Source organism: Bos taurus, chromosome 10 (assembly GCF_002263795.3).
Source record: "Bos taurus isolate L1 Dominette 01449 registration number 42190680 breed Hereford chromosome 10, ARS-UCD2.0, whole genome shotgun sequence".
Taxonomy (NCBI): Eukaryota; Metazoa; Chordata; class Mammalia; order Artiodactyla; family Bovidae; genus Bos; species Bos taurus.
In genome coordinates this window covers 58056533-58323615 of record NC_037337.1, presented here as the reverse complement: position 1 = coordinate 58323615, position 267083 = coordinate 58056533, and the positions used below count along the sequence as shown (strand labels likewise).

The 267083-nt window shown below is 43.4% G+C and overlaps 3 protein-coding genes, 1 non-coding gene and 2 pseudogenes across 4 annotated transcripts; 1 reads left to right on the top strand and 5 right to left on the bottom strand.

Annotated features, from left to right (window-relative positions):
- Positions 1 to 70245: 70245 nt before the first annotated feature.
- LOC112448647 (U6 spliceosomal RNA) lies at positions 70246 to 70352 on the bottom strand. Its single transcript, XR_003037021.1, has one exon. It is a non-coding gene; the product is annotated as a U6 spliceosomal RNA (small nuclear RNA).
- Positions 70353 to 74531: 4179 nt separating this feature from the next.
- Positions 74532 to 76280, top strand: LOC783078 (protein FAM114A2-like; annotated as a pseudogene).
- Positions 76281 to 84625: 8345 nt separating this feature from the next.
- On the bottom strand, positions 84626 to 86548 carry LOC101905597 (T-complex protein 1 subunit delta-like; annotated as a pseudogene).
- On the bottom strand, positions 86229 to 93057 carry BCL2L10 (BCL2 like 10). The gene is made up of 3 exons (XM_002690964.6): positions 90189 to 93057; positions 88347 to 88465; positions 86229 to 86646 (listed from the first exon to the last, which is right to left on the bottom strand). Exons 1-3 carry the CDS (start codon positions 90693 to 90695, stop codon positions 86574 to 86576), a joined length of 699 nt encoding a protein of 232 aa, XP_002691010.5. The 5' UTR covers positions 90696 to 93057; the 3' UTR covers positions 86229 to 86573.
- A 5648-nt stretch (positions 93058 to 98705) lies between these two features.
- GNB5 (G protein subunit beta 5) lies at positions 98706 to 131450 on the bottom strand. The gene is given in 11 exon segments (NM_001099070.1): positions 98706 to 99659; positions 100987 to 101153; positions 102039 to 102135; positions 103743 to 103791; positions 106068 to 106159; positions 107956 to 108099; positions 111274 to 111406; positions 115012 to 115088; positions 117882 to 117923; positions 121807 to 121943; positions 131303 to 131450. Coding segments are annotated over 11 exon segments (1062 nt in total). The 5' UTR covers positions 131415 to 131450; the 3' UTR covers positions 98706 to 99647.
- Positions 131451 to 143637: 12187 nt separating this feature from the next.
- Positions 143638 to 262078, bottom strand: MYO5C (myosin VC). The gene is made up of 41 exons (XM_024998030.2): positions 261912 to 262078; positions 244333 to 244443; positions 241491 to 241656; positions 240801 to 240945; positions 237314 to 237470; positions 235032 to 235175; positions 234247 to 234328; positions 232680 to 232787; positions 222616 to 222722; positions 218948 to 219213; positions 214737 to 214818; positions 212430 to 212570; positions 210405 to 210530; positions 206859 to 206942; positions 204480 to 204614; positions 203548 to 203645; positions 201863 to 201949; positions 201293 to 201404; positions 198055 to 198266; positions 195419 to 195584; positions 193999 to 194145; positions 190655 to 190819; positions 189311 to 189404; positions 188432 to 188495; positions 184404 to 184584; positions 180082 to 180175; positions 179731 to 179794; positions 179569 to 179649; positions 177961 to 178141; positions 175681 to 175774; positions 174886 to 174949; positions 172927 to 173095; positions 169275 to 169362; positions 165746 to 165844; positions 164320 to 164474; positions 161691 to 161780; positions 158655 to 158805; positions 157321 to 157603; positions 146774 to 146948; positions 146199 to 146279; positions 143638 to 145004 (listed from the first exon to the last, which is right to left on the bottom strand). Exons 1-41 carry the CDS (start codon positions 261936 to 261938, stop codon positions 144852 to 144854), a joined length of 5229 nt encoding a protein of 1742 aa, XP_024853798.1. The 5' UTR covers positions 261939 to 262078; the 3' UTR covers positions 143638 to 144851.
- Between the last annotated feature and the right edge of the window lie 5005 nt (positions 262079 to 267083).

Below are 267083 nucleotides of genomic sequence, written 5' to 3'. Positions count from 1 at the left end.
CTTGGAATTTCCCAGGTGTTAGCAGTGCCTTTTGTTCCAAAGAAGTGACACCTGGTAGGCTTCTAGATGGGGACTGGTGACCAGAAAGACCAACTATGATTAGAAGCTTGATGTTTTCAGCCCCTTTCTCCATTCTCCAGGGATGGAAGAGGGGCTAGAAATGGGATTTATGACCAATCCTATTAATGTGATGAAGCCTTCATAAAAATCCTAAAAGTATGGAATTCAGAGTTTCCAGGTTGATGAAAACATGTGTATTCTGTGAAGGTGATTCACCCAACTACATGGGGAAGAAACTCTTGTGCTCAGGATCCTCCCAGGTTTCACCTGTATCTCTTCATTTGCCTGTTTATCTGCATCCTTCATCACATCCTTTATTTCACAGCATAAACTTTTAAGCGTTAAGTAGACATTTTCCTGAGTTTTATGAGCTGTTCTGGAAAATAATCAAATCCAAAGGGGAAGAGGCTGTGGGAACCCTCAATTTGTAGCCAAGTTAAAAGTTGCAGGTAACCTGGGACTGCTTGTGATTGGCATCTGAAGTGGGGGCAGCCTCAGATCCCCTTAACGTGGGATCTGATGCTATGTCCTGAAAGACAGTGTCAGAACTGAGTTAATTTGTGGGAGACCCAGCTGGTCTCCCAATTGCAGACCCAACTGCAGAATTGGAAAACACCCTCAACATGTAGTGTCAGAATGTTGTGAGTACGGTAGTAGTAGTAGGGCAAAGACACAGGAGAAGTGTTGGTTTTCTACTCATTCATTGAATATTTTGTCTTATTTCCTTACATATCATCACAGTTAATGTAGGTTATGATTTACTAACATGTTATGTCTAAAGTTTATTATCTTCTGGAGTGTAAGCTTCTTGAGGGTAGAGATCTTTGTCAGAGTTGTTCACTGATGACCTACTTCAACACCTAGAAGAGGGCCTGCATATAGTAAATCCTCAAATGTTTGTTGAATCTGTTTTTTATTTAACACAAATACATAAAGGTAATTTCATACATTTTTAGTGCATTTTACTCTCTTTGCTTGTTTCTCCCCAGTTGTCTACTCCCTCTCAGAAATCCCCACCATACGTGCCTGGTAATCACATGTATCCTAACATAGCATACTTATAGTATATATAGACAGATAGATAGATATACACACCATATTCACACATATGCAAATATACTTTTAACGTTTAAAAAATGATTGGTTTTCAAAAATGTCATATTGTTGGAATAAACTTCCTTGTCTATCTTGCTTTAAGATACGGAACCTGCCTGACTCGATTATTTACTTACCAATGGGAGAAAAGACAAAAGGAGTTCTAAGACTTCTAACAAATTAAAATGTTACCTTATTTACTATATGGACTCACACATGTCAGTTGAGTACTGTAGTCCATAATGATCAATTAGCATAATAGAACTTTCAAGTTTCAAGTCCATGTTGCACCAAAAATACCTTAAAATTTTGAAGTTCTGATGCCTCAGAGAGACATTTTCATGATTACTAAGTATTTGACTTAGGATTTCATTCTTTTTTTTCCCTGTACTGTACCAGGTGGCATGTGGGATCTTAGTTTCCCAACCAGGGATCGAACCCATGCCCCTTGCATTGTAATCGTGGAATCTTAACTACTGGACCACCAGGGAAGCACCAGGATTTCATTTCTATATGTGTTTCCAGCACCATTTCTCTTAACATTCTCTTCTAAATGGCTTCATTGTTTGGAAACTAAATCCTTTTGTACCTGTGTCACCGAGTCTTTCCTTATCTGTTTAACTGGTGAACAGAAAGGCATTAGGACGTTATTTTATTTCTAACTATTTTTTTCAACAACTAATAAAAACTCATTGAAAAATTAGAAAATGCAGATAGGCAAATGGGAAAAATTCTCCAAAACTCCATCACCTAGGTAAAAATCAATGTTAATTACTATTCCTATATTATACCTTCCCTCTCACCTTCTCTGCTTCCTTCCTGGTTTTCTCCTAAGGTAATTGCTTTATTTTTCCATATTTATCAAAGTATAAAAATGATTCAAAGGTATACAAAGAAAATTTCCTCCCCCCACCCCCCATACTCTCTCTCTTCTAAATATCCAGTCCTCACAGGTAACTGCTGTTATAGTTCATTGTGTACTTATCCAGAATTTTTTCTATGCATATGCAAACATCTATACCATTACTTTTTCAAAATTGGGATCACATTAGACATACTGTTCTGTAACTTATTTTTCTTCTCTAACAATGCATTTCAAGCATCTTTCTATGTCATCAGTAATTGAGTTTTTTTTTAAATGGCCATTTAGTGTCTAATGGTAAGGATTCATCATTTGTAGCTAGTTTCCTATGAATGGACATTAATTGTTTACTACTTCTGTGAAGAAAGCTGAGCACCGAAGAATTGATGCTTTTGAACTGTGGTGTTGGAGAAGACTCCTGAGAGTCCCTTGGACTGCAAAGAGATCCAACCAGTCCATTCTAAAGGAGATCAGTCCTGGGTGTTCTTTGGAAGGAATGATGCTAAAGCTGAAACTCCAGTACTTTGGCTACCTCATGCGAAGAGTTGACTCATTGGAAAAGACCCTGATGCTGGGAGGGATTGGGGGCAGGAAGAAAAGGGGATGACAGAGGATGAGATGGCTGGATGGTATCACCGACTCGATGGATGTGAGTTTGAGTGAACTCCGGGAGTTGGTGATGGACAGGGAGGCCTGGCGTGCTACAATTCATGGGGTTGCAAAGAGTCAGACACGACTGAGTGACTGAACTGACTGACTGACTGACAGACATAGCTGTAGTAAACATTCTTTGGGTGTCTTTGAAACATTTCTGAGGATACAATTCTAGAAGTAGAAATGCTGGGTCAAAATTCTCCTTACACTGAACATTTCAAAGATCCCCCAGGGCTTACTTTTAGCCTGCTGCCTCAAGGTGGAAGGCTGGTTATTCTCAGCTTCTCACTCAGACATGAAAATGTATTGCAGGTCCCATATGGCGCAGTGGTAAAGAATCTGCCGTCAATGCAGGAGACATGGGTTCAATCCGACTGGTGGCAACCCACTCCAGTATTCTTGCCTGGGAAATCCCATGGACAGAGGAGCCTGGTGGGCTTCAGTCTATGGCTTCTCAAAAGAGTTGGACACGATTTAGCTACTAAACAACAACGAAGTATGTATACACCAATTGTGACCTTCCAATCCATCCCACTCCCTCTTCTCCCCTTGATAGCCATAAGTTTGTTCTCTATGTCTGTTTATTGTGATTTTGATTTCCATTCCCCTAATGACTAATGATGCTGAGATATTTTCATGTGTTTATTGGGTATTTGTATATCTTCACTGGAGAAATATCTACCTGGATCTTTGCCCATTTTTAAATTGGGTTGTCTTTTTATTACTGAGTTGTGAGAGTTCTTTATGTGTTCTCTGTACAAATCCCTTAACAGATATATGATTTGCAAATATTTTCTCCCATTCAGGGGGTTGTCTTTTCAAATAATGAATTAGAAAATATTCTTTCTTCTATTTTGGGGGAGAGTTTGTGAAAGATTAGTATTAGTTCTTCTTTGAATGTTTGATAGAATTCATCAATGAAGTCATTGGAACCTAGGCTTTTCTTTCTGGAAAGTTTTAAAATCAACTACTAATTATTAGATTTATTTTTGTTCTTGATTTTAAGGTAAGACTCTAACTTAGTTTTTTCTAAATAGATAGTCAATTGTTCTAACATCATTTACTGAATAATCTGCCTTTTCCTGCTGATTGTAAATGCCACAAAAATTTCTTTAGACCATGTTTGGATCTTGTTTGCAGCCTTACTCCTAATGAAGTACAAAAGGAATTTGCTTTATCAGTGGCTAAATTCTTTGTCCTGGGGCATGTAAGGTTGGAAACCATAAGGGACCAGGAATGGCTCATGATTTCCCTGTCTCACCATGAATGTGTCAGTGTGGTCTGGACTGCACACAGAGTCCACCAACACCCCCAAGCCTTTGTCCTCGTCTGGGAGCATATCCTTGGATGCCTGCCTGCCTGCCCACACCACAGCAGAAGTTCAAGCCAGGCCAGGGCCACCAGTCTGCTGGCCTTGCTCTTGTGGTCTGGATCCCTGCCTTGGATGATTTCCTGGACTTTGGAATCAGATGGGCCTATGCGTCTTTCCTGAACCTCTCTGCAATCACATTTTTCTATGACCTTGGACTTGGTCTTTTAATGTGCATCAGTGTTCACCACTCCTTCCATGCTTGGGAACAGTGAGTTGTGTTCTCTGCTTTCTTTCTAATCCAGGACACTAACTATACTAATCTGCAACTCTCCTCTTCCCCGCCCCCCACCTTATTACATGCCTCTACTGATCTCTGAACTACTCATTCTGACCCTCTCCACTCTGACTCATCCCACAATTGTTGATGGTTCAGTATGAACATGCAGACTCAGCCATGACACCCCGGAAGCAGGACCCTATGCTTGATTTGACTTGATTCTGAGTCCTCTCCTCTCCCCTAATTCTATTATGTGTAATAGATGCATGTGAAGCCATGGGAATAAATGAGGTGGTTGAGAGCAAGAGTGAATGGTGAGAAGGTGCCAAGACACACCCTGTCAAATACCAACATTCAGAGCCCAGTGAGAGAAGTAGAAGCTGAGACGAGTGACCAGGGATGTGGACAGAAAACCAGGAGAATGTGGTGACTGAGAAGTCAAGACATGAGAATGCTCTAGGATGGAGGGAGAGGGCAGTGGGACCAAACGCTACCTTGAGAATTCACGTTAGATTGAAAAGTACAAAATGGATTCGGCAACACAAGGGTCATTGGTGACTTTAGTAAACTTCGGTATCAATCATCAGCTAACTCCATTGTTTAAAACCCTCAAAGCTTCCCGTCGCCCTGCAGAGAAAGTGGCCTCCACTCCAGCATCGCCCCTTACCTTGTCCACGCACTCAATGTCAGACTCCAGCCAGGCTGAGGTTACTGCATAAAGAGATGCCCCATTCCCTCTCCTGTGCTGCTCCCTCTGCCTGGAACCCTCTCCTCTTAGACTCCCACATGCTCTTCCCATCCAGTTTAAGTACTGTCTCCTCCAGGAAGCCTTCCCTGACCCCCAGGTTGGGATAGCTGGTCTTCTTCTCTTTTCCCAGCACATCATGTATTGGGATGAGAAAGATACATTTTCTCCCAGGAGCATGCCTAGTCCCCCTTCATTCTCTCATCCTCTGGCCAGGACCTGCCCCACCATATTTCCAAGCATGCAGGGAAACAAGCCTCAGCGATGAAAGCGGGATTGCACCCAGCTTCCCTCTGACCAGGTAAGTAAACACTTGAGAGTCAAGTTGGTTGGCAGCAGTGGGATGGCTGCTTCAGCATCACGAACCACAAGTGTTTCTTTGCTCTTTGGTTTCATGTGGGTCAGGTTTGCTAAGAGACCCATGGCCAGGAGTGCAATTCCTGGTGACCCCTTCCTCGGGGTCATGAGGTTGCAAAATCCCCAGTATCAGTTCAGGTCACAGGCTTTTCACAGCACTACCTGTGCCTCCAGTATGGACTTGCTGGCCTCTGCCTCTTTCTGCTTCTCCACCTGCCCTCCTCCCCTGGAGCCCTTCCCTCCTCTATGTACCCATCTTTCAAGCATCTGATAACATCCTGCTGATTCACATTTGCTTCTGCATTGATGAATCTCTGCCAAATCTTCCCTTGCCCCACAGGTCTCTTCCTCCTTTCCCAGTGGAAGGGTAATCTCTTGTTGAACTGTTAATTCCCTAAGGTCGAGGAGCATATTCTTCCTTCTTGTATTTGTTGAGTCCAAGTTTTGCTAAACTGTACTTGCTAACTGATTTCAAGGAAAATGGACTTTAAAAAATTAGTTTATTTATTTTAATTGGAAGATAATTACTTTACAATACTGTGGTGGTTTTTGCCACACATCAGCGTGAATCAGCCACGGGTGCACATGTTTCCCCCCATCCTGCATCCACCTCCCCCCTCCCTCCCCACCCCATCCCTCTGGGTTGTCTCAGAGCAGCAGCTTTGAGTGCCCTGCTTCACACATTGAACTTGCACTGGTCATCTATTTTACATGTGGTAATACACATGTTTCAATACTATTCTCTCAAATTATCCCACCCTCGTCTTCTCCCACATAGTCCAAAAGTCTGTTCTTTACATCTGTGTCTCATGCTGTCTTGCATATATAGGGTCGTCATTACTGTCTTCCTAAATTCCATGTATATGTGTTAATATACTGTGTTGGTGTTTCTCTTTCTGACTTACTTCACTTTGTATAATAGGCTTCAGTTTCATCCACCTCATTAGAACTGATTCAAATGTGTTTTTTTTTTTTTAATATATAGCTGAGTAATATTCCATTGTGTATACGTACCACGACTTCCTTGTCCATTCGTCTGATGATGGACATCTAAGTTGCTTCTATGTCCTAGTTATTGTAAACAGCGCTTCAGTGAACCTTGGGGTACATGTGTCTCTTTTAATTCTGGATTCCTTGGTGTGTATGCCCAGCAGTGGCATTTCTGGGTCATATGGCAGTTCTATTTCTAGTGTTTTAAGGAACCTCCACACTGTTTTCCATAGTGGCTGTACCAGTTTGCATTCCTACCGACAATGTAAGAAGGTTCCCTTTTCTCCACATCCTTTCCAGCATTTATTGTTTGTAGACTTTTTGATGGCGGCCATTCTGAGCGGCATGAAATGATGCTTCATTTGTGATTTTGATTTCCACTTCTCTAATAATGAGTGATGTGGAGCATCTTTTCACGTGTTTATTAGCCATCTGCATGTCATCTTTGGAGAAATGTCTGTTTAGTCCTTCAGCCCACTTTTTGATTGGGTTGTTCATTTTTCTGGTATTGAGCTGAGTGAGCTGCTTGTATATTTTGGAAAGCAATTCTTTGTCAGTTGTCTCATCTGCTATTATTTTCTCCCATTCTGAAGGCTGCCTTTTCACCTTGCTCATAGTTTCCTTCCTTGTGCAAAATCTTATAAGTTTAATTAGGTCCCATTTATTTTTTGTTTTTATTTCCAGAAATGGACTTTTGTATTATTACTGACCAGAGAGGCAGGATTAGAGTGTCAGAAGCATTCCAGCCACTCTGAGCATGGTTCTTTAGGTGTGGAGGTGGACTTTTGAAAAATTTACCCTTTACACATGGCTCCCTTGAAATCCAACTCCTGACTCGTGACTCAGCTGCCTCCTTATTTAAAGGTAAAGCTCCCACCTGAGGAAGAATACAGTCTCCTCAGAAAGGTCAGACCCCTTACTGCTGTCAAACCACACCTCCTTGCCCCTTTAAGAACACCTTTCCTGGGGTTGAAAGGTAAAATAGCTCTGCTTTTTAAAACATGTAATGTTATATATTGTTTTACTTCTGATAATAAACTAGGTCTATTTGACGTTATAAGTGTTAGTTGCTCAGTCGTGCCTGACTCTTTGCAACCCCATGGACTGCCGCCCACCAGGCTCCTGTGTCCATGAGATTTTCCAAGCAAGAATACTGGAGTGGGTTGCCATTTCTTTCTCCAGGGGATCTTCCCTGACCCAGGGATCGAACCCGGGTCTCCTGCACTGCAGGCAGATTTTTAACCAACTGAGCTACAAAACATAGCAAATACACTAAACTATAAAAAAAAAAAAAATTAAATAAAAAAATCACCATATTCTTCCACAGATAGCCACTGTAGATATTTTGTACTTTTTTTCTATGAAAATACAAGATATGTAAAGAAACCACATGGATATATATATAGTATAGTTGTTAAAGCATAAATTTAACAGGTGAGGTCATAGATGTACTTTTGCATATAGGTGTTCTTCTCTTGATAGTCTTGTGGACTAAGCCCTTTGTCTTGGAGCCTTTGTGCCTCTGTTTAGCCCTGCAGCCAACCCTTGCCCCACCCCTCAGCATTCCAGTTCCCCATCCTCCTCTACTTTTGTTTTCTTAACACTTCTCATCTCTTACTTATTAAGCAATTTTCTTATTTCTTATGCTAACTGGTTGTTGTGTGTCTCCCTCATCCACTCAATGTAAGCTCCCAGAAGGCAGGACCTTGTCAGTTTTGTTCAATAATGTATCCCAAATGCCTAGAGCAGTGCCAACCATATGTATGTGTGTGTGTGTGTGTGTGTGTGTGTGTGTGTGTGTGTGTGTGTGTGAAGTCGCTCAGTCGTGTCCGACTCTTTGTGACCCCGTGGACTGTAGCCCGCCAGGCTCCTCTCTCCATGGGATTCTCCAGGCAAGGATACTGGAGTGGATTGCCATTTCCTTCTCCAGGGGATCTTCCCAACCCAGGGATTGAACCCAGGTGTCCTGCATTCATTGCAGGCAGACGCTTTATCCTCTGAGCCACCAGGGAAGCCCCAACCATATAGTAGGTACTAAATAACCCCTGTGGACAGATAACTCAACACTATATGTCTTCCATTTTTCATTACTAAAAGTTATAAGCATATGTATTACTAGTAAAGAAAAAAAAAGTGTACTGTAACTAAACTCAGGTTCAGCTGTTTGCCACTTAAAAGCCAATACACAAGAGTGAGTGTTGATTAGAAAAGAAAAGTTGTTTTATTCAGGAGGTTGGCAACTTGGGGAGAAGGTGAACTCATGTCCAAAAACCAGCTCTGAAGATTCTGCAGGGGCCATGATAGTGTTTGAAGGGAGAAACACCTGGGGGGCGGGGGTCAGAGTCTTTGAGGTCTTCCACAGTCTGCATACTTTCTCCTGATTGGTTGGTGGTGAGGTAACAGGGTGGTGTTCCAGGAACCTCGCGCAAAGCCTGAAGTTAACGTCCTCGGGCTGGGCGGAGCTTAAGGTCTCACAGAAGATCTCAACGGTGTTTTGTTGAATATGTTCTCTGAGGAAAGCAGAAGCCTGCCGCACACTGCGCTGCTGTCTCTTGACTGCCTCTCCTTTGTTTCTGCTTGGTGTAGGGGAAAACTTCCAGACATTTGGGGATCAGGAGTGTCAGAAGTGAAGTGTTTTGTGTGAGTAGTAAAGAAGACACAGTAGGAAAACACTGGGGTTTTCCTGGCTCAGGTGGAAAATTGAGTTTTTCCTTTATCATCTATTTCTACTTTGATCTAGCTCTGACCGCTGAAAAGGCCTCTGTTTGCATAGGGCTAAAAAAAAAATCATTTCTCATTCTCTGTGAAGTTTACGTTTTATAGTTCTCTTCTTTTGAAAAGCTGAGGAAGGTAGAATGTCAGCTACGTTACTAAGCAACATTGTTTATGGTAAAAATGACCTACTATATCTGGACAATGAGGACAGTGAATGAATTAGAAAGACATGGTGGAAAGCTGTGGCTTTGCAGTTTCCTGAGAAGTATGACTCTTGGAATTGGACATATCCCTTGAGGGAACAGGGAAGCAAGCTAGTCCCATAAAAATATTGCTAATATTAGAATATTAGTTTCTAGTTGGATTATATGAGGATTATATATGAGGATTATATTCATTGTTTATCTGAAATTCAAGTGTAACTAAGCATCCTATACTTTATCTGGTAATTTTGGGGGGGAGGTGGTATCAGTTTGCAAACTGGCTCCTGTACAGGGAGGGCAAGGAGGAGAGACTGAAGAAAGAGGCAGCCCACTCAAGGTTGGTAGGTGGCAGGCTTTAACAAACAAAGCAACTTACATACAAGGCTTGTCCTAGGATGCCGAAAGATGAAAGGATTTCTGGCGCCCTCCAGCACCTGCCTGCTAGAAGCTTAATGAAAAGTTCAAACAGTCATCCTCCCTTGGTATCCTCAGGGGATTGGTTTCAGGACCCCCATGGATACTAAAATCCGTGGATGCTCAAGCCCCCTACATAAAATGGCATAGTACTTGCATATAATGTATATGAATATTTTCCCTATGCTTTAAATCATCTTTAGATTACACACAATGCCTAATACAATGTAAATACTATGTAAGTAGGTGTAAATACAACGTAAATGCCATGTGGTTACTGGTCCACTGGTAAATTCAACTTTTGCTTTTCAGAAGCCGTTGGAATTTATTTTTGACTCTTCCATCTGAGGTTGGTTGAATTCAAGGATGTGGAACCTGTGGATACAGAGGGTTGATTGCCTTAACTGGGTTCAGTTATGTATACTGTCCAGGTGGTCTCAATAACACCTTACTCAAGGCTGCATCCTTGGAACAGCTCCCACTGTGGGAACACAGGGCAGAACATGCATTCCAAGGAGCGAGTAGTGGATGAGGAACCTCTGACTGCCTGGGTCCAGCTCATGGATCAACCGGCAGTCACGTCCTTTTGATGACCTCCTTCAAGGGGTAAGGAATGGGGGTACCTAGACAAAGGCCTGCCACTCCCCTGTTGGTGGGCTGTTTCTTGTCCTGTATCCTTATTCTAAGTGAAGTCAATGCCAAGTGTGGCCTATTGTAGTGATGTGAGTCCAAATGTTTACTAGAGCCTGAAAAGAATGCCCAAGTAGGCACTGTATCCTAGAAACGGTGATCAGCTGATGCAACAGCACCCTGGGAACCCAGACTGCATTCTCGAAATACTGTTTCTTATTTAAGGAAATGGCTAATTCTACTGGAACAGTATAAGTACAGGATGAACCTGGAACATTTTGTCATACCAGAAAGGAGGACCACTTGAGGACCGCTATGTGCAGGTCAAAGAACTCAGAAGCTTGCCTCGAGTGGTTGGGATTTGCTTTTTGAAGTGATAGGTTGTAAGGAAGCATATAAAAGATGAAAAAGGTTGGCTGTGAGTTGATAACAGTTTAGGCTGGATTTGTAGAATGTGAGGAATCACTACGTTGTTTCATCTAAATTTGTATTTTTGAAATTGTCCATAATAGAAGTTTAAAAATAATAAAAAAGGTGTCTGTGCCACGTAAAAAGGACCAAGATGTAAAAAAAAATTGTTCCTAAAGTTGAATAAAGGCTTCCCAGGTAGCTCAGTGGTAAAGAATCCACCTGCCAGTGCAGGAGATTCAGGAGATACAGGTTGGATCCCTGGGTTGGGAAGATCCCCTCGAGGAGGAAATGGCAATCCACTCCAGTATTCTTGCCTGGGAAATTCCATGGACAGAGGAGCCTGGCGGGCCTGCAGTCCATGGGGTCGCCAAGAGTCGGACATAACCGAGCACACATGCACACACGAACACACAATTGAATAAACAATTTAAAAATCTAGATTCAGGAATTCCCTGGTGGTGCAGTGGTTACGACTCTCAGCTTTTGCTACTGAGGACTCAGGTTTGATCCCTGGTCAGGGAACTAGGATCCCACAAGCTCCATGGCACCACCATAAAACAAACAAAAAACTAGCTTCAACAGGTAAGGAGCTAAGGTTAAGAGAGAATTTCAATTCTCTTCAAAGGAAGTTGAACGAATCACACTGGCAATTCTGGTATGCATGTACATCGGTGCTCATTTATTCTCCCCTCTGGGAGCAGAAAAGAGGCAAACCAAGCATCTTGGGACCCTCGAAGACCCAAGCCTTCCCCACGAGCCTAGAGGGGAGTGTGACCTTCCTCCTGCCTGGGCACAGCCAGGGCCTGCATCCCTCCACCTCACTGGTGGCCAGGGGACCCTCTGAAACCTCCAATAAAGAGAAGAGCCAGGATTACTAAGAATTACTGTTTAAGAGCCTCTCCTCATCTCTTCAGTGACCATGAAGATGGTCATGTTGGGAGACCAGCAGAGAGTAGCGCTGTATCCAAGTACTCCCCTCATGCAGCCTAGGTGCCAGCTCGCCCAGTGGCTCAGTCAGCACGAGGTCACCTGCTGCCCTTAGCCCACCAGGTGCCCTTCCCTCACCTCACTGCAATGCCACTTGCTATTTCTGGGCCCCTTGTTTTATTCAGTCGTCACATCCCTTCCCCTTCTCCCCTCCCCCCTACCTCCTCATGGAGCAGGCCCTGGTCACCACCCTCCTAGGACAGTTGCCAACTCGAGGGCTGCTCACAGTTACTGGAAAGCAGCTTTAAAAATATAAATAGCTGCAGTAAAGACTGGTCAGAGCTGTCAAACCACAGAAAACCCAACTTCTCTTTCCTGAAAACTGATTTCTGAGAAATAGGCTTCTCCCCTTGAATAGCTACCCTGGTCTCCAGCTGTGGGGGCAACTCTTGTTCCCAAAGGTATACCAGATCCTGTGGTCGACCATGATGCTAAGTCCCTTTTATCTGACCTTGTCTGACTTTTTAGCAGGAAGTCAGTTTCATAGCCAAATTAAGCCTTTTCTGGATGTGCAATTGGTGCTTAATACATGTCTTTTAAACAAAATTTACTCTTGCTGTAGCTGCTTGATTTTTTAGTGTGGTGGAAACATACAATTACAATCATGCTGAAATGCGTTTGTTTCTAGAAAGTTTCAGTGTCTGGTTTTTAGGATGAAATGAGCTTTATTTCTTAAGCCATTCATTTGCTCCTTGTTAAAACTCTGATTCTGGACTGGTCTACTTTGTGAACACAGATTGTGTGCTGTGCTAAGTCACTTCAGTCATGTCCAACTCTTTGCGACCCTACAGACTATAGCCTGCCAGGCTCCTCTGTCCATGGGATTCTCCAGGCAAGAATACTGGAGTGGGTTGTCATTTCCTTCTCCAGTGGATCTTCCCAACCCAGGGATCAAGACTGTGTCTCTTATGTCTCCTGCATTGGCAGGTAAGTTCTTTACCACTAGTGCCACTGGGAAGCCCAGGAACACAGATTGCAGTGTAATTATTATTTAGGTTCAATATATATTATAGGTAAGATGCATCAATGGGTATGCCAGTACTTTTGATAAAACCAAGCATTCCCCTGCCAGACCTTTTAGGTCTTTTTTCCCCTCTTGCTAATTTAAGAAATGCCACCCCTTACTCTCCAAATACTATAATTCTCTAAGCTTGTGAAGTGTGTGCAGTGGGGTTTTAAATGCTGTCTCATAGCCATGACACTGATCTCTTTTCAGTTCCCCCAAGCACCTTTGGTATCTTCGGGTGCTTTGATCAAGTTCCTCTTTTATGTAGAGGTTTTTTGAAGACACCAAGAAAAAGACCTGGATACATTTTTTAAAATTTTATTTATTTATGGCCATGCTAAACAGCATGTGGAATCTTAGTTCCCCAATCAGGGATTGAACCTGTGCCCCCTGCATTGGAAGTGCAGAGTCTGAATTGCCAGGGACATCCCAACCTGGGCACTTTTCTTTCTCAGTTTTCTCCCTTAGAGAAGACACAATTTCGTGTAAGACATCTATGAGCTCAAATCTTTCATCCTCTCTATAGCATTCAGCCAAATAAATGTTTATCAAGCATCTACAGTAAGCAGGAATCTATCAGGAATAATTGGCTGCAAGTAACAGAAAATCCAACCTACAGAGTTTATTTAAAAAAAAAACACACAAAAAACAGATTCATTTTTCTCATGTGAAAAATTCAGGAGACACTCAGATTCTGATACTGCATCAGTGGTAAAAATTATCAGGGATGACATCTGTGATTATTTTGCCTATCTCCCATGGGTTCAAGATAACTCTTACAGTTCCATTTTTATCCATATGAATCCATATTCAAGGGAAGGAGAAGAAGAGGCCATACTAGCACTTTTCTGTGTCTCAATATTAGGGAAGCAAAAGATTTCCCAGAACCTCCTGACAGACTTTTGCTAACACCTCATTGGCCAGACCATGTCACATGGACACTTCTAGCTGCAAAGGCAGCTGGGAAACAACTTCCACAACTGAAGGACACAGTTTTCAGGTTGAAAGGGCTCACCTAAGTGCCCAGAACAATGGATGAAAACATACCCATATATCATTGTGAAATTTCAGAACTCTAGGGTCATAGAGAAGATCCTAAAGGCTTCTGGAGAGAAAAAAATGAGCCACCAAAAAAGGATCAGGAGTCAACACTGCAAGCTAAAAAAACATGGAAGATTGCCTTTAACACTGAACTAGAAGAAAATGAAGAAATGGATCTAAAATACTGAAGGAAAATGATTTACAATCTAGAATTTGATACTAAAAATATTAATCAACTGTGAAGGTGGGACTAAGACATTTTCAGACATGCAAGGGCTTCAGTTTTTTTTACCTCCCACATACTCTTTTTCAAGAAGTTAGTGGAGGATGTATTTCAGCAAAACGATGGAGTCAACCAAGAAAGAGAAAAGACTGGGGTACTGAAACAGGAGATCTGGGACTGCCTTTGTGGTTCAGTGGTTAAGAATCTACCTTCCAATGCAGGGGAGGTGGTTTCAGTCCCTGGTAGGGGAACTAAAATCCCTCATGCCAGGGGGCAACTAAGCCCAGCATGTTTGAACTACTGAGTCCTCAAACTCTGGACCCTGTGTGGCACAACTAGAGAGAAGCCCACGTGCTGCAACAAAGATCTGACACAGCCAAAAATTAAAATAAATATGTAAAGTTTTAGAAAAAAGAAACAGGAGATCTTACAGGCAATAAAAGCTAAGGCAATCCCAGGATGATGATACTGAATGGATGTTGCAGGATAATAATTGTGTACCAGGTACAGATGGCAACCAGCACAGATTTGAGCAGGTCAGAAAGCTCTGAGAGACAGTTCTTCAGGAAGATGAAATGTATGAAATACCTGATATTAACTAACTTCCTTGAGTTAATACCTGCCTTAATTTTCACTTGATTAGGTTTTTAAGTGAGTATTTTTATTTTTAATTATTTTTTTGCTGCACCCTAAAGGCTTGTGGGAACTTAGAATTTGAAAAATGTCTTGAGAAGAGATTTAAACAACTGTTGGAGAATTTAAGGATGGATTACTGAAAAGTTCATAGAAAACTAATAAAAAAAAACTAATCAAGTGGGAAATTCTCCTCAGGTCCTGTGGTTAGGACTCTGAGCTTTCACTGCCGAGGGCTCAGGTGCAGTCCCTGGTTGGAGTTTAAAGATCCCACAAGCCTCCAGGTGCAGCAAAAAAATAAATTGATTAAAAATAAAAATATTCACTTAAAAAAACCTAATCAAGTGAAAATTAAGGCAGATATTAACTCAAGGAAATAAGAGAAATGTACATGAAAGGAGAAGTAATCATAGTTTGTTACATGGCTCAGCTCTGAATGGTGTACAAAATCAAAATAATGTAAAAAATTAATATTTATTTAAGCAAAATCATGATATAAATATATTGGGTGGGAGTAGAGGGACAGAAATTTGTGTGGCAGGAGTTGAGGGGATAAAAAAGATAAGTCTTCACTATCATGGTGTGAAGACAATAGATAACATGCCACACTGATAATCAAGGAATAATAATCCAAAAATTCTGTTTAAAGATATAGAGGCAAATCCAAAAGAATCAGTTAAAAGCATTGAAAGGAGTTGTCTCTGGGGCTGGGAAATGGCAGGAGAGGGTCTAAGAACTTATCCAACAGATCTTACTGAACCATTAGACTCTTTAATTTATGACTACATATTACTTCAAAAAAAGTAAAAAAGAAAACAAGAAATTTGACAATGATTTAAGTGGAAATCTTTAACTATCTTGAGATTTAACTGAAATCTTTACTGGATCAATTAGTTTGATTGGGCTCAAGAGGAAATGTATTATCATGAAAGGTTAACTATCGGGTAAGCATTTAATGAGGTGGTTCTCAACTCTGGCTGTGCAACTCTGTTTGCATGGTAGAATCTTCTAGAACCTGTTCAAGCTGTGCCCCACACAAGTCAATCAAATTGAGATTCCAGAGCTGGCAAAGGCATCCATAGTTTTAAAAGTACTTGAGGTGATTCTGATGTATATCAAGACTGAGACCCACAGGTCTAAAAACAAACTGAGGAACATATTTTACAATTTACCTGCTTCCCTTTATTTTATTTTTAAAAACAACTTATTCATTTATTTTATTTTTGTCTGCACTGGGTCTTTGTTTCTGTGCAAGGGCTTTCTCTAGTAGTGACGTGCCAGGGCTACTCTTCGTTGTGGTTTGCTGGCTTCTCGTTGTGATGGCTTCTCTTGTGGAGCACAGGCTTTAGGGTACATGGGCTTTCATAGTTGCAGTTCATGGGCTCACTAGTTTTAGATCCCAGGTTCAGTTACTCCACAGTGTATGGAATCTTCCTGGATCAGGGATTGAATCCATGTCTGCTGCACTGGCAGGCAGATTCTTATCCAGTGTACCACCATGGAAGTCCTACCCTAATTCCTTTAAATAAAGCTCATAGGATACTTAAATAGTGACTAGAAAATAATAAAGAGTTTGACCCCGTTCCCAGAAGAATAGGTGATGTGAAGATATAAGTGAAGGCTGACATGCTGGCCCAGCATGGAGGCAGCTTTGGACCAGGGTATCTAGGCTGTATGGAGAAGTCAAGGTCAGTGTCACTACAATCCTAACATCAGGAGAGCAGTGGCCTCCATGGTTTCAACACAGGATAAGGGTGCAGGGTTCAGATCACAGATTTCTTAACTTTATCCTTTCTTTTTGCATTTTCAGCTTCTGAAAGCCAGATACTCAGAGGGTTCCTCTTCATCAGGTGATTAGAGCACAAGGTAGCCAGTGACCTCTGAAAGCAGAAACACATAAAATCAAGCTCTCAAAATGCTTACATTTTGCAAACTGATACATGCAAACCAATGGTCTCTTTATGATCCTGTACATCCCTTTGGGCTACCAGACTGTCTTTTATTAGTCTTGAGGCAAGATGACTTCATGACTCATCAGGTTTGAATCTTATTTTTTAAAATATGTTTTATGGATAAGCATTAGATGAGCAGAAATGTCTTCCCCACTTGGCATTCTTCATTAATTGAATGCAGAAAACACTTGGAAGAAAGACTGTGCCAGGAGATCCAGGACTCTATCAGGAAATCAAAAGTCACTATCATTATAATCCAAGTCAAGAGGAATGGGCTCATTGTGTCTTACCTCTTAGGATATAATTTCGGCAGTTATGGGGTCTCTTTACCTGAGGCCTAGGGCGGAAACTGGCTTGTAAGCAAAATGGGGAGTCCCACTCCCTGAAACATGACCTATCCCCCATCTCTGCCCTTGTCTCTAGGCTTTGCTAGATCTCTCTCAGGCTGGCTCTGGGATCAGGAATGCAGTTATAACAGCAGTGGATTTTTTTTTTTTCGCTTTGCCCCTTGGCATGTGGGATCTTAGGTCCCTGACCAGGGATGGAACCTGCACCCCTTGCAATGGAAGCCCGGAGTCTTAACCACTGGACTGCCAGGGAGGTCCTATAATAGAAGTGTTCTAAATGCTTTGTGCATATAATCATCACTGGAGTGTTCAAGAGTTTTGTTGTTGTTTAGCCGCTAAGTCGTGTCTGACTCTTTTGTGACCTCATAGACTGTAGCCCACCAGGCTCCTCTGTCCACAGGATTTCCCAGGCAAGAATACTGGAGTGGGTTGCCATTTCCTCCTACAGGGGATCTTCCCGACCCAGGGATTGAACCCACATCTCCTGGATTGCAGATGGGTTCTTCACCACTGAGCCACCAGGGAAGGATTTAAGGTAATTACAAAAAGAGTCAAAATTCAAAGTGGAAGGCTCAAGTTTGGGACAGGGCTAGGTTAAATATCCAGGCAAAAGGGACTCCAGAGAAGCAGCCAGGAGGGCTGCTTCGAGGCGGCAGAAGGTAGAGGTGATGCTGGTACCAAGTGGCACCCCTGTTCATGGCTTCTCTTTCCGCTTTCATTCAACCTTCCCATCCCAGCTCATCTCTGCTGCTTGGCCCATCATCCTCTTCCTGGGAAAAACACAGGGGCTAGGGAGGGCCTGCAGTGCTTCAGCGTTAGCACACACCTCTGGCCTGATGTTTATGACTGATTAGGGGGTAGTGTGAAGCACCAGGCATCGCTCCAGTGCTGAGGTCCCCAGGCAGCCAACTAGGAAGAGGAGCACACCTGGGTCACAGGCAAAGCGCTTGTGTGAAGAGGTGCGCTCTCAGCCACCGCTTTGCAGAGCCTCGAGTCTCCGTTCAGTTCAGTCGCTGAGTCGTGTCTAACTCTTTGCAATCCCATGGACTGCAGCATGCCAGGCTTCCCTGTCCATAACCAACTCCTGGAGCTTGCTCAAACTCATGTCCATTGAGTTGGTGATACCATCCAACCATTTCATCCTCTGTCATCCCCTTTTCCTCTTGCCTTCAATCTTTCCCAGCATCAGGGTCTTTTCAAATGACTCAGCTCTTTGCATCAGGTGGCCAAAGTATTGGAGTTTCAGCTTCAGCATCAGACCTTCCAATGAATATTCAGGACTGATTTCCTTTAGGATAGATAGGTTGGGTCTCCTTGCAGTCCAAGGGACTCTTAAGAGCCTTTTCCAACACCACAGTTCAAAAGCATCGATTCTTCAATGCTCAGCTTTCTTTATAGTCCAACTCTCATATCCATACATGACTACTGGAGAAACCATAACTTTGACTATGTTAGGTAGTTAGAATAGGAAACAGGAGTCCAGAATGGCGGTGGCTAAAAGACAAGGAAGGGAAAAGCCTGTGAAAATAGAACAAAGGAAGGTCCGAGGACCAGAGTGAGGACCTCAGGTAGAACAAACAGCACTCCTGGCTAGCCCAGTTTATAAAGGGCAGGCCCAGGGGGAGAAAAAAAAAAAAACAAACATATAAAAAGAGGAACCGAAGGGCAGGGGCTCCTCTCTTCTCTTCGCGTCTTAGGGTTGGCATGCCCTCACTCCTCGAGGATGTATTTTCCTGCTATTTTCTAAATAAAATTGAGCTATAACACGGAGCTGTAACACTGATCTAAGAGCTATAACACAGTCTGTTCGAGACCTGAGAGCTATAACACGGTCTGTCTGAGAGCTATGACATGCTGAGGGCTCTAATGTCCGTCGCTTCAAATTTTTGTTGAGACGAAGACAGAACTGACGATACACTCGCCTGACAACTAGACGTACCTTTGTTGACAAAGTAATGTCTCTGCTTTTTAATATGCTGCCTAGGTTGGTCATAGCTTTCCTTCCAAGGAGCAATCGTCTTTTAATTTCATGGCTGCAGTCACCATCTGCAGTGATTTTGGAGCCCAAAAACATAAAGTCAGCCACTGTTTCCATTGTTTCCCTGTCTATTTGCCATGAAGTGATAGGACTGGATGCCATGATCTTAGTTTTCTGAATGTTGAGTGTTAAGCCAACTTTTTCACTCTCATCAAGAGACTATTTAGTTCTTCTTCACTTTCTGCCATAAGGGTGGTCTTATCTGTATATCTGAATGTGTCTTCTGCATATTTGAGTTTAAGGCAAAATTGTTGTGGGAGGAAGCCTTAAAAATAGCTGAGAAAAGAAGAGAAGTGAAAGGCAAAGGAGAAAAGGAAAGATATACCCATTTGAATGCAGAGTTCCAAAGAATAGCAAGGAGAGATAAGAAAGCCTTCCTAAGTGATCAAAGCAAAGAAATAGAGGAAAACAATAGAATGGGAAAGACTAGAGATCTCTTCAAGAAAAGTAGAGATACTAAAGGAACATTTCATGCAAAGATGGGCACAATAAAGGACAGAAATGGTATGGACCTAACAGAGGCAGAAGATATTAAGAAGAGTGACAAGAATACATAGAAGAACTGTACAAAAAAGATCTTCATGACCCAGATAACCACGATGGTATGATCACTCACCTAGAGCCAGACATCCTGGAATGCAAAGTCAAGTGGGCCTTAGGAAGCATCACAACGAACAAAGCTAGTGGAGGTGATGGAATTCCAGTTGAGCTATTTCAAATCCTAAAAGATGATGGGAATACCAGACCACCTGACCTGCCTCTTGAGAAATCAGGTCAGGAAACAACAGTTAGAACTGGACATGGAACAACAGACTGGTGCCAAATAGGGAAAGGAGTATGTCAAGGCTGTATGTTGTCACCCTGCTTATTTAACTTATATGCAGAGTACATCATGAAAAACGCTGGGCTGGATAAAGCACAAACTGGAAGCAAGATTGCTGGGAGAAATATCAATAACCTCAGATACACAGGTCATACCACCCTTATGGCAGAAAGTGAAGAAGAATTAAAGAGCCTCTTGATGAAAGTGAAAGAGGAGAGTGAAAAAGTTGGCTTAAAACTCAACATTCAGAAAACTAAAATCACGGCATCTGGTCCCATTACTTCATGACAAATAGATGGGGAAACAATGGAAACAGTGGCTGACTTTATTTTGGGGGGCTCCAAAAACTGCAAATGGTGATTGCAGCCATGAAATTAAAAGAGATTTGCTCCTTGGAAGAAAATCTATGAGCAACCTAGACAGAATGTTAAAAAGCAGAGACATTACTTTGCCAACAAAGGTCCGTCTAGTCAAGGCTATGGTTTTTCCAGTAGTCATGTATGGATGTGAGAGTTGGACTATAAAGAAAGCTGAGCATTGAAGAATTGATGCTTTTGAACTGTGGTGTTGGAGAAGGCTCTTGAGAGACCCTTGGACTGCTAGGAGATACAACCAGTCCATCCTAAAGGAAATCAGTCCTCAATATTCATTGGAAGGACTGATGTTGAAGCTGAAACTCCAATACTTTGGCCACCTGATGCAAAGAACTGACTCATTGGAAAAGACCCTGAGCTGGGAAAGATTGAAGGCGGGAGGAGAAGGGGACGACAGAGAATGAGATGGTTGGATGGCATCACTGACTCAATGGACATGAGTTTGAGTAAACTCCGGGAGTTGGTGAGGGACAGAGAAGCCTGGCGTGCTGCAGTCCATGGGATCACAAAGAGTTGGACTTGACTGAGCGACTGAACTGAACTGAAAAGATGATGCTATGAAAGTGCTGCACTCAATATGTCAGCAAATTTGGAAAACTCAGCAGTGGCCACAGGCCTGGAAAAGGTCAGTTTTCATTCCAATCCCAAAGAAAGGCAATGCCAAAGAATGCTAAAACTACTGCACAATTGCACTCATCTCACAGGCTAGCAAAGTAATGCTCAAAATTCTCCAAGCCAGGCTTCAGCAGTACGTGAATTAGATCTCCGTAGGAGCTCAGAAAATGCGCGAGCTTTGCCGAGGTAGACGCTGTCTGGATCCCAGTGTTCAAGTTCAGGGTCATTAACCTGGTGACCAGAATTGGAGAGGTGTAGCAGTAAGTCATCGGAGAAGGCAATGGCACCCCACTCCAGTACTCTTGCCTGGAAAATCCCATGGATGGAGGAGCCTGGTAGGCTGCAGTCCATGGGGTCGCTAAGAGTCGGCCACGACTGAGCGACTTCACTTTCACTTTTCACTTTCATGCACTGGAGAAGGAAATGGTAACCCACTCCAGTGTTCTTGCCTGGAGAATCCCAGGGACAGAGTAGCCTAATGGGCTGCTATCTAAGGGGTCGCACAGAGTCGGACCCCTTGAGCAGAAGGGGTCTTCTTGAGCAGAACTTGTAGTGACAGCTGAGTGGCAGACAAAGCAGAATGGAGGCCACGGGGCAAAAGTGGCCAAGTGTTGTGGGGGAAGCACCTTTGACTTTGTGTGGGGCAGACAGAGGAGTCAGTGGCTGATCTCCTACCTTGTCTAGGAGAGGTGCCCTGTCTGTCAGTCAGTTTTGGGGCTGGTACGTCAGGATGGGTGGCCATGTGGCACTGGAAACGTGAAGGGGTAGGGGGCACAAGTCATGAGTCCTCTCTGCATTTTAAAGGCACAAGATGTATTTTCCTCAGGTTGTGCCCAGGCAGCTCTTTCCTTTCCCCCTTTGAAACCCTGAGGTTGGAAAGTTGAAGAAGCTGAAACTCTCCTGTGCTGCTGATGGGCATGTTAAATAGAACAATTGCTCTGGGAAACAGTTTGGCATTTCCCCAGGATGTTAAACCTAAAACTACCTTATGACCCAGTAATTGAACGCCAAGGAATATACCTTGAAAGTATATGTCCACACAAACACCTTATAAAAGAATGTTCATAGCAGCATTATTCATGATAACCAAGAACAGCAAACAACCCAGATGTCCATCAACAGATGAATGGATAAACAAAGTGGATACAGCCATACAATGAAGTATTACTCAGCCATAAATAGGAATGAAATACTGACATATGCTAGAACATGGATAAACCTTGAAAATATAATTCTGAATGCAAGAAGTCAGACTCTAAAGGCCACTTGTTGTATAATTCCATTTGTATGAAATGACCAGCCAGAATAGGCAAAGCCAGAGATGGGAAGTACATTGCTGGTGGTGAGGGGTTGGGGGAGGGAGAATTGGGAGTGACTGCCTAATGGATGTGGGGTTTCCTTTATAGGAGCTGGAAATGTCTGGAATTAGATAATGGCAATGGTTGCATAACATTGTAAATACACTGAATTGTACAATTTACATTGGTAAAATGGTGAATTTTATGTAAAAATTGCAAAAATTAGTGGAAGGCCCAGCAAATTTATCTCAGTAATGTTTCTCATTTCCAAGAACTTTATCGCAGGAAGATTGTTAAAAGGCTTCCAAATCTGAGGCACTGATGTTGTATTCTAGTTTCTTCTTTGCTTCTGCTCCCTTGGAAATTTTCTTTCTGCCATGTTGTTGCTTCTGCTATGCAGTTGGAGTTCTCTTTTGTGAACCTTGGGGGTTAATGGTTATTGATGAGGGTCTAAATCTCATCTAATTCTTGCTACTGATTAGAATCACCTGGGAATGCTGCAGTTGGTGTGTAGACCAACTATATCAGAATTTTCAGGGGAGGTAGGGGGATCCCTGGGCATTGGTGTCAGATCCCCTCGGTGATTCTCTATACAGTTGGAGTTGAGAGTTTCTAATCTAGATTAACTGATGTGCTGGCTCTGTCCAATTCTAAGCCCTGTTCCCTGGTAGAAACTTACTTTAGGTGATAGTAATAGTGTGGGCCCAAGAAACTCTACCTTAGGTGGTCGTGGGGGCATGACAACTCTCAGCATAGGTTATGTGGGCCCGGGAATCCCTCATTTAGGTGATTGTAGGAGGCTGGTAATCTCAGGTTACTAGATAGGTGCTGTGAGGGCCCAGGAAACTCTATTTTAGGTGATGATGGTCCCAGAAAACTCTGCCTTAGCTAATTGTGCTTTAGGTGATTGTGGGTGCCTGGAGAAATAAGCCATAAGTGATTGTGGGGGCCCAGGAATCTTAACCATAGGTGACTGTGGGGCTCTAGGGCAGTGGTCCCCAATTTGGCACCAGGGACCGATTTCATTGAATACAATTTTTCCGTGGACTAGGGCTCAGGAGATAGTTTTGGGATGATTCAAATGCATTACATTTATTCTCCAATTTCTTTCTTTTTCATTAAATTGATTTTTTTTAAATTTTATTTATTTTGGGGTGTGCTGGGTCTTTGTTGCTGCATGGGTTTTGCTCTAGTTGGAGTGTGTGGCATTCTCATTGCAGTGGCTTCTCTTGTTGTGGAGCAAGGGCTCTAGAGCATGTGGGCTCAGTAGCTTTGGCTCCTGGGCACTAGAGCACAGGCTTAATAGTTGTGGTGCGTGGGCTTAATTGGCTCCATGGCATGCGGGATCTTCCCGGATCAGGGGTAAAACCTGTGTCTTCTGCATTGGCAGGCAGTTTCTTTTACCACTGAGCTACTGGGGAAGCCCAGTGCACTTTATTTCTGATCTAATGCTGCCGCTGATCTGACAGGAGGTACCAGTCCATGGCCCGGAGGTTGGGGAGCTCTGCTCTAGGGGAATGTACCTTAAATGACTGTGGGTGCCTAGGAAAATCTACTTATTACTTTGTGGGGGCCAATCATTCTATTTTACTGATTGTAGGGGTCCAGGAAAATTCTGCCTTAGGTTGTTGCAGGGGTCCAGGTAACCCTAAAGTAGGTGATTGTGGCCCACACTTTACTTAGATCAATGTGGTGGGCTGTGGCCTCTACTCTAGGTGATTGTTGAGGCCCAGGAAGTTGTAGCGGAGAAGGCAATGGCACCCCACTCCAGTACTCTTTTTTTTTTTTTTTTTAAGTTGGTTTTTATTTTATTTTTTTTAAATTTTATTTTATTTTTAAACTTTACATAATTGTATTAGTTTTGCCAAATATCAAAATGAATCCGCCACAGGTATACATGTGTTCCCCATCCTGAACCCTCCTCCCTCTTCCCTCCCCACACCATCCCTCTGGGTCGTCCCAGTGCACCAGCCCCAAGCATCCAGTATCGCGCATCGAACCTGGACTGGCAACTCGTTTCTTACATGATATTCTACATGTTTCAATGTCACTCTCCCAAATCTTCCCACCCTCTCCCTTGCCTGGAAAATCCTATGGGCGGAGGAGCCTGGTAGGCTGCAGTCCATGGGGTCTCGAAGAGTCTGACACGACTGAGAGACTTGACTTTCACTTTTAACTTTCATGCATTGGAGAAGGCAATGGCAACCCACTCCAGTGTTCTTGCCTGGAGAATCCCAGGGACCACGAAGCCTGGTTGGCTGCCGTCTATGGGGTTGCACAGAGTTGGACACGACTGAAGCGACTTAGCAGCAGCAGCAGCAGCAGGAAGTTGTAGAGAGAGGGTGATTGTGGGTCAATGAAACTCAATCTTAGGTGACTGTGGGTCTTGGGTGATTTGGGGTCTGTGATCTCTACCTTGGGGCTTCCCAGGTGGTGCAGTGGTAAAGAAACCACCTGCCATTGCAGGAGACACAAGAGATGAGGGTTGGATCCCTGGATCATGAAGATCCCTGGAGGAGGAAATGGCACCCTTCTCTAGTATCCTTGCCTGGAGAATTCCATCGTCAGAGGAGCCTGGCAGGCTGTCGTGCGTAGGGTCACAAAGAGCTGGACACAACTGAGCAACTGAGCACACATGACCTCTACCTTAGGTGATTTTGATACTCAGGACACCTTCCTTAGAGTATTTTGGGAGACCAGGAAAGTTTAATGAAGGGGATTGTGGGAGGCCCGGAATCTCTAGCTCAGGTGATACCTGGGGCCCAGGAAATTGTACCTTCGGCAATTGTAGGGGAACAGGAAACTGCAGCTGTAATTATGCTATTATGGAGGCCAGGAAAATCTACCTTAGGTCATTTAATTCTAGGAAACTCTATCTTGGGTGATTGTGTAACCAGAAAACAGGAGATTGTGGGTACTCAGGAATCAACCTTAGTTCCTCATGGGGGAGAAGGTACTATTAGCAACTGGGGGCCCTGGAAATTCTACCTAAGGTGAAATTAATGACCCTGGTAACATTACATTAGGTGATTTTGGACTCAGGAATCTTAGGTAATTTAGGTATATGAAAATATAGCAGTGACTTTGGTGCCCCAGGAAATCTTATGTTAGGTGATTTAGGAGGCCCAAAACTCTAGCTTATGTAATTCTTGCAGGCTCGTGATACCCTATGTTAGGTGATTATAGGGGGCCAGCAATTCTACCTCATGTGATTGTGGGAGTTTGGGAAACCCTAGCTTAGGTGATTGTGGGACCCTAGAAATTCTAGCTTAGGTGGTTGTGGGAGGCCCAGGAGACTCTGGCTTAGGTAACTGTAGGTAAACTGCCTAGAACGTCTACCTTAGTGATTGTTGGGACTAGATAGTTACCTTTGTTGATTTGGGCTCAGGAAAGTCTACTTAAGGTGATCATGAGGGACCAGAAATCTTTATTTCAGGTGATTTGGGGATGCCAGGAAACTGTCTTCATTGCTTTTGGTCTAAGGAAATTTTGGTGATTGCAGGAGCAAAGGTACTAACTTATGTGATTGTGGGGGATGAGGAACTTCTACCATAAGTGGTTATGGGGGTCCAGAAGTCTCGCCCTTAGGTAATTATGAGAGCCAAAAACAATTGCTTAGGTGATTCTGGGGCTTTTGGGGACTGTACTTTAGGTGAGTGTAGTTCAAGCACAGTTTACTATAATTGATGGTGGGGGCCTAGAAAGGTCTACCTAAAGTGATTTTGAGGAGTTGGAAAAGTCTAACTTACGTGGTGCAGTGGCCCAGGAACTCTCCCTTGGTTGGAAGGTGGGTGTAGGGTAAGGGAGTTAGAGAAGGTGAGGTTTAGAAAAAGAACGAGACAGGCGCTTTACAGGAACAGATCACCTTTAATGAGGCGAGAAAGGGCAGCAGTCAGATTAGTGAGCTGCTGCACTAACCCAAGAAAAGAGTAAGTATATATAGGCATATATGTGGAAAGCTACTATCTTAAGGGGGCCTGTTCTTCTGCAAGGTGTTTTGGAGTAGTTATCTCTTAAACGGCTGGGGCAAAGAATTCTGGAGATTGGTCAGAGGCTGGACCAGCTGGGACCTGGGTGTAATCAACCTTAATGTCCTTTTTTTTTTTTTCCTTCCAGGAGAGAGAGTTCTTTGCTTTGCATAGAATGGTGGGGAGGACCTGGAGGGGAGTTTTAACTCCAGGCTATTTTGAGCCATGTAACTTTCCTTCATTCCAGACCCTAAGAAATATATACAAAAAGATAAAGAGAGATGGGTGCCATTAATGTTCAGGGCTTCTTTGTGCTGATAAATGAGAGTCAGGGGTTTGTGGTCTGGGAGGAAGGAAGTCTAAGGCCCGTAGTGTTGATTTTCTATTCTAGCCGTCAGGGTCTCAAGTAAAAGAATGGTCTTGACTTGGTCTCAGGAAATGGCTTGGATTCGGTCTTGGAGGAATCCCTGAAAAGATTAAAAAAACAAGGCCCAAAGGTGAGTAGGAGGATGATAAAAATAAATGGTCCGAGAAGGGGTAAAACCCAAGGCATCCAGTTCCAATCAGTTAACCATGACTGCCAGGAGTTGCTTAATCTCTGGCGGATTCATGAGGCTTGATCTGTAAGGTTTTTTGCAGCTCCTTGGACAATATTGGACTGGTTGGCATAGAAACAGCAGGATTTGTCTAGAAAAAGACACAGACCTCCCTTCTCTGCAGTGAATAGATCTAATCTTCTATTTTGTAATACTACGGCTGCCAAGGAATCAAGTTGATTTTGGATAGTTATTAGGCCTTGAGTTATTTCATGGAGGCTGTCTGATAGGTCTTTAGATAGTGTCTGATAGTTTTGGTTGGAGGTGGTTAAGCTGGCGGTTCCTGTTCCAATTTCAGCCACTATTTCTAGTCCTACTAAGAGGGGAATGAAATGAATGGCTTGTCTTATTCGATTGTGGATGAGAGGAATAGGCAAGCTGTGGTTCGTGGGGTCACAAAGAGTCGGGCATGACTGAGTGAGTGAACTGATCATTGGGGGCTATTAAAATGTTTGGACTGGAGAATACAAGGGTGGAGGTCCCGGTCTAATTAGTAGGTAGACGGAGGTATGTGGATGTTCCACACAGGAAAAATAGGCCAGGTGTCATAATACAACAGCTGAAGTCAATGGCGAAAAGGAGTCGAGGCGGGGTCTTGATCATTCGTTCAAGGACACTCAGAGATCCTGCTAAGGTGGCCCCAACGATGGGAGAGGTGGAGGAATATGCTGAGGGAAACTGCCCTGTAAAGGTTAAAGAGTGTCCTGTAGGACCAGAAACATTATATATAGCCTTTCCAGTGGCAAAGAGTAAGGTGGAGGTATGGTTGCACATGGAGTTAGGGATTGTGCCCATGGTGGTTGGTCATTTGAACTGGTTTGGGAATTTCTGGATATGCAAAAAGGAGCTGGTTGTAACAGTGTTACTCTCTGGGCAATAGGGCCTCCTATTGGAGGTTTTTTGTTGAAGGAGGGAAGTTTGGTGAATAAAGATTCTAAGAGTATGTCTGAATTTCTGATTTGGTCACTAGTGTGAAGATATTTAAGATATAAGATGAATAAAGGCTCTCCACGATATGAGTGGTGTAGGGACATGTTACCTGTGGTCCAGTCGAGGATGGATGTGGGGAGGGCTGAATCTCCCAGAGGAGTTATGGATAAACATATCCAGCAGTCTTTAGCCAATTGTGGGTTAGAAGCATTGAGAAGGGTATGGGTTAAATTAAGGGTCTGGAATAGATAGTTGAGGTTAGGATTTTGAAGGAGTTTGTGGGTCAGAGGAGGAAGGGAGGATAAGAAGATGTTAAACAACATTTAGGGAAGTGAGTATAAGATAGAAAAGAATTGGATTTCAAAGGGGTAAAAGTTATAAAAGGTTTCTTGTACCCACAGGGTGGAGATGTAATCTTCAATGTGTTCAAACATGGATCCTTGAGGACTCAAGACCTAGATATCTGCCAGAAGTTGTTCCAGGAATAATTGCAGCCATGAAAACGACAGGCTCATCTGTTGCCAGTTGGGGCCAGGAGAAGCCGTGAGAGCTGTAGAGTTGTAGGGACTGTGTGAGAAACTTGATAAGTATTAGTCTGGCAAGCATTTTCATCATTGGGCTGCATAAACTTTTTTAAACGAGTGATGTGTACCCAAGGGATGATTTCTTTTAATTTTGCGGTGGTAGGAGTCAGCAGAATTACCATGTAGGGACCTTGTCATTTTGGGGTTAGATCTGAGTGGGACTGAACTGTCATATAGACTTTGTCTCCTACCTGAAGGGATGGGTATGGAAGATTGTGGTGTCGTCGAGGGAGTAAGTTATCCATATGTTGCCAAAGGGCATCTTGTATCTGGGCAATTAAAGGAAAAGGAAGGTGGGAAGGAAATTTGGGACTGTCCTGGGACGGGGGAAGACCCAGAGTATTATGGGCCTCTCATACGTGGCCTCGAATGGACTGATATTTAAGGGTTTTTTTTTTTTGGTAAGGCCCAGACCTTTAAGAGGGCTAAAGGGAGAAGTTTAGTCCAGTCTTAATGAAGTTCGATCGTTAATTTGGTCAGAATTTCTTTTAGGACTCGGTTGGCTATCTCAACCTTACCGGAAGACCAGGAATGATAAGGAATGTTAAACCTCCAAGGAACTTGAAGGGCTCGTGCAATATTTTGGGTGATCTGGGATGCGAATTCAGGTCCGTTGTCAGACTGGAGGGAGGAAGGCATTCCAAACCTTGGGAGGATTTCATTAAGAATAAGCTGAGCCACAGAAGGGGCTCATTTGTTAGTAGTCGGGAAAGCTTCAATCCATCCAGAAAATGTATCTACAAAGACTAGGAGAAATTTAACCCTTTTTACAGATAGCATGTGGGTGAAATCTACCTGCCAGTCTTGTGCGGGAAGATGTCCGTGAATTTGGTGGGTGGGGAAACGAGGCGGGGTGGGGGTGGGGGGGCACGAATGTTAGAATTAGGATTTGTCTGCAGACAAATGGTACAGTTTGAGTCAGATTATTTAAATAAATCATATCGTCCTTAGTTCAATAAAGTTCTTAAGGAATGCCTTAAGTACTTTTGCAGAGGGGTGGAAAAGGGAATGTAAATATGAAAGTAATGTGCGGATGTTAGGCTCGTCAATTTGGGCTATAGTAAAGACAGGACTAACAGAGGCAGCCTGTCACTTTGCTTTGTGATCTGCTATATTGTTATAAAAGGAGATAGGACTATGTCCCTGATGTCCCCAGCAATGTATTACAGCAGCTTGTTTTGGGAGCTGAGCCACATGGAGGAGTTCAGAAATAAAAAGAAGCATTGAGAAACAGGTGTGCCCTTCTGAGTCAGGAATCCCCTCTCCCTCCAGATTATAATGTTAGAATGTAATATGTTATAGACATATTTGGAATCAATGTAAATGTTTATCTTTTGGTCTTTGGCTAGGGTCAAGACTTGTGTAAGAGCTATCAGTTCAGCCTGTTGTGAGGATGTGTGAGCTGGGAGTGTGGCTGACTTGATGAGGTGAGGGGGGATAACTTTGTTGGACTGTCCCTGAACTATAGCATATCCAGCCCCAAATGGGGCTTGTTTCTGGGCACTGCCATCTATGAAGCAGGATGAGACTTTGGGGTCAGTAAGGGGCTGATCAGTTAAATGTTCAAAGGGATTAAGTGTCATATCTAAGGTCTGAACACTGTCATGAGATAGATGTTCTGCTTCTGGATCTGGTATAGGGAGTAAGCTAGCAGGATTCAGAGGTTTACAAGGCATAAAAGAAAGGGATGGGTCGAGGAGGTGTGCTGGAGGATCTGTAGTCAAGCAGCGGGCAGAGAAAGGAAAGCCTGATGAGAGAGTAAATCTTTGAAGGAATGAGGTGAGCATACATTTAGAGGAGCATTTCGGGTTAGTTTTTGGGCTTCAGGTATTAAGAGGGTGGTTGCAGCTAAGGCCTAGAGACAAGGTGGCCATCCGAGCGTGATGAGATTGAGTTGTTTAGATAAGTAAGCCAGAGGGCCCCATATGTCCTCCCTTTTTTGGCACAGAATCCCTAAGGCATGTCCTTGTTGAGAATGTACAAAAAGGGAAAAAGGATTGGTGTAATCAGGTAAGTAAAGAGAAGGGGCCTGTAGTAAATGTTTGATAAGAGTCTGTGTTGGGGTGTGGAGAAAGGTGGGGGCCAATAAGGGTTCATCTAAGTTTCCTCGAGTAGCTTGGTAGAGAGGTTTTGCATAGAGAGCAAAATTTGGGACCCATATTTGGAAGAAGTTTAATGGACGTAATAGAGAAAGAAGTTCCCTCTTGGTTTGGGGCCTGGGGGTCTGTGTCAAGGCTCGCAGTCTCTGAGCTGGGATTATTTTGGATGTGGGAGTGAGAAGCAGTCCCATGTAATTGACAGTGGTAGAAGCTATTTGTGCTTTGGAGGACGAGACTCTGTAGCCCCAGTTGCCGAGGGCATTTAATACCATCACAGTGTGGACTAGGCAGTTATGGCGAGAGGAACTATGTAACAGTAAATCATCCATATATTAGAGTAAGGTAGTAGAGCCTAGGTCTAAAGTTTGTAGGTTTCTTTGAAGGGCTTGACGGAAAAAATGAGGGCTATCTTTAAACCCTTGTGGTAAAACGGTCTAAGTTAATTGTTGAGATTGATATGTGTCTGGATCCATCCAGGTGAAGGCAGATAGGGGCTGTGAGGAGTGGTGTAGAGGTATAGTAAAGAAAGCATCTTTGAGGGCTAATACCGTGAAATAGAGTGTGTCAGGGGGAATATGCGAGATAAGGGTGTAGGGTTAGTGACCACGGGGTGTACAGGTATTATGGCCTCATTAATCTTGTGAAGATCGTGGACTAGACACCAGGAGTGGGGTCCCTTTTTAACTGCCAGGATAGGAGTATTATGAATAGAACAGATAGGCTGCAAAAAGCCGGCTTTGAGCAGTCAGTAGATTATTGGTTTAAGTCCTTGTCGGGATTCTGTGGTCAGGGTATATTGAGTTTGGGTTATTACTTGAGAGGGATTTTTAAGAAAGAACCACACGGGGGAATGGTGTCTAGCTACTGATGGGGGCTTCAGTGTTCCAGACCTGAGGATCTATCTGGGGAAGATCGGGGCAGGTTTTGGGAATGAGGGCTGGCCAATGGTTCAGGTGCCATTTGGATGCAAAGAATTGATATGGGATCTAAGAATGGGAGGTTTATAGAAGTTTGTAGCTTAGCCAGAAGATCACGTCCCATCAACGTCATTGGGCATTGAGGAACTACTATAAAAGAATGTGTTAGTGTTGCTTTGCCAAAGGAACAAAGGAGAAGGAGGGGTTATTTTGGGATAAAAAGGGATGTCTGAGACCCCTTCGATGGCCACTTCTGAAGGTTGGAGAGGGCCCTTGCTGCTGCTGCTGCTGCTAAGTCACTTCAGTCATGTCCGGCTCTGTGCGACCCCAGAGATGGCAGCCAAACAGGCTCCCCCGTCCCTGGGATTCTCCAGGCAAGAACACTGGAGTGGGTTGCCATTTCCTTCTCTAATGCATGAAAGTGAAAAGTGAAAGTGAAGTCGCAGCGACCCCATGGACTGCAGCCCACCAGGCCCCTCCGTCCATGGGATTTTCCAGGTAAGAGTACTGGAGTGGGGTGCCATTGCCTTCTCTGGGAGAGGGCCCTTAGAGGAGGTTAAAAGTGAAAAGGCTGCTCCAATGTCTATTAGAAACGAGACTTTGTGTCTGACCACTATGCCAATTACTTGAAGCTCTGAGTCCATCTGTATGGGGCAGACTTGGGGTCTGGAGCTTGGGCTCTGTCACTGGAGTAACTCAGGCACAATTGGATCATCTCTCACCTCATCCGAGGAACCATGGTCTGGGGTGCCAGGGCCTCCCTGAGTCTGGTTCCTGGCCCATTGTTGTTGGGCCTGGGGTGGACCCCGAGATTTGGTGGGTAGTGTCTGAGGTGTTTGCAGGTGGGGCAGGGTTTGGTGGGTGGCCGGGGATTTGGACAGGACTTAGCCCAGTGTCTCGTTTGGTTACATCTGAAGCAGGGGCCTGGAGGGTTAGGTCTCATACGGTTGGGCCGAGGTTGATGGGCCAAAGGGGTTGAATTTTCTCCTTGGATAGCTGCTGTATAAAGCATGTTTGGCCTTTCTTTTCTTTCCTTTTTTCGCTTCTTCCTCCCTATTGTTGAAAACTTTAAGGGCTATTTCTAGGAGATCTCGCTGAGGGGTTTGAGGGCCCTTCTCTAACTGGCATAGTTTTCCGCAAATATTGGGGGATGACTGGCTTATGAACTGGACATGTAGGTACAGAAGTCCGGCAGGGGTGGAAATATCTAGTGTATTTTTGGATTGCCTCAGTAAGCTGTGAAAGAAAAAGGGCAGGATTTTCATCTTTTTTTTTTGAGTCACTTCCCTAATCTTGTCGTAGTTAACATGAATGTGAGAGCTTTTTAGCATTCCTTCTAAGTAACAGGTAATCATATGACGTAGGTACTGGATGTCGGCATCACCTGCTTGATATGTCCACCGTGGCTCAGTTAAAGGGACTGCATCATCAGCCACCGCATTAGTCCTATCTTGGTTATAGAGCTGATCAGCATGGGTCCAGGCTGCCTGCCATATCCGTTCCTTTTCTTCAGGGGTTAAAGTGGCATTTAACTTTAATAAAGGTCATTCCAGGTTAAATGATATGCTTGTGTGAGGTGGAGGAATTCTTTTCTATATCTAGTAGGATTTTCTGAAAAGGATCCCAATTTTTCTTCAGTTTGGCTCATATCAGAAATTGAGAAAGGCACATGAACCCGTGTAGGGCCCTCGGTCCCGCTACCTCTCTGAGAGGAAATGTATTTGCTTCAGGTCCTGGCCGATGGAGCGGGGGTGGAAAACTCTTTCGGGGTTTCCTGTTTTGCAGGAGGAAGCGCTAGAGGATGGGGTCCCGTCTCCGGAAGCTTTCTCTCCTGGACTGTAGGGAGGAGGCTCATCTGCTGGGTCAAAATAGGGGGCTGAGGGTTTAGGAGGCCTTTTAGGGGCTTTAGATTTGGATTCTTTTGTAATGGGGGAGGGGGAGAGAGCAGAGGAGGATTTCATAGGTAGAACAGGCCTTGCAGAGAGAAGGATGGCTTCTAAGGTCCCAGAAGGCTTGAATATAGGGGACCTCCGACCATTTGCCATTCCGTTTGAGGAAGTTAGTGAGATCTGATAAAATATTGAAATCAAAAGTCCTAACTCAGGCTAGTGGTTTTGGTTATCCAGTTTGTACTGAGGCCAAATTTGAGTGCAAAGTGACTCGAGTTTATGAACCTTGAGATCGGTCAAGAGTAGAGGTTTGAGGTTTCGTTTTCACAGGCTAAGAGAGAGTCCCATGGGACAGACTGGTTTGCCCCCATAGCAAATGGCTAGCGACTGTCTGGTCGAGAGAATAGGTCATCTTTTGACTGGGCAAAGAGAGAGAGAGAGACTATGAAGGAGGGAGGGATGTCCCCCAAGAACCTCTCCAGAGGGCCTTTTGGCCTGAGGGTTCCCCCGGAACATGGGAAGGATGATAGTAGTCTATGGCACCCTAGCGTACTGTCCGAGCTTACCTGGGCTACTGGGTCAGGTGAGAATTCGTGGTGGATGGAGGGAGGTCGAATGGCAAAAGGCCTCTGTCCTGGAGTTGGTCGGTCTCATGGAAAAGAAAGTATAGAGAAAAGAGGAAGAGAGAGAGAGAGAGGCCAGTATTCCTTGGGTTATGTGGAAAACCAATAAAGCCCTTACACAGGACTTGTACTGTTTACGAAGGCATAGGGTGTCCTGTCGAGGAGGTCTTGAAAGCCCGGGCGGGAAAGTGGGCTTGGCAGGCTTCCAAGAGCTAGCCAAAGAGCTGGCTGTGGAGAAGGAGAAGGAGCTGGCCGTGGAGAAGGAGAAGGAGAAGGAATCTCAACCTCCTGGGTTTTGGCACCAAAAAGTGTAGGGTAAGGGAGTTAGAGAAGGCGAGGTTCAGAAAAAGAGGGAGACCGGCACTTTACAGGCTGGACTGGCTGGGAGCTGGACATAATCAACCTTAATGTCCATTTTTTTTTTTTTCGGGTGAGAGAATTCTTTGTTTTGCATAGAGTGGTGGGGAGAACCCGGAGAGGAGTTTTAACTCCAGGCTATTTTGAACCATGTAACTTTCCTTCATTGGGCAAAGGAAACTCTAGCTTAGGTGATCGTGGGGACTCAGGTAAATCTAGCTTAGTGATTGTAGGGGTCCAGGAAATTCTGTTGTTCAGTCACTAAGTTGTTTTGACTCTTTGCAACCCCATGGACTGCAGCATGCCAGGCCTCCCTGTCCATCACCAACTCCCAGAGTTTACTCAAACTCATGCCCATTGAGTCAGTGATGCCATTCAACCATCTCATCCTCTGTTATTGCCTTCTCCTCTTGCCTTCAATCTTTCCTAAGATCCGAGTCTTTTTCCAATGAGTCAGCTGTTTGCATCAGGTAGCCAAAATATTGGAGCTTCAGTATCAGTCCTTCCAATGAATATTCAGGGTTGATTTCCTTTAGGACTGACTGGTTGGATCTCCTTGCAGTCCAAGGGATTTTCAAGAGTCTTCTCCAGCACCACAATTTGAAAGCATCAATTTTTTGGTGCTCAGCCTTCTTTATGGTCCAGCTCTCACAGCTATACATGACTACTGGAAAAACCACAGCTTTGAATATAGAGACATTTGTCGGCAAAGTGATGTCTCTGCTTTTTAATATGCTGTCTAGATTTGTCATAGCTTTTCTTCCAAGGAACAAGGATGTTTTAATTTCAAGGCTGCAGTCTCTGTCCACAGTGATTTTTGAGCTGAAGAAAATAAAATCTGTCATGGTTTCCATTTTTCTCCCTATCTATTTGCCATGAAGTCATGGGACTGACTGCCATGATCTTAGTTTTCTGAATGTTGAGGTTTAAGACATCTTTTTCACTCTCCTCTTTTACCTTCATCAAGAGGCTCTTTAGTTCCTCTTCACTTTCTGCCATTAGGATGCTGTCATCTGCATATCTGAGGTTATTGACATTTCTCCTGGAAATCTTGATACCAGCTTGTGATTCATCCAGCCTGGCATTTCACATGATGTACTCTGCATTTAAGTTAAGTAAGCAGGGTAATAATATACAGCCTTTCCCAACACGTACTCCTTTCCCAGTTTAGAACCACTTGTTCCCAGTTTAGAGTTAGTTGTTCCTGCACGATTCTAACTGCTGTTTCTTGACTGGCATACAGGATTCTCAGGAGATAGGTAAGGTGGTCTGGTATTCCCATCTCTTAAAGAATTTCCCAAAGTTTGTTGTGATCCACACAGTCAGAAGCTTTAGTGTAGTCAATGAAGCAGAAGTAGATGTCTTTTTGAAATTCCCTTGCTTTTTTTTATGACTCAGCAGATGTTGGCAATTTGATCTCTGGTTTTCTGCCTTTTCTAAATTCAGCTTGTAAGTCTGGAAGTCCTAGGTTCACATACTGCTGAAGCCTAGCTTGAAGGATTTTGAACACTACTTTGCTAGCCTGTGAAATGAGTGCAATTGTATGGTAGTCTGAATATTCTTTGGCATTGCCCTTCTTTGGGATTGGAATGAAAACTGACCTTTTCCAGTCCTGTGGCCACTGCTGAGTTTTCCAAATTTGCTGGCATATTGAGTTAAACACTTTAACAGCATCATCTTCTAGGATCTGAAATAGTTCAGCTGGACTTCCATCACCTCCACTACCTTTGTTTGTAGTAATGCTTCCTAAGGCCAACTTGACTTCATACTCCAGGATGTCTGGCTCTACATGAATGACCACACCATGGTGGTTATCTTGGTCATTAAGACCTTTTTTGTACAGTTCTTCTGCATATTCTTGCCACCTCTTCTTAATATCTTCTGCTTCTGTTAAGTCCTTGTGGTTTTGTCCTTTATTGTGTCCATTTTTGCATGAAATGTTCCTTGGGTATCTCCAGTTTTCCTGAAGAGACCTCTGCTGCTGCTACTGCTGCTAAGTCGCTTCAGTCATGTCCGACTCTGTGCAACCCCAGAGATGGCAGCCCACCAGGCTCCACCGTCCCTGGGATTCTCCAGGCAAGAACACTGGAGTGGGTTGCCATTTCCTTCTCCAATGCATGAAAGTGAAAAGTGAAAGTGAAGTCACTCAGTCATGTCCGACTCCTAGCGACCCCATGGACTGCAGCCTATCAGGCTCCTCCATCCATGGGCTTTTCCAGGCAAGAATACTGGAGTGGGTTGCCATTGCCTTCTCCGGAAGAGACCTCTAGTCTTTCCAATTCTATTGTTTTCCTCTATTTCCTTGCATTGTTCACTTTAGAAGGCTTGCTTATCTCTCCTTGTTATTCTCTGGAACTCTGCATTCAGATGAGTATATTTTTCCCTTTCTCCTTTGCCTTTTGATTTTCTTCTTTCCTCAGGTATTCGTAAGGCCTCCTCAGACAATTATTTTGCCTTCTTGCTTTCATTTTACTGTAGGATGGTTTTAATCACCACATCGTGTACAAAGTTGTAAACCTCTGTCCATAGTTTTTCAGGCACTCTATCAGATCTAATCCTGTGAATCTAATTGTCACTTAGACTATATAATCATGAAGGATTTAAGTCATACCTGAATGACCTTGTGGTTTTCCCTACTTTCTTCAATTTTAAGATTGAATTTTTCAATAAGGAGCTCATAATCTGAGCTACAGGTCCTGTTTTTGCTGATGGTATAGAGCTATTCATCCTCGGCTGCAAAGAATACAATTATATGATTTTGGCCATCTGGTGATGTCATTGTGTAGAGTCATCTCTTGTGTTGTTGGAAGAGAATGTTTGCTATGACTAGTGCGTTCTCTTAGCAAAAATCTGTTAGATTTTGCCCTGGTTCATTTGTACCCCAAGGACAAACTTGCCTGTTACTCGAGATATCTCTTGACTTCCTACTTTTGCATTTGACTTTGGGCTTCCCTGATAGCTCAGCTGGTAAAGAATCCACCTGCAATGCAGGAGACCCTGATTTGATTCCTGGGTTGGGAAGATCCGCTGGAGAAGGGATAGGCTACCCACTCCAGTATTCTTGGGTTTCCTTTGTGGCTCAGCTGGTAAAGAATCCACCTGCAATGCAGGAGACCCTGATTCGATTCCTGGGTTGGGAAGATCCGCTGGAGAAGGGAAAGGCTACCCACTCCAGTATTCTGGCCTGGAGAATTCCATGGACTGTATAGTCTATGGGGTCACAAAGAGTCGGACACGACTGAGCGACTTTCACTTTCACTTCACTTTCACTTAGATGATTATGGGGGTCCAGGAAACTCTGAAGTAGGTGATTGTGTCCCAGACTTGACCAAGATGGATGTGTTGGGCCAGAAACTCTACGTTCGGTGACAGTGGGCCTAAGAAACTCTAATTTCCAAGAATGTCTCCCTAGGAGATTGTGGAGCCAGGTAAATACCATAGATGATAGTGAGGGCCCAGGAAACACTCCCTGAGATGTTGGAGGCCTAGGAAATCCTACCTTGGGTGATTTTGGTGGGGCTGGGAATCTTAAGCTCCAGGGACTGAGGGCCTAGGAAGCACTGGCTCCAGTGATTGTGGACCTAGGAAACTCTTCCTTTGGTGATTTCTGGGGGCAAAGGTCATAGTACCTTAGGTAACTGTGGGGATCCTGGAAAATCTCTTGTGATTGTGATGGCCCAGAAGGTTTTCTTACAGTGATGTGAGGGCACAGGAATCTCTACCTTATGTTATTTTGGGGGCCAGACATTATTCCGTTAGATGAATTTGGGGGCCCAGTGGGGATAGGAACTCTACCTTTTAGTGACAGTGAGTCCAGGATACTCATACTTGGGAAACTGTGGTACCCAGGATGGTCTAGGTGATTGAGTGGGCCTCCAACATTCGACCATAGGTAATCATGCTGGTTTGGGTAACTCTAACGTAGGCTTTTTTGGTGGCCCTGGAACTTAGCTGAGGTGATTGTGGGGCACAGCGAACTTACCTTGGTTGATTGGGTGGGTGGGGAGGCAGCCAAGAAAAATCTAAGGTAGGTGGTTGTAGGGCCAGAATACTCTACCTTAGGTGATTGTTGGTGTTCAGGAAACTCTAGCTTATGTGAGTGTGGAGGCCAGGAAATCATCTCTTAAGAGATTGTGGGGTCCAAAATTTAATTACTTTAGGTGATAGTGGCCTCAGGAAAGTCTAGCTGGGGAATGCTATCTAGGTGAACTGGGAGCCTAGAAATTCTGTATAAGTGATGTGGAAGCCCAGTGAAATCTCCCTTTAGAGCATTGTGGGGCTTGAAAACTTAAGTATTTTCCTGAATTCAGGAAAGTATATCTTAGGTGAGGAGGGTGGCTTAGAAAATTCTGTGTAGGTGATTGTGGGGGCAAGGAAAAGTCTAGCTGAACTAATGATGGGGCTGGGCTATTCGAACTTAGGGGACTATGGTGGCTGGAAAAACTCTCCCTTCGGTGTTGTGGGCCTCAGAAGTTCTATAGTAGGTGACTGTGGCTTAAACTCTACCTAAGGTGATTGTGGGGCTACAGGACACCCTAAATTAGGGGACTGCATGGGCTTCCTAGGTGGTACAGTGGTAAAGGATCTGCCTGCCAAGGCAGGAGATGCAGGAGACTCTGGTCTGGTCTCTGGGTTGGGAAGGTTTCCAGGAGGAGCAAATGGCAACACAATCCATTATTCTTGCCTGGCAAATCCCATGGAAAGGGGAGCCTGGCAGCCAAAGTCCATGGGGCCACAAAGACTCAGACACAAATGGGCTCGCATGGAGGCATGCACGCAAGCAACTCTATGTTAGGTAATGTTGCTGCTGCTGCTAAGTCGCTTCAGTCGTGTCCGACTCTGTGTGACCCCATAGACGGCAGCCCACCAGGTTCCCCCGTCCCTGGGATTCTCCAGGCAAGAACACTGGAGTGGGTTGCCATTTCCTTCTCCAATGCATGAAAGTGAAAAGTGAAAGTGAAATCGCTCAGTCGTGTCCGACTCCTTGCGACCCCATGGACTGCAGCCTACTGGGCTCCTCCACCCATGGGATTTTTCCAGGCAAGAGTACTGGAGTGGGGTGCCATTGCCAGGAGCATGGAAAAACTCTATCATAGGTGATTTGGGGAATTAGGAACTTGATTAGGTGATTGTGGGGGCCCATGAAATAATACTTGGGGTGATGGTGGTAGACCAGGAAACTAGTGTGTGTTTGTGGGGGCCAGGAAACTCTTCATCAGTGTTTTTTCTGGACCCACATCTCTAACTCATGGAATTTGGGTGGCCCAGGAAACAAATCCTGGGTGATGGCGGGAGCCCAAGGAACTCTTGTTGTTCAGTTGCTCAGTCATGTCTGACTCTCTGCAACCCCATAAACCGCAGCACACCAGGCTTCCCAGTCCTTCAATAGGTTTGCTCAAACTCATGTGTGTTGAGCCGGTGATGCCCTCTACCTATCTACTCCTCTGTTGTCCCCTTTTCCTCCTGCCCTCAGTCTCTCCCAGAATGGGGGTCTTTTCCAGTGAGTTGGCTCTTTGAATCTGGTGGCCCAAGTTTGGAACCTCAGCATGAGTCCTTCCCATGAACATTCAGGGTTGATTTCCTTTAGGATGGACTGGTTTGATCTCCTTGCTGTCCAAGGGTCTCTTGAGAGTCTTCTCCAGCACCACAGTTCAAAAGCATCAAGTCTTTGGTGCTCAGCCTTCTTTGTGGTCCAGCTCTCTGATCCAATCTGTACATGACTACTGGAAAATCCATAGCTTTGACTGGAATGGACCTTTGTTGGCCAAGTGATGTCTCTGCTATGGTGTCTAGGTTTGTCTTAGGTACCTTAGTTAATTTTGGGGGCCCATCCAAGTGTAGCTTAGGTGATTGTGAAGGCTCAGGAAAACTCTTAGTGGCTTAAATGATTGAGATGCCCAAAACTCTACCTCATTTCACTGTGGGCCCCAAGAAACTACACCTTATGGGATTTCTGAGGCCTACAAAACTCTCCTTTAGGATATTTTGGGGAGCCAGAAACATCTGTGTTAGTGGATTATAAGAAAGAACAGAACTCTACCTATCTAAGGGGGTGCTGATTCCATCCCTGTGGGGGAAATAAGATTCCACATGTCCTGCAGTGAAGCTGAAAAAAAAAAAAGAAATCCTCATGGGTTAGATGATTTCTAATGTTACTTAGATTCTCTGATTCTAAGGTGTAATTAGGGTTGTTATGCTTATCACAAGCTTGTTCTATGTTTCTTTCGCAAGAATGGATGTATCCAGAATCTGCAGAGAATTAAAATTCAAGATCTGCAACCATGTGGAGTTACTTGCATGTCCCCACACGGTTAGGCATGAGAACTCTTATAGAGGCGAAAAGGAATTCGGGAGAGCTAGAGTAAACAGGAGCCATGGGTTTTCATTGGCTAAGTTTTTGCCAGGAAAGAAGAGTCAGATGTGTGGGCTCAGGAGCCTGTGGGACTTCAGGAAATTCCTCCTTGGTGAATGTAGAGACTATGGAAACTCCATCTTAGGAGATTGTGTGGGGCCAGGAAACTCTATTTATGTCTACCTTAGGTGTTGTGGAGGGTGGGGTTGAGAAGAACAACAGCTCGAGAGGGGTCCAGGAAGGCTCGCAGGTATTTTGTGACTGCGGCTCTGCTGCTCCTCTTGCTTCTATTCTAACTTTGATGGCTCCCTTGCCAGAACTCTAATTTATTAAAAATGTAATTGTGCTTTTATCCACTGGGAAAAAGCTAGAGTCAGAAGTCTGGGGTTTGAGACTGGACCTGGTGCTTCACTGTTTATTTGATGCCCAGCCAACTTCCAGGTACTACTCCCTCTTTTGCAGCTTCTGATCTTGGCATTATTTCATAGTTTTCTGGGAGAGAAAGTTCAATTTTTGGAGATACACTTTATTGCCTGAAGTGGGCTGTGAAAAATCTCTCAGTTCTGCTGGATTCCTCTGTCAATGTGTTCCCATTGACATTAAATCTGGAAACTCCATACTGCTGAAGACACCATCCCAATTTTCTGTTGATTACTGTAGTGTCTTTCCAGTAGTCTTTGAGAAGAAAGGAGGAGATTAATATATATTTAGTTGATTTTCTATTATCAGTATGGACACTTGCAAGTAATTTGTGATTAAAAATGATAGCAGAAACATAAAAGGATAAAAAGCTGTTTCAGCCCATCAAACCTAGTCTTCCTAACAAAATAAAAAATTTAAGAGTCAGATGAATACAGATGTAAAATCTTAGTGTAAAATGCAATTCAGCATGTAAATACCATCTGCTGCTAAAAGGAACCAGGTTTTCTTGGAGAAATGACTTTCCCTTCTTGGTATCTGTTTTTTATCAGTATGGGCTTTGGTATTTTACCCATTATTCAATGGGTTCTAATCATGTCTTATCTTTATTAATTGATGCTCAAGTTGTCCCCAATTTTGCCAGTGGATGCCTCTTAGAGAAAAAATTAATAAAGAGGAAGACAACAGAACTGTGAACTTGGAATCCATCAACTAAGGACCTTTAAGACTGTACTGGTTATAATTATATCCTTAAGCATTGTGCTCTCAATATTTATAAGTCTAAATGAAATATCCCGGAAATAAAATACATAAGAAATAAAAGAACAATTATTTTTTTAAAAAACTGCTAATGACCAAGTTGCCTGAGCCATTGTTGGATCATGCCTGATGATACTTGAATGAAGGGAAACAATTTTCTTAGGGAGTTTCGGCCTGTTTGCTACAGCATAAATGTAGAGACTGTCAACATACTGTACTTTCTTAAATGGGCTTCTTTTAACTTAACCACCAGTGAGGAAACTGAGTTCCAATGAATGTAGGCATTACAAATTGCAAGACTTGGGGAAGGGGTCAGGGACTGATGAAGACCATTAATTCTGTCTGTACATTTTCCTCAGAAGAACCACACCATTGCATACTTTTGACTTAAATGTAACATTTCAATTTTGGAATGATACAGATATACCTCTAAAACAAAAATCTGAGCACTTTTAAATACCAGAAAGGCTTTGTGCAAGGTGACTAAAGATAGATACCACAACTCTTCCAAAATAAATTTTAACGTCAGTGAGAACTTTATTGAAGTATGGTTGATTTACAATATTGTGTTAATTTCTGCTGTACAGCAAAGTGATTCAGCTATACATATATTATTTTTCATATTTTTTTCGTTATGGTTTATCCCAGGATACTGAATATATATAGTTCTCTGTGCTATACAGTAGGACCTTGTTGTTTATCCATTCTATATATGATATTAACAGTTTGCATCTGCTAATCCCAAACTCACAACCCATCCCACCCTCACAGCCCCTCTCCCTTGGCCACCATGAGTCTCTTCTCTGTGAGTCTGTTTCCATTTTGTAGATAGGTTCATTTGTGTCATAGTTCAGATTCCACAAATAAATGATCCCATACGGCATTTATCTTTCTCTTTCTGACTGACGTTAACTTAGTATGATCTCTAGGTCCATCCGTGTTGCTGCAAAAGGCTTTTTTTTTTTTTTTACAGCTGAGTAATACTCTATTGAATATATATATATATATCTTTTTTTTCTTTAAACTTTTTCTTTTGTATTGGGGTATAGCCAATTAACAATGTTGTGATAGTTTCAGGTGAACAGGGAATGGATTCAGTCATACACATACATGTATCCATTCTCCCCCAGACGCCCCTCCCATCCAGGCTGCCGCATAACACTGAGCAGAGTTCCCTGTGCTATACAGTAGGTCCTTGTTGGTTAGCCATAATGTTCATCTCAAACTTCCTAACTATCCCTTCCCCCCAATCTTCTCCCCCAACCCCTGTACCCCAACCGTGCTGCTGCTAAGTCTCTTCAGTCGTGTCCGACTCCATGAGACCCCATAGATGGCAGCCCAGCAGGCTCCCCCGTCCTTGGGATTCTCCAGGCAAGAACACTGGAGTGGGTTGCCATTTCCTTCTCCAATGCATGAAAGTGAAAAGTGAAAGTGAAGTCGCTCAGTCGTGTCCGACTCTTAGAGACCCTATGGACTGCAGGCTACCAGGCTTCTCCGTCCATGGGATTTTCCAGGCAAGAGTACTGGAGTGGGGTGCCACTGCCTTCCCAACCCTGTTTGTTCTATAAGTCTGTTTCTGTTTTTTAAATAAGTTCATTTGTATTTGGGCTTCCCTTGTGGCTCAGCTGGTAAAGAATCCGCCTGCAATGTGGGAGACCTGGGTTTGATCCCTGGGTTGGGACGATCCCCTAGAGAAGGGAAAGGCTACCCACTCCAGTATTCTGGCCTGGAGAATTCCATAGATTGTATAGTTCATGGGGTCGCAAAGAGGCGGACATAACTGAGCGACTTTTACTTTCTTTCATTTGTGTCATTTCTTTTTGGGTGTGTTCAGACTGTGACCCAACGAACTGTAACCAGCCAAGCTCCTCTATCCATGGGATTTCCCAGGCAAGAATACTGAAGTGGGTTGCCATTTCCTCCTTCAGGGGATCTTCCAGACCAAGGGATTGAAACCATATCTCCTGCACTAGCAGGCGGGTTCTTTGCCACTGTGCGGCCCGAGAAGCCCCATCATTTCTTTTTAGATTCCACATATAAGGTATGTCATATGGTATTTCTCTTTCTGACTTATTCCACTCAGTAGGACAATCTGTAGGTCCATCCATGTTGCTGCAGATTGCATTGTTTTTTACGGCTGAGTAATACTACATTGTGTGTATATGTATATATGTGTATATATACACACATCACATCTTTTTTATCCATTTATCTGTCAGTAGACATTTAGGTATGCAGGCGACCCCGATTAGATTCCTGGGTAGAATCATTCCTGGGTTGGGAAGATTCTCAAAGAATGAACAGGCTACCCACTCCAGTATTCTTGGGCTTCCCTGGTGGCTCAGCTGGTAAAGAATCCGCCTGCAATGCGGGAGACCTGGGTTTGATCTCTGGGTTGGGAAGATCCCCTGGAGGAGGGCATGGCAACTCAGTCCAGTGTTCTTTACTGGAGAATCCTCACGGACAGACAAATCTGAGTGACTAAGCACAGCACGCAACACACACATTTAGCTTGCTTCCATGTCTTGGCTGTTGTAAATAGTGCTGCTGTGAACATAGGGATGCATGTATCTTTTTAAATTAAGAGTTTTCTCTGGGTATATGCCCAATAGTAAGATTATAGGATTATATGGCAACTCTGTATTTATATAGTTTTTGAGGAACCTCCGTACTGTTTTCCATTCCCACCAATAGTGTAGGAGTATTCCCTTTTCTCCACACCTTCTCCAGTATTTGTTATTTGTAGAGTTTTTTCACTATGGCCATTCTGACTGGTGGGAGGTGTACCTCATTGCAAAAGAACTGACTTTAGACCAATCCTCTCACCCCGAACCTAAAGCCCTTCCAGTCTCTGCCCATCTGACTACTGGGCAGAATTGAGTGCTAATGAACCTCTTAGGTTTTTAATCTCTGGAGAACTAAATATTATCTACTGAAAAATACTTTGTTTTTACCATTTTTGTGTGACCTAATTTTACAATTTTTCTGTGGGAAATTAGCACTGATGAAAATATAAAAGTCTCTGTACTGTAGTTCCAAATAAATAATAGGCAGATAGGATATAACAGCTTCCCAGAACAAATACAGTCACTGCGTGAAAAGAGTTTCATGGGATGATCAGAGAACTGAAGAATTAGATGTCCTTATGATTCTACCAGGGCAAAAGCAGGAACATGGTCACCTAAGGTATACCTTACATTGTTCAGTGATTCCCAGAACTCTATCAAAGCAAATCAGGGGAGTGGAACATGATATTCAGAGATGTGCAGTCACTTGCCCAAAGCTGATGAGTGGTAAGAACAGTGTTGTTAGGTAACATTTAGTTAATACTCATTATGCGGCAGGCCCTGAGTTAAGTAATGCTCCCATTCAATCTTCAAAACAACCTTATGTTGTAAATCTATTAACAGGCATTTTTCCACACTAATGGGGTAATGTATGTTACTAAAGGCTAATATGTCATTTAGTTAGGAAGTGGTGGAACTGAGATTAGAGCAGGCAGGGTCAGGAGTCCAGCCTGTGGTCTGAGTTTGCTTTTCAGCATGTCACTGTGCTAATGGGGGAGAGGGGGGGACCTCTCTGCGTGATAGCCAAGGGGGAGAAGTATTGTGGCTGGGACAGAGGTCTTGGAAGTCATATGACCTTAGTTTAAGAACTGGTCCTTTACCAGTTATGTGTCTTTGCGCGAGTCACTTAAAAAAAGTCCGTTTCTTCAAATGAGTATAAAGCATAGAGTGCATACTGAATAAATGTTAATTAGCCATTATAATTTCAGAGATCTGTGAAAGCAGACAGGAGTGAATTTACAGAGGAGAGTTTAGATAAATGTAAAGGCGAGGAATGTCATAATATAGTTCGAATAATTTTTAAATTTGCAATTAGCCCTGAAAAAGCTGAGAGAAATTCCCAATTGATAATGCAAACTTTCAAATCAGAAAGCAGAAGCTGAGAGATAAAATGGAAGGTGGGGACAGCAGCAGTTTCTCTTTCGGGATTAGAATTTTTTCTGTTCTACAGTGACCACCTCATTGGGCCTTGAAATGGACCACTCATTAACAGTCTTCAAAACTAGAACGTCCAGTCACTTGGCATACAGATAGATTTGGATATAAATTCCTGAACCTGGAAATGATGAAGTTTTGCTTCTGCACCAGTTACTTTACATGCTCCCTTTGAATTGTGTTTTTAGTGGTGGCCACGCAAAGTGACTTGGCTTTCTACTCCTGCTCCTCTTAAGGATGCCAAGTAGTGCCTGGCCTCTGCTATTGCACACTTTCTCCTCCTCAAACCTCCAGTTCTTTCTCTTCCATCCTGACCCCGGATGAGGATACTGCTGCTTATTTCACCGGGAAAATGGAAGCATCTACATAGAACCACCACACACCATCTCCACCACATTTCCCCCATGCTGTGCATCTGTGTGCACACTCTGCCTTCTCTCCTCTCGCGCAGGCGACCACTCTGCACCTGGGTAAAGCCACTGCTCCCTCCATCACCTCTTGTCCTTTCCATCTCTTTGATCAGTCCCATCAGTATACACACATGCTGTTAATTTTCCCTTTAAAAATCCTCTCTTCTATTAAAAAAAGATAAACACCGATGAGTTATGATATTATGTTAAGGCACTCTTGTTAATAATGCTATTTTGATAAGTTTTAAGTTCTCATCTGAAAATGATATACACTAAAGTTATCAGAGGTGAAACAATGGTTCTTAAAAATATTCCAATCAAAATGTTGTAGATGAAGCACAGTTTTCAAAATATCAATAGGTATTGAAATTGGGTAACGAGAACATGTAGGTTCATGTTACTTTTCCCCTCTATTCTTATGTATGTTTGAAAAATATACATGGAAAAGGTTAAAAAAAATCATCTCAATTCTGCTTCCTCTCCAGCTATTACATTATTTGCTTCTCTTTAGGATAGTACTCCCTGAAATAGTATATTCACTGACTGATTTTTTTTCTTCCTTCATTCAGGTTTTTCCCCCTTACCATTTCAGCAAAATTGCTTAAGACCACTAATGACATCCACATTGTTAATCCAGGGGTCATTTCTCCTACATTACCCATTTGATAGCTGATTACTCCTTCCTCCTTGAAATGCTCTCCACTAGACTTCCAGGACTACAACCAGTGGGGGACATGCAGTTGTCAATACTATGGATACAGGTATCATTCTTGTCTTGTTAATCCCATGGGCTTCCCTGGTGGCTTAGTGGTAAAGAATGTGCATGTGATGCAGGAGATGTGGGTTCAATTCCTGGGGCTGGAAGATCCCCTGGAGGAGAAAATGGCAACCCACTCCAGTATTCTTGCCTGGAAAATCCCATGGACAGAGGAGCCTGGCGGGCTACAGTCCACAAGGTCACAGAGTCCAACATGACTTAGCACGCACACATGTTATCTCTGAATAATAAATGGCTTCTGAAAGGATTTGATTTCCACCTGTTGTTAATTACATACAAGAAAAGGATGTGTTTCAGGGCACAATGTAAATGTTGGCAGTTGATCACAAGAGTGAGGCTGGGACTGAGGGCAGCATCATGGTGGCATGAAGTGTTCCTTTTTTCTCTCCCCTTCAACCTACAACTAATTAGACATCTGTAACGAAAGTGCCTCTGCACACACACCAAGACACCTAGAGATGCACCCATCTGTGTATCTGAACGTGGGTGGACTGCACCCTGGAGAAGGCCACACCAAGGGAGTTGCGGTGAAGGTGGCAGCCAGTGGCATCAGTTTCTCTGGCAGAGCAGGTGGAAAGGGAAAAAGGTGAGTGAACATCCAGCTGGTGATGGCGCAGCTGGAGTCCTCAGCAACACCCTGAGTCCTGAAGAGAGACCTCTGTGACTGGGAGGATGGAAAGGAAAGAAGGCAGCCAAGGACAACTGAAGGTGTGGACTTCCTGCTGTTTGTCCCAGAATTCCACTGAGACATGTCCTCCCCACCCTGACCTCTCTCTGCTGGCATTCCCTTAGTAGAGGACTCCCCTACTGGGCCATGGGCACACTCAAAGTGCCAAGTGCTTACTGTATACCTCCCCCACCCCAACTCCATCACCATCCTTTTTTTAACACTAGGTTTCTTATGCATATGTGTGTGTGTTCAACCCAACTATTTTCGACCCCATGCATGGACTGTAGCCCATCAGGCTACTATGTCTATGGAATTTTCCAGGCACATGCACGTCTTCCCTATTTAGCACCAGTAGAATAAATCAGAATCTTGTGCTATAGTGCCACCTTCTGGAAAGCAAAAAAAAAAAAAAAAAGGCATTTTATTGCCAGCCTGTTGAAATATTAGAAGCGAAGTAAAAAAGCCTTGAATCACTCAGGTGACACAGTGGTATAGAATCTGCCTGCCAATGCAGGAGATGCAGGTTTGGTCTCTGGGTTGGGAAGATGCCCTGGAGAAGGGCATGGCAACCCACTCCAGTATTCTTGCCTGGAAAATCCCATGGATAGAGGAGACTGGTGGGCTACAGTCCATGGGGCTGCAGAACTGGACATGACTGAATGTGCACACACAAACAAAACCTTACCTAAATAAGAAAGGCATTCATTATTTCAAATGAAGATGTGCAGAGGTACATTTCATCAAATAGTATGAAAAAATCATGGTAATACGGTATCCCCAAAATAAAATGACCATTTCCAGCAATTGAACTCAAAGACACAGAATACTATGATTTACCTTATAAAGAATTCAAAAGAGTTGTCATGGAGAAATTCAAGCTATATATAAGAAAACTTGGCAATTCAATGAACTAAGAAATAAAATCAGTAAACAGAAGGAATACTTGACCAAAACTGCATGCATGCTCAGAAATGTCTGACTCTTTGCCACCCTATGGACTATAGCTAGGCTCCTCTGTCCATGGAATTTTCCTCCTCAAGGGGATCTTCCTGACCCAGGGATTGAGCTCATATCTCTTGCATCTTCTGCATTGGTAGGCAGATTCTTTACCACTGCGCCACCTGGGAAGCCCAAGAAGTGAGATGAAGACTGCATTACAAACACTGAAAAACAGAGCAGATCGGATGGAAGAGAGAATTAGCAAGTCAGAGTGTAAGAATTTGGAAATGATTTAGGGGAGGAAATCCGTCAAGATGGTGGAATAGAAAGATCCTGAGCTCACATTTTCTCACAGGCATACCCAAATAAAAGCTATCTGCAGAACAACCATTGATGAAAAAAACCAAAAAACATCTATAACTAAAGACACAAAGGAGGAGCCACAACAGGTAGGAGAGGCAGAGTGCTAATATAGTCAAGTCCCCTGCCCACTGGTTGGCAACCCACAAATGGGAAAATAATTACAATTGCAGAGGTTCTCCCCAAATAGTGAGAGGTCCAAGCTCCATGTAGGGCTCCCTAGCCTGGGGGTTCTACACCAGAGAGATGAGCTCCTAGAGCATGTAGGTTTGAAGGCCAGCAGTACTGACTGTCAGGGTTCCCAGAGGGCTGTAGGAAAGAGAGACTTCACTCAGAGTGTGCACAAAATCTCACGCACTCCAGGACCCAGGGAGAAGCAGTGATTTGACAGAAGCCTGGGTCAGACCTCCTGCTGATGCTGGAGAGTCTTCTTGAGAAGCAAGAAGCACCTGCAGCCCACCCTGGAGATACAGGTACCGACAGCAGTTATTCTGGGGAGCCCCTTCTGTGGACACTGTGTGGGCAAGTGCCTTCATGGATGGAGCCCTCCCTCTAGTTCCTCAGCCCCAGGAGCCGCCTTGAACTGGCCTGTGGGCACCATTGCTGGGATGCTTCGGGTCAAGCAGGTAACTGGGTGTGGCTCCAGCCCCACCCTCCAGCAGAGAGGCTGCCATGAGACCCTCTGAGCCCACCAGTGCCTCTGGACATGGCCCTGTCCACGAGAGGGCTCATGACCCAGGCTCACATACCAGCGTGTACTAGACCTGAAGCATCCAGAGCCCTCTAGCCAGAGACCCCAGTTCCCAGTCTCATTTACCAGGGGGCAGACACCAGCTACAAGAAGACTGGAGCCGGGTTCCACTGTAGCCTCGCCACCCCCTCCTGCCAGCCAGCAACCTCCACACAAGATAAGACTACAAAGCCACAGGCATCAAAACAGTGCAGTACCACCACAGACACACATAGGTCAGTGAAATACAACAGAGTGCCCAGAAATAAACCCATACACCTACAGTCAATTAATCTTTGACCAAGGAGGCAAGAATATACACTGGGAAAAAGACAGTCTCTTCAGCAAGCTATGTTGGGAAAGCTGGACATAAGTCAATGGTTACAACACACCCTCTCGCCTTACAGGAAAGTAAACTCAAAGTGGCTTAAAGACTTAAACATAAGACATGACACCATAAAACTCCCAAAAGAGATCATAGGCAAAACATTCTCTGATGTACACTGTACCAATGTTTTCTTAGAGAAGTCTCCCAAAGCCATAGAAATAAAACAAGGATAAATGGTACCTAATCAAATTTTCCTCTATTTCTTTGCTTTGTTCTTTGAAGAAGGCTTTCTTGTCTCTCCCTGCTCTTCTCTGGATCTCTGCATTTAGTTGGGTGTACTCCCTTGCTTTTTGCTTCTCTTCTTTCCTCAGCTATTTGTAAAGCCTCCTCGGACAACCACTTTGCCTTCTTGGATTTCTTTTTCTTTGGGATAGTTTTGTTTGCTGCCTCCTGTCAAATATTATGGACCTCTGTCCATAGTTCTTTGGCAGTCTGTTCACTAGATCCAATCCCGTGAATCTATTTGTCACTCTACTGTATATTCATAGGGGATTTAAGTTGTACCTGACTGGCCTAGTGGGTTTCCTAGCTTTCTTTAGTTGAAGCTTGAATTTTGCTATGAGGAGCTGATGATCTGAGCCACAGTCAGCTTCAGGTCTTGTTTTTGCTGACAAAGGTCTGTATAGTTAAGGCTGTGGTCTTTCCAGTAGTCATGTGCAGATGTGAGAGTTGGACAATAAAGAAGGCAGAGCACCAGAGAATTGATGCTTTCAATCTGTGGTGCTGGAGAAGACTCAGTCCCCTGAAAAGCAAGTAGATCAAACCAGTCAATTTCAAAGGAAATCAGCCCTGAATACTCTTTGGAAGGACTGATGCTGAAGCTCCAATACTTTGGCCACCTAATGTGAACAGCTGATTCACTGGTGAAGACCTGGATGCTGGGTAAGATTGAAGGCAGAGGGTAACAGAGGATGAAATGGTTGGATGGCATCATTGATTCAATGCACATGGACTTGGGCAAACTTCAGGAGATGATGAGGGTCAGGGAAGCCTGCCATGCTGCAGTCCAGGGAGTTGCAAAGAGTTGAACATGACTTGGCAACTGAACAAAAACAATCAAACTTACAGGCTTTTGCATAGCAAAGGAAATCATAAAAAGAAATAAAAAGACAACCTAGAGAATGGGAGAAAATACTTGCCAATGATGTGACTGATGAGACAGATTATATAACTCAACAACAAACAATGCAATTGAAAAATGGGCAGAAGACTTAAAGAGACATTTCCCAAGGCAGAAATACAGATGGCCAATAAGCATGTGAAAAGAGGCTCAACATCACTAATTATTAGAGATATGCAAACCTAACTATAGTAAGGTGCCACCTCACACCGAGCGGAATGGTCATCATTAAAAAGTCTACAAATAAATCCTGTAAAAGGTGTGGAGCCAAGGGAACCCTTCTGTTGGTGGGAATGTAAGTTTGTGCAGCCACTGTGGAAAACAGTATGGAGGTCCTACAGGAAACTAAAAATAGAAGGAACATATGATCTAGCAATCCCACTCCTGGGCATATACCTCGACAAAATTCTAATGCAAAAAGATACTTGCATCCCTATGTTCATAGCAGCACTATGCACAATAACCAAGACACGGAAACAGCCTAAATGTCCATCAAGAGATGAATGAAGAAAGAAGATGTGGTACATATAAACAATGGGGTACTACTTAGCTATAAAAGGGATGAAATATTGCCATTCGCAACAACATGAATAGATCTGGAGACTATCATATTAACTGAAGTAAGACAAATATGATATCACTTATATGGCATCTAAAATAGGACACAAATGAACTTATCTACAAAAGGAAAACAGACTCAGAAATAGAGAACACACTTGGTGCCAAGGCAGAAGGGTTTGAGGGAGGGATGAATTGTGATTTTGGGGTTAGCAGATATAAGTAATAATATACAGAATGGATAAACAACAAGGTCCTACTACTAGATAGCACAGAGAACTATGTTCAGTATCCTGTTAGAAAGCATAATGGAAAAGAATATACAAAATAGGTAACTGAGTCAATTTTCTGTATAGCAGAAATTAACACATAGTAAATCAACGACACTTCAATAAAAATAAATTTAAAAGAAGATAAAATTGTCCCTTTTCTGTTGATAGCAATTTATATATGAGATGATGTATGTAAACTTCATGGTAACCACAAAGTAAAAACCAAGATCAGAGACACAAAACATAAAAAAAGGGGATAATGAACAAATCACCATGAAAAGAAACAACTTACAACGGTAGAAACAGAAGGAACAAAACCAGTGGAAAGACAAGTAGCCAGAAAGCAAAATATAAAATATAAAGGGATTGAACTCAGCAATCAAAAGGTACAGAGTGGCTGGCTGGATTGCAAAAAAGACCGAACCGAATGCTGCCTAAGGAGACACATTTCAACTGTAAAGACATATATAGGCTCCAAGTATAGGCCTTGGAAAAGATATTCCAAGCAATCAGAAGCAAAAAGAAAGTGGGTTTAGCAATATTTATATCAGTCAGAGTAGACTTGAAATAAAAAATAAGTGACAAATATAGTCACTGTATAATGACAAAGGGGTCAATACACCTTTCACATGTTTTATAGTGAGATCTATACAAGTGAAAACTAAACAATACACTTTTAAACACCACCAACGGTTAAAGAAGAAACTGCAATTAAAAGTTACTGAAACGAACATGTAAATATACCATTTCAGATCTTGTGAGATGCAGTGAAAGAAGTTCTGAAAGTTTATAGCAATATGCACATATATAGTCTAGCTATCTTTTCAAAGAACTAGTTCTTAGTTTTGTTGATTCTTCCTATTTTTATCTAGTTTCCATTTCTTTCTCTCTGATCTTTATTTCCTTCCTTCTGCTAATTATGGGATTAGTTTTTTTTTTTCTAGTTCTTTGTGGGGACCATTAACAAGATAGCTTATAAACCAGGGCCAGCTAGTAATATATCAGCATAATCAGTGAGAAAGGATGCCCCCGTGATCATCGTAATAGGAATCCACAATGGCCACGAACAGTGCCATTTGCTTAGAAGATGGAATGAGAGAAGGAGAAAAAACTCTCCTGCACTGTTGGTGGGAAGGTAAATTGGTACAGCCACTATGGAGAACAGTACAGAGGTTTCTCAAGAAACTAAAAATAGAACCACTATATAATCCAGAAATCCCACTCCTGGGCATTTACCTGGAGAAAAGATAATTCAAAAAGATACATGCACCCCAATGTACACTGTAGCACTACTTACAATACCAGGGTCACAGAAGCAACCTAAATGTCTATCAACAGAGCAATAAATAAAGAAGAAATGGTATATACTTACAACAGAATATTACTCAGCCATAAAAAGGAAGAAAATAGGGCCATTTGCAGAGATGTGGATATACCTAGAAACTTATACAAAGGGAAGTAAGTCAGACAGTGAAAAACAAGTATCATTTATTAATGCATCTGTATGAATCTAGCAAAATGGTACAGATGAACCTATTTGCAAACAGAAATACAAAGATTTAGAGAACAAACATATGGACACCAATGGGGGGTGGGGTGGGATGAACTGGGAGATTGGGATTGACATATACACACTACTATGTATAAAATAGATAACTAATGAGAACCTACTGTATAGCACAAGGAACTCTAAAAAAAAATTAGTTCCATGGATTTCTTCTTCTAGACATCCTAGGCATTGTGCCAAGGGCTGGGAATACCAATGGAATAACAAGGACATAGTCCCTGCCCTCAAGGAGGTTATGGTTCAGATGGGGTGAGACACACCAAGAGGCACAATCGGAGCTATAAATATGCACACAAGATAGAATGCTGTGCAGAGAAGTGTCCTGTCAAGAGGCTTCTAGAAGAGGAGATACTTACACTGAGTCTTGAACAAGTAAGATTCAACTGCATAAAGAATATAGATAATAGAAGAGCAGATAGAAGCCCACAGGAAAAAAATCTAAGTTTGCAAGCTATAATCACTTCCATAAGGAAGGAAAATGGTGGAGAGGGGACAGGAGAATGGTGAAAAAGGGTCAGAGCATCAGCTGGGGTGGCTTGTACTCAATAGGATATGAAGTCAGAACTGAGCAAGATGCCAATGGCTTAGACCCTTATGGATTAATTTAGATAATGTAAACTGTGAAAGCTGGGAGGCTCGCTACTAACAGTCTGGCTTTGTAAGAAAGCTTTCTGGCTGGAAAGATGGAAAACTTTCAGTAGGGTTGAGCTTCTTAGGTTTTAGTTTGAAGAGGATGGGAAATTGACAGTTGTTATGGACTTAACTGGCCCCTACAAAATTTGTAAGTTGAAATTCTACCCCTCAGTGTGATTGTATTTGGAGACAGGGTCTTTAAGAGGTAATTAGTGGTATAATATAAGAAGGGAGATACCAAGAATGCCTGTGCAGAGAAAAGTCCATGTGAGGACATGAGAAGATGGCCATCTGCAAGCTGAGAAACCAATGCAGCCAACACCTTGATCTTGGACTTAAAGCCTCCAGAGCTGTGAGAAGTCAATTTCTGTTGTTGAAGACACCCAGTCTATGGTGTTTTGTTATGGCAGCCCAAGAAGAAGAATACAAGTGGTTACTCTAAGTCCTAGATGTAAATAGTAATCATGAACAAAGGCCATAATCCATGAAGGCTGAGCACAATAATCAAATGAGTGTTAGATAACCGAGACATTGCAGAATACATATATATCTATTACAGGTGTGTGTGTGTGGATCAATCAAGGTGTGGAATAAGAGGACATGGAGTTCACCTTCCCCCCATGAACGCATAAAAAATACATCTACATGTGGAACAATTCTCACTGAAAACTATCAAGAAAGTGGCAGGAGGACTCCTGTACAACCAAGGATGTAAGAAAGATCAAGTAGGAAAGGAAGAATAGAAATTAGGTATGGATCTATGCCCCTGGGAGGGAATTCAGAGAAAAAGGGAGATTACATGGGTGGACACCCACCTTAGGGAGTGACTGGTCAGGGCCACAGATTGAGCATCACAGTCCTGGTATCCCACACCAGAAGGAAAAGAAGAGCCTACACGGCTCATTGGAGGATTGCTGGGAGTAACAGCAGGGCTCTGGGAAGCCTGGAGTCCACTTGAAACAAGCACCCATGTGCGGGCTGCCCCTGAGGCAGGGCAGACAGAGGTCTGCTTTAGCAGCTGCTGGGTTTCCTGCACACCCTGCACACCCTACCCTGAGTCAAGTGAATGGTCAGCACTGGATTTGGGGTGGCCATCAGCAGGGAGGAGACTTGACTGTGGGATAGAGAGGTGACCTGGTTCTGTGGTGGAGCCTGGGTGGGGCAGTGGTGGCCACTGGTGGAGCTTTCTCAAGCACATACCAGAAGCAGCCCAGATTCTGATGGTGTTGCTCCTCCACAGCTCAACCCGTGATACATGTTCAGAGTCCATGTGGGCCCCTCCTGCCCTGTAGTGTGGATCCAAAACAGGGCATGGGCAGCAGAGGCTGGGGGCACTGACTAGCTGTGACAGACAAGCGACACTTGTATCTAAGGCTGCATCTGCGTGGAGGGAAAGAAAGCTGCAGGTGCCTGCACAGAGCGCATCAGAGACAGCTTGGACCTCTGTCTACACCAACATGAGCCAAGAGCCCACAGGGGCCCCATATGCTTCAGAATGTCCTTGCTCTGGGGAGAAGGGAAAACACACGCTTACAGGGCAGGTCAGCCCGAACCTTGGAGCTTCTGCTCCAGCTACTTGGGACCAGACCCTGCCCCTGATAGGAAGATGACAGCCGCTGAGAAGAGCAGAAGTCCCCCCTCACACTCAGCTCTAGCTCCAGCCCCTCCATCTCCAGCCCCACCCCCTACCAAGGTGATGGCTGCCAGCACACCCTGAGGCAAGATGTGGATGTGTCCATTCGAATCCAGCTCTCCCATCAAAGGCACTGGGCACACAGTCTGTACAGGGACACTCCCACATAATAACACCCCTACAAGAGGCAATCCTAACTGTTTTACCTAAGTTCACAGAGGCAGAGAAAAGTCAAGCAAAATGGAAATGCACAGGAACTGCTCTCAATTAAAAGAGCAAGAGAAGACCTCTGAAAAAGTAATGAAACAGAAATAAACAATTTATCATATAAAGAATTCAAAGCATTGGTAATACAAATGTCAACTGAATTAGAGGAAAGAATATATGTACATAGTGGAAGATTTAACAAGGAGCTAGAAAATATAAAGAATCAGAAATGGTGAAGTCAATAGCGGAAATAAAAAATACACAGAAAGGAATGAACAGCACACTAAGTGACTCAGAAGTATGCATAATGGAAATCACCCTATCAGAACAACAAAAAGAAAATTTTAAAAATGAAAACAATTTAAGAGATTTTTGGGATAACATAAAGCATATTATAATTTGTATAATAAGGGTCCCAGAAGGAAAAGAGAGCAAGAAGAGTATTGAAAATATAGTTGAGGAAATTATGGCTAAAAACTTACCAAAGTTGAAGAAGGAAATAGATACCCAGGGATAGGAAACAGATAGGATCCCAAACAACATGAACCCAAATGGACACACAGTAAGACATATAATTAAAATGGCAAAAGTTAAAAAGACAATTTTAAAGGCAGCAAGAGAAAAACAAAGTCATATACCAAGGAACTCTTCCCCAGAAAGCTATCAGCTGATTATGTAAAAGAAGACTGCAGCCCAGAAGGGAGTGGCATAATACATTCCAAGTGCAGAAAGGTAAAAATCTGCAACTGAGGATACTCTACAGCAAAATAATCATTCAGTAATAGAGGAAAAAAACTCAGACAAGCAAAAACTAAAAGAGTTTATTAATATTAAACTTACCGTAAAAGAAATGTTAAAGGTTCTTCTCTACATAGAAAAGAAGTAAGAATTCAGAGGAAAGGGAAAATCACCAAAGGAAAGGCAAATATATAAAAGTGACTGAAGATCAGTCACTTAAGTAAGGCAGTCTGAAGACAGAAAGACATGAAACTGTAGAAGCAATTATAACTAAACACTCAAGGGATAAACATGATGTAAAATATGACATCAAACACGAAAAATGTGATCAAGGAGAGTAAAAAAAAAACGTAGATCTCTTAGATGTCTCTGAACTTACATGAGTACTAGTTTAACACAAATAGATATAGTTAGGTCAACATGGTAACCACAAATCAAATATGTACAACAGATACACAAAAACTAAAAAAGAAAGGAAAGCAAGCATATTCTAAGGAAAATCATCAAACCACAACGGAACAAAAGCGAAGAAAGAATAACTATAACTTCCATCCCCCATCCTGGGAAACAATAAAATGGGAATAAGTACATACTTATCAACAATTTCTTTGAATGTCAATGGACTAAATGCTCGAGTCAAAACATAGCTTGGCTTATTGGATGAAAAACCAAGACCCTTCCATATGCTTCCTATAAGAGACTCACATCACAGCTAAATACACAAAAACTGAAAGTGAAGGGACAGAAAAAGATATTTCTTGCAAATGAAAACAATAAGAAAGCGGGGCTAGCAATACTCACATCAAGGTATTATATAATGATAAAATGATCAGTACAAGAAGAGATTATTACACTCGTTAACATTTACACAGCCTATACAGGAGCACCTGATATTATGTTCATATAGCAAATACTAACAGACATAACAGGAGAAACTGACAATAATACAATAATAGCAGAGGACTTTAACACCTCACTGACATTAATGGAAACTTCAGAAAATCACTAAGGCAACAGTGGTCTTAAATGATACAACAGACTAGCTGGACTTGTAGATATCTATAGGACATTCCATTCCAAAGCAACAGAATATATTCTGTTCAGATACACATGGAATGTTTTCCAGGACAGATCACATCCTAGGCCAGAAAATAATTCTCAACAAATTTAAGAGGATAGATATTATATCAAATATTTTTTGAACACAATGGTATGAAACTAGAAATCTGTTACAGAAAGAAAAATGGGAAAACAACAAACATGCTACTAAAAAATCAATGGGTTAATGAAGAAATCAAAAAAGAAATCAGAAAATATCTTGAGACAAATGAAAATGGAAACACAACACTCCCAAATCTGTGGGACACAGCAAAAGCAGTTCTAAGAGGGAAGTTTATAATGATACAGGCCTTCCTCAAGAAACAACTCATTGCTTAAGTGCTCAAAAATTAAAAACACAAATACCATATAATTTAGCAGCTTGACTTCTGGAAATATATCCAAAAGAAATGAAAATATTAACTCAAAAATATATGTGCACTCTCGTGTTTACAGCAGCATTATTTACAATTACCCAAGACATGGAAACAACTTAGGTGTTTATCAATCAATGAGTGGAAAAGGAAGCTATGGTGTATGTATGCTAATTCAATATTAGTGTATAGAAAAGCAACAGAGTTCTGTATATTGTATCCTGCAATTTTGCTGAACTCATTTATTAATTTTAATTATTATTAGGTGGAGACTTAAGAGTCTTCTACATACACACCCACAGACACACACAGGAATATTATTCAGCCATAACAACAGCATGGAAATCCTGCCATTTGCAACAACATGCATGGACCTCTAAGACATTAGGCACTAGGCATGTGTGCTCAGTCCTGTCCAACTCTTTGCAACCACATGAACTATAGCCAGCCAGGCTCCTCTGTCCATGTAATTTTCCAGACAAGAATACTAGAGTGGGTTGCTATTTCCTTCTCCAGGGAATCTTCCCAACCCAGGGATCAAACCTGCATCTCCTGAATTGGCAGGTGGATTCTTTACTGGCTGAGCCACTGGGGAAGCCCTGTAAGACATTATGTGAACTAAAATAAATCTAAGAAAGACATACTGTATCATCTCACATATACATGGAATCTAAAAATAAAGCAAATCATAAAAAAAAGGTCAGATTTGCAGTTACCAAGAGTAGGGGTTGGGGGAAGGAGAACTGGATGAAAGTAGTCAAAATGTACAAACTTTCAGTTATAAGATAAATACCTACTAGGGATATAATGTTGGAGAAGGCGATGGCATCCCACTCCAGTACTCTTGCCTGGAAATCCCATGGACGGAGGAGCCTGGTGGGCTGTGGTCCATGGGGTCGTGAGGAGTCAGACACGACTGAGTGACTTCACTTTCACTTTTCACTTTCATGCATTGGAGAAGGAAATGGCAGCCCACTCCAGTGTTCTTGCCTGGAGAATCCCAGGGATGGGGGAGCCTGATGGCCTGCCGTCTATGGGGTTGCACAGAGTTGGACACGACTGAAGCGACTTAGCAGCAGCAGGGATATAATGTACAAACGATGACTATAATTAACAATGCTGTATGATAGACAGGAATGTTATTAAGAAAACTATTAGATCCTTAGTTCTCCTTAGAGGAAAAATAATTTTCTTTTTATAGTAGTAATCATTTCACAATATAAGTTAAGCCATTAAGATGTATACCTTCAACCTATATAGTGATAAATGTCAATTACACCTCAGTAAAACTGAAAAAAAAATACTGTGACCTCCCTCACCCCCAGAATCCAGAGGGAGGAAAATGAAGACCTCCATGCCAGGCAAAATCCATGTGGGTCAGTCAGAAAGCAATTCAGCCCTAAATTACCGCTGTAGGTTCTGTCATGTGATGTTAAGGAGTCCTGACTTCAAGGGCCACCTCCTCTTGGTTGCTATTACACTCCTATTTTCCTCCTTTTCTTTGCCCTCTTCTCTTCCCTTTCCCAAAGGCTCTCCCCACTCCTCCTCGGACTCAAACATCATCTCCACAGGGTGGCCCTTTTCACCACCATCTTCTACTTCCCCTACCATCAGTCACCTCTTCTGGCTACCACCAATCAGTTCTGTGAGTTTGGAGGGTTTATTTTATTTTTTATTAATTTATAATGCAGTATACTGGTGAATGTTGACATTCTAGGAATCAGTGAACTAAAATGGACTGGAATGGGTGAATTTAACTCAGATGACCATTATATCTACTACGGTGGGCAGGAGTGGTCAACAAAAGAGTCTGAAATGCAGTACTTGGATGCAATCTCAAAAACGACAGAATGATCTCTGTTCGTTTCCAAGGCATACCATTCAATATAACAGTAATCCAAGTCTATGCCCCAACCAGTAATGCTGAAGAAGCTGAAGTTGAATGATTCTATGAAGACCTCCAAGACCTTCTAGAACTAACACCCAAAAAAGATGTCCTTTTCATTATAGGGGACTGGAATGCAAAAGTAGGAAGTCAAGAAACACCTGGAGTAACAGGCAAATTTGGCCTTGGAATGTGGAATGAAGCAGGGCAAAGACTAATAGACTTTTGCCAAGAAAATGCACTGGTCATAGCAAACACCCTCTTCCAACAACACAAGAGAAGATTCTACACATGGACATCACCAGATGGTCAACACTGAAATCAGACTGATTATATTCTTTGCAGCCAAAGATGGAGAAGTTCTATACAGTCAACAAAAACAAGACCAGGAGCTAATTGTGGCTCAGATCATGAACTCCTTATTGCCAAATTCATACTTAAATTGAAGAAAGTAGGGAAAACCACTAGACTATTCAGGTATGACCTAAATCAAATCCCTTATGATTATACAGTAGAAGTGAGAAATAGATTTAAGGGACTAGATCTGATAGAGTGCCTGTTGAACTATGGACGGAAATTCGTGAAATTGTACAGGAGACAGGGATCGAGATCATCCCCATGGAAACAAAATGCAAAAAAGCAAAATAGCTGTCTGGGGAGGCCTTACAAATAGCTGTGAAGAGGAGAGAAGTGAAAAGCAAAGGAGAAACGGAAAGATATTCCTATTTGAATGCAGAGTTCCAAAGAATAGCAAGGAGAGATAAGAAAGCCTTCCTCAGCAATCAATGCAAATAGAGGAAAACAACAGAATGAGGAAGACTAGAGATCTCTTCAAGAAAATTAGAGATACCAAGGGAACATTTTAGGCAAAGATGGGCTCGATAAAGGACAGAAATGGTAGGGACCTAACAGAAGCAGAAGATATTAAGAAGAAGTGGCAAGAATACACAGAAGAACTGTACAAAAAAGATCTTAATGACCCAGATAATCACGATGGTGTGATCACTGACCTAGAGCCAGACATCCTGGAATGTGAAGTTAAGTGGGCCTTAGAAAGCATCACTATGAACAAAGCTAGTGGAAGTGATAGAATTCCAGTTGAGCTATTTCAAATCCTGGAAGATGATGCTGTGAAAGTGCTGCACTCAATATGCCAGAAAATCTGGAAAACTCAGCAGTGGCTACAGGACTGGAAAAGGTCCATTTTCATTCCAATCCCAAAGAAAGGCAATGCCAAAGAATGCTCAAACTACCACACAATTGCACTCATCTCACACGCTAGTAGAGTAATGCTCAAAATTCTCCAAGCCAGGCTTCAGCAATACGTGAACCATGAACTTCCTGATGTTCAAGCTGGTTTTAGAAAAGGCAGAGGAACCAGAGATCAAATTGCCAACATCCACTGGATCATCGAAAAAGCAAGCGAGTTCCAGAAAAACATCTATTTCTGCTTTATTGACTATGCCAAAGCCTTTGACTGTGTGGATCACAATAAACTGTGGAAAATTCTTCAAGAGATGGGAATACCAGACCACCTGACCTGCCTCTTGAGAAATTTGTATGCAGGTCAGGAAGCAACAGTTAGAACTGGACATCAACAACAGACTGATTCCAAATAGGAAAAGGAGTACATCAAGGCTGTATATTGTCACCCTGCTTATTTAACTTATATGCAGAGTACATCATGAGAAATGCTGGGCTGGAAGAAGCACAAGCTGGAATCAAGATTGCTGGGAGAAACATCAATAACCTCAGATAATGCAGAGGACACCACCCTTATGGCAGAAAGTGAAGAGGAACTAAAAAGCCTCTTGATGAAAGTGAAAGTGGAGAGTGAAAAAGTTGGCTTACAGCTCAACATTCAGAAAACTAAAATCATGGCATCTGGTCCCATCACTTCATGGGAAATAGATGGAGAAACAGTGGAAATAGTGTCAGACTTTATTTTTTGGGGGCTCCAAAATCACTGCAGATAGTGATTGCAGCCATGAAATTAAAAGATGCTTACTCCTTGGAAGGAAAGTTATGACCAACCTAGATAGCATATTGAAAGCAGAGACATTACTTTGCCAACAAAGGTCCGTCTAGTCAAGGCTTTGGTTTTTCCGGTGGTCATGAATGGATGCAAGAGTTGGACTGTGAAGAAAGCTGAGCGCCGAAGAATTGATGCTTTTGAACTGTGGTGTTGGAGAAGACTGTTTAGAGTCCCTTGGACTGCAAGGAGATCCAACCAGTCCATTCTGAAGGAGATCAGTCCTGGGTGTTCTTTGAAAGGAATGATGCTAAAGCTGAAACTCCAATACTTTGGCCACCTCATGCGAAGAGTTGACTCATTGGAAAAGACTCTGATGCTGGGAGGGATTGCGGGGAGGAAGAGAAGGGGACCATAGAGGATGAGATTGCTGGAGGGCATCACCGACTGGATGGACAAGAGTTTGGGTGAACTCTGGAGTTGGTGATGGACAGGGAGGCCTGGCATGCTGCAATTCATGAGGTTGCAAAGAGTCTGACATGACTGAGTGACTGAACTGAACTGAAGCACGGACTGCCCACCAGAAAGACAAGACCCAGCTCCACCCACCACTGGGCAGGAACTAGCCCCTCCTACAAGGAAGTCTACATAAGCCTCTTAGTCTCATTCACTAGAAGGCAGACAGTAGAAGCAAGAACTATAACACTTTAGTTGGCAGAATGGAAGCCATGTGATTATCTCAATAGATGAAGAAGTTTTGACAAAATTCAGCACCCATTTATGATAAAAACTCTCCAGAGAGTAGGTACAGAGGGAACCTACCTCAACAATAAAGGCCAATGATAAAGGCCATATATACATCTCTCGGAGACAGAGTTGCTCAAAATTTTGTCCATTAAGTTGGTGACTCTATCTAACCATCTCAACCTACATCAATAATAAAGGCCATAAATGACAAACCTATAGCTAACATCATATTCAACAGTGAAAAGCTGAAAGCATCTCCTCTCGAAGTAGGAACAAGGTGAGAATATTCACTCTTGCCACTTTTATTCAATGTATTTTTACAATTCTTAGCTATGGCATTCAGAGAAGAGAAAGAAATAAAAGGAATTGAAATTGGAAAACAAGAAGTTAAGCTGTCACTGTTTGCAAATGACATGATACTACATATAGAAAATCCTAAAGATGCTACCAGAAAACTACTAGAGCTCATCAATGAATGTGGGAAAGTTGCAGGTTATAAAATTAATATGCAGAAATCTGCTGCATTTCTATACACTAACAGTGTAAATAAAGTCTGATGCTATAAAGAACAATATTGCATAATGTTAAGCCCATGAATCAAGGTAAATTGGACATGGTCAAGCAGGCGATGGCAAGAGAGGACACTGACATCTTCAAAATCAGTGAGCTAAAATGGATGGGAATGGGCAAATTTAATTCATATGACCAGTATATCTACTACTGTAGGCAAGAATCCCTTAGGAGAAATGCAGTAGCCCTGATAGTCAAAAAAAAAAAAAAAAGTTAGAAATGCAGTACTTTGGTGCAATCTTAAAAATGACAGAATGATCTCAGTTCGTTTCACAGGTAAACCATTCAGCATCACAGTAATCAAGGAAAAAGTATACTGGGGGAAAAACATGACCTAAATATTTTTGCTGCCTACAAAATATATTTTAATATGATACCTACAGATTAAAAGTAAAAGGATAAAAAATGATATACCATGCTAATGTTTCCAAGAAGCAATTCTGACTCCATGTTGGAACAGCTTCTTTGACTTGTCTTTCATGCTGCTGTAATTATCATACATAAGGCCCTGTCTCAGTAAACCCAGCCCCTCTGCCTTAGTGTTGGACTAAAGTGCCTTTATTCAGTTCACATCTGACACTTCTCACCTGCAACTGGATACAAGAAGGAATAGACTTCTGTGTGTGAACAGTTACTCAGTTGTGTCAACTCTTTGCAACCATAGACTTTAGCCTGCTATACTCCTCTGTCCATGAAGTTTTCAAAGGAAAAATATTGGAGTGGGTTGTAATTTTCTACTTGAGCGGATCTTCCCCACCCAGGGATCAAACTCACATCTCCTGTATTGCAGTAGATTCTCTATTGCTGATCCACCAGGGAAGTTCAATTATTAGAGAAACACAAATCAAAACTAAAATGAAGAATCACTTCCACCTATCAGAATGGTCATCATAAAAACATCAATGAACATAAATGCTGGACAGGGTGTGGAGAAAAGGGAACCCTCTTGCACTGCTGGTGGGAATGCAAATTGATAAAACCACTAAAAAGAATATGGAGATTCCTTAAAAAACTAGGAATAAAACTACCATATGACTCAAGAATCCCACTACTAGGCATATACTCCAAGGAAACCATAACTGAAAAAGACATATGTACCCCGATGTTCATCACAGCACTATTTACAATAGCTAGGATATGGAAGCAACCTAAATGTCCACTGACATATGAGTGGCTAAAGAAGTTGTACATACACAATGGAATATTACTCAGCCATAAAAAGGAGCCTAGAGCCAGACATCCTGGAATGCGAAGTCAAGGGGCCTTAGGAAGCATCACTACAAACAAAGCTAGTGGAGGTGATGGAATTCTAGTTGAGCTTTTTCAAATCCTAAGATGCTGTGAAAGTGCTGCACTCAATATGCCAGAAAATCTGGAAAACTCAGCAGTGGTCAACAGGACTGGAAAAGGTCAGTTTTCATTCCAATCCCAAAGAAAGGCAATGCCAAAGAATGCTCAAACTACCGCACAATTGCACTCATCTCACATGCTAGTAAAGTAATGCTCAAAATTCTCCAACCAGGCTTCAACAGTATGTGAACCAAGAACTTCCAGGTGTTCAAGCTGGATTTAGAAAAGGCAGAGGAACCAGAGATGAAATTGTCAATATCTACTAGATCATAGAAAGAGGAAGAGAATTCCAGAAAAACATCTATTTTTGCTTCATTGACAATGCCAAAGCTTTGACTGTGTGGATCACAACAAACTGTGGAAAATTCTAGAGAGATGGGAATACCAGACCACCTGAGTTGCTTCCTAAGAAATCTGTAGGCAGGTCAAGAAGCAACAGTTAGAAATGGACATGGAACAGTGGACTGGTTCCAAATTGGGAAAGGAATACATCAAGGCTATATATTGTCACACTGCTTTTTTAACTTATATTCAGAGTACATCATGCAAAATGCTGGGCTGGATGAAGTGCAAGCTGGAATCAAGATTGCCGGGAGAAATATCAATAACCTCATAATATCAAAAACATCAATATGCAGATGACACCATCCTTATGGGAAAAAGTGAAGAGAAACTGAAGAGTCTCTTGATGAAAATGAAAGAGGAGAGTGAAAAAGCTGGCTTAAAACTCAACATTCAAAAACCGAATATCATGGCATCTTGTCCCATCACTTCATGGCAAATAGATGGGGAAACAATGAAAAAAAATGACAGACTTCATTTTCTTGGGCTCCAAAATCACTGTATATGGTGACTGCAGCCATGAAATTGAAAGACGCTTGCTCCTTAGAAGAAAAGCTATGACAAACGTAGACAGCATCTTAAAAAGCAGAGACATTACTTTGCTGATAAAGGCCCATCTAGTCAAAGCTACGGTTTTCCAGTAGTCATGTATGGATGTGATAGTTGGACTATAAAGAAAGCTGAGTGCCAAAGAACTGATGCTTTTGAACTGGTTTGGAGAAGACTCTTGAGAGTCCCTTGGACTGCAAGGGGATCAAACCAGTCCATCCTAAAGGAAATCAATCCTGAATATTCGCTGGAAGAAAATCAATCCTGAACATTCACTGATGCTGAAGCTGAAGCTCCAGTAAGATCCAGACTGCCGTGCGCTTGCTGCTACCTGGGGAGCTGGCCAAGGACGCCGTGTCTGAGGGCACTAAGGCTGTCACCAAGTATACCAGCTCCAAGTTAATATAATATGTATTGCTGCTGTTAATGGAGAAGGCAATGGCACCCCACTCCAGTACTCTTGCCTGGAAAATCCCATGGACGGAGGGCCTGGTGGGCTGTAGTCCATGGGGTCGCTAAGAGTCGGACATGACTGAGCGACTTCACTTTCACTTTCACTAATGCAAAGAACTGACTCACTGGAAAAGACCCTGATGCTGGGAAAGATTAAAGGCAGGAGGAGAAGGGTCGACAGAGGATGAGATGGTTAGATGGTATCACTGATTCAATGAACATGAGTTTGAGCAAGCTCTGGGAGATGGTGATGGACAGGGAAGCCTGGCATGGTACAGTGCATTGGACACAACTGAGCGACTGAAATGAACTGAAGAAGCAAGGCACTTGATTCAGTTTTAATGAGGTGGATGAACCTAGAGCCTATTACACAGAGTGAAGTAAGACAGAGAGAAAAAGAAATACTGTATATTAATGAATGCATATATATGGAATCTAGAAAGATAGTACTGATGAACCTATTTGCAGGAGAGCAATGGAGACACAGATTTAGAAAACAGACTTGTGGACATAGTAGGGGAAGGAGAGGGTGGGGCCAATTGAGACAGTAGTATTGAAACATATACGTTACCCATATGTAAAATTAAATAATCAGTAGAAATTTGCTGTGTGATGCAGGGAGCTCAAATCAGGAGGTCTATGGCAACCTACAGGGGTGAGATGGAGTAGTATGAAGGAAGGAGGTTCAAGAGGGAGGGTTATGTTGATACATGACAGACCAACACAGTATTGTAAAGCAATAGCCTCCAATTAAAAATAAGCAAACTTAAAAATATAAAAATACTTTAAAAAGTAAACAACTAAAAAGAACAAAGCAGGAGCAGACTTGGGGGAAAGCATGACTTAAATATATGCTGCTTACAAAAAAATACTTTAATATGATATCCACAGATTAAAAGTAAATGGATGGAAAAGATATACCACGTAAACATGGCAGAGAAGAAGCAAATCTGACTTCATGTTGGAACTATTTCTTTGACTTCTTTTCCTGTTGTTGTTATCATAATCATATATAAGGCCATGCCTCCGAAAACCCAGCCCCTCTGCCTGACTGTTGGTCTAAGTTTCCTTTGTTCAGCTCACAGGGAGATAATTTGACAATCCCCACCTGTGACGGGCTGCAGTAAGGAAGAGAATGTTTGTGCTGTATGTAGAGAGTTGCTCAGTCATGTCAGACCCTTTGTGACCCAACGGACTTAGCCTGCTAGGCTCCTCTGTCCCTGAAATTTTCAAGGTAAGAATACTGGTGTGGTTGCCATTTCCTTCTTGAGGGGATCTACCTGGTCCAGGGATCCAACTTGTGTTTCCGGGACTGCAGTGGATTCTTAACGCTGAGCCACCAAGGAAGTCCAATTATTGGAGAAATACAAATCAAAAGTACAATGAGGTATCACCTCATACCAGTCAGAATGGCCATCATAAAACAGTCTACAGACAATAACTTCAGGGGAGAGCGTGGAGAAAAGAGAACTTTCCTACTCTGTTGGTGGCAATGTATATTGATAGAGCCACTATGGAGAAGAGTACAGAGAGTCCGTAAAAACCTCAGAATAAAAGTACCATATGACCTGGCAATACCACTACTGGGCATATATGCAGAGAAAACCATAACTGCAAAAGATACATGTACCCTAATGTTCACAGCAGCACTACTTCCAACAGCTAGGACAGGGAAGCAACCTAGATTCCATCCACAGATGTGCAGATAAAGAAGTTGTGATATGTATTTACACACAATGGAATGTTACTCAGTCATAAAAAGAAATGAGATTGAGTCAGTTGTAGTCAGGGGGATGAACCTAGAGCCTGTCATACAAAATGAAGTCAGTCAGAAAGAGATAAACAAATACCATATACTAATGCATATATATGGAATCCAGAAAAATGGTACTGATGGGCATACTTGCAGGGGAGGAATAGAGACTGAGATGTAGAAATGGACTGGTGGACAATGGAAGGACTTGTGGAGGATGGAGAGGGTAAGATGAATTAACAGAGTATCACTGACATATATACACTACCATGTGTAAAACAGAAAGCTAGCATGCAGCAGCTCTGTAGCACAGTACAATTTGTGCAGTGGTCTGTGATGATCTTACAGGTCAGATGGTGTGGGTTGGAGGAAGGCTCAAGAGGAAGGGAATATATGTATACTTATAGCTGAGTCATGCTGCTGTACAGCAGAAACCAGTACAACACTATAAAGCACTATTGTCCAATTTCAGGATAAGAAAACATCTACAACCCATAAATGCTGCACAGAGTGTGAAGGAAAAGGAATATTACTACACTGCTGGTGGGAATGTAAACTGATATAGCCACTATGGAGAAAAGTATAGAGGTTCCTTAAAAAGCTAAGAATAAATGTTGTTGCTGGTTGAAGATGGCGGAGAGGAAGAAGTACATTCATCTCCTCCTGCGAGAACACCAAAATTGCAACTAGCTGTTGAACAACCATGGACAGGAGGACAGTGGAACCCACCAAAAAAATGTACCCCATGTCCAAAGACAAAGACGAAGCTGTAACAAGACCGCAGGAGGGGTGCAATCACGATAAAGTAAAATCCTATACCTGCTGGATGGGCGACCCACAAACTGGAGAACAATACCAAAAAAAGTTCTCCCACTGTTGTGAAGGTTCTGAGACCCACATCAGTCTTCCCAGCCAGGGGATCCAACAAAGGGACTGGGAATACCTAGTGAGTCTGATTCTATGGGCTGGTAGGATTTGACTACAAGACTTACTCAGGACTGGGGGAAACAGACTCCACCCTTGGAGGGCACAAACAAAATCTTGAGTGCACCAAGACCCAGAGTGGAAAGGAGCAATGACCCCACAAGAGACTGGATAAGACCTTCCTGCTGGTGTTGGGGAGTCTGATGCGGAGGCATGTGTCAGCAGCAGCTTGCAGCAGGGACACAGGCTCTGGCAGCAGCAGTCCTGGAAGGGGACCCTTGGTGTAAGTCCTCTTGAAGGTCACCACTAACCCTACCATAGAGCCCATAGACCCCAGGGCAGGTCACTTCAGGCTAAACAACTAACAGAGAGGGAACACAATCACATCCATTAGTAGACAATTTGATTAAAGTTTACTGAGCACACCCTGCCCGCCAGAGCAAGACCCACTTTTTCCCACCGCCAGTCCCTCCCATTAGGAAGCTTACACAAGCCTCTTAGCCTACTCCATCAGAGGGCAGAAAGAAGCAGCAGGAAGATCTACAGTTCCACAGCTGGCTAGAACAAAAATCACATTACAGAAAGTTAATCAGAAGAAAATGCAGAAAGTTATATCTCAGATGTAGGGACAAGATAAAACCCCAGAAAAACAACTAAATGAAGTGGAGATAGGCAACCTTCCAGAAGAAGAATTCATGATAATGACAGTGAAGATGACCCAGGATCTTGGGAAAATAATGAAGAAGATGCAAGAAATGTTTAAAGACCTATAAGAACTAAAGAACAAACAAACAGATGAATAATACACTCGAAGGAATCAATAGCAGAATGACTGAGGCAGAAGAGACCAATGACATGAAGGACAGAATGGTGAAAATCACTGCCACAGAACAGAATATAGAAAAAATAATGACAAAAATGAGGCAGCCTAACCCACTCCAGTATTCTGGCCTGGAGAATTCCATGGACTGTATAGTCCATGGGGTCGTAAAGAGTCGGACACGACTGGGGCCTTTCACTTTAAAGAGATCTCTGGGACAACAAGAAAGGCACTGACATTTGCATTATAGGCATCCCAGAAGGAGGAGAGAGAAAGGACCTGAGAAAATATTTGAAGAGATAATAGCTTGAAAACTTCCCTAACATGGGAAAGGAAACAGTCTATGAAGTCCAGAGGCATGACTCAGACAGGATAAACCCAAGGAGGAACACACTGAGACATATAGTAAAAATTAAAGACAAAGAAAATATACTAAAAGCAACAATGGAAAAACAACAAATAGCATATGAGGGAACTCCCATAAGGTTATCAGCTTATTTCGCAACAGAAACTCTAGAAAGTGAAAAGTGAAAGTGGCTCAGTTGTGTCTGACTCTTTGTGACTCTGTATAGTCCGTGGAATTCTCCAGGCCAGAATACTGGAGTAGGTAGCCTTTCCCTTCTCCAGGGGATCTTCCCAATTTGGGGATCAAACCCAGGTCTCCTGCATTGCGGGCAGATTCTTTACCAGCTGAGCCATGAGGGAAGCCCAAGAATACTGGAGTGAGCAGCCTATCCCTTCTCCAGGGGATCTTCCTATCCCAGGAATTGAACCAGGGTCTCCTGCATTGCAGGCAGATTCTTCTTTTTTTTTTTTTTTCAGTTGATTTTTTTTTTTCTTGATGTTTTAAAAATATGGAACGCTTCACGAATTTGCATGTCATCCTTGCACAGGGGCCATGCTAATCTTCTCTGTATCGTTCCAATTTTAGTATATGTGCTGCCGAAGCAAGCACTGCAGGCAGATTCTTTACCAACTGAGCTACCAGGGAAGCTAGAAGGAAATGGCATGATATATTTAAAGGGATAAAAGAGAAGAACCTATAACCAAGAATAGTCTACCCAGCAAGATTCTCATTCAGGTTTGATGGAGAAATCAAAAGCTTTCCAGATAAACAAAAGTTAAGAGTTCAGCACCCCCAAACCAGCTTTACAATGAATGCTAAAGGAACATCTCTAAGCAGGAAACACAAGAGAAAGAAGAGACTTACACAGAATAAATCTAAAACAATTAAGAAAATGATAATAGGATCATACATATTGATAATTACCTTAAATGGAAATGGATTAAATGCATTAACCAAAAGATAGAGACTGGCTGGGTCAATGAAAACATATGCATATGTACCTTTCCACTTACCACATCATTCTGCTGCTGCTGCTACGTTGCTTCAGTCGTGTCCGACTCTGTGAGACCCCATAGACGGCAGCCCACCAGGCTCTCCCGTCCCTGGGATTCTCCAGGCAAGAATACTGGAGTGGGTTGCCATTTCCTTCTCCAATGCATGAAAGTGAAAAGTGAAAGTGAAGTCGCTCAGTCGTGTCCGACTCTTTGCGACCCCATGGACTGCAGCCTACCAGGCTCCTCCATCCATGGGATTTTCCAGGCAAGAGTACTGGATGGGGTGCCATTGCCTTCATGGTATCTAACTGCAAAAATTCTGTTAGGTTAATCATGTTTCTATTATTGTTTTCATACCTTATTCAAGACTCCACCTTTTATTGCATTGAGCAGCTTCAGCTACATGCAGCACATTTTGGTAAATTCTCTTTTCATTTTTATTTTATTACAAATATTTTCTAATTTTCCTTGTTATGGCTTCTTAGATATACCCTCATCTAAAACTGGACATTTAATTTCTAAATACATGGGATTTTTAAAAGATCTTTGTTATTATTTCTCATTTTGATACTAAATTCCCACTTAAATCCTTTACTCTTTGTAATCACCCTCCATGTTTTTTCAGTCTTTGAACTTTATCAAGAGTTTCAACAGCTAACTCAAAGATCTCTCTTGGTAAATGTCACATGGCACTTGAAAATATGTAGGTTATTTTCAAATACCTTTTGATATTGGTCTGTAACATAATTCCACAGTAGTAAGAGAACAGATCTGTTTTATTTCAATACCTTTAGACCATGACATTTCTGTACCTGGTCTTCTGGATGTTTCAGTGTCTCCTAGTTTATAGTCTATGGGAACTTGAATAGAATTTGTATCCTACTGTTGTGTGCAAATTGTATAAACCTTAATCATGTTGAATTGGTTCATAATGCTTTTCAGGTCTACTATATTATTTTACTTTTATGAACATTCATTCAGTTAATTTCTGAGTTTGATATTAAAACTCCAACTAAAAATCTTAATTTATCTACTTAAACAATTGTCACATATAGTGAACCATATGTAACTTTGTTCTGTATTTTCCAAGTCTCTTATAAATGTGTTATAATTTCATAACTTAAAAAAGTAAAACAAAAGATTTTAAAAACTATGATTGTCACAATACATGTCCGGTGAGAATCATCTAGAAGATCTATGTTATCCTCACTCCTGGAATGCTAACCTGTAGAGCAGAACTTTCCGGAATGCTGCCTGTGACTGGATGCTCTGGCATTCAAAGGTTCATCTGGGAGTGACACAGGTTCAGTTCAGTTCAGTTCAGTTGCCCAGTCATGTCTGACTCTTTGTGACCCCATGAATCACAGCACGCCAGGCCTCCCTGTCCATCACCAACTCCCGGAGTTCACCCAGACTCACGTCCATCGAGTCAGTGATGCCATCCAGCCATCTCATCCTCTGTCGTCCCCTTCTCCTCCTGCCCCCAATCCCTCCCAGCATCAGAGTCTTTTCCAATGAGTCAACTCTTCGCATGAGGTGGCCAAAGCACTGGAGTTTCAGCGTTAGCATCATTCCTTCCAAAGAACACCCAGGGCTGATCTCCTTGCAGTCCAAGGGACTCTCAAGAGTCTTCTCCAACACCACAGTTCAAAAGCATCAATTCTTTGGCGCTCAGCTTTCTTCACAGTCCAACTCTCACATCCATACATGACCACGGGAAAAACCACAGCCTTGAATAGACAGGTACTTCCATTTATATTTTATTGGTCAACTAAGCCACTTGGCCATTCCTGAATTAAGTTGGGGAGAGGTGAGGCACAGGCAGGAAGAATAATCTTATGTGACTAGGAAAGAACCAAACATTTGTGAAAAGCCCAAATAACTTCCACAGTTCACTCCACCCCTGAGGAATACCTCCTTGTACTCTCTCTTCGTAATACTGAAGTATGTTGGTTCCCTTCCCATCTCCATAAATTGTCCTCTGCCAGTTCCTTTTATTTCTCCTTCTCCTATATGAGATTATTACTTAAGAGTATGCTCTTGGCTAGATTTTGAGTGTGTGTGTGTGTCTGTGCATATTTTAATTCTCTCCCTTAACTTTACCTTTAAAACTTTAATTATCAAAAGCTGTGGAGATAATCTCTTGAATTCCAAACCTATATTTTTCTTTTGGAAAATCTCCTTGTTTAATTCATGACTTTTCTGTTTCCTTAATGTTCTAGGAATCAAACATTCAGTAATTTTATTCTTTTGCTTTCTTCCAACCTATCAATTTCCTTTTGTTTTCTTTTATATTGCTTTGCAAACTAGCCTTTTTTTCTATAACCTATTCAAATAAGAAGTGAGTTCTGAGCTCAGACTTTCTATATATAATATTTCCTATATATAATATGTTGATACACTTCAAGCTGGCTTATCTAAACATTCTTTTGAATGCATTTTTCTCACTTCTGAATCGACTTTGTATTTTTACTATTAGTGTACTTGACACTTCACTCAACTTTCCTACGACCTCCCACAATGATTATTCTTCTAGGGAATATACGTTTTTCCTTGCTTTTCATTCTCTGTAGTATCTAGCAAAGATTTTGCCATTGAGGTGATACTCATTTTTAAATATAATATGTAGATGTCAACACTCAATTGTAGATTAATCCCCAAGTGTTAATTAATTAGGTTAAAGTATATGTATTGAAAACATATTTACCACACCTTTTTCTCTTACCTTGAACTTATTGCCTAAGTTCTTAGATCTTTTCAAATGAATTATTACTGAGTTGTCTGACTCAGCTCACACCTTCCTATAGTTAATATTTTTTTTTTGAGTTACCTAATCCTGGAATTTATTTGCTTTATGAATGTGTAACTTTCACTTAACTCTGTTAAATTCCCTGTGTTGATTTTAGCTCTTTTTCCAAGATTTAAAATGCTAATTAGAATAATGCTCACAGAGGTGAGATAAATACCCTAAACATTTGCTAAAAGAATCAAGCATTTTCATTTGGTAAATTCAAATCTATGGAATATTTATCATTCTTTTATTATCTTTTGCTTTCAGTTAAAAATAAATGTGCTGTTTTTATGCAAAAATATATATATATAACTACCATATAACCCTGCAATCCCACTTCTGGGCAAATACACAATGAAAACCATAATTCAAAAGATACATCCACACCATTGTTCACTGCAGCACTATTTACAATATCTAGGAGAGGGGAGCAAGGTAAATTTCCATTAACAGAGGAATAGATAAAGAAGATGTGGTACAAATACACAATGGAATATTACTTAGTTAGAAAAAGGAGGGAAACTGTGTCATTTGCAGAGACATGAATGGACCTACAGACAGTCATATAGAGTTCAGTATGTCAGAAAGAGAAAAGCAAATATCGTATACTAACTCATGGACATGGAATCTAGGAAAATGGTATAGATGATCCTATTTGCACTCATACACACACAGAGAACAAACGTATGGACACCAAGATGGAGGAGGTGGGGTGGAATGAACTGTGAAATTGGGATTGACATATGTGTACTATTGGTACTATGCATAAAATACATAAATAATGAGAATCTAGTGAAATGCTCAGGGAACTCTACTCAATGGTCTATGGTGACCTAAATGGAAGGAAATCCAATGACAGGGGACATATATAAACATGTAGCTGATTCACTTTCTGTACAACAGAGACTAAAACACTGTAAAGCAATTATACTGCATTAAAATTTAATAAAAAATAAGTAGGAGCAGCTCCGAGGAGGCGGCTGTGGCTGTGGTGAGGGAGGAGGTGGCCTGGGCAATGATCTAATCATGTCAGATAAAGATGATCTTGAGACTGCAGTGATAACTGAAGCAACTCCCATCCATGAAGATGAGAACTTATCATCTTCTCAACTTCAGCCAAGACTTTTGAGTCAGTTGACTAGTGTCAAGTCAGAGTAAATCAGAATCTATAGCTTCTACTCAGAAAAGACCAGAATCCAAATGTTCCAGTGACCTTGAGACAGAAGTTCTCCCTATTCAGGCATCACAAGCTGCAGGCCAAGAGACTGTTTCCAAAGATGTACCCAAGTCTGGATGGGGCTACTGGGGCAGCTGGGGCAAGTCCTTGCTCTCCTCAGCCTCAGATAGGACAAGGTATTTCAAATGTCATTGAGAAGGCAGAGGCCTCCCTTGGAATCCCTAGTCCCAGTGAAATTTCAACTGAAGTCCAGTATGCAATAGGAGAGACAAATGCCAAAGAGAATGGAAAGTCCTCTCCAATGAGTGGGCCATTTGGGGTATTCTCGACCATCTCTACTGCTGTTCAGAGAACAGGAAAGAGTGTTATCACTGGGAGTTTGGATGCCTTAGAATTCATTGGGAAAAAGACAAGGGATGTAATAGCAGAAGGGGATCCTGGATTTAAAGAACCAAGGGCCTGATGAACCAGACTTCTGATCTACACTGTCTCAGGTTTTACAAGAGGCAAAGGAGAAAGAAGAGCTACAGACTTCCAATGAGGTTACCATGGAAACAGACAAGAAAATTCATTATGGGCTACCCTTTGATGAATTTCAAGGCCTTTCACATATAGAAGCTCTGGAGATGCCCTCTTGAGAAAGTGAAATAAAGGTGAAATCTATTCTTAATTATCTGAGAAAAATTAGAGACTCTAAAACTTGAACTGGAGCAACTCAAAGAAGCATTTTCCCTAGCAGAGTTCTATGAGGAAGAGGAGGAAGAGAAGAAAGGGAATGAAGACTTTACCAAAGAGAGAACAGAGCTATTTTCTCAGCTGCATGTCTCCTCCAAACAAGAGAAACTTGCCAGGGCAAGAAATACAGCCTATGAATGGATCAGGACATCCCTGGCCAAACAAGTGGAAGAGAGGAAGAAGAAGAAAAAACAGTTGGAAGCAGAAAAATCTGAGCAAATCAATAACAATTCAATAGAGGATATCCATACATTTACAATCTGGAGCCTAGCAGAACTGCCTGCCTGCTCAATTGAACTGCTTCACAAAACAGCTGCTCTGGTTCTGCATGGCTAGAAGCAGGAAGTAACAACCATAGAAAGGAGAAGAGCCCTTTGCCAGATGACAGTTTTGTTGTGTCAAGAGCTGTCCTCTCTGTCTAAAGAGTTCATCACCCGCCTAACAGCTGCTGGGGGTAAGGAAAAGGGTGATGTCCTTAATCCACTAATCACTAGAGGCATCAAACAGTGCTTCCTACATGCTGGATGTCTTTCAGTGACTTTTACCCGAATTGGAGATCTCTCTTATTGAGAACATTACTGAGTTACCAGAGGCATGAACTTCATGTCCAGAACCCTTTGTCCAAACATCGAGGAACAGAGAAGATTCTACCTAAGACTTGTGATGGCCAAGAAATGCCACTGTCTTCTGGTAGCCCTGCAGAAGTGAGGGAGAATGGTTATTTAAGTATATAAAAATCCCGGCAGGAGAGCAGGTTTGAAGGAAGTTTGTTGTCTGCACTGCTTGGCTGAAGTATTCAGGTCCTCACACGGCTCTTCCCAGTTGTTATAATTAATAAATTATTTGAAAAGAAACTTTATAGACAGTTAAAAAATAGCTCTAGGTTAAAGTTAATGGGACACTCAGGTAGAGATAGTGGTCTTTGACAATACGCAAAACACTAAAATTTTTGTCATGGATGTAATTTTACAATCCATGGATTTAACTGGTTGTTAAGCAAGAGGAAAAGAAATTAAAAAAAAAAAGAGGAAAAGGAATTCAGTATTCTGGAATTCATGTGCTTGATCTATTAATGCCATTTTCTTTCTACTTTCTATAATAAAGTCTATGGCTTTAAGAAAACTGAGTATGTATAAATCCTGTAGCGTTACCCTTTATTACATGGATTCTTGTAACTGGTTAGAAAATTTCATTTACTCTTTAATTCTCAGTAGATATGTGGCATTGAGAGAAGCTTATAGAATATTTAACTATAGCAAAGTGCCCCTTGAGTTCAAATTGCTCTCCCATCCCACAATGGTAAGCTTCAAGTTGTAGCTGACCCCAACTCTACCAGATTTAACACCAAGAAGTGCAATTTTGTGTGCAGATATTCTGAGTTTCCAGGATGTTTTTCATGCATACCCTATATACAGGATGAATTCTATAATAGCCAGCTCCAAAGAGTGTTGAAGCTCTCTCAGTCATTGTTTTTGTTGTATGAATATTGCTGAAGTGGACTGTAGAGTCCCATGAAAACGATGTTCATGTATAATAGGATTAAGACACAGTATAGTTTCTTCATTCTTTTTTATTTCTTTTAATGTATTCTTTAGCATGTTTATAAATGTTACTTTTATCCTTCAGATCTTAAGTCTTCTTTTGCTTTCTTCAGCAATTTAAAATACTTACAGGTTATCCTCTTCCTTAAAGCTATTTTGGTATCTACTCTTTTAAAAAACTGTTCTCATTAAAAAAATAATAATAAAGTCCATTGTGAAAATAAATAAATTTATATTAAAAAAAAAAAAAACCGTTCTCCAACTTTATGGTTTTTAATGATTCAGGTAACTTTTGTGAGCTCTGCTCCGTATCTTTTAAAACCTTTAAATAAAATGTAATAGTTCTTTCAGTTTATCCTTTCATTTATTTTTCCAAATGTAAGCCCCAATATCTTCTCAAACCACAGAAATAGCAAAGCGAATCTATAACATAGGTTGATATCAAGACTGTTTCTATGTGTCACCTTATTTGGGATGGGGGAAGTTTGTTAAGCAAGGTAGATTTGGAATAAAAAGGTCACAAACATCAAAAAAAATTAATAAAAAATAAATAAAAATCCAAAACTCATAGATACAGAGAACTGGTAGTAGTCAGAGGAGGTGGCTATTGGTGGGGAAAATAGAAGGTGGTGAAAAGGTACAAACTTCCAGTTGTACAGTAAGTCCTGAGGATGTAATGTATCTGAGTATAATTGATAACACTGCATTGCAGAACTGTAAGCTGCTAAGAGAGTAGGTCTTAAAATTTTTCATCATAGGAAAAAATCTGTTAACTTTATGAGGTGATGGAAGTTAACTAAACTTATTGTGATAATCATTTTGCATTATATATATTATACACATATTAATATATATGTAATCACTATGTTGTACACCTAAAACTGATGTTATATTCCAATTATATCTCTAGAACTAACACCCAAAAAAGATGTCCTTTTCATTATAGGGGACTGGAATGCAAAAGTAGGAAGTCAAGAAACACCTGGAGTAACAGGCAAATTTGGCTTTGGAGTATAGAATGAAGCAGGGCAAAAGCGAATAGAGTTCTGCCAAGAGAATGCACTGGTCATAGCAAACACCCTCTTCCAAAAACACAAGAGAAGACTCTACACATGGACATCACCAGATGGTCAACACCGAAATCAGATTGATTATATTCTTTGCAGCCAAAGATGGAGAAGCTCTATACAGTCAGCAAAAACAAGACTGGGAGCTGATTGTGGCTCAGATCATGAACTCCTTATGCCAAATTCAGACTTAAGTTGAAGAAAGTGGAGAAAAACCACTAGACCATTCAGGTATGACCTAAATCAAATCCCTCATGACTATACAGTGGAAGTGAGAAATAGATCTAAGGGACTAGATCTGATAGACAGAGTGCCTGATGAACTATGGACGGAAGTTTGTGACATTGTACAGGAGACAGGGATCAAGACCGTTCTCATGGAAAAGAAATGCAAAAAAAGCAAAATGGCTGTCTGAGGAGGCCTTACAAATAGCTGTGAAAAGGAGAGAAGCGAAAAGCAAAGGAGAAAAGGAAAGATATAAGCATCTGAATGCAGAGTTCCAAAGACTAGCAAGAAGAGATAAGAAAGCCTTCCTCAGTGATCAATGCAAAGAAATAGAGGAAAACAACAGAATGGGAAAGACTAGAGATCTCTTCAAGAAAATTAGAGATACCAAGGGAACATTTCAGGCAAAGATGGGCTCGATAAAGGACAGAAATGATATGGACCTAACAGAAGCAGAAGATATTAAGAAGAGGTGGCAAGAATACACAGAAGAACTGTACAAAAAAGATCTTCATGACCAAGATAATCATGATGGTGTGATCACTCACCTAGAGCCATACATCCTGGAATGTGAAGTCAAGTGGGCCTTAGAAAGCATCATAACGAACAAAGCTAGTGGAGGTGATGGAATTCCAGTTGAGCTATTACAAATCCTGGAAGATGATGCTGTGAAACTGCTGCACTCAATAGGCCAGCAAATTTGGAAAACTCGGCAGTGGCCACAGGACTGGAAAAGGTCCGTTTTCATTCCAATCCCAAAGAAAGGCAATGCCAAAGAATGCTCAAACTACCACACAATTGCACTCATCTCACACGCTAGTAAAGTAATGCTTAAAATTCTCCAAGCCAGGTTTCAGCAATACATGAACTGTGAACTTCCAGATGTTCAAGCTGGTTTTAGAAAAAGGCAGAGGAACCAGAGATCAAATTGCCAACATCTGCTGGATCATCGAAAAAAGCAAGCGAGTTCCAGAAAAACATCTATTTCTGCTTTATTGACTATGCCAAAGTCTTTGACTATGTGGATCACAATAAACTGTGGAAAATTCTGAAAGAGATGGGCATACCAGATCACCTGACCTGCTTCCTGAGAAATCTGTATGCAGGTCAGGAAGCAACAGTTAGAACTGGACATGGAACAACAGACTGGTTCCAAATAGGAAAAGGAGTACCTCAAGGCTGTATATTGTCACCTTCCTTATTTAACTTATATGCAGAGTACATAATGAGAAATGATGCGCTGGAAGAAGCACAACCTGGAATCAAGATTGCCAGGAGAAATATCAATAACGTCAGATATGCAGATGACACCACCCTTATGGCAGAAAGTGAAGAACTAAAGAGTCTCTTGATAATAGTGAAACAGGAGAATGAAAAAGTTGGCTTAAAGTTCAACATTCAGAAAACTAAGATCATGGCATCTGGTTCCATCACTTCATGGCAAATAGATGGGGAAACAGTCAACACAGTGGCTGAATTTATTTTTTTTTTTGGCTCCAAAATCACTGCAGATGGTAACTGCAGTCATGAAATTAAAAGACGCTTGCTCCTTGGAAGGAAAGTTATGACCAACCTAGATAGCATATTGGAGAAGGCAATGGCAACCCACTCCAGTATTCTTGCCTGGAAAATCCTATGGACAGAGGAGCCTGGTGGCCTGCAGTCCATGGGGTCGCATAGAGTCGGACACCACTGAGCGACTTCACTTTCACTTTTCACGCATTGGAGAAGGAAATGGCAACACACTCCAATGTTCTTGCCTGGAGAATCCCAGGGAGGGCAGAGCCTGGTGGGCTGCCGTCTATGGGGTCGCACAGAGTCGGACACGACTGAAGCACCTTAGCAGCAGTAGCAGATAGCATATTAAAAAGCAGAGACATTACTTTGCCAACAAAGGTCCATCTAGTCAAGGCTATGGTTTTTCCAGTGGTCATGTATGGATGTGAGAATTGGACTATACAGAAGGCTGAGCACCAAAGCATTGATGCTTTTGAACTGTGGTGTTGGAGAAGACTCTTGAGAGTCCCTTGAACTGCAAGAAGATACAACCAGTCCATCCTAAAGGAAATCAGTCCTGAATGTTCACTGGAAGGACTGATGCTGAATCTGAAGCTCCAATACTTTGGCAACCTGATGCGAAGGGCTGACTCATTTGAAAAGATGCTGATGCTGGGAAGGATTGAAGGCAGGAGGAGAAGGGGATGACAGAGGATGAGATGGTTGGATGGCATCAGTGACTCAATGGACACAAATTACTAGTAAAGTAATGCTCAAAATTCTCCAAGCCAGGCTTCAGCAATACGTGAACTGTGAACTTCCAGATGTTCAAGCTGGTTTTAGAAAAGGCAGAGGAACCAGAGACCAATTGCCAACATCCGCTGCATCATGGAAAAACCAAGAGAGTTCCAGAAAAACACCTATTTCTGCTTTATTGACTATGCCAAAGCCTTTGACTGTGTGGATCACAATAAACTGTGGAAAATTCTGAAAGAGGTGGGAATACCAGACCATCTGACCTGCCTCTTGAGAAATTTGTATGCAGGTCAGGAAGCAACAGTTAGAACTGGACATGGAACAACAGACTGGTTTGAAATAGGAAAAGGAGTACGTCAAGGCTGTATATCGTCACCCTGCTTGTTTAACTTCTATGCAGAGTACATCATGAGAAACGCTGAGCTGGAAGAAGCACAAGCTGGAATCAAGACTGCCAGGAGAAATATCAATAACCTCAGATATGCAGATGACACCACCCTTATGGCAGAAAGTGAAGAGGAACTAAAAAGCCTCTTGATGAAAGTGAAAGAGGAGAGTGAAAAAGTTGGCTTAAAGCTCAACATTCAGAAAACGAAGATCATGGCATCTGGTCCCATCACTTCATGGGAAATAGATGGGGAAACAGTGTCAGACTTTATTTTTCTGGGATCCAAATCACTGCAGATGGTGATTGCAGCCATGAAATTAAAAGATGCTTACTCCTTGGAAGGAAAGTTATGACCAACCTAGATAGCATATTGAAAAGCAGAGACATTACTTTGCCAACAAAGGTCCGTCTAGTCAAGGCTATGGTTTTTCCGTAGTCATGTATGGATGTAAGAGTTGGACTGTGAAGAAAGCTGAGTGCCAAAGAATTGATGCTTTTGAAGTGTGGTGTTGGAGAAGACTCTTGAGAGTCCCATGGACTGCAAGGAGATCCAACCAGTCCATTCTGAAGGAGATCAGCCCTGGGATTTCTTTGGAAAGAATGATGCTAAAGCTGAAACTTCAGTACTTTGGTCACCTCATGTGAAGAGTTGACTCACTGGAAAAGATTCTGATGCTGGGAGGGATTGGGGGCAGGAGGAGAAGGGGACAACAGAGGATGAGATGGCTGATGGCATCACTGACTCGATGGAGGTGAGTCTGAGTGATCTCTGGGAGTTGGTGATGGACAGGGAGGCCTGGCGTGCTGGGATTCAAGGGGTTGCAAAGAGTCAGACATGACTGAGTGACTGAACTGAACTGACTGATGGAATCTAGAAAAATGGTACTGATGAGCCTATTTGCGAGTCAGGAATAGGAAGCAGATGTAGAGAATGGACTTGTGAACACTGCTGGCTAAGGGAAGGGTGGGACAGACTGAGTGAGTAGTACTGAAACATATACATTACCGTGTGTAAAATAGCTAGCTAGTGGGAAGCTGCTGTACAACACAGGGAGCTCAGCCCAGTGCTCTGTGATGACTTAGCAGGGTGGGCTGCGGAGCTGGTGGGGGTGCAGGTTGAGAAAGAGGGGATATATGTATATTTATGGCTGATTCATGCTGTTGTATGGCAGAAATCAACACAACACTGTAAAGCAATTTTCCTCCAATTAAAAATAAATTCTAAAAAATTATGCTTAAAAAACTAAAAACAGTTGCTGTACGATTCTGCAATCCCATTCATGGGCACACATCTGGAGAAAAACATGATCTGAAAGGACACATGCACCCCAGTGTTCACTGCAGCACTGTTTAAAATAGCCCAAACATGGAAGCACCCTAAACGTCCACTGACAGAAGAATGGATAGACTATGTGGCACATATATTCCACGGAATATTACTCAGCCATTAGAAAGAATGGAATAGTGACTTCTCTGGTGGTCCAGTGGTTACGATTTTGCCTTCAAATGCAGGAGGTCAAAGTTCAATCCCTAGTCAGGGAGCTAAGACCCCATACGCCTTGAGGCCAAAAAACTAAAACATAAAACAGAAGCAATATTGTAACAAATTCAATAAATACTTTAAAAAGGATTCACTTTTTAAAAAATCTTTAAAAAAAGAATGAAACAATGCCATCTGCAGCAACAGTGACGGACCTACAGATTGTCATACTGAGTGAAGTCAGACAAAGACAAATATGTAATGTCGCTTATATGGGGAATCTAAAAAATGACACAAATGAATTTACAAAACAGAAACAGATTCACAGTCTTAGAGAACAAGCTTTTGGTTACCGGAGGGGAATGGGTGAGGGTGTGGGCCGTGGGGGGTAGGGGGGATGGGAAGGATAGTTAGGGAGTTTGTGATTAACATACACATATTACTATATATAAAATCAATAAACAATAAGGACCTACTGCTCAATAATAAGGAACTCTGCTCAATAATATTTAATAAGCTAGATGGGAAAAGAATTTGAAGAATAGACACATATTTATGCTAGCCGAATCACTTTGCTGTACATCTGAGACTAACACAACATTGTTTATCAAGTAAACGCCAAAAAGAAATAAAAAGTTAAAAAAATTAGAAAAAAATCAGTTTAAGCCAAAAAGGAAATTTATCAAGCCCCAAGTAGCTTTAGGCACACTCAAATTATGCGATTTCAGTCATGTCATCAAAACTATTTCTCCACACTCCATCCCGCCCCCAATCTCTGACCTCTGTTCTGTGACCTCTTCTCTGTGGGAAGGCAAAACATTCTCTCCACATTCTATTCCCAATGGTGATGTAAGTCAAAGAGCTGGAATACGTCTGGCAAGAACACAGGACCTATGTGAAGAAAACTGTAAAAGACCTAAATAAATGGAACAGAAGTTCATGTTCTTAGAAGGGAAAATGCAATATTGTAAACATATTACTTATTTCCAAATTGATTTATAATCTAATCCCATTCTATTCAAAATCCTAAAGAGAAGTCTTAGTGGATTCTTTATTAACTGGTTTTTAGAATTTATCTTAATTCACAAAAATAGCCAAAGATTTTTTTTTAAAGAAGAATGGTGGAGGAGATTAAACTATAAAACCAGATGTTCAAATATGCTATAAACACATAGTAATTGAGACAGCGCTGTTAGTAAAGAAAAAGATAAGTCTACAAACTAGATAATACATTCAAATTAGCTAGGAAAAAATGGACCATCTATAAACAAGGCTGAAATACTACCCCAACTCTTCTTTTGGAAGGACTATGTCCTACTTCATGCTGCTACCAAATGCAAGTTCAAGTGCCCCACACACAGTGAAGCCAGACAAATCGAAATGACAGAGTGTGGAGCACAGAAAGACTTATTGCAGAGCTCTACAAGGAGACAGGTGGCTCCTATCCTCAAGCCTGGAACTTCTCAGAGTTTCATCAAAGCACTTTTGAAGGCAAGGTGAGGGAGGGGCTAGGTTAGTTGTTGCAAACTTCTTGGTGTGGGAAGCCTTTGTTCTTGCAGCTTCCCACATAGGTCAGGTCATGATGGTCCTGTAAACCTCCAACAAGATAGATATTATTCTCTGTCTTGCAACTTTTTATCTATATATGAATAGACTCTTAAAAGTCAGAGCCCTGAGAATAGGCTATCCTGTATATTTCAGACAGTAGGCAACACCCTTTTACAAGAAGTGCAGAGGCAGCATGACTAAGCATTGGCAACAAAGCACAAATGTTAGTAAAAGGAACAGATCAAGCATGGAGTCAGATTTGTTCTTCCCTATCACATACTACATTAAAAAGGATTCCAGAATGGATCAATGACCAAGGACATAAAATACTTTCTTTGTAGTCCTGGGACAAGAATGACTTTCCTAAAGGTGACAGATATCACAAGCTATACAGGCAAAAGCTTAGGATGATTTAACACTGGCAGGAGTGTGAAGAGCTAAGCATTCCCTGACCTGGTGTAAGTTTGGATTGGTAGAACCTCTTTTGAAAAGTAATTTGGCAGCAGCTAAATTTTAATACACATCAACTGTGACTCAATCTTTTTCTAGAATTATTTTCTGTAGACATAATAATGCAGGGCTATGCACATATACAAAATCCATGCAATATTGTTTCCAATAGCCCATAAAGGGAGAAACACCCTAAAACACAAGGCAATGGAAAGTTAAATCAGCTTATCCTGCCATACTGAACAAGTCAGAACAGAAAGCAGAACTGCATGTTCTGAAGAGAAAAGGCTCATAAGATGAGGCAACAAAGCAGGTCCAATTGTTTGTAAAATGCAAGTAAAGTAATGGCCAGGAAGGCCTGGGGGGACACTGCAGTTTTTTAATTTTATAACCAATTAGTTAATATTTTCATTGTGTCAAGACAATTTCAAGCAAATGCCAAGTGGAAGACCAAGCCCAGGAATGTAAAGAGGAAACAATCTCACAAACAAGAAGGGACACCAAGGCAGCGGTCCACTCCAGCCACACTGTCAGTGGCCGTGACGGGGCCAGCCAGCACCATCCAGATCACTGAGCATTTACATCATCAAGGTGCAGGATGCTCCAGACAGTTTCAGTTGCTAGTATCAGTACACTGACTGAAGCCAACAAAGGCTGAACCATCAGTTCCTCCAAAGCCCTGGAAATACCACCCTTTTGGACACTAATGCCTACCGTTTTCTCCTTGGGCACACCAGTTTTTCGCTTGTTTTTTGTTCTGTTACTGTAGGGATGGGATTCAGCCCAGCAGTTTTAGCTAGCGTAGATGAAATGACCGCCTCAACATCTGTAAAGGCACAAACGCAGTAGGATCTCATACCACTCAACGTTCATGCATATCCAGTTAACCATGGGGCCCACTATTTCTGGAGCACGCCCTCCTGCAAGAAGAACTCTCTGCTTCACTCAAAAACGAATCACACATAGGGCATCATGAATCAAGGGCTCAGCTTCTTCAAGCACTGGTTTGTTAGGACCAGGAACCACAACCGGAACCTTTTCCTAGGCTTATACAGCCTGTAACCTGGAGCAGTTTGCCAGGATCATGTAAACTGATCCCCTCGGCTCACTCACCCAAACCCAGCATGTCAGCAGTAAGTTGGTCAGTATGAGCAAGTGGCTTGGTTCCAGTTTCTTTCAATATCCTTAACTACTGCAATGTTCATTTTGATCAGGAAACTTAATTTAAGATCACTACAATCATGTCTTAAGAAGAGACTTCTATCCATCTTTAAAATTTGCTTCACTTAGAACATAGACTGTCTTCCCTCAGGGCTTGGTCCATCTGGGCACAACAGACACTGATTATCCTGATTTGCTTTTAAGCCCAATCTTAGGCTTTTCAATTCTGCTTATGTCAGAATTGGCCACATTTTGGTTGAGAACCGGCCCTTGCACCAACTCACAATGAACAGTCCCAGCAAGTTTTCCCCCCGCCCCCGCCTCTTTTTTAAAATGACAGTTTACCTATTTCTCTCACCCTCCACCCCCTACCTCCGGCAACCACCAACTTATTCTATCTATAAGCTTGGTTCTTTATTATTTTTTAGATTCCATCTGTAAGAGAGATCACACGATATTTGTCTGTCTGTCTGATTTATTTCACTTAGCATTACACCCTCGAGGGGATTAGCAGGTTTCTTAGCGCTTCTGACATCTCTAAGATCTACGCCAGCAGCTGTGGTGGGTCTGTTGCTCTCCTCCCTGCATTTACACTTGATACTGAGAGACAATGGTTGAGTTCAACGAAGCGGTTGCACTGCTAACAACTTTCCTCTGTCACTTGGTTCCACAGGTCAAGGCACGTCAAGACTTTAATACCCTTTTCCAAATCCTTCAAGGATGACTCAGAAATAATAAATCCATTTCTGAAAAAAGTTGTTTTAGCAATTGGAGAGAGAGTATGAGCCAGAAACAACGACCGCTGATGTGGCGCCACTTCCCTGGTTCTCTTGAGCCGTAGCTCCCAGCATTCTGGCGGCTGGATATAACATTCGTGTTTGTTTCAGAATGGAAGCACCGTTTGTAATGGTCTCATTACCTCTCCCATCTTGAACCATTTTATCCATTCCTTTTGGTCGAAGTCTTGTTCTAACAGCATCAGCAACAGCTTCATCTATGAAGACATCGCTGAAGCAGATCTAGGCTGGCTTTTTATCCACACAGATGTTATTCCCCTGGCTGCTGACAAGCTTGGCTGGGTCCATGTTGGCTCTAAAAGGACATATGGACACAGATTCCAGTGGGCAGCAGGATAACTATGCTCACAGTTAACCACTGAAACAGATCAGAATATGTTACCCCCAAATATGCCACTTTGACATATTGATTAATTTGAGCTGAAGAAAACTGAGAAATAGCATATATAGGAAGGGCTCTCTATTCTCCCTCTTCCTGCCTAAAAGGAGGGCATAAATTTCCTGTGAGAAAGGTGCCTTTTTGTACCAGGAAGGGGAGAACACTTCTATTACTGGCAATGGGAGTTAATACCAAGATGAATCTGCATTAATTTTACTAAAATAATCCTCATCTTCCATTTGCTTCCCCCATTTATTTCCTAGTCACTGTCTCACAATATATTGTGTTGGCCAAAAAGTGCGTTTGGGTTTTTTCATAAGATGTTACAGAAAAACCCAAACAAACTTTCTGGCCAATGCAAAACGACCCCTGAGAGCCCAACCCCTTCCCTTTGTTTAGTCATGCTTGTGTGCCTCAGTCGTGCTGGACTCTTTTGAGACCCCATGGACTCACTCCTCTGTCCATGGAATTTTCCAGGTGAGAATACTGGAGCAGGCTGCCATTTTCTACTCCAGGGGATCTTCCCCAAACAGGGATTAAACCATCATCTCCTGCATTTCCTGCATTGGCAGGTAGATTCTCTACCACTGAGCCACCTGGGAATCCCTTGTTTAGTCATTCCATTCTCTGCTAAAACGGTATACAAAGCCCAAGTATGTTTCTTTTTCACTTGTTTTCTATAAAGTCCCCTGTAAAAAACAGCAACAAATAAAATATGTATGTTTTCCTCCTGTTTTCTATCTTTTGTCTTCTAAATTCACAGGCCTCAGGTACAGTATCTAAGAGGCTTCAAGTTTTCTCTTTCCATCAACTTCAACTGATGAACTGAATTCAGAATGGAAGGTGAAAGATAAGGACTTGCTAAGCACTTGTGTATTGATTAAATGTTTAAAATGATTGTTTGTGCTATATTTAAAGAGACAATAAAAGGAAACTGTCAAGTTACTGCTAAGAATAAAGGCTTATTGAATCCCAAGCAACACCAACTACATTTTTGAAAAAGATGCATAAATTTATTAAAACTTAAGATTTAAAAATTTATTGAAATAAAAAATAAAATTTAATAAATTTCAATACATTAACTCTAGAAACCAAGAAGAATTTAGAAAGGATTCCTTTAAAAAGATTTACTATTACATTCTTTGTCAGACTGTGACTCAGGGAACTTGTGGTATCCTTTTACACCCCAGACACACTGCCTTGACAAATCACTCAGCAGTAGCACATGAAATCATGGATAGATGAGAGACGCATATCCACTCTTATCCAAATGTAGCAAATAGCACCATATTGCGTAGTTAATGGTAAGCAGTTTCTTCTGTAATTCTTTGGAGCAATAAGCCTTTCGACCCCTGTGTCCCCCATTTTAAAAAGAGCCACTTGGGCCTTTGTCCCAATATACTGGGTTGTCAGGAGTTAAAACGCTGGCTGAAACACTGCAGGACTCCTTACATCAGGTCAGATCAGTCGCTCAGTCGTGTCCGACTCTTGCGACCTTACATGAATGCAGATAAAAATGTCTCGGAAGGTGGTTTACTCTGATTTGGTCTTTCACATTTCAATTTTGCTTGGTTGCTCAGAGTTAGGCAGGTAGAAATAAGAATTTTAGAACTCACGATAATTTTATCCAGAAGTAGATTATGATTATTGCTGTCCAGTATGAGAGGAAAAACCAGACCAGCTGTCTTTCCCAAGATGGCTGGAATGAGTGGCTGAAGAAGAGACAAAATCCATCCTAAAAGGGGAGGGAGAAGAGAATTAGATTGTTTCATAATACTCAAAACCTGTACTCAATTAAACACACAGTGCTTCTGGACGAAACACTAAGACAATTCCTGGATTTAAAAAGTTAAAAAAAAGTCCTGACCAGTAGGTTACTTGTAATTAGGAATCTTTCAGTTAGGGTTTGTAAGAAGTTGTCTAACACAGGAGGTAGAAGAACGTAGAGGACGTGATTTTGTCACTTAGAGCGGGAATCCTCATCTTTTCACTCACTTCTTTCAAAACCCAAGAAGAAAGTAGAATACTATAGCCTGTTTTTTCCTGATCACAAAACAGATGCTATCTGGGAAAATGACAAATTACTAACTTGAAAGGTATCTCCTGAGACAATAAAGCAAGTAGTTCCATTCAGAAAAATGGGCAGGAAGGGACCTGAAATCCAGACTGTGGCATTTTAACTGCAGCTGAGAGAGATGTGGGCACGTCTTCTTTACCCAATTGGAGAGTTTCTGCATTTTGATATTAAAAGATTGTTTCTTACTCAATGGTGATTAGCCAAAAGTTGAGAAAAAAAAAAAACACCACCTCCCCATCAACTTCCTCTTTCGTGTGGAAGGCCCTTGGGGGCCAAATGCCTTGTTAAGACTAATGGCTCAGGTGAGTTTCTGATAATTCACAGGCCTGGAGAGTTTGAAGACCTACGCCCCCATCCCCTCAAAAGGATGCCATTAATGCTAACACCTTAAACTGTTCGTATAAGGTCAAGGTTCTGACTCAGTACTATCCTTCCTCCACAAAAGGAACCCAATTCATCGATACAGGTCTGTCAGGAAATTGCAAACAGTGCAGTGTCTTCCCTAGATTATTTTTCGATTATGTTTCAATTGCTTTTTAGATCATGTTTTTAATTGCTGGTTTTAATAATTTGGCTGCATTTCTTCTGTAACTTGGGTCACTACAGTCATTGCTTCAAGTCCAGTAAGGAAGAGAAGAAAGAAGCAGGGGTCTCGCTCAGAACCCAGCAGGGCATTCTACCCTCTTACTGCAGGCTGGCCAGATTCTGCTTGATCATCGGCTTCGTTATGGAGCAGCAGTGAAACTCCTGCTCCAGCCTAGACCACAGTGATCAATGACTTACAGCTGAGAGCCAGGGCGACAGGCGATCTCACAATTGAAGGCTAAGTGCAGTAAATTAGAAGTTAAGGAACCTCAGGTCAGCACCACCACAGGGCGCACGTGCACACCCCACCCCCCAGACACCTCCGCCTTAGCGCTTCCTGAGAGATGTGGGGACGGACCAGGGGCTGCTTTTTCATTCTCATGTTTTAGGCTGGGGTGCTCTGACCTGCAGAGCTGTGGGCTCCATAAACAAAGCTGCATCTAAAAGTTCTGTATAAAGAATCCATCTGGCCCAGGTCACCCCATTGCGGACTTCATCACTATGGGATCTACTTAACTAAACAAAGCATCCAGACCTAACACGAGCACATCCTAAAACCGAAAGGTGGTCAAGGGAAGGGCCTGATGCTTTTTCAGAATGGTTTCGTATGCGAGCTGTCTAGCTAGGCCTGTTTCGGTAACTGACTCTACCAGTACAGAAAGTCAGACTTCACCCCAAACTTCCCAGTCCTGCTGAAACGAATGCCCTACAGGACTGGCGTCTTGGAGTCCCTCTGCTAGCCGGCAGCGTGGGCGCGTCCCAGGCTGCCCACCAGCCCCGCGTCCTTCGCGCTCACCCAGCCGCCGTTAGTCATCAGCCAGGCGCGGTGCCTTTCGCAGAACTGAGCACACAGAAGGGCCACCAGGAGCCGACAGTCCCTGCTAACGCCGTCGTCGTCTCTCTTCTCCTGCCGTCGGGTCGTCTGCGGTGGCCTCTCCAGCAGCGACCCCGCGAAGGTTACGAGTGAGGCCACGCGGCCCCAGCTGGGGCCAGGGTCTTCGTCGAGTAGCCTCTGCGCCATCCTGGCCACCAGCTCGACGCGGTGCCTGCGGCAGCGGCGGTATAGGGGCAAGACGTTTCGATTTGCTTCCTGGATACGTGCGGCCACGTGGCGCAGCACGGCAGCCTCAGGCGTGGACGGCGCAGGAGCTGGAGTGCCCGGCTCCCGGGCGCAGAACTCCAGGTAGTCCATCAGCAGCCGGGCGGTGCGCTCCCTAAACGGGTCCACCATGGCTCCGCCTCTACCGGGGGTCCGACCCCGGCCTGTTTTCTGGGCCTGCCGGCGCCCCGCCCCTTCTCGCATTGGCTCGGCTCAGCCCGCCCCCAGGCAGTTGCTTTCCCAGGTCTGGAGAGGCGCCTTTGATGGGAATCCCATCTACACTTGTTCCGGTCCGAACAGCCGAGGCCCCGTGGTGTGCATGGATTCACATAGAAGTCAGGGCCAGAGTGAGACTCTTTGGGGGTTATTGTTTTTAGCTTTCGGCTTGGGGACTAAGAACCCGGAGGGGACAGTCTGGGCAGCTGGGCTAGACTTGTTTCTCCTTTAGGAGAGGTTCCCTGGTGGCTCAGATGGTAAAGAATCTGCCTGCAATCCAGTAGACCAGGGTTTGATCCCTAGGTGGGGAACGTACCCTGGAGAAGGGAATGGCTACCCACTCCAGTATTCTTGCCTGAAGAATTCCATGGACAGAGGAGCCTAGGGGCCTATAGTTCATGAGCCGAACATGAGTGAGCCACCAACACTTTCTTTCATACTAGGAGAGGTTGACAAAGGCTACACACAGCCCTCCACTGGTGACTCCCTTGAAAGTATTATCAGCATTTTCTCCGATTGGATGGAAGCATCCAGGTGTGTGTTGGAATCTGGCCATACGGGACAGGAAACAGGATAATTCTCCTGCATGTTGCTACTAGAGTACCAATATTATCTACTTTCGTGCATTCATTCATTCACTCATTTACTCCTAGCCTTTGGGGTGCTAGGTCTCCCCCTTAGCACTGGAGATACAATGGAGAACACGGCATGTGGTCTTAAGGACCCTACAGTCTAAGTGATGGGACAAAGAAACGGCCAATCCCAGCACAGTTAAACTGTGGCTATAATAGAATTATTCAGCTTTTGGCTGTTTCTTATAGCTACATCCTTATATTACTTAAAATTCTCCACTTTTTACTAGCCAATCCCTCATTACTCCACTCCCCTATTATAGTTAATGTACTTCTTATACTTAATCTTTCTCTGTTCATGTTACTCCATGGCTTCTTTCTCCTGAATGGACTCAGGCAGACACAGAATTGGTATCAGCTGTGAAATTTGAGAGGGTTCATTGGTCTGGAGCAGTTTGAAATATCCCCACCAGGGTGAAAGATGAATAGCTGTAACTTGTATCACCTACAAAAAGAAAGAGGCACGAACTTGGTAGGTCACTTTGGAGGGAACATACACATCTGAGTATGCAACCTCAACGCATCTACAGGCTGGTGGACTTAGTAAAACAAGAGAAGGCTCTGCAGCTGTTCAGGCTGCAGCACGAGCTGATTTCCCAGGTGGTGCAGTGGTAAAGGATCTGCCTGCAATGCAGGAGATGTGAGTTCAGTCCCTGGGTTGGGAAGATACCTTGGAGACGGAAATGGCAACCCAATGCAGTATTCTTGCCGGGGAAAGCCCATGGACAGAGGAGCCTGGTGGGCTACAGTCCATGGGGTGACTAATCGGCAACAACAAGCTGCTGTACTACTTGGGTCTTATGATCCAACAGATCCAATGATACTTGAAGTGTCAAACAGGGAAGCTGGATGGAATCTCTGACGAGCACCAGTAGCACTGCAGTGCAGACCTGTAGGATTTTAAAGCAAATCTATGTCCTCTTTTGCCAGTAACTATTCTCCTTTTGGGGAGAAGGCAAATGGCACCCCACTCCAGTACTCTTGCCTGGAAAATCCCATGGGCGGAGGAGCCTGGTAGGCTGCAGTCCACGGGGTCGCTAGGAGTCAGACACGACTGAGGGACTTCACTTCCACTTTTCACTTTCACACATTGGAGAAGGAAATGGCAACCCACTCCAGTGTTCTTGCCTGGAGAATCCCAGGGACGGGGGGAGCCTGGTGGGCTGCTGTCTGTGGGGTCGCACAGAGTCGGACACGACTGAAGCGACTTAGCAGCAGCAGCAGCATTCTCCTTTTGAGAAGCAGGTTCTGGCTTGCTACTCAGTCTTGGTAGAAGCTGAATGAGGTGATCATGAAGTTTGAGATCTCATCATAATATGGATGCTGTTGGACCTATCTGGTTATAAAGTTAGGCATGCCCAGTAGCAATCTATCATAGAAATGGTATGTAAGAGACTGAACTCAGGTCCTTGACGTAGGATTGTATAGGTAGGTGGCTCAGATCATTGCAACACCAACTCCTGTTGCTTTGCCCCCTCATTCCATGCCTATGGCCTCCAGGGAGTTGCTTATGACAAGTTGACTGAGGGACAAGAACTCAAGCCTGGATTGTAGATGTTGTGTTGTTGTTTAGTTGCTCAGTCATGTCCGACCTCATGAACAGCAGCATACCAGGCTTCACTGTCCTTCATAATCTCCCAGAGTTTGCTCAAACTCATGTCCACTGAGTCGATGATGCCATCCAACCATCTCATCCTCTGTCACCCCCTTGTCCTTCTGCCCCCAATCTTTCCCAGCATCAGGGTCTTTTCCAATGAGTTAGGCCTTCACATCAGGTGCCCAAAATATTGGAGCTTCAGCTCCAGCATCAGTCCTTCCAATGAATGTGCAGGGTTGATTTCCTTTGGGATTGACTGGTTTCATCTCCTTGCTGTTCAAGGGACTCTCAAGAGTCTTCTCCAGCACCACAGTTTGAAAGCATCAATCTTCAGCACTCAGCCTTTTTTATGGTCCAACTCTCATATCTATACATGACTACATGTGGTGGAAACACCACAGCTTTGGTTATACAGACCTTTGTCAGCAAAGTGATGTCTCTGCTTTTTACTACACTGCCTAGGTTTGTCATGGCTTTTTTTCCAAGGAGCAAGTGTCTTTTAATTTCATGGCTGAAGTCACTGCCCACAGTGATTTTGGAGCACAATAAAATTAAGTCTGTCATTGTTTCCATTTTTTCCCCATCTATTTGCCATGAAGTGATGGGACCAGATGCTATGGTCTTAGTTTTTTGAATGTTGAGTTTCAAGCCAGCTTTTTCACTCTTCTCTTTCACCTTCATCAAGAGGCTCTTTAGTTCCGCTTTGCTTTCTACCGTTAGGGTGGTGTCATCTGCATATCTGAGGTTATTGATATATTGTAGATAGGTGTATATGATATGCTGGTACCACATGAAAGTGGATGGCTAGAGCCTTATAGCTCTGCTCAGGGTCCGGGGGCTTGTGAAGACAGTGGTGAAGGAAAATCCTCCCACTGGTTAGAAATTGAAGCAGGATATATGACTTTACCCTAAGTCTGGGGTGAGAGATGGCTAGAGTAGAGACCTACACTGATACTTGGGCAGCTGCTGCTGGTTTGGCTGAATGGTCAGGACCTTGAAGACTGGTGACAAGGAAATCTTGGACACAGATATGTGGGTGAACCCCTCTAAACAGGTGCAGATTGAAGACAGTTGTCTCCCATGTCAATGCCTCCAAAGGGTGGCCACTATAGAGGATCTCACTAATCAAGTAGACAAAATTCTGTGCTATGTGGCTATCAGAGAGCTTCTTTACACAGCTGCCATGGTGCCTGCTCTATGAATGCCCATGAATGAAGAGGCCATGCAGCAGAGACAGAGGATGTGGCCATAACAGAACTCCCTCTCGAGGGCCTGATCTGCAAGTGCCAGCGATTCTGATGTGGTGAGAAATGAATTTTGCCAGAAGGGAATATAAACCTTGTCAAACTGAGCTGGTTGGGACATCTTATGAGTTCCCTTATTAAGTTAAATGTTTTGATATAGGTTCATGTTTTATTTTCACGGGAGTCATGATTTTACATTTTTGAACTTTTTATTTTAGCAGCAAGCACAGTTGTTTCTTAGATTTGGAGTAGCCTGGGTGTTAGTAGTAAATCTTCTGGCCCTGCCATTGGTTAATATCAGCTGAATCAAACAAATGAATAAATAACCTCCACACAGAACTTCTTATCCAGTTTGCAGTCAGACTTGGCTATAATCTCCGCTCTGCCACTTGGAAGCTGTGCAACTGTGAAAAAAGTTTTTCAGCTCTCCCGGCCTCAATTTCCTAATGTAAGAAATGAATGTGATGAACTGTCTGCATCATAGGTTGTTACAAGGGTTACATGAGTTGGTATGTACAAAGGCTTTAGCATACTGCTTGGCACATAGTAAAAGCTCTTTACAGAGGAGCTTATATTATTAATATGAATTGATCAAGGTTACCAGGCTCACTAGCACCACTTCTAACCCAAATGCAATTTGTGACATTTTTGGTGAGTCTTACCTATACAGTTTCTGGTTTTGATTTTAAAATACTGAAAGTAGCTAGAGACCACCTACTATTTTTTCATATACATTTTAACAGCTTTATTGTGATATAATTCATAATACCACAAAATTCACTTTTATAGATTTCAGTGGGTTGTAGTATATTCCCAGTAGTGCAACCATCACCACTGTGTAATTTCATTATCTCAAAGGATATCCAATCTCCTCAGTAACCACTGATCTACTTTCTGTCGCTATGGATCTGCCTATCATGAAAGTGGCACATTTCGTGTAAATGGAATCATTCACTATGGGGTCCTGTGTGCCCGGCTTCTTTTACCTGGTATGTTTTCAAAGCTCATCCATGTTGGAGCTTGAATCAGTACTTAATTCCTTTGTATTGCTAAAAAATATCCCATTGTATAGATAGACCACATTTTGGCTATCCATTCATCAGCAGTTGAACCTTTGAATTGCTCCACTTTGAGCTGCTCTGAACATTTGTGCTCAAGTTTCTGTGTGGACATGTTTTCATTTCCCTCAGGTACACGCCTAGGAGGGGAAGGCCACCTATTACTGGGGAACACAGACAGCGACTTCTGGTTCCTGGTTTACATGAGTAACCAGGCAAATGTTAAGCATTCCCCAGTGGTGTGTTGGTCAGATAACCTGGGGTTCAAAGATAGGCAATTTTTGTTGTCACAGTCTTTGCATAAATGTTCATACCATATTTGCACTGAGTTTTTCTTATGTATGTGGTTAAATCAACCAGCACATTATTTCTGATCCCATCTCCTCCCTGGAGGGTCTGCATCCTTTTCGCAACTACAGAAACATATTCATTTCACTTCTTTCACCAGAATTACTGTAAGTCCACGCACCGTGGAGACTGACCAGTCCTGAAGGCCAGCCTAGCTAGCACCAAGCCCTGGTTAGAGAAAAAGGCGTTGGCAGATGCTCTGAAGACTGATCTGATTCTCCCCTCTCACTGGTGAGAGAGCACGTGCTCCCAAAGGATCTACAGACAAGAAGATTCACTGAGACCCTTCCCCAGCTTGCCCCCTCATCAGAATTCCCAGCCCACTTCAGTCCTGCCTTATCCTGATCTCCAGGGAGGGGCCTTAGGGTCTGTGTGTTCAACTTGCTGTTGAGCCAGTGGGCACATGTGGGGAACGCAGATCTACAAATGCCTGCTCAGTCAGCAATCCTAGGCTTGGAGGGAAGCTCCAATCCCAGTGCCAGTTAATCTTTGAACTCAGCAGTTGGGCTTACCCCAGAATCCCAAGGGTCTTCCTTTGAAAAGACTGTCAAAGAGACAGCCCCCGCTGGTCTCTTGCCTTGCCCACTGCCTCTCTGTGCCCAGGTATGCTGCTTTCAAAGTCAGTATGACCCTGGGAGTCTTTCCAGGGGACTCTCCAAAGTCAAAACTATTTTCACAATAATACTGACTCCTTTTTTGTACGTGTGGCTTTTAAAACTCTGATTTTCTCAGGAGTTTTCAAGAGCTACTGATGGGTGGTAGAATATGTGCTTCTGGAATCCTGTGTTTCATCATTTTTCTCAGTTTTCATTTCTAATATGATAAATATTGATAGATATAAGCCACATAAACAAGAAGCTCTTTGGGTCCTCAATAATTTTTAAGAGTGTAGAGATATCTTTAGATGAAAACATTGAGAACCACTAGCCTAGATGAATCTTTAATAATTACTATTTTGATACATGAGTAGGGACTGTAGGGGTGAGAGGAGAGGAAAGAATGAAAAAGGAGGAGAGTAGGGAGGAGGGGGAGAGGGAGGAGGAGGAGGGGGAGAGGGAGGAGGAGGAGGAGAGAGACAAGGAAAGAGGGGAAATAAGGAGAGAGAGGAGGGGGAGATGGGAGGACAAGGGGAAGAATGTGGGAGAAGGGACAGGAGGAGTTGGAAGGGAGAGGATGAGAACAGCAAAGGTAAGAGGGAAGGAACTTTAGAGCTCTCCCATTTCCTAGATGAGGAAACTGAGGCTGAGAGGCATTTAGATATTATATATCCTGTAAAAGTGGAAAAGCTCGGTCTAAACCTTTGTCCCTATGCTGTCCCCCTCTTAAGATCAATCAAGGGTTAGCAGGATCACCTTCTAGCCAGATGGCCAAGCAACTAGGAGGCCAGGTTGCAACGGCCCTTACATCTTGTGCTCTTTTAAAGTCACTTACAATGCAGGGAAGGGTGTGGAGGAGGCCCAGGATAGGAAGAGGGAAGTGGATAATGGGTGCCTGCTCTGGCCCCGGGCTCACTGCAGAACCCCGAACCCAGACCCGCTTCTGGGAGGCCAGCCGCCCGCTCCCTCAAAGCAGCTGCCTTGGTTTTAGTGCACAGGTATGTCCCACACCACCTGTCATCACACACCTCCTTGTTAAACCCCTTCTCTGCCTAACCTTTCTCTTCGCTGGCTGGAAAGGGGGTGTCCAAGGCTGTGCACACCAGTGGGCACATCTGTTTGGCCCCTTCACCACAATGGTTTAGGACCTTTGCCTCCTAGTCTTCTAAAAAAAAAGAAAGCCTGATTAACAAACTCCACTCAGTACTATTTTCAATATGCAAAATACAATTTATTACCTAAAGTTTAATCCCTGAATCTCCATGTAGTCTGTATATTCCCAACCACGTATTTCATCAATAATACTACTGAACAACACCCAAGTGAGACTAAATACTTATAGGGGAGGTGGCTTACTGCCCATGGGGGTGAGTGTTGGAGGGAATACTTTCTTAGGGCCCTGAAAGTCACTTTTCTGATTGTAAAGTTAGGGACTACTTTGCACATATACTGACGATACCTCCCACCTCTCCAAATATACATTGAATTTGCTTGCATCTGAGTGACTTCTCCTTTGCCCTGTCTTCCTTCACTTCTGGGAGGTCGAGGTCAGAGTGCAGACACATGGAAGGGTCTGTGGGAGACCGGGAAGGAAGTACCATAATGAGGAGCCCAGGAACAAACTCGGGAGAACCTTCTGGGAGCGGAGCTTGGGGATTTCACAGGACACGTTGTGGGGCCAGCACTTCAGCAGCTGGCAGGAACTGGGTGGACCTGCTGCCCATTTCCCTGAGCCCCTGATCAGAATGGAGTCTGCTAAATGGAGAAGGTGCTGAAAGGTGTCCCTCTGGGCTATGCTCTGGCCCATCTTCTGTCTTGTTCTCAAGGTGGGTAGAGCAGCAGAGATGGAGTGGGTGCAGGTTGGGGGAGGTGAGTAGGAGCCTTTCACATGGTCTCTCTCTACTCCAGGACCTACTGTGTAGTAAAACCCTTAGTAAATGTTTTCTTGGCAAATGATTGAATATAACCATTATGTTTATTTTAAGAGTTTATGGAAAAGCTGGCCTGGGGAATTTCTGACTCATTTTGATATCTGAATGAGTAGTTTTGTCGGTGGGCCTGGTGCACCCCCTGAGGTTTACAGGCCTATCAGATGGCTCCAGGTCTGGAAGGGCCTCTGCAAGCAGCAGAACCTGGGGCTGGGCCTGCAAAGCCAGAACTACCATCAGGAGAAGGGCCAGGCTGCAGCAGGGCCATGAGAGGGGACCGAGGATCTGGGGGACTCAGCACACACAGCCCTCAGACAACACAAGGACATGGCCCGGCAGACCCAACCACCCAGAGGGCAAGCCTCACCCAGGAATGGTTTTTGGTTTGAGGTGACCTTTTATTTCCCTAAGTGATGAATCCCGTCTTTATGAATGAGGAAGTTTCTAAAACAAAGGATGAGCTTCTACACTTGAAAATAAGGGATCCTACAACTAAAGCACTTGGTATCTTCCAGAAGGATCTGCTGAATTTTAAATAAAGGCAGGATATTATGTTTTTTTCCTCCATATAAGTGAAGCAAAGACATCATCATTCAAGAGCTAACAATCTGTGTATGTAATTACACTTGCAATGCAATAAATACGAGTATAATTGATATGGACAAGATTCACTTTAGCTTGAGTAGATGCTACTAATCCTAATACATCTAATACCACAAATAGGTTTTTAAATAAGTTTACTGTCCTCTGTTCCCACATAGAAAGGTTTTGGTTCCTCTGAGAAGCGTTTGTGTCCCAAACAGCACTCAGCTTTTCCCTCTAATGACAGAAAATGTCCCGTCCTCCCGATACAAGCCACCATCACAAGAAACATAGATCAAACCTGTCTATTCTACCCATATCTCTGCTTCATTTGTAACACGGAAATGTTTTACCTGAAAAAAAAAGACAAGAGGAAGCAAGGCTGAAAAGGATACTTTCACAATAAAAACACATGTAAAAGAACTGATTTTGTCTTATTACATTTGGAATTGGAATTTTCTTCTAAGACCAAGTAACGTGGTCCTCACATAGTCCATTAAAATCAGCAGTTCCTGGGGAAGGTTTCAAATGTCAGAATGCACACTGAGAAAAATCAGCTTTTAAAGTGCTCCAAAAAAAAAATCTTGATTCCAGGAAACAAAACGGGATATAGTAAATGGTCAATTCTACTGGGAATAGTAGAATTCTACCAGGAATAGAGAATGAGTTGAGACTAGTATAATTTATAATAATCTTAAAAACAGATATATTTGCAAAAATGTTCAAAATGAAAAACACTGTGCTGGAAGGTGTTTTCATAGTGTTGGAGGTTCACACCGGGATCTTTCCAGGGTGATGGTTTTAATAGTAATGTTGGAGGCGTTTGGTGAACTGTCAGTCACGGAGCTGCTCACTTGAAGCTAAGTTGCAAGAAACTCTCAGACCCTCTAGAAGTAAGATCTATTTACATGTGATGAGTTCAGGTTCTATTCTCAGGTGCCCATGTGCACTGTGATTAAGCCCAGACCTGCAAAGACACAGACAGACAATCTTCAGTCTGTTTTCCAGTTGACATTTGTAAAATCTGAGTTTAAAGACAGAAAATCAAAATTTTTAATACACAAACATACACACTGCATCCAAAATAGAGCACTCACATGTCTCAGAAGGATAATACTTCAGTCCTAGCGACTCAAACGCGCTTCTTTGGCCCTCGCCTTCCCTCTCCCTTAGTTAACTGTCTGAAGGGCATCTGTGGCCCCCTTGCTGCTGCTGCTAAATCGCTTCAGTCGTGTCCGACTCTGTGCGACCCCATAAACGGCAGCCCACCAGGCTCCCCCGTCCCTGGGATTCTCCAGGCAAGAACACTGGAGTGGGTTGCCATTTCCTTCTCTAGGCCCCCTTGCTAAGGAATGGTAATTCTTAGACTGACAACTGGAATTCTCTGTATGCATCCAGCTCTCTGGGTATACTGACATGGCTTTATTAATTTATCAAACTCTTGCCCAGGATGATGGAATCACAACTTCACTGTTTATTTCATGAATTTTGAAAAAAATCCATTTATCCTAAGACTGGACTATTCAATTACTCATTTTAGAAATGACATACACTTCTTAGGATAATATGCAGCATCAAATGACCAGCTACTTTTCTAGACAGTCTTTGAAATTCTCTCCCTCCCCTGACCCTGTGTCCAGCAAACAATCTTAAGCTATGTCCCAAATTTGTTCAATCCTACTTAAGTCCCTCCATCAAAAGATTTACCTTCAATCAGACCCCTAAAACCTTTGGCAGATAAATATCTGCCTTTGCTCTCTCCTTCTGAAATGCTAAGATGACTGTCAAGCTTGTGATCTTCCACAGTGAAGTAAGTTTTGCTTGCTGAACAGTTATTTTGGTGGCATTTCTAGGGAGCCAACACCTGACACAGTCATGGAGCTCTTTGAGAATCTAATAAAGCCATACGGACACTATTCCTGGAAAAATGCACACATATACACAATTTAGCATGTAACTGCACAGACTTCATAGGTCTCCTGAAGCCTCTGTGTGAACTTCACAGGGGTCTGTGACTGGGATAAGGATCCTGGTGCTCCTGGGAGGTGAGATTGGAAATTGGATTTGTCACAGGCTGGAATCAGACTTTTAGGGTATCTGTGTTGGAATACCTGCATTGATGGGAAACTCACTACCTCCCAAGGCAAATCATTCCTCTGTGGCTACAGACTTGAAATTAGAGCTCTCTTTTGGCTGCCCAGGCACATCCTAGCTTACTCTGACCTCTCTGCTTTCAAGAAGACCAATCCCGCCTGCTCTCACACACACAGTAATGTAGAACAAGCTTCTCTTACTCTGAGGGTATGATCCCATGATCCTGAGCAAAAGGCAGTCCCATCAGGGGAAACTCGTAGAGTACTAACACGGTTTTCATGTCCAAACAAGATGGAGACTCGAGACCCCTTGAGGACATCCCAGACGTTGATGGTATAATCATTGTATCCAGCAAACAGCAGGCGACCTTAAAACAAGAGGTAACATGGTTACTCAACCAGCTCCTTCCTTTTGATTTTCTTTTCATGACGCTCATTCATGTGCTCGTTCACTCATTCATTCAATAAACAGTGCTTTAGTGCCCACTGTATACCAGGCATTGTGGTTTGCCCTGGGGATTCAAAGAGGAGAAAGCACAGTTGCTGGCCCCTGTGGAGGGTGATGGTGGGCGGGCTGACTCATGTATCATTGCACGCTGTGTGGAAGGGGCTGTAATGGAAGTGCTCAGCTATGTGTTAAGTGCTATGTGATCACAGAGGCAAGGGGATCAAAGAGGATACTATGGGAGAAGCACTATCTGAGTTGGCCTTGGAGAGTTGAATAGGAGTTTGCCATGCAGAGAAGGGAGGGAAGATGATGTTCCAGGGAGCAGCAGCAGCACAAAGGCACAGCTGCATGACTGGAAGGTGTCTGGGAGAATTGAATGGTCCACGGACACAATGTGCCAGTGCTGCCCTGACTTTCCATGGTAGCCTCTCCAGCTGCGAAGGCAGAGGCGACGTGAGCTTCGGGGCAACAAGAAGGGGACTCTCGCTTCACTCCTTCCACCTCTGAAAAAAGTCCCTTTTCAAGTGTCAAGGGGGAAATGGAAGGCTGGAGAGGAAATGCCTAAAGGCATAGCAGATGGAGTTCTGATATATCATTGTTCTGAAGAAGAGTGTTAGATGGGCCCAGCCTTCATGTATGGGCTGGGGAAGCTGCTTCAAGCTGGGCAAAATGTGGTGTCAAAAATGCATTGGAGGAAAACCAGTGCAGGCTAGACTCTCAGCAGGTGGAGCCATAGGAAGTTCAGCTGAGGGGAAGCCTGACGGATTCTCTGGGGTCCCGTTTCACAGTCCCAGGAAAACCTTACCACTGAGGGAGAAGTCCACGCTGGAAGCTCCAAAGATGATGCTCTCTTTGGAATAGATGGCGACCTCCCTGTCTGCCCGGAGGTCATAGAGGCGACACTGGGGTGACAAAGAGCACAAAGAGGCACTTGTTTCTGGGTCCTGTTTGGTGCATCAGTGATCACAGAGCTACAGGCAGGTGCCGGTAGCTTGTGTGGTTTGAGGGTCAAGGGGAAAACCTTTCGCTTTCTCTCAGTATTTTCTTCCTCAATCCCAATTCTTATTATATCCCCATGAAGCACTGGAGACTCGAAGAAACAGCAAATGCAGATTTCTTTAGTACAAAAAACAAAATGTAAGCCTTCTTTTTTTCTGATAAGAAATATGTGTTCATTGTAGAAAATTCAGAAAATCTCAGAAATGCATAAAGAAGGAAATCCTAGAGATGTTTACTAATACCTGGCTATTTCCTTCAGTTTTAATCTACTTTAAAAAAAATTACTTATTTGGCTGCAACAGCTTAGTTGTGGCACGCACAGGGTCTTCAGTCTTTATTGTGGCATGTAGCATCTTTAATTGCAACACGTGAGATCTAGTTCCTTTATCAGGGATCAAACCTGCAACCCCTGCATTGGGAGCTCGGAGTCTTAGCTACTGGACCATCAGGGAAGTCCCAGTCTTAATCTATTTTACGTGTGGATTTAAATGGGGTGGCTGTTTCATTATTGCTTCAATAATAATCTTCAAAAAATAGGATTAACGTGGTTGTTATATTCCTCATGTGGATAGATCAGAATCTACTTAGCCATACTCTGCTAAGTGTCTTGATTGTGTCTAATTTTTCTCTTTTATAAATAAAATTATGAGGAAGCCATGATCATTCTGCTATCAAAATCTTTATATGTATCTTTAATATTTTCTCAGAATAGCTAAGGAATGGAATCCTTAGAATTGTTTCCAAGAAATTACAAAGGATAAGGAAAGCTTTTAAAATTCCCAAAATCTATGCCCTTATATTTTGTTAAATATTCTTTGGCATACAGAAGTTTTAAATTTTCATTATTAACAAACTCTCAGTCTATTCCTTGTCATTTCTTTCACAATAGCAAACTAAGGTGAAATTCATTATTTAATAAGATATTTGCTATTTTGAGAGCATAGTAAGGTTGTGCCTACTGAAAAACAGGTCAACATTATTTTGCAACTAGTATCAAAAGACTTAAAATTAGGCCAGTTTTTGACTCATCAAGTTTATGTATGAGAATTCATCCTAAGGAAACAATAAGAGAGGTACCAAAAATACTTGCTTATAGCAGAGTTTTTAACAGGGAAAAAAAACCCTAAAAAAAAACCTAAATGTCCCCAGATTGAAGATTGGTTAGTAAATGATGACATATCCATAATATGGAAAACTATTCAATCATTAAGAATATATAATGTAGGAAAGTATTTATTGGCATGAGAAAATGTTCACAATCTATTGCTAAGTGCAAAAAGCAAATTATAAAACAGCATTTGTTTAAAAACTAAAAAGACAGAAAGGAATTTACTCAACTGTGATTTTTCTTGTATAGAATGATTAACAAAATTTAGTTTTTTCCCCCTAAGTTTTCTTTATAGAAGTCATATCAGTTCTGTAATCAGGAAAACAATTATTTTTGAAACATAAAATTAAGTCAGCATATCTCTCCTTCAAATAGGAAAAGCTCTTGAGGACTTAAACATACCGTAGCATCATCTGATCCTGAAGCAAAGGCATCTCCACTTGGGTAGTACCTGCAGAGAGGAAGTGTGGGGAGAAGGCACTTAGAGCCGTGATTCCCAATCCTGGGTGACCATCAGAAGCCTCTTGGAAGGCCGGCCCACGCTGGGCCCTCGGACTCTAGGGACACAAGGACTACTCATTACAGAGACCAGAAACGGAGGCTCAGCAGGAAGGCCCCACTGGCCTACCTTAGTTTCTTCTCTGTAAACAGGGGACAGTGACACTGGCCTTGCAGAGTGTTGGTGAGGATAAATGAGACAATATGTCTATTTGTATCTGACACTGAACACAGGCAGATGCCTATATCCTTACTTTCCCTTGATCACACACCCCATTCCAAAGGCTTGGCCAGAGGTCAGGGATAAGACAGTGCTTACAAACACAGACGCTGCAATTGGATGAAAGGGGACTACACTGGCCACTCACTACAGGGGGTACTTTTGGCAAGCGACTTCGACTGGCCCAGCCTCAGTTTCTTCATCTGAAAAGCGAGGAGGATAATGCACACTTCCTATTGTAAAGACTGAATAAGACAGTATACACACAAAAAAATGGCATGGGGCCAGATAAAATGAATGCAATTAATGATATGATTACTGTTACAGTCATCCTCTCCTCAATAATCAGGCCTCTGGAGAGAGGGTACTGTAAGTTGAGACCTGATGAATATTAGAAGAGGGTTCTGGGTTGAGGGGACAGCATGGGTGAGAGAATATGCAATTTTAAGCTGTTATTTCATGAATATATAGGAATTTATTTTTGTAGCTTTATAGTCTATCTTGTATCTTAATAACTTCACTTACTGTAGTAATTTCTCAAATTATTTCCTTGGATTTTCTAGGTACTCTCTACACATCTGCAAAAAATGATAGTTTTTTCCCCTTCCTACATTTAAGGTCAGTGAGCTAGAAAATTCTTATTAACATTTCTACTAATAAAGTAATTATTCTTACTGTGTTCTAGCTTTTAAGGGGAATAAGTCTAGTGCTTTCCTCTAAGTATAATGAAGATTCTTCAGTGGTTACACTTTAAATGCTGTCCTGATGGTGCCATCTTCCAAATGTATATGTTAACTCCTGACCTCTCTCTTGGAATCCAGTTCCCAGATCCGGCTACCTACTTGACATCTCCACTTGGTCATACAATAGCATCTCAAGCTTGGCTAGCCCAAGACAGAACTCCAGAATCCATGTGCAACCATTGCCTTCTCCCTGCACTGCTTCCAACCCTCCCGGATTTAGCAAATGGATCAGGGTTTATGTCCCTTATAACAGATTCAGGTTCCCTGAGCTCAGGATTCTCCTCCTGAAATGCAACCCCTTGAATGTGCAGGTGTCATTTAGTCCTTTTCATGTCACCCTGTGATACTGGAGCTTGGATAACTAGCATAGCTACCACCATCACTATTAGTAATCAACTATCCTTCATCTCTAACCCAGGAATCTTACGCCTTTTACCAGCACCCATGAAACTCTGGAAGCCTTACTTGATAGCCTGCAATCAGGGTAAAATCTCAAATCCTTCCCAATTCTAGACATTTCTATCCTTACTGTGTCTTCTTTAGTTTCAGCCACCATCACTTCTATCTGGAACTCACACAACAGCCTTCTAACTGGCTATAATACTTCCATTCTCATTCCCCTACAATGCATTCTCCATACAGCAGCCAGAGTGATCTTTTAAAGACAAAACTTGTATCATGTTAGCCACCTCAAGTGGTCACCTGGCCTTTTGTTAGGTCCCTGAGCATCTCATCTCCCTGATCCTCCTCCCAGCTCTTTGAAAGCCTGGCTCCTTCACTATCCTGGTATCAATTTAAACATCAATTTCTCAGAGATGCCTGACCAGTCAAAGAAATAACCTATCTCCATCACAGTTCCCTGTTTTACTTTTCAATGGAACTTATCAGTATCTTTGTATACTGTACATTTATCTGTGCTTTGTCTTATTTGTCTCCTATAGGAAAGTAGAAAATTTTTATCTTGTTTAAAACAATATTCCCAGTTCCTGGAATAATGTTCAACAGATAAGTACTTAATAAATATTGGTTGAATGAATGAACAAAAAACACTGACTTCCTTTAGACAGGAAATAGCCATTGCTCCTGGTGAAATTACATTGAAATGCTCCAAGAAATCTGGAGTATTGTTCGGTCTCACCACACATCAGCTGTTATTGCTGGAAAAGCCTCTCTCAGCAAAGTAAATTGAGGCTGGAGGCTAAGCATTAGCCCAGGCTAGGAGACAGCAGAAAATAGAGAAGCAATGAGAACATTCTACTCACGGACCGGACACTATTGATGTCAGATTCGTGTGTTTCAAAGGCCTGCACGCACTGTCCAGAGCGCATGTCCCACACCATGGCTTTCTTGTCACATCCCTGCAAACGTAAAGTTACCCCGAGTTATGACTACTGCAAGGACTGCCCACAGACAGGTATGAGTTCTGGTTATGTCACAGAGATCGTTCAGTTCCCATTAGTAAAGGGCTCTGACAACATGCTTTTTTTTTTTTTTCTAAGACTAGCTTTCTTTAAGGCCACTTCCCTCTGACCTCAGGAGGTCAGAGCTAGGTCCTAGGGTAGGGGGAGCCAAAGAAAGTACCCAGACACCCTTTTTAGCATGTTTTCTTCTCTGCCATCTTTCTAAATGGCTGCAAGTTCTCCAGGGCCTCCTTCTTCCTTTCCTCCTAGGCATTTCTCTTCATGTTTCCCCCTCCTCTTTATCTCTGCTTCTATAAGGCCAGAGGGGAGGGCAAGTGGACAGTGGGTATGGTGGGAGCCCCCAGGCTTGCCTCAGGTGTGTGGGGCAGCCTGAAGACAGGTGGACAGCCAGGTGCTCCTGGCCAGCTGCAGCCCAGCAGCCCAGTCAGGGGGCTGCCCATAGTCAGCTGGGTGGCTCAGGCAAGTCACCTCCCTGGGTCTCGGCCTCAATACCTATAAAATGAACCCTCTCTGGGTAGCTAACATGACCCAGAGAATCAAAAACACCAAGTTTATGCATACTATCCTGCTTCTAGAAGCATTTTGATAAATTTTTGCAGAGCAGTCTGTGATTAAGCATGAGCTGTATAATTAGAGTCTCAAAGGACAAACAGAAGGAAACATGGGTTAAAATTAGATTGTTGGTTTCAACTCAGAGGAAGGGGTGGGTGAGGTACCATACTGATGTTTCAGAAAGACCTGCAATGGGGATTCAACTCTCCAACATCTTTACTGAGAATGCGGACAAAGGAATCAGAGTGTCTTCAAATCTTTGGAGGACCCTAAATCATGAAGTTTAATACTCTGAAAGACAGAATATAATCTATAATGATATCAACAATCTGAAAAAACAGTGTAGTTGATTGGAGATAAATACAATTATACAAAGACACGTGAATTAAACTTACACAGGTGGGGCCAAATATTCAAGAAGAAAATCAGTGTCCCTGCCAATTAGAGGCTTCACAACCCTCACCTGAGGTCCAGAACTAAGAGGTTGGCAGCTTGGAACAAAGGGCCTTTATGTCTTCCGGTTGCAAACATCATTAGATGGTGTCTGCATCTCTGTCCCCTCCCACCACTGTCTCTTGACAGAGATGAGACAGGACCAGGGTCAGGTCAGCCAGCTCAGTTCTCCACACTTATTCCCAGATGTCCTAGAAATACTTGCCTCTCCTACTTGCATAACACACTGGAAACTCTTCCCTCTACTATTCATAATACAGTAGAATATATGGGGAGGTGGGGGGCAAGTGCTTTTGTGCCTTCTACACAATTTACAAAGGATGAAATGTGGAGTCAGGCAGCAAAGGTGGGTCCCGGGTGTCCTAACTCGTCTGGTGCTCCTTTGCCATGGTGGCCTGCCTGCCGACTCTGAGTCTTCAGACACACTGTTCCCTGTGCCTGGGAGTTGGAGGGGCTGGAGGCTGGCAGGGGTGGGGTGGGAGAGTGTCCCACTGATGCCAAAGCCCTGATCACACCACAGCTATGCCTCACTGCTGTTTCTACCTGAGCCGCCTGGTGTCCTGGCTGCTGTCTCTACTGCTCTTGGATGCCAACTCTCTGCTACTCAGCCAAGGAGTCTCAGCCCCGCTCCAGGGGTGTCCCGTCTTGTCCCACAAATTGACAGGAAGTGCCACCCTGAGGCTCCCTGGGGGACAGAGGGCTCCTAGAGATCTTCCTGGGATCTTTACCCCAGACACGAAGGTGTTCCCGGTTTCTGATGGGGCCAGGTCCAGGCAGAGCACGTCGGCCCCATGCCCATGGAAGCTCTGCAGCAACTGCCCGCTCTCCACATCCCACAGGGCACATGTGCCATCACCGCTCGCCGTCAGGATCTGCCGCCGGAAAGGACAGGAAGGGTGTCATTAGGGCCTCTGGGAAGCCAAGCAGATGCTTGCAGTTCCACAGGGAAGAGAAGGCTCCTCACACATACACACACACACACCCCTGCTGAATCTGGACTCTAGCACAGAACTCTTTCTCCAGTACTGAGAAAGACAGTCCATTTTTGACACCCTTGCTGTCGTGAGCTGTTTACATTCCTGTCCTCTTGCAGAGGATGAAATCTGGAGGCCTTCCTGCAGTACCTGCCTGCCTGACACGTAGGAAGCACTCTGTGAACACCTGCTGAACAGAACCCCCAGCGGGTTCCACAGGCAGCCAAGCCTACCACTGAGCTTCCCAGACATTAGCATGCACCCCACACCCAGAGGCTCCCTGGGCCACTGAGTGGTGCGGACACACACGTACAGGGCCAAGGCCTTTGCTGTGTGCTAACCACGTCCAGGCCCTCCACTAGGTGGCAGGGTTGCAGAAAGACTGTGCCTTGGTCGCTGCTCTCCTGGAGCTCTGTTAACAGGATTGGCAGGAAGCCCATCTAACTCCCTGTCCCCGTGTTAATCAATTCCAGGGCAAGCCACACTTTCCCAGTGCTGCATTAGACAATACTGAGACCAAGTAAAAATAAACTAGCTGCTTGCTCCAGGAAATAACCTGATCCTGTGAGATAAAGACTCTGAACTAACTAAACAACTTATTAGCAGGACTAATAGCTTTGTAAAAAATTAATGAAACAGAGTGTGCTGTGCTAAGTCACTTTAGTCATGTCTGATTCTTTGTGACTCCATGGACCATACCCCACCAGGCTCCTCTTTCCATGGGTTTCTCCAGGCAAGAATACTGGAGTAGGTTGCCATTCCCTTCTCCAGGGAATCTTCCTGACCCAGGGATTGAGCCTAGGTCTCCTTCATTGCAGGCGGATTCTTTATCGTCTGAGCCACCAGGGAAGTCCTCAGTCTAGCTCTTTAATGGAAAATTTTCCTGGCATACTCTTTGATCAAAGAAATGAATAGTTTTTAAAAGTTAACAGTAAATTCTTAATCTTAAAATATTTTAAATATTTGTGCTCTTCATTATAAGTAAAAATAAAATTTTAAAATCAAACATTCATTATGATAAATGCACTAAACAGATCCTCTCACTCCACTGTCACTCATTTATTTTGGATTGTATAGAACTTGCAGGTCTTATACCAGCCTTTTGAGGTTTTCATTTTTCACCTTAGATCCCAGGGCTGGAAGGAGGCTTAGTTCATGAGTTCAGTGGTACGCAGCAAAGGCCATGCACCTGAATTACCTGTGAAGCTTTGTGTTAATAATAAAATAATAAGAGCTAGCATTTATTGGTATTTACCAGGGTTTATACCAAGTACTTCTGGAGAAGGAAATGGCAACCCACTGCAGGATTCTTGCCTGGGAAATCCTACGGACAGAGGAGCCTGGTGGGCTACAGTTCATAGGGTTGCAAAAGAGTCAGACACAATTTAGCTACTAAGCAACAACACCAAGTATTTTACATGAATCATCTCATTTAACCCTCAGAAAACCTCATGAGGGAGGAATATACTACCATCCTCACCTGTAGGTGAGAAAAACGAAACACAGGATAATAAAACCTGGTTTAGAACATCTTCTGTTGCTTTGGCTGCTCCTCACACCCAAAGATGTGAGGAATGGCCACGGCAGCAGCCAGGGCTACCGTGCCCCCTACTGCACAGACACGCGAGACTCCTGGTGGCGAACAACAGGGGCAAACGCTGCCCTCCCAGTCAGAACACGGCCCCCAGACAGCAACCGAACAGTTCCCCATCCCCAGGTCTCCCGGCCACTGCCCTTGCTGGCCCGCCTCCTGACATCAGTCAGCTGAAACCAGAACGGGCTTTAGTCTGACTCAGACAATCTCCTCCTTCAAATAAACCCAACCTGCCCCAGCCCCTGCAATGGCCGCCCACCGTCTGTAGGGTCAGCTCCGCCATGCAGGGCACGTAACCTACCCTCCTACCTCTCAGGCTGCCTGCCTCCCACAGTGCTCCCCTCACACCTCACTGGCAACACACTGTCCTCCAAGGCAGCCTCTCAAGGCATGTTTATGACCCCCCACTCCTGCTCCAGGCTCCCAGCCTCCCCGCTGTGCAGCCACCACTGGTAGCTGGCCATGTGGGTGGTGGCATCTACGAGGGTTTGTTGGAGAGAAGTGACAAGGGCAGTGTAGGATGTTTAGGATTCTGAAAGAAAATGGAGCCTATGTATTACCTCCACTTTGTGGCTTATTCAAAGTAGGGTACAGATTTTCTATATGAAGCCTTCTTTTTTCACATTTGTTAAAACAGAAGTCTAATATAGGTACAGTGAGGTGTGTCAAGTGCACAAGTCTGAAAGTCAGCACCCAGAAGGACCCTGGGACCACTTCTCCCACTCAAGATAGGAATTTCTACCACCCCAGAAGACTCCCTGATCCACTCCCACCCTACCAACTCAATTAGAGGAGGAGGTTTGATATGGCAGGGAATTATTTCAACTGTACCAACAATTAACAGCCCCGACTCTACCCATTTCTGATCTTATTAAAAATGATAATGTAACTAGGAGTTCCCTGATGGGCTAGTGGTTTGGATTCCACACTTTCATCATTGTGGCCTGGGTTCAATCCCTTGTTGGGGAACTGAGATTCGGCAAGCCATGTGGTATGGTCAAAATTATAATATATATATATACACACACACACACATATATATATTATACTTGGGCTTTCCAGGTGACACTAGTGGTAAAGAACTCGCCTACCAATGTAGTAGATATGGGTTTTAACCCTGGGTTTGGAAGATCCCCTGGAGGTGGGCATGGCAACCCACTCTAGCATTCTTGCCTGGAGAATCCCATGGACAGAGGAGTCTGGTGGGATATGATCACAGGGTTGCAAAGAGTCAACTAAAGTGACTTAGTCTTCTATATAAAATTATATATATATATATATATATAAATTATAGTACAGATAAAACCAGTGAGAAGCAACAGGAGCTTCCTCTTAGGGCCAACTGCTGGAGCACACACATTCTCCTGTAAAGAGGGACACTGGAACAGTTTCCTCACCTGCACCCCCTCTTTAGTTCTCCACGACTGAACTTGCTCCCCCTGCAGGCTGGCCCACCATCACGCAGGCCCCTGATTTACCTGCATGTCAGAGTTGGTGAAGCTGCAGGCCGACAGGTAGTTGGTGTGCATAGCAACAGACTTCTTTTTGGCAGCCATGTTTTCATTTTTGTCGAACGTCAGTGGATACACAGAACATTTATTATCCAAACCACTAGCAGGGAAAGACAGAAGTGTCAAATGTTAATACAGGGCAATAGAACATGTGTATACTTTCTCATTCACACACACTTTCAAAATGTTTTCCTTTGGCGGTATTATATGTTGTAACCTATCCCTAAACTTTTACTTTGAATATTTTAAAATGAATAGTAAAACTGAAAGAAAAGTAGTACAACAAACTCCCAGATCCCTTCACGTGGATTCGCTAACTTAACATTTTGTTGCATTTGTGGGAGCAAATTCTGAACCATTTGAATGCAAGTTGCAGATATGACATACTACATCTAAACACTTCAATCTGCAAATTACATCTCCTAAAAATAAGACCATTCCTTTATAATCTCTAACTCATTATCACATCTGAGAAAACTAACAAAAATTCCGTAACACCATGTAGTAAGCCATCCATATTCAATTTCCCAACTGTCTCAAGGATCCAGAGCCCAAATAGGTCTACACATTACATTCTGTTTTTGTATCTTTTTACGATTTTTTAATGGAGAAGGAAACGGCAACCCACTCCAGTATTCTTGCCTGGAGAATCCCAGGGACAGAGGAGCCTGGGGGCCTGCAGTCCATGGGGTTGCAAAGAGTTGGACACGACTGAGCGACTAAACAACAACAACAAGATCTTTTAATGCAGGACAGACACAGTTTTTGACTGTTTATAATGAGAGACTTCATTAGGTCATTTGTCTTACAGAATGTCACACAGTCTGGATTTGTCGTGTTCAGAATGGCTACCCACTCCAGTATTCTTGCCTGGAGAATTCCATGGACAGAGGAGGCTGGTGGGCTACAGTCCATGGAGACACAAACAGCTGGACACAACAGAGCCACTAACACTTTCACTTTTATTAATGTTACATTTAAGTATAACATTTCTGGCAATAATACAAATGTGACATTTTTGTGCATTTCTTTCCTACTGCTTCACTTTAGGAGGCTTGCCATGCCTCTCATCCCAAGATTGGTGGTGCCAACTTTGATTATTTGGTCAAAGTGGGGACCACAAGATCTTTCCACAGGAAGGGTGACTTGCTGGTGATTACAAGCATACCTTGTTCTACTGCATTTTGCATTTTTTACAAATTGAAGGTTTGTGGCGACCCTGCCTCAAGCAAGCCTATCAGTGTAAGTCTTCCAACAGCAATTTGCTCACTTTATGTCTCTGTGTCACATTTTGATAATTCTCACAATATTACAAACCTTTTCATTGTTATTACATGTTTTATAGTGATCACCGATTCTCTGATGTTACTACTGTAATGGTTTAGGAATGCCACAAACTGTGCCCATTTACAATGGTGAACTTAATCGATAAATGCTGCATGTGTTCTGACTGCTCCACCGCTCAGCTGTTCCTCCATCTCTCTTCTTCCCCTCAGACCTGCCTATTTTCTGAGACACAACAATAATGAAATTCAACCAATTATTAACCCTACAATGGCCTCCAAGTGTTTAAGTGAAAGGAACCGTCACAAGTCTCTCACTAAATCAAAGGCCAGAAATGATCAAACTTAGTGAGGAAGGCATGTCAAAAGTGTTAAGATCCATTACTATCATCATTTCATGATATGCTGAAATTATCCCAAATTTGGACACTGGGGGCCCCTTCAAGCAGGTCTTGTTTTCCATTTGATATGACGCCACTGATATGACTGAATGTTCCCTTGCTTCCTGGAACGAGGAAACACCTTCAGCTTGCTTTATTCTCTTCCTGCCCAGACCGACTCCAAGGAGCCCTGCTTCTATTTAGTGGGGAATGACATTTGGGAGGGGTACTCTCTTCTGAGGCCCTGTACCTTTCTAATTGCTTGGAGGTACAGGTGTAGGCCTGGCTAGTTTATGACCAGTGACTGGCCTTGGCAAGCTTGTTTATAGATCATGTGGGTGAGAACGATTGGCACTTGGCTGTGACAACGGACAAGCATGCTCCAGACTGGGCTTCCCTAACCCTCGAGGTGAAATATGTTCTCCTATTCTGAAGCTTCAGGGTCACTGCTGTAGCTCTGTTGGGATACTCACACTTAGGATTAGTTGTAATGCTATGCGAAGCACAAAAGTCCTGCAGTGTGATGCAAGAAGAAGGAAGGCCACGTGACTTCACAGGGAGGGGATGACTGGGCGCTCCATGTTTAGAGCCCTCCTGGACTGTGCCCTGTGCATCTCCTCCTTTGGCTGGTTCTAATTTGTATCCTTTCACTGTGATGAAACTGTGAGCGTTAAGTATAGCACTCTCCTGAGTTCTAGTTAATTACTGAGCCTGATGGTAATTTTGGGGCATACCCTGTGCCTATGTGAAGTTGAGGAGAGTCTAGTGGGGGTTATGCCATGTAACTGCTGAGCTGTCTGAACTCCTTCACACGTACCTTATAACTGTGTCATATGTATATAAATGTGTTAAACATGTATGTGTGTTCACATCTATATTTATACCTTTATCTTTTATTGTCCCTTCATATCCTTTTAGGAAGTACATTGATATACAGTTTACATAAATATTGCCATCCAGTTATAAAATGATACAATATACTTTTGAGTTATTAAAAAATGGGAAAATATGAAATGCATGTATATAAGCAGGGTCTCCAGAGGGAATCTCAGCAAGTGGAGAGAGTGGGAAGTTGCCCTAAAACAACGGTCTAGACAGAGAAGATGTAGGGAGTGATGGCTAGGGTGACCCTGGCTGGAGAAGGCTTCAAAGTTTTTGCTTGGAGGTCCAGTATTTTCATATTTGAAATAAAACCCTTTTCTCTTGATTATAAAAATAACATATGCTTAAAAAAAACTGAAAATAGACAAAATTGTGACAAAGAGAAAAACATCCATAGTCTCAACATCCAGGAGAACTACAATTGCATTTTGGTGTACTTCATTGCAGCCTTTATGCTGACGCTTCTTCTCTAAATATGGCTGAGCTCCTACTATAGATATACTTTGAATGGTCCAGAATTAACACAAGGACAGGGAATTATAGTGGTTGCAATTCTCACTGCCAACTCTGTTAAACTGAGCACAAGAAAAACAGATTAAGGCACAATATTTCTATTACTCTTGATGCTCTTTTCACTTACTGTCATTAAGAATCTCCTTCTTAACAGTATATAATATTCCATTCAATTCATGTACCACCATTCACTTAATTTCCTTTGGTGGGCATATTGTTTCCCCTTTTTTGCTTTATTTTAAATAACAATACAATAAATGTTATTGCTCATTTTTTTTTCTATATTTCTTTCTTTCAAACAAGTTCTTAGACGTGGAATCACTAGATCAATGGTCATAAATTTTTCAAGGCTTTGAATACGTATTACCAACATGCTTTCCGAAGTATCTGCCCAAATTTGTGGTCCCTGCCAACAGCATCTGAGAGCAGAGAGAATAGATTTTAAACTTATACTAATGTCAATCTGTAATGAAAATCAATTATGAAAGACATTCTGCAGTTTCTTTTTCCTTGGTAAAATTCAAGGAGGATTACACAATGCTTAAGTAATCAACAAAAATTACAAGTTCTTATCTGTATGTTTTGTTTATAGAACAGTGTTTTATGGCTAACAGGACACATGAAAGGCTGCTGTCTCCCCTACTCACCCACATGCAATGGCACATCCCGATGGGGCATACGCACATGCCATCACCCACGTGCAGGGCATCGTGACTGCGTGCTCCTGAAACACAGCACACACCGTGCTCAGAACAAATGAGGGCGCTTCTACACAAGTGTCAGCTTTTAACAAGGAAAATGGCTGAGGCATCTACCAAATTACATTCCAGTTGCAAAGGGGTTGAGACTGGTGAGGAGACTCAGCTCTCCAATAATCATCCAAACCTTATATCATATATTCTATGAGTGAAAAATCTCACAGAGCAAAAAAGTATCCTTAACATCTTATTTCTTACTGCTATACTCCCCCTGTTGTTCTGAATGAATACTGGGGCTCATTTTCTTTGAAAAGACTATCCAAATTTCATTTCAGATATATACGTGTGTGTGTATGTGTGTATATATATACACACACACACACACTTCATCTTATTTACTCAGATGCTATTTTTAAAACATACTCTTGACTTTTTATATGTGTAAGTTTGTTTACTTGCGAGTGAGTATATGATAGCCTCTGTCCCCTGTGGGTCCTAAACCATTCCAGGCAGGAGTGTGGGTGAGGGTGGGGAGGGGGAGTGGAGGGAGAAAAGGGAACCAGTAAAATGGAAGCACTAAGAGGACATGAAAGTCCTCGGATTCTGGCTGGGGTCTGAGTCACCCGTATTCTCCTGCCTACACAGATAGGCAACCAAGGCACACTTAAAAAACTTCTGTGGCCTTACTTCCCTGGGAGCCCTGGGCCCTGGTCCCGGTCCCAACACCAGCGATACGTGCGGCCACACAGGCTGGCCGTCGGATCCACCTCAGTTTCCCTCTCCACCCGGCGAGGCGGAAGATGGGACTAGACGGTTTCTAAAGCACATTCGAGTGCTGGTCTTCTTTCCTGTTATGATCCTCTGTGTTTTTGTGGGGAGACATTGGCCCTGATACTCCTGTCAAGATTCTGCTGTCACTCCCAGTCTAGCAGCCCTTTGGACACCATGAATAGCCTCAGGGTGTCACGAAGGAGGTGAGGTGGCCACTCTCAGCACAGGGCATGCAGCCCTCCTGCTGACCAGCAGTGACGACACCCTGCCAGGGGCCTCCAGTGGCAACACTGCAACTCCCCAGAAACCAGGCAGCGTGTGCTTCCCACCATGCTAAGGCCTCCGGGGAAGGGTCCCCACTCCCCACTCCTGAGGATGCTGAGGAGTGCTGGGAGAGGCAGGGCACATACAGGGAAGCCCTCTGCAAGCTGCTCTACTGTCATCTCTGTCATTCCCCAGGGGCGTTGACCATTTAGGACTTTGCTCTACAAGATGGTTCTTGAATAGCTGCGATCCAAAAATCTACAAATAATAAATGCTGGAGAGGGTGTGGAGAAAAGGGAACCCTCTTACACTGTTGGTGGGAATGCAAACTAGTACAGCCACTATGGAGAACAGTGTGGAGATTCCTTAAAAAACTGGAAATAGAACTGCCTTATGATCCAGCAATCCCACTGCTGGGCATACACACTGAGGAAACCAGAAGGGAAAGAGACACGTGTACCCCAATGTTCATCGCAGCACTGTTTATAATAGCCAGGACACGGAAGCAACCTAGATGTCCATCAGCAGATGAATAGATAAGCAAGCTGTGGTACATATACACAATGGAGTATTACTCAGCCATTAAAAAGAATACATTTTAATCAGTTCTAATGAGGTGGATGAAACTGGAGCCTATTATACAGAGTGAAGTAAGCCAGAAGGAAAAACACCAATATAGTATACTAACGCATATATATGGAATTTAGAAAGATGGTAGCAATAACCCTGTGTACGAGACAGCAAAAGAGACACTGATGTATAGAACAGTCTTATGGACTGTGTGGGAGAGGGAGAGGGTGGGAAGATTTGGGAGAATGACATTGAAACATGTAAAATATCATGTATGTAACGAGATGCCAGTCCAGGTTCGATGCACGATACTGGATGCTTGGGGCTGGTGCACTGAGACGACCCAGAGGGATGGTATGGGGAGGGAGGAGGGAGGAGGGTTCAGGCGAACACATGTATACCTGTGGCGGATTAATTTTGATATTTGGCAAAACTAATACAATTATGTAAAGTTTAAAAATTAAAAAATAAAAAGTAAAAAAAAAAGATGGTTCTTGACCACACCAACTGCCCATTATGACATTTAGTGAACATGTTCAATAGTGCACAATAAGGATGCTGTTGAGACAGATATGGGTTTTATTTTTTACACAGTGAAAGGGACACTGTCTTTCTAAGTAACTATTGGAGTCCATATTTAACATACAGTACTTGTTACTGTAAATGCCGACACAATGCAGGCACGCAAGCTCACCTACACATAGATTCTGCCCTTTCCGTTTAGTTAATAGTCTAAACTTAGGCCTCCTTTGGAGCAGTGCATGTCTATGCCAGACTTGCAAGGGGCTCAGACTCCATAGCACCCCCATGAAGTGCAGTTTAATCCCACGGAAGTCTCAGCTCCCCACCTACCATGGGGTCTAGTGGGAGACAGAGAGGGAATAGAAGACTGGGGATTTGGTATCTCTTCTCATTCATCAGAAGAAAAATCATCAACACAGTAGCAAGTGTGAATGGGACAAGTTTCTGGGCCACACTCTTTCCTGTTTCCATGTCAGCCTCCTCATGCTCTTCTCCGGGCCAAGGGCTGGATTTGAGAGGAATGAATGCTACAGTGGGCTGCTGAGCCATCTGAACACAGATGGGCTTTTGTGGAGTTTACACCCCCAAGTAGGCTCCTGAGGGGCAGGGAAACCACTAGGGTGATGCTTGGAGAGGATGAGGACAGGACTGGGATTCTGGAGTGCCTCAATCCGCCGGGGACAATGCCTTACCTTGTTAGTGGTGAAGGAATCCCACACGATCACTTTCCCATCCTGGAGGAAAAGAGTAAAGAGTTCAACAAACTAGTGATCACCACTGGGGAGATGGTGGGGGCAGGCGCAGCATAGGGGCGGGGAGGGAGAGGTACAAACTGTTACACTGCTAGATGCCAGGGGCTGGGGGTGGGCTGGGGAGTGGGCAGTTAAGTGTTTAACAGGAAAAGTTTCAGTTTAGGAAAGTGAAAAATTTGGGAGATGGATGAGGGTGAGTTGCACAACCGAGTGAGTGTACTTAGTGCCACTGCACTATGCAGCTAAATCTGGTTAAAATAGTATGTTTTATATTATGTGACTTTTACCGCAATAAAAAAAAAACATTTAAAAAAGAGGTACAAACCATTACGTATGATATATTGTACAACATACAGAATATAGCCAATATTTGTAATAACTATAAATGGAGCATACAACCTTTAAAAACTGTACATCACTATACTGTACACCTGTAACATAATATTGCATATCAACTACAAGAGAAACAAAACAAAAACAAAAAAGAGCAAACAGTTTAAGAATCATCAACAAGACAACAGGTGAACTGCTCAGAACCACTTGGAAAACCCGAGCAAGTGTCTGGACAATCAAGACCCTACAATGCACCCTTGAGGAAACAGGAATAGATGGGGCTACACTTCCCAGCCTGGTGCAAGGCTCAGTTCTAAACCCTGCATCCCTTGCATAGATACAATGACAGAAAGCAATGCTCAGACACTTTTTTCCTACCATTTATAAACCAAGCACAAACTGCTGGTAAACTCCCATCACCACCACACCCCGAATGTCAGTGAGTTACACCGGGATGAGGTAATCCTGAAATGACCTTCAGATGCCTAACAGCCACTAACAGTCTCCGTCTCCTCACCCTCCCCACCAGTCTCTCCTCTCTACCACTCACCTTGGAGTCCACATTCCCTGTAGGAATGTATAAGAGCCTCACACCACTCCTGGTCTCCCCACCCTGTGTGGAAGCTGTGGAGCAGTTCTGAGATCAGTCTGACTTCTCCAGGTGCTCAGGAACATCCCCTACCCTGACGTTTCACACCTACCACACCTATGCTACAAACATGGGACTCACACCTATGATGGTGGGGACCCCCGTGGGCAGCTGTTCAGGAAACGCAGAGCACTTCCACAGAGCTCTGGGCTGGCGATGCCACGGACAACATGGCCATGTTCACTGCAGTCACTGCTGCAGCCCTCACTGGGGGTGTGGGGAGGGGCTATGATCTCATCCATTTAATACAAACTCACCAGAGATAAACCCACATGAGCTCCAGTCCCTATAGGGCAGTCATCTGCCCAGAACGTGGTGTGCGGGTGGTCCAGGCCCCCAGGCTCCGGCCAGCAGTGGAGAAGAATGGCCGAGTAGATTTCCTCCAGCACATGGGTGGAGGATGTGCAATCCTCAGGGATGGAGAATCTGCAGCCTCTATGGTGGGCTGGATTTTTTATTAATCACTCAAGCCATCTGGAGCCAAATCTGGTAAGTGAGGCGGATGCCACTTAGGGACACCAGCAAGGTCTGATGAACTAAAGTGACACAGCAGCTTGCTTCACTTCATCTGATGCTGAGATCATGCTGCGTGGGCCTGAGGAGTCATGGTCAAGGTCAAAGCCGGCAGCTCGGAGTCTTTTAAGACTCCTAAGCACGTTAGTTCTTCTAGTCTAATTTCTCTGACTAAAGGCCCAAACACAAAATTTGGGTGGATTAGATACAGAGCAGAGAAGAGAGCTGGGGGTGGGGTGGGGTCTGGAGCTCCTGCTTGCTGGGGTGGGGGTAGAGACTCGGTGCATCGCCCAAGTCAGCGCTCCCTTCAGAGGCTTCCTCCAGCGCACAGGTGGACTGCCTGGCCCCACCACCCACCCACTGTGTGCTCTGGAGAGACAGAGGCACCCGTGAGGCTAAAATCAGTCTCAGAGCTAAATGTGGTCCCTCCATGAGCACAGATGTATACACCAGGGGCCTATGTACCTGGAGAGATTGAGCCTACCCCAACCCCACCCACACAGTCAGGTGGATTAATCTGCCTTTTAGGGGAGAAAGGCTGCTCTGAGTCACTCAGAGTCTGTTCCAGGGCCCTTCTGCTGCTCCCCACCTTCCTCACACCTCCACCCACCTCCAGATGCCCTCTGCAGTCCGGGTGGATGGATGGCGTGAGTCAGCGGTGCCGATGCAGCCCTCCTTCCCTCCCTCCCTCTCTAGTAAGAGCGGTACAGAGCGACAGAAACCCAACATATGGTGTTCTTTCAAGGATTAAAAAAAGTCTAAAAGACTAGGCAGCAACACAGACATCTGAACAACCTCTTTGTAAGATGGAGCATTTGGGAAAAATAAGCCTAGAAAGAAATGCTCTAAAATAATACTGACTATGACAGGGTGGTAGGAGTAAAAACTTCTCTTTGCTCTCATTTCCAGTAAAATACATAACCAATAAATTAAAAAGCACATGCAATGTGATATACTAGATCTGTAGGTAATAAAGGAGATTAATAACACCTGTCCTATACTGTACTGACATGGATATTAGAGCTCATGGATTATTTAGAATATGTACCTCCCTGGTGGTTCAGATGGTAAAGAACCTGCCTGCAATGCAGGAGACCCAGATTAGATCCCTGGGTTGGAAAGATCCCCTGGAAAATGGGAATGGCTACCCACTCCAGTATTCTTGCCTGGACAGAGGAACCTGACGGGCTATAGTCCATAGGGTCGAAAAGAGTCAGACAATGACTGACTGACTAACACTTTCACTTCCCCCCCCCCCCAGTTTTAATATTTATAAGGGCTATAAACAAAAATCAAATTTTCCTTTGAAAAAGCTGGACTAAAGGAAGCGGCAGGAGCCAGAAGCTAAATCAGCCAAAAAAATATATGACCTCAGTGTGTGGTTCAATGCGTGTAACACCAATATAGACATAAAAAGGACTAAGCAGTGTAGTCAGCCTCCTGAAAGACACGTCCTTGTCCAGGCCCCTCCCTCATTATATCAGGGTTGGTCTGTGGGACCAGTGGTATACAGCAGAAGGGAGGGGATGTCACTGCTGAGGCCAGGTCATCAAACACAGCATGGCTTCTTCTTCTGTCTCCTTCTGTTGCTGTGGGAGGCCAGCTACCGCGTCATGAGCAGACCAATGGAGATGTCCACACAGTGAGGAGCTAAGGCCTCCAGCCAAGAGCCAAGTGAGCGAGCCATCTTGGAAATGAACTTCTGCCTTAGCCGAGCTGTCAAATGACTGCATCCCCGACCAATGTATTGACTGGAACCTTGTGAGACACCCTGAGCCAGAACCATCCCGCTGAGCTGCCCCTGATTCCTCTCTCTCAGAAACCATGTAAGATACCAAATATCCACTGATTAAGTTGCTAAACTTGGGGGAAACTTGTCATGCAGCAGTTTAATAAGTAATACATAGGCTGCAAAATCAATGATGTGACCTATATAAGCTGACTGACAAAAATTATATTTCACAAAATACACAGTTTAAATGTGTTACTTAAGGTGTAAAAATTGCTAAACTCTTAAGCTGAAAGTAGCCAAGGTGGCACTTCACTTATGCCCTCAACTTGGGGGAGAAAAACATCCTAATTTAAAAATGCTTTCCCTTACAAATAAGACCATGAAATATGCTCAGGAAGAAAAACTTTTGAATGGTTTGTCAAACAGAGTTTATAATATTTTAGTTACTGCCAATTGCAAATCTACCCAAATTAGTTAAGTTCTCAAGCATGCCAGAGAATTCTTAACGAGGTAACTGGTGCCCTTTGGCAAACAGGCAGAGTCATAATGTCCTAAGAGGGTTTTTGAAAAGGATGGCTCCTTCCCTTCAGCTTTACAACCAGAAGCATGCCCACCATCACCCGATGGGTGTGACATACCTGAGAGGAGCTCACGAGCCTCCTCTTATCCTTGCACCAGTCCATGCACAGAACCTTGTTCCCGTGGCCTTTGAGGGTCCTTCTGGTCTTCATGACAAACTGCCCCAGGGCCTCCACGCGCTCAGCCACCTGGTGCACTGCAAGGACAAGGTGCGCTCAATCCCGTGACCAAGGACCAGGTCTGAGCCACACACTGAACAGGAGGCTGTCAGGGCTCTTCCTCCTGCACTTTACCCTCAGGACTCGAGATGCTCTCTCTTTCAGGCTCAGCCCCCATAGCTCAGCGGGTGAAGAATCTGCCTGCATTGCAGGAGACACGGCGGATGCAGGTTCCATCCCTGGGTCGGGAAGATCCCCTGGAGGAGGAAATGGCAACCCATTCCAGTATTCTTCACTGGAGAATCCCATGGACAGAGGAGCCTGGCAGGCTACAGTCCAAAGGGTCACAAAGAGTTGGACATAACTGAGCAACTAAGCACACACAAAACACAGAAGGTAGAGACATGTTGTCATTTTCCGTGGGCTTCAGACTCTATGTTTATAACTTACGTAATATCATATATCAACTATGCTTCATCAAAAAAGACCCTATGTGTTTCAAGGCGCTTGCATCCATATATGCATGCTGAGGGCCTGAGGAAAGGACTGCCTGCTATCTGCAAAGCTTGACACAGAATCCTCCCACTGAAAGGCCACAGCTCTGCAATTCAGGGGCAGGCAGTGGAATGAGGTCGCTACTCCCACCGATGGGTGAGGAGGCTGAGGCTCACAGAGGTTATCCGGCTAATACCAGTTCATACAACTAACTGGGAGCGAAGAAGGGGCTTGTGGCTCTCTCACTGACTCCTTTCCAGTCACAAGGACAAATGACCTTACAGAAACTGCCCCATCGGGTGCCGGGATGTGCCTCCACGTGCTCAACAGCAGGCCCGTGTGTCCTCTCTGGTCCCCCCACGCCTGGCTCAGGCCTGGGATGTGGCTGGTGTCCCCTCCACATGCTGTTGGAAAGAACGAATTGACCAACCCAGCAAACAGTACCCCATGGATTTACTGAAAGCTTACAGTGCCGGCAGAGATCAAGGCAACATTCTATGGGTCTGAACCCATGAGGTGCAGGAAGTATGTACACCAGGAAGATGCTCCAAAAATCAATCCTTCAGGGGCTGGGACCACAGCCTTTATCATGAGGTTTAGGGAGAGCTTCTGAGGGGTTTTTAGAAATGCAGTCAACTGACGAGTCTTAAAAGGAGACAAGTTCACATGAAACAGCAGAAAGGGCCCCAGAAGCCATCTGGTCCATCCAGTCATCGAGGTGGTGGGGGAATCACATGGCATCTGCCCCTTGCTGCGCTTGCCTCCCCCTTCCAGGTTAGAGGCTGTGCCTGGGCTCCTCACCTCATCTCTGTCGCTCTTTCCTCCACACCTCTCAGCTGGGCCTTTTTTCAGGCAGGTGGGGAGGAGAGAAGGGGGCATTCTAAGCCAGGGGTGAGCCCCAGGAAAGCTGTAGGGTCTTGGTACAGACAAAGCATCTGGGGTGGAGAGGGACAAGGCACTGGCCCCTTCCTTCCTCACTGGGGAAGTGCCCACCTCCCTCCCGGGAAGCCCGGACCGAGGGGCTGACCCTGCAGTAAGCCCTGTGACAACAGTGCCCCTTCTTGGGAAACCCTTCCTTCTTCCTTCCCCTCTTCCCTTCTTTCTCTCTAAACACTTTCGTGTATAGTTCCCCAAAACAAGGAACTTTCTTACATAACTACTGTATAATGATCAGAGAACAGACACAACCCTATGTCTAATCTATAGACCTTACTGAGACGTTCTCCATTGTCCCAACGATATCACTATAGCAAAAGAAAACCTAAGATCACATGTTGCCTTCAGTGGTCATTTTCTTTTGTCTCCAGTGATTTTGTTCCCCAGCTGGGCTTGTCTGACGCTTCTTCCAAATGAGCTTTGGGTAAAGGACATTGGCAGGAACACTGCGGACCAGAGATGAGGTCCTCCCCGTGCATCTGCCCCACCGGGAGGCGTCTGCTGTCTGCTGGTCCCTCCCCAGCGGTGCTTACTCTGATCACCTGGTCAAGGTGGCATCTGCCATGGTGCTCCACTGTACAGTTACCATTGTGCCTTTTGTCATGAAAAAGTACTTTGTGGGGATGTACTCTGAGAGCACATACATATCATGTTACCCCTCAAACTTGAATATCCCACTTTTAATATCCATTAATGATTCGTGCTTGAACCTGATTATTACAACGGCTGGCAAGTGGTGACATTTCTAAATTGTTCCTTCTGAAGTTTTCAGTTGGCCTTCTAGTATACAGAGGAAGGTTCCCTCTTCCCCAGTGTATTTATTCATTTATTTACATTAGTGGGGAACTCATGGATTCTCACTTAATTCAAGAGGTTATAATCCTTTGCTACTATTTATTTGGATGCCCAACTGGGCCCTGATTTGCTCAGTGGGAGCCCCATCAAGCAGCAGAGACCTTCCCACACAACCACATCATCCTCTGAGAGCATCTTCTGGCAGGCTCATGTCCCCTCCATGCCCTGGCCCCAGAAGCAGCCACTTCTCCAAGAAGTCTTGGTTTCTTTTAGTTGTCCCATTTTTTATGATGAAAGAAAAGAGTACACAGGTTAAAAGTCTTTGTGAAAACCCAAGTTGTTAAAAGTGCTTGCTAAACTATAAAATGCTACATGAATGGGCAAATAAAACACCATTGCTTCTGTTAAAACACCACATTTTTTATTGCCATAAACAGCACATTAGTCTTTTATGGCAATGTTCTTCACAAAAACATACAGAATGCAATTTAAAAGCAGACAGAAGTTTTCTACTTTTTTACAAGCCTTTTACACAAGCTTGCCCCAGAGCTGTGAGCATATCCTAGTTGGTATTTCACTTTGAAACTTCGTATCTGTACTAGCGCTGCTTCCCTCCGTTCAGCATTAGGGCAATCCTAGCCATTCAATGTCCCTCTTACCAAAAAACACTCACCAAGCAAAATGGGGTCTCCTTACATAACATGAATTTGAACACATTCCAACTTATTAATTATTTTTTCTCATGACATTTTCTCTTCCTATACACAGATTCACTCCCAACCCACTCTATCCTGCTTCTATCTGCCAAATCTCACATTCACTAAATTCGAGTTTAAAAAAAAATTTTTAATGACATTAAAAACAAAAACCTGGAAATGAGCTGAATATGTCCTGTAAATCTTTTTTGTGGGAGCTTGGTTCAGGGCAGATGGGGTTTCTCCTTTGCCTTCTGATGAACTACCCCTTCAGAAGGATTTAACTTTTTCTTGAAAAACAAAAAAGAAAAGAAATGATAAAGACAACCAGCTGGTTTCTATAATAAGAACTTCTAGAATATAATGATAACCTGTGAAGAAATTCCTCTAGAAGGTAAGTGGCAGGAGGATGGGGAGCTTTCTGCTTGGATCTCCTTGGAGCATGCACTGGAGCAGAGCCGTCAGGAGCCTGGGCTCTAGGTCACAGCCCCGTGCAGCTGCTCCACATCCATGAGCAGGGGCTCGCCTTCCTGCAACCTCATTTTCCTCATGGGGTTGTTGGCAAGACTATTCCAGTCAGGCACAAAGGAAGCACACTTAAAATATCCTTGAAAACAAACACTGTGAAATCAATTATTAATATAGAACATAAGTTTAAAATGAATGAGAGGTCTTAAACAGGAAAACAGAATTATTTTTTAAATGATCTTGATTAACTTTCTAAATTTTGCACCAATATACAGTTTCTGTGATGGCCACAATTTGGTAGAAGATGAAAGGAATCAAGCAAGAAAACTTAAACAAAGCTAATTTGTAAAAACTCATTCTGTCATCCCACCCCAAGGCAAAATGGGGTGGGATGTATACAAAACCCTCAAACACCTGGATGGAAGGAAAATATTTACAATCACTTACCTTACTTATGTTTGTAAGAGATTTTCTAATTGCCCCCAAACCATAAATTGGGCTTCTCTGGTGGCTCACATGGTAAAGAATCTGCCTGCAATGCAGGAGACATGGGTTTGATCCCTGGGTCAGGAAGATCCCCTGAAGAAGGAAACGGTAACCCACTCCAGGATTGTTGCCTGGGAAATCCCACGGACAGAGAAGCCTGGCTGGCTACATAGGGTTCATGGCATTGCAAGAGAGTCTGATACGACTTAGTGACTAAACAACAACAAAACCATGTATTAGCCACAGACAAAAAACCTCCTCTCAAATCCCGAATTAGAAGCTGGAAGGGTCAAATTACGTATGGTAGAGCCTTTATGATGGAATAATATGTGATTTTAAATCATACTTTTAAATACTGACATTAATAAGAACTATAAAAATGATACATGGGGCTAGTCAATTCACTGGGTTCAATTAAAACTAGGCTCAAACGAAAAACCAACTCAAACTGTACCTCGGACAATTCCAAGCATGCTTATAAATATATACACAAAGTGAAAACATAAGCTATAAAACACAAGATACTAAACGTGGTTACCTCTGGGTGGTGGGCTTACGGATGATGTGTTTTTCTGTATTTCTGAATCTGCCACAGTGGCATGAGCTTATGATGACAGTCTTCTAGCAAGAGGAAGGGGTGGGGAAATGAAAGGCAGGTTTGCTTTCTGCTCCTTCTGACCTAATAGGCCACACACACAAGAGCCAGAAGCAGATTACTCTGCTGGGAAACTCACTTTTTTAAAACCCAGTATACATAGCATATTTCCTCAGAATATGGAAAAAGTCAACCAATAAATTTGCTTCAGACTAATCCAGAAATATGGTTTTCCTAACATGGGAACATCAGAATAGTCCAAGACTACAGCCATAGAGCTTTTGAGATAAAACCTTTCACAATGTTGTATTTAGAACAGATAGAAAAGGGAATAGCACTGGGTGATAAACCCTGTGGTTTCCCATATTTTGCCTGGATTTGTACCTAGAGATGTTACATAAGTCTCTTTTTTTGAGTTACTCTGTTCCTAGACAAAAATAGAATCTTCCCTTAAGGGGCTGGAAACCTGCATGGAACCCCCACACAGGCCCACGAGACCTTCACACATGTAGGCTGAAAGGAACACAGCCTCCCTCTGGCTGTCTGCTTTCAGCCTGTCTTCCAGATCATTTGTCACTTTAATTTCAAATTAAGAACTCTTTAGAGTTGAACTCTCTCCTTTTTTTCCCCTTGATCTTAACTCTCATTCCAGTATTCACTTTTGATGACAAAAGCAGTAAATACACCAATGGGTATAAAGTTAAGAGTACCTCTACATCCCCCTCTACTCCCCTCTCTGGAGATAACATCTCCCATGCGTCCTGCCACACATTTAATGCATATACAAGCATCTCTTGTTTAAGTTAATAAGACCATGTTGTATACACTGTTGGGCACTTTGGTTTACTTACTTAATATTGACAACTTTCAATATACACACAGACTTAGTTTCCTTTCCCCTTTTTAATGTGAATCTCAGCTTTCTGAGAGATGGCCTAGCATGGTGAGAAGGAGAGCTACTAGGAGCCTGGTGTCTACTCTGCATGTGCTCTGAGAGTAGCTGGATAATCTCTGGGAAAGCCCTAAGCCTTCGGCTGCTTCTTCATTCACAAGGAAAGGGGAGAGGGGTGTTGGGAAGGGAAGAAAACTTTTTGTGCTTGAAGACTGAGGTTGAAGCAGGTGACCCCTGTAGTTTTAAGAGTTGTATTATAGCCACATCCCCCAAAGATGTTCACATCCTAATTCCCAGAACCTGTGAATATGCTAGCTTCTGTGGCAAAAGGGACTTTGACGATGTGATGAAGTTAGGGATCTTGAAATGGGAAGAGTATCCTGGATCATACAGGGGGGTCCAATGTAATTAATTACAAGGGTTCTTATAAGAGGGAGACAAGGGGTCAAAGTCAAAGAAAGAGATGTGATGACAGAAGCGGAGGTGGAGTTTTATGGAGCTACAAGCCAAGGCATGCAGGCAACCTCTAGAAGCTGGGAAGACAAGGAATGGACTCTGCCACAAAGCCTCAGAAGGAACGCAGCCCTTCTCACTGCTTTTAGACTTCTCACCTCCAGAACTGGTAAGAGAATAAATTTATGTTGTCTTAAGCCACTGTGTTTATGGAAATTTGTACAAAAGCAACATGAAACTAATACAAGCTGTCACCTCACGGTTCTAAAATGCCTGAGAATCAGGTGAGGAAGCACCTATTCAGGGGGGAAGGTCATCAGAAGGTCATGAGAAGGTGATGAAGGGGAGAAGCAGGAGGGCCTGGAGGAGCGAGGGGAAAGGCAGGGCAGCGGCACAGGGCCTGGGGCTGTGGAGTTTGATGTAGGCTGGCTTGCCCTTAGGTCACCCATAAGAACCACTTCCTGTAGTTACGAGTTGGCCCAGGCTTTGACCTGGGGATGAGGGTCCAGCGGTATGGATGCTGGTCTGAGGGTCAGAGGGAAGGGAGCTGAAGAACTGAGTCTGGAATTAAGTTCACTTTCCTCCATGTTTATGCTCTAGTTTTGTTGTATTGACTTTTTTAAGGCAAGAATTTGGGCAAGGTAGAGCAAACAGAAGGCTGACCAACTGTTGCAGTTTGCCCAGGACTGAAGGTCTTCCCAGAACGCAAGGCTTTCCATTTTATAAAATCGAGAGTCCCAGGCGCGCAAAGATGACTTGGTCACCTTGGCTTATGGCTTAAAGATCCTTCCCAGACCAGGACAGGGGCTACAGGGTCACCTATAACAACACCAAAACACAAACACACACACACTCAGGAAGAGGCTGAGAGACTGGAAGTGGGAAGAGCCCAGCGACCCAAGATCAAGGAGATCTCTAAGGGAGAGGCTGCGGTCAGAGGAGCTGTGCTGTGATTCCAGGGGTCTGTGATGGCGTGAGGGGCCAGTGTCTGATGAGGGTCACCCTTGTGGATCCTGAAGACGCCAGGGATGGGACAGGGCTTAGAGTCAAAAGGAGGACTTGAGCCGTGTGCCGAAGTCCTCAAGAAAGGAGGGAGCCTGGCTGGGAGGTCGGGAGACAGTAGAACAGAGGTGAGGGGAAGAGGGAGGTCAGCTGAATGCTCAGAGCCTCAGTGGAGCAAGGGTTTAACATGACAGTGAAGAGAAGTGGTCCAGAAGCTGCAGAGGGAATAAATGGGACCCTGGCCACATGATCTCTGATCTTTTCTACTCAAAAATTCTGCCATATACAGGTGGGGATAAATCCTTCTGCTGTGGGCTCATGATTTGACCCCGGTTTCTGAGAGCCCTGCATTTGGGGCAGGACAGGAGTTCCCTGTTGAAAAGCTGCATTGTAACCATCTCTCTGTCTCAGGCAATTTACCAGATTCACAGAAAAGGCTGAAAAATATCCCAGTGGGCAGCCTGTACTGTTGAGTAAAAGAGTTTCTACAGAATGCCCTCTGCACTGAGCACTAACGTATTTGGTAAAACAAACAAACAACAACAACAATAAAACAAATTGAAAGTGAGGCTGGGCTGGAATCCCAGGTTCTCTACTTAGTAGCTGGGATCATTTGGTAAATCCTTTCACCTCTTTGGGCTTCCCTAGTGGCTCAGACGGTAAAGCGTCTGTCTGCAATGCAAGAGATCTGGGTTCGATCCCTGGGTTGGGAAAATCCCCTGGAGAAGCAAATGGCAGCCCACTCCAGTATTCTTGCCTGGAAAATCCCATGGACCGCGGAGCCTGGTAGGTTGCCATCCATGGGGTTGCAAAGAGTCAGACACAACTGAGCGACTTCACTTTCACCTCTTTATGCCTCAGTTTCCTCATCTGTAAAATGGAGACATCAGATGACCCAGAGGCACTAACACCTCGGGGTGATGATGCTCGGGGCATCATCACTATTGTCTGTGGAGCATAGGAATTTGCAAAGGGAAATGGGACAGACCCATCAGCCATTCCCTACTTCTCTGATAACAGAACCCAACTTTGTTTGGGGATGGCGGCCTGCCCAGCTTACTTCCTTTCTCAGCCTCCCTTGCTGTAGCCATGTGACCTAGTTCTGGCCAATGAAGTACAAAGAGAAATATGTTGGGGAGAAAGGAGGTTTATGAAAAAAACTTTTGCCTTCGTGAAAAGAAGGAGAAACAGAGGCTGGTGCCCACATTCCCCCTTCTTCCAGCCCTGGATACAAAGGTGATACCTGACGCTGTGGCAGTTATATCATAATCACAGGGCAAACACGAGTGGCTTAAGTAGTGGAAAGAAAAGAAGCATGGGTTCCTGATGACACGCTGGGCACCTGAACCAAAGCAGGCGATTGCCTACCCTGATTCTTGTTAAGAAAAACAACTCCCTATTTACTTAATTACTTTGGGGATTATAGCTAATTGTAACTGAATATATTTCTAAAAGATATAGGGGCTCAGCTTACCTATTTAAAGGAGGCCCCTACAAAGGCACAACATGTTTGAGATTCAGGTCATTTACTTCTATCAAGAGGTTTGTCAAAGAAAGGAATCAGGTGCTGAAGCACCTAGCACTAACCTCATTTTTTTTTTCCAAAGAGGATGCAGACAGGGTGGTACCAAAATGGCAGGAGCACAACGCTTAGATGTGCCTGAGGGTGCCTTGGAAAGGTCCGGCTCAGCAGAGGAGCTGCCACCCTCAGGGCTGAACAAGCAGATAAAGCCACTTCCCCAAGCCTGGCCTTAGCCCAAGCCCCGACAGAGTAAAGGGAAGCCGATTCCGCCAGGAATCATGTCACCGGGCTATTTAATTGCTCACTCATAAAAATCACAGAGCTGGTTCTGCATTATGGTCGTGAGTAATAATGTAAATTTATTTAAGACTGCTGCTCCTCTTTTATGCCAACCACACCGCATCCAAACAAAAGCATCTTAACAACCTCAAATGAACGAAATGTTTGCGTTTGGTAAGCCCCTCTGCTTCCTTTCCCTGTTTCCACCCTCAGATTGGAAAAGTGAGATTTTAAATCAGAGTCTGGTTCCTTACAAAAGCAAAACTGAGAAAAAACAACAGTGATGGAGAAAGTAAAATGACAACCGAAAAAATCCCCAAACCAAACCCCAAACCAGGAGTTTCCCCAGGCCGTGTCCACAAGAGCTCGGGGCGCTTGCCTCCCCTGACAACCCCCTACACCCCGCTCTGCTTGGGAACGGGAAGAATGAGATCAGTTTGCTTCGTCCAGGCAAGTGATGACGATAACTGGTCCCACGATCCCCCGTCAGGAGGACAGCGGCCAGGAGCTGCTCCGCCCAGAGGCGGGCTGGCTTCCGCCAGCGGGCGGGGGGCTCTAAGAGGTGCTGGGAGCCCGCGAGGGTCCGGCTCCGGCCCCCACAAGCGCATCCGGGGGATCGGGCTGCGTCTCAAGCGGCGCCGGGGCGCCGGGCCCTCAGCCAGGGCGGCGGCGCGGGCCTGACTCCTCCATCCTGCGCCCCCGCCCCCGGACCCGCCCCGCTGGTCTCCTTCCCACCGCCCGCCTCCCGGCGCGCAGCCCCCGCCGCGGCCCGCACTCACACTCCACGTCGTGCAGCTTGGCCCGCTCCTCCTCCAGTTTGCCCTTGAGGCTCTCGGCCTCGCTCTTGAGCGACGCCAGCGTCTCGTTCTCATGCAGCCCGTCGGCTGCCATCTTCGCGCGGGGACGCGGCGGGAGGGAAGCGGGGATGCGAGTTAGCAGGCGGCGGTGGCCGGGCCGGCTAGCGGGCGCCCAGCCGCCACCGGCGCAGCTCCAGTCGCCTCCCCGAGCGCGCCCCGCCCTCCGGCGCGTACGCCGCCGCTGAGAGCCCGGCTGCGGAGGCCGATCCTCCTCCCTCTCCGCGGGCCGCAAGAACAGCGCCACCTCCGCGCCCCCGCGCCCCCGCTCCGTGCCCCCGGCGACGCTAATGTTAGCGCACAGCCTGCCGGCACGCAGGAACGTTGTGCCCATTTTGCTGGTGGAAAAACCAAGGCTCGGAAGTGATATGCGACTTGCTGAAGGATGCGCAGTTAGTGAAGGCCAGGCTGGGATTCCAACCCAGGACTGCTCCTGCTCCTGGGAGTTTGGCGAAGTCCCAATGGTAGAGCCCTTCCAACGCCCCTTCCTCTCACCTCCCCTGTTTGGGACTTAATGTTTAGGTGTGCCTGAGGGTAAAATAGGAAAAGGAGTACGTCAAGACTGTATATTGTCACCCTGCTTATTTAACTTATATGCAGAGTACATCATGAGAAACGCTGGGCTGGAAGAGGCACAAGCTGGAATCAAGATTGCGGGGAGAAATATCAACCTCAGATATGCAGATGACACCACGCTTATGGCAGAAAGTGAAGAGAAACTAAAAAGCCTCTTGATGAAAGTGACAGAGGAGAGTGAAAAAGTTAGCTTAAAGCTCAACATTTAGAAAACTAGGATCATGGCATCTGGTCCCATCACTTCATGGGAAATAGATGGGGAAACAGTGGAAACAGTGTCAGACTTTATTTTTTGGGGCTCCAAAATCACTGCAGATGGTGACTGCAGCCATGAAATTATGAGACGCTTACTCCTTGGAAGGAAAGTTATGACCAACCTAGATAGCATATTCAAAAGCAGAGACATTACTTTGCCAACAAAGGTCCATCTAGTCAAGGCTATGGTTTTTCCAGTAGTCATGTACGGATGTGAGAGTTGGACTATAACAAAATTTGAATGCCAAAGAATTGATCCTTTTGAACTGTGGTGTTGGAGAAGACTCTTGAGAGTCCATTGGACTGCAAGGAGATCCAACCAGTCCATCCTAAAGGAGATCAGTCCTGAGTATTCATTGGAAGGACTGATACTGAAGTTGAAACTCCAATACTTTGGCCACCTGATATGAAGAAGTGACACATTTGAAACGACCCTGTTGCTGGGAAAGATTGAAGGGAGGAGAAGAAGGGGACCACAGAAGATGAGATGGTTGGATGGTATCACCAACTCGATGGATGTGAGTTTGAGTAAGCTCCAGGAGTTGGTGATGGACAGGGAGGCCTGGCTGCAGTCCATGAGGTCACAAAGAATTGGACACGACTGAGAGATTGAGCTCAACTGAACTGATACAAAAATAAAGCTAGTTCTGGCTTCTGCAAAGCTCTGGAGTCTTTGCCCGTTCTTGGTTTTGCTCTTCTCTTATTCACTACAGAATCAAGTCCCTGTCCTGGGGGGCAGTCAAAGGAAGTGATGATGGGGTCAGGGACTCACAAGGACCTAGACTCAGGGCTTCAGAGCCCCTGATCAGTGATCTCAGACCGGTCGCTTATGACGGGTCACTCCACCTTAGAATGAAGGGCTGCTGCAGTTCCCTCAGGGAAGCAAATTAATGACTTTGTGGCAAACTCAAGCATCTGCGCTTTGCAGTCCCTTTTGTGCCAGGCACTGTCCCACTGCTTTACATTAGTAACTCACAACAGTCACCCTGTACCAGGCACTGCCCCACTGCTTTACATTAGTAACTCACAACAGTCACCCTGAAGGAGCACTGTTGTCACCTCTGTTTTACAAAAGAGGCACAGAAAAGTGAGATGATTTGCTTGGTTCACTCTCCCAGAAACAATTTCAGAGTCCTTAGAACAAAATATTAAGAACACAGGCTCTGTCTACATTCCACTGCCTGGGGGTCAATCCTGGTTGTGCTGTTCGGCCTTGAGTGGCTTACTCAGTTTCTCTGTGTCTCAGGCTCCTCATCTGTAAATGGGGAGAACACCTTCCTCATAGAATCCTCATAAGGAGTGACTGCGTAGAGCATTCAGAGCAAAGCGTGGCACACAGTTATGTGCTCCTTGATATTATGAAGGCTACCTGGTACATGTGAGCAATTAACAGGAAGTATGAGACCGTGGGTCATGGGGACACCTCTCACAAGGCCGTCTCAGAAAGCCTGGGAAAAGCAGCATCGTCATATCACCTCTTCAGGACTTCATGGCCCATCGCGGGATACGTGTGCCTGACTCAGGGTCTGCGTGTTCGTGAAGACCTGGGGTGAGTGGAGCTTCATACTGGAGTGTGCCCTCTTCTGAAGGTTCTGTGTAAAATAACCCCCAAACATCCTCCAATCTAGGGAGTTTACCATCTGGAGAGGAAGCCAAGGAATGCTTTAATGTCTGGCAAGGTTTGCAAGGGCTTCCCTCATAGCTCAGTTGGTAAAGAATCCGCATGCAATGCAGGAGACCTCACTTGGGTTCCTGGGTCAGGAAGATCCCCTAGAGAAGGGAAAGGCTACCTACTCCAGTATTCTGGCCTGGAGAATTCCATGGACTGTATAGTCCATGGGTTGCAAAGAGTTGGATGTGACTTTCACTTTCAAAGTTTGCTAAGTGCCTTCCATTACTTTGCTGTGCACTGCTTTTTTTAAAGTGTAAGTCAGAAAAGTTATCTGCTACATTTCAGCAGTGGTGGAGTTAGAGGGTTGCCCCATCCATGAAAAGTACCCACTGGGGGCTGTGTCTACACAATCCCAAACACCCGGATTAAAAAGTTAGCTGTTAGTCATTTGGAGGTCTCTACAGTCAAAAGAATCTGTCTGAATATTTGGGAACCTTCCAAGTGCTCGTGGTGGAGCAGATGACAATCCTCTGAAGAACATCTGCAGGCAGGGTTCTGACCTGGGAAGAATCTGTGATGCTACAGAGGACCTGACATCTGGGATTCTGGGCTCCAATCTGTCCAGGGAATGTAGTTTCAAGTAGAGAAAGATTAACACATAGTACTGCTCCAGGATGGTAGGGCCACCAGAAAGCAGGTTTAAGAACTGAGTGTCCTCAGCTTGCAGTGTGCAGATCCAAGTTTAGAACAAAATGTGCTGCAGGTAGAAGCCCATCACAATGAACCTGAATCCTGTGACATCAGGATTACTATACTGCACCAAACCCCGTGTGCCCCCTTAGGCTGCTTATCTGCCATTTGCTTTACAGGAATAATTTTTTAAAATGTGTTCACTGTTAGGAGTTATAATGTGACCAAAAGGATGAATACGGTTTTCCCTTCAGTTGGATAAAATGTGAAAGTTATCTTTCCCCACTTAGCTAAGTGTCTCGGTTTTTGTTTTCTCAGTGTGTCCACGATGGAGATTTCCTACGGAGCCTGTGGGAAAGTGTGCTTTACCACTTGTGACCAGGTGGGGGCTCCACTGAGCTGCGCTGCTGAGGACAGCTTTGCAAATCCTCTGAGACAGGACTCATTCCTAGAGCCTCAGCCAGACTGTGGACATTGCTGCTACAGGATTTGAAGCCTGTGCAAAGCCGTCTCTGGTGAAGACTGATTTGTATACTCTGAAAAGTGCCAGGTTTTTGGTTCAGTCCCTACCCTGGCTGAAGGCTTAGGTCCAAGGAACAGTTTTCCTTGAGCTTGATTTTGCTCATAACTGAGGCCTATGTGCTTCAGTCTTCAACAGAGCTGTTCCTAGGGACAGCTGGCACAAAGCCTTTGGGAAGGTGCTCCCTGGCTGTTTATTTACCAGAGTCCCTTTTAGCTTGCTTGTTTGCCAAGCCAACTAGGAGAAGACAGAAGGAAAAAGCATTCGCTCTAAAAAATAATAAGCTGAAACATTTATTGAGTACTTTCTCTGCTGAGTATTAAACACTTTATAAAATAAACTCATTCTTCTTCCTCCCTAAACCCTGAGATAGATGCAATATTGTTGTTTTCTGATGGGAAAACAGATCTCTTGGCAGAGCTGAGATCCACTGGCACAAGGCCCCCGAGGAACATAACTGGGAGTTGAAGCCAGCCCATCAGACACCAAAGCTCACATCCTAAAGCCTCACACTGTACTGTCTCACTCAGCCTGGGTGTGATGCAAATGTTCGTGTGTGTACCCTGATTCTATGGCAACCCACCAGTCACAGGACCCTCACATTAGACATTATTTAAAGACAGGTAATGACGTAAATGTTTTTTTAAAAAGCGGCACTTACAATTTCTACACATAGTGAACAGTAGTTGAGCTGTTCAGATTTCTTGAAAACTGGTCTCAGAGCCCGTTGTTTGAAGCATCTGTCACAGGAGCCAAATACGTTAACTAAAAAGGTCTGATCCATATTTTACCCCAGCTGACGCTGGAAAAGAGGGAGAGAAAAAAAGGGAGGTGTGTGTATGAGAAAAGTTTCACAAATTAAGAAACAACCTTTAACAAGCTCTTTAGTCTCATTTCTCTGATTTCTTGGGCATTTCATAGCAACTGAAAGTATTATGAAACAGTCCTAAATATTTTATCAGTTCAGTTCAGTTGCTCACTCATGTCTGACCCTTTGCGACCCCATGAATCACAGCACACCAGGCCTCCCCGTCCATCACCATCTTCCGGAGTTCACTCAGACTCACGTCCATCAAGTCAGTGATGCCATCCAGCTATCTCATCCTCTGTCGTCCCCTTCTCCTCCTGCCCCCAATCCCTCCCAGCATCAGAGTCTTTTCCAGTGAGTCAACTCTTCGCATGAGGTGGCCAAAGTACTGGAGTTTCAGCTTCAGCATTGAGGGCCTAGAGGAGCTATCCCACATTGAAGGTCAGGAGGGGCGGCGGTGAGGAGATACCCCTCGTCCAAGGTAAGGAGCAGCGGCTGCGCTTTGCTGGAGCAGCCGTGAAGAGATACCCCACATCCAAGGTAAGAGAAACCCACGTAAGACGGTAGGTGTTGCAAGAGGGCATCAGAGGGCAAACACACTAAAACCATACTCACAGAAACTAGTCAATCTAATCACATAGGACCACAGCCTTGTCTAACTCAATGAAACTAAGCCATGCTGTGTGGGGCCACCCAAGACGGGCAGGTCATGGTGGAGAGGTCTGACAGAATGAGGTCCACTGGAGAAGGGAATGGCAAACCACTTCATTATTCTTGCCTTGAGAACCCCATGAACAGTATGAAAAATATTTTATAATGGTCTGCAAATTTTTACTTTCTACTGTTTGTTCATAAAAGAAACTTTGTATTAGACTTTAATAAGCTTTGTATTAACATGGTAGTTAGCATAGATGTAAAATCAACTTCTTGAGCTGAAAGCAGAGCAGAGAGCTAGATAAAGTGACTTGTTAGACAAAGCATGCGTCACCCTCCCATGCAGCTTCTCTTTTCTTTCTTTCCTTTTTTCCTCCTTTCTTTCTTGTTTTCTTGGCCATACGTGTGGCATGTGGGATCTTAATATCCCAACCAGGGATCAAACCCTCACCCCCAGCATTGGAACCATGTAGTCTTAACCACTGGACTGCCAGGGAATTCCACAATACAGGTTTTTGTTGACTTTTTTTAAAAAAAGAAAGAAAAAGAGATAGAGAGAAAAGGGGAGGAGGGGTGTGTGTGTATGTATGAGAAAAGCCAAAGGAAACAGCTTTTTAAAACCTCATCTCGGGACTTCCTTGGCGGTCCAGTGGTTGAAGCTCTGCTCTTCCACTGCAGGGGACCTGGGTTTGATTCCTGGTCAGGGAACTAGGATCCTGCATACCGTGAGGTGTGGCAAAAAAACATCAACTCATCTTCTCGTTATCATGGTAGTTGCTCAGACCTATACATGCAAATAAAGTCTATGCAGTTAATTTGTAACCTTCACTTTATTACAACATGATGGGTCAACACCAGCTCATTTATTTAATCAGTAAGAAAGTGTCAGACAATAGACTTTCAGAACAGACATGGACACAATTGATCTTTGCAGTACAGTATTTTAATCCTGTGGGGCCTTACAATGTTGTTGTTGTTCTTTAGTCTGTAGGTCGTGTCAACTCGTTTGTGACCCCATGGACTGTAGCCCGCCAGGCTCCTCTGTCATGGGATTTCCCAGGCAAGAATACTGGAGTGGGTTGTCATTCACTTCTCCAGGGGATCTTCCCGACCCAGGGATTGAACCCACGTCTCCTGCATTGACAGGTGGATTCTTTACCACTGAGTCACCAGGGAAGCCCCTTGTAGTGGATTCTGTAATTTAAAACTTAAAAAAATTCTCCCCTCCAGATGAACTTTTGGAGTAAAGATTGAGTCAGAAAACCTGGAGCCTGACCCCAACCAAGTAAATGTGGTATTGGTTCCCTGTAAGGAACACACCTCATTCATGAAGCATTTGCCAGTCACAGATCCAGGGGTCACTGCCTGTCCACCGAAGTCAATAGACAGGCCCAGGTCACCGAAGGGAGGGCAACCTTGAGGAAACAAGCATTTGTGCTAAAGGGTGGGGTGCTGGCTGACCCAATCCTGGCCCCACTACTTGGGCAAGTGACTTCACCTCTCTGCATCTTTGCTCATCTGTCAAATGGGGATCTTAGCATCTGCGGTGTCAGGGGAATTATGAGAGATAGCACATGAAGTATTTAGCTCAAGGCTGGAATACCGTGAGTGCTCCATGAATGTTATGCTGCCCTGTGAGTGGCTACAACAGCAGAAGCTGTGGCAGCGGGAGAAAGGAGGGGAGTGGGGATGAGGCTGGAGGTGAGGAAAAAGCAGAGAGGAGTCTATGGCCACAGTTTAGACGAGATGAATCCTGTACTATGGCAATGCTGTGGGATGGACTTGGACCATGCTTCCAAAGGAGAGGGAACTGGACTTGGTGATGTTTGGGGAAGAGGGGAGGGAGATGTCTAGGATGTCTCTTAGGTTTCTGTTGGAAGGCTGAGGGGTCGGGGCGCCACTGTTGGAGAATGAGGACCAGGGGGTGAAGGTGGGAGGGGACAGCCATTGTAGCCACGCCAATTTAATACATGTTCCAAAGGGTGGGCCATGTCAAGGTTCAAAGAAGAAATCCCCTGAGTATAAAGAGCTTTGGGGGCACTAGCCTGAATGTTTGAACAGAGTCCAAATTGAGAAGGATGTATTTGTGGGGCAGGTGGCAGTGGGGACACCCCTGGGGGGGATGTCTACCACGCAGGGGTAACCATGGGGCTGGGGAGAGACCGGGGAACTCATGAGTTGAAGTGGACTCCCACAGCCAAGAGGTGGCTGCAGAGTTCTTGAGGTCTCTAAGAAACAAAGGAGTAGAAGATGGTCCCCTAAGGACGAGGGATCTGAAGGGAATCAGCTCCTGACCACCGCAGAGTGCTGGCCCTGACCTCTCACAGCCACCCAGGGAGGGAAGCAGGACATCTGTGTTACCACAAGGGAGATACTGAGGGTTTAACAACGGAAAGGTCAGTGATGGGGCCTGAATCTGTATGCAGAGGAAGTCCACGACCCTTACCACAGAGCCAGCACCATCACGCTGTTCTGCTTTGTCACAAAAAGAGAGTTAAAGAATGGGAAAGGGCCTGCCCACCAGGGACTGGCCTGGGGTGGAGGCCTGGTAATGCTGCCCCCGCCTCCCCCACCCCTTGCCACTGCCCAAACCTGCCAAGGTGGCCAGTCACAAGGTCGTGCTCAGGACTCCGAGTAATAGCATTAGGAAGGTGAGCCATGGGTTTTCAGCAGGGAGTGACGTCATTCAAGTGGATTATTCCAGCATTTGCACTTCTGCAAGTAGGTCAGAGAGAGAGTGTACAGCAGGAAAATCAATTAGGTTAAGAGACTGTTATCAAGTACTGGAGAAGAGGAAATATGCTCTGGACAGAGTAGTAGCTGCAGGAGTGGAAGGTGAGAGGAACCCCAGGAACTAAATGCAGAAGGAATAGAAGGACGACTAGGAATTATGGGAGATCGACTCCCACCAAGAGAGAAGTAGAAAAATTGCCACACAGAAAGACAAATATCATATGATATCACTTATATGTGGAATATTTTTTTTAAAGGAACAAACAAACTTATTTATAAAACAAAAGCAGAGTCACGGATGTAGAAAACAAACATGGTTACTGGGGGATGGGGGGGAAGATACATTGGGAGATTGGGATTGACATATACATACTACTGTATATAAAATAGGTAATGAATGAGTACCTACTATATAGCACAGGGAACTCTGTACTCTGTAATGATCTATAGGGGAAAGAATCTAAAAAAAGAGTGGATATATGTATTTGTATAACTGATTCACTTTGGTGTACACTTGAAACACAAAATTATAAATTAGCTATACTCCAATAAAAACTTTTAAAAATTTCCAATATTCCAAATCTGGATAAAGACTTTTCCCATACTGAATTTTATATTTTTTTCACATTATGAAAGATGTACATGTTCATTATATATAATTGGAAATAGAAGGACACGAAAAAGGAAAATCTGTCATCTACATGCCTTGTCCTAACAAGCAACTGGCCTCTGTTAGCATTTTATGTTTTATTCTAATATCTCCATAGGCGTCTATGAGTACACATTAAAAAAATTGGAATTACATGCCATATGCAATTTTGAACTTTGGTTTTTTGCGTAATAGCATTTTCATCTTCGCATGTCGTTGCATATTCTTGGAAAACACCAATTTTTAAATGGAGACCACAAGTCTTGAGTCATATCCACCGTAAATTATATTGTATAGCTAGCATTTTAGATCCGGTTGGTTGAACATGAGCAAGCAACAAAGTAAATTTGGAAGATTATAGCATTTTAAAACTATAAACGTTATACATGCTCATTGTGGAAAATTTGGAAAAATCAGAAAGGTATAAGGAAGAAAACAGTCACCCATAACCCATTGCCCAGAGACTCCACTTCACATTTTAGCTATGCAGGAATAGACTTTTAGGACCAGGAGTCATACTGTTCGTGTGCACTCTTTACATCCTGGTATTTTCCATTTAGTTTTTATAACATGGGCTAAATTTAATTTTAGTACAGTCTATTGTACTTATTGAAAATAATCATTTTTATGATGAGGGAACTTTTCACAGCTAGAGCAAAAGCTTCAGTGGGCACTCTGACAAGAAAAAAATTAAAATACCCCATTTTAACAAATTCTGACATGAGATTGCTCTGCAGTAGGAGTTACCTAACCCTAAGCCAAGCACAAAATTTCTTTGAAATGTTTCACTTAAATATACATTTCCAAAAAAAAAAAAAAAAATTACCAAATCACCTACTACCCCATGATTATTTTTTTAAAAAGTCAGTGCCAAGGATAGAAAGTCAAAAGTGAAAATCCCCATTACCTGCCCTACACTCAGTTCCCTGAGTTTGGAGGCTATTCTTCCAGAGTTTTCTGATGCCATAGATAAAGCTTTGTTAGTTACATAAATGGAACTGTTAGCCACTTGCTTTTTTACCTAACTTATTCTGTTACTGCTTACAGAGCTATCTGTTTTTTGGTAATAGCTTTAGTATTATTTTATACTACGGAGTGATGGAGTATCACAATTTAATAAGCCAACATCCTACTGTAGGATATATAGGGTACCCCCAGTTTTCACTTTTAAAATTGTGCTTCATTGACCCAATTAAAAATGGGCAAAATTACCCTCATACTTTGCCAGTGGGAATGTAAAATGTTGCTGCCTCTGTGGAAAACAGCTTGGCAGTTACTCAAGAAGTTAAACATGGTTGCTACCAAATGACCAAGCAGATTTACTCCTGGGCATATTCCAAGACCATCAAATACATATGTGCACATAAAAATCTACACATGAATATCTGTAGCAGCATTTAAGCCAAAGAAGTGGAAATAACTAACATGTCCAGCAACTGAGGAATGAATAAAGAAAATGTGGTCTGTTCATCCAGTAGACTCTTATTTGGCAATTAAAAAAAGGATGAAGTCTGGTGTGCTACAACATGGATGAACCTTGACAACTTTACGCTAAGTGAAGTAAGATGCAAAAGGCCACAGATTATGATTGCATTTATACAATACATCCAGGATAGGCAAATGCACAGAGACAGAAAGATTAGAGGTTGGCAACAGGTGGGAGGTAGGGGGTTGGAGTGACTGCTTAACGAGTATGGGGTTTATTTTTAGGAGTGATGGAAATTCTCTAGAATTAGATAATGTAATTTGCTTGTGAATTTACTAAAAACCACTGAAATGTATGCTATAAAACAGTGAGTTTTATGTTGTGTGCAGTTGTATCTCAGTACAGATTATTTTTAAGTGGGCAAAAACTTGGACACTTAACAAATGCAGATATTCATACAGTCAATAAACAGATAAAGAGGTGCTCAACATCATTAGATGTCAATGAAATGCAAGTTAAAAGACACTGTGAACCCACTACTTACCCACCAGAACACCTAAGAGTAAAGACTAATGGCGTGAAGTGTGGGTGAGAATGTAGAGAAGTGGACCCCTTCAGCTGGTGAGAGAATAAACTGGTACAACCACACCAGAAAACTAATTGATAGGATCCACTAAAGCTATGCAAACATATCATTTTACTCCTTGATATATACTCAACAGAAATGAAGACTTACATCCTCAAAAAAACCCCAAAAAAACCATGAATGTCATAATAGTTTTATTTATAATAGCCCCAAGCTGGAAAAACCCAAATATTCGTCAATTTAGATAGATACATAAATTGTGATATGTTCATCTAATAAAAATGAATAAACTGCTGATACACATGGCAATGAATGGGTGAGTCTCACAGGCATTAAAACTATGTAATGTTTACTGTTAGAAGCCTCTTTCTATTCTATACGCTGCACTTCAAGATTTACGTTGACATGTGAAGTGTTATGTGGGTCAGTTTTTAAAACTTATTAAATTGTAAAGATGCTTAATTTGCCCCTGATGTCAATACTAAATATATTCTTAAAACAAAGCACCTATCTATCTCAGAAGAAATGCATGTGAAATGTGGAAAAATTAGAACATACAGATTAACTACCATAACTTCCTTTACCTATACTCTCACTGCCCAGAAAGACCCCTGTCAACAACTTGGTATGCACACATCTGAACAATTTTCTGAGCATTTAAGGAAGTCTGAGTACTCTAATGTTAACACATACATACCTTCCAGAGAGTCAACACTTGGAACCGATCAGCAGAATGTGGAGAAGTTAGAGCTGTAGCTTCAAGGTGCTAAGGCAACTGCATCCGTCTAAGTAATCTCCTTATCTGGACTTTACAGCTCAGCGGCTCTCTTCCTTCCCACCTCCACTCTGTGTTCACAGCTGGGGCACTCATTGCAGGTTGCATCACTCACTCACCCCCTAGGCCTCCATACCGCCAGGTTCCCTCAGAAACCCCGTGGACCAGTTTTTAGAGTGTAGTTCTCTGCTCTCTGCAGGAAGCAGAGTTTGGCAGGTTTGACCCCTATGAATTCACACCCTGCTTCACTGAGTGGCCCCGACATTTACCTGTTATTGAAGGTTAGCAGCAGCTCCTGCCTTTTCACAGTCCTCACCCCATCAGTACCTCATGGTTTTGGCCACTCTTTCCACCTTCGTCTTTGTAGAATGGATCCAGACAGTGTGGTGAGTGCTTCCCTGCCCCTTTCTCCATGTGTATGCTCTTCAGGCTCTGCAGGTCCCCTTGTCTTCAAACAACATCTACTCCTTCCCAAGACTGACTCCCTACAAACCCTGCTGCCTCGAGTAGGACTCTGCTCCTGAAGTTCCACTTGCTAGCATTGAGATGACCTTTTCTCCAGGAGCTCACAGGGTACCAGAGGGAACGGCCAATGTTACTGTCCTATAGCCCATGATGGGTGCTATAAAACAGACAGGAAGCTTGAGTTATGGGAGCCAAAAAGGAAGAGTGATGGGCTCTTTGTGGTGTAGGGGAGACCTGGAAGGGGCAGGAAGAAGGCAATCCATGTGAATCAAAACCCAGCCAACTCTCTGCCAAGTAGCCCCTAATGCTGGCACAGTCTGGGAGCTACATGGAGATATAGCCAAAGAGGGCATATTTACTTCCTTGCTAAAAAATTTTATATATGTTTTATGAGGTGTTATGAATCTGTAACATTTCCAGCATCTTTAAGTATGACCCTTAAAGCAAAGCATAAACCTTGTGCACTTAGGAAAAATGTAATCTCCTGGCAAATAAAAGAATTTGACCCAGATCATGTGGTAATTTTATTGATTAAAATATTACAAAGTTCTACTTCTCATGTCTTCATATACAATATATCCGAGTGAACTAAATTAATCATTTATGATATGAAAAGACATTATTACATATTGGAAGGGTGACGTTAATTCATCATCATGGATTATCTCTACTCCTAAGGTATATGCCCATATTACAGAGTCAGCCATGGCCTGTGACTCTGGGGAGGTATGGAAGAGCACTGAGTCCACAGGCCAGGAGTGCTTATCAAGTCACGTTTTCTGCTCTGAGAGGAAGAAATTAGGAAACCTGGAGGAACAAGGAATAGTCAGTTCCCAGAAAACTTGGGAGATTTCTCAAAAGAAGGAACTGACATAATTTTTCAGTTATTTTTATGAGGAAATCTTAAAACATATTTGAATGCTGATAAGACAGAAAAAATCATTTAGGTTGCCTTTTCAAACTAGTTATTTAAGTCATCGTATGAAAGATATTAAACAATGAAAAGTTATGGCAAATATGTTGGCAGAGAAAATTTAATGACGTGTTCTTTTGGAGGAGATGATAAATGATGTGGGAGTTAGACTTGAATGATATATTAGTTTTAAATGAATATTTACATAAAAATACTTCATGATTTATTTCAGGTTGAATATTCTCTTAAAAATTAGAGGGGCCTGAAATAAATATTTTTTAATGCAGAAGCATCTTCAGTAAAAAGAGTTGGTGAAGCACCCCCACTCTCATCAAGCAAGCGTGTGGGTGAGAGAATTTCTGATGGGTCATGGTCAAATGGGATTATTTGAAAGACAATCCTGGAACCCATTTGTGGCTTCATAAATATCTGGGCTTCACATGAACCTTAGAAAACAGGATAAGCTGTGTCCCGAGAGTCTCACTCCCACTGGGTGGACTCTTGTCATAAGATAGAGGCACCAGGCAGAAAATATGAGTATTGAAGGAATTCTAGTAAAATTTGGCTGAGATTCCAAAGGTAGATGTGGGCTTTCCAACCTCAACTGGTGTGTGTGAATTCTTACAAGATGACGGCGGCAGCACCATCACCATGAGCAAGAGGAGATGTGGCCCATTTGGGAGAATTCTTATTTTCTTCATTAAATCACATTCCAAAGCATCTCCAGTTCCAATCAGGTGTAAGCCACCTCCCTCTTATTTGAGCTTCACTGAGCTTTTGAAAGAAAAGTGCACTTATGCCCTTTTCTCCTGCTATAACCTATTGAGAAAGCCAAGCTTAAAACTGCTGGGGATCTGGATCATTTCCAGGGCATGTGGAGAGGGAGTAAAAGGAAATGTGACTTGAAAGAGGTATTTGGTGTCCAACATCAGGTGTGATGAATCCTCTCGGCTGTTGAGGAGAGCCTGAAATGAGAACCAGGGGGAAGATGAATAAGGAAACCAGTGCGCTCTGCTGTGTTGCTGTCTGGAAGTCAAGAGTAAGGAAAACACAACAGTGAAAAACTCCTTTCAAAATCTTGTGAGATAACACACAAAGGGGCTTTTCAACAGCACAGCACAAGGTGAAATGGTCTGTTTGGGTCTTCCAGGCCAGCTCTCATAAAGACCTACTTGCTCTTTTTCACTTCAGAAGTTAATTTCCCCCAGGATGGGCTGACTGTAAATCGATCTAGTTTCTATTCTTACCTATTCTCATGGCATAATTCTCAGCTCATGAGTGGAGCTCAGTATTAAATTTTTATTGCATTCATAATTATTTTTAGTTCAGTGGTTTGCAAACTTTTTGGTCTCAGGACCCCTTTAAAATCTTAAATTACTGAGGACCCCAAACAGCTTTCGTGCATGTGGTTAGAGCTATGGATATTTATCATATTCGTAATAAAACAATGATTTAAAATACTTATTAATTCATTAAAATAACAAGAAAAGCCCAAGACATGTTAACATATTTTTATTGAAAAATAACTCAAATTTGAAAGAAATTTAAAAAAAACTACTGAGAAGTAGCATTGTTTTTTATAATTTTGTAAGTCTTTTTAATGACTGACTTAATATGACAGGCGGAATCTTGTATCTGCTTCTGCATTCACCTGTAGTGATTTGCTATTCTGGTTGAAGTGTGCCTCATACAGGTATATATTCGGAAAAAGGAAGACTTTGCAGACTCTCTGAAATTATCTCAAGGATCCACTCCTCCCTACCTCAGCAAAGACTCTTGAATGAAACTTTGAGAACTGCTGCCCTAAGGCACTGGGAAAGAAACTTTAGGGATTAAAATAAGAAAAAATGAGTACGTAGGTTCTCTGTTTCCATTCAGCCTCTGTTCCCTTGTCTATGCTCAAAGACTGATGAGAAACAAGACACGCTAAAGGACTGTAGACTGAGAGTCATGGTTTTGGTGTTTTCAGTCCCTTGCCACCAGGGCTAAAATGGGTTCTAAAAACAAGGGGAATTTGACAGGGAAGATTTCTGCCACTTTTCCTGTGGGCATTTCCTTTGTATATTTGGTACATGTACTTTAATTCTGAACTTCTATAGTGGTAATTGAATATCACTGTCTCATACTAAAAATTAAAAGGCACATCTTAAGCATCTCACCTGCACTTTGCGAACGAAGGATGGAGTCACTCTTTTTTCAAAGTCATCTATAGGTGTGTATGAATTAAGAATCTTTATGATCTGCAAACAATGCATAAGATAGTATAAGGCCACAAAAAGGATAACTCTGTCCATGAAATGATGGTTCCAGTGGTCTGGGAACAGCTGGGAACCACAAGTGGTTCTTTAATACTGTAATCTGGCTCTAGGAACCATGTGTTATTTTTTCCCCAAGAAGAGAGAAAACAAGCTGAGAAGAGCATAGATGGGAGCAAGGACATCATATAATTAGATGACTGTGAGACAATTCCCCATTTCCAGCCTCCTTCTCCAGTCCTACATCCTCTCCCCACACACACACACATCTGTGGTTTTGTGGGCAGGGAATGTGCCATACGAACTTTTAGGTTTTCAAGGTCTAGAGTTACTGTTTAATAAATGCTTGTTAGATAAGTGGGTAGGCCAAAGAGCACACAGAGATGCAGATGCACCCCATGCCAGCTAAGCCAGGAAAGGGGATGCCAGTCACATGATCACTGGTGAAGATCAGGGAGACACTGAACAAACCTGATTACCTGCACAGCAGACAGGGAGGTACAGCGTTCGTAGATCTCCTTGGCATCACTGTCGGTGGTCTTCTTCACCTGAAGCAACCATGCTGCCTGTGAGAGAGGCTCCAAAGTTTCCTTGGCCAAGTTGTTCTGTAAATTCTTATCTTTAAGCCATTCTTCTAAGTAACTGATGTTGCACCTGGAGTAAAAGCCAGAGGAGCAGAGAACAGTGGGTGATCCATTTAGAACACTTTAGGGGAAGGTGTACAGTCCCTAAGCATGTCCCAGCATGGTACCAGTGTTCACTAAGATCCTTAGGACCACGTCCAGCAGTTTCTTCATTTGTAACAACAGGGGGTTGGGCCAGGTGATCAGCTCTCATGATCCATGGTTCTAAGGATCATGATGGTCTAGGGTGAGTGGTCATAATAGCAATAAACTTTGGAGAAAATCTGAGCAAAGAACAGTGACTACAATAATTTATAAAACAATCTATTAATGTACCTTTAATAATAGATTTGAAAATATCTTAAAGGAAAAACTCATAGTGATATTCGAAGGGGGGACTTCAATTCAGTTCAGTTCAGTCGCTCAGTTGTGTCCGACTCTTAGCGACCCCATGAATCGTAGCACGCCAGGCCTCCCTTCCATCACCAACTCCCGGAGTTCACTCGAACTCATGTCCATTGAGTCAGTGATGCCATCCAACCACCTCATCCTCTGTTGTCCCCTTCTCCTGCCCCCAGTCCCTCCCAGCATCAGGGTCTTTTCCAATGAGTCAACTCTTTGCATGAGGTGGTCAAAGTATTGGAGTTTCAGCTTCAACATCAGTCCCTCCAATGAACACCCAGGACTGATCTCCTTTAGGATGGACTGGTTGGACCTCCTTGCAGTCCAAGGGACTCTCAAGAGTCTTCTCCAACACCACAGTTCAAAAGCATCAATTCTTCGGCACTCAGCCTTCTTCACAGTCCAACTCTCACATCCATACATGACCACAGGAAAAACCATAGCCTTGACTAGACAGACCTTTGTTGGCAAAGTAATGTCTCTGCTTTTTAATATGCTGTCTATGTTGGTCATAACTTTCCTTCCAAGAGGGGATTTACACTGGTACAAAAACTGTTTGAACTCTTTTCCTAAAGTAGCAGAAAATTTTCAACTGGTAGAAGGTTTTCTAAGTTCACTGGGGTTTCTATTCTAGTTTCTGTCACTTACTATCATAGGTTTATAAGTTAAGAGGCATGGGTTTTAATCTCACCAATCTGTTTTGTGAGCCTGGAAAGTTACTCTACCTCTCTTGGTAAATCAGGGTGTTGAGAACACTCACACATTGCTAGTGGGAATGTAAATAGTACAGCTGCTAAGGAAAACAAGCATTTCCTCAAAATGTTAAGACATAGAACTACCATCTGACCCAGCAACTCCGAATTGAAAGGTCCACACAAAAAAATCATACACAAGTGTTCATAGGAGCATTAATCATTATAATCAAAAAATGAAAACAACCCTAATGTTTACCAATTGGTGGGCAGATAAATAAATTGTGGTCTATCTATACAATAAGATGTTATTCAACAATAAAAATGAGTGAGATACTGACACATGCTACTACATGGGTGAAATATGAAAACATTACACTAAGTGAATGAAGCTATTCACAAAAGACAATGTATTTTATGATTTCATTTATTAAAAAATGTCCAGTATAAGCAAATCTGTAGAGGAAGAAAATATATTTGATGTTGTCATTGGATCAAAAAGCAAGAGAATTCCAGAAAAACATCTACTGCTGCTTCATTGACTACACTAAAGCCTCTGACTGTGTGGATCACAACAAACTGTGGGAAAATTTTTTTTAATTTTTTAATTATTATTATTTTTTTTTTACTTTACAATATTGTATTGGTTTTGCCATACATCAACATGCATCTGCCATGGGTGTAAACATGGCGGATGCATGTTGATGTATGGAAAGACATGGGAATACCAGATCACCTTACCTGGCTCCTGAGAAATCTGTATAAAGGTCAAGAAGCAACAGAACCAGATATGGAACAATGGCCTGGTTCAAAATTGGGAAAGGAGTACATCAAGGTTGTATATCATCACCCTGCTTATTTAACTTATATGCAAAGTACATCATGTGAAATGCTGGGCTGCATGAAGCACAAGCTGGAATCAAGATTGCTGGGAGAAACATCAATAACCTTAGATATGCAACCTTATGGCAGAAAGCGAAGAGGAACTAAAGAGTCTCTTGATGAAAGTGAAAGAGTACAGTGAAAAAGCTGGCTTAAAAAAAAAAAAAGCTGGCTTAAAACTCAACATTCAAAAAATAAGATCAAGGCATCCGGTCCCATCACTTCATGGCAAATAGATGGGGAAACAATGGAAACAGTGACAGACTTTATTCTCTTGGGCTCCAAAATCACTGCAGATGGTGATGGCTGCCATGAAATTAAGACAGTTGTTCCTTGGAAGAGAAGCTATGACCAACCTAGACACCATATTAAAAAGCAGAGACATTACTTTGTCAGCAAAGGTCTGTATAGTCAAAGCTATGGTTTCTCCAATAGTCATGTACTGATGTGAGAGTTGGACCATAAAGAAAGCTGAGCACTGAAGAATTGATGCTTTTGAACTGTGATTTTGGAGAAGATTCTTGAGAGTCCCTTGGACTGCAAGGAGATCCAACCAGTCCATCCTAAAGGAGATCAGTCCTGGGTGTTCATTGGAAGGAATGATGCTGAAGTTCCCATATTAAGGCCACCTGATGCAAAGAACTGACTCATTGGAAAAGACCCTGATGCTGGGAAAGACTGAAGGCAGGAGGAGAAGGGGACGACAGAGGATGAGATGGTTGGATGGCATCACCAACTCAATGGACATGAATTTGAGTAAACTCTGGGAGTTGGTGATGGACAGGGAGGCCTGGCGTCCATGGGGTCACAAAGAGTCGGACATGACTGAGCGACTGAACTGAACTGAACTGAGGTGAGGAGGAGGGGACTCAGTGGGATGTGGGTAGGGGATAAGAGTGGCTGATAACTGGGTTTAAGGTTTCTTTTTGGAATGATGAAGCTTTTATAAAATTACATTATGGTGATGGTTACATAATTCTGTAAATATACCAAACTTCATTGAACTCTACACTTTAAACAAGTGAACTGTATGGCATGGAGATTATATATCAATGAAGCTGTTTAAGAAATTGAGTGAACTAGGTGATCTTTAAGGTCAGCTCTAGCTCTGACCTTCCAGATTAGCAATTCCCCATGGGTTATATCACTGGGACAATAATGCTGAGTTAATGTATTCCATAAGGAGGTAATAAGTGTGAAATGACTTCTCTTGCTCTGGTAAGCACCCCACCCCCACCCCGACACTGTCATTCTCAATTTTGTCCCACTAGTTTAAGTTCTTATTACAGTAGATTCCTAATGGGCCTCCCATCTCATCCCTTCTAATCCATCCTATTCAATTCTGCCACAGTTTTTCTAAATCTGAATTTTGAACATCTTAATCCTCCTACTCAAAAATCTGCATTGGGAGCTCTAGTTCTTGGTAAGATGGAATAAGCACTCCGTTTTGTGTCTCCCACGGAATGCAGTTATAAAACCTGGATGGAATGCCTGGAACAACTATTTGAGGACTTTGAAAAGTAAACAGTAGCAGGTGGTGTGGGGAAGAAGACCAGAATCTGAAGTATCTCCCAATTAATACTGAGTTTACCAGTATCTTCCCCTTGGCTAGTCACTGGTTTGAACTCAAAGCAGCCTGAAATTCAGCAGTGGGCATTGCTGATAACTAAGAGCTCTAGGAGGAACCCTCCAGTTCTGGTTTGAGGTGCTGAAAAGGGGGTGTCCTAATACTCTGAGAGAGGGTAGAAATTCTGTTTTTCTTATTTCTCCTTTTCTTTCTTTTTCTTCACTCTGTTATGCGCAAGCCCCAAACAGTCCTATGGTGGTGGCAGCAGGCTCCAGCAGCAAACTAAATCAGAGAGGGGAACTTCTTCAGCTGGAGGAACTGCAGCTCAAGGGGATGGGGGTGAATGCCTCTAGCTCTGTCCTCCCACCACCTGACCCCAGATGGGGACATTTGCTGGGAGTGTAGCACATAGTGAGTTAAGTAAAGCCCAAGTAGACTTAATGTGATAAATGGTTGGGGCTCCAAACTTTCAGTGAAGGGGGCATGGGTTCAATCCCTTGTTGGGGAACCAATACCATGCATGCCATGCAGTGTGACTAAAAAATCCAAATAAACAGCTTTTTAAAAATCCAATTTAAAAATAAAAGATATTGATTCCAAATAGATTGAAAAAGGTAAGTATGATACTATAATTTCTAGAACAACCATTAAAAAAGATACAGAGAGATATAGAGAAAATACAATAGGGAAATTTAAAAAGGATGCCAAAAATATTCAAAGAACCCCAAATAAGACAGAAACAGGAAATCAAAGAAATAAAAACCAGAAGGAACAAATAGAAAATAACAAAAATGTAGGCTTATATCTAAATATGTCATATATCAATAAATACATTAAATTAAAATGGTTTAAATATAACAATTAAGAAACAGAGATTGTCAGACTGGATTAAAAAAAAAAGGACCCAAATATATGCTGCCTACACTTCAAATATTACACAAATAAGTTTACAATAAAAGGATGGGAAAAGGTATACTATGAAAACACTGATCCAATTAAAAAGTAGACTTTCAGACAAGATATGACTGACTCATTTAGCTCAGTCATGTCCGACTCTTTGTGACCCTATGGACTGTAGCCTACCAGGCTCCTCTTTCCATGGGATTTTCCAGGCAATAGTACTGGAGTGGATTGCCATTTCCTTCTCCAGGGGATCTTCCCAACCCAGGGATTGAACCCAGGTCTCCTGCATTGTAGACAGACACTTTACCGTCTGAGCCACCAGGGAAGTCCATAAAGTAGACGTCAAAGCAGAGAAAATTAACAGGGTGGGATAAAGAGAGACCCCCACATAATGATAGGAGGGTCAGTTCACCAAGATGACATAACAATGTTTAATGTGTATGCACCTTACTCAGAGTGTAAGAAAAACACAGCTTCAGAATACATAATGCAAAAACTGACAGATTGAAAGAACAGACACATTCATAATTACAGTTGAAGACTTCAATACACCTCTCAGTAGTCAATAGAATTAGTAGACAGAAAATCAGCAAGGATACAGAAGAACTGAAAAATGAAAGTGAAAGTGAAAGTCTTAGTCACTCCTCTGTCCATGGAATTCTCCAGGCAAGAATACTGGAGTGGATTGCCATTCCCTTCTCCAGGGGATCTTCCTGACCCAGGGATCGAACCCAGGTCTCCTGCATGGCAGGCAGATTATTTATTGTCTGAGTCACCAGGGAAGCCCTGAAAAATACCATCGACAAATTGACATTTATAGAATATTCTACCCAACAACAGAAGAATGTACATCCTTTTCAACTGCATTTGGAATATTCACAAAAGTAGACTGTATTCTGGGTCATAAAAGCAAGTATTAACAAATTTAAAAATAACTGAAATCATATAAATTTTCTCATCACTTCATGGCAAATAGATGGGGAAACAGTGGAAACAGTGACAGACTTTATTTTCTTGGGCTCCAAAATCACTGCAGATGGTGACTGCAGCCATGAAATTAAAAGATGCTTGCTCTTTGGAAGAAAAGCTATGACCAACCTAGACAGCATATTAAAAAGCAGAGACATTACTTTGCTGACAAAGGTCCGTCTAATCAAAGCTATGGCTTTTCCAGTAGTCATGTACGGATGTGAGAGTTGGACCATAAAGAAAGCTGAACACCAAAGAATTGATGCTTTTGAACTGTGGTGATGGAGAAGACTTTTGAGAGTCCCTTGGACTGCAAGGAGATCAAACCAGTCAATCTTGAAGGAAAACAACCTTGAATATTCATTGGAAGGACTGATGCTGAAGCTGAAGTTCCAATACTTGGCCGCCTGATGCAAAGAGCCAACTCATTAGAAAAGACCCTGATGCTGGGAAAGATTGAAGGCAGGAGGAGAAGGGGATGACAGAGGATGAGATGGTTGGATGGCATCACCAACTCAATGGTCATGAGTTTGAGCAAGCTCTGGGAGATGGTGAAGGACAGGGAAGCCTGGTGTGCTGCAGTTCATGGGGTTGCAAAGAGCCATGACTTAATGACTGACCAACAATAACAAATATAAAGTTTGTTTTTTTCAATGTAAAAGTATTTATAAGTTTGTGTTTTAAAAATAAATCTGGGAAAGTCTAAGACAAAGTGGGATGGTTGGGAACTCTAGCATCATAACCTACAGTGTATGTTAACCTGTGTGCATCTAGGGATCTTTTTAAAAATTGTGGTAGAAAATATTACCATGTTAACCATTGTAAGTGTATAGGATAGCATAGTAGCCTTCACTATATGCACCATGTTGTGAAACTAAGCTCCCAGAACATTTTGTAAAACTGAAACTGTACATCCACGGAACAACAACTCCCTTTCTCTCTCTCTCTCATCAGCTTCAGGCAACCACCATTCTACCTTCTGTTTCTAACAGTCCGACTGACAAAGTATATTCTTTAAGCACAACAAAATTAAACTAAAATCAATAACAGAAAGGTAACAAGAGAGTCTCTAAACACTTGGAAATTAAACAACACACACTTCTATACCATCCAAGAGTCAAAGAGTAAGACTTGAGGGAAATTAAAAAATATTTTGAATTGAACAAAAATGAACTGAACAACATACGTCAAAACTGTGTGTTGGGGGATAGAGTTAAAGTAGTGCTGGGAGAGAAATGTATAGCATTAAATGCTTATGTTAGAAAAGAAAGTCTCAGAGCTAATAATCCAGGCTTCTACTTTAGGAACCTAGAAGAAAAGAAAACTAAATGCAAAGTAGGCAGAAGGAATGAAGAAAGACAGGAACAGAAGTCCATTAAATTTAAAAAATAAGACAAAAATCAATGAAATCAAAACCTGGTTCTTTGAAAAGATCATAAAATTGATATACCTGTAGCAAGACTGACCAAGGAGAAGAGAAGACAAATTACCCACAGAGAAGTGGACGGGGGCTGTTGCTACAAATTCTGCAGAAATTAAAATAATAAAGGAATATTCTGAACAGTGATATACACTTTACCTCAACTGTGATGAAGCGGACTAATTCCTTGAAAACCAAAAACTACCAGACTCACCTAAGATGAAATCTATAACCCGAATAATCCCACAACTACTAAAAAAAAAAAAAAAAATCCATAGTTTAAAGCCTTCTGAAAAAGAAAAATCTCTGAGGTTGCTGCCATTCCCGAGGGACTAAAGCATGCATTTCTCATGCTGGCACTCCGCTCTGTCTCCGTAACTCATCTTTCTAGATCCACATATCACTCTGGTTCTCCTTTCAAGGAGGGCTATTCATACCCTGCCCTAAGCATTCCTTCACTGAGGCCTGTGCTCAATTCTCTAGTTCTTGGGCTGAAATCCTTCTCGTCCTCTAAGACCCAAGTCAATGCCTTTTATATTCTCCCAGATTCCCTCAGGACAACAAGCAATGTCTGTACTTGGGCCACATCATTCTGGTTCCTAACAGAACTGACTCCACAGGCCCTACCTAGGTTCTTATCAAAGAACCCTGGGTGGCCTTCCTTGAAGGCTCAGTGGTAAAGAATCCACCTGCCAATTCAGGAGACACAGGTTCAATCTCTGATCCGAGAACATCCCACTTGCCGTGGAACATCTAAGCCGATGCACCACAACTGTCGAGCTTGTGCTCTAGAGCCTGGAAGCCACAACTATTGAAACCATGAGCCACAATTCCTGAAGCCCCTGCACCTGGAGCCCATGCTCGGCAGCAAGAGAAGCTGCTGCAGTGTGAAGCCTGCACGTTGCAACTAGAATAGCCCCCACTTGCTGCAATTAGAGATTTGCACAGCAATGAAGATCCAGCAGAACCAAAATATATATATATATATTTATATATATAAATATATATATTATATATATATAAAATTGCAATAGCAAAACATTAATTATTTTAATTAATTTAATTAAAAAACATTTAAAATATATATTATGTATATATATATATAAAATGCCTGGGCAAAATAACCACAATGGAACTTGCAATAAAAATGCTATTGTGGAGATGGTGAGATAAAGTTCCATGTGAGATAATATTTCTTATAAATTTATGACTGCTGCTGCTAAGTCGCTTCAGTTGTGTCCGACTCTGTGAGACTCCATAGACGGCAGCCCACTAGGAACAAAAAAAAGAACTACGTACTAGGAAAATTTTTACATTTTCCCAGGAACTGGTCTGCTTCACCATGCCAGATGAGACCAGAGAGCTACTGATGTTTTGCTTTTTTCTCCTGGCAGTCAGAAAGCCCAGTGCCCGTTTTCAAGCTACTCTGTCCACTGTTAATTTTTCCTTTCTTAGAGTTTGATTTTCCACTTGTGTTCATGTTTTGCCATTGCAGTGCTTGTGTTGTCATGGTAAAATCACTGCCAATCCTGAAGTACCTTGTTTATGGCAGAAGCTGAATCAATATCTGAATGAACAAATGTCTCTAAGATGTATGTGCTGTTCACTCAGAGCAACACACTGGAAAGGCAGTACTTCCCTAATAGCACTTCCAATTGGTGAGAGGAAAGAGTGCTGGGCACCTATGGGGACAAATGTTCACTGAGCTTGGGGACCTCCTGGTGGAATAAGAGTTGTTTAGCAAAGACTTTGGTGACATGTGTAGGTTTATGACTTGACTTTAAATAAGCCTGAGGCCTGCCCCAGAGGACTTCAGGGCATCTGTTCAGAGCCTGGGAAATAAACAGAAGCCTTTCCTCTCAGTGAAGAAGAAAAGACCCACAAAGCCCAGCCCTCCTGAATACTCCCTTGTATCTGAAAACCACAACCTGGGGTCATGGGAATTTCACACACTGCTTTGTAGAGATGTCCAAGCTTCACCAACGCTAAGGTGTAATGGATGCCTCTTGTGTACTACTTGGCTTAATAAACTTTTTAGGTCACTTTTCATTGTGTCACTGCCATCACCACCACCCTACCTCCTCCTGTCACCTACAGGTATCAAATCTGTGTGCATATTAAAAAATCTTAAATACCTACCCCATATTATTTGCTTTCTAATCATGTGACAGTGTTAATTCAAACAATGCTAATGGTCTGTGTTTTCTTGGTTTAGAGACAGAAGCTGACACACTTCAAAACTGGATAACTAGACTTCCAGGTGGCACAATGGATAAGAATCTGCCTGCCAAAGCAGGAGACACAGGTTCAACCTCTGGTCCGAGAAGATCTTGCATAACACCAGGCAACTAATCCCACATGCCATGACTACTTAGCCTGTGCTCTAGAGCCCGTGCTCTGCAACTAGAGAAGCCGCTGTAATGAGAGGCTTTCACAGTGCAAAGAAGAATAGCCCCATAAGAAGTAACTAGAGAAAGCCCTTGAAAAGCAACAGAGAGCACAGCCAAAAATAAATAAGTACACAAAAAGAAATTTAAAAAAACAAACAAACTGGATAACCATGTCTGCAGGATGAACTCTCAATGCTTGGCCTGGCATTTTACGCCCTCCCAATCTAGGTTCAGCTTACCACTCTACTATAGCCCTATAGATCCTGACATAAGCCTTCACTTAATTTAGCTGCTGCTGCTGCTGCTAAGTTGCTTCAGTCATGTTCAACTCTGTGTGACCCCAAAGACGGCAGCCCATCAGGCTTCCCCGTCCCTGGGATTCTCCAGGCAAGAACACTGGAGTGGGTTGCCATTTCCTTCTCTAATGCATGAAAGTGAAAAGTGAAAGTGAAGTCACTCAGTCATGTCCGACCCTTAGCAACCCCATGGACTGCAGCCTACCAGGCTCTTCCGTCCATGGGAGTTTCCAGGCAAGAATACTGGAGTCGGTGCCATTTCCTTCTCTGCACTTAATCTAGACAGAGCTATTAATATTTACTCCTGCCTGAGGAGGGGTCCTCACTCGGTCCTACCACTATGGCTTTGCCCACTCATTCCCTTGCCTGGAATGTTCTTCCATTTTTGATTACTCACAAACAGTTTTCAGGCTTCTTTAACTTTTCTGGCCACAATCATCTCTCCTCTCTGAAGCACTTCCTGTACCACTTATTTATGACTTAATTATAGTGGTCTTGAATCATCATTTAGCTTCTCAACAGCAGGGATCAAATCACCCTTTCCTTTGTTTCCTGTGTCCCCCACCAGTGCTAATCACAGAGGTGGTGGTCAACAAGTACTGGCTGTATATATGATAACCACAGAGGGCCAAAATTTAAAATACACAGTTAGTTCTTAGTTGAAGCCACTCTGCCAGGGTGTCAAGTTAGCATAGGTAGAGTGATGGGAGGAGGGCCTGGCATCATATGGCTGAGATCTCCTTGGCTCTAAGAGTCATTTTGCACACCCTCCAGCAGTGCCGCTCTTGTGGAGGGAGGGCGGGCAGAGCATGCAGTCTCGGACTTCAGGAGCATCCTTTCCAGCCAGCCTCTCCAGGGTTAGTGGTGGCTTATGGATCTTACCTTATCTGCATCCCTTTTCTACAGGAGCACATGTCCTTGCGCAGGAAGAGGCTGTTCAGGGTCACCGCCCCGATCAAGAAGAAGAGCTGCTTCACTGCCTGCCTCATGATCTCAGGGTCCAGGCCATTCTGGCACATGGTGCTGTAGAAGTAGCTCAGCTGCTGCAGGACGGAGGTCATCGTGTAGGCATCCGTGTCATCTATGCTGGAGGACCGCTTCCGGAAGCCTGTGGGCTTCAGGCCAGAAATGCCCTGCAGACTCTCGTACTCCAGCATGCCTGGCACTACGGAGAAAAATGGAAGCTTTTCTTGCACATGCAGTGGGGACGCCCAGAGGACATTTCCCCTGCTCTCGTGTGTCTGTTTCAGGGAGTGGGACAATTTTCACAAGAGTTAGTGTGGATACAGCTGTAGCAGAGAAAGCAGAAGGATGGAGGGTTGGGGAACACCAGGCTGTAAGGGGTGGATGGGAATGCACCACCATCTACAGGAGGGGAACAGTTCCTCTTCTTTCAACTTGACAGGAGAGAGAGCTGGTTAGCATGACAACTCATGGTCTGGAACTACTTAAAGCCTACAGTATTTCAATTTCAGAAAACTGAAGAAAGTATACAAGAAATTGAGTGGAGCTCTAGGATTTCAAAAATACTTGGCTCAGAACCAGTGTTAGCCACATAAGGAGCAGCGGTTCTCCCAAATCTTTCCCTACAGGATGGATCCCCCTTACAGAAAGAAAACTATGACCCATGTACTTTTATATATGTAATCACTTTAGGCAATCAGAGAATTAAATAGTGGGCATTTATATTAGTAAAGTTTCTTGTTCTAAAATTATGTTCTTTGAAGCTACAGTAGAGAAGCATACTTATGTAAGGTGATACTGTGAATCTCTTATTTGCATTGTGGTTAGGGAAAATCTCTAAAAATAGTATTACTTGAGGAAAAAATGGTTCTCTTCCTTTCTGAGTATCATGGCTGTACCACCTCTGAAAATTAATGCTTGTTTTTGGGAGATGTAGAGGTTTTTGTGTGAACGTTTGCTTATACCACTGGAAACATGACCAAGTCACGATTTGGATTGTCAACACCACACTGGCATTTTCTGCTACTATGAGTACTATCACCCTAGTGACTAAAACCACTTATGTCAACATGACTTAGTTGTTTTCTTTGGGGGAAGGGTGGGGCAGAAAAGGATAAGACTAAACCAATACATTATTTTACTATTTGCTTAAAAAAAATTATATTCTTTTCAATTACACATTCCATGCAGATTTATTTTTTAAGGTCTCAACATCATTATAAATATTTCTTAGTCATCAATTCTTTTCTTACCTATTATCGGTTGAATGTTATTTTCCATTACGATAACGAACTGATGATATATTCGTATAGCCACATCACTAAGAATCTGTCTGTATTCTGAAAGGTCAAAATTGTTCAAGCAATTCTTATTCTGATGTGGACTATTATGCTTCATGAATTCCTGAAAGTAATTTTGAACATATAAATATTAGAATAATGTAGACACATAGGATATTAAAATACTATCTCTGTATCTAATGATATTACAATAAGTTTATACTATAACTCCTATGGAGAAGGCAATGGCACCCCACTCCAGTACTCTTGCCTGGAAAATCCCATGGACGGAGGAGCCTGGTGCGCTGCAGTCCATGGGATCGCTAGGAGTTGGACACGACTGAGCGACTTCACTTTCACTTTTCACTTTCATGCATTGGAGAAGGAAATGGCAACCCACTCCAGTGTTCTTGCCTGGAGAATCCCAGGGATGGGGGAGCCTGGTGGGCTGCCATCTATGGGGTCGCACAGAGTCAGATATGACTGACGCGACTTAGCAGCAGCAGCAGCAGCATAACTCCTATACTTAATGTCTGATCTGTATCAAATTCTTAGTGTTTGGGATAGCATTTATTTTCTATAACTAACTACACTTGACCCTTAAATGATATGTGTTTGAACTACATAGGTCTTACATGTGTAAGGTCTTAAAAAGGTCCACTTACACATGGACCTTTTTCACTAAGTTATGTATTATATAGTACTACATGATCTATAATTGATTGAATCTAAGGATCTGTAAATATTACTGTTCCCCCATGGAAGCTCATAGGAAAAACAGTGAAGCATTCAAGGAAGTAAACTGCTGTAAAAGGTTGATAGATGCAATAAATGAGATTCATAACTTTACAGAGTATAGACCAATCTGAAATGCTTTCATATGGATGTTATGGACTGAGTATTTGTTTCCCTCTCAAATTTATATGTTGAAGCCATAATCTCCATTGTGGCTAGCTTTGGAGATGGGGTCTCTGTCTCCATGTTATTAAGGTTAAACAAGGTCACAAGGGTGGGAGTCCTGACCTGATAGGATTAGTGTTCTTATAAAAGGAGACACTAGAGAGATCCCATGCACTGAGGAAAGGCCATGTGAGTACACAGGGAGAAGGTGGCTATCTTCAAGTCCAGAAGTGAACTTTCACCAGTGACCCAATGCTTGCACCCTGATCTCAGGTTTCCATTCTCCAGAACTGTGAGAAAATAAATTTCTGTTGTTCAGGCCACCTAGTCTGTGGTATTCTGTTACAGCAGCCCAGCCTGAACATGGTAATACATTTACAATGTTCAAAGAAGTAAAATTAAAAAAAAAAATTTAAGATAAGAATAGGACATTGTAAAAGGCAGAGGTAAAAAAGAACCATTGGAATTTTAGAAATAAAAAATAGTAAATAAAGAATCTTCAGACAAGGAAAAAAACCTTGTATACATGGTTAAAGTGGGTAAAGAAAGGATTTAAATAATGGTGATGCAATTAAAAATAAAATTTTTAAAAATGATGATGATATGCCTCCCATTAAAGCCACACAGATGCCAGGTTATCTTAAAGGACTGGTCTGTGCCCCTCTTAGCTCCAACGTTCCTTTTGGTTAGAAGTTGGATTTTCTTTACCTATTTCTCCTTTTGTTCTTTAATACTAGTAGGATTACTCATATTTTATTTTCTCTCCTGAAAGAAGATATGTGATCATTACTTCACATGTCAATTTGGGATAAATAATCACATCAATTATGGATAAAAGCATAATTATGAACTCTAAATTTGAATTATAAAGTTAGAAGAAAAAAGAACTTCATGATCTCAGGGTAGGGAAGAATTTCTTGAACAGGACACTGAATCATGTATCATAAAAGAAGAGGACAGATAGATTTAAGTACATCAAAATTCAAAACTTGTGGATGACAAACGACTCCATAAAGAAAAGTTAATGATAGGCCACAATCTATGTAAAGACCTCCTATAAATCAATAAGAAAAAAGAATCACCCGTAAGAAAAACGGGTAATGGATGTGACTAGGCAATTTAAAAAACAAACCAACTGATGAGTAAGCATATGAAATGATGCTTGACCTTGCTAGTGATCAAGCAATTACAATTTAAGTCAACAGAGTATCATCTTATAGCCATGAGACTGATAAGCAATAAAACATCTGTCAATACCTAGTGTTGGCAAAGGTATGACACGCTAGAACTTTATATACTACTGATAGGACTATAGAATGGTATACCCATTTTGCAGAGCATTGAAAATCCCAGTCATTTTTGTTCTTTTAGGTCAGTGAAATAATGCTCTGTGAGTATTTGATGGTGAAGAACTTCAATATAATGTTAGCCCCTTGAAAGCAGAGTCAGAATGGCAAAGGATTTACAGATGATGGAGGAATAACCAAAATCTTGTAGTGATAACAGCTATGAAAACGTAGGCAGGTTGAACTAAAGGCTGTGTTTTAGAGTGATAACATTAACAACTCCAGAATTTTACAGCCAGAAGGAAAATGAAAAATCTCTGAATCTATCTCATGAATTTTTTAAAAAGATTTTTTGATGTGAACCGTTTTAAAAGTCTTTATTGAACTGGTTCAATAAAGACTTTTAAGTTACAACATTACTTCTGTTTTATGTTTTGTTTTTTTTTTTTGACTGCAAGGTATGTGGGATCTCAGCTCCCCAACCAGGGATTGAACCCACACCCTCTCCTTGAAAGATGAAGTCTCAACCAGTGGACCACCAGGGAAGAATCCACCTCATGTAATTTGAAAGTCAAGGACACTGAGGCTTAGTATCATGCCCGGGGTCTAAACCTCCTTCTGGAAGTCTTTTTGCCTGTGACCTCCATTCAGCTGGTGATGTGAAGCTAGTCTCCTGGGGAAGAAGGAAGCCAGGAGGCCAGCTGGAGCAGAGGATGTTCCTGGGCTGGGCAGTCTGATTCCTAATTACTCCGGCGAGCTCGGGCCCACAAGGAGGTCGCAGACTGGCGGTCAGTACAGAGCACGGAGCAGCAGGCGTCCCTACCTCTTCTCCACTGTACTGCTTCAGGCAATTGAGGAAATGACAGGTATTGGAAAGCCAAAAGGACAGCATCTCAAAGTCTTCTAAATGTTCCTTAAAAAAAAAACCAAGAAAAGACAAAGTTGGATTTTGTTATTGTTCTGAGCCAAGAACAGACATATCTTACTTGTTTTTCTAGCTGGTGGCTTTTGACCAAAAATAATTCTTCTTTTATTAATTAAAGACTTTATTAAATTTACACTATAAAAAGAATTTTATTTTCTTGGGCTTCAAAATCACTGAGGATGGTGACTGCAGCCATGAAATTAAAAGACAGACACTTGCTCCTTGGAAAAAAAAGCAATGACAAATCTAGACAGCATATTAAAAAGCAGAGACATTACTTTGCCTACAAAGGTCCATATAGTCAAAGCTATGGTTTTTCCACTAGTCATGTATGGATGTGAGAGTTGGACAATGATGCTTTTGAACTGCAGTGCTAGAGAAGACTCTTGAGAGTCCCTTGGACTGCAAGGAGATCAAATCAGTCAAGGATTTGACTAAAGGAAAGGAAATCAACCCTGAATATTCATTGGAAGGACTGATGCTGAAGCTGAAGCTCTAATACTTGGGCACCTGATATGAAGAGAAATTCATTGGAAAAGACCTCCTGATGCTGGGAAAGATTGAAGGCAAGAGGAGAAGGGGACAACAGAGGCTGAGATGGTTGGATGGCATCACTGACTCAATGGACATGAGTTTGAGCAAGCTCTGGGAGATGGTGAAGGACAGGGAAGCCTGGCGTGCTGCAGTTCATGGGATTGCAAAGAGTCAGATACGACTGAGCAACTGAACAACAACATGAAAATAAAGCCGTATTTATTTAGCAGGTTATGGTTTGCAAAGTACTTCTGTACAGGTTATATCATCTGTTATGACACTTGAAGCAGGCACTGTAGGAATGCCTGAGAAAAGTCTCAGTCCTTGGCCTCCAAATGTCACATTCTGGCTGGGAAGACAGACACGACATATGTAGGACACAGTTAAATAGGTGGCTGACAGCTTACATGGTAGGCATAGGCGGTGCTACAAAAACTCAGAGGATGCAGAAATGATGGGGAACCAGGGCAGCTGAGAAAACCACAGGAGAGAGGCAGAAGGATAGCCTCCTTGAAGGAAAAGGGTGGCCAGACAAGAGCTCAGGATCAAGGACTCTGCTGGCAAGAACATTCCAACTTATGGGACAGGAAGGAGAGGAATGAGCAAAGGAGTCAGAAGTAATGAAGACCAGAGAGATAAGAAGAAAACTGGGAGAGCCCTGGGTTTTAAAAAACAATGTCAGAGAGTTTCAAAGAGGTGCTGCTACTGTTTAATCCATTTAAAGAGAATAAGTTAATAAAATACCATTGGATTTAGCAAGAGGAATTACTGGTGATCTTTCTGTGGAGTAATGTGGGTAGAAGCCAGGCTGCAAGGAGGGAAAAATAGTTGGTGGAGACAAGTATTTTAAGTGCTCTGGCAGCCAGGAGGGGGTGTGTGAGAAAAAGGCCCAGTGGTCAAGGGGGTATGTGGAACAAGTGAGGGCTGCTTTAACGTGCTATGCACTGGAGTGGGAGGATCACGGAGCTGTTGAAGAAGCTGAGGTGGAAGATGCTCACAAGAAAGGCTTCATACTCCTTATGCTATGTACCCTTCACTTTCAAAGTATTTAAACATTCCAGAGCAGCAACAAGAGGCAAACACCGTGTGCCTAAAGCCTGGAACGTAATGCGAGTGTGTCTGCAGAAAACCCAACTTAGGAAAATAGGGACAGGGAAAACATGATTTATGGCAGTCTCTTCTAAGAACACATGGGTGGTTCCCATGAAGACTGACTGTAAAGCACCAAATCAATGTCAGCTTTCTACTCCTAACTCCTGATGAATAATGAATTCTTAGTACAAAATTGGGCAGGGTGGACGGTGGGAGAATTACCCATTTCCTGATGCACTCACTGCTTTTATTTCTTCTCTTTTCCAAGAGTATTTAAGATAGGGTTTGATTGCTCATGACTTTTCTAGAACACATATTTTACTAAAAGTAAGATAGGCCTTTCCCAACTACACATTTTAAATACATCTCATAATCAAACATCACTTCTTCTTTGGAAGAGGAATAAAGGATAATGGATCTATATTTTACTGGTCCCTTACATATACCTTATCTTCATGTCTGGGCTAAGAATAAAAGTATATACTGTGGTTTTATAAAGGAGAATTATGTAAGTGCCAAGGGAAGAGATGAGTATTTTTCGGCTATTCCTATTCCTTGGCATTCAAACTTGTTACGTGGCTAGACACATACTCCCTACAGTCAAGAATCTCACACCTGAGGGGACAGACGTGATGGGGTGGTGACCATCAGGTTGTAGTCTTACAGGTAAGGACTTGAGGTGTAACTGGCCGTGTCCCACCCTTAGGGCTGTCTGACCTAAGCTGTCTTTTCCTAATTAGATTGGCGTCTTTCACTGGGCCTCTGACTGGCTTGAAGAAGCATGTAGTTGACCAAACACTGGAGGTGTAGGTTGGGAAAAGTCTGGGCATCTGGTCATTTCCACAAAAGTTCCTAAAGTAGCCCTAATACCAAGGTCCAATGTCAGAAAAGTAGTTCCTACCTTAACCACCTGCTTGATGCCATTAATGGTGCTGTTCATGAGGGACTTGAGCATGTCGGCGTCATTTAGAGAGTCTGCGTAGCGTACACACATGAACAGGATATGAGCCGGCAGCCCGGGGATCATGTTCACCACCACACCGCGGGGCTTCAGGTCTGGAGCACAGAGAGTCGGTGAGGACTGCAGCTCCCCCGATAAGAAACCTATGTATGGGTGGGGGTGTCTGCTTTTCTGTACTTGATGCAGTGCCTGAATACCCAGAGATGTTTTTTCCCTTTGAGGAATTAAGGCTGGCTTTTTTTCTTAGCAAAAATATACATGCAGGTGCCACCTGCTTCTCTTACTTCTCATTTGCAAAGTATTTTCTCTTTTCCAAGGTTGAATAAAAGACAGAATTTCATATCTCCAAGGTAAGAGAGGAACCCCAGTCCATGCACCCCCACTTCAGCCTCTATGATGAGGATGGAATGATCTTAGCAATCACATGCCTCTGCCATGAATAGAGAAAACAGGTGTACAACAGTCCTGCAGAGGAGGATCAGTTGGCCTTGAGGAGAAGAGAATGGCTGGAAGTCGGAGTAGGGATGTAGAGAGAAACTTTATAGAACAAGTTAAGAAAAGCAAACAAAGACCTCCCCATGTCTGCATTAGGACAGGGGAACAAAGAGGCCCCTCAGCTGTGTACCAGTGCGGGGTGGAAAAGAATGGGTAGGCGGCTCCTGTGCTCTGGGGAGGGTCACTTAGGAGAAGAGGAGTAAGGCTATACATGGGCTTTCTGCTTTGAGATCCTGGGATCAGCTGATAGGGAGGCAGTTTTTCTCCTTCTCCCTAGAAGACTATGTGGTTTCCATGGTGACGACAGGCAGGCTAGTAGCACTGGTTCTAAGACTGCCAACCATAGAGCATGCCAATTGGGAGATTCCTGTAATAGCCATGGCTGAGAAGGCCCTGCCACACAAACGAATTTCTCAGCAGAAGGCAAATGGAACAAGGGAGCCACGGTTACTTCTCCCAAGACTCCTGTGCTAAACCACAAAGATGAGGAGGTGTGTCTTCTACCCTGACCATGTGATGAGACTTGGGAAGAGGTTAGGGTAGTGCATCTCAACTGAAGGCAAGGTAGCAGATGCCAGAAGGCATGTGGCAATGTCTGACAGCATTTTTTTTTTATTGTCATGATTAGGGGTTGCCACTGGATTCTAGAGAATAGAAGCCAATGATACTGCTCAATATCCTACAATACAAAGCCCCTATCCACCCGAAACAAAGAATCACATGGTCAAAAATGAGGCTGAGAAGCTCTGTGCTAGGGGAAGAAGCAGTGGAGGAAAAAGAGGAACTATCATCCCTGCCCAAGACCGTGGCAATGACTAAGGCTCAAGTTCTCAAAAATTAAGCAAAAATTCAGAGTCCCAGGTTTCATTACCAAGAATGAGGTTTTGAATGAGCTTGGCCTCATCTTCTCTCTTGTATTCCAGCATTCCAAGGTACTCCTTGGGTCCTGAGGACAGGTGCACGTCATTGGCTGTAGGCAGAGGCAAATAATCAGCTAAATACACAATAACAAGCATTATAATGAGACTACTCCATCTCTTTCCATCCCATTCTGGCTGATTTGCCCATAAAATGCTCTGGCTTTCTGATAAATGCAAACTTTATTGAAGCCTGAAGAATTTCTTCTGGTAGCAATTCTTATCTATGAGTATATCCATGAGTATAGCTGCCAGTGTATTTTCTCATGGTCACCTGGTATATAATGAGTGCAGTAGGGATATGAAAGCAATACAGGATATTGCTTCTGCCTTATTACAGTTAAAAAAAAAACGAGATTCACAAAACATGTAGTGTGCAGTCACCAAACAGCATGATCCCAAGGTGGCTGGACTAGTTTCCTATGTGCTGTTTTATGCCACTGTTACAGTGGCATAAAACAAAAATTTTTTAAACTACAATTTAAAAAATCTTACAGTTCTGGAGTTCATAGACTAAAACAGATCTTACAGTACAAAAATCGAAATGTCAGCAGAGCTGTTTTTCTTCTGGAGGCTCTAGTGGAGAATTCATTTCTTGCCTTTTCCAGTTTCTAGAGGCTGACCACATTCTTTGGCTCTGGCCACATCACTCTGACCTCTGCTTCTATCATCACTTCTTTCTCTCTCTCTGCTTCCATCACCTTCCCTCACTCTGTCATTCCTGTCTCTTTCTTACAAAGTCTCTTGTGATTATATTGGATCTATTTGGATGATCCAAGTAGATCTCCTCATCTCAAGATCCTTCACGTAGGGACTCCCCTTGGTGGTCCAGTGGTTAAGAATCCCCCTTCAATGCAGGGGACATGGGTTCAATCCTTGGTCGGGGTACTAAGATTCCACATACCATGGAGCAACTAAGCCTGTGTACCACAGCTATTGAGCCCATGTGCTCTGGAGCCCATGTCCACAACTAGAGTTAGTGCACCACAACAAAAGATGATGAATGAAGATCCGGCTTGCCACAGCTAAGACCTGAGGCAGCTAAACAAATAATTAAAAAAAAATACTCACATACTCACATATACAAAATCCCTCTGCCATGTAGAGTCATATATTCATAGGTTCTGGGGATTGGGATGTGGACATCTTTGGGTGGGCCACAGTCTGCCTTCTGGTCCCCAAAGACTCATGTCCACTCTGAGAGGAGATGTGACTTATAGAAGTACAAGTTAGAATGTCAGAATGATTCCAAAGATTTTATGCTGCCAAATTTGAAGATGGTGAAAGAGGCCCACAAGTCAGGAAAAGTGGGTGGCCTCTAGAAGCTGGAAAAGGCAAGGGAATGGAATCTCCTCCTAAAGCCTCCAGAAGCCCTGCTGACGTGTTGATTTTAAGCCAGTGAACACTATTTTGAACTTCTGACATCCAGAACTGTAAGTTTCATGTTCTATTAAGCCACTAATTTCACGGTGATTTGCTAAGCAGCCATAAAAAATAAATACAGAGGACATAAGAATTTGTGCAGAGGTAAGTAAGAACTGTTGAAAAATGGTTCTTGAAGGAGGTAGCACTCCAGCTGGGCCAAGAAAAGTGAGTAGGCTCTGATGGGTGAGAAAGAAGATAATACAGGTAAAGAATGAACAGAACTCTCTTCTACTGCATGAGAGTTTGTTCTGTGATTTACCAGCCCTGTTCCCTTGAAGACTGATAAAGGTAGAATGTTAACTATTTTACTAAGCAACCTGTTTATGGTAAGAAGGACCACTGATTGCTGAACTCCATCTAGACGGGGAAAACCAATAAATGATGCAGAAGCACCTGATAAGGACATCCTATTTTGGGTATTCTTAAGTGTGGTGACTTGTATCTGAGCATGTTTCTTGGGAGCTCGTGCCACCTAAAGAGTGTCCTAGAGGTACTGGCTTTTCCTGACAACAGTCATGTGAGTGAGCCTGGAAGCAGGTACTCCAGCTCCAGCTAAGCCTTCAGATGTCAGCATCCTTGCTGACTACTCTACTGTGACTCAGCTAGAACCAGCCAGCTGAGCTGCTTATAGATTCTCGACCTTCAGAAATTGCACTGTTAAGTGTTTGTCATTTTAAGCTACTAAATTTGGGAGTAGTTTGTTATATGATCAATAGATACCTGATACAGGAATGGAAGCTGATGCATTCCACTTAAAACAAGTTGGGCTGGAGGTGATAATAGAAAGGTGAAGGAGTAATCTTAGAGGCAAAAAGGGAGTAGGACTCAGGAAAAGTGAGGAACGGCAGGTGGATTTTGGAAGTCCTTACGTAGAGACGGCAGTTGATTCATTCTTTCCCACAATGGGGATACCATGGGGTAATGGGAAGGACAGACATGGTCTCTTCCCTCATGGGGCAGAATGACCTTTATCAATAATTATGGAAAGGAAAAGAGCCTCATTTTGGTTTTGGAAACTTAAAGTCTGATGAAAAGTTGAAAAAAAAAACCAATAAAGGAGTTCTTCAAAGAAATGAGGATAGTAAAAGGAACAGAGAGTTGCAGATACAACCTTAGTGACAGAGATTGGGAGAAAGCAGCAATATTGAACAAATGAGTAAAGAGTTAGATGAGAAAAGTCAGAATGTTTCAGTGACTATTTGCAGGGCAGGAATAGAGACACAGACATAGAGACCAGACGTGTGGACACAGCAGGGGAAGGAGAGGGTGGGGTGAATTCGAGAGAAGCACTGGACATATATATTACCATATGTAAAACAGACGGCCAGTGGGAAGCTATGCACAACATAGGAAACTCAACCTATGGACACTCTGTGACAACCTGGAGGGGTGGGATGGCGGGTGGGAGGGAGGCTGAAGAGGGAGGGGACGTATGTGTACTTATGGTTGATTCACACTGTTGTATGGCAGAAACCAGCATAGCATCGTAAAGCAATTATCTTCCAATTAAAAATCAATTTAAAAAAAAGAAAAATTCAGTGACACAGAATCAGGCGAACGAAAGAAAGGCAGAGAATCTTTTTCCCTGGAACTTATAAGGACACTCAGTGTGCAATTCAGTTCATGTTGAGGACTTCAGTCTGGCTTCTTAGCTATCTAATAGATATCTAATTAGCTATCTAGTATCTTTTCTTCTAATAGAAAGTAGGATATTGACCCCATGTAACAGAGAGGAAATAAACTTTAAAGCAGTTAAATCTGAAACGTTTTCACAATTCCATTTTAACAACGAGTTAACAGAGAAAGAGGTTAAAAGCATTCCTTTCAGGGTACCCCTTACAATTACATGAGCACATCTGGTATCACCTGAGAGGTGGTGAGCCACCTGCCTGCCTTTAAGGATCTCCACTAGCCCATCACTGGGCCCCAAACACACCAGCGGAGACTCATTTCTTTAGTTTTCAAATTCTTTGGACCACATCAGGAAGTAATATGTCAACACATGTAAACTGTAGCTGAAAGTTCAAAAAAATTGGAACATGGATGTTGTTTTTCTACCTTTTTCAATTGTCTTGGTAAGAGTCTTCACTTGATCTTGTAACTTTTTAATCACTCTTTCCTTCATGTCTAACTCTTCTTCAAGATCCTACAAAAATCAAAAGAAAGAGGATGTTAGCTCAGAAGCATCTTAATTCTATTATTTGGTAAGAACTTTGCTGAGCTGTAATTCACATACCACACAATTCACCCACTTAGTGTACACTCATGATTTTCAGTATAGTTGGTTGTGCAACCATCACCACCATCTGATTCCAGAATATTTTCATCACATTAAAAACAAACATATAACTTTTAGCTGGCACCTCTTTGCCCTCCTATTCCTTCCCAGCCCTGGACAACCACTAATCTACCTACTGTCTCTACATATTCGCCTATTCTAAATATTTAATATAAATTAAATCATAGAATATGTGGCCTTTTGTGTCTGGCTTCTTTCATTTGGAATAACGCTTTCCAGGTTTATCTGTGCTGCAGCAGGTATCAGTACTTCATTGTTTTTTTGGCTGTGGGATCTTAGTTTCCTCCAATCAGTGAAAGCACTGAGTCCTGACTACTGGCTGCTGTTGCTGCTGCTAAGTCGCTTCAGTCGTGTCCGACTCTGTGCGACCCCGTGGACGGCAGCCCACCAGGCTCCCCTGTCCCTGGGGTTCTCCAGGCAAGAACACTGGAGTGGGTTGCCATTTCCTTCTCCAATGCATGAAAGTGAAAAGTGAAAGTGAAGTCGTTCAGTCGTGTCCGACTCTTTGCGACCCCATGGACTGCAGCCCTCCAGGCTCCTCTGTCCATGGGATTTTCCAGGCATAAGTACTGGAGTGGGGTGCCATTGCCTTCTCCACCTGACCACTGGACCACCAGGGAATTCCCAGTACTTCACTCCTTTTTTTTTTTTTACTGAATACTATACTATCCTATTGTATGGGTACACCACATTTATCTTGATCTAATTTTTCCTTGATAAAGCCATGCCCATCGTAGAGAGTTTAAAAATTTTCACACGCAGGTGTGAAAATGTGCTCTCTTGATGTCAGAAGCTGAAGGCAGAGAGGCTTCAGAGATTTGGGTCCCGGCTTTGCCTCTCCTTCCTGATAAAGGGGGTGGCCCTGCCTATGCTGAATTTGGCTCAAGAACCAGAAGAGTCTTGGACACCTATAAATATTTCCTATAAAGGGCAGAGAGTATTCAGGTTCTCCCTGAACTCCAAGGGCTTTGACACAGAAAGGATTCAGGCTTCTCTGATCCAGAAATTTCCACCTCGCAATCAGTCCCTGCAGCCACGGATGGGCCCTCTGGGGACTCTCAGAGCCCAGGGAAGTTGTGCTGTTTCTACTCATGGCTACCTCTCCCTACTACAGTCATGTTCCTGGCTAAACACATTAGGAGCTTTATCTGGCCTCACATGTGGGATTGTGGGCGCAGTTTCTTCCCTCCTATTTGAGCCTATTTTACAATACATCTAATAATTAAAAAGTCACCCATCAATCCAGAACCTGAGGAAATCACTGTTTATGTTTTATTTCATTTTTTTTCCTCCTAATATGGCATATATCGATTTTATAAAATTGGGTCATACTGCTTGTAAAGTTTTAAATTCTGTTTCTCATTATACTGTAGATATTTCCCCCATCATTGATAATATACCAAACTGTCATCTGATATACAATAATTTAATCTACCCACTACAGCTGGGTATCCTTTCTTTTTTTGCTGTGTCTAATAATACTATGCTGACCATTCTAGATGAAAATCCTTGTTCACATATTTAATTATCTACTTAGGACAGAATCTCAGAAGTTGCATCACTGAGTCAAAGGGAATGCACTTTCAGAGGTTCCTGACATTTGCCTCCAAACTGCCCCTAAGAAAGTTGACACCAATTTCTATCCCCTGAAATCACGTGTGGCTGGGTGCACTTCAGGGTGTTCTCACCAGCACCATAAGATCTCCATTATTTGAGAATCAAAAAAATACCTAGCTTTAATTTGGTATTTCTTTGATAAATAGAAGATCGCTTAAACTTTTCTTTCCAACTTTAAATAAATGATTTTCTTTGACTCAGAGGCTCATGCAGTGGGCTGAACAGTGTCTCCTTGAAATTCACATCCATTTAGATGGACATGTACACACTGCTTTATTTAAAATGGATAACCAAAAGGACCTACTTTATAGCCCAGGGAACTCTGCTCAATGTTGTGTGGTAGCTTACATGGGAGGGGGATTTGGGGGAGAATGAATATATGTACATATGTGGCTGAGCCCCTTCAGTGTTCACCTGAAACTATCACAAAATTGTTAACTGGCTATACTCCAATATAAAATAAAAAGTTAAAAACCCTTCATATCCACTTAGAACCACAGAATGTGACCTTACTAGAAATAAGGTCTCTGCAGTTGCAATTAAACCAAGGATCAATGTGAGGTCACACTGGATCAGGATGGGTCCTAAATTCAATAAGACTATCCTTATGGTGTGACTTGAGAAACCTATTCTCTGAGAAAGGCGTACCCCTCTCAAAAAAGACGGTCATCACCCAAGTGATGATCTGGATCATCTGACTGCTGCTGCTACTGCTAAGTCACTTCAGTCGTGTCCGACTCTGTGCGACCCCATAGGCAGCAGCCCACCAGGCTCCCCCGTCCCTGGGATTCTCCAGGCAAGAACACTGGAGTGGGTTGCCATTTCCTTCTCCAATGAATGAAAATGAAAAGTGAAAGTGAAGCCGCTCAGTCATGTCCAACCCTCAGCAACCCCATGGACTGCAGCCCTCCAGGCTCCTCTGTCCATGGGATTTTCCAGGGATCATCTGACTAGAATGTATTATTTCCTATTAAATGTTAAACTCTCTGCATTCCTCTTTATATATATATAACTACCCTTTTAAGTTAAGTTCTGACACTGCAAAATAGATTTTAGCCTATCATGTTTTTCTTGTGAGATAGGAAATGGGGGCGCCTGATGAGGAGGAGCAGAGCCAGCGGGCATGTGCGGCCTGACCACTGGCTGGGTGAGCCCTTACCTGGTCATGGTCTTGGAGGCTGCCAGGCCAGGAAGGCGCCTGAGAGCATCCACCTCCCAGGAAACTACTCCATCTGCTACTCTGGCGCTTCTCATCCTTGTGGGTTTCACACACCAATACAATTTCAGAAGCATTTCTGGGAGCTAACAGAGTTGCCAAATGCCATTTTGACAGGGGCATTTATAACTGGATGAATACTTTCATAGTTTAAAAAGTTAGCCACCTATTATTTTGATCATTTCATAGAAGAACACTTTGACTCTGAAAATTATGGGAAGAGCATTTCCCCAGAAGCAAGCGGGGGTCTTGGATGGAGTAAGCTTTGTTCAGAGAAGGTCACACATCAGCCTGGCATCCTCAACATGCTCCAGGCAAGGCTGTTGTCATCTCAGACAAGCACTGCCCACGGGACAATGCTCAGGACCTTCCACTGGTCCTCTCTCAGCCTGCGTAAATCCCCTGGCTCCCCTGCAATGGCCGTAACCTCAGAGGCCACCTGTCTTTTGAGAAAAAGAAACAGATTGCTCTAGTGAGAGGTGGATGCTACTCACCAGATGCTTGGGGTGGCCTGTCCCCCCTTCCAGTGATACCTGCACACAGGCAGTCATTTATCAACAGGTTAGAAAACTTCTCACCCTCTTCTCCATAGTGAGACGAGATGCTTCCTGCTGGAAACTACTCTTGACTTCATTTTCAGTTTCAGATTGTTTCCTCAAGTGCTCACTGGCCTCCTGAATTTCTTGAATCTTATCCATCAGCTTCTCTTTCTCTTTGGTATGTATTTCATTTTGGGCTTCTATGGTCCTGAGGAAAGGATTAGGAAGTTTTGGTATAAATTTGATCATCATGAAAAATCAGTGGAAAAATAGTTTGGCCACCTTACGTGTAAAACAAATTGTACCTGAATAGGGGAGTGCTCACAGTGTGGGGGAAGAGACCAGGGTTAGTGGGGTATAGAAGTCCACAGCTGCTTCAGTCTCTTAACCTGATAAAAATTTCTCATCCTCACCCGCCCACACCCCTTGATGGCTCCCATAAGACATCCATACCCACTCACACCCTTATGACCAAAAGCCCAGTCATTATCTCCTTTGTGAAAAGCCTGGGATCAGATACTCAAAAATCCAGGGATCAGAGAGAGAAGAAAAGGGACCCCATCCAGAGTCCCAAAATGATGCCCACCACTTTCCTACACCTGGCCCCTACCCTCCCAATGAAGAAATTCTCTCTGGGATGTAGAGTGTTTATTTATTTTTCTTGAAATTAAGTATCTTGAGGATTTTTAAATTGGAATGGAACCTGAATGACAAGTTTGACATCTATTCCTCTGATGATAAATAATAATATGAGAGTCGATTTTAATCTGATTAGGATAACAAAATGATTGTGAATAAAACTCACAGTGAAGAAGTCAGGGTAACTGACTTTTCTAAAGATTATAAAATTTTCCAAAATATTTTTACCATACAAAAGCACAATCTAATCTAAGCTATAAAAATATTATTTGATATGAGCAATGTTATGTGGTATGGAAAAACACTAGGATATAAAATGGTACCCTATTAATGAATGTAAAGCTCTAAAATTGCAATTCTAAATTGAGTTACACATAAATAATTTAATCTAGATTTTATTATGAAAGAATTGAATCAAAATAAAGCTTTAAAAATGTTTTACAGTTATGATCCAGTGATTCTATGAATGTTTGTCAACTTCTCCATGATGGAAAAGTCAGCAGGAAATGCATAATCTTTCTATATTTCTAAGAGAGAGGGAAGAACCCACGCACTGTGTGTCTGTACATGAATATGACTAAGGGAATTCACCACTCTGATTGACTGGAAGAAGTTCAGTGATGAGTGGAAGTAAATTACACAGGTAAGGATCTTGGAACACAAGACACTGAGGAAATTGAGGGTTTGGGCAAATGCCTCACTCACCTTCGCACCTTCATGTATTTGTCAAAGCTCAATGTGCGTTTTAAATGAATTAAAACACCACTGATTATTCTTTTATCTGCTTCTCCAGAGAAATGGTTAAAATTTCTATTAAAATAATTTTTGATCATCATCAAAAAAATTTTACACAAAGTATCTCAACAAGCTCATCACAAAACATTTTTCTCACAAGGTTCCACCAGGGGCTCTGTTGGTCAGGATGTAATTTGGGGGAGCAGTTATCAAATGAAGATTCTCTATCAAAATGGATTTTAAGCCTCACCCTAAGTGGCCTGCTGAGAGAAACACTGTCCTCTCTCATACGATATTATTTTATCAGTTTTTTGAAGATATAATTTATGCATATGGCATAATGTTCTAAGGGTATAAACGGGCACACAGTGAAAAGCAAGTCTCTTCCATCTTCCGGGCACCAGTCACCCAGTTACCCTTCCTGCAGGCAACCAATGTTTTGTTGGTTTCATTTCTTGTACATTATCCCAGAGGAGGGTGTGTGTGTACACAAGCATTTATTTTTACACCTGAAGAATATCTTGCTTTTGTGGCTTAATAACCTTCTTTGGTATCTCCCACAATTTCAGAAAAGCAAAGCATTGCATGAGTGTGGGCTTGAGGTACATGCAGGTTGACACTTACTTGCTCTGTGTTCCTTCTTCTTCTTGATTGTGATTCGACTGATTTGACAATTCTTCTAGTTTTCCTAAGACAAGAAGATCTATCAGTCCTTTGGGGGGTCATACCACTGCATTCTGATTTGGGTTTGATCATATTTCATATTTTCAGTTATCAGGAGTCCTAAAATGCACCCAGCTAGAGATGAGGTTTTATTTGATCTGAACAATGTTTAAAAACTTCATAAGCCATTATTTAAAAATTGTGATATTTCACATAAAAACCTGGATTTCTATTTTTTCTTTAAAAATAGGAATATCAAGCAACACTGGAGCCCGAGATCTTAGTCGGCAAAAGTCAACAGGGCTTGCTTGGAGGCAGCTGCTGCCTTCAAATGCCTATGAATCTTACTGTACTGTCCACACATCCCACTTTCACATTTATGTCACCTAAGTCCTTGGAGAATCAGTTTGACAATGACCTTTTGGTCATTTCTTGGATACAGGAAACCATTTTCTTTTTCAAAAAAACTTTCTATTTTATATTGGAGTAAAGCCAATTAACAATGTTGTGACAGTTTCAAGTGGATAGCAAAGGGACTCAGCCATACATATACATGTATCCATTCTCCCCCAATCTCCCCTCCCATCCAGGCTGCCACGTAACATTGAGCAGAGTTCCATGTGCTGTACAGTAGGTCCCTGTTGGTTACCTATTTTAAATACAGCAGTGTGCACATGTCATCCTCAACTCCCTAACCACCTTTTCCCCCAACAGGAAACCATTTTCTAAAAGCAGGTTCATGAGGGTTCCAGTTACCTTTCATGGTTTCAGTTTGTTCATTCAGGCGGATTTCGAGATCTCGCTTCTGTTTTTCCAGTTCTGAAATTTGTTGTTTAAAGTCTGGGATCATCTTCAGAGAAGAATTGGAAATATTAGAATATGAAACACTTTGATATATGAACTTTAAAATCCCAGAGCTGCTCAGAAGCAAACTAAACTGCCTAATCTTTAACCCCATGGAACATACGTCTAGAATAGTTATGTAAGACAGCTAGCCAAGGTATTAGACTGGATGAAATCATGTTTTTTACCTCAAGACCTATACTGTCACAAGAAATACCAGCATGCTCAGAGTGTGTGGTTCTCACCCAGCTCCACCCTCCACATCCCGGAGGGCTCCTGGAGGGGCACCATCTGGGAGGATTTATGGGAATTCTCTGCTGAGCTGAGGGAGGGAGATGGGAAGAATGACAACCAGTCTCTTTGGTTCAGAGACATCATCTCCTCATCAGAAATAGGAGAATCATCTCAAAGGGGTCCTGCTGTGCCCTGTGAATTCCAGGCCATGCACTGCTTTCTTATCAGAGGTCTGGAACGATCCAATAAGTTTCATAATCCTCTGTCCTTGTCTAGCTGTATGCTTGTTTAAACGTCCACCATTTCTACTTGTAGTCAGGTGCAAGTGAAAGTCGCTTAGTCATGTCCAACTCTTTGCGACCTCATGCACTATACAGTCCATGGAATTCTCCAGGCCAGAATACTGGAGTGGGTAGCCTTTCCCTTCTCCAGGGGATCTTCCCAACCCAGAGATCGAACCCAGGTCTCCCACATTGCAGGCATATTCTTTACCAGCTGAGCACAGTCAGGTAAGGAGAGTTTTTTTTCAACTGTACATGTTTATGAAAACACCTGTGCCTCTGAAGTTAAGATGAAAAATACTTGTTTGATTGTGCAATCAGATCTTACTGTAAACTCCTCATTAAAGTTTCAGCCAAGTAGTAAATAAAAATGTGCAGGTCCTTAACTACTGTTTCACACATCTGCTGTGCCCAGGGTCATTTCTCCTCACCTGCTGACACATCCTTGAGATTTCCTAATACTCCCAGGTTAGGCAGAGGAGGAAAAGCCAGTAAAGAAGTTGAGAAGGAGCAACCAGTGAGGTGGGATAAGAAACCCAGGAGAGCATGGTGTCCTGGAAGCCAAGAGAACAATAAAGAGCAAGAGGGAGTGATTAAAAACAAACTGGAGCCTATTATACAGAGTGAAGTAAGCCAGAAGGACAAACACCAATACAGTATACTAACGCATATATATGGAATTTAGAAAGATGGTAACGATAACCCTGTATATGAGACAGCAAAAGAGACACTGATGTATAGAACAGGCTTATGGACTCTGTGGGAGAGGGAGAGGGTGGGAAGATTTGGGAGAATGGCATTGAAACATGTGAAATGTCATGTATGAAACGAGATGCCAGTCCAGGTTCAATTCACGATGCTGGATGCTTGGGGCTGGTGCACTGGGACGACCCAGAGGGATGGTATGGGGAGGGAGGAGGGAGGAGGGTTCAGGATGGGGAACACATGTATAATTTTTTTTAAATTAAAAAAAAAATATATATATATATAAAAGAAAAAAACAATTACCAAATGCTGCAGAGAGATTAAGACCAGGGTGAAAAGGAATCTTTGTGTTCAGTTCTGTGCAGGCAGATTCAGTTAGAGGGAGGAACACACCGCAGCATGGGGTGGCCACAAACAGGAGATGAGTGGAGCTATCACAGCCAGATGGCATGGAGAAGTATGGCCAAGTCCCCCAGAGAAATGGGGCGGTGGCTGCAGGGGGTATGGGGTTAAGAAAGGCATGTTTTTGATAATTAGATTCCTAAGGCATTCCTTCATACCAGTAGATAAAAGTGAGAAGGAAGAATTAGACAAATGCAGTGGAGAAGAGCAGGCATCATGGAAGAAGGAAGTTGTTGAAACAGTGAGATGAAGAGCTAGAAGAGGGCAACTGACCTTCCGCATGCAAGCCCCTCTCAAGAGGTACCTTTTTATCTTTATGCTTTTTGTGACTTTCCAAGGGGTTGGGGCTAGATTTAACATATATAAATTTAAAAGCACACACAAATCACAGAACTCGGACTCATCCCATGGTACACACTTTCAAAATGCTTTCTAGGCTGGTGTAATTTTATAGTTTTATCTTCTGAACCAGTTCTTTCACTCCTGGAAAACGTAATTTGTTTTCCAGCTGAGACACTGAACTTTACTTCACTAAAGCATAACATCTCTAGAATAAAGGCTGAGATCATACCATGTTTTCCGATGTTAGCCTGGTAACTTCATGACGGATACTTTCATTGATGTCATTCTCTTCTCTAAATAATTTCTGCAGGTGGTTGATTTCCTGACTTAGATGCACCACTTTGAAGTTCAGAGCTTCAATCTCCTTTTCATAGCAGTCCTTCTGGGACTGGAAATGGTTCTCCAAAACGCTGTCAGAGGAATGGTCAAGAAATTAACCACATGGTCTTTATCCTGATGACAACTCTCAGCAGTTATGAAAACCCACAATCAGCGCCAGGTGCTAAGCACATAAAGTTCACCTGTGTCCAAAAGGTTATAGGCTATGGAATTAGTAATGTATAATTACAAACTTCAGCTATGTGATGTTATGTGGTATTAACAGGTAGTGGATGATAAAAAAATTTTTAGACATTTAAAAAATTATGTTTCTAATAATTAAAAGTACGCTCTGTTTGATGCAACAATGATAAAGACACATGTCACTACACATTTTTCAAAACCCATAGTATGTACAACATCAAGAGTGTAAACTATTGACTCTGGGTGATAATGGTGTGTCAGTGTAGGTTCATCGGCTCTAACAGATGTACCCTCTGGTGACACATGTTGATGGCTGTGTGTGTGTAGGGGTAGGAGGTATATGAAGAATCTCTGTACTTTCTGTGAACCTAAAAGTGCTCTAAAAATAGTTTATTAATTTTAAGAAAGCAAACATATTCAATTTAAACACATCTATATATCTAGGAAAGTGAAAGTGAGAGTTGGTCCATAAAGAAGGCTGGTGGTGAAGTCACTAAGTTGCGTTGTACTCTACCGACCCCATGGACTGTAGCCTGCCAGGCTTCTCTGACCATGGGCTTCTCCAGGCAAGAATACTGGAGTGGGTGGCCCTTTCCTTCTCCAGGGGATCTTTCCAACCCAGGAATTGAACCTGGGTCTCCTGCACTGCTGAAGGCTGAATGCTGAAGAATTGATGCTTTTGAATTGTGGTGCTGAGAAGACTCTTGAGAGTCCCTTGGACTGCAAGGAGATCAAACCAGTCAATCCTAAAGGAAATCAACCCTGGATATTCATTGGAAGGACGGATGTTGAGCTGAGGCTCCAATATTTTGGCCACCTGATGCGAAGAGCCAACACGTTGGAAAAGACACTGATGCTGGAAAAGATTGAGGGCAGGAGGATAAGAGGGTGACATAGGTTGAAATGGTTGGATGGCATCACTGACTCAATGGACATGAGTTTGAGCGAACTTCGGGAGACAGTGAAGGACAGGAAAGCCTGGCATGCTGCAGTCCACAGGGTCACAAAGAGTCACACATGGCTTGTGACTAAACAATAACAACAATATATCTATAGCAACACTGGCTAACTTGTTTGCTATCAGTTTTCATTTAATAGGTTATGTGTTTTACTACTTGGCCAGTTATCCCACAAAGAGATTGTTCTTCATTATTAAACTAACTGCTCAATCCTTGAAGAAATCATCCCAGGAATTATGAGACCATTCTGTAAGGAATTTACTTTGTCAATCAAATCTATGAAAGGTAAATTTTTGACTTTGCAATAGTATTTTGTCTCTGAAAAACCATGAAAAATCCTGAGGGAAATTTCTCACCGTGTTGCTTTCTTTAGTCCTTCATAAGCAAACCAAAGTTCTCCATCCTCATTTAAATGTTCCAAATCTTCCAGAGAGAGCCTGAAACATGAAGAGGGTGAGAGAATCATTTCTCTCATGTATTATGTGTTTCTAAATACTTGTTCATGCAAAAATGATTACCTGTTTCTTACATCTTCAATGTCATAGCTCTCAAGAAGTTGTCTGGTGATCTCTGACATCTTTTCTGAGGGGAAAAGGCAGAACTGGAATAAATTACATTTTTGCATAATTTCTATTTTCACATTTCCTTTTTTAGGGCCCAGTCCTCTAGCCCTACAGACTCTCTAGCTAACCATCTCATCAGCTAACTTACCAGCTATCCAACCAACCAATCATGAAGCCAACCAACTATTCAACCTTCCATATACCCAACCAACCAGCCTCAGATCAAAGGACACACTGCCCGAGTGGAGACACCTATGATGCCTTCAGCCTGCCTGCCATGGACTCAGTGACTCATATTTTCATTACCTCTCATTTCCCTTTTCTGGGACTGCACATGTTTTTCCACGTCTATCTTCTGTGTCTGAAGTAACTCTATCTCCTTTTCAAACTCAGAGATCGTCTGAATCCCAGCAATGACAGAACCATGTGAAGAAAAAACAGCTGTCACAATTTACAGCAGACAAAGGGAACACTAGTACTGTGTATTTATCTACGCAAGTTGTCCTCACCAGTTTCTCAGTTAAAATCTTGTTAAGCCCTCACTGCTCATAAAGTTTGGCCATAAAGTATTGTTTAACTATCTAAGCTACTGTTATTCTCACATGTACTTGGTTGTATCAACCGAGTTAGCCCCCCTACTATATAAAGGGAAAAAGTAAGTCCTTACTACCTGGGGTGGGGATGGGGAGGTGAGGGAGCTGAGAGAAGTCCAGGCACAAGGGCCAAGTTCTCTCTCACTCTATGATGGAATCTTGCACACAAAGAAGTGGGCAAAGTCATCACCTATTTAGGGTTTGGGCTGCAGCTAGTCTTAGATGGGACTGAGTGGCAGGGCCAGGGTGCGCCCTGGGTCTGTGGGAGTTGGCAGGGAGGGCATGACCTGAGTCCAGGAGGGGGGCGAGGCTGCTTGTGGGGAGAAGGCTGCGTTCTTCCTGTATTCACCTGTGAGCTCAGGTTTGTACTTGTGTAGATGTGGGAGCTGTACAGAGATGAATAACCCCTCCTGGATATTCTTTTCTGTTTTTGTGAGTTGTCATATCAGTGTGTATTAAAACACAAAAAAACTTTATCAATACTGGTGAATTTTTGTGTGGCCATTAAAAAAAAATTTTTTTATTTTGCATTATCTAGTCATTGAACTCAGTCATGTCCAACTGGCTCTCACAACATCTTTAAAAAGTGATTGCTATTTATTTGTATCATTAAACACAAAAGCTTTTAAATTACTTTTCCTTAAAATGTACTTATGAACAGAGCTGAATATGCAGCTTGCCTTAAAAATGGGGAGGGATGTGCTTTAAAAATCAAGCATTTAACAGAAAACATAGTCAAAGTATTTTTAGTTTATATGACTCAATTTTCAGGTACAATTTTCAGAGATGAGCTGGAACTGATGTAAGGCCAGATGTTTATATATATGATCTCCCTAAACTGATAGTAATTCTTAAGAAGGCTTATCAATTGAGATTAGGTTTGGCTAATATAAAAATGAGATGTGCCCTTTTTTTGTTATTGATTAAAACACAGAGATAGAAAATCCAAGACTGAGAGAACAGTCCCAGGCAATTTCCAGCTCAATTACTCCACCATGCCTTTCAGCAGCTCCTGTTCTTATGGTTCAAAATATCTGCTGGAATCCCAGTCTCCCACCCACATCCCAGGTGGCAGATAGAGAAATGGAAGTGGAAGAGAAAAGGGTATACACCTTATCTGTGAAAGTAAGCACCTCACAGAAGCATCACTGAACAATGGAACCCTTCCATTTATGTTACCCATTCATGGAGTTGTAACTCATGACAAAGGAGGGTGGGGATTGAAACAGGAAAGCCATGTGTCTAGATTGCTACTATTGTTTTTAATTAAAAAACAAGGAGAAAATATATGTGTAGACTATAACCTGCAGCTTCTGTTACTGAAGTGTGGTGTAACAGTGTTTGGGACAGATAAAATTTTGCCTGTGAAATTAAAAAAAAAAACAAAACATCAAAACTGGTGAATTTTTGTGTGGCCATTAAATTTTTTTTTTTAATTTTACATTGTCTAGTCATTAAGATCAGTCATGTCCAACTCTTTGTGACACTATGGACTGTAGCCCACCACACTCCTCTGTCCATGAAATTCTCCAGGCAAGAATACTGGAGTGGGTTATCATGCCCTTCGCCAGGTGATCTTCCCGACCCAGGGACTGAACCTGTGTCTCCTGCGTTGCAGACAGATTCTTTACCATCTGAGCCACCAGGCAAGCCCATTTTGTATTGGGGTATAGCCAATTAACTGTGGAAAATTCTGAAAGAGATGGGAATACCAGACCACCTGATCTGCCTCGAGAAATTTGTGTGCAGGTCAGGAAGCAACAGTTAGAACTGGACATGGAACAACAGACTGGTTCCAAATAGGAAAAGGAGTACGTCAAGGCTGTATATTGTCACCCTGTTTATTTAACTTATATGCAGAGTACATCATGAGAAACGCTGGACTGGAAGAAACACAAGCTGGAATCAAGATTGTCGGGAGAAATATCAATAACCTCAGATATGCAGATGACACCACCCTTATGGCAGAAAGTGAACAGGAACTCAAAAGCCTCTTGATGAAGGTGAAAGTGGAGAGTGAAAAAGTTGGCTTAAAGCTCAACATTCAGAAAACGAAGATCATGGCATCTGGTCCCATCACTTCATGGGAAATAGATGGGGAAACAGTAGAAACAGTGTCAGACTTTATTTTTCTGGGCTCCAAAATCACTACAGATGGTGATTGCAGCCATGAAATTAAAAGACGCTTACTCTTTGGAAGGAAAGTAATGACCAACCTAAATAGCATATTCAAAAGCAGAGACATTACTTTGCCAACAAAGGTTCGTCTAGTCAAGGCTATGGTTTTTCCTGTGGTCATGTATGGATGTGAGAGTTGGACTGTGAAGAAGACTGAGTGCTGAAGAATTGCTGCTTTTGAACTGTGGTGTTGGAGAAGACTCTTGAGAGTCCCTTGGACTGCAAGGAGATCCAACCAGTCCATTCTGAAGAAGATCAGCCCTGGGATTTCTTTGGAAGGAATGATGCTAAAGCTGAAACTCCAGTACTTTGGGCACCTCATGCAAAGAGTTGACTCATTGGAAAAGACTCTGATGCTGGGAGGGATTGGGGGCAGGAGGAGAAGGGGACGACAGAGGATGAGATGGCTGGATGGCATCACTGACTCGATGGACGTGAGTCTGAGTGAACTCCGGGAGTTGGTGATGGACAGGGAGGCCTGGCGTGCTGCGATTCATGAGGTTGCAGAGAGTCGGACACGACTGAGTGACTGATCTGATCTGATAGCCAATTAACAATGTTGTGATAGTTTCAGGTGAACAGCAAAGGGACTCAGCCATACGCACACTTGTATCCATGCTCCCCCGAACTCCCCTCACATCTCTGGATATTTTCTAAGTTAGCCTAAGTGTTTAAAGGTTATACAGCTTTTGTTTCCACAGTGGGTAAAATAGGAGATCAAGCTGGCATGTTTTGATCATTTTACATATATGACTTCACCCCTGTAACATGCCTATGAAGTGAGTAGAATGACTAGAAAACTGAAGATGCAAAAGTGTAACATGCATTGTTTAGGGTCACAGGGCGAGCTATCAGGACCTAGGACTATCCATCCTCAAGCTCCACTCTCTGTATTGTTAAAGTAAATGTTCCAAGTCTTATCTGTATTTACCTATTGCTATTTAGTTGCTCGGTCGTGTCCAACTCTTTGCAACCCATAGACTGTAGCCTATCAGGCTCCTCTGTCCACGGGATTTTCCAGGCAAGAATACTAGAGTGGCTTGCTTCTCAAAGGGATCTTCCAGACCCAGTGATTGAACCTGCATCTCTTGCACTGGCAGGCAGATTCTTTACCACTGAGCCACCAGGGAAGCCCTTATTTAGGTATAGGTATTTACCTATAGGCTTATTATAACATGTATAAATGATGATAATGGGTTTATTTTCTTTGAAAATCAGACTAATCTCCTTAATATACCACACTGAAGAGTTTAGATCATAGTTTTAGCTACCAGAGAGGAAGTGAGTGGTTTCCTCTCACTCACTTCACCCCAAGGGCAGCCACATAATCTCATGAAATACAAACTGCAGCCAGATGATGTGACTCCCAGATTGACATCAGTCTTACGTGGCTGCTAAGGATGAAGGGCTCACAGGTATATGTGGTCCTTCTGGATTCCACAGTCCAATCTACTATTTTCAACAGTAGGAAATCAGAACCCAGAGTCTGAACATGGGCAGTTCTGCTAAGAAATTCAGGTATGAGTCCACGACATATCTTCTAAACTATGCATGGCTATTCCATGATGATTACAGAGGATATTTGTGTAATTGTAACAACTATTCTACTAACATGTGTTTCATGTATCTAGTGGAAGCTTAAAAATTTTCCAATCTCACTAAAATGGTTTGCATTGAAGAATGGAGGGAGAAACAAGCTTGGATGCTTTTAGCTGATCCTGTGGGCTGCCGTCGGTGGGGTTGCACAGAGTCGGACACGACTGACGCGACTTAGCAGCAGAGCCGAGGGGACGTGAAGCCGCTCTCTCTTGTGCAGACAAATCAGCCAAGAGCTCGTGGATGATCGAGGAGTCTTACCTTTGCCTGCTTGCTCAGCCAGGCCACTTCTCCTTTCAGGTCATCAGAGGTGACCCGCTCTTCTTCTAGCTGATGCTGTAGTTGCATCTTCTCATCCTTGAGAGCTTTAATTTCTTCTTTCAAGGACCGGATCTGCTTCTCATAGTCTTGTGTTTTCAGTTCAAAACTTTTTTCAAGAAGTCTAAGCATCAAAAGAAAAATTTGAACCATTTCTAAGGTCTTTACCCTTAATTAGAACTACACATCATTTTGGAAATAAGAGGAGACTCAGAAAGGAAGAGCCAAGTGAAGACCTATTGTGAGGACGGTGGCCTTATTTTTAGAAGACTGTTTTTATGTCCCCTTAGGTTAAGGCAGCTTCTTACCTCTTCAGAATCAGAGAAGTGTGGCTCTACAGTGATCACACACAGGGAACACAGGAGAGGGAGGCTGAACTTAAAGACTCAGTGGTTGTTGGGGTACTATAGCCCCCAAGCCACCCTGGTTCCACATAGTCCCCTAAAGGGACCGCTTCACTCAGCAAAGACCTTGGCACATTCTGCCAAGTCCTGTCTCCTGCCTAGAATCAAGGATCCTGGAACAGCCTGGCTTAGTCCTAAACAAGTTAATATGGCCATTTAATAAGGAAAAGGGTCCAGCTTGTCAAACATTTTAGAATAAACCGCAGCAAATCCAGGTACCCCAAAGGCCACAGAAAGCCAATACCTTGTAAGAAGATTGCACAATTAAATACAGGGTAAGTGCCCAAGAAAATAACCCCAGACAGATACAGAACCTAGACCAGCCCCACGCAGCCCACAGGGGCCCAGTCAGAATTGAAGCTGTCCAAGGAGCTCTGTGAGTTTATTAAATCATTTTCCCACCTGCTGGGCTGTCAACTCAGTCCATTTTATGACTTGCTTTTATAGTACAGAGGGGAAAATCCTGAGGAAGAGTCATACTCCCAATAGGATTTTGTTTCTTTTCTTCTTATAAATATCAACAAACATTTAAACTTTGTTTTCAGATTAAAAACAAAACAAAACAAAACAAAAACTACAGTGTTCCTAAGAGTCCAGGAAAATACATTTGAAGAAGCAAATTGCAACCAGAAATCTTATGTAAAGAGAATCTTAAGACTTGTAGTCTAAGACTTGGAAGCTGACCAGGAGTGTGCCCACTGACTGTGGGACCCTTGAGCTTCCAGAGGGTTGTGATGGGACAAGTCTTTCCCAGTCAGCTGACCAGGGACCAGACTGAGCTGTGGGTGAGTGCTGAAGAGGACTGTAAAGAGCTCAGGCTGGCTCTCTAGCCCCTGCTTGAAATGATCGCTCTTAAGTGGCCTCAGATGACCAGGAGATGCCAAGAGCTGAGCTCCTCTCTTCTAAAGTTAAGAATTCATGGAAAAACAGACTTTTCAAGGTAAAAAGTTAACTAGTCCTATTTAAAACCTGACGTAAATATGATGCAGCAATTCCACTCCTAGGTATATATGCAAAGAAAAAGAAAACACTATTTTAAAAGAATACATGCACCCCAGTGTTCATAGTAGCACTATTTACAATAGTCAAGATATGGAAGCCACCTAAGGGTCCATCACCAGATGAATGGATAAAGAAGATGTGGTACATATATACAATGGAATGCTACTCAGGCATAAGAAAGAAAAATTTCCATTTGCAACAACATGGATGAAACTGAGGGATCTTATGCACAGTGAAATAAGTCAGACAGAAAAAGACACTGTGTTTTATAGGTGGAACATTAAAAAAAAAAAAAACCACAAATGAATATAGCAAGGCAAACAGACTCATAAAAAACAAACTAGTGGTTACCAGTGGGGAGAGGGAAGGTGGAGAAGCAAGAAAGGGGAAGGAGATTAAAAGGTACAGACTACTGTGTATGATATAAATAAGCTGCTAGGATATATTGCATAACACAGGGAATATAGCTAACATTTTATAATAACTACAAATGGAGCATAATGTATAAACATTTTGAACCACTATGTCGTACACCTGAAGCTAATATAGTATTATAAATCAACTGCACATCAAAAGGACTTCCCTGGTGGTTCATACAGTAAAGAATCTGCCTGCAATGTAGAAGACCTGGGTTTGATCCCTGGGTTGGGAAGATCCTCTGGAGAAGGGAATGGCTATCCACTCCAGTATTCTTGCCTAGAAAATTCCTTGAATAGAGGAGCCTGGCAGGCTACAGTCCAAAGCATTGCAAAGAGTCAGACAGGACTGAGCCACTTTCACATATGCACACACATACATCAAAAGAAAAAAAACTGATGTAGGATCATGAAACACTGTATGTATACATTAACTCTTGGAGTTCTTCAGTGACACTCTCTCCCCTGACTTCTTGGCATCCTGGCCCCCTCATCCAGACCCAGGTTCTTCCGCTAACTAACTTCACAGGAAAGTTGTATATGCTGCCACCAAGGCAGCACTGTGCCATCTAGCCTCCAACAGAGACGCCAAGAATGTTCCATCTCTTCCCAGCACTCTGCCATGCAGCCCTATCTGGAGATCTAAAGACCTGTGAATTTACCCCTTAAGAGAGAGAGACACAGACTGGAGCCTTTAGATCTTAGCAAAGCGTTTGTTGAGACAGGAAACATGGGGCTGGTACAATTCAAGGTTATGGGGACCTGTCTTTTTAACTAATTTTTATTGGAGTATAGTTGATTTACAATGTTCTGGTAGTTTCTGCTGTACAACAAAGTGCACCAGTTATACATATCTGCTCTTTTTCAAATTCTACTCCCATATAGATCATTACAGAGCACTGAGTTCCCTGTGCCATACAGTAGATCCTTATTAGTTATCTATTTTAGATACAGTGGTGGGTATATGTCAATCCCAATCTCCTGATTTATCCCTTTCTCCCTTGGTAATTATAAATTTGTTTTCTAAATCTGTGACTCTATTTCTGTTTCATAAATAAGGTCACTTGTATCATTCTTTTAGATTCCTCATGAAAGCACCATCACATATTATATGTCTTTGTCTGACTCCACTCAGTATGACAATCTTTAGGCCCATCCATGTCACTGCAAATGACATTATTTTGTTTTTGTTTGTGGCAGAGTAACAATATGCCATTGATTAATATATATGTCCATCTTCTTTGTCCACTCCTCTGTGGTGAATATTTAGCTTGCTTCCATGTTCTGGCTATTGTAAGCAGTGCTGCTATGAACACTGGGGTGCATATAATATTTTGAATTATGGTTTTCTCTAGATATACGCCCAGGAATGGGATTTCTGGATCATATGGTAGCTCTAATTTTAGTTTTTTAAGGAACCTCCATACTGTCTTCCATAATGGCTACACTAATTTTTATTCCCACGAACAGTGCAGAGGGTTCCCTTTTCTCCACACCCTCTCTAGCATTTATTGTTTGTAAATTTTCTGATGATCGCCATTCTGAATGCTGTGAGGTGATACCTCATTGTAGTTTTGATTTTTATCTTTCTAATAATTAGTGATATTGAGCATCTTTTCATGTGCCTCTTGGTCATCTGTATGTCTTATTTGGAGAAATGTCTATTCAGATCTTCCAACCATTTTTTTTTATGGGGTTGCTTTTTTTATATTGAGCTACATGAGCTATTGGACCTGCCTTAATTTATGTGAGGTGAGTTACACGCCTTACTGTCTGGGACAAGAGTCAAGTTTACAGATACAATGTGAGGGTAGGGGGCAAAGAAGGACGGTTTAAGAGGCAATAATTTTCACCCTTGGACTTGAAAGCTGAAAAACGTGGCAGTCTCTGAACTTGTCACTGTCTTGGTGATAAAGAGAAAGCAAGACATGCCCAGTGGTCCACTGAGCCCATAACTCCAGAACCTGTGCAGTGTCTGAAATGTGCACCCTTGGGGACGTAGCTCTCACAAAGCTGTCTCTCACTTCCTAAAAATATCCGCGCTGTGCTCTCCTGTATCTGTGATCTGCAACCTGCAAGCTGAGAAGCAAATTAGAAAACAGCAGAGAGAGAAGGAAGCAGTGGCTTTAAAGCAAACGAGATTTCATACACTCTTTGTTGTTCTTCTTTTCGCACATCATCAAAGAGCTGCTTGGTGAGGTTATCCATTTTTTCTGTGAAAAGAGAATGAATGCTCTTTGAAATAGGTGTGAAAAGCAATGCCTTGATTGTTTCATGCCACATTTAACAAAGTAAGAATGTAAGAACAATCGGGTGGTATTTATTATTAATGGGACTTGAGATGAGAGTGTAATTGTCATCTTTTATAAATTAGAATTCTGCAATTAGAATCTGAATTGGACAAGTACAGATGGACAAGCTAGGCTGCGGATGGCTGCTCCACACGCCAAAGGAAACTGACGCTGCTGGTCCCAAGGGTCTGCACGTGACAGCCCAGGGCTGACGCGGCTCAGTGCTAAGGAGGCGTCTTTGTTCAGGGACAGGACTGGGTACCACTTACACTGGGTAACTTGGCCAGAGCTAAAATTTGAGTGCAAATCCTTGGCAAGCCAGAAACATTATCCCAGCTTTGCCCTGACAATGCACAAGGATGGCTATAAAATTTTTAAAAAATGAGATTCTGAATGATCCCTGTTACCACTACCCACAGTCATCACCCCCTCCCCATCTTCTGATATAACAGCTCCAGGCTTACGGCCCACCCATCTGTACTTTGCAAATGGCCCAGGAGATTCTGAGGCACAGACAGGGACTACTGTGCTCTGATAAAAGTTGGAAACAAGCCAGGTGACCCTGCAGGGTACAGTTGCCACAATTTAAATACAGTTATTTTCTGTGGAGTAAAAGTGTTCTCATTACACCAGAGGCGTCTGGTTCAGCCTGAAACTCGATTCCTGCCCAGTGCCTATTTCCTGAAGGACTAGGCCTGTGAACTGGTGAATGTGCATCGGGCCACCTCGGGCTTTACCTTTCAACTCTTCAGTCTTCTCTTGAAGCTTCAGCTGTATTTGTTCTTTCTGTATTTCCAATTCTGAATTATGCTTCTGAAGCTTTGCCAGTTTCTAGCAAAGGGAAGGGAAAAAATGGTTTTTTGAAAACCTTGCTTTGAGTTTCATCACCATTGCCTGCATATTTTTAAATTAGTTATTTTTCGGTCTCGGCGCCCGTCCATAGGTAACAGCTGGCAGCAGCCCACTGTGAGATGCTGTGTTTAGCTCCACATGCAAGGGCTCCATGTGACTTCAATAGACACTAGTTCCCAGCCCCATCCAACAAGGGCTGAAATCAAGGAGAAAGAACCAAATCCAAGGTCTTCCCAAAGTCAAGGCAACTCCTCTGTCTTTTTATTGGCTAAAAATAGCCAGGGTATTCATACATTAAATGTAGGAAATTTATGATATAAAGTGGATTCACACTTCGAGAGTCTTATGACTCAGGAAGGATGTATGATCACAGTAGTTCTCCAGCAAAGTCTCTGCTGGGCTGGCAGCTGGGGGCCCCTGGGTGCTGGTGACTGGTGACTGGCAGTGTGGGAGATGCTAGCCTCTGTGTTAGTGCAGCCGGGCACTTGGTCACGGGCAGGGCAGAGGGATGCCCTAGTACTCCAAGCTGTCACCACTCTGGGTGTTGTGGGACTTTAGAAGGTGCAGAATGGATGGTAATAAATAATGGGTTTGAAAATATCAGCTCACGCTTTTGCAGGGCTATATGAGTCACTCGGCTGAACTATTTCACGTGACAATTTTATCGTCACAGTAATTCTGTCAGTCCCTTTTTGTTATTCCCATCTTCCATATGAGGAAACTAAAATTCAGAGAGGGTAAGCGACTTGTCCAAGTTTCCCAGACAGAGAAAATCTCAACCTGGGACATCTGGTTTTTACATCTACTGCTCTTTTTACTATGACACGAGATGCAGACCTGCCCACGCTTTGCACTGCTGCCCTGGGGATGATGCTTCCAGGGTGCACGCCAGGTGGACAAGTGACAGCAGACCAAGGTCATGCTGGATGAGAGGGAGACATTGCCTAGGGCCCTTTCTCAGGCCTTCCATCACTCCACACAAGTGGAAGGCAGTGAAAACCTTACAGTGTGCTTCTTGAAGCACAGGTCTCCTCTTCCCCTTACCCCTTTCCCCTCCAGACTCTGGGCCTCAGATCTCCCTTCTCTAAAACGCAGGCTTTCTCTGGTAATGAAAGCCAACAGCAAAATCTGATTTCTGTGCAGAAGTCATCTCTGTGGGAAATGCTGCACCATGATCTCTTCCACAGAAAGACTCACAAGCTACGTGCACAGTCATTTCCAGCACAGACCTCTTCCACGGAAGCCCTGTATCTCATCCCCTTCTCCTCATAATTCTGCCTGTGGGCGGCTGCTCTGTCCAGTTCAGATTCCAGTTTCTGAATCTTCTCCACGTCACCGGCCCGAAGGGCAGCCAGGCTGGTCAGCTTCTCCACCAGCCCATGGTTCTCTTTGTTCTGGAGGAAAGAAACATCAGATACTCAGGGGTTTATCCAAAATAAAGAAGCTGTTCCATTAGCTTCTTGCAACTTCTCATCTAAGTGGGAGGTTTTTTTTACACTGACCATGATTATCATCACAATGGCCCGTAAGCATCTTCACCCGGTGAGAATAAGGAGGCAGAGCTGGTCAGGCAAATGCTTTCCTGAGTTGGGGGATCTTTTGGTCCAAACCCTGGAGCTCCAGGACAACCCTAGTTCTGTGAGTTGAACTGGGTCTTCTTCATCTCCCCAAATCCACATGTTGAAGTCCTAGTCCCCAGTACCTCAGGATGTCACTGTATTTGGAGATTTGGTCTTAAAAGACGTAACTAAGGTAAAACGAGGTCACATGGGTGGACCCTGATTCAGTATGACTGGTGTCTTTATAAGAAGGGATTAGGACAGATGTGAGGGGAGGGGAGACGACGTGAAGACACATGGGGAAGAAAGCCGTGTATAAGCCAAGGAAAGACACCTTGGAAGAGACCAAAGATGCCAACATCTTGATCCTAGACTTTCAGCTTCCTGCACCGTGAGAAAATAAATATCTGTTGTTTAAGCTGCCCTGCCTGTGCTGGCTTATCACGGCAGCCCTAGTACATGAGTATCTGGAATGCAGCTCAGGCAGTGTGGGGTCTCCCACAGGCCCTGCTGCCAGTGGTCAGGGCTGTTTTTCAGGGCTGTTACATACCAGCGACATAATGTGCAGGACTGCTGCACAACACAGGGAGGGGGAACTGTATCAAAACCTCAAGTTTTTGGTTTGCACATTCACCCACTCACCAAGGACTCCTATGATACAGCTTAGCACTACCTTTAAAGTTTATCAGAGGAGAATCTGATTATTACTTGAGACAGATGTAGGAGTGAGTTTTATAGATCTGGGCACATTCCTGGACACAGCCTTCCCACACTGACTGAGGGTGTATGGAGTTTGGGTTTTTTTTTTTTCCTATCAATAGGAATGGAATGGGGAATCTTCCCAAACTAGGCAGGGCTGTAGTCAGACCACATTGACCTTTGGGGAAGTAAAAAATGGCAACTCCTCTGGGCCAATGCAGCTCTGAAGGAGCATGGCTTGGCATGAAGGTAGCATCTTTGTGCAAATTAGAAAAAGACACTCTTGCCTCAAGGCAGTACAACTCTACACCAAGACACATGGCAAGTGAAGTCACACTGGATTTCAGCTCCCTCTCCTTTCTTGGGCAGGTGCCCTTGTGCAGTGTGCAACCTACACACTCGTGTGTATCAGCCCTTTACAGTGTACTTCTGCTTCCTAGCTCAAGTAGTCCATATAAACTGCTTAAACCTCCTAACATGGGCATAAATCTTCAGTGTTGACAAAAAATTAATTAATCAATAGTCAATATAAGAAAGAAATAAAGTATTTTATTTGAGTCAACCTGAGGATTATAACCCAGGAGACAGTTTTTCAGAAAACTGGTGACTGTTCCACCTGTTAGAGGTCAAAACACAGGTATATAAGCTTTTGAGACAAAGGGCTATACATCAAAGTAAAATATTGATATTTTACACAGTCCAACAAGGCAAATAGCAAATCACTGTGACCTCTTAGAGGATTTGAGCAGACTCTTATCTCTTAAGGGGCTACCTTGCTAGTTGGGACCTGCCGGGAGCCGGCATATTGCATATTGAGTGCATATTGCATATTGAGTGCAGCACCTTCACAGGATAATCTTTCAGGATCTGGAATAGCTCAACTGGAAGTCTATCACTGCCGGGAGCCAGCACGAGGAGCTCCACCCATGACAAAGGTCATGAGGAAGGAGGCTTGGCATACGCAAAGGCAGGATCGAGCCTCAGGAATCCCCCTGGAAATTCTCAAGCATCTACCCCCAAAACCAGAGTCTGCCTACTTTCTGCTTTGTGCTCTCACCTACACCTCTGACTTTACAGAGGGGGCTGTCCCCCACTACCTCTCTCTGAAACAAGAGTTAACTTATAGCTCCAGTTAATAAAGTTTCTGGGTGTGATAGTGTTTCAACCTACAAACTCCTTTGGAAGTCCCCTAGCCTGCCTGAATAGGTTTTTCTGGCCACATGTGATCGCTCAGAGCCTCCCAACTGTGAGAGGCAGGAGATGTTCTAAACTGTCTAAACACAGATTCCTTTGAGTAGTTAAAAGATTGATTAGAAATTGTATTGGTGAAGGGTTTTTCACTTGGTGGGCTAATGTTTGCTGCTAAGTCTCCATATCCCTTACCTGCTGTGTCCCTGGCAGTGTATTGATTAATATAATTGGTGTAAGTAGTAGCTTTAATGTTTATAACCTGGGACCCTTGAGTTAATTCTTTTTCTTGTTATAGCCCACCACACCTTTGCTCTGTAGGAATGAAACTTTATCTAATGCTTTTGGAGGGTGGCTCCTGACCAATCACCTTTAGAGAAAAATAAGTTTTCTGAACAAAGGGTCTTAAAATGTTAACAGGCCTCCGGGCCAGAAGATGATGCAAATCACCTAAGCTTTTGCATATGATAAGTCTGCAGGAAGAAAGCCTGGCTTGCTGCATGACTCTACCCCTTCCCCCATTATCCTCTATGCATAATTTAAGGTATAAAAACTACTTTGGAAAATAAAGTGTGGGCCTTGTTCACCGAAACTTGGTCTCCCCATGTCGTTCTTTCTCTCACCTTCTGGCTGAATTATCCAGCCTCTTTTCTCCACTGAATTTCCTCACTGAGCTATCCTTATTTCAGCCTCTTTTTTCACTGAATTTTCCTACTGAACTATCCTTATTCTATTACTCTTTATATCCTTAATTAACGTTTAATTAAGCAGTTGTTTCCTGATCCTCGCCGACGCCGTCCCCGCTTCGAATTCCCTGGATCCACCAGGGCTGGACCCCGGCAGGGACCTGAAGGAAATTGCTTTCTTTTGTGGGGTGGGGGCGGGGTGTTAAACAGACATTTCTGTGTCCTCTAAGGGGACCCAGCTGTCGTATAGCGCAGATGCACAATGTCCACTAACGGGGATAACATTATGGCTCAAAGGGCAGAGAAAATTTTATGTTCAATTTTTCTTGTCTTGCCTTAAAATAACTTTATTTCATCAACAGCATAGTTAAGGAACTAGTCTGGAACTAAAATAAATCTGTTAGAAAGAGTAAATATGAAGGATGCATAATGAACACTTACCTGGTCTTCTACCTTTTTCTGCAAACGCTGAACTCTGTAAGTGAGCTGAATGTTGAGCACAAATCGTCGGATATTCTGAAATCTGCGTCTGGCTAGCCATGCCCGGGCATATTTCTGCAGGATCACAGCCTTGTGTTCTTTCAGCATCTTTAAAAGAAGATTTTGGGAAATGCAAAATGGGTCTCCACTGTTTTTTCTCATCAACTCTTTCAGTGTTGAGAGATGTAACTACCAGAATACTCCTACAGGGTGAAATACTAATTTTTTGTAGTCAACCCACACAATTCTGTTTACCTATTTTTTTTCAGATTTTTAAAAACTGAACTCTAGTTTACTTACAATGTTGTATGAGTTTCAAGTGTACCGCACAGTGATTCAGCTATACCTATATATATATTCTTTCTCAGATTTTTTCACTATAGGTTATTACAAGATATAGTTCCCTGTGTATACTCTGTGTATAGTCTTCGTAGTTTATCTGTTTTATATATAGTAGTGCATATATGTTAATCCCAAAGTCTTAATTTTTCCACTCCCCTCCCACTATCCTCTTGGTAACTAACCCTATGTTTGTTTTCGATGTCTGTGAATCTATTTCTGTTCCATAAATAAGTTCATTTGCATCATTTTAAAAGATTCCACATATAAGTGATGGCACATGATATTTGTCTTTCTCTGATTTACTTCACTTACTATGATAATTTCAAGCCTCAACCATGTTGCTGCAAATGACATTATTTCACACTTTTTTAATGGCCAAATAACATTCCGGTGTGTATGTGGTATGTATGTACCACATCTTGTTTATCCATTCATCTGTGAATAGACATTGAGGTTGTTTCCAGGTCCTGGCTACTGTAAACAGCACTGCTATGAACATAGGGGTGGGTGGATCTTTTCAAATTAGAATTTGTTCTAGATACATGCCCAGGAGCAGGATTGCAGGATCATATGGTAATTTTATTTTTAGCTTTTTAAGCAACCTCCATATGTTCTGCATAGTGGCTACACCAATTTACATTCCCACCAAAAATGTAGGAGTGCTCCCTTTTTTCCATAACCTTTCCAGCGTTTATTATTAGTAGATTTTTTGATGATGGCCAATCTGACTGGTGTGAGATGCTACCTCACTGTAGTTCTGACTTGCATTTCTCTAAATAATTAGTGATGCTGAGAATCTTTCATGTGCCTCTTGGCCATCTGCATGTCTTCTTTGGAGAAATGTCTATTTAGGTCTTCTGCCCATTTTTTGACTGGGTTATGTTTAGTAGTATAAGCTATTTGTATATTTTGGAAATTAATCCTTTGTTGGTAGCATTACTTGCAGATATTTTCTCCTACCTAGACTTTGGAAACAATAACCAAATCCTGGCTGCAGCAGACACATATGAACAGACACTCATATCCCAGAAAGCCACACCTTTTGATACCTCCTCCTTGCCAGGAATCCTCGGGTGTAGGCCTGGATGGTGATAGTGGCCACACGAATCAGCTGGTACAAGTTGCGGACGAGATACGCTCGACAGTACTTCTGAATGACAATGGCTGCCCACGCTTCTTTTAAGGCAGTGGCAGTAACAGCTTTCCTTGGTTAAAAAGAATGCAGAGTAAACCTGTTGCAAATGGGGCACTGACTTCCACCCCAGAGCAACCAGCTTGCACAATACTTCTTAACTGAGGCATATTCCAAAGTTCTGCAAATTATGCATTAAACGTTGGAATGGTTTACGCTAATGTCTAGTCAAGATCAGTGTTATTACTTCTTCTTTCCATCCTGATTTGAACATGGATCTGTTCCAGGAATGAGGCACCACAGGGGAACTATCCCACTCTTCACATTCAGGCCGATCACCCCACCATCACTCACATACCCACAGAGGCGTGACAACACAACTGTGCTTTGGCTTTGCGCTTGCTCATTCATCTAGTCATTCATGTGGGAGATCATGCTGGCACCTCCAGATCAGGGGTTGAAAAACTATGGCCTTGGGGCCACAGCTGCACCTTCCCACCTGCTATTGTCACATTTTGTTGTAACATAGTCACACTTATTATTTACATATAGCCCATGGCTGATTTCATGCTACAAAGGTAGAGTTTAATAGTTGTGAGAGAAACCACAAGACCCCCAAAAGCCCAAACATTTGGCCCTTACAGAAAAAGTTTGTCAACTCCTATATGATGGCCTGGAGGTGAGGAGAAAGTTCTTACCTGCAGAGTTTACAACCTCGTAAAACAGACTTAGAAATGGTCAAGTGGGATAAGAAGAAAAATAAAATTACTACTAAAAGATCTGTAAGAAAGATCTTACTGAACTATCATTCTGCTTGGGAAGAACTGACATGTCAGCCAGGCTTGACAGAAAAGTAGGATTTCAAAAGACAGTAAAGGCTAGAAAAGGCATTTCAGACTAAGGGACAGGTGAAGACATGGAGGCCTAGCAGTGCCTGAAACATTCAGAAAAAGAGAATTTGTCTGGAGTTGCCAGAATATAAGATACATGGAGAAAACTGGTAGTTAGTGAGGTGAGAAAAAATAGATGGGGACTGTTTGTTATCAAAATATGTACTTACTGAACATGTACTATGTGCCACTCACTGTGCTGGGTCCTAGGTATGGATGCAGAGGCAACCAGGCAAGTATCATCCCTGTCCTCTCAGAGCGTCTGTGCTTACGGCTCCACCCAAGCCATGGGGACCCATGAGTACCAGGTCAAAGGCTGAGTGCCCTTCTCTGGGAAACAGGGGCCACTGCAAGCATGAGAGGCAGGAGCAGGGGCTCTATGAGGCGCTGCTTTAGAAGTCAGGAAGGAGAGGCAGCGGGTAGAGGGCTGTGCTACAGAGTGAAACACAAATGATAATGAAGGCTCCATGCAGGGCAGGGGTGTGGGAATGAAATAAGCAGGACAGACACAGGAGGCAAATGGAGGAAGCATGAGTTTGGGGAAGACAGTAACTCTGGACTTTCCTGCCCTGGGGACTCCTGCAATTAACCGAAACCAGAGGCTTGAGAGGGAAAGCGAGACTGACTGTAAGTGTATGTAAGATGGTTGCCTAGGGGAGCATGGGCCAGGAGGTAGGGGCAGGGTGGTGGAATGGCAAGCCCAGTTTGGGGTGGGCCGAGATGAAGGCTGTGGTGTGTCAGTCACGTGGAGGAGCCCAGATACTGCTGGAGGTCAGGCATAAGGCTCAGGATGAGGGAACCTGAGCTACACAGCCTATCTTTAAAAACCTGGCTCTCCTACTACTGTCACAGCAAGGGAAGGAGGGAGGCTGGGCAGACACGGAGATGCTCACAGTGCTATCCAGGAAGGATGCTTGTCTCGCTGGCCATCCCAGGATGGCCTCTTGGGAGCACTCAGATGGGTGGGATGGCTGTGTCCTCCACTCGGGCAGCCCTACCCAGGGGACTCATTGCTTGTGGGCAGAGCCTTGCCACAATCTCTCAGGCATGGTCTGGCCCCACTACCTGCAAGTTAGGTTGGTCAGTGGTGTCCTTATTCACAAGCTTCACTTGGACCCTGATCACCCTTAGGTGTTTTAAGTTCCCAAGGACTAGCGGCTCAGCCTCTCTACCTGGTCTCACCAGGAATTCTGGCCCTCTTCAGCAACACCCTGATCGGGGCTTTCTCTCATCAAGGTCTTGGTTGCCACCTCTGCCATGTGGGGACAGTACGCAGAGTCAGCACCACCTGCCCCCAAGGACACACCCGTCTGCTCTTGAGGCTCACAGCCACCTGTGTACCCACACACACATCTGCACCTGGGTCCTGGGAGAAAAGAGGCCCTGGGGGTGATAGGGAAGAAAGTCGTACAGTTGCTCAAGTTTTCTTGATTCCAATTCCGAGGGTAAAGAATCTGCCTGCAATGCAGGAGACCCAGGTTTGATCCCTGGGTCTGGCAGATCTGGAGAAGGGAATAGCTATCCAATTTCCAATTGCCTGAAGAATTCCATGGACAGAGGAGCCTGGCAGGCTACAGATCATGGGGTCTCAATGAGTTGGACATGACTGAGCGACTAACACTTACCCAATTTTCACTCCTGGTTTCAACATACCTCACGGTTTTCTGACCCCGGAAGTACTGCTGGATGATCAGGGCCGCTTGTCTCTCTCTGAGGAATTTTTTTCTCTGGAGCCAGCCACGGACGTGCTTTTGTATCGCAATACAACCCTGCCTCAGTTTATCCAACCGGAGTTTTTCTAAATAAGCCACTTGCCCTGCTCTGAAGAAAATTTTGGTTTTACCAAACTGGTACTGATTAGAATCCTGGAAGAGAAAAATGACATAATCAGAACAAACTGTCAAATTTTCTACAGTATTTGGAAAAGATGTTTAGAGATCCAAACACACCACCAATATTGTTATTTTGACATCTCTGTTCTTTGACATAAAGAGGAAAACTGATTGTGACCTGGAAGTTTATGTTTTGCCTTTTTTGTTTAAAGACTCTTCGGAAGAAGAAGTGGACAGGAGGGTGAGGGTTGTGTCTGTGGGGTGAGGGTGAGAGGGGATGTTTGTATTGTGGGTGATTTTCAACTGGGCTGCTGGGGAGCTCCAGCCACTTATAGGTGGTTTTCACAGAAGGGCAGAGGTGCCTGGAAAGGCTTCATTTCTGTCTTCATTTGGCGTCTCTTCATCAATCTTCCAACAAAACGAGAGAAGAGTCTCTACATGGACATCGCCAGATGGCCAACACCGAAATCAGACTGATTTTTGCAGCCAAAGATGGAGAAGCTCTATACAGTCAGCAAAAACAAGACCAGGAGCTGACTGTGGCTCAGATCATGAACTCCTTATTGCCAAATTCAGACTAAAGTTGAAGAAAATGGTGAAAACACTAGACCATTCAGGTATGACCTAAATCAAATCCCTTATGACTATACACTGGAAGAAATAGATTTACGGGATTAGATCTGATAGACAGACTGCCTGATGAACTATGGACAGAGGTTCGTGACATTGTACAGGAGACAGGGATCAAGACCATTGCCATGAAAAAGAAATGCAAAAAAGCAAAATGGCTGTCTGGGGAGGCCTTACAAATAGCTGTGAAGAGGAGAGAAGCAAAGGAGAAAAGCAAAGATATATCCATTTGAATGCAGAGTTCCAAAGAATGGCAAGAAGAGATAAGAAAGCCTTCCTCAGTGATCACTGCAAAGAAATAGAGGAAAACAATAGAATGGGAAAGACTAGAGATCTCTTCAAGAAAATTAGAGATACTAAGGGAATATTTCATGCAAAGATGGGCTTGATAAAGGACAGAAATGGTATGGACCTAACAGAAGCAGATGATATTAAAAACAGGTGGCAAGAATACACAGAAGAACTGTACAAAAAAGATCTTCATGACCCAGATAATCACGATGGAGTGATCACTGACCTAGAGCCAGACATCCTGGAATGTGAAGTCAAGTGGGCCTTAGAAAGCATCACTACGAACAAAGCTAGTGGAGGTGATGAAATTCCAGTTGAGCTATTCCTAATTCTGAAAGATGATGCTGTGAAAGTGCTGCACTCAATATGCCAGCAAATTTGGAAAACTTAGCAGTGGCCACAGGACTGCAAAAGGTCAGTTTTCATTCCAATCCCAAAGAAAGGCAATGCCAAAGAATGCTCAAACTACCACACAATTGCACTCATCTCACATGCTAGCAAAGTAATGCTCAAAATTCTCCAAGCCAGGCTTCAGCAATACATGAACCGTGAACTTCCAGATATTTAAGCTGGTCTTAGAAAAGACAGAGGAACCAGAGATCAAATTTCCAACATCTGGTGGATCATCGAAAAAGCAAGAGAGTTCCAGAAAAACATCTATTTCTGCTTTATTGACTACGCCAAAGCCTTTGACTGTGTGGATCACAATAAACTGTGGAAAATTCTGAAAGAGATGGGAATACCAGACCACCTAATCTGCCTCTTGAGAAACCTCTATGCAGGTCAGGAAGCAACAGTTAGAACTGGACATGGAACAACAGATTGGTTCCAAATAGGAAAAGGAGTACATCAAGGCTGTATATTGTCACCCTGCTTATTTAACTTCTATGCAGAGTACATCATGAGAAACGCTGGGCTGGAGGAAGCACAAGCTGGAGTCAAGATTGCCGGGAGAAATATCAATAACCTCAGATATGCAGATGACACCACCCTTATGGCAGAAAGTGAAGAAGAACTAAAGAGCCTGTTGATGAAAGTGAAAGAGGAGAGTGAAAAAGTTGGCTTAAAGCTCAACATTCAGAAAACAAAGATCATGGCATCTGGTCCCATTATTTCACGGCAAATAGATGGGGAAACAGTGGAAACAGTGTCAGACTTTATTTTTTGGGGCTCCAAAATCACTGCAAATGGTGACTGCAGCCATGAAATTAAAAGACGTTTACTCCTTGGAAGGAAAGTTATGACCAACCTAGATAGCATATTGAAAAGCAGAGACATTGCTTTGTCAACAAAGGTCCGTCTAGTCAAGGCTATGGTTTTTCCAGTGGTCATGTATGGATGTGAGAGTTGGAGTATAAAGAAAGCTGAGCACCAAAGAATTGATGCTTTTGAACTGTGGTGTTGGAGAAGACTCTTGAGACTCCCTTGGACTGCAAGGAGATCTAACCAGTCCATCCTAAAGGAGATCAGTCCTGGGTATTCATTGGAAGGACTGATGATGAAGCTGAAACTCCAATACTTTGGCCACCTGATGCAAAGAGCTGACTCTTTGGAAAAGACCCTGCTGCTGGGAGGGATTGAGGGCAGGAGGAGGGGACGACAGAGGATGAGATGGTTGGATGGCATCACCGACTCAATGGACTTGGGTTTGGGTAAACTCCAGGAGTTGGTGATGGACAGGGAGGCCTGGCATGTTGCAGTCCATTTTCAGGCACAACTGAGTGACTGAACTGCACTGGACACCACTCCTCTCCTGGCCATCAGAGCTACTTTCCCCATCTCTTTTCTGTCAAAACTCATGGCTTCAGCAACCTTCTAAATCCACACTGAGAGCCACGACCTGGCTTAATGACTATGTAGCTGAATGTGTAACATAAGTTAGGCCCACAGAAGTCGCTGGGTTGCAGGAGAGTCCAGCAGGACAGGAGGACTTGGTGGGGTAGGGGAGGGACCCTGAAGATGAGTCCTGCTGTTGGGAGATGATGCTCCATGAGTAAGTCTGCTCTGACCTCCTTAGCACACAGACACTCGGGCACATCTTCTTTCTTCCCAGGCATTCATGACATTTATGGCCCCAAGACACAGGCAAAGATGAGGCAAGTGCTTGGGAGCCCTTGATTCCAGGAAGGAGGACTGACCTGGATGAGCCGGTGTAAGACCAATTTGCACACTTCCTTCTTATCGCTGAATGAAAGCTCCTGCTTGGTCATGAGGACCCCATAGCGGCTGTAGAACTCAATGTATGTCCACCTGGAAAACCAAGGCAGACCTGAGGAGGCAGGCTGGAGGAAAGCACATGCTGTCTGTGGACCCCACAGGCTTACTTGCCACTGTTTGGGGGGCCTTGACCTTTGACCCAGAGATGCTGGGACACCGCCCAAGCCTCACCTGAGCACACTTGTGTGCTCCCCGGATGACTTCTGTTAATGCTCCACTTCAACAACTGTCTCCCCTGCCCCCTCCAGACCGCTGTCCCAGGAGCCCTGGGGGGGTAGCAGGTGACCCTCACTAGGACAGATGGGGTGGTGGGTGGGGACAGTGGCCTCTGTCTACCATGCTGCCCGTCTATCACCCTCTCTGCCTTCCCATGGCATGGTGGGATATCTTATGGACAGATCTGCCGGAACACAAGGCAGTTCCTCCCTTGGTTCTCAGCACAGACCTGAAGTTGGGCACTCTTCCCCCCAAATGAGGAGCTGACAACATACCTAGAAGGGTAGCTCTGGGCACTAATGCGAATCGTTTCTAAGACGCCACAGGCTCGCAGCTGCTGAACAATTCTTTTGGAGTCAAACCTTAAGGACGATTTGATCATGTATTAAATCATCATAGTTGACAAACAGGCCCATAAACAGTGTAGCAGACCTGCCCCGACTGTGAGCTCCTGGGGACCAGGATCTGCCTGTCTGACCCCCAAACCCAGCAGATACTTGATAAATACGTGTTGGATGTCATTGAGGGTAGCACCTCTGTGGAACAGTTCAGAAGCCACACGGAGGACACGGAAAGGACCAGTTGATTGTTTCTTTTTTTTGGAGTTTCAAATCAGCTTTCTAAAGACTATCCAGTGTGAATTAATAGTTGAAGAATGTATGATATTTGAGAATAGTTCCAATTAAAAGTAAACTATTGAAATTTAGGTTATTAAAATAATAAATATGAAGCAGAATATATATACTTGCATAAATATATAACTTCTTTAATCTACCATTCTTCGTTATGATGGTATGCCATCACTTGGACTAAGACGAATGTATTCCCTAGGTCTACATCCAAACTGTTGTTCTGTACTTACTACAATTTTGAACCACAACATTTTAAAAATATTTTATGTCTTGATAAAAAACTTTAAATTATTGTAAGAAAACAATTAATAAATAACCAACATTTAGGAGAAATAGATCACGGAAATCTGCTTCAGTTTTTAGATTCAAATGAATAAATGTTTAAAAGTTTTTGGTAGATACACAGTAACTTAATTCCAGTAATTTGACTTTCAAAATATTTACCTCAAACTAACTTTTTAACATCTGTTTTACTCTTTATAGTATGATCATTGTGAGGGCTCCAAAAAACCATATGCTAATCTTAACAGATGCAGAAAAGGCTTTCAACAAAATTCAACATTCATTTATTATAAAAATTCTCCAGAAAGTGGTAAAGAGGGAACCTACTTCCACATAATAAAGGCCCTGTATGATAAACCCCCAGCAAACATTATTCTCAACTGGGAAGAACTGAAAGCATCTCCTCTGGGAGCAGCTGATTCTGACCAAGATGGCAGGAGCAGCTTTGTGGGGAAACGACAACCAGAGTGAGAGAAACATCCAAGTTCCCCATCCTAGCACCTACACATTGCTATGTTCCCTGTACAAGACACTCCCCAGGTGGCCCTCTGGCCTAGGTCTGACCCTCTGAGGACCCCAGACACAGGACAGTGCAGCCCCTAAGGTGCCTCTCAGCTCGAGTCACCTAAGAGACCCTCTGTAACTTCTACTCGTGGGTTCGGGTCTTCCTCTTGGGGCCCCAGACAATAAGCCTAAGACCTCATGCCAGGTTTGAAGGCAAAACTTCAGACCCCTCTACAGCCTTTCTCCTGCAAACACATACAAATTCTTACCATCAAGGAAAATGTTCTGGCTTTCTCAGTTGCATAAGCCCTAGCCGTAGAATAATTCTTTCAGATCTAGCCCCTTTGCTTAATACCGGAGATGAGCCGGCTTAGCCAGAGGGGTTGAACTAATACTAGATGTAGAGGGCAGACTTGTTTTGAATCATTTAAAAACCCAGAAATAGTAAAGTTCTAGACAATTATAAGCAAATTCTCCAACATCATGACAGAGACGGCTTTCTCGGTGTTTGCCCCCACCGTCCTCTGTTGCAGAACACTTACTCAAAGGGCAGTTTCTCATCATTTGGCTTAATGCATCGGACATAGTGGGGAGTGGTGGCGTTGAGTGTCTCCATGAGCAAGTACAGAGAGCTGCGGAACTAGGAAACAAGGTCAGGCGACAAACATTGCCCTGAATATAATAACGCTTAGATGAAGGTTAAAAGAAAAAAGGGGCCTCTACTGTATAGCACAGGCAACTCTACTCAATGTCCCGTGGCAGTCTGGATGGGAGGGGAGTTTGGGGGAGAATGGATACATGTATATGTATGGCTGGGTCCCCTTGCTGTTCATCTGAAACTATCACAACATTGTTAATCAGCCATACTCTAGTATAAAATAGAAAGTTAAAAAAAGAGGTTCAACCTTGATAAGTTACTCAAGAAGAGGAAAAATGAAATTCATGCATAAACATCTATTATGAAAGGTTTTAGTCTATGACTGGGTTTATCTCAGCATATCCTGCTTTTACGGACAGAGGAGTTCTCTGTCCAATACTCCCCAACAGCCAAGGGCTTAGTGAGGCAGGTTATTGTGCAAACATACAGTTTGCTCAGAGGTGGAGGCACCATGACGATGAACTACTACTCTTCTTTGCATTTATATTAGGTTTGAAGAAGCCCAGTGCCAGTGTCCATGTCCATGGCTTCCTAGGTAATGCAATGGTAAAGAATCTGCCTGCCAGTGCGGGAGACATAAGAGACATGGGTTCGATCCCTGGGTCTGGAAGATCCCCAGGAGGAGGGTGTGGCAACCCACGTCAGTATTCTTGCCTGGAGAATCTCACGGAGAGAGGAGCCTAGCAGGCTATAGTCCAAAGGGTCACAAAGAATCAGATACAACTGAGCACAGCACAGTGTCCAGGCCCAGAATGGTCCCACCCAGCCCTGATCCTGCCCTCAGCCTGGCTGGGCCCTCAGCCACTCTCTGGGTACCTTGCTCCCCACGGTGCTCCGGAAATGCTTGTTGTTTGGCTTGATGACTGGCTTTGCAGATTTCACTGTGATTGCTGAACCAAATGGGGAAGAAGGAACTGGATTTTCTTGAAAAAAGTTGGCACAGAGATGAAACTAGGAAGAACAGAGAGGGTTTTAATGTCAAAAGTGTTTGCCCACAGTCCTCAGCTGGTATAATCGAGGAAAAGGTCAACATAATCCCAACCTGTCTAAACCAGTGGTGGGTAAAGTAACAATCTGGGCCAAATCTCAGTTCCACAAGGGGATCGCCCTCACTGGGGATGCCTGATGGTTTCTTTCCCAGGAATGAGAGCAGGAAGGAAACCATGTGAATATCTGTATGTGGGTATTGCTCCACCAGTCAGAAAACGAGATAATCTTCCTCCTTCTGTGCCTTGGCTCATGTTGCTTCTGCACTTGGAACCTCTTCCCTCCTAACCTCACATTCTCAGCCCCACAGATTTAACTGTTGTTCAGTCACTAAGTTGTGCTGGACTCTTTGTGACCACATGGACTGCAGCCTGCCAGGTTCCTCTGTCTTCCACCGTCTCCTAGAATTTGCTCAAATTCATGTCCAATGAGTTGGTGATGCTATCTAAACCCTACCCATTATTTAAGGTTCTATTATAATATTTTCAGCCCCACTCCCTTCAGAATACCTTTCCTGGTATCCCAGCATGTATTAATTCCAACTTCCTCTGAGTTATCTTAATCTTTAATCTGTACCTTTTTTTAAGACACTACTTTCTACTCTGCATCACTTTTTCCTTTAAATGCCTTATCTCTTAGAGAAGACCTTATGTTTTCTTCTTTTAAATCAGACATTGAGAATCTCCTTTGGGGGAGAGTTCTTGCCTGATGTATCCTGTAGCCCCCATGGAACAAGTAAATGTGAAATTCCCAGGCCTCTGATAGCTTGTGGGTTTAGTGGAGAGACCCATCTGTGCTTCATGGCAATCTGAATCCCTCTTGAGGAATTCAGCATGCTGGACCCCAAGCTGGCCTGGGGTGAGTATACATACAATCGGTGAATTACGTCAACTAATTTGGTACACAAAATACAGACTATTTCTACATTGAATTCTCTGTCATAGATCAATGTTAATAACTGAAGTTTCCATGGCCTGTGATTTATTTATGACCATTAGGGGAAGTGCTCAGGCTTATTTGGGAAACTGTCAAAACACCTGAGCATTAACAAAGGACAAGAGACCTTCAAAAACAAGGAAAATAAGTATGATAATCAAATCTTCACAAAAAATGAAGGACTGTGGATGAAACATCCTTATTCTCAAACTTTAAGAATTTGAGTTCTTAAAATTCTTAAATTGAGAAAAATGTTTAAGGAGGAAAAGAAAAAGCCAGAAGTTACTCTTACGGTGACACTTCAGCACATGGTACCATGGATTCAAGGAGCCCATGTTCGCAGAGCAGCATCCTGCCTTGCTTTGGTTTCCTTGAGCACTTACTTAGCACTGCCTTCCACGAATTGCTCTCATCTGGGAGGTAGGTTGCTCCCTGTGCGATGTGAGCTCCTTGAGGTCAGGAACCCTATCTGTCTTGTTACTGCTGTTTCCCCAGAGTCTAGGACCGTGCTTGGTGTATGGTAGGTGCCCTATAAATATCTGTGAGTGAAGGTATAAAGTGTGAATGACTTTTTAAATGATCATCTTCACTGTCCTTCCTCTCTATCATCGGCACATTTGATTTTTGATTTTGCATGTAGTAAAAATTTGAATGCTTTCAGAAGCTAGAAGCATATTTTAGTGCCAATTCTAAAATGGTCATTTTTTGTTTGTATATGAAACCACCTTGAGTGGCATCTAGATTTCTAATGAAGAAGGACGATACAGTTGGGATTAAGTATCTTGGACTAGTACTGGATCTTCTGAAGCATCTGGCCAGCTTGGTATCCTGTGAAAGTTTTTTGTTTTCTGGGTAGACATTCTTATACAGTATTGTCTTTAAAATTAGATTGTCTCTTCTATATTGAAAGCATTTTTATATTTTCTAATTTAAAAATTAGTATTTTCTTATAGTGTGCAATAAAGCTGAAGAAGGATGTATGGTTTTTGCAAATACTTAAAGAGTAGATAAAATTTTAGATTTGTAAAATTAATATATTGTACTGGCACAAAATAGTTTTAAATTATAATTTAAAAAGCTCTCTAAAAATAAAAATAAAACAAAATAAAATACTCATCACTATACTAATGAGGACGATTTTTTGTATGTAGAAGCTACAATTTATTGTTACAAGACAGGTAACATGCACATGTTTCTTTCTCTTGATACACATCTAGGTCCATGTCAAGTACACAATGAATAACATCAATTACCCTTTAGTACTTTACAAACCTTGCTTGCTCTCAGGATTTCAACCAGCATGTCATAGACGGTATCTCTGTTCTTCTCAAGGAAACCTTCACATTTATACTCTACCTATGCAAACAAAGGCGTTATTTCCAAAGAGGCAAAAGCTGAAAGCATCTAAGTACCACAAGTTTCTTTCTTTTTTTTTTTTTTAAGAAAGATTAATGAAGGGGCTATAAAAGCAATGTTTTGAAAAGAGATCCAGTTTCTGTTTGTCTCAGCAACCTTATTATATTATAGAAATCTTGGAAAGCTGGGGCTGTGTCATCTGATGGGAAGCACTGTGTTCTCCCACTGCCTGGACTTCTCACTGGCCACTCTACACTCACCTACACTCACCTGTTAGTTTCCACTGGCCACAAGTGGGTGACTGTTCCCTGTTATATGTGCAATTAATAAACGAAGACCTCACTTAGGGTTCTCTTTGCCTTTGAAGTCACCAGGAGGAGCAGAAAAGCTCAGTGGTATCCTCTGAGTTCAAACAGAAATGTCTTCCTGAATCAGCATTAATGTGGTAGAAAGAAAAGAAAAACTGACCAGCTGACCACACAGCTTTCCAAGGCACAAAACCCTTAGAGTCAGATTTACAGTGGGTTAGAGTTTGGTTTAGAAAAACCCTCCATGAAGCCCTTTCTGATTCATAAAGCTTCTTGAATCTGTAACAACAAAATAGCCAGAGTGGCTCCTTAAATATTCAAATCTCTAGTTAGTGACATAGCTACAGTCATCAAAACAGTATGGCACTGGCATAAAGACAGACACATAAATCAATATAACAGAGCAGAGAGCCCAGAAATGAACCCACACTTTTATGGACAATTAATCTATGACAAAGGAGGCAAGAGCATATGGTGGGGAAAAGACAGCCTCTCCGGTAAGTGGTGTTGGGGAAACTGGACAGCTACATGTAAAATAATCAAACTGGACTACTCCCACATCATGCACAAAAATAAATTCAAAATGGATTAAAATTTAAATGTAAGACCTGAAAACATAAAACTTGTAAAAGAGAACACAGGTAGCATGCTCTTTGACATTGGTCTTAGTAATACTTTGGGGGATATGTTTCCTCAGACCAGGGAAACAAAAGCAAAAATAAATCGGGCTACACCAAACTAAGAAGTTTTTACACAGCAAAGGAAACTATCAACAAAACAAAAAGGCCACCTACAGAATGGAGAAGTTATTTGTGAATGATATATCTGAAAAGGGATTAATATCCAAAATACAAGAACTTAGATAACTCAACTACAAAAAAAGAATCCTATTTCAAAAATGAGCAGAGAATCTGAATAGATATTTTTTCAAAGACAAACAGATGGTCACCAGGCACATGAAAAGATACTCAGGGCTACTAATCACTGGAGAAATCCAAATCAAAGCCACAGTGAGATAAACCTCACACCTGTCAGCATAGCTATCATTGAAAGGACAACAAATAACAAGTGTTGGTAAGGATGTGGGGAAAAGAGAACACTCGTGTACTGTCAGTGGGCATGCAGATTGGTGCAGCCACTATGGAAAACAGTATGGAGTTTACTCAAAAAATTAAAAATAGAATTACCATTTGATCCAACAATTCCACTCCTGGGGGGGTGTGTGTGTGTGTATATATATCTCAAGAAAACCAAAACACTAATTCAAAAAGATATTTGCACCCCTGTTGTTCATTGCAGCACTATTTACAATAGTCAAATTTCTGGACTGTTATTTTAAAATGTGATATTCTTCATAAATAAAAAAACATTTTAAAAATTGTGAACAAACAGGCTCTTGGGGTGCTGGAATGTGGAGGCAGAGAGGGTGCTCAGGGACCCCTGACAAGGACTCTGCTTTGTCCCATGGGGAGGAAAGTATCCTTACTGGTGCACAGTTGGGTTAGGAACCAGGAACGCTGGCTGGCTGTAAATACACCCGTGTGAATAAAGCACGAGCACTGTTGTGTAAGTTCTTCCAGGCTGGTGTGTGAGCCACTAGATAAACAAGCAATGGTGTAATAAATAGAGAGCTTTCCCAGGAGACTGTCTGCAGGGACTGTGTCCCAGGCAGCTGAGTGTCTCTGTCTGGGCTCTGAAGACCACGGCAAAGTGTGCTGACGTACTGTATCTAAGCACAGCTGCCTTGTTCTGAAGACAATTTTATTTTCCTGGCTAATTAAATTGAGAACGTAAGCTAACGCTATGGCATGTGTGGTTTCTTCCCTCCAATCCACAGTCCACACAAAATGCAGCGTTGTTAGCTCTCTTAAGAGGATCCTCTTAGAAGTACCAAATGACAAGAATTAAATGTACAGAAACCATGTACTATAGACAGGGTCTCTTGAAGTAAATCCCATATATGTGCTTTGCAGGAAGTCTGATACCTTTTTTTTTTTTTTACTTGGGATCACACTGAAATTATAAAGGACAGCTAGAAAATATAACTTGCTACATCAACACTCGTTTCATGCGCATCTCTTCAGGAGCCTATGTGAAAAACTAAAGCACTAAAAGGCGATCATGTTTAACAGCGCTCCTCTCGCCCACACAGGTTATTACATTGAGCAGCTGGCTGTCCCCTCCACTGCCCCTGTGGGCACCCAGGCACGACCAGCAGACTGACCCACAGCATCAGTGGCTAGGACACACAAGCCCAGGCTGTCCCCACAATCCCAAGGTGCAGGCCAGGCCACAGGAGTAACACCCAACTGGGTAATAAAGCAGACAGCAGGAGTTTTCTTGAGGAAGGAAAGTAAGATGAGGAAGCATGTTTAGGCAGGTGGCTATGGTGAATTGTCCTCTTATCCTTCCATCTTCTAAGCTTTCTTTAATTTGATTTTTTAAAATAATTTTTGAAATTAAAGTAACATTTTTCCATAAGAAATTGGAGACATACAAAGAAAACAAAGATCACCTAGAAAACCCATCATCTTGAGTCAATCTATGTTACCAAAGTAATAAATAAATTATGACAATAGAAAAGCAAAGGGTCAAAAACAAGACATAGCTTTCAGTGTAGGAAACAACTACTCTGTCTTTTTTAAAAGTTTAATGTATTTTGGCTGTGCTGGGTCTTAGTTGTGGCACACAAACTCTATGTGTGGCATGTGAGATCTAGTTCCCTGACCAGGGGCTGAACCCAGGCCCCCGCACTGGGAGCATGGAGTTTTAGCCACTGGACCACCAGGGAGGTCCCTATCCAGTCTTGATTAGAACAATTTCATAGAGAAAATAAACTGATAAATGGTTAATGAACTTACGATAAGCCCCAAATCAGAAATGAGGTCCACTGGCAATACGTTTATCTTTAAAAAATATAATCGAAACTCATGTATTATGTGATAAAGCCAAATTGAGAACTGTCTCACACACACACACACACACACACACACACACACACACACACACACTTGCGTACACACAAGTATTCCTCATCACAGCTACACGCTAAGTGTGACAATTCTGACCAGAAAAGCCCCTGGTTTGCCTGCTCATCCCAGGGGACAGCTAGACAACCGTGGGCAGACAGCTCTGCTCCAGACTCTCACTGTACCTTATCTGCAAAGTGCTGGATGATAAAGGAGGTGTTTGACATTCTGGGTTTTTCAAACAAAGAGTTTTTGTTGACAAAATTATTATACAGCTTTTGAAGCCAGTTTTCATCAGTCCCATGTGGTAACTGGAAGAGAAAAGCAAACCAAATAGCAAGTAAGACAACCAGAGACAAAAGATTAACCAAGGGGAGGAAAAGTGCTAATTCTAAGAAACCAAGATGAGCTGCACTTCCAAGTGGACTGCTTGACATGGGAGGCTCCTTTTTTAACAGCAATAGAGGCAAGAGTCTGTCTTTGATCTTATTATTTACAGTGATATTTCAATAGACATTTTATCAATGCTCTTTTAGAAGAACAAGATGTTATCAATGAAAAGGAAACAGTGATATAATCATATAAGGATTTATTTCTGCAAAACTGGCAGTATTTTAATATTTTTTCCCAAAGTAGTCTAAAGATTCAGGAAAAAGTAGCATAAATTCCATTAGGTGAAAACAATTTTTATTCTTGGTTGAATGGAGAAAGGTTGGCACCGAAATGTAGTCCTTTCCATCTCCCGCCTCAGGAAGAATTTTTCTTTTGTTTTACTGCCTAGTTAATAACTCCCTCCTTGAACTAAGGTCTTAACTACTTACACTAAGCTAGTTGCAGAACTTGTTCTTGATACTGGTGATTTTGAAGCTATCACCAGCTATATTCAGCCTGAACTCTGTGAATCTAATACTACATAGTGTCCAAATGACATCTGCAAACTTCTTTGTGACACTGGTCACCTAGGGACTATCTCTGTAGTGTTAGTCACTCAGTTGAATCCAACTCTTTGAGATGTTAGGGACTGTCGCCCGCCAGGCTCCTCCTGTCCATGGGATTCTTCAGGCAAGAATACTGGAGTGGGCAGCCATTTTCTCCTCCAGGGGATCTTCCCAACCCAGGGATGCAACACAGGTCTCCTGTGTTGCAGGGAGATTCTTTACCATCTGAGTCAACAGGGAAGCTCTGTAGATTTGGTACAAATATTCCTAGAGCCCACACTGGCCTCTGAACCCTGCCTCCAGTAGATCATTCCAGAATGTTTGGCCTTGGTGCTTGCCTTTTAATCTTACATCACTGCAGGGACTAAAACATAGGTGGCATCAGAAAGGATGGTTTGTGAGAAGAACCATGGAATTGAGAATTATAGGGAGAAAATACCAGTACGTCTTCAACATTATAATCATGGACAAGTGAAGTCGTTCAGTCGTGTCTGATTCTTTGCGACCCCAGGGACTGTAGCCTACCACGCTTCTCTGTCCAAGGGATTTTCCAGGCAAGAGTACTGGAGTGGGTTGCCATTTCCTTCTCCAGAGGATCTTCCTGATTCAGGGATTGAACCCAGGTCTTCCACATTGTAAGCAAGACGCTTTACCATCTGAGCATGGAAGGGGGTGATAAATCTTTGGAAAAAAAATGTGTTTAAACATTAAAATATCAATTTCCAACCAAAAAGACCAAATATCGTCCTAAGGGTTATTTTTTCCTATGGCCCCATGAAGGCCACTGCTAGGCTGACTCACTATAAAGTTGTTCCTCCCAGAGGGTAATAACAATAGGAAAATTCCTAGAGACTCTTTTCTCAATTGTATGATGTTGATTTTTCAGCTGTACCTCCCAGTGGATGACTCATGGAATCAGGAAGTAAGAGAAAACTCAATTCCTGTTAGTCATTAACAACTGGAGTGTGGTCACTTGCTGTTTCCATGTCTACTCTATATACACACCCAGAGACAGCTTCAAAGGGCTCCTCCCTGCTGGACATGACCTAAGAGGTCATGCATGTTACCCATGGGTGGGCTATACATGCTGAGGGTGGGAGATTTACCCGGCCTCCTGGGGTTCCTGCTATGGACTGCTGTCCCAGAATTAACAGCCAATCAACTGGTAATTGATCAATCAGGAATTTACATGTAGATTTTTAAAAATTCTATTTGGAAATAGGCTCATCTATTATTGCTCTGAAGTTAAAGAAAATTATTTTTAAAAGTTACCAAGCATTCTTCATCCAGTAACTCCAAAATGCCCATTTTTGCTTCAATCAGGTCAATGACTGGTTGGTTGTCATAAAAGTCTATCAGAGTCCAAGGAATGTCTTCCTTCATATACTCTTCTTGTTCAAGTTTAAAGACATGCTGGAAACCCACAAGTTAATATAGAAAGTAAAAGAGAGTATTAGAGTGTGCTTCTGAAGAACAGGACATAAACATTTGGAAAATGTAGGCACATGACTTGATTTGTAATGTTTATGGAAGCCTTCGAGGTGCATGTCACTCCCCTTTCCCACAATCAATGCTGCTGGGGTCCTAACCTGGGTCTAGTTGTCATCTTGCTGCCCAGGCTGAGTGGGTCCCCACATCCTGGGGTGTAAACTCTGGGCCAGCCTGCCACCTTTGGCACTCAAGGCGGTCCTGGAGCCTCTCCCTGCTCAGCCACTGCTGCTGTCAAACATGGAGCCAGTCTCTTTGATTGGGTTAAGAGCAAGCCCACCCAAGAGGGCTGGCTGTGGGGCCAGTGTGAGAGGCTAACAACTTGAAGAGCTTTGTGCATTACTTGTTTGAGCCACAGGGGTACAGGAAAGGCTTCCCAGAGGGCTGGCTCAGGCTCATCCTGGCTGCAGGTGGCAGAAGGGGGAGGGGTTGCGAGGAGAAAGGCTCCCATGGGAGAATCCCACTGGGAACTGCAGGAAGCCCAACAGGTGGCTGGGAACTGGACAGTGCCCACACAAGCTAGAAAGAGAGAGAGAACACACAATGGTAATGGCTGGAGTAATAGATGGGGCTGCGGAGGACGGCAGAGGGGAAATCATGCCAGACCAGATTCGTGGACCCCCAGAGAATCTCAGTCCTGTGGCCTTTTCCTGGGGGCAGTGAGCACCCATGGAGTTCATGTCGAGACTTAGGTTCTGGAAAGGTAACTCAGTTTGGGGGTGGGAATGGCTTTGAAGAGGCCAGTACTGGAGGGGAGAGCCTAGACAGGACTCAGCCCAGGTCTCCTCAGAGGCCGGACACTGCAAGGAAGGGGAGTAAGAGCAAAGAGGCTGGGTGAATGCAAGGCTCAGGACACCGGGTCAGGGGTGGGGCTTTAACCACAGAAGGGAGCATAGACGACACCGAGGCCAAAAGAGGAAGGTGGCAGGGTCCCTTTGTCATGGCTTACCTCCCAGAGGCTACTCAGATGCAGGGGTCCAGCAGAGGCCAGATTTATGGGACAGGAGCCAGGAGAGAACTCACTAGGGCTTATATTTTAAGTCATTACCCCTCCCAGGAGGATCTGCCTATTGATAGATGACTCTAACAACATCAAAGGGGGAAAAATAAGGATTTAGTGGAAGAGGAGGAAAGGCAGAATAAAAAAAGAAAAGAATGGAATTTCAGCCTCTGATGTGTTATTTTCAGAGTGTCTCGCATATGCATCATTCTAAGGTTGCGGTGAATGTGTGTGTTGAGAAGTAAGGTGGCCCTGGAGTCCGGAGAGGGGCAGGATCCACATGTACTATTTGACTTCAGGTGAGTTATGTAGCATATCCACTTGGAATAAATCTTAGTTTCAATTTTAAATGCTAAACTTCCAGGGAATCCATGAGAATGATAACAGAGTACAAATGTGGGGTGAAATTTAATGCTTATACATGGATTAACTCTGGAGCAAGGAATAAGAAAGCAAAGAAGCATTTACTGAATATCATTCAATATTAAGTCTTCTCTTCACAAGAATACTAGGAAAATACAACTGACCCATTTTCAAAATGAGAAAACTGAGGCTCAGAGAACCCAAGGCCCCAGGGGAAGGAGGTGGTAGATCTGAGACTCAAATCCACTTCCGTTTCAGCAAAAACTCATGCTCTCTATGATGTCACACTATCTTTTCCTCACGAGTTGTGTGGGAGAAGCTGAATTTCAAAGACAAGCAGGAGTTCTCCAGGTGAAGAGGAAGGGATGGGAAAGGACAGGGGCAGGGAGGTTGTGGCAGAGAGTAGGTGCAGATACCGAGGCTCACAAGGACCAGAGCCTGCAGGAAACTAAGTGACTTGGTCTGGCTGGAATGGGTGTGTATGCAAGAATGGCAGGTGATGAACTGAAACAAACGTTGGCAGGTGCCTCCACAAAAATGACATCGGATGGGAAGGAGCAGTTTCAAGAAACAGCCACAAGATGGTGCAGTGAGCCAGCATGTGACTCTTTAATGCTGGTGAGATTTGAGGAGGCCAAGAGCCAAACTCGGACTCGCTCCCTGTTCAGACAGACAGACAGACAGACACAGCTGAGAGCTAGTTTCAAGAAGGCAAAAAAGTCACCTACCAGGTTAAACTGCTGTTGCAGCTTTTCATTAGCATAATTGATGCAAAACTGTTCAAAGCTGTTCACATCAAAGGTTTCAAAACTGAAATACAATTTAAACTAGTTAAGACATAACTTGAAGGACATACATACTTGCTTATAGGTTAGTATTCTTCACAACTTTAATAGTGTAACTGTTTTTTATGTTTTCTGTGAGTTTTAAACATGCTTCAATTCTTGTTTTAACCATCCTAGCAGTCAGCTTGTAAGTCTCGTTTTTCCAGGCTGCCCCAGGAAGGAATCTGGTGTGTACAACACACCTACTTGAGGCAGGCACTAACGTAGGCATGTGCACAATATGGCATATCACATAATCTGTACAACAACACTGACATCAGCCTTATTATCCTCAGTTCACAGATGAGGAAACAAGACTGAGAAGTTCAAAAATGTGTCTGGGTCACACAGTCAGTGTCAGACTTAGCTATGAGTCCACCTGACTGTAGCACTTCTGCTCCCAGTGAAAACAGCAACATTGTCTCCTGTGCCCCGACTCCTTGCTGAAGGCAGAGGCAGCACAGTTTTGCCTCCCAGAGGGGCGCTTTCATAGTCCTCAGAGGAAAAGAGCAAGGTCACAGCCCAGCAGACCCCTTCAGGCCCAAGGAAGACATGGCCCCACCTCCGTCTTCAGACTTTTCAATGGCTGCCGCTGGAGTTGCAGACCCAGGAGCTGAGAAGGCCAGGAGATAACAGCATGGAGAGTGGCTGGAACTGTGTGGGACCCGTGATAACCAGGTCTGCCCTACAGGATGGTTGCTGCTCAGCTCGAGCCAGCTGTGGCCATGGCTTAATCAGATCAGGATGTCTGGTCACCTGACTCTCAAAGAATCCAGAAACCTGGACTTTTATGTGAATTACCCCACTCTGTAAAACACGATGTCAGAGAAGGCGATGGCACCCCACTCCAGTACTCTTGCCTGGAAAATCCCATGGATGGAGGAGCCTCGTAGGCTGCAGTCCATGGGGTCGCAAAGAGTCGGACACGACAGAGTGACTTCCCTTTCACTTTTCACTTTTATGCACTGGAGGAGGAAACAGCAACCCACTCCAGTGTTCTTGCCTGGGGAATCCCAGGGATGGGGGAACCTGGTGGGCTGCCATCTATGGGGTTGCACAGATTCGGACACGACTGAAGTGACTTAGCAGCAGCAGCAGTAAAACACGATGTAGGCTGAACAGAACTGGGGCACCCGATCCACCACCTGGGCAGAGGAGCGTTCCTGCCAGGAGGAATCCGAGCACTTTAGGTGTTGGTGCTGATGCCCATCACCACGCTTAACCCTAACACCACCCTAGGTGAGGGGCTGCCCTCACCCCACTGTTACACATGACGGTCAGAAGAGATGGTGACCATCACAGAGTGGTGCCAGACACGCGAAATCTGACCCCAGCTCGTGGTGACTCTAAAGCCTTAGTTCTTAATCGCTCTAATCCTGAGAGGTTCCTGCCAGCTTCAACCACAGGTCCCCTGGGAGTCTCACGTGGCTGAGCCCATTTGGCTCAGTACAGAATTTCTGGGGAGGTTAAGGTCCCAGACTGTCCATGGAGCAAGAGGAGAACCCAGAGCCCTGACAGCCCCATTCCACTAGTGCCCTGTGTGATCGAGAGGCTCGGCCGGCTGGACACTGCAGACAGGCCACAGCTGGGCCTGGAGGGGAGGCAGAAGGGCCTCACTGTGCCCTGAAGCCCACAGCTGGGGTCAAAGGCAGGACTTCCTAGGGTAGAGGCGGGATGTCAAACATCAGTGACATTCCTTTTCCTGTTCACATCGGAATAATCCTTATGGTTTGTAAAGATGCATTCACAATTTCTTCCATTTGACCTTGGTGATATCCCTGCGAGAGAGGCCCCATCTTACAGACACAGAAACTGAGGTTCAGTGACACCCTCCAGGCCACACAACGGGTGTGGTGCAGTGCTTACTCCCTGGGGTGTGACTCCCGGCCCCAAGCCCTTCCAGCTAGGCGTCCAGAGAACATAAACACCTGCCTGGCTAGGGAACCACAAGCCTCCATGACGTCAGGAGCTGAAATCTCAAGGCTCACAGCTTGGGCTTTCATTGTCTTCATGCAGGGTAACTTTCCCTTTCAGGCCACCTTATTCCCAGCTCACCCTGAGCTCAGCTCTCGCAGCAGCTCCAGGTGTGCAGGAATGAGGGCTAATCCACCCATGAGCATACTGGAGAAAGGCATGAAAGGATTCACTCCAGACAGTACCACTCTTATTTAAAGGGGAGAGCTTACTTTTTTGGAGGGTGAAATGAATTCATGGGTGACAAGTGAGCATGTTACCGTTTAAATGTTTAGAGAGGGGTTTAATTTTAAAATTTAAATTTAAAACATACTCTAACAAGTTCTTAAAAATTTACAGTTCCTCCTGTCTGAAGTTAGCCCACTTAGCCAAAAATTCAAATTCCTGATTACCGTGGTCTATCAGCTTTGTGGATGCCTGCCTGCTGTTCTCCTGACTCCTAATTCTCAGCTGCCCCCTCTCTTCCTGGTGCCTGGTTAACCAGTGGCACATCCATCCACTTATTCCTTTCCCAGGAGCCACCCCAATCTCTGATGGCCTCTTCCTCCACTAAAATTTAAGTCCCAACAGGGCAGGGGCCAGATGTCTGTTCTGTTCACCCATCACACCTGACACAGTTCCTGGCACATGAATATGTGTTCTTGAATGAGATAATATATTCTTAAAAATAAAGGGCTATTTATTTTTGAAAACACAGAAAAGAACAGAGAAAAATATAACAATCACTTATTTCCATCACAATGAGAGAGACTGTTATTAAGCAGGACTATTTCCATGTAAAAGTCTACTTAGATGATTACTGGCTGCTCAAATCCTTACTTTTAAGGTAAATAATTTACTAGACTACCCCAGCAATGTAAGAGTTTTATAACTGTTGACAGATACTATTAATTGGGAGTCACATGTATTAACTTAGAACCCAGATGGCAACCCATTCCAGTACTCTTGCCTGGAAAATCCCATGGACAGAGGAGCCTGGCGGGCTACAGTCCATGGGGTTGTGAGAGTCTGACAAGACTTAGTGACTAAACCACCAAACCACCACCGTGTTAAACAGGTAACACCCCTGAGTCTATTTCATACGAAATAACTATTTCTCTATATTTGGGTAGAAATTCTGCCTGCCTCACCCTGCAGCAGGTAGCAGCTGGCCAGCAGAGCTAGCTCGCCCCTCCATATGGGAAGGGAGGAGGGTGAGTTGCTTTCTCCAGGGTGTGAGGGGCTACTCGCCAATCCAGGTGGAATACTCCGTGATGCCTTCCCTGGGAAAATCTGCCCTCCCGCTCTGAGAAACCAGGGTTGGTCCTGGGAGGGGAAGGGGTTAGGCGCTTGAGGCCAGCCTCTAACAAACAAAAGCCCAAGTGCTAACTCCTCTCAGAGCTGGCCACCATGCTGGCCGGGCTTCCCTCCCTCACTCTCTCTGGCTACTCTATTCTTTAAGTGTCTTTAGGATGAGTCTGACCCAGAAAAGCAGGACTGGGCAAAGAAAAGAAGCTAGAAAAAACCCTCCAGTGTGGTAACTTGATCCACCAAATATATCAGAATTCATGGAGAATGGGGCAAACACATGACCCCTATGATCCAAGAATGGAAGAGGATGTAGGCATGAGGGGCCTGGTTGGTAAAAGGCTCGGGTCTGAGCCTGCCTCTGGCCCTGTGCTCGTGGGCAAGGTGCAGGGCCTGTGGGGCTGTCAAGTGGGAGAGGCATGTCAGGGTTCTACACTTCATGTGGCCTCTGCAGGAAAACAGAGGTGGGTGCAATCTTCACGTGGTACTGGGTTCTCCCACCAGCAGCGCAACCGTGAATGAGTCTTCCTAAGCCTTGGTTGTTTTATCTGTAAAATGGGGACAATTATAAGGTTGTTTAAGGAATAAAAAAGGGCATGGAAACCACTCAGCATGGTAGTTGACATGCACTCTTCATGTTGGCCATTCCTGATTTAGAATTTTTTTAATGCACCCTCCACAAAAGACACCGTAGCCCAGGAGACTGTACTTAACATCCATAGACGCAAAACCAGAGAACACCATCTTCCTGATCATGTGAAACACAAAAGAACAACCAGACTAAAAACGACCTAAAGATAACAGGCATTTGACATTTAAATGAGGAAAGACAAGCTCACCGAAGAGAATCTTACCCATAAATGTCCAAAACACCAATAAAAGTGTGCTGCTTGCCTGAAAACTGCAAGGCTTGGTTAATTCTCTCCACAATGTAGTCAAACAGGTGAGCGTAGATCTTTTTGGCCAGTGCATCCCTGGCATTGACAGCCTGGGGCCTGGTCATGGGCTTCACCACTGTCTCGGAGGTTGTGACGATCTTGCGATTACACAGCCACTGAGCGACTCTGCCACTCTCCAGGCCCAGGAGCTCACAGAACACCTCCAGGTGATCATCATCCTCCTTCAGAAACAAAAGACACAGCCCCATCAGGCCATCTAAACTGGCACTGGCCCACTCAGCTGTGCCCCTCGACCTAGGCACGATCAGGCCTCACAACACAGAGCCAGGGCTGGGAGTGAAGCAGGAGGGCCCGTGGGGGCATGGAGCCTGCACCTGGTCCTAGGCTGGGCACCGCTGTGGTGATGCCAGGAGATCCCAGGCTGTGTCCTACCCAGATTTTCCTTCTGGCCAAAGAATGTCAGTAGTGATGTTTAGGCCACAGAAGCAATCCTCCCCCCTCTCCCGTGCTTGTGGACACAGCCTTAAGGCCTCTCTCTGCCCTTTTGTATCACACCCAGGCCACCTGTCAGAGCCAACACTTGCCCTGTAACTCTTTGTGTAGCTGGGGTCTGCCCAGCGTGGGGTCTGGCCCAGGAGGGACCTCAGCGTGTTGTCAGGGAGAACGTGGTGGGCTCCCTGAACTGAAGTGGTTTTCCAGCCAACGTGAGGGCTGTGGTGGGGGACTTCTGGATGTACAAAGTGAATCTTGTTTCTCTCCCAAGCCTGGGCATGAGAGCTGCCCCACTGGCCAGCAGACGAGGAAAGGTCTGCTCCTGCTTTAGGCAGCAGGAACTAGGGGTCCCTGTCATTAGGCAAGGAGATGCAATCCCATGTGACTGCATACCACCATTCCTCTTGGGCAGGGAAAACTTCCCAGATGGGCTCATCTGTAGACAGCATCTCAGTCAATTGGGAAAATCACATGACTGCATTTAAAAAGCATCAGGTTATAGTGGCTCTAACAACCTAAAAAGTCCTACCACCTCCCTACTGCCCACCCACATCCCTTCTGACCAATATCACAACAAAATAAAGCATGTCAGGACTATGAGGTTTGGTTGAGCCATTGGTTTCCTTCCTTCTAAGCAGGAACCCAACCTTCTGAGACAAAAACACCCAGCTATAGGGGGAAAGGCAAAGGGGCAGCAAGTTTTAAAATGTAAGATGGCTTCATTCAGATTGAATTTGCCCAATATTTCACATTCTTGATGCAAATGAATGAAAATTATTTTCTACAAAGATCTGACATTTTTTGTGTGTGGGATTTGTCTTCTAAGATTGATAGACAAAGGATTTTTAGTCTATCAATTTTAATTCCTTCTCCAAAATGCTACCTTCACAACAAACTTCACAGAACAGAGTTCAAAGCCAGGGTATTTGAAAGTCGTATCTTCAGTCTATGTGAGTTTGAGAAGAAAAAGTGCAGAAGCCCATTTCTGAGGTAAATGAGCCAGGACCCAGTGGGAGAACTACCCCGCACATCTTCCAGGGCTGTCATCACCTCCTCCAAACTTCCCAGTCCTTTGTGAACTGACTCTGCAAGGACTGGATACTGGTGGGGATGGGGCAAGGCACTTAGTGTGATAATCTGAAGAATTACTTCCTGGTTACAGGGCAACAGGACTGAGGCACTGAGCCAAAAAACACATCCTCCACATCTGCTCAGCGCTCTCTCCCCTTAAACCGTAGGTACCAGAGCTGAGAAATGAACAGGTGTACAAAATTAACAATTGTTCTCATCGGTTGTTCTGGAGGCATTGTTGTAAAACTGAATGTCTCAGTCATATGAAAAATTCATGTGTTGAAGTCTTAACCTGGAAGTGGGGCCTTAGGGAGGTAATGAGGTTTAGATGAGGATGGGGTCCCTTGATGGGATTAGTGTTCTTATAAGAGGAGGAAAGAGAATAGAGCTTGGCTTTTCTCTGCCTTGTGAGGACACAGCAAGAGGGCAGCTGTCTGCAAGCCAGCATCTTGAGAACTCAACTGTGTTGGCACCTTGATTGTGAACTTCCAGACTCTAGGACTGTGAGAAAATAGATTTCTGTTGTTAAGCCACCCGGCCTGTGATATTTTGTTATGACAACTGGAATTGACCAAGACACACATTGTTAGTACAAAGCTTTAACAGCAAGGAGATTTTGCATTTCACAGAAACATTGTTAACATGTGACTGTCCTCGTTACATGGATATTGCTGAGGATAACCACATACCTCACACCAAAACATAGCATTTGTTGCCTAACACACATATACAGAAACTTATCTTGTGTCCATGAAACGATGAAATCGGTCACAAAACTTACAGGGAAGCCTATTTCCAGAGAGGAAGCCAGCACCATTGGGGTTTCATTCAGGCACGTGTCAGGAGGTAAGACACCTCCAGAGCCCTTGAGGTTCTTCATGATCTGTGCCCCTCCCCCATACACAGTTTCTGACCTCACCCGCCACTTCTCCTTTCTCTCACTGTCTTTGCATTTACCAACCTTTTGGCTATTTTTTCAATAACACTTCCTGCCCAAGGGCCTTTGTACCTGCTGTTCCCTCTACTTGGAATATTCCTCCTCCAGATATAGACACAATTTCACTTCCTTACTGAATTAGAAAGGCTTTCTCTGGATGCCCGATTCAAAAGGCACAGCCTGTCCCCACCTATTCTGCTATACTTTCCTTTTTTAAATTTTCGGCCATGTCCTGTGGCATGTGGGATCTTAGCTTCCTGACCAGAGAGTCAACCCACACTCCCTGCATTGGAAGTGTGGAGTCTTAACCACTGGACTACCAGAGAAGTCCCTATTTTCCTTCTTTTAAAAAAATAATTTGTATTTATTTTTATTTTGAGCTGTGCTCAGTCTTTGTTGCTGTGCAGGCTTTTCTCTAGCTGTGGTGAGTAGGGGCTGCTCTCTAGTCGCGGTGTGCAGGCTTCTCAGTGAGGTGTCTTCTCTTGGTGAGGAACACAGGCTCTAGGGAGTGTGGGCGTCAGTAGCTGTGCTACTCAGGCTCAGCAGTTGTGGTTCCTGGACTCTAGAGCAGACTCAACAGTTGTGGTCCACGGGCTTAGTTGTTCTGCAGCATGTGGGATCCTCCCTGACCAGGGATTGAACCTGCGTCTCCTGCATTGGCAAGTGGATTCTTTACCACTGAGCCACCAGGGAAGCCCCCTATTTTCATTTTTAATGGTTATTGCCAGCTGCCAGAGCCTATAACTTTTACTGTGTCTCCTCACCTCCATTTTCTCCCCCTGATCAAAAGCTTCATGAAGGCCTTCTGATTTTGTTTAGTTCACTGATGTTTCTCCAGAGCCTACAACAGTGTCTGGCACATAGCAGGCTTTCAGTAAAAATCTGTTGAATAAAAGGAAACCACACAGGGGTTGTGTTTCCCCCTTCTCTGCTGTTGCAAGGGGCAGAAGCTTTCCTCTTTGAAGGTAACGCATGGAAACCCCAATCTTCCTTGTTCCTGTTAAACTAGTCTCCCTAGTAGGTCCAGTGTGCCTGGTGCTGAAATACAAAAGCAGGGTAACCCTGAGAGCTTCTGCTGATCATCCTCCCAGCACAGGATGGGGGAAACAAACACATATCTTACGCTGATCACTGATCTCTCGTTGCCCACTGCTGCAATCCGTACATTGCCCAGATGTAGGATGGCCGCCAGAACCTTAAAAACGTCCATCTGAAAATCTTCCTTGAAACCTGAAAACAAAATGTTTCCCAAATTAGGAATATTCCATTTCTTCTCTTGCATAATCACTAGTAAGATAAGCACGTGAATTCTTTCAGGACCCTCTAATACCGTCAGTGCCAAGAGATGGGACAGGGTACAAGGGAGTGGACCCCAGGGAGAATCTGGCTCACTAGTTTGTCTCTCTAGTTTGACGTGTGCAGACACGCAATGTAAACTGTTCAGGCCACCAGTCTTCCCCTCTGCGGTGGCTGCTAGGAAGTTCAACTAAGAAATTAATATCTGAGTAACCATTTCATGTCAGGTTCCTGGGAGAATTGGCTCTCATTTATTCTGTATGTTGTGCTTACTTTTTTAAATAAATAAATTTTTAAACTTTTTTTTTTAATGTGGACCATTTTTTTAGAAGTCTTTATTGACTTTATTACAATATTGCTTCTATTTTATGTTTTGGTTTTTTTTTTTTTTTTTTGGCTGCAAGATATGTGGGATCTTAGCTACCCAACCAAACTCACAGCTTCTGCTTTGGAAGGCAAACTCTTAACCACTGAACTGCCAAGGAAGTCCCTGCTGTGCTTTTTTTATTGGTATGTTTTTTTCTTTTTTGTTCACAAGCTCCCCAAATGCTTTTTATGGTGGTGCTGGAAGGACTCCATTTGCCCCTCCAGCTCTGCACCCTGCTCTCTGACCCAGGGGGCTGGTCTGTTTGGACCAAGGTGATGGGTTTTCATGCCCTCTGGTTGGGTCTGGCCAACTGGTACCCTGTCAGGAGATCAGAGGACAGGAGGAGAAGGTATTGGTACATCTCCCCATCTCTTTCCTTGAAGTTGCCTCAGGCTGGCTGTGCAGGAGGTATCTATTCCAGATCTGGTGCTGACTTTTCCCAACCCTCCTTTCAGGCTCAACTAACACCCCTGTGCCCAAACAGAAAGAGTTGTTATTTCCAGGCCCCTACTGCTTCTTGCAGCCCTCTCAGCCCCACACAATTTGCAATTTGTATTTGCTCCCTTGGTAAATAAACTCTCCTCCTTTTATCTTATTTGAATGTGCCCCATGTTCCTTGCATGGGACCTTGACCAATACTGGTGGAATATTACTTGTGAATGAAAAGAGTTGCCTGCCGTATCAGCAAACAATGGATGCTGTGGCCATCAAGCTCTCAGCCACTATCACTGCCCCCAGGGGTGCACCCTGAGGGGACTCAGGATGGAGAAAAGCAGAATACTGGTCCTAGGTAGCTAAGGTGCCTATCAAAGGAATGATTTCACTGAGCCCAGACTGTTGCATCTTCCCATATATATGATAGAAAAGCGCTAAATTCCTTAATTTGAGATACCTGGTTTTCTTTAACTAACAGTAATATTTTGATGTTCTGACTACCTGGTCTTTGCTGTAAGACTCCTATATATCCTGGCTCCTCCCTTACCTCTTCAGAGCAGTCCCTCAGAGCTGTCTGAGAGGCTGCATCCTGGGCTCAAGCCCTGCTTTGTCTACTGAATAAAACATAATTTTCAGTTTTAAGGTTGTGTATTTTTTTTTCAGCCAACAGGAGACCCTCACTTCCTCCAGCAAAAAAGCAGCAGGCCCTCAATGCCCAGAAAGAGCCATTGTGGTCACTGCTGCTTCCGACTTGAAGATACCTGGAATATCTCAATAGCAGCTAGGTCATGTTCCAAAAGAATTTCAAAACCTGGAGAGTCTTCTCTCCTTCAAAGACCACACAAAATCAAAGTCACATATGATTTCATTTTCTATATGACTCAGGGAGTTCAAACTGGGGCTCTGTAACATGCTAGAGGTATGGGAAAGGGTGGGAGGTGGGAGAGAGGGGCATATGTACACCTATGTGTGATCCATGTTGATGATGTATGGCAGATACCAAATCAATATTCTAAAGCCGTTATCCTTCAATTAAAAATAAACAAATATTTTAAAAAGTCAGATATGATTTCAAACCAAAATTACATAGATGTCTCCAGTTCAACCAGAGTCCAGACATTTGCAGTCACCCCATTTCAAGCTAACATTTCCATCTGAAGGACAGCAGATTCTAAAAGAAATAACCTCCAGGGCATCACCATGATAAATGACAGGTAAGTGATGAGGAAAAGCAACTAAAAATGCAAACTTGGAGAATCTGCTCTGGCACTCCCACTCTCTGCATAATCCATGACTAAGCCCATGCCTTCCAGAACTGACAAAACTGAAATAACAACTCCAAAGCAATGACTCAAAGAAAGAACTTAAGACCTTAGTTAAGTAATTCTCTTCAGTGAGATAAAATCCTTGCAAAAGCACAGATGGCTTGAAGTGGGTTTCAACAAGAAACACAGTGGTCAAGTTCCTTGAACCTGAGGTCCAGGAAAGATCTGTTTCCAGAGTTTTCTTTCTGACAGAGATCTTAATGGTCAGGCAGAGATCAAAGGATAAATTAAATGAGAGTCAGCAGAAGAACAAAGGAAGTAAGCTCTTGATCAAAATGCACCCCATTCTGCTCCCTCAGGGGGTAACTTGTGGTCTGCTAAGGTCCTTGTGATATTGTGGTTTGTATTAAGAAATACATAAATTGGCCTTCATCTAGTTTCTGGCACAGAACTTCTAAAAGCCTGGGAACTTCCTAAGTGGTGAGAGAGACTTCTGTCTTTTGGTAATGAGGCAATTTTGGAATGCCCCCTGGGTCATGTGTGGATGGGGCCTGGTTGCCAGGGGAAGCAACCCTGCGATGAGAGTGGGAACTTTCAGTCTCACCCCTCAACCTTCGGGGAGCAGAGAGGCACTGCAAGTTGGACTGACTGCCAATGGCCAATAATTTAATCAGTGTACCTGTACTGAAGTCTCCATTAACCCCAAAAGGACAAGGTTTGGAGAGCCCTGGAGTGAACCCATGGGACTGGGGAGAGTGATACACTCAGCACAGAAGTTTTTGCTCCTTCCCACATACTTGCTCCTATGCATCTGTTCCAATGGGCTTTTCTTGAGCTTTATATTCTTTCATAATAAACTGGTGATATACTAAGTAAAATGTTTCCCTGAGTTCTGTGAGCTGCTTTAGCAAATTGGTTGAATTCAAGGAGGTGGTTAAGGGAACCTCTGATTTACAGCCCTTCAGTCAGGAGCACAAGTAACAACCTGGACAGGAGGCTGGCACCTGACATGGCCGGGGGCGGGGCTGAGCCCTCAACCTGTGAGATCGGATGCTTTCTCCAGGTAGACAATGTCAGCACTGAGTTGAACTATAGGACACTCGGCTGGTGTCCAGGGAATAGCGCGGTATGGGAGACCCCCGTCCCAGCAACACACTGGAATTGGGTACCAGAATCATTTTAGTACGTCAGAAACAGAGCCAGAAGAGAAAGAGCATGAAACTCTGCGTCAAGCATTATCCTGAGTACTTTCCACATGTCACCTCATCTAATCCTTACAATCCAAGTATATAAAGTACTAGTATTTTTTTAGGCTCCAAAATCACTGCAAATGGTGACTGCAGCCATTAAATTAAAAGACACTTGCTCTTTGGAAGAAAAGTTATGACCAACCTAGACAGCATATTCAAAAGCAGAGACATTACTTTACCAACAAAGGTCTGTCTAGTCAAAGCTATAGTTTTTCCAGTAGTCATGTATGGATGTGAAAATTGGACTATAAAGAAAGCTGAGTGCCGAAGAACTGATGCTTTTGAACTGTGGTGTTGGAGAAGACTCTTTTTTTTTTTTTTGTAGAGAAGACTCTTGAGAGTCCCCTGGACTGCAAGGAGATCCAACCAGTCCATCCTAAAGGAAATCAGTCCTGAATATTCACTGGCGGACTGATGTTGAAGCTGAAACTCCAATACTTTGGCTACCTGAATCGAAAAACCAACTCATTGGAAAAGACCCTGATGCTGGCAAAGATTGAAGGTGGGAGGAAAAGGGCATGACAGAGGATGAGATGGTTGGATGGCATCACCAACACGACAGACATGAGTTTGAGTAGGCTCCAGGAGTTTGTGATGGACAGGGAACCCTGGCCTGCTGCAGTTCATGGGGTCACAAAGAGTCTGACACAACTGAGTGACTGAACTAATCTGAACTGAACTGTTTCCATTTTACAGAGGGGGAAACTAAAGCACAGAAAGTCTAGCAAACTTGCCAAGGTCACAATCACACTGCATGTGTCATGGCTAAGCAATTTACTGCCAGTGACTGCTGCAATGTATGAAAAGACCCATGGAATCACAAAGCTGCCTTAGGTCACCCCAGGGTATCTAAATGTGATGCTCTCCTGACAACCCCACACCAGGCAAAGAAGTGTGAGCAGACTCCAGAGGTCTGTTTACTGGGTGTGCTATGAAGTGGATCTGGATACTGAGCTGGGTGACCTCACTGCTAACCTTGTCTGTCTCTCCAAACCGTCTCCATAACAAATCACAGCAATGGACACATCAACCAGCAAGTACCTATTTAGCAATAATATTTTAAGAAAGGTATCTGCCCAAATGTGTTATAAGCCTATGTATGATTCACATTGGGTAGTCTGCTCATGAGGGAATCAACATCTAAGACAGAAAACACTGAGACACAAACAAGAGGACACGACCCACGGGCTAAGTGGTGTACACGAGGTATTCACATTGTTGGACATGTGCTGTTGGACAGAACTTTCCTTGGGGAGGAAAGGTTCTTTATCTGTGCTGAACTACATGGCAGCTATTAGCTACATATGGTTATGAGCACTCGAAACACACCTAGTGCAACTGAGGAACTGAATTTTAAAATTTATCTCATTTTAACTAACATAGACAATCATCTGTGGCTAGTGCTTACTGTGTTGGACAAGGAAGGTTCACAGACCATGAAACTGACACAAAGCATGAGATTATTGGCTGTGGGGGTCACAGGATGATGGCAATCTCAAAGTTACAGTGAGTTCCATATGTGAATCCACTCTACAGCAGGAAACAGGTCTCCAAAGACTGCTGAAACTTCTTTGCCTGGTCAGGGGCCCTCAGGAGATGTCCATGTTTTAGATACACTGGGGTTGAAGCTAGGCTCATGACTCCACCCACAAGTCCTTTCACAAATTTCAATAAAAGTCAAAGGAACCCATCAACTATGCTCACTCTATCACCTGGGACAAGGTTCAACAAATGTTTTCTTACTAGGCTTTGCAGGCTGTAGAGGTTGTCACAAGAACTCAATTCTAGCATCAAGCATGAAAACAGCCATAGATCATAGTTAAAAAGTGTCTCTGTGTTCCAATAAAACTTTATTTATAAAAAAAGGCTGTAATCTGCCAACCTCTGACCAAAGACATTTTTTTAGTGATTCATGCACTGAGGTCACGCTTTCATTAAACGTATACTGATCTCTTACAGACAGAGCATACCACAGTTCACAAACCATTTAAGACATTCTCTCTTAATTCCCACATCATCCCTAACAGCTACTATGGTGGCTACCAATGATGACCCCCCCCACAATGCATCACCCTCCAATTGTTCATACCCTCTGTGGTTCCCTCCCTGAGGGTCATGACTCAGCTGATCCTATGCCTTGCTTTTGATTATAAGCACATAAGCAGTAGTGATGCTGCACTGCTTCTGAAGCTGGTTCATAAAAAGACCCACAGAGTCTACCTGAGCCTATTGGAACTGGCTCTGGGAGAAGCCAGCTCGTGTGCAGTCCATCTACCCTGAGACCAGCATGCGTGAGGAAGGCCACACGGAGAGAGAGAAATGCCTGCCCTGCGCCCAGTAGTTCCAGTCACCCCAGCCCATGTAACAGAAGAAGTCTTCAGCTGATCGAGCCCCTGCCACCACCAGACAAGAGTCCCCACGTGAGAAGTGCCCAGCTGAGCCCAGTCAGCCCAGAGTCACAAGAGACAATGATAAATTGTCATATTACTTATTTATATTTTTTACCAATTAAAAGTGCCTAATTCAATGCAGTTAAACTGCATTCACAATATGGTGCAACTATCCATTTCCATACTTTTAAAGAAAATCATTCCAAACAGAAATTCTGTAGTCATTATTGAATGACTCCCTATTCCTCCCGCTCCTTAGCTCTTGGTAACCTCTCTTCTATTTTCTGTCTCTATGAATTTGCCTATTATTGGTACCTCATATAAGAGGAATCATACAATATTTATTATTTTATATCTGGCTTATTGATAAAGTTCTTATTCTTAGAGGACTCACAGCCATCTCCAATGCATGCATGTGGAGAAACATTAAGAACTGTATATTTCTCTATAACGATTTTCTTTTGTTGAGTTTAAGTGAACTTTGGAAAATAAAATTTTGTAGCAAAAAAATTTTTGATTTTTTTAAGGAGTGGTACTTTTTAAAAGATTTTTTAAAATGTGGGCCATTTTAAAGTCTTTATTGAATTTGTCACAATACTGCTTCTGTTTTATGTTTTTTTATTTTGGCCATGAGGCAGGTGGATATCAGCTCCCTGACTAGGGATTGAAATTGCACTCCCTGCATTGGAAGGTGAAGTGTTAACCACTGGATCGCCAGGAAAGTCCCTGATCTTTTTAAAATGAGAAGTTTTGTTAGAACCATTGACTAGGGTAGAAATTGAATGTTAGTTCATAAATTCCTGATGGAAAGAAGCCCAGAGTTAGATATTTTTAATTGGAAATGTCTATCTCGAAGTTTTCACACAGTTCATAGATTAGAATGAGAAGCTTCTGCATGATTATTTTTTTCTCTTTCAGATATATCATTATTTGCAGATATTCTCATTCAGATTTAGTTGGTCTGGGGTGATATCTAGATGTTAGATATGTTTAAAAGAAAAGTCTCAGGTGACCTGATATTCCAGTATTGAGAGCCACTGGCATAAGTCACTTTCTCAAAGAGTAGCACTCATAGTTAAGATCATTTAAAACAGTGCTGGATTGTTTGCAATTTTAATGGTTATTTGTTAAATGGAATTAATTGTTCATTAAAGTTTCATCTTAATGACAATAATCCAGTAATAACCTGAATGTTTGTAATAGAGGAACATTATGATAAATTATGTCATATGTTATCAAAAATAGTCATTTTAAGCTACCAAGATTTGGAGTACAGCAATAGATAACTGAAATGACTGAGTATTTTCATTGCTGCCCCAGTGTACAGATGGGGAAACTGATGCCCAGAGATAATAACTGACCTGTGCCAGGTGGTGCTAGTGGTAAAGAACCTGCCTGCCAATGTAGGATACGCAAGAGACGTGGGTTCGATCTCTGGGTGGGGAAGATACCTTGGAGGAGGAAACGGCAACCCACTCCAGAATTCTTGCTTGGAGAATCCCAAGGACAGAAAAGCCTGGAGGTCTACCTGCAGTCCATAGGGTCGCAGAGTCGGACATGAGTGAAGCGATTTAGCACACACACACGTGCGAGGCCACAGACCTATTCTATGAGGCATGGGGAAAAGCCTGAGCAATTCATGACAATAGATAGTTAAGGGCTAAACTTTGAGGTCTAATGGGCAAGCGCAGGCCATCAGAGGAGAGGAGGTCACCAAGCTAGTGTTTTTAAATAATAAGACTTGGTGGGAAGTAAGCAGGTACAGATTCTACGGTTGCCCTGCCAGCCACACCCAGTCACTCTCTGAGACAAATCCCGGGAAGGACTGAAGCAGGACAGCTCTGCCTCTTTCTTCCCAGCCCCCCCTCGCACGGCACAGTGGGCAGCCATCACCTTTATCAGCCATCGGAGGCAGCGGACTGCTATCCTTATTCCCCACAAAATTTGGGGGCTTTGCCTAAAACATCTTGGCCCGGTGTGCAGGGCTGGGGTCATGGTAACACAAGCAAGGTGCCCAGCGCCAGCTCTGCACTTATGCCATGGTGAGAGCAAGCACTCCTTAAACTCTGCACCCCAGTTGCCTCTCTTGTCCCATGCTAGTCCTGGCCTTGCTGGCGTGGACATTTGTAAAATGATCTAATGTATGTGATAAACTGGAAAAAAATTGCTGCTGCTACTTCCAGTAATTAGGGAGGGTTTCCTGGAGGAGGGGATGGTTTTGTTCAAAGGATGGTTAGGACTTTGACGACAGGGTATAGTTCATAGAGACAGAAAGCAGGCAGGAACATTTAGCAAGTATCTGCTGTGTGCTCAGCCTGGTGCTGTGTGCATTTCCCTACCAGTTGTCTTGAGTGTCCTGTGGGTAAGGAATACAGCCATTCTACAGATCAAGAGGCTGAGTCTTAGAGAGGGTAACCTCCAGAGTCCTGCCAGCTTGGCTTTTAATTCTTGCTTATTTGATTGCAAAGCCTCCTCTTGTTGCATCATTTCACTGTGAGGTGCCATTAGAGGTGGGAAGGAAGGACAGGTCCCCTGGGAGCCCTGCTAGAGCTAGGCTGCCTGTCCCCTCCTCATGCTGCCTCTCAATGGAGCACGTTACACAGAGATTGAAATCATGATTATTATTTTAAGAAAATGTTAATAAGCACCAGAACTGCTTATCACATTATTAGACACTGTCTAAATTGCCCTTCTTAAAGCAGTCACTTTTAAGGTTTTTTTTTCATGTGGACCATTTTATTTAACTTGGGTAAGGACCCAAAGGGTAAGGACCAAGTCTTTATTGAACTTGTTGCAATACTGCTTCCATTTTATATTTTGTTTTTTTGGCTGCGAGGAAAGTGGGATCTTAACTCCCCAACCAGGGATTGAACCCTCATTCTCTGCATTGGCAGGCAGTCTTAATCACTGGACCGCCAGGGGAATCCTAAAGCAGTTTTGAAGGAGCAGAACTGGATGGAAATTGTGCTTAGGAAACCATCTTGTGTTCATTCTTGATTACACAACTGTGCTCATCTCACCTATTACTCTGATATATTTAACCTCAAGTTCTTTGCCTTTTGCATTCAAATATCATCAGCTAGGCCACAACAATGAAAACAGCTAGGGCTAATAAGAGATAAACATTTTCTGTAAGATGTAAAAATGGTCTATAGTCTCACATTGATCAGAAGCTTTGGCAGTTTTGTATGTATGTCTAGACTAACACAAAATGGGAAAGTGAATGACTATTTTTATAAATATCACTTGTAGTCTTTTCAAACTTGAGCTCCATTTGGGAAAGGCAAGGTGGGAAAAAACTGAAGAGTACCTACTTCACCTGGGTCAGCATCCTAGCAATTAAAGATCAGGTTTTCTGTATACAAATGAGATGTCTAAAGACCCTGGGTATAAATTCCAGTTCTGCTCTTTACTAGCCACCCCAACGTTGGGTAAATCACTTACTGTCTCCATGCCTCAGTTTTCCTATTGTAAATGCAAAAAAAAAAAAAAAAGCAGCTACCTCATAAGGTGGTTATAAGGTTTAAATGAATTAATACAGGCAACAAAGTATTTAGAATGGTGCTTGGTGCATACTGAACTCCATATAGGTGTCCCTTATTTTACCATGATCATCAGGATACCTGTCAAGGCCAAGTAGGCTCAACATCACACCTCTAAACTGATTCAGACCTTTCCTTTCACCTGTCTTCTCTGTAGTCAGCCTGGAAGAGCTAATGAGCATCCACAGGGTTTATGGCTCATGCTTCTCACAGCAAGCCAGTGAGCCTGAGTGCAAAGGAGTTGATTTCTAGATCTGTCAAGGGAAACGCACAATCTAGATCATTTGGCCTCTAAATATGTTTTTTGATTGACTCATCCTAAAATTGGGCTTCCCTGGTGGCTCAGATGGTAAAAGATTCAACCTGCAAAGCAGGCGACCTGAGTTTGATTCCTGGGTTGGGAAGATCCCCTGGAGAAAGGAATGGCAACCCATTCCAGTTGCCTGGAGAATCCCATGGACAGAGGAGCCTGGTGGCTTACAGTCCATGGGGTCACAAAGAGTTGGGCATGACTGAGCAACTAACACAACAACAACATCCTAAACTTAGAATTGATTCGATGTCTTCAGAACACACGCATGCTGGGCATCCCCGTGTTCTTAGAGAAGACGGCCACTCCTGGGACAGGATGTTTTCGCTCACCCAGCAGTGTGAAGGTCTTCTGAGTCTCTATCATGTCGGCTCTGTCATTCACACCCTCAAGGACCGTGCTGCCCCCCATTCGCGTATAATTAAATTCTTCTGCACTCCCTGAAATCAAAAGATCATGATGTTTGTGACACAAGAAGGTGAACATACATGTTTATCAGAAGCAAGAAGAGCAGTTCACACTTAATGTGCTATATTAAGCACTTCACAAATGTTTTTCCACTGACTCCTTAGAATTCTACGTTGCTGACTCGGAAGTTGAGGCTCAGAAAAGTGAAATGGCCCGCTCACAGTAAGTGACTGTGGCAGAGCGAGAAGTAAAATGCAGGCGTGACTCCAGAGCACATGGTTTTTGTTCCCACAGCTAACAATTTCATATAGCTTTACTGAGGTTCATTGAATGTATGATGAACTGTAGAAAACTTGATGAGTTTTGACATACATATACTGTTACAAAAACATCACCATGGTCAAGATAATAACCAGCGGCTGCTAAGTCGCTTCAGTCGTGTCCGACTCTGTGTGACCCCATAGACGGCAGCCCAGATGTGCACCTAAATTTGAATAGTAAGTGATGCTTCAGAAAGCCCTTCCACATTCACTATCTGCATTCTGTTTGGCAGATAAGGCATGGATACTATCATTATATAACATCTGAAGAAACAGATTCTACAAGTGCAAACAAATTCTTCAGGATTAGAGTATGTGTCGGAGAAGGCGATGGCACCCTACTCCAGTACTCTTGCCTGGAAAATCCCATGGATGGAGGAGCCTGGTGGGCTGCAGTCCATGGGGTCGCTAAGAGTCAGACACGGCTGAGCGACTTCACTTTCACTTTTCACTTTCATGCATTGGAGAAGGAAATAGCAACCCACTCCAGTGTTCTTGCCTGGAGAATCCCAGGGACGGGGGAGCCTGGTGAGCTGCTGTCTATGGGGTTGCGTAGAGTCAGACATGACTGAAGTGACTTAGCAGCAGAGAGTGTGTATTCAACTCCAATACACTAGACAATTCTATCTACCAACTCAGCCTGGGTGACCAAGACAGGAGAGCTAAGGTACCACAGGAGCTGGGCTGTTTGCACTGAAGGAAAAGTGGCTCATTAATTATGATTACAATTAATAATGATTTTGAATCTTCAAGGATGTTCAAATTATGATATATATAGATACTCTGTCTCAGGAGAAAGGGAAATATGTCATACCTTAGAAAAATGACCATCCAAGGAAATTCAGATAAAAATAAAATTTAAGGACTTAAATCAGTAAGTCCTAGCGGTCAGAAGCCTTCTTCAGGTGATTCTAGATGGATGATCTCCATTGCTCTGGAGCTTTGAAAAGAACCCTGGGGTTGAAGGGTACCTGATTCCTGGACCAACCTGCCCCTAACTAATCTACCTGCTTAGTTAAATGCATCAATTCCACTCCTGGAACTGAAGGACCTTATGTTTTTGGACAGAATACTTTTTTAAAGTGATGTTATTATAAGAAGAAGAGATTAACCTAGAATTTAAATTCTTACACAAAAAAAGAGACTCTTCTACACACCATGCATTACGTACCTAATTTAAGATGTTTAAATTCCGACTGCTCTGCGGATGCACAAAGCTGATAGAAAATGTGGTAATTTCGTTCATTTTCTGACTGTAAAATAAAGAGGAATCCTGAAATCACACCAGACCTTATCAAATGAAAATGTGAGGTTTTCCATAAGAGGGTCTTAGATGGCTAATCTGATCTCACAGATATGGACATCTACCTGTGTTTTTGCTGTGACCCAACCTGGTGGTCCAAGATCGCCTTCCAAATAACCACCCTCAGAGAAAATGATATTAAATGAAAACATGCTACAAAATGGGAATAATGTAATTTGTACTAGTTGAAATTTTAAAGAAACTCCTTGCAATACAAGGCTTACTTTCTCTCCTTCTGCGTCAAAATGAAGATAATTTTCTCCATTTTATGGACAGAAGAATCTTTCTCTTAAACCCCACCTCACTAGCTCTGATCCCATTCTCTTCCTAATACAAAAAAAACCAACTTCGTTTATTTTAAATAGTTTTTGTGTTCTAGAAAGACAAACGATCTTTAAATGCTAAGAATTTTTAAAGTGCCTAAAATTGAAAGTCATAAACTTTTCCCTTGATTGTGAAATTCTATTGATACTGTACCTATCATCAATTTTCATTTTTAAGAAACAGAAAAAAATAACCCACATTGCAAATGAAAGATAGGAAAATTCTACCTCAAGTCACCAAACAACATAGGTTGTGTAATGAATACATAAATGTGAGCCATACTATAAAAGTCGGGAAAAAGGAAATTTAACTAATATTTTTATCCTTACTTGAAAGACAACTCTGGATTTCTCTAGCAGGTAAGTTCTCATGTTCGCTCCTATAATTTGATTTCTCTCATCAAAACTAATTTCCGTGTATTTCCCAAACCGACTGCTGTTGTCATTGCGGGTGGTCTTGGCATTTCCAACAGCCTACAAAACATAGCAACAACATTAAAAAACCTTTGCATCCATATTCTTGGAGCAGTTATAGTAAAATCCAATCCTGTATGCTAGGGGAAGATCTGATTAGAGAGGGAGGCTGGAAGGCAGGGGCTTGCAGAGAATGAAACATATCCTTAGCTCTCCTCAATCTTACTTCAAGGCTCTCCTCAATCTTACTGGTAGACACTGAGCAGGATGAGGGAAAGCATGGGTTCTGATGTTTTATGGCCCCAGGTTCATTTTTACTATCTGGGTGATGCTAGCAAGCATCTTTCTAAGCCTCAATTTCTCTATCTGTAATACAAGCATGCATCTTACAGAGTTGGGAGGATTAAATGAGATAGTATCAATATAAAGTGCCTCAACTCATCTATGCCTAAAATATTAGAGATGCTTAAAGTCCACTTCCTTCATCCAACCTTTATTTTTGTCCTTATCACTTCCCTACTCAAACTTTCTACTCAACCAAAAAACAGCCCTCTCCCATCCCTCCCATGCTGAGGATGACTTTTGCTTTTTACTTCTGCTCTTGACTTCTGTCTCTCCTCTTGCCCTCTCCCTTCCTGAGCACCCTCCATATCAAAGTGCCTTTCCTATGCACAACTACTGCGCTCCTGTCCAGGTCATTACACTTTCAGACAACATATGTTTCCTCAGCACCTGCCGTGGGCCACATGCTCGGTAGGTGAAGATGGACCAAGTGAACACGGTCCCGCCTTCACGGAGCTTATAACTGCAGGTGAGACCAACCCTAAAGAAACAGCCACACAATATTATCCTGCGGGCATTTAACAGCGCAGTGTTTCTTGACACCTTTTTATAGCTATCTTGGGTTGTGATTTATCTTTCTATTTAAGTTTAAAATATGTTAGAGGAGTCTTTAAACTTGGGGATTGGACCTTAATCTTTTCCTTACTTCCTGTATTATCAGGCATAGTGACTTGAACAAAATAGGTGGTCTGATAAATACTCATTGAGGATTTTGGTTCGAGAGAGCAGAAAGAAAAGGTCTAAGAATCCAACAGTCTTAACTATTTGCTACGCTTCCAAATAAATCCAAATCGATTCATTTCCCTCTCCCCTGAGCTGTCAGATGCTCTTTCTTCCTTGAGGGCTGTTTCCTTAACTCCTTGGTGCCATCATGGGTGGCCTTGCCCATATGTTTGCCCAAGTCAGTGGTGTGCTAATGAGTCAGTCTTGGGGAAGGGAGGAGGAAGAGCCTGGATATGTGACATTTGCCAATTTGAAAGGTATAAATACTTCCACCATGACTGATTTCAAACTACCAAGGCTTTAACAACAACTTGCAAAAAAAGTCCTGAATATTTAAAAATCAGCTTATGAAAGTTGGTATTGGTTGGCTAGAGAACACTGCTGGTCTCAGTGTGCCAGTTGTGTCTGCGGTTGAGGAATTTTCCCCTGGGATATAAATGTAAACAGGGGACTCCTAAAATCCTGATGGTAGAACTTCTAGCCCAGCAGGTAGAGCAGAGAAGCTTTGGAACCAGCAATCCGTGCTCCAGTCTCCTACAAATCCCACTAGGGAACAGACTTCCTGGCTCTTTCCTGCTCTTACTTCTTTGGTCTTTAAAGGACCACATACAGGCATACCTTGAAGATACTATGGTTTTGGTTCCAGACCACTGGAATAAAGCATATGTCACAATAAAAGTCACATGAATTTTCTGGTTACCCAGTGCAGATAAAAGTTATGTTTGCACTATACTATATAGTGTATTAACTGTGAAATAGCATTGTATCTAAAAAACAATGCACACACATTAAAAATTTTTTTTTGCTAAAAAAAAAATGCTAACCATCATCTGACCCTTTAACAAGCTGTAATCTTTTTGCTGGTGGAGGGTTTGAAACACCGTGAGAGTTATCAAAACAGGACACAGAGACAAAAAATAAGCAAAGGCTGTTGGAAAAATGAGCTCGTAGGCTTGCTTGACACAGAGTTGCCATAAATCTTCAGTTAGTTTTTTTAAAAAAACAAAAAGAAATATCTGTAAAGCACAATCAAGCAAAGCACGGTAAAACAAGGTACACCTGTATACATGAACCAGCCCACCTCTCCATATACACGCCTCTGCCCCCGCTCCCCATGCCCACAGGGTACCCACCTCGGTTATGGGGTTTGATGCGAGGACCTTGTCTTCCACGTGAGTGTTACTGCTGGACTTGCTGACGGTGGCAAAGTACCTCATGGCATAGCGAGCAGACACTGTCTTTCCAGCACCCGACTCCCCACTTACAATTATTGACTGGTTTTTATTGTTTCTAAGGCAAACAGAAGGATTTTTAAAAAATTCTTTTAAAATGTTCATTTCTTTCCATTAAAAAGGCAATATACGTGCACTAATAAAAATGCAGATAAGTCAGAAGGGACTTGGTTTATCATGCTAAAGGAACTTTTTTAACATGCCAGTGAATTTCCTTCTAGTCTTTTTCTCTGTGATCCTGCTGAACACACAACTCTGTCTCCTGCTGTGTCCCCTGTATTGAGAGTTCCCAAGGCCAGTCCCAGACCAGTGATCCACTAGGAGGACTCACAGGTCTCAGCACACGTTTGTACTCATGGCCAAGACTTACTACACCAGAAGGAGACAGCAAATCAGCGAGGGTCAATGGCATGTGGGCCGAGTCCAGAGGAGGCCAGGTGTGAACTTCCAAGAGTCCTCTCCCGGGGGGTCACACAGGATGCACTTACTTCCTCCAGCAATGAATTATGACAACACATGGGAAACACTGTTTACCCAGGATGCTCAACAGAGACTGTGTCCAGGGTTTTTATTGGGGTCTGGTCACATATCCTCTCCTATCACATACCAAAATTCCAGATGCCCAGAAGGAGAGCGGATGTTCAGCCTGAACCACCTTGTTCACACAAACAGTTTAGGTATAGTGAGCCACTCACAATTGTTACTCAGCAATTAGGAAGTTCTATGAACCCTCCTGAAATCCAAGTTCCCAGAGGCTCACCATGGGCCAAACTTGCACGTAAGTCTCTAAGGACAGCAGTCTCAGGCCTATGTCACCTCCTTTCTCCTTTCACTTCAATATAAAAACATTTTTAAGACATTATTTGAGAGCAATTACTTGAGATGTGCCTGGAAACGTGTGCTCCATAAGCCAACATACTCTGTTATATAACATGGAGATCTTAAAAAAATGCACTAAACTTTCCATATCATAAGATGATGATGGTGGAACCTTTTTACAGTGCCATCCTAGCACTGCTTGTGTGTGAGGTTCTTGGTGAATAATTTACAAGGATTCTCATTTAAACCTCACACAAATCCTACACCACATACTGTATATCCATTTTACAGATGAACATAACAGTGACCCGGTGATGCACAGAACACACAGCCTCTCTGGGAACTCTGGAGAGGACATTAGCGAGAGTCCCTGGTTCCACAGAGGATGCTAAGATGCTGAGGACATGAATGACACCCTGGGGTTACTGAAGCCAGCTCTCCTGATTCCCAGTATAGTATCCACAAGTCCAAGAAGAGCCTGCTTTATGTTCAATTCTGCTATTGCAGTTAGACAGGCCTCCAGAGGAAACTGGCTCTTCAAGCTTGAACCTGGCTCAGCTCTGAAGCTCCAATAAGCTCATGCTGTTGACACCCAGGAGTAGTCCTGTATGCTCTGAGGCACACAGATTCTAATCTTGCAGATGCCCTGGAGACCTGCAGGGGCCAAGGTAAATCCTAGATCCATGGTGTTTTAGGATTGAAAGGAAACTTGCTGCAGCAAAAGCCAAGGTAATTGGCAACTTTGGGGGGAACCTTCAAGATCTTTTATTTTCTGGCACTGTCAGGCTTGGCTGCCCTCTGCTCATGAGTCTCCATGCTACCACCAGGGCTCAGGAAAGGAGGAGAATTTACATCATTTGTCACAGCACCTGAGTAGGGATGGCAGGTTCGGGGCCAACTGGTGTCCTCAAAAGCAAAGCTGGCCTGTCTCCCTGCCTCTGATGTGTTTCAAAGAAGAGGGAGTCACAGAGTCCCTCATGGCCTGACTGGAACATGGAGGACACCTGCTGAGCTTGAGGACATGGGGTTCAGGTGTCCCAGGTGATTGGTTATTAATTGATAATTCTAGACCCAACAGTCATCCTCCCCATGCTTCTTAGGGTCTAAGCTCCAGTTCTTAGTGGGCATGTTGCTGCCCATACAAAAGACTACATATCCCAGCCTCCCTTGCAGCTGGGACAGTCATGTGAGTAGATCCTGACCAATAAGCTATAAGCAGAAGTGCTCTGTGGGGCTTCTGGGAGGGCTCCTTAACCAGGAGGGACACACTCTTTCCCTGGAACACTCTAGCCTAGAAAAGAGAGAAGAGAGCTGAGCACTAGCTTGGCTCTGAGGATGTGCATCCTGCCCCAAGGATCAGGATGCTGGGAAGTACTGGGTCCCTGATGACTTGGTAGAGGTGGCATGCTGGTCCTGGACTGCCCAGCAGACTTTTCTGCATGAGAGAATCATGCATTTCTATCTTGCTTAAGTCACTGAGCATCCAGCTCACGGATGAGGACCCTGAAGCTCAGGGAGCTCAGGGCTGTGTCCAGGGTTATGCAGTAAACAGTAGCAGATTCAGGTCCTGTGTCTCAAGTCTTGATCTGGAAATAAGGAAATGATGGCAGCTCAGAAGACTTCACAGAGGTGTTTCCAGACTCAAACTAGACCGCTGTCTATGAAAGTTCTTTTGCAAACTGTAAGGATCTACAAAGATCCTTTTGCAGATCAGGATGTTGAAGACAAAACAGAAGAGTTATAAGGAAAAAAAATTACACATGGAATCTAGAAATCTGAGGGAAAATCCAAGCTCTGCCTTTCTCTTGCTGAGTGACCTTGGGTGGATGGCTTCAAATCTCAGTCATCTGACCACTGCCTGGGCATCCTCATCATGGGCTCTTTTGAGGGCACTCAGGGTGATGTGTGGGAGTGTGTGCACAGTGCCTTGTCCGGTGCTAACAAAATAAGAACTTCACATACCACACAAGAAAGAGGAGGCAATATTAGCATAAAACTTCAAATATCCTACAGCTAAAACCTGTGCTCATCTATCATCAGAATCTTCTGCCTTGGCTGGGCAAAAAAGCCTAAACATCTCACAGTGGAGAAAAAAATCAGTTTTCTTCCAACCAAACACATTGCAAGAAAAGCATTGACTATTCCCAGGTTGGTAGGACCGACAGGACTATCTAGGAGTAAAACCAGGAGGCTTGGTGGAGACAGGTCAGCTATATCCAACATTTGCTATTCGGTACAAGCCAGTCTGCTCTACCAAGCACCCCCTCCAGCCTGATGGTCACTTAAAAATAATTATTTATTTAGCTGTTGGTCTTAGGAACAGCACGCAGGAACTTTGTGGCGCATGGACTCCCTGGTTGTAGCAGTGGGCTTGGTTGTTCTGCAGCATGTCTAGTTCCTAGACCAGGGATCATACCCACATTCCCTGCATTGCAAGGTAGATTCTTAACCACTGGGCCATCGGGGAAGTCCCTGAGGGTCACTTTTAATGAGACTGGGCCAGCTGTCTCCCTGCCACTATGAGGCCCAGCAGATGTAGGAGCACTGGGAGAATCAGAGGAAGCCCCACCTGGCCATCTGCTTGTATGCCTCTTCCGCCACGGCAAATATGTGTGGGTCCATGTCGCCCATGTTCTGCCCGCTGTAGGCGTGGATGATGGGATCTCCATATATTGGCAGCTGCTTGTAAGGATTCATGGCCACCAAGATGATTCCTGAGGAAAGATGTTGGATGCAGTGATGTCACCTCTTTGGGTCTTTTGAGAAACTTTCAGATCAGCCACTTATTAAACCTGCTGTGCGACTCTGGGTAGGTCACTTTATGCTCTGAATCTCCGTTCCCTGCTGATGTCACCTACATTTCTAGGCCACCCTTAAGGTTAGACAAGATGACAGATGGCAATGCACTAAAACTGAGAGGCTCTTACCATCCTCAGCGTAAACACAATGATAATATTGCTCCAGTAATAAACTTATTATAGCCAATAGAAACTCAAACACAAGCTTTACCTACATACATTTTTCTTGGTAGTCCAAGCTTAGTATTTGTTGAAGACTCTTCCCACCGAGATAGTTCATTTTATAACAGATTCTCTAAGTTCAGATGTCTGTACCTTTTAGATAGCAATCTGGGCAAATGTTTAGGTGTGATTACGCATTTTGACAGAAGTCAACATTTCTAATATAAACATAATCTAAAACGTAATCAGGATGCTCTAGACAGCAAGCGTTCCTGCTCTCCTGGAATTGCTTTCCTTACCGCTGTAGGTGTAAATGAGTTTGGATTCTGCAAAACGGATTCTGAGATTGTGGAGCACTGCAGGCTCATGGAGATAGCTGAGAGCTGTGAGGTCATTCTCACCCACGAGGATGTCAGGATTTCGAAGTGGAGGCAGACATTCAGGATCAATGGAATAATCCAGCTCCTTTGGACAAAGATGAAATTAAAGTTCTGGAAGTAAAAGGTTTGGAGTGTTTCTGTTGAATCACTGTCCTCTTTCCTATCTACCCCTCTTTGGCACTCTGGAAAACAAATGTATGTATAGCAGTGAGAAAATAATCTGACTTTTGGGAGCCAGGGGATCAAGGTATTGACTGTGTGCCCTAGGGTGTATCACTTATCCTCTCTGGGTCTCTCTTCTTTCATCTGTGAAAAGATGCGCTGGACTGGATTGGGGATCCTCAGAGCTACAGAACCCTCAATGAGGGGTGACAGAGAAGCCATATGGCCAGGGACCTGGGTACCCTGTCCAATTTCTGACACAGGGGCTCTATTTGTATGTGATTCAGCTGCTGGGTACCACAAAAACTTTCATTTGAAAACAAGGTTTTGTTGCTAAATGACTCAGTGATCTAAGGGCCCTTGAAGCTCTAAGGTTACTGCATCTCTGTATGAAGTTGACATTCTTGGTGGTGAGGAGTGTCCAAAGGAGCTGATGTGGGTGAGTCTGTCTGTGGGCAGCTCCCTGTGCAGGTGACTCCTGTCTGCAGCTGCCTGTGTTCCCAGGGGCACACGTCTCCTGCTGCAGGGCTGCCTGTTTCTATCAACCTCAGCCCTGGGCCGAGTAACCGGCTCAGGATGGCCCCTCTTCTGTGGGATTTCACCAGTGTGTATTCTGGAAGTAACTGCCTGAGCAGAATAAAGGTCTTGTGGGTCTTGTAGGTGTCAGAGCATTAAGGGCCCTTTTCACCACCTGTTCTACCTTCCTGTACTTTCATTTCTCAGTTTTGGGAAGGGACTTGAGCAAAGTCACCCAGCAGGCTTGCTTCTCTTCCACCTTCCCGGGCTGCCTTCCTTCCCAGAAAGGCACAAGGTGAAAAGGCGAGCCAGCTGCCCCTTAGCAAGAACCTGCTCTGCAGCCCCTGGGCCAAGTACTCTGCACTGGTTTCCCCTTGATTCTCAAAACTGCTCTCCAAGGAGGGCTTGGCATCCCAAACCAAGACTTAAGGAGACAGATTCAGAGGGGTAAAGATCCTTGTCCAAGGTCACTCAGTTAACATGCGTCTGGCTGACTCTGAGGCCTGTGTCGTGATGCCTCCAGTCAGTGCTGGCAGGGGGTTTGACTTGTTGGGCCGTTTTCCATAAGGAGAGCAGCTCGGAGCACTCCAGGACGACTGGGCACAGGGCCCCAGAGCAGCTGCCTGCTCATTATCAGTGCAGTTATGTTATGGACCTGCCCCAAGCAGGCTATTCTTAACCTACACACTTTCAAGAATAAGATAAAGAAAAGTGCTACTCGTTTATAATTTTTTACTTTTCCTGAGTTTTTCTGTTTTCTATTTTAAATCAACAACCTCCTTTTCCAGTTCAGCCACTGTGTGTGTGCACACGTGTACATTTTATGTGTAAAAGAAACAGAGAGGGAAAGACAAATGGAACAGACAGTCTTTGGGGGAGGGGGGAAATGTGAATGTGAAGAACATGGAGAATGGAGACAGAGGTGACATTTTCTTACACAAAGCAGGCTTTGTCCTTCATGGTGTAGACAATGGGTTAAATAAAGCACAGTGTGGCCGCCTATTACCTTACCTGCCTCTCCCCCTCCTCCTCCATCCGGGCAGCTGGTTCAGGGCCAGGAATGTGGCCACCTGAAACCCTGCTCATGTTACTAAAGCAGCACACTGCCACTGCAGCTGCCGCCCTGAGATTTTTCTCTCCAAAGCCATCTGATCCCTAATCAGATGACTGAGACTCAACAACTGCCCCCCAGGAGTATCTGCTGGGAATGGGAAGGCTAAGTGGAAAGAACAGCATCTCAGCCTCATCCCCTGCACCTGCATATGCCCCCAAGCATGATCTCACCTGATCTCCAGCAGCCCTGTGAGGTCCCGCTGCTGCTAACTTCAGCTGACACATGACGAAGGTGAGGAGTCACGGGCACAGACTTAGTGAGTGGCTGTGGTAGGACTTGAATCCAGATAGTCTGATTCTAGAGCACGTGCCCTTTTTAAACTGCTTTGTCTCCCTTCCCAGAATCTCAGGAAATGACCCCCGAATCCAGGTCCATCTGACTGATGGGCAATATCGTGTTCTGTCTCTTAAGAGACATTTCCATACCTTGGAAATCCACTTTAATATTCACGTGATATTCCCCAGACTAACTCCCACATCCAGATAGATCATGAAAATCCTTTGTCCAGCTCTGCACCCAAAGACTTGATTCTAAAAACCTAAGGTCAGCCTAGCTGTGAATCTAGTAAGATGTCTTTATAGCTCAACAACTCAAATAACTTCCTCTCCAAGTTTCTCATCTTCACCCAGTCTCTCTGCTGAGACTCATAAAACCAAAATAAAATCATATTTCAGCATCCTCCCAACATTGCTGAATCCCCAGAAAGGCAGCACAGAACACAGACCTATCCACTGTTTCTCACTCCAGAGAGAGACTCAGCTGATGTAGGAAACTTGATATCTTAAGGTAGTGTGGGGTGGGGGCAGGGCAGGCGGGAGGGGCATAAGAACACAGCTGGATCCACAGCAGCAGCTGCCCCTCACGTGCCCACCCATGGGCTGCACCCACAGCAACATTTGCCTGTCCCTCCTGTACACACCCACAGCTCCTCTTTTATACATAAAGGTAGCCAGGACCAAGGACCCTCACCGTTCCATCCTCCAGCAGGAGTTGCAAAACTTTGTCACCAACTCTATAGTCCTTTGCTATTTCAGCAGACTTCCAAACTTCTTCAGAATCAGGAATCCAAACCCTGTTGTACTGACCAAGAGAATAAGACAGGTTTAATTTCAGCACTTTAAAAGCAAAATACAAATTGTTAGATGACTAGACTCAGGCAAAGTTTTCTCTGTTCACTTATGTCAGTAACGTTGGGCTGGATGAAGCACAAGCTGGAATCAAGATTGCTGGGAGAAATATCAATAACCTCAGATATGCAGATGACACCACCCTTATGGTAGAAAGTGAAGAACTAAAGAGCCTCTTGATGAAAGTGAAAGAGGAGAGTGAAAAAGTTGGCTTAAAGCTCAACATTCAGAAAACGAAGATCATGGCATCTGGTCCCATCACTTCATGGCAAATATATGGCGAAACAGTGAAAACAGTGGCAGATTTTATTTTTGGGGCTCCAGATGGTGACTTCAACCATGAAATTAGAAGACATTTGCTCCTTGGAAGAAAAGTTAGGACCAACCTAGACATCATATTCAAAAGCAGAGACATTACTTTGCCAACAAAGGTCCATCTAGTCAAAGCTATGGTTTTTCCATTGGTCATGTATGGATGTGAGAGTTGGACCACAAAGAAAGCTGAGCACGAAAGAATTGATGCTTTTGAACTGTAGTGTTGGAGAAGACTGTTGAGAGTCCCTTGGACTGCAAGGAGATCCAACCAGTCCATTCTGAAGGAGATCAGCCCTGGGATTTCTTTGGAAGGAATGATGCTAAAGCTGAAACTCCAGTACTTTGGCCACCTCATGTGAAGAGTTGACTCATTGGAAAAGACTCTGATGCTGGGAAAGATTGAAGGCGAGAGGAGAAGGGAACAACAGAGGATGAGATGGTTGGATGGCATCACCGACTCAATGAACATGAGTTTGAGTAAACTCTGGGAGTTGGTGATGGACAGGAAAGCCTGGCATGCTGCAGTCCATGGGGTCGCAGAGTCAGATATGACTGAGTGACTGAATTGAACCAAAGTTCATTAGAAATACTTTTACCTAATTTTTGCTTGTGATGTAATTTTTGAAAGTGAAAGTTGCTCAGTTGTGTCCAACTCTTTGCAACCCCATGGACGATACAGTCTATGGAATTCTCCTGGCCAGAATACAGGAGTGGGCAGCTTTTCCCTTCTCCAAGGGACCTTCCCAATCCAGAAATCAAACCCAGGTCTCCCACATTGCAGGCAGATTCTTCACCAGCTGAACTTTTAAAATGTATTTATTGGCTGTGCTGGGTCTTCATTGCCATGTGGGCTTTTCTGTAACTGTGGAGGGCAGGGGCTACTCTCTAGCTGCAGTGCACAGGTTTCTCAGTGTGGTGGTTTCTCTTGCTGCAGAGCACAGGCTCTAGGGCACTCAGACTACAGTAGTTGCAGCTCCTGGACTCTAAAGCACAGGCTCAATAGTTGTGGTGCATGAGCCTAGCTGCTCTGCAGCATGCGGGATCTTCCCGGATCAGGGATCAAACCCGTGTCTCCTGCACTGGCAGGCAGATTCTTTACCACTGAGCTGCCAGGAAAGCCCCTGAGGTAATTTTTAGTGTATCTGCAACGCACCAGGTCTAGCTGCTTCATGTCACAAGTACCAGAATTCCCAAAGCCTCCGAATATATCTTGAAAAGAAAAGGAAAGCCTGGGAGGGGAAATCTGTGAGTCCCTCAGTGGGAAGATCTGAGCACTGTGACATGAATTGGAGCAGAGGGATTTGTTTCATCACTAATGGACTATGTGGCTCTGGGCCAGACACTTTTCCTGCTCACTTTTCTCATCTGCAAAATGGGCACAAGACCTACTTCATAGGTTTGCCAGGAAAATTAAATAAGACTGTGTAGCTGTGTAGTTGATGGCACTTTGTAAAATGCTGTGGAAGTCTTGTTACAGCGGTGTTACCACAGTCTTACTGCACTGGTCAGCAGCCAGGGATTCCCTCCATGGGAAGCGCAGAAGTTCCAAGCTCAGTTTCCCACCTGGCTCTGTGCTGATGTACAAGTCCTTAGGCTTTTGAACCACACTGCTATGTACTGAATTGTTCCCACTCCCCAGACTTCATATGTTGAAGCCTTAAACCATATGTGAGTGTAGTTGGAGACAGGGTCTTTAAGAGGTATAATTAAGGCTAAATGAGGTAACAACGCCCTGGTCTGATAGGATTAGTGTCATAAGAAGAAGGGATACAACAGAGTTTGCAAACACACTCTCTCTACCTGCATGCATAAAAAGAAAGGCTATGGGAGTTCACAGTGAGAAGACAGATGTCTGCACCAAACAGAAGACCCTCACCAGACACCAACCCTGCCAACACCTTGATCGGGGGCTGTCCAGCTTCCTGAACTGTGAGAAAATATTAATACACCTCTGTTGCTGAAACACCCAGTCTATGGTATGTTGTTATCACAATGTAACAATTCACACTCATAAATTGGGAAGCAGGCAGCCTCACTCGCCAGAATTCACCAGTGGTTCCTGAATGCTGCTTGAGATAAACACAAAGTGACTGCCATGTCCCTACCAGGCAGCTGTGATAGGACTCTACGAGCCATTCGCCTCTCTCCTCCATGCGTGCTGTCAGCATCATACACTGACTGCTTTTGCTCTGACCGGGACCCCACATCTCACATTCTTCTGTGGTCATCCATTCATTTATTTGTTCTTTACTCTATTGTTCATTCATCCATCTAGCCATTAATTTACAGATTCAACACCTAGGCAACTATCATGTATGTGTCTGGCACAGTGCTGGTTTGTCAACATGGTTTTTTTTGCTAACTCAGCCAATCTCTAATCTAGAGCTGTATGTGCATATGTGTATATTTGCATCTCTCTGCTCACATATCAGTGGTTTCTAGCAATGCGGTACCCCTACGGGATACCCCTCTACCCTGAGACATAACCAGGCCAAAAGGAACAAGAATTGGGAAGCACTTACATGGAGACATGAAGCAGCACTTAGAAAAATTCCTGAATCCAGAGGCTGGATAGCTCATAACCATCCCAGATCTAGATGAAGCCTAATAGGCCATCCAGCATCTAACCCTCATTTCCCAGAGAAAACTAGCCTCAGGGACTCCAGGTTCCCCAGAAGCAGACCTGAGATGAGCAACCAGTTCAGGCTGGTGCCTACAGTGGCACCCTGTTCTACCTCCTTATACTCACAGGCCAAAGGAATGCTGGTCCTCTGGCATTGTCCCTCACCAGGACAGATGGACTGTCTGAAGGTAATTGTCAAGTGTGTAAATTCTTGTAACAGGCAATGTTTGTGCCTGTAGGAGAAAAAGTCAAGGCACTTTTGCCTAAGTGCCTGCCATCCTGCTGAGTATAGTCCCTGGTCACTGAACTGGCACTGGCACCACCCTTGACTCTGGGGACAGTCACGCACAAGACACTGTCCTCTGTGAACCTCTGCTTCTGGACAGCTGAGAAGGCAAATGTCATGACCAAACGATGGCTTGGTCTGAACACGTGGCCCATGGTCTGCTGGTGCCTTTCCACCATGGGGAAATATTTCCTTAGGTTGAGAGATCATACTTATTTCAGTTACATAAAATTCTGGGCAATAATTATGACTTTTCATTCTTCTTCACTATGATTTTATATATTCTCTGTTTTTGCATATTTTACTTTTATAAGTAATATAAATCAGAATATATCATCTTTAAAGGCAAATATGGGACTTCCCTGGCAGTGTGTAAGACTTCTGCAAGGGGCAGGTTCGACCCCTGGTCAAGCAACTAAAGGTCCTGCATGTGTGCATCATGGCCAAAACAAAACAAGGCAAAAATTAAAAATATGTTTACAAAAAGACTTGTACGTGAACATTTCATAGTAACTTTATTCATAACTGCTGAAAATTAGACTCTGTGTCCACTCTGTGTCCATGAGAATAAAAAAACATAAAACTGTGGTATCTTCATACAATTGGCTACTACTTACCAATAAAAATACTTAACTACTGATATAAGCAAGAACATGAGTGAATCTCCAAGTGTTAGACTGAGTTAAAGAAGCTGTACACAAATGAGTACATTCTGTATGACTCCTTTAAATGTAGTATTAGAACAAGTAGAACAAATGTAATGTGGAGAAAAACTCAGAACAATAGTCGCCTCCAGGTATGGTGGGTCCAGGGAGGTACTCTTGTGGGCAATGGCAACATTTTGTACCTTGAAGGGGTTTTGGTTAATAGGTGTTACCACTTTTCAAACCTCAGAGGATGTACACTTAAGATTGGTACATTTTGTTGTCTGGAAATTTTACACGAAGAACTAAACAAATATGGAACTCTTGGAAATTCCCTGGTGGTCCAGTGGTTAGGACTTGGCACTTTCGTTGCCATCACTCAGGTTTAATCCCTGGTCGGAGAACTAGGATGCTGCAAACCATGTGGTGTGGCCAAAACCCAAAACCTGAATATGCAACTCTGAACAACGTGCATACTGGAATATTGAGGAGGACACATACTGATGTATGCAATTACCCTAAAATGCTTCCCAAAATAAGATGGGCTGAGGAGTGGACAGAAGTATAAAAAGATGCACAGATGCGATACAACAAATACAGTCAAATATTCATACTGCAGTCTAGGTGGTGGGACAGAGGCTGACTGTAAAGTTTTTTCAACTCTTTTATATACTTTAAATTTTCATAATAAGTTGTTGAAGGAAATAAAGAATAAGTATAAAACAAAGTTTCAGGTACTAGGACTAGATTAGGACAAAGCTGGCTGAGAAGCACATTTATTAATCTATTAGTTAATATAAGCTACCTCACTTATCAAACAAAAATGTATGTATATCATTGATTTGATATCAATCATGACTCCCTAAGTTGTCTGGGTTGCTTTAATTCTTGACAGCTAGCTAAGAGTAGGAGCTTGCTGAAATGTGGCATGGGGTGAGTAATATTTGTGAGTGGGGTGGGGTGGGTGGGAGGGAAACAGAGAGAGAGAGAAAATGGAAGAATGACCCAGCAGGGACTTCCCTGGCGGTCCAGTGGCTAGCAATTCCACACTCCCAACGCAGGGGGCTGGGGGTCAGGGAACTAGATCCCACATGCCACAACTAAGAGTTCCCATGCCAGAACTAAAGGATTCCAGTGCTGCAACAAAGATCGAAGATGCTACATGCCACAGATAAGACCCAGTGCAGCCAAATAAATAACTAAATATTAAAGAGAAAGAAAGAATGACTTGGCAGGGACTTCCCTGGTGGTCCAGTGGTTAAGACTCCACGCACCCAATACAGGGGGCTGGGGTTCCATCCCTGGTTAGGGAACTAGATACCATATGCTGCAACTAAGACCCAGCACAAATAAACAAACAAATATTAAAAAAGAATGACCTGGCAGGTGATGACACACACTTGACATACACACCCAGGCAAACAGGTGGACAGAAGCCTCACAAGCAGACACCCACACCCACACTCCACACATACTTGTAGCCATGGGCTACTGTTTTTCACATCAGATCTGCTATCGAAAACATTATTACTAACTTTATAAAACTGAAATTTTTATAATAAAATTTTTTTTATTATAAAATAAATCACTAATATTTTTATGATAAAAATAATTTGAGACTATCCCATTTATCAAGAGTTGGCCACTATAGAATTTTATAGCTGAAAGGGTCCCAGGAGATTGTCTTTTCCAAGTTGTCAGTCAAAGTTCTTTTTAGAGATCGCTTCAAACGAAATGGTGGTAGCCTACCATGTTCTGCAGCTGAGGTCCCCCAGGCCTTTCCATGGAATCCTTGGGCTCTGAGAAGTGATGCAAAAATCACTAAACCAACCCAAGCCCTTTGTTTAACTGATTCCCAAACTCCAGCCCAGAGAGGTCAGTAACTCGCCAAATACCACACAGAGCATCTCAAAGGCCAGGACTCCAGGGAGCCAAAGCTTGGGACTCCTTCTTTGAACTACTTGTTAATTAAATGAGCCTGCCTAGAAAATAATCCTGAACTCTCAACGCAACCGTCTCCTTGAGAGTGCACAGGCTGGTTTGTTTTAGCTCAAAGTAGCATGAAATGTAACAGGTCGCGTGAAACCAAAGTCTGTTTTTCTCCAGCAAGAACACAAATGTCCTCCTCAGCCCCGGACCCCCGGGCTGCCCACACCCCACCAAGCCTGGTGTCTCCGCCGGCAAGGCTATCAGCTGTTTAGAGCCCCGCAGCTGAGACCCAACCTGGTAAGTAAACAGCCCAAGTTTACCCAGTTCCACCTCAGTTACACCCATTAGGTCCCGCCCTCCTGCCGCACATTCCTCGACCCACAAGGCCACACTTCAAAGCAGGAGAGCTACCTTTGCAGCGTTTGGACAAACACTGTGACTAGCTCTCATATGATCTCCTCAGGATGGCTCCTTCCTATTAGGGCAGGTGCCCCCGGACTCGGGCACCTGCCAAGCCCTCCAGGGCCACCTGCAGTGGGGCCGGGAGAGAGGAGAGGCCTACCTCCCGCAGAGGGAAATCATGGTGTGCCCCAGCCCAGAGAGAAGGCAATGGCACCCCACTCCAGTACTCTTGCCTGGAAAATCCCATGGATGGAGGAGCCTGGTAGGCTGCAGTCCATGGGGTCGCTAAGAGTTGGACACGACTGAGCGACTTCACTTTCACACATTGGAGAAGGAAATGGCAACCCACTCCAGTGTTCTTGCCTGGAGAATCCCAGGGACGGGGGAGCCTGGTGGGCTGCCATCTATGGGGTCGCACAGAGTCAGACATGACTGAAGTGACTTAGCAGCAGCCAGCCCAGGAGGCTGGGGAAGGAGGCAAAGGCTTCAGGAGTCCTGACCCTCAGGAAGTGACACGTCCCCAGGGACAGGCCGCATCCTTCCCCCCACCTGCTCATGCCTCCTGCCCATGTAAGGGATCTACCGGCATCAGGCACTGAATGGCTTGGAGACTTTACTCGGCATGTAGGGTGCTGGGGGTCTTCTTCCTCGCCACTCTCTGAACTGGAAGGGGGTCTCCCACTCTCGGTCAGCCAGGCCAGAGCAGTGGCCCCACACTCCCTCTCTTCTCCTCCTCCACCTCAGCCATTCCTCCAGGCTCCTTTCAGCTCCCCAGCCTCCTCCCGTGTCTCCCAAGGTCCTTGTGGCCTCTCCTCAAGACAGACTGTTTCTGGAGCCTTTCAGCCATGCCCACAGCTTCCACCCCCGGCACCATGGAGTTCTTCCAGCCCAGATCTCTCAGTGGGTCTAGACCACATTTCCACCCGTCTCCCATATGTCACCCCTTAAATGTCTTCTGACACACAACTGCCGGGCTCAAGTGATCACTACACCAGCCTCAAATGCGATCTTCCTCCTCAGTTCTCTTACTCCTCAAATCAGAAACCTGGGACACTGCTGGGCACCCCCACCTGCCTTCCCTTCCCCCCTAACAACCTAGTGGACACCAGGTGCTAGAAGGCCTACGTCTTAAACAGGGCTCACCTGTGTGCCCCATCCACTCCCCCATGCCATGGCCACCAATCGCTTCCCCTGTGCTGCCCCCACCACTCTCCCGACGGGTCCCACAGCCTGCTGAGTGCTTCCTCCACCAGGCTGAATGCAGGGTTTCTGTGGACACACAGAGTCCTTTCCCCACACCTGAATTTCCATGAGTGGGGCCCAGCAAGATGAAGACTAGAAGTGCCCCCTGATGGATGGTGGTAAACATCAGGCCTGGGAACCACTGTCAAGCCAGTTCTCCTACTCAGGCCTCACTCACCTTCATTTTCAGTCCATCCCCTGCTTGCTGCCACGGGAACCACGAGCAGACTGTGGAACATGCCAAACTCTTCTGGCTCTTTGCTGTGCACTTTCTGTTCCTCCACCCACAGTGTCACCCGTCGTCCCCCCTGCAGTGAGCAACTGCTCTGAGCAGTCGGAGTCAGTTCAAGACTCCCACATGTGGTAGCTCCCCCCCGACCCACCCACTATACCTTCCACCCAGGCAGGACTGGATGCTTCCTATTCAGAGCTCTCTCTGCCCCTTCCCCAGGTTTCTGGTAGCTTCCCTTCTCCACCACTGGCATGTGAGCTTCAGGAGCCTTGTCTCTGTGCCCTGGAACTCAGTACAGTGATCTCCCCATAGCTAGTGTAAAACATAAAAATTTATGAACAAAAATTCAAATTCCAAGTAGTTTGCACAAATAAACTTGGTATTTTAGTCTTTACATCCTCCTTTTTATACTCTTTTGAACTACTCATATATAATTTAATTTTTTCTTTTTTGGCCACGCCATGCAATATGCAGGACCTTAGTTTCCCAACCAGGGATTGAACCCACACCGCCCGTATCGGGAGCGTGGACTCCTAACCACTGGACTGCCAAGGAAATCCCTAAACTGTTCATATATAATACAATAGATAAATATAATATGATAGATAAATCTAATTTTCCAGAGTGGTTAATGATATATAGAAGTCTAAAACTGTTTAGAATACCCAAATGGAAATTACTCAACTCAGTTTTGACCTTATTTTAGACTGAGGCCCTGGGCTGCATTTCTCTTGACCTTGCATATCTGAGTCTCAGCAGAACTTCTGTGAAGATGCCTTGTGAATTCCTTCAAGCTCAAAAAAGAGAAAGAGATGGGTAAAGGATAATGTAACTTGTGAATCTGCGGCTAAGACCTGAGTCCTGATTAATTAGAAAGAGCAATTTAAGGTCTTTAGAAGCATGCTATAAAGCTCTACTGCTGCACCCTGCATTCATCACTGTCACCAATATCTTAGATAAAAAAACCAGAACACGTGTATCAAATATGCACATTAAATGATGAGCTAAAGATGATCAAGATTAAAAAAAATTTTTTTTTAAGATTCAAAAAGGTTTTGATAAGCTGCAGAACACTGAACAACAAGATGGAAAATTAAACAGGAATAAATGTTAACATCCAATGGTTAGGTACCAAAAATTAACTGTATTACAATAGGATTAATATTAAAAAAAAAAAACTAACCTCTATTAAGCATTATGTGTCAGGTATTGTGCTAGGGATTTTATATAAGTTATTTATTGACTTGTGTAAAAATCAATGAAAATGACTGTCAAGACTTAAATCCATTCTATGGGTGTGGAAACTCAGCGAAGTTAAGTAACTTGGTCAATGTCATCCAGTTAGGAAGCAGCGGAGCCAAGACTTAACCCAGTCACCTTGTCAGTGCGTTCCAGGAGCAGCACACAGCAGCTCTGCTTAAAACCAACAGAACACGACTTAATGCTCGCCTGCACAGAGGGCTGCTCACAGAGGCTGCAGCCCTACGAGTTCCACAGTCCTCTGGCTGAGCAGGCCAGACCTGGAGAGCTGTGCCACTAAGATGGGCATCAAGGAATTGAAAATGTTCCAGAGGAAGGTGGCCTTGATGGTGACAGGTCTGGAATGACACTGTAAGAAAGAGTTTGGTAGCAGTGTCACTCTGCTCACGCTCTCTCAGTCCTGCCCACACCTCATTCTAAAGAGCTCCATGTCTCAACTCCTGCCACCCTGCCTCAGGTCCACCAGTCCCTTCTGAAGCTATTCCATGCCTGGTGCCTTTCTTATATCTTCAAATTTCAGTCTTCCACCAGTTCCATACCTTCAGTCTGTGATCATGCCCAGGTGTCCCCTCTTGCCCTCACAGTTTTACTAAAAGAGAAGCAATGCCAAGGACATCCTGGAGGCCGAACCTAAAGATACTTCCTCAGCCTTCATTCTCCTTGACTCCTCTGCAGCTAGAGAACTGACTGCCGAATTGTTACTGATATACATGGTCTCCATACTTTGCATATTTTGTTTATGATCACACAGCTGATAAATTCTTGTGTCTTCATTTTACCATGTTGTTACGAACTCTTCATAAGTAGCATTTTCAATGGCTTCATACTATTCTTTTTTCTGTAATTCACTTAACTCTAGCCCTATGCTGGACATTGGGATTGGTTCCATTTTAGTTACCAGAAGTAATTAGAATAACTAATTAGTTATTAGAAGGTTATTTGATCTGATAAATAACCAGATGTTGGAGGAGGTAGCCATGAAATGGATGGACTTTCCAAAACTCCTCTGTGTTGTGGGGAGAAAGGTCAGATCCCTTGAAGAAACTGAAGATGATGAAGTCGGTTGAATAGGTGGTAACAGTAGGATGTATTAAGAAGACAGGCTTTTAATCCTAGCTTGATTGCTTCTATGGAACCTTAGGCAACTTACTTGCTGCTACTGCTAAGTCGCTTCAGTCGTGTCCGACTCTGTGCGACCCCATAGACCGCAGCCCACCAGGCTCCCCCGTCCCTGGGATTCTCCAGGCAAGAACACTGGAGTGGGTTGCCATTTCCTTCTCCAATGCATGAAAGTTTGAGTGATTTGTAAAAATGGGATAGCAATATCTAACACATCAGATCAGATCAGACCAGATCAGTCGCTCAGTCGTGTCCGACTCTTTGCGACCCCATGAATCGCAGCACGCCAGGCCTCCCTGTCCATCACCAACTCCCGGAGTTCACTCAGACTCACGTTCATCGAGTCAGCGATGCCATCCAGCCATCTCATCCTCTGTCGTCCCCTTCTCCTTCTGCCCCCAATCCCTCCCAGCATCAGAGTCTTTTCCAATGAGTCAACTCTTCGCATGAGGTGGCCAAAGTACTGGAATTTCAGCTTTAGCATCATTCCTTCCAAAGAAATCCCAGGGCTGATCTCCTTCAGAATGGACTGGTTGGATCTCCTTGCAGTCCAAGGGACTCTCAAGAGTCTTCTCCAACACCACAGTTCAAAAGCATCAATTCTTCGGCACTCAGCCTTCTTCACAGTCCAACTCTCACATCCATACATGACCACAGGAAAAACCATAGCCTTGACTAGACGAACCTTTGTTGGCAAAGTAATGTCTCTGCTTTTGAATATGCTATCTAAGTTGGTCATAACTTTCCTTCCAAGGAGTAAGCGTCTTTTAATTTCATGACTGCAGTCACCATCTGTAGTGATTTTGGAGCCCAGAAAAATAAAGTCTGACACTGTTTTCACTGTTTCCCCATCTATTTCCCATGAAGTGGTGGGACCGGATGCCATGATCTTCGTTTTCTGAATGTTGAGCTTTAAGCCAACTGTTTCACTCTCCACTTTCACTTTCATCAAGAGGCTTTTGAGTTCCTCTTCACTTTCTGCCATAAGGGTGGTGTCATCTGCATATCTGAGGTTATTGATATTTCTCCCAGCAATCTTGATTCCAGTTTGTGTTTCTTCCAGTCCAGCGTTTCTCATGATGTACTCTGCATAGAAGTTAAATAAACAGGGTGACAATATACAGCCTTGACGAACTCCGTTTCCTATTTGGAACCAGTCTGTTGTTCCATGTCCAGTTCTAACTGTTGCTTCCTGACCTGCCTCAAGAGGCAGATCAGGTGGTCTGGTATTCCCATCTCTTTCAGAATTTTCCACAGTTTATTGTGATCCACACAGTCCAAGGCTTTGGCATAGTCAATAAAGCAGGAATAGATGTTTTCCTGGAACTCTCTTGCTTTTTCTATGATCCAGCAGATGTTGGAAATTTGATTTCTGGTTCCTTTGCCTTTTCTAAAACCAGCTTGAACATCAGGAAGTTCACGGTTCACATATTGCTGAAGCCTGGCTTGGAGAATTTTGAGCATTACTTTACTAGTGTGTGAGATGAGTGCAATTGTGTGGTAGTTTGAGCATTCTTTGGCATTGCCTTTCTTTGGGACTGGAATGAAAACTGACCTTTTGCAGTCCTGTGGCCACTGCTGAGTTTTCCAAATTTGCTGGCATATTGAGTGCAGCACTTTCACAGCATCATCTTCCAGGATTTGGAATAGCTCCACTGGAATTCCATCACCTCCACTAGCTTTGTTCGTAGTGATGCTTTCTAAGGCCCACTTGACTTCACATTCCAGGATGTCTGGCTCTAGGTCAGTGATCACACCATTGTGATAATCTGGGTCGTGAAGATCTTTTTTGTACAGTTCTTCTGTGTATTCTTGCCATCTCTTCTTAATATCTTCTGCTTCTGTTAGGTCCATACCATTTCTGTCCTTTATCAAGCCCATCTTTGCATGAAATGTTCCTTTGGTATCTCTGATTTTCTTGAAGAGATCCCTAGTCTTTCCCATTCTGTTGTTTTCCTCTATTTCTTGCATTGATCGCTGAAGAAGGCTTTCTTATCTCTTCTTGCTATTCTTTGGAACTCTGCATTCAGATGCTTATATCTTTCCTTTTCTCCTTTGCTTTTCGCTTCTCTTCTTTTCACAGCTATTTGTAAGGCCTCCCCAGACAGCCATTTTGCTTTTTTGCATTTCTTTTCTATGGGAATGATCTTGATCCATGTCTCCTGTACAGTGTCACGAACCTCATTCCATAGTTCATCAGGCACTCTATCTATCAGATCTAGGCCCTTAAATCTATTTCTCACTTCCACCGTATAATCATAAGGGATTTGATTTAGGTCATACCTGAATGGTCTAGTGGTTTTCCCTACTTTCTTCAATTTCAGTCTGAATTTGGCAATAAGGAGTTCATGGTCTGAGCCACAGTCAGCTCCTGGTCTTGTTTTTGCTGACTGTATAGAGCTTCTCCATCTTTGGCTGCAAAGAATATAATCAATCTGATTTTGGTGTTGACCATCTTTTGATGTCCATGTATAGAGTCTTCTCTTGTGTTGTTGGAAGAGGGTGTTTGTTATGACCAGTGCATTCAGATTAAATGAAAGATGCTCTGAGGATAAAGTTCACAAACCTCTGAGGATGGCATCTGGCACATAAGAAGTAGTCAGTGACTATAAGATAAAAGTAACCATGATCCACACCATCTTTGTCATGCCCATAGCTCTTTCTGAAAGCAGAAAAACTCATTCATGCGTGCACACATCAAACATTTACTGAGTCCTTACTGCTCCCTGTTCTCTAGAAACTCTTGGTCAACAGGGGAGAAAGAGTTAAGGAGCTGCTACATCATCATGAAATGTGCCTGGATGGAGGGACTGGCTGCAAAAATTTCTCAGAAGAGGCACTGCTCATCAATGTGAATTAACCTCAACAAGAGGTTAATATCCAAAATACACAAGTACCCCATACAACTCAAAATAAAATAAACAACCCAATGAAAAAATGGGCAGAAGACATCAATAGACATTTGTCCAAAGAATACATACAGATGGGCAATGGGCACATGAAAAGATGCTTGATGCTGCTAATTATTAGCAATTAATTAATAATGATTGGGCTTCCCTGGTTGGCTCAATGGTAAAGAATCTGTCTGCCAATGCAGGAGACAGAGGAGATGTGGTTTCAATCCCTGGGCTGGGAAGATGCCTCGGAGGAAATGGCAACTCACTTTAGTATTCTTGCCTGGGAAATCCCATGGACAGAGGAGCCTGGCAGGCCACCGCCCATGGGGTCACAAGAGTCGGACACAACTTAGCTACTAAACAACAACTAATAATAATTAATTATTATTATAGAAATGCAAATTAAAACCATAATGAAGTATCGCCTCATAGTGACCATACTGCCCATCATCAAAATGTCTACAACTAATAAATGCAGGAGTGGGTGTGGAAAAAAAAACCTTCTGATACTGTTGGTAGGAATATAAATTGATGGTCACTATGGAAAACAGTATGGAGGTTCCTTAAAAAACTAAAAATAGCACTACCGTATTATTCAGCAATCCCAATCCTGGTCCTATATCCGAAAAAGATGAAAACTCTCATTCAAAAGGATACATGCCCTGCAATGTTCATAGCAGCCCTATTCATAATAGCCAAGACATGGAGACAATCCAGTGCCCATCAACAGATGACTGGCTTAAGAAGATGTGTTTCTCATACACACACACACACACATTCAGCCATAAAAAAAGAATGAAATACTTCCATTTGCAGCAACACAGATGGACCTAGAGAATATCACATTAAGTTGGAGAAAGACAAATATTATACCTTTACATGTATAATCAAAAAAATAATACACATGGATCTATATACAGAACAGACTCACACGGGAAACAAACGTATGGTTACCAACGGGGGAAAGGAGTGGAGGAGGGAGAGATAAACTAGGAGCACGGGATCAACAGATCCAAACTACTATAGATAAGATAGATAAGCAAAAAGGGTTTACTGTATAACACAGGGAACAACATTCAATATCTTGCACTCGTCTATCAAGGAAAATAATCTGAAAAAAGATATATAACTGAGTAACTTTGCTGTACACCTGAAACGAATACAATATTGTAAATCAACTGTACTTCGATTAAAAAGAGAGAGAGCGATGCGGCACTGCTCAAATTGAATTTGTAAAGGTAAGGCTCCGGTGAGCAGCACAGACAGATACTGTACCAGGGCACAGAGTGGTGAAGCTGCAGGAACGCACTGCAGGGCAGCAGGAAGCCTGGCAAAGCATGAGCCAAGGTAGGAGCTGGCAGGTGGCTCCTGACGATGCGGGGGTTGGGGTGGGGGTGGGGGGGCTTGTGGCTGGTTGCTGAGTCTGAAAGTGACAAGGGCCCCCAGAGTGGCTCAAGTAGAGGATGGCCGGACCGGTTTTTCTCAGAGAGATTTCAAATAGTGGAGCTGCTGAACAGCAACCGCTTTGAACATTTCTAAGGCATATTGCCAAACAGATTTTGAAAAGGGGTGGGTCATTTTACACTCCAACTGTCAGCAACTACTCTCAACACTTTGCCTCGCAGGAGTCTCCTTTCTCAGAACCTCTTCCTGTGGTTCCCACGCCAGGTCTCTTGTGTCCTCCTCCCTGCAGTGGCTCCATCTGCCTCCCCTCAGCCTCCTCTCCCTTTCTGAGGGGATGCAGCCCTAGTGTCCTGTCTTGGCTCTCTTTCACATCTTGCTGAGGCCCTCACTGCCTGGGCTTCAGTGGCTACCTCTGGGCAGAAACTCCTGGCCCATCCTCTACACCAGGCTCCAATCAGCCAGGGCAATGCTCCCAGGAAGCCCCCTCAAACACCTCAGCCTCTGCAGATACAAACCTTGCCTCATAACTCCCCTAACGTCTCCTCCTCTTGAAGTCCCTGCGTCAACAGCACCATCCTGCTTCCATCATCCAGACTCTAATCTCACGTCGTTCTTGGCTCACCCCTCCCACTCAGAGGCCCTAGCTCAGTCTCTCTTCTTTATCTATCTTAAGCTCTCTGGAATCAGCTTGCATCCTTCACTTCTAATACTGCAGCCCTGATTCTTTCCCGGACATTTAGGATGACCTGAGAACTCAGCTACCTGACTCCAGCCTCTCTCCCACAGGCACAGAGTCCCATGGTCAGTGCTGGCATATCTGACTTCCTAAAACACCCCATTCAAAATCTTCATTGGAGTATGAAGCCCTGACTTAACTCTTTGGCAGTCAAGATTTTCCGCTTCTCAGCCCTACCCTTGAGCAGGCTTTCCAGGCCTCAGCAAATTGAATTCCTCGACAGTACTCACATCTCATTAACCAGAAAATTTCTGGGATTTCCTGGTGGTGCAGTGGATAAGAATCTGGTGATGCAGGGGACATGGGTTTGATCCCGATCCAGAAAGATTCTACATACCAAGGAGCAACTAAACCCATGCGCCACAACTACTGAGCCTGTGCTCTAGAGCCTGGGAGCCCCAACTACTGAGCCCGCATGCTGCAGCTACTGAAGCCTGAGTGCCTAGAACCTCTTCTTTGCAATAAGAGAAGCCACCTCAATGAGAAGCCTGAGCAGCACAATGAAGGGTAGCCCCTGCTCACTGCATCTAGAGAAAGCCCGCACACAGCAATGAAGACCCAGTGCAGCCAAAAATATATAAATTAAATTAAAAAAGAAACCTCCTGGAGGCAAGACTATCACTTAAAATTTTTTTCTACCCGCCCCCCACCCCCAAGCAGGAAGGTGGAGGGAGGGAGTGATAGGGAAGCAAGGGAGAGAGTGTAAGCTTTTGTCTCAGTTTAAAGAAGAACTCTTTAACAAAGCAAGTTCACTAAAACCTAAACAGGGAGCTTCACAGATGGGTAGCTCTGAAACTGACAAAGTGGAGGCTGACTGGCTACCGGGAAGAAAGGTAGCAGCTTACGGACACAGGACTTACTTGGACACAAAATGGGTGGAGATGGCCATCAAGGTGCCCTTCGGCTCTGGGAGTCTCAGTCTTTGTCCATCCAAGCTCACCTCTAGAAAACTCGTCCATAGTAGTTTTTCTACATTGTGCCTGGTACCTGCTGCCGCTGCTGCTAAGTCGCTTCAGTCGTGTCCGACTCTGTGCGACCCCATAGACAGCAGCCCACCAGGCTCCCTGTCCCTGGGACTCTCCAGGCAAGGTACCTAGTAGTTGGTATTTAATAAATATTTCTAGTGTGAGGCACTTGATGACAGGTGTCCTCACATCCCTGTATTTTTGCTTCAAGAAAAATTACTTCAAATGGATGAATCAAAATTTTTTTCTCTGTCCTCCAAAGTAGCTTCCAAGAATACTTTTGTTCAAGAATTTTCTTTTACCTTCAATAAGTTGAAGCCCTAAGTAGCATGTTTGAAGATCTGATGACTCACATTCTCCCAGGTAAAACTATTCCAACACTGCCATTTAGAATTCTGGTTAATGGAAATGCATTAGAGGGGGAAATAGTTTGGTTAATTTATATTTTTACTATTAACTAAACAAAGTAGAAGAAAAAAAGTTGCTTAAACAACTAAAACAAATTTACAGCCAGTGCTTATTTCTACAGCAAAAGTGTCTTTTTAAACATAAATCTAGGGCACATGTCAGGGGAAATTGTTGAATTCTAGTCTTTTCCATTTGAATACTGGGGACCAGGGACCACAGATTTCCTCCACTGGGGTAGGGGATGGCTTTATAGCGATTAGAATGGATTTTTTTCAGAAGGGCCAACACTTTCACACTTTTTATCCTAGTATTTAACCAAGCTCATCTCAGAAGATTCTGGGCACCGTGTGGGTATGTTGGCCTTCCTAGACTGGGGTGGGGTTGCGGGGAGGGGTAGGGGGGGAACCCTCTGGTGGCGAAGAGGAGGTTTCAGAGGAATGCTCTGGAGTGATTCCCAGAGTCAGAATGCAGGAATTCTAGAAAACATCCTGAATGCTGCAGTTCCAGCTTCTGTGCCAACATGCTCAGAGGGGCTCCCAAGAGGAAAGATTATGGATGTTATTATTTGCCCATGTCTGAGGTTTCTAAGTCTCCATGGGCAACTCTGATTCCACCTGTGGCTCAGGAGGAGGGGCAGAGAGGCGCAGGAACAGGACACGCGACCCCCCGGAAACCGAGAAGCTAGGGTCCGGAGCAGCAGCCTCTCGCACTCGGTCTTCCCAGCCCGAGGGGACTCTGGCTGCCGGGGGAGGGGTGGGGAAGAGAGGGCCTTCCCCACGGTCAGGGGCCGGAGCTCTCGAGGGGGCGACGCTCCCCGGACCCGCAGTTCCTCCGCAGCCCCTCCCCGAGGCGAGAACGCCAGGTGCACAGGTTTGGCCCGGCCGCCAGGTACAGTCAGCACTAGCGCCTGCCCGCTGCCCTCCCACGCGCCCTCCCTTAGGTCTGGTCCTCCCGCCTACCTTTGTGTATAGCTCGGCTACCGCCATGGGCAGACAGGGCAGCTCGAGGGCTGCGGAGATGAGAGGCTCGGGGGCTGGGCGGGCGGCTCCGCGGCCCAGCGGAAGGCAACCGTCCTGCAGGCCCAACAAATTACGACCGGATCCTGCTGTGGGAGAAGTTTTCCAGCAGCCGAGAAACTTTCCCGAGTGCTGGCGGCGGGGGAGGAAAGGAGTCCCGGATTGGCCCTTCCCGGCCCACCTGGCGAGGCCTCGCTGTGATTGGCGGGACGGGGGCTGCGGGCGGGGCGCCCCGCCGCCCCGCAGGTTCCCGCGGTTAAGTGGGTCCACCTGGCGGGGTCAGAGAGCGCTCAGCCAAGAACTAGTCCGCTGGGGATTCGCGGGCTCTCAAAGCAGGAAAAAGGTGTGTTCCAAAGCGTTCCCGACCAAGTTTTAGCTTCTTTAGGTCTCTGCGTGCTTAGTGGAAAGAGCATAGGATATAACTATTTGCATAGAAAATCCAGGAGAACCACTAGAACTTGTTAAAGAGTTCAGTCAGGTAACTAGATTCAAAATCAGATGTTAAAATGAATAATTCTCCTGTGTATGATCAATAGCCAGTTAGAAAATATTATAGAAAGATAGAAAACAAGGTATTTGTAATATCAACGAAAACGAAGTATCTGCTGACAAAATCGCACTTTACCTTTGTGGAGAAAATGTTTGAATTTATTTTCAAGGGTCAAAAAGAACATTGGAATGGGGAGTCATGCTGTTTTCATGGCTAGGAATATTTAATATTGTACAGGTGTCAGTTCGGTTCAGTTCAGTCACTCAGTTGTGTCCAACTCTCTGCGACCCCATGAACTGCAGCACACCAGGCCTCCCTGTCCATCACCAACTCCCGGAGTTCACTCAAACTCATGTCCATCGAGTCGGTGATGCCATCCAGCTATCTCATCCTCTGTCGTCTCCTCCTCCTGCCCCCAATCCCTCCCAGCATCAGAGTCTTTTCCAATGAGTCAACTCTTCACATGAGGTGGCCAAAGTATTGGAGTTTCAGCTTTAGCGTCAGTCCTTCCAAAGAACACCCAGGACTGATCTCCTTTAGGATGGACTGGTAGGATCTCCTTGCAGTCCAAGGGACTCTCAGAAGTCTCCTCCAACACCACAGTTCAAAAGCATTAATTCTTTGGCGTTCAGCTTTCTTTACAGTCCAACTCTCACATCCATACATGACCACTGGAAAAACCATAGCCTTGACTAGACGGACCTTTGTTGGCAAAGTAATGTTTCTGCTTTTGAATATACTATCTAGGTTGGTCATAACCTTCCTTCCTTCCAAGGAATAAGTGTCTTTTAATTTCATGGCTGCAATCACCATCTGCAGTGATTTTGGAGCAAAAAAAAATCAAAGTCTGACACTGTTTCCACTGTTTCCCCATCTATTTGCCATGAAGTGATGGGACCAGATGCCATGATCTTAGTTTTCTGAATGTTGAGCTTTAAGCCAACTTTTTCACTTTTCTCTTTCACTTTCATCAAGAGGCTTTTTAGTTCCTCTTTCTGCCATAAGGGTGGTGTCATCTGCATATCTGAGGTTATTGATATTTCTCCCGGCAATCTTGATTCCAGCTTGTATTTCTTCCAGCCCAGCGTTTCTCTTGATGTACTCTGCATATAAGTTAAATAAGCAGGGTGACAATATACAGCCTTGACGTACTCCTTTTCCTATTTGGAACCAGTCTGTTGTTCCATGTCCAGTTCTAACTGTTGCTTCCTGACCCACATATAGGTTTCTCAAGAGGCAGGTCAGGTGGCCTGGTATTCCCATCTCTTTCAATTTTCCACAGTTTATTGTGATCCACACAGTCAAAGGCTTTGGCATAGCGAATAAAGCAGCATTTTAATTACCAGCAAAAAGCACTAAGAGGGGATGCTGCTGCTGCTGCTATGTCACTTCAGTCCTGTCCGACTCTGTGCGACCCCATAGACGGCAGCCCACCAGGCTCCCACCGTCCCTGGGATTCTCCAGGCAAGAACACTGGAGCGGGTTGCCATTTCCTTCTCCAGTGCATGAAAGTGAAAAGTGAAAGTTAAGTCGCTCAGTAAGTGTCCAACTGTTCGTGACCCCATGGACTGCAGCCTACCAGCTCCTCCGTCCATGGGATTTTCCAGGCAAGAGTACTGGAGTAGGGTGCCATTGCCTTCTCCCAAAGTGGCTGTTACAAATAATGCTTCTTTTTTAACAAAGAAATTTAAAGTTATCAGTTTCCTTCTATGATCGGCTTTGGTGACATCTCATATACTTTGACTTCGTTGCATTTTTATTTTGAAAGAAAATGAAGAGTTCAAAATATTTTCTAATTTTCCTTGTGATTTCTTCTTTGTTATTAGAAGCATCTTATTTAATTTCCAAATATTTGCATATTTTGCAAATTTCCTTCTATTTTCTTCTAATTTGATTCTGTTGATTTCTAATTTGCTTCCCTTCTCTACTGTGGTCAGAGAACATTCTTTATGTGATCTCAATATTGTTCAATGTACTAAACTCTTTTCATTGTCTCGCATGTGATTTATTCTGAAGAATGATCAGTATGTACTTTGAAAGAATATAGGTAAAGGGTTCTATAAATGTCAGTTAGATCAAGGTGGTTAATATTGTTTTCAAGTCTTATATATTCTTGCTGATTTTGTCTACTTCAGCTAATTACATGCGTGTGCTCCTTTTCTCTCTTTCCCTCTCTCTGTCTCCCTCCCCCGTATGCTCCTCCACTTTCTTCTCTTCGAGTCTTTGGGTTGGCATGCCCTCACGCTTCAAGGATGGATTCTCCTGCTATCTTCTAAATAAAATAGAGCTGTAACACTGATTTGCCTAAGAGCTATAACACGGTTTGCCCAAGACCCAAGAGCTGTGACGTGCTGAGGGCTTTAATGTCCGTCACTCCAAATCTTTGTTGTGACGAGACAAAGAACCGGGGAGCATACACTCACGCGACATCTATGGTGCCATAACTCGGATTTAACCTGGCTGAACCAACCTCCACGCAGAAGAGGCCATGCACAGCAGGAGCCCAACTCAGTGAAGCTTCTGGCACTAGAGGCAGAAGGCAAAGAAACCCAGAGCAGGGGAAGGCCCATTGTGCCGGAAACCGGGACAGTGAAAAACGAACTCAGCAGAAAGCTCATGCAGCCCAGTCTCAGATTCCAGAAGACCTCTGGTTAAGGTAAGAGGTCCTCGCTCCTATGGCTGGAGGGACTTTTACAATCTCTCATTTCTTGTTTCCTTGAACCTCCCGTGAACAGGTGGGCAGCAGGGGGCACAACTGAGAGACTCTGTTACACAAGCCAGCGGGGGTTCTTCTGTTCTTTCTCTTCTCTGTGCCAAGGATCAGACCAATGAAACTGTGAGCACCGGTCAGATATTTAGCAAATTTTCTGGCAGGCTATGAAGGGGATTGGAGAAGGCAATAGCACCCCACTCCAGTACTTTTTCCTGAAAAATCCCATGGACAGAGGAGCCTGGTAGGCTGCAGTCCATGGGGTTGCTAGAGTGGACACAACTGAGCGACTTCACTTTCACTTTTCACTTTCATGCATTGGAGAAGGAAATGGCAACCCACTCCAGTGTTCTTGCCTGGAGAATCCCAGGGACGGGGACGCCTGGTGGGCTGCCGTCTACAGGGTTGCACAGAGTCGGACACGACTGAAGTGACTTAGCAGCAGCAGAGGCATGATATTGATGGCTACAATTATTATTGCTGTCAATTTATCCTTTCAATTTTGCCAAATTTTACTTCATGTACCTTGGGGTTCTGTTAGGTGTATATAATTTTTAAAAACAGAGAAAACAAAAACAAGGACTCAGGCAAGGCTTATTTCTTTCTCATATATGCATATATTTTAGATTATTTTCTATTATAGATTATTATAAGATATTGAACATAGTGCCTTGTGCTATACAGGAACAGCTACAGTAAATCCTGTTGTTTATCTCTTTTATTTATAATAATAGTTTGTATCTATTAATCCCATAATCCCAATTTACCCATACTTCCTTTCCCCTTTGGTAAACAGAAATTTTCAAATGCAGTACTTGGATGCAATCTCAAAAATGACAGAATGATCTCTGTTCATTTCCAAGGTAAACCATTCAATATCACAGTAATCCAAGTCTATGCCCCGATAGTAACGCTGAAGAAGCTGAAGTTGAATGGTTCTATGAAGACCCACAAGACTTTTTAGAACTAACACCCGAAAAAGATGTCCTTTTCGTTATATGGGACTGGAATGCAAAAGTAGGAAGTCAAGAAACACCTGGAGTAACAAGCAAATTTGGCCTTAGAGTACAGAATGAAGGAGGGCAAAGGCGAATAGAGTTTTACCAAGAGAACGCACTGGTCATAGCAAACACCCTCTTCCAACAACACAAGAGAAGACTCTACACATGGACATCACCAGATGGCCAACACTGAAATCAGATTGATTATATTCTTTGCAGCCAAAGATGGAGACGCTCCATACAGTCAGCAAAAACAAGACTGGGAGCTGACTGTGGCTCAGATCATGAACTCCTTATTGCCAAATTCAGACTTAGATTGAAGAAAGTGGGGAAAACCACTAGACCATTCAGGTATGACCTAAGTCAAATCCCTTATGATTATACAGTGGAAGTGAGAAATAGATTTAACAGACTAGATCTGATAGACAGAGTGCCTGATGAACTATGGACGGAGGTTCCTGACATTGTATGGGAGACAGGGAACAAGACCAACCCCAAGAAAAAGAAATGCAAAAAGGCAAAATGGCTGCCAGAGGAGGCCTTACAAATAGCTGTGAAAAGAAGGGAAGTGAAAAGCAAAGGAGAAAAGGAAAGACATACCCATTTGAATGCAGAACTCCAAAGAATAGCAAGAAGAGATAAGAAAGCCTTCCTCAGTGATCACTGCAAAGAAATACAGGAAAACAATAGAATGGGAAAGACTAGGGATCTCTTCGGGAAAATCAGAGATACTAAGGGAACATTTCATGCAAAGATGGGCTCAATAAAGGACAGAAATGGTATGGACCTAACAGAAGGAAAGCTATTAAGAAGAGGTGGCAAGAATACACAGAAGAACTGTACAAAAAAGATCTTCACGACCCAGATAATCACGATGGTGTGATCACTCACCTAGAGCCAGATGTCCTGGCATG

Bases quoted from the DNA above. Each gene is read 5' to 3' on its own strand.
- BCL2L10 (XM_002690964.6), bottom strand. From the start codon at position 90,695: ATGCGAGAAGGGGCGGGGCGCCGGCAGGCCCAGAAAACAGGCCGGGGT. The intron at 88,466-90,188 runs GTGAGCGCGAAG...CTCCCCTTTTAG, and splicing joins TGATGACTAACGGCGGCTGG to GATGGATTTTGTCTCTTCTT. The intron at 86,647-88,346 runs GTGAGTTCTAAA...ATGTCCTTTTAG, and splicing joins TACTTCTGGATAAAATTATC to AGCCAACATGGACCCAGCCA.
- MYO5C (XM_024998030.2), bottom strand. From the start codon at position 261,938: ATGGCGGTAGCCGAGCTATACACAAAG. The intron at 212,571-214,736 runs GTAGGTGACTTT...GTGGGTTTCCAG, and splicing joins TGCAACAGCAGTTTAACCTG to CATGTCTTTAAACTTGAACA. The intron at 174,950-175,680 runs GTAACTGGAACC...TTCTTGTCTTAG, and splicing joins ACAAACTGAAACCATGAAAG to GAAAACTAGAAGAATTGTCA.